At 45.1% G+C, this 249,165-nt stretch overlaps 1 protein-coding gene and 4 pseudogenes across 3 annotated transcripts; 3 read left to right on the plus strand and 2 right to left on the minus strand.

Annotated features, from left to right (window-relative positions):
* The first annotated feature begins 10,312 nt into the window (after window positions 1-10,312).
* LOC134908919 (cytochrome P450 2K6-like) lies at window positions 10,313-180,509 on the plus strand. 3 transcript variants are annotated; one of them, XM_063915164.1, is made up of 10 exons: window positions 10,313-10,403; window positions 45,717-45,911; window positions 49,495-49,657; window positions 97,955-98,104; window positions 113,107-113,267; window positions 128,977-129,153; window positions 136,723-136,864; window positions 141,191-141,375; window positions 142,951-143,092; window positions 179,933-180,508. In XM_063915164.1, the coding sequence occupies exons 2-10, from the start codon at window positions 45,741-45,743 to the stop codon at window positions 180,151-180,153; spliced, it is 1,512 nt and encodes a 503-aa protein (XP_063771234.1). In that variant the 5' UTR covers window positions 10,313-10,403; window positions 45,717-45,740; the 3' UTR covers window positions 180,154-180,508. The 3 variants fall into 3 exon arrangements, with proteins under 3 accessions (XP_063771234.1, XP_063771235.1, XP_063771236.1); XM_063915165.1 differs by lacking the exon at window positions 97,955-98,104 and having other exon boundaries at window positions 179,933-180,509; XM_063915166.1 differs by lacking the exon at window positions 10,313-10,403 and having other exon boundaries at window positions 45,721-45,911; window positions 179,933-180,509.
* Window positions 180,510-190,527: 10,018 nt separating this feature from the next.
* On the minus strand, window positions 190,528-190,647 carry LOC134912836 (5S ribosomal RNA; annotated as a pseudogene).
* Window positions 190,648-196,665: 6,018 nt separating this feature from the next.
* Window positions 196,666-196,785, minus strand: LOC134912837 (5S ribosomal RNA; annotated as a pseudogene).
* Window positions 196,786-204,518: 7,733 nt separating this feature from the next.
* LOC134912838 (5S ribosomal RNA) lies at window positions 204,519-204,638 on the plus strand (annotated as a pseudogene).
* A 4,680-nt stretch (window positions 204,639-209,318) lies between these two features.
* Window positions 209,319-209,438, plus strand: LOC134912840 (5S ribosomal RNA; annotated as a pseudogene).
* Window positions 209,439-249,165: the final 39,727 nt, after the last annotated feature.

The raw sequence follows: 249,165 nt of genomic DNA on the forward strand, positions 1-249,165 counted from the left end.
GAGTGACGACACAGAGGTAGGTACAGCCGTGGCCTACCGTACTGCTGCTTAGTGCTTATATATATAATATACTGTATAACGGACCTGGTGGACACTGTCAGCAGACTGCTAAACAAACTAGTATGAAGAAAGAAAAAAAAACACCACAGGTATACAATGTAGATGGATGGATAGTATTAGTATTACTAATACTTATGGACGACGAGTGCACTGACGACACAGAGGTAGGTACAGCCGTGGCCTACCTTACTGCTGCTTAGTGCTTATATATATAATATACTGTTTAACGGACCTGGTGGACACTGTCAGCAGACTGCTAAACAAACTAGTATGAAGAAAGAAAAAAAAAACACCACAGGTATACAATGTAGATGGATGGATAGTATTAGTATTACTTATACTTATGGACGACGAGTGCACTGACGACACAGAGGTAGGTACAGCCGTGGCCTACCGTACTGCTGCTTAGTGCTTATATATATAATATACTGTATAACGGACCTGGTGGACACTGTCAGCAGACTGCTAAACAAACTAGTATGAAGAAAGAAAAAAAAAACACCACAGGTATACAATGTAGATGGATGGATAGTATAGTATTACTTATACTTATGGACGACGAGTGCACTGACGACACAGAGGTAGGTACAGTCGTGGCCTACCGTACTGCTGCTTAGTGCTTATATATATAATATACTGTATAACGGACCTGGTGGACACTGTTAGCAGACTGCTAAACAAACTAGTATGAAGAAAGAAAAAAAAAACACCACAGGTATACAATGTAGATGGATGGATAGTATTAGTATTACTTATACTTATGGACGACGAGTGCACTGACGACACAGAGGTAGGTACAGCCGTGGCCTACCGTACTGCTGCTTAGTGCTTATATATATATATAATATACTGTATAACGGACCTGGTGGACACTGTCACAGACTGCTAAACAAACTAGCATGAAGAAAGAAAAAAAAAAAACACCACAGTGTTTTTCAGGCAGACAAACGTATACTGGACTGGTGGTCACTGTCAGCAAAACTGTGCACTGTACTCCTGCTATAACTGCTCCCCAGTCCCCACAATTAGGCAGTGTGAGCAGTGCACTCAGCACAGATATATCATGCAGCAGTGCAGCACACTGAGTGAGCACAGATATGGTGGAGACTTTTTTTCAGGCAGAGAAACAAAGGATTAAACTAATCAAAACCCTGCACTGTACTCCCTAACAGCTGCTCCCCGTCCCCCCAATTATAACTAACTAAGTCACTCTGTGTTCTACTATAACGGAGAGGACGCCAGCCACATCCTCTCCCTATCAATCTCAATGCACGTGTGAAAATGGCGGCGACGCGCGGCTCCCTTATATAGAATCCGAGTCTCGCGAGAATCCGACAGCGGAATGATGACGTTCGGGCGCGCTCGGGTTAACCGAGCAAGGTGGGAGGATCTGAGTCGCTCGGACCCGTGTAAAAAAAAGGTGAAGTTCGGGCGGGTTCGGATTCCGAGGAACCGAACCCGCTCATCACTAGATATCATGCAGCTCACCAAGAACCTTTGTAATCTGGTGGACAACTATACAATAGATAGAGCCTCTCCTTGTATATACATGCCTATTTCCCTATAGAATGTAAGCTTGCGAGTAGGGCCTTCCTACCTCTATGACTGTTTGTTTTTACCCAGTTTTGTCTTCTAATTGTGTCCAGTTGTAAAGCGCAATGGAATTTGCTGCGCTATATAAGAAACTGTTAATAAATAAATAATAATCCTCCCCCCCACACACTTCTCACCAGGCGTACTCTCTACAAAACAGAGTAATCAAATATCTCAATCCCACCAGTGGTCGAAGTGGGGCGGTATATGGCAGTATGGCCTACCGCCACTTTTTCCACTGACCCTGAAGTTTTTATTTTATTAAATGAAAGAGTGTGCAGCAGGAGGCGAGGGAAGTGGCCATCCTGCTGCACATGGGGCTCCCATCCCTGCTCGGCGGCTGTGTAGAGCGCTGGACAAGCTCACAGACACTCACCGCCGCCAGCCACCAGCCGCACACAACAAATGGCGGTCAGAGGAACCTCACCGCACCAAAGGCATCCTTATCACTGCCGCTGCCTATGGGTGCCTCCGCCGACCACAGTCAGGTAATGTTCCCCTGCTTCCCTGCTGTCACTCTCTCTCCCTGTCGTTACTCTCCATGAACCTGTCCCTGCTGTCACTGTCTCTCTCCCTGCTGTCACTCTCTGTCCCTGCTGTCACTCTCTCTATCCCTGCTGTCACTCTCTCTCCCTGTCGTTACTCTCCCTGTCCCTGCTGTAACTCTCTCTCTCCCTGTCACTCTGGCTGTCCCTGCTGTTACTCTGGCTGTCCCTGTCCCTGAATTTAAGCTCATTCAGTGTGCTATAATGTGAATTTCGGCTTTTTCAGTGTGCTATAATGTGAATTTCAGTTCGTACCGTGTGCTATAATGTGAATTTCGGCTCGTACCGTGTACTATAATGTGAATTTCGGCTCGTACCGTATGCTATAAGGTGAAAGGGGCACCAGTACTAGAAAGTATAAGGGGTTCTACTACACTGGACATTCCCCCTTTTGAGTGGCCACGCCCCCTATTCTGGAGCGGCGCGCGCATAATTGCATCCTTAACTTTTCCATACCCCCACTTCAAAATTTCCACTTCGACCACTGAATCCCACTATATGTCACCTTTACCCAGGTGCAAAATTGCTACTGCTATTTTTTGCTTCACTCCCAAATAAATCAAATTTATCCCCACAGAGCACAGCAACAGATTGTTATACTGTACAGTGTTAGCAAGGGCATAGCTACCATAGGTGCAGGGAGTGCAGCTGCTATGGGTCCCAGAGCTGAGAGGGGCCACCTTCCCTGTTACAGTTACATGTGATATTTACAGGGTGTAGCTACCATAGGTGCAGGGAGTGCAGCTGCTATGGGGCCCAGAGCTGAGAGGGACCACCTTCCCTGTCACAGTTACATGTGTTATACACAGGGTGCAGCTACCATAGGAGCAGGGAGTGCAGCTGCTATGGGGCCCAGAGCTGAGAGGGGCCACCTTCCCTGTTACAGTTACATGTGTTATATACAGGGTGTAGCTACCATAGGTGCAGGGAGTGCAGCTGCTATGGGGCCCAGAGCTGAGAGGGGCCCTACTTCCCTGTCAAAAATACATGTGTTAAATACTATTGGCTGCTACATAAGGGCCCTTACATGGTATATCATAATATGAGTTGGGGGTACTGTGTTGCATAATGTGTACTGGGAGTCCTACAATGTGACATAACGTGACCTAGGGCACCACTATGGTTCATTAAATAAACTAGGGCACTAATATGGGGCATAGCATTAACTAAGGCACTACTGTGGTTTAGAAAAGGAGCTAGGACACTATTATAGGGCATACAATTAACAGCTGCTGTGGAGAGGAGTCTCTTTAGAAGCATTAGGTTAGGGGCCCTTCAAAATGTTGCTATTGGGCCCACAAAGTTCTAGCTATGCTCCTGAGTGTTAGTAAATGTCATGCTTTCCCAAGAGCTTCTACGTGTTTATCATGGGGTGGATTCCTCTGCAATTTATGGCCTGCCAGCCTGGTGGGGTGGTCTTCTGTTTGCCGGCGGTCGGGCTCCCGGCGCTCAGTATACCGGCGCCGGGAGCCCGACAGCCGGCATACCGACAATTATTTTCCCTCGTGGGGGTCCACGACCCCCATAGAGGGAGAATAAAATGGTGTGGCGCGCGTAGCGCGCCACCGTGCCCGTAGCGTGGCGAGCGCAGCGAGCCCGCAAGGGGCTCATTTGCGCTCGCCAAGCTGTCGGTAAGCCGGCGGTCGGGCTCCCGGCGCCGGGATGCTGGTCGCCGGGAGCCCGACCGCCGGCCAGCCGTAGTGAACCCGTCTGGTGTATTGCTTTCTCCAGAGTTTAATAGTACAGACAGACACAGCTCTCAGCAGGAGGACAGGATAAGGGAACTGAATCACGCTCTGTGTATTCTCTGCAGCACTGAAAGTGAGAACACTAGTTTACAGGCTGTTTATACGATATTGTAGCTTTATTCTATAAGATATCAGTGTTTCCTCCTATATTGCAGTGTAATATTCTCTCTCTCTTTATTTCTTTTTCTCACGCCGGGAACTTCACCAGGACAGAGCCTTAACAGTGGCAGCCCAAGGGGTGGGTTGGCAGGATTAGTGCCCAGGGTGCTGCAACCTGGGGGTGTTAGAGCTTTGCTCTGCCTTTCTTTACTGCCAGGCAGGGATGGACATCGGTTTCCGATTGTTTGCAACCATTGATGGTTATCTTCCGATGTTAGTGTTTTCACCATTCGATGGCTACTTTCCACTAGACGCCATTGAATGGTGTGGATGCGATGACCATCCGAGGTTAAAATACGCACTGCCCCACTGTGTCCTCCAGTTTTTGACAATGAGATCTGTTATGCAGATGTGCATAATAATAAGAATTTACTTACCGATAATTCTATTTCTCGTAGTCCGTAGTGGATGCTGGGGACTCCGTAAGGACCATGGGGAATAGCGGCTCCGCAGGAGACTGGGCACAAAAGTAAAGCTTTAGAACTACCTGGTGTGCACTGGCTCCTCCCCCTATGACCCTCCTCCAAGCCTCAGTTAGGATACTGTGCCCGGACGAGCGTACACAATAAGGAAGGATTTTGAATCCCGGGTAAGACTCATACCAGCCACACCAATCACACCGTACAACTTGTGATCTGAACCCAGTTAACAGCATGATAACAGAGGAGCCTCTAGAAAAGATGGCTCACTACAGCAATAACCCGATTTTTTGGTAACAATAACTATGTACCAGTATTGCAGACAATCCGCACTTGGGATGGGCGCCCAGCATCCACTACGGACTACGAGAAATAGAATTATCGGTAAGTAAATTCTTATTTTCTCTGACGTCCTAGTGGATGCTGGGGACTCCGTAAGGACCATGGGGATTATACCAAAGCTCCCAAACGGGCGGGAGAGTGCGGATGATTCTGCAGCACCAAATGAGAGAACTCCAGGTCCTCCTCAGCCAGGATATCAATTTTGTAGAATTTTACAAACGTATTTGCTCCTGACCAAGTAGCTGCTCGGCAAAGTTGGAAAGCCGAGACCCCTCGGGCAGCCGCCCAAGATGAGCCCACCTTCCTTGTGGAATGGGCTTTTACAGATTTTGGCTGTGGCAGATTTTGGCTGTGGTGCATACAGAATAAACAACGAGTCAGATTTTCTGACTCCAGCCGTCCTGGAAACCTATATTTCCAGGGCCCTGACAACGTCTAGCAACTTGGAGTCCTCCAAGTCCCTAGTAGCCGCAGGCACCACAATAGGTTGATTCAGGTGAAACGCTGAAAACCACCTTAGGGAGAAACTGAGGACAAGTCCTCAATTCCGCCCTGTCCGAATGGAAAATCAGATGAGGGCTTTTACAGGATAAAGCCGCCAATTCTGACACGCACCTGGCCCAGGCCAGGGCCAACAGCATGACCACTTTCCTTGTGAGATATTTTAACTCCACATATTTAAGTGGTTCAAACCAATGTGACTTTTGGAACCCAAAAACTACATTTAGATCCCAAGGTGCCACTGGAGGCACAAAAGGAGGCTGTATATACAGTACCCCTTTCACAAACGTCTGAACTTCAGGGACTGAAGCTAGTTCTTTTTGGAAGAAAATTGACAGGGCCGAAATTTGAACCTTAATGGACCCCCATTTCAGGCCCATAGACACTCCTGTTTGCAGGAAATGTAGGAATCGACCTAGTTGAAAATTCCTCCGTCGGGGCCTTACTGGCCTCGCACCACGCAACATATTTTCGCCAAATGCGGTGATAATGTTTTGCGGTTATATCTTTCCTGGCTTTGATCAGGATAGGAATGACTTCATCCGGAATGCCTTTCTCCTTCAGGATCCGGCGTTCAACCGCCATGCCGTCAAACGCAGCCGCGGTAAGTCTTGGAACAGACAGGGTCCTTGCTGGAGCAGGTCCCTTTTTAGAGGTAGAGGCCACGGATCCTCCGTGAGCATCTCTTGAAGTTCCGGTTACCAAGTCCTTCTTGGCCAATCCGGAGTCACGAATATAGTGCTTACTCCTCTCCATCTTATAATTCTCAGTACCTTGGGTATGAGAGGCAGAGGAGGGAACACATACACTGACTGGTACACCCACTGTGTTACCAGAGCGTCTACAGCTATTGCCTGAGGGTCCTTTGACCTGGCGCAATACTTGTCGAGTTTTATAAACATGTGGAAGACTTCTGGGTGAAGTCCCCACTCTCCCGGGTGGGGGTCGTGTCTGCTGAGGAAGTCTACTTCCCAGTTGTCCACTCCCGGAATGAATACTGCTGACAGTGCTATCACATGATTTTCCGCCCAGCGAAGAATCCTTGCAGCTTCTGCCTTGCCCTCCTGCTTCTTGTGTCACCCTGTCTGTTTACGTGGGTGACTGCCGTGATGTTGTCCGAATGGATCAACTCCGGGTGACCTTGAAGCAGAGGTCTTGCTGAGCTTAGAGCATTGTAAATGGCCCTTAGCTTCAGGATATTTATGTGAAGTGATGTCTCCAGGCTTGACCATAAGCTCTGGAAATTCCTTCCCTGTGTGACTGCTCCCCAGCCTCGCAGGCTGGCATCCGTGGTCACCAGGACCCAGTCCTGAATGTCGAATCTGCGGCCCTCAAGAAGATGAGCACTCTGCAACCACCACAGGAGATACACCCTTGTGCTTGGTGACAGGGTTATCCGCTGATGCATCTGAAGATGCGACCCGGACCATTTGTCCAGCAGGTCCCACTGGAAAGTTCTTGCGTGGAATCTGCCGAATGGGATTGCTTCGTAGGAAGCCACCATTTTTCCCAGAACCCTTTCATTGATGTACTGAGACTTGGCTCGGTTATAGGAGGTTCCCGACTAGCTCGGATAACTCCCTGACTTTCTCCTCTGGGAGAAACACCTTTTTCTGGACTGTGTCCAGGATCATCCCTAGGAACAGAAGACGAGTCGTCGGAATCAGCTGCGATTTTGGAATATTGAGAATCCAATCGTGCTGCCGCAACACTACCTGAGATAGTGCTACACCGACCTCCAACTGTTCCCTGGATCTTACCCTTATCAGGGAATCGTCCAAGTAAGGGATAACTAAAATTCCCTTCCTTCGAAAGAGTATCATCATTTCGGCCATTACCTTGGTAAAGACCCGGGGTACCGTGGACCATCCATACGGCAGCGTCTGAAACTGATAGTGACAGTTCTGTACCACAAACCTGAGGTACCCTTGGTGAGAAGGGTAAATTGGGACATGAAGGTAAGCATCCTTGATGTCCCGAGACATCATGTAGTCCCCTTCTTCCAGGTTCGCAATCACTGCTCTGAGTGACTCAATCTTGAATTTGAACCTCCGTATGTAAGTGTTCAAGATTTTAGATTTAGAATCGGTCTCACCGAGCCGTCCGGCTTCGGTACCACAACAGTGTGGAATAATACCCCGTTCCCTGTTGCAGGAGGGGTACCTTGATTATCACCTGCTGGGAATACAGCTTGTGAATGGCTTCCAAAACTGACTCCCTGTCAGAGGGAGACCTCGGTAAAGCCGACTTTAGGAAACGGCGAGGGGGAGACGTCTCGAATTCTAATTTGTACCCCTGAGATATCACCTGAAGGATCCAGGGGTCTAATTGCGAGTGAGCCCACTGCGCGCTGAAATTCATTGATACGGGCCCCCACCGTGCCTGATTCTGCTTGTAAAGCCCCAGCGTCATACTGAGGGCTTGGCAGAGGCGGGAGAGGGCTTCTGTTCCTGGGAACTGGCTGATTTCTGCAGCCTTTTTCCTCTCTCTCTGTCACGGGGCAGAAATGAGGAACCTTTTGCCCGCTTGCCCACGAAAAGACTGCGCCTGATAATACGGCGTCTTCTTATGTTGAGAGGCGACCTGGGGTACAAACGTGGATTTCCCAGCTGTTGCCGTGGCCACCAGGTCTGAAAGACCGACCCCAAATAACTCCTCCCCTTCTTCCAAATGCCGTTTGGAATCCGCATCACCTGACCACTGTCGTGTCCATAACCCTCTACTGGCAGAAATGGACAACGCACTTAGACTTGATGCCAGTCGGCAAATATTCCGCTGTGCATCACGCATATATAGAAATGCATCTTTTAAATGCTCTATAGGCAATAATATACTGTCCCTATCTAGGGTATCAATATTTTCAGTCAGGGAATCCGACCACGCCAACCCAGCACTGCACATCCAGGCTGAGGCGATTGCTGGTCGCAGTATAACACCAGTATGTGTGTAAATACATTTTAGGATACCCTCCTGCTTTCTATCAGCAGGATCCTTAAGGGCGGCCATCTCAGGAGAGGGTAGAGCCCTTGTTCTTTCAAGCGTGTGAGCGCTTTATCCACCCTAGGGGGTGTTTCCCAACGCACCCTAACCTCTGGAGGGAAAGGATATAATGCCAATAACATTTTAGAAATTATCAGTTGTTATCGGGGGAAACCCACGCATCATCACACACCTCATTTAATTTCTCAGATTCAGGAAAACTACAGGTAGTTTTTCCTCACCGAACATAATACCCCTTTTTGGTGGTACTCGTATTATCAGAAATGTGTAAAACATTATTTCATTGCCTCAATCATGTAACGTGTGGCCCTACTGGAAGTCACATTTGTCTCTTCACCGTCGACACTGGAGTCAGTATCCGTGTCGGCGTCTATATCTGCCATCTGAGGTAACGGGCGCTTTAGAGCCCCTGACGGCCTATGAGACGTCTGGACAGGCACAAGCTGAGTAGCCGGCTGTCTCATGTCAACCACTGTCTTTTATACAGAGCTGACACTGTCACGTAATTCCTTCCAACAGTTCATCCACTCAGGTGTCGACCCCCTAGGGGGTGACATCACTATTACAGGCAATCTGCTCCATCTCCACATCATTTTTCTCCTCATACATGTCGACACAAACGTACCGACACACAGCACACACACAGGGAATGCTCTGATAGAGGACAGGACCCCACTAGCCCTTTGGGGAGACAGAGGGAGAGTTTGCCAGCACACACCAGAGCGCTATATATATACAGGGATAACCTTATATAAGTGTTTTTCCCCTTATAGCTGCTGTATTTTTAATACTGCGCGTAATTAGTGCCCCCCTCTCTTTTTTAACCCTTTCTGTAGTGTAGTGACTGCAGGGGAGAGCCAGGGAGCTTCCCTCCAACGGAGCTGTGAGGGAAAATGGCGCCAGTGTGCTGAGGAGATAGGCTCCGCCCCCTTCTCGGCGGCCTTATCTCCCGTTTTTCTGTGTATTCTGGCAGGGGTTAAATTCATCCATATAGCCCAGGAGCTATATGTGATGCATTTTTTGCCATCCAAGGTGTTTTTATTGCGTCTCAGGGCGCCCCCCCCCCCCAGCGCCCTGCACCCTCAGTGACCGGAGTGTGAAGTGTGCTGAGAGCAATGGCGCACAGCTGCAGTGCTGTGCGCTACCTTGTTGAAGACAGGACGTCTTCTGCCGCCGATTTTCCGGACCTCTTCTGTCTTCTGGCTCTGTAAGGGGGCCGGCGGCGCGGCTCTGGGACCTATCCATGGCTGGGCCTGTGATCGGTCCCTCTGGAGCTAATGTCCAGTAGCCTAAGAAGCCCAATCCACTCTGCACGCAGGTGAGTTCGCTTCTTCTCCCCTTAGTCCCTCGATGCAGTGAGCCTGTTGCCAGCAGGTCTCACTGAACATAAAAAACCTAAAACTAAACTTTTCACTAAGCAGCTCAGGAGAGCCACCTAGTGTGCACCCTTCTCGTTCGGGCACAAAAATCTAACTGAGGCTTGGAGGAGGGTCATAGGGGGAGGAGCCAGTGCACACCAGGTAGTTCTAAAGCTTTACTTTTGTGCCCAGTCTCCTGCGGAGCCGCTATTCCCCATGGTCCTTACGGAGTCCCCAGCATCCACTAGGACGTCAGAGAAATAATATTTACATATTAAAAAAAAATACTTTTTAAACTATAATAAATAAAACATTTAAAAAAAAACAATATTATGAACAGTTTTAAAGGAAAAAAATGTCAGTTAAGTGGTTAACATCAGAAATGGCCACGGGTCTCCTTTGTGCATGCGCAAACAGGATTTTTTTGTGCATTTGCAAGTGCTATGAATACTTTTTCCATCAAATTGTTTTGATGCGATGGTTAGTTACCATTCCATCGAAAAGATTCCATTACATCGATGTTAGTTACCATTACATCATTTATGCTGAGCTTCCGATGTTCATCCCTACTGCCAGGCAGTGGAACAGCCAGGCACTAGGACCCAGCAATGAACACCCTCATCCCTTCCTTGCTCTCTCTCCCCTGTGACAAGGAAGTTGCAGCTCTCTGACAGTAAGGTGAGCAAAAACATTGTTTACATCCGAAGTCAGGGTCATTCTGAGGGGCTTATACTGAAAGCACCATAGAAAGAACAGCAGCTTGGTTGGGAAAATACTCTGCTACTGTATACCTGACTTGAAAGTGTGTCTAATGGGTACAGGGAGGCAGCTGTCTCCTGGGTTCTTCCACCTTCCACCATCACACCTCACCTGGAACTTTGTTATGGAAGAGGAGGGGTGGAAGGCAGGGGTTAAAAAATTACAGCTTGCAGGGGCAAGAACAGGATTTGTGGGGCGTTGCATTCTATGATATACACATACTGTATGTACATGTGTGTATGTATGTATATATATATATATATATGTATGTTCTGTATGTGTGTGTATGTATATATATATATATATATATATATATATACTAGGTGATTCATCGCGCCCTACGGGCGCTCTTCACACCGTCGTGAGGGGCTTCACCCCCTTAACCCTTGAACGCTCTTGTGGCATGCAATAGTTGTATAATATGGAGTATTACCTCCAATCATAATTGTGTGAGTGGTTAAATATTGCACGGACAAAGGGTGTGCGATGGTTACGGGGTCGTAGGCCCTTGCAACGGTGTGAACAGTGCACGCAGGGCCTGATGAATCACCTAGTAGGTGCTGTAGTTGGGGGAGTGGCGGGAGCGGGGGAGACGCGGGTGGGGGAGGGGGGCCGTGGGTGGGGGAGGGCTATTATATAGGATATATATACTGTGTATGTTACATAGAACAAATGCACACATATGCACACATACATTTTAACATAAACCATACCTCCCAACAGTAAAAAAGTCATGAGGAGGGACCCCTATGTGCGCGTAGCGTGTGCCCACCTGACAAGAGGGCGTGGCCTGTGGCTTCACAGTAGGGCCCGCGATCACAAGCCATGCCCTGTTTGCGTCACTGAGGGCTCTGTGAGCTGCTGGCAGGCCCCCTCTCCCTCTTTCTCCAGTGAATTGACGCTGTGCGCATGGCATCTCTTCACCGCTGCTCTACTAAGCAGAGCAGCAGTGACAGGAGCCTCCCAACTGCCCCATCCCCCACACACACACACACTTCATGACACTACGGCCCGTTGGTGGGACAGTCCCAAAAAATGGGACTGTCCCGCAAAAGTCAGGGCAGTCGGGAGGTATGACATAAATACAGACACACAAACACACACAGAATACATACGCGTTTTAACAGAGAAGGGGGCCCCTGTGCAGACACCGGGAAGGCCCCCTCCTCTGCACTGCGTAATAGTCTCCGGCATCGTGCCGGGGTCTACTGCTCATGTGCCAGTCTCTGGAAAAACATAGCGCCCGCCATGTTCAGGGACCAAACTCACTACTGCGCAGGCACAGCAGCCATTTTGATGGAGATTTTTGCCATAGCTGCAGTGCCCAAAGCTGGAATCCGGAGAGGTAAGTGTTCAAATATGGGTGCAATCTGTGCAGTGTGGGACCCAGGAGCCGTGTGCACCACACACGGAATACCGATGATTCCCACATCGAACACATACAGATGGGTCCATGTTTATCTTGACCTTTAATAGGATTAACTGAGACTCGGCAGTCGGACTTAATCCCCTGCTGTATTGTTCTCTGTATTGTATTGCAGCTGAGAACAATAGATGAAAGGTTTATGTAAATAAACCATGTTGTGCCTAGGCACAGCAAACTACCCAAGATAACCGTAGACCCATCTGTACATATATATATATATATATATATACACATAGAACACATACATATATACACACATAGAACACATACATATATGCACACATAGAACACACACACAGATATAGAACACATACTGTACACACACTTACACTCTAGCCGGTCCTCAGGAAATAGTGGAGGATTTCACCATTAGACAATGCACCCACGGCAAAATGTTGCAATTTGTTGGTTAGCAGGGAGGGGGGGAGTCAATATGATGCCCTTCTCTGAGAATTTGTGTGTGTGTGTGTGTGTGTGTGTGTGTGTGTGTGTGTGTGTGTGTGTGACTCTATCCACGAGGGACAAAAATATGCTCTGTTCCTTGACTTCCCTCTTACTTTCTGATTACTATCACCTGTGTTGAAACCACTTTCTCTGACGTCCTAGTGGATGCTGGGTACTCCGTAAGGACCATGGGGTATAGACGGGCTCCGCAGGAGACTGGGCACTCTTAAAAGAAAGATTAGGTACTATATCTGGTGTGCACTGGCTCCTCCCTCCATGCCCCTCCTCCAGACCTCAGTTAGTATCTGTGCCCGGCCAGAGCTGGATGCACCCTAGGGGCTCTCCTGAGCTTCCTAGAAAAGAAAGTATTTGTTAGGTTTTTTATTTTCAGTGAGATCTGCTGGCAACAGACTCACTGCTTCGTGGGACTGAGGGGAGAGAAGCGAACCTACCTGCTTGCAGCTAGCTTGGGCTTCTAAGGCTACTGGACACCATTAGCTCCAGAGGGATCGAATACAGGCCCAGCCTCGGTCGTCCGGTCCCGGAGCCGCGCCGCCGTCCCCCTCGCAGAGCCAGAAGAATGAAGAGAAGTGGAAAAGCGGCGGCTGAAGACTCCGGTCTTCATTAAGGTAGCGCACAGCACTGCAGCTGTGCGCCATTGCTCCCTCTGCACACCACACACTCCGGTCACTGATGTGTGCAGGGCGCTGGGGGGGCGCCCTGGGCAGTAATTAGAGTACCTTACATGGCTAAATAGCACATAATACAGTTATTAAACTGTATATGTGCATAATCCCCCGCCATAAAACAAATAAAAAAGCGTGAGAAGTCCGCCGAGAAAGGGGTGGGGCTATCTTCCTCAGCACACCAGTGCCATTTTCTCTTCACAGATCCGCTGGAAGAACGCTCCCCAGGCTCTCCCCTGCAGTTCCAGACTTCTAGGGTAAAAAAGAGAGGGGGGGCACATAAATTTAGGCGCAAATTGTGTATAATAGCAGCTATTGGGAAAAATCACTCAGTATAGTGTGCATCCCTGTGATATATAGCGCTGTGGTGTGTGCTGGCATACTCTCTCTCTGTCTCCCCTATGGACTTAGTGGGGTCCTGTCCTCAGTTAGAGCATTCCCTGTGTGTGTGCGGTGTGTCGGTACGGCTGTGTCGACATGTTTGATGAGGAGGCTTATGTGTAGGCGGAGCAGGTGCCGATAAGTGTGATGTCACCCCCTGCGGGGCCGACACCAGAGTGGGTGGATATGTGGAAGGTCTTAACCGACAGTATCAACTCCTTACATAAAAGGTTTGATGACGTGACAGCTGTGGGACAGCCGGCTTCTCAGCCCGCGCCTGCCCAAGCACCTCAAAGGCCATCAGGGGCTCAAAAACGCCCGCTACCTCAGATGGCAGACACAGATGTCGACACGGAGTCTGACTCCAGTGTAGACGATGATGAGACATATACACAATCCACAAAGGGCATTTGTTGCATGATTACGGCAATGAAAAATGTGTTGCACATTTCTGATATTAACCCGGTTACCACTAAAAAGGGTATTATGTTTGGGGAGAAAAAGCAGCCAGTGACTTTTCCCCCATCTGATGAGCTGAATGAATTGTGTGAAGAAGCGTGGGTTTCCCCCCGATAAGAAACTAGTGATTTCTAAGAGGTTACTGATGGCGTACCCTTTCCCGCCAGAGGACAGGTTACGTTGGGAAACATCTCCTAGGGTGGACAAGGCACTCACACGCTTATCTAAAAGGGTGGCACTGCCGTCTCAGGATACAGCCGCCCTAAAGGAGCCTGCAGATAGAAAGCAGGAGGCTATCCTGAAGTCTGTATATACACACTCAGGTACTATACTGAGACCTGCAATTGCTTCAGCATGGATGTGTAGTGCTGCAGTTGCGTGGTCTGATACCCTGTCAGAGAATATTGATACCCTCGACAGGGACACTATTTTGCTAACCATAGAGCATATAAAAGACGTTGTCTTATATATGAGAGATGCACAGAGGGATATTTGCCGGCTGGCATCTAGAATTAATGCAATGTCCATTTCTGCCAGGAGAGTATTATGGACTCTGCAGTGGACAGGTGATGCGGATTCTAAAAGGCACATGGAGGTTTTGCCTTACAAGGGTGAGGAATTGTTTGGGGATGGTCTCTCGGACCTCGTTTCCACAACAACTGCTGGGAAGTCGACATTTTTACCTCAGGTTCCCTCACAGCCTAATAAAGCACCGTATTATCAGGTACAGTCCTTTCGGCCCCAGAAAAGCAAGCGGGTCAGAGGCGCTTCCTTTCTGCCCAGAGGCAAGGGAAGAGGGAAAAAGCTGCACCAGACAGCCAGTTCCCAGGATCAAAAATCTTCCCCCGCTTCCTCTAAGTCCACCGCATGACGCTGGGGCTCCACAGGCGGAGCCAGGTGCGGTGGGGGCGCGTCTCCGGAACTTCAGCGAACAGTGGGTTCGCTCACAGGTGGATCCCTGGGTTCTGCAAGTAGTATCACAGGGATACAAGCTGGAGTTCGAGGCGACTCCCCCTCGCTGTTACCTCAAATCAGCCTTGCCTGCTGCTCTCAGAGAAAGGGAGGTAGTACTGGCGGCAATTCACAAGCTGTATCTTCAGTAGGTGATAATCAAGGTACCCCTCTTTCAATAGGGACGGGGTTACTATTCCACAATGTTTGTGGTACCGAAACCAGACGGTTCGGTGAGACCCATTCTAAATTTGAAATCCTTGAACATTTATATAAAAAAGTTCAAGTTCAAGATGGAATCGCTCAGGGCGGTAATTGCAAGCCTGGAAGAGGGGGATTTTATGGTGTCATTGGACATCAAGGATGCTTACCTGCATATCCCCATTTATCCACCCCACCAGGAGTACCTAAGGTTTGTGGTAGAGGACTGTCATTACCAATTCCAGACGCTGCCGTTTGGTCTGTCCACGGCACCGCGGGTATTTACCAAGGTAATGGCCGAAATGATGATGCTCCTCCGAAAGAAAGGAGTCATAATTATCCCGTACTTGGACGATCTCCTTATAAAGGCGAGGTCCAAAGAGCAGTTGCTAGTCAGCGCAGCACTATCTCAGGAAGTGCTGCATCAGCACGGCTGGATTCTGAATATCCCAAAGTCACAGCTGATTCCTGCGAAGCATCTGCTGTTCTTGGGCATGATTCTGGACACAGAACAGAAGAAGGTGTTTCTCCCGGAGGAGAAGGCCCAGGAATTATCATCTCTGGTCAGGGACCTCCTGAAACCAAAGCAGGTGTCGGTGCATCACTGCACGCGAGTCCTGGGAAAGATGGTAGCTTCTTACGAAGCAACTCCCTTCGGCAGATTCCATGCAAGGATCTTTCAGTGGGATCTGTTAGACAAGTGGTCCGGATAGCATCTCCAGATGCATCGGTTGATCACCCTGTCCCCGAGGGCCAGGGTGTCTCTGCTGTGGTGGCTGCAGAGTGCTCATCTGCTCGAAGGCCGCAGATTTGGCATACAGGACTGGGTCCTGGTGACCACGGATGCAAGCCTCCGAGGTTGGGGGGCAGTCACCCAGGGAAGAAACTTCCAAGGACAATGGTCGAGTCAGGAAACTTCCCTACACATAAATATTCTGGAACTAAGGGCCATTTACAACACCCTGAGTCAAGCAGAACCCCTGCTTCAAAACCAACCAGTTCTGATTCAGTCAGACAACATCACGGCAGTCGCCCATGTAAATCGACAGGGCGGCACAAGAAGCAGGATGGCAATGGCAGAAGCCACAAGGATTCTTCGATGGGTGGAGAATCACGTGCTAGCACTGTCAGCATTCCGGGAGTGGACAACTGGGAAACAGACTTCCTCAGCAGACACGACCTCCAACCGGGAGAGTGGGGACTTCATCCAGAAGTCTTCAAGCTGATTGTAAATCGCTGGGAACGGCCACAGGTGGACATGATGGCGTCCCGCCTCAACAAAAAGCTAAAAAGATATTGCGCCAGGTCAAGGAACCCTCAGGCGATAGCTGTGGACGCTCTAGTGACACCGTGGGTGTACCAGTCGGTGTATGTGTTCCCTCCTCTTCCTCTCATAACCAAGGTACTGAGGATAATAAGAAAAAGGGGAGTAAAAACTATACTCATTGTTCCGGATTGACCAAGAAGGACTTGGTACCCAGAACTTCAAGAGATGATCACAGAGGACCCATGGCCTCTGCCTCTCAGACAGGACCTGTTGCAGCAGGGGCCCTGTCTGTTCCAAGACTTACCGCGGCTGCGTTTGACGGCATGGCGGTTGAACGCCGGATCCTAAAGTAAAAGGGCATTCCGGTGAAGTCATTCCTACGCTGATAAAAGCTAGGAAGGATGTGACAGCAAAACATTATCACCGCATATGGCGAAAATATGTTGCTTGGTGTGAGGCCAAGAAGGCCCCAACGGAGGAATTTCAGATGGGTCGATTTCTGCACTTCCTACAGTCAGGAGTGACTATGGGCCTTAAATTGGGTTCCATAAAAGTCCAGATTTCGGCCCTGTCTATTTTCTTTCAAAAAGAACTGGCTTCACTGCCTGAAGTTCAAACGTTTGTTAAGGGAGTGCTCCATATTCAGCCCCCTTTTGTGCCTCCAGTGGCACCTTGGGATCTCAACGTTGTGTTGGATTTCCTAAAATCACATTGGTTTGAGCCACTTAAAACCGTGGAGCTAAAATATCTCACGTGGAAAGTGGTCATGCTATTGGCCTTGGCTTCGGCCAGGCGTGTGTCAGAATTGGCAGCTTTGTCGTGTAAAAGCCCATATCTGATTTTCCATATGGACAGGGCAGAATTGAGGACTCGTCCTCAGTTTCTCCCAAAGGTGGTATCAGCTTTTCAACCTATTGTGGTGCCTGTGGCTACTCGGGACTTGGAGGATTCCAAGTTGCTGGACGTAGTTCGGGCCCTAAAAATCTATGTTTCCAGGACAGCTGGAGTCAGGAAAACTGACTCGCTATTTATCCTGCATGCACCCAACAAGCTGGGTGCTCCTGCTTCAAAGCAGACTATTGCTCGCTGGATCTGTAGCACGATTCAACTTGCACATTCTGCGGCTGGACTGCCGCATCCTAAATCAGTAAAAGCCCATTCCACAAGGAAAGTGGGCTCATCTCGGGCGGCTGCCCGAGGGGTCTCGGCTTTACAACTTTGCCGAGCTACTACTTGGTCAGGTTCAAACACATTTGCAAAATTCTACAAGTTTGATACCCTGGCTGAGGAGGACCTTGAGTTTGCTCATTCGGTGCTGCAGAGTAATCCGCACTCTCCCGCCCGTTTTGGAGCTTTGGTATAATCCCCATGGTCCTTACGGAGTACCCAGCATCCACTAGGACATCAGAGAATATAAGAATTTACTCACCGGTAATTCTATTTCTCGTAGTCCGTAGTGGATGCTGGGAGCCCGTCCCAAGTGCGGACTCTCTGCAATACTGGTATATAGTTATTGCTTAACTAAAAGGGTTTTGTTATGAGCCATCTGTTAATGAGGCTCATTTGTTGTTCATACTTTTAACTGGGTATAGTTATCACAAGTTGTACGGTGTGATTGGTGTGGCTGGTATGAGTCTTACCCTGGATTCCAAATCCTTTCCTAGTAATGTCAGCTCTTCCGGGCACAGTTTCCCTAACTGAGGTCTGGAGGAGGGGCATGGAGGGAGGAGCCAGTGCACACCAGATATAGTACCTAATCTTTCTTTTAAGAGTGCCCAGTCTCCTGCGGAGCCCGTCTATACCCCGTGGTCCTTACGGAGTACCCAGCATCCACTACGGACTACGAGAAATAGAATTACCGGTGAGAAAATTCTTATTTTCTTACTGATGAACTATTTCGGCACATGTGATGGCAATCCTGAGGTAAGAGGGAAGTCCAGTAACAGGACACATATGGCCCCATTTGTCAGTGATCACATTTGCAATACGATCTGGGTGTAATATTAGCGCCCAGGATCATATTGCAGAATGCAATCACATCAGGTGAATGTATCACCCAGCACAAGCAGGGACAGGAGCCCGTCCCTGAGGTGTGCCGAGTGTGGTGTTGGGGCTTTTGCGCTTGTGCAGTCAAGTTGACCACCATGCACAGTAGCCATTTCCATTGAAGGGTTCCTGGAGAACTACATCCCCGATCTGCTGGAACTACATCTCCAATCTGTAGCACATAGGCTACAATGAGTTACTACTGTATACGGATGGTGGTAGCTGTGGGGGCTAATACCGGGAATGCTTCACATTCCAGATATTGGTAAATCTGGCAGGATTGCATCCCCCATAGAAATCTATGGGGGGAGGGGGGGGGAGAGATATGTGTGCCAGAGGGAATGGAGGGATCGCTGCAGGTGTTGGAGATATCTGCTGCGATCCCTGCTTCATACATTCGTGCATACTTAATATTTGCAGCTACTGTAACTCCTTGTGACCCCTCTTTACTCTAAAGGGTTAACTGCTAAATTGGACAATGTGCCTCCACCCAAGCTAACACTAGAATCCCAGCGCTAGGTTTGCTTGGGTAAACCTAGCCACTGATTTTATATATATATATATATATATATATATATATATATATATATTAAAAAAGAGTGGATTAGTGCGCTTGTCCAAATTATGCGAAGTTCCTTACTGATAAAATATATATATATATATATATAGTCTAAAGTCACAAATAAATTTGGTCAAATGACCAATCCAGTATATGAGTTTTTCAAAAACTTTCCCCGTTTTAACGGGTGGCTGCTCAGTTCTTCAAAAAGTGCCACTAGATATACGTAGCCCAAAAGGAGAATCTGAAAGTAGAGGAAGAAACAGCAGAGCCCCTATAGTGTAGTATCCCTTAAATTAGTTTTTGTCACACGCAAGAATAATATTGCGTACCGGATTACGGCTTGACTCAATGCCTATCGGTCCCCTGGTCTTCTAGTCCACGTCTCTGTCGGAGTCTAGATAGAGTCAGGAGAGAGGGAATCGCTATATAGCGTAGTAGTAACTCGGAAATTAGCATCAGCTGTTACGTCTCACATAAAATTACATGCGTACCAGGGCCCTCATTCCGAGTTGTTCGCTCGGTATTTTTCATCGCATCGCAATGAAAATCCGCTTAGTACGCATGCGCAATGTTCGCACTGCGACTGCGCCAAGTAACTTTGCTATGTAGAAAGTAATTTTACTCACGGCTTTTTCATCGCTCCAGCGATCGTAATGTGATTGACAGGAAATGGGTGTTACTGGGCGGAAACACGGCGTTTCAGGGGCGTGTGGCTGAAAACGCTACCGTTTCCGGAAAAAACGCAGGAGTGGCCGGAGAAACGGTGGGAGTGCCTGGGCGAACGCTGGGTGTGTTTGTGACGTCAACCAGGAACGACAAGCACTGAACTGATCGCACAGGCAGAGTAAGTCTGAAGCTACTCTGAAACTGCTAAGTAGTTAGTAATCGCAATATTGCGAATACATCGGTCGCAATTTTAAGAAGCTAAGATTCACTCCCAGTAGGCGGCGGCTTAGCGTGTGTAACTCTGCTAAATTCGCCTTGCGACCGATCAACTCGGAATGAGGGCCCAGATAAAGCAATAATTTGTGCATGTCAGTATCAATACTTAAGTCCCGGTCCTCATCAGAGGGTGATGGTCATCTGGAGACCCTTATGATGCATCCTAATAGCTGCAGATAGTAACAGCTTGATCTCAGCCGTGTTGAACTAGAAGACTCGGAATAAACCTTCCTGGCAGTACCATTTGGAGAGCAGGATTACAGCGACAAGGGTTTCCAGATGACCATCACCCTCTGATGAGGACCGGGACTTAAGTATTGATACTGACATGCACAAATTATTGCTTTATCTGGTACGCATGTAATTTTATGTGAGACGTAACAGCTGATGCTAATTTCCGAGTAACTACTACGCTATATAGCGATTCCCTCTCTCCTGACTCTATCTAGACTCCGACAGAGACGTGGACTAGAAGACCAGGGGACCGATAGGCATTGAGTCAAGCCGTAATCCGGTATGCAATATTATTCTTGCGTGTGACAAAAACTAATTTAAGGGATACTACACTATAGGCGCTCTGCTGTTTCTTCCTCTACTTTCAGATAGATATATATATATATATATATATATATAAAACCCAAAAGGTAATATATATGTAATGACCCCAGTCACTAGGAATAGTTTTAGATACTGCAGTACCTAGGTTGGCACGCAGTGGGGCCGTTATTTGACAAAGTATAGTTACACTGGATACATTGGAATTCTGTTTAAAAAACAATCCTACTTTATAATCTACAGCTGTAGATTGTAAATATTAAAGGTGTTAAACGTTCCACTCTTTCAATCATATTTTAACTGAAGTTCTTGCTAAATATTAAACATTGCTGGTACACTGGAATTTTTCCTATGGCTTAGTCCTTATAAAGCCTCTGGCTAGAAGTGATATCCTCTGTGTACACTTAAACTTGCTGATTTAAAAGGTAACAATATATTATTGTGTCAATATTCTCCAAGTTAGCTACATTAGTTTCAATAGCTGTATACAGTTTCAGAATGACAAGTCTATTTCATTAAATGGCCCCTAACCTGTAGCACAAAATTCGTTATATATGCCATCATATGCCCATGTGGGCGTTATTATATAGGCAAAACAGAGTGCCAATTCAAAGTTAGGATGGCACAGCACAGGCTGGCCATCAGAAATGCACTAGCTACAGGAGGGGGTGACCAGCCTGTTGCCAAGCATTTTGCGGAATTTCGCCACAGTATGGCCACCCTTAAACATCGCATTATAGATCACGTCCCGGAAACTTTACGGGGGGGCAATAGGGGCAAGAGGCTCCTACAGCTTGAATCCATGTGGATCCACAGGTTGAACACGTTAAAACCCAATGGGCTCAATGACAATTTGGGCCTAATTAACTTCATTTAAGAATCACTTTTCTAGTCGGATTGTCAGTAACAATAAATGTTCTTTGAATAATTATACCTCTTTTTATGGCACGTTAATAGATCCAGTAATAGGGCAGCGAGTAAGGGCTGTCAGTTTGGATAAGCTGTCTACTTTTTAACAGTAATATCACTGTGTAAGGGTTAATTGAAACCCGGGATAAAGGATGTCTGATGGACATTCCAAACTGTTAATCAGAATGATAGGGCCAGGTGCAATAGGCCACCGTTTTTTATAGGAATTTTACGATTATGTAACTAACATGTTTTAACATAAGAATATGTAAAATAAGTTTTAGCTAAATATCACGTTTTATGCACAATAATATCCAATTTAAGTGTTGATGTATTGTTTTCTTGATATGATTGTTGTGTTATCGCTGCTTGCACTGAAGTTGCATTTGTATTACACGTAGCGTTGCCATGGACACAACGGAGGGGTCCCGCGACGTCACTTCCGGTCCACGCTGATCAGGGCGGAAGCACGGAGCGGAGGCTCCGACGGGTGCCCAGTTGGTAACGAACAGATGATTGAATTCATGTGCACACGGGGTGAGTAATGAGTTATGCTATTTAAGTTGGTTTGATGCACTGTCACTTTATCCTGACGAAGGGGAGTTTGGTCCCCGAAACGTAGATGTCACTTGCTGTGAATACACTGTAATTTGCAAGTCTCCGAGTGCCGCCTCTTTTTTTCTCTATATATATATATATATATATATACTGCTCAAAAAAATAAATGGAACACTTAAACAACACAATGAAACTCCAAGTCAATCACACTTCTGTGAAATCAAACTGTCCACTTAGGAAGCAACACTGATTGACAATCAATTTCACATACTGTTGTGCAAATGGAACAGACAACAGGTGGAAATTATAGGCAATTAGCAAGACACCCTCAATAAAGGAGTTGTTCTGCAGGTGGTGACCACAGACCACTTCTCAGCTCCTATATTTTCTGGCTGATGTTTTGGTCACTTTTGAAAGCTGGCGGTGCTTTCACTCTAGTGGTAGCATGAGACGGAGTCTACAACCCACACAAGTGGCTCAGGTAGTGCAGCTCATCCAAGATGGCACATCAATGCGAGCTGTGGCAAGAAGGTTTGCTGTGTCTGTCAGCGTAGTGTCCAGAGCATGGAGGCGCTACCAGGAGACAGGCCAGTACATCAGGAGACGTGAAGGCGGCCGTAGGAGGGCAACAACACAGCAGCAGGACCGCTACCTCCGCCTTTGTGCAAGGTGGAACAGGAGGAGCACTGCCAGAGCCCTGCAAAATGACCTCCAGCAAGCCACAAATGTGCATGTGTCTACTCAAACGTTCAGAAACAGACTCCATGAGGATAGTATGAGGGCCCAACGTCCACAGGTGGGGGTTGTGCTTACAGCCCAACACCGTGCAGGACGTTTGGCATTTGCCAGAGAACACCAAGATTGGCAAATTCGCCACTGGCACCCTGTGCTCTTCACAGATGAAAGCAGGTTCTCACTGAGCACATGTGACAGATGTGACAGATTCTGGAGACGCCAAGGAGAACGTTCTGCTGCCTGCAACATCCTCCAGCATGACCGGTTTGGCAGTGGGTCAGTAATGGTGTGGGGTGGCATTTCTTTGGGTGTCGCACAGACCTCCATGGGCTCACCAGAGGTAGCCTGATTACCATTAGGTAACGAGATGAGCTCCTCAGACCCCTTGTGAGACCATATGCTGGTGCGGTTGGCCCTGGGATCCTCCTAATGCAAGACAATGCTAGATCTCATGTGACTGGAGTGTGTCAGCAGTTCCTGCAAGACAAAGGCATTGATGCTATGGACTGGCCCGCCCGTTCCCCAGACCTGAATCCAATTGAGCATATCTGGGACATCATGTCTCGCTCCATCACCAATGCCACGTTGCACCACAGACTTTCCAGGAGTTGGCGGATGCTTTAGTCCAGGTCTGGGAGGAGATCCCTCAGAAGACCATCCGCCATCTCATCAGAAGCATGCCCAGGCGTTGTAGGGAGGTCATACAGGCACGTGGAGGCCACAAAAATTACTGAACCTCATTTTGACTTGTTTTAAGGGCATTACATCAAAGTTGGATTAGCCTGTAGTGTGTTTTTCCACTTTAATTTTGAGTGTGACTCCAAATCCAGACCTCCATAGGTTAATAAATTAGATTTCCATTGATAATTTTTGTGTGATTTTGTTGTCGGCACATTCAACTATGTAAAGATCAAAGTATTTAATAAGAATATTTCATTCATTCAGATCTAGGATGTGTTATTTTAGTGTTCCCTTTATTTTTTACAGCAGTATATATATATATATATATATATATATATATAAAACCCAAAAGGTAATATATATGTAATGACCCCAGTCACTAGGAATAGTTTTAGATACTGCAGTACCTAGGTTGGCACGCAGTGGGGCCGTTATTTGACAAAGTATAGTTACACTGGATACATTGGAATTCTGTTTAAAAAACAATCCTACTTTATAATCTACAGCTGTAGATTGTAAATATTAAAGGTGTTAAACGTTCCACTCTTTCAATCATATTTTAACTGAAGTTCTTGCTAAATATTAAACATTGCTGGTACACTGGAATTTTTCCTATGGCTTAGTCCTTATAAAGCCTCTAGCTAGAAGTGATATCCTCTGTGTACACTTAAACTTGCTGATTTAAAAGGTAACAATATATTATTGTGTCAATATTCTCCAAGTTAGCTACATTAGTTTCAATAGCTGTATACAGTTTCAGAATGACAAGTCTATTTCAGCAGATGTTAATATATTGTCTCACAAATGTTTCTTTTAACTAATTACTCTGTGTCACGATCCGGGTTATTTGACATGATTCTTTACCTTCCAAGTGTCTCCTGAGACTAGTCCAGCGTTACAAAACGGGATTCCATCTACGCTGTCTGCGTGCAGCGCGCTGTATATCTTTACCTCAAGTCTCTTCCCTGTGATCCCGCAGCGCTGTCATGGCAGCCTTACAGTTTAGTTGCAGTGTTTAAAAAATGGCGTCTCCTGAACTCCGCAGCCTCCGCCGCCATTACTGCTGTTTACCACATGGAATATACTGTCAAAGTCGAAAAATATAGCGACCTATGATGCCTTGTACTAACCCCAATGCACGTGCCCGCTGCTCGCGCACCGACCCCCCCGTGCGTACGCATCCCCTCAGGTTGCGTAGGGGACGCTCTGACGTCGCCTGCGCAGGGAGATGGGTATTTACGGCGGTGTTTGTGTGCGACTAGCGAGCGACTCGATCGCTACATATTTAACCAATATAATGCGTTTTATAGTTAATATTCCCCTTAATAATGTCAGCAAGTATGGTAAGTTTAAAACGGTTCTTGGACCTGATAAATTCTCCTTTACATGCTGGGAGGGTTCAGATAAATGTTGGAGGGTAGTATTTGGTGTCCAGCTGTGGGGTATTGAAGAAGTGTTGTGCCTATGACAGCTGGGAGGGATTCGCATAGTTCCTGCTCATGGTTATGCACAGGAGTAGAACATAAGATTAATTGCATTCGGAATAAATTACACAAATGCAGGGTGGGGGACTGGAATTCAGTCACCTCTTTCACACAGACCGAAAACAAATAGCCTTACTTACAATAAGCTTTGAGATTCTATGAAGAGGGCTTATACCTTTGTTTATGAATAGGTCCAGGTTTCTCTCCAGAATAATGAGTGCTGAGATGTCATTGTCTCAACTGAAAGAGGTGACCAGGGGGTAAACAAAGCACAGAGACAGAGTTTGTTTGGAAGATCCAAACAATAGGTTTCCCCAATACAATCAAGAGAGGAATTTAGAATACTGACAAGTCCTAGCCATCGCCCATTTCTTGAACTAACCAATGGAAAGAGGACACATAGTATCTATTGAAGTATGTCTTGAGCTAGTACATAAATATAGTTTGAAATAGACTTAGGGACACAAGAGTCTTCTCTCCCCACAACGGTTTTCATCATTGAATAACCAGGAGCTGGTAACCAGATTTGCGCCTGCGATTCATTCCCTGTGTGTAAGTACTCTCTGTGACCATTCTTAATCTCTGAATGTAATTGTGCCACGATCTCTCTCTCTCTCTCTCTCTCTCTCTCATTGTATGTTATTGTTTGCTATTGTGCTGCTATTGTGTATTTATGTGTAGGTATTTTGTTAGATATTGATGTTAGCTTGTAGTGTATGAATTGTCCACTGTATTTCCCCTTTTAATATAACTTAATCCTGTTAGTAAAGGTGTTGGAACCTTAGTAAGGTATCGTGTGTTTATTACATTGCAGAGGGTATTCAGAGCGTTTAAATCGCTCTAACAGCATTTACATTAACAAGGTTAAGCAGCGTTATATCGCTGCAGTATTTCAGTAGTAAGGTTTACAATACAAACTCAATCATAGTGTGTTGCATACAAGGTTTACTGAGTGTCATCCCGTTAGCATCTGCGCCGCTCATGTTCCCCTCGCGGTCACAGCGTCCGCTACGCTAGTAGCGTATCATTACGGTAGTCGGCCGCCTATAGCATGTTCGACACCAAGCGTAAAGCTGTGAGCGAGCGTGCCGCTCGTGCATCTCGATCACGGCTGAGCGTCTGCTACGCTAAGTGCGTACCCTTACGGTACCCCATACGCCAATTGCGTACTGAGTCTCCTACCTTCATATAGTGAAAGTTATATGGTAATCAAACCAGCATTTTCAATACAAACAGACTTTCCCTCCAAATGCAAACATGGGCGCAGCCATGTTTTTCCTCATCATATGTTATTTTACAACCTATCCACTGTACTCTGGACTCTGCCTAATTATCCAGCCAATGCCTGCTTCCCAGCTGGTATAAATATCCTTCTCCTGGGCTGGATAATCGTCAGTGCTTTGGATGTCTAACCTATACACATGTCTCTCCTGCTTGTGGATTGTACTGCTTGTTTCTCCAGGTATTCCAGCTCCTGTGATTCAGCTCCACTAAGAGACCCGCACCTGTTTCCATCCTGCGGTGCAGCCTGACTTCTGCAGTGTCCCAGCATTGCTCCTGATTACTCTCTACGATTAGACACCAGCTTCCTGCTTACAGCGTTGGTCCTGCTTTGCTTCTAGCCTCCAGTGGTGTCCTGGTATCATTTTCAACTCCTCCTTTCTGCAGCATCGCTCTCCATATTGTACAGCGTACTAACCATGGCCTACCAGCTTTCCACAGTGCTCCTGAGTCGCTTGTATTCTGCTAGCGGTGCTCCACAGTGTCTTCAGTTTACTTCAATGTCATCAGCGGTATTCCTATATTGCCTGCTTCAGTGACCATTCTACCATTGAACCACAGCGTCCATCAATGCTCACCATCGGACTCTAAATCTACAGAGGTGAGTTCTGCACACTTTTCATTCATACTGGTTCCATCCGGTGCACTCTGCAATTACCAAGTACCATCTACTTATGTGCATCTGTGTTGCTCCAGCCTCTGTACACCATCTGCTGGGCAGTACCAGTTCATACCTCTACTCAGCGGTTAGCTTTGGCATATGGACTTACCATCTCCAGTTCTGGCAAGGTCTCTGTGATATTCTGTTCTGCAAGCCACAGCACTAATTACCCTACGTTTCTGGGAACTGTACTGTAATTTACCATTGCACATCTCCTGTGACGTTTTACATATCTAAGGTGTCTTAAGCTGTGTGTTTAATAAAACTGACTTTACCTTTTACAACTTTGTTGTCGTGGTCATGCCTTTGGGCAACTGGTACTAGAGCTCCTGTATGCTTAGGAACCCAATACTACCTCCCCGGTTCACCTACACATCAGCCCCTACATCTGAGGCTTCCCCAGGTCAGCCTCATCCCTCAGTTATGACAGTAAGCACTGACCTAATGGATCTTACCGGAGACCAGACCCAAGCGATTAACCCGATGCAACAACTGGCAGCCCATTTAGAACATCAGGAGGCTGCACAGGGTCAAGTGATTCGCTGTCTCCAGGACCTTTCCACCTGGCTTGATGGAATCCAAGTAACCCTCCGTGGTTCAGGGGCATCCAGTATTCTGACTGCAGTACCTCTGGCGGTAACCCAACCCACCATTCCCATTTCTGCTCCTCGTCTCCATTTGCCAACACCAGCCAAGTTCGCTGGTTCCCCTAATGCCTGTCATGGTTTCAGAAATCAGTGTGAAATACACTTTGAGTTACAGCCTGGCAATTTCCCAACTGACTGCACCAAGGTTGCCTACATCATCTCCCTCCTCAGTGGCTCTGCTTTGGATTGGGCATTACCTCTATGGGAAAAATCCGATGCCCTGCTCTCCTCATATGCAGATTTCGTGGCAACCTTCAGGCACATCTCTGATGAACCGGGACATGTGACATCTGCCCCCACGGATCTCCTCCGGTTATGTCGGGGGACACCGACAGTCAGTCAATATCTGGTACAATTCCAGATCCTAGTGTCCGAACTTTCCTGGAATGATGACGCTCTATATGCAGCCTTCTGGCATGGGTTATCCAAATTAATGAAGGATGAGCTTGCTACTTGAGACTTACCTCCAAAACTTGATGAGCTCATATCTCTGCACCAAAGTCGATCCCCGATTCCGCGAAAGGGCGATTGAGAAAGGAAGGTTCACACTTCCTAAGACTTCTACTGCTACTCCTCCTCGTCAGCTGTCTCCGCCCAAAGATGAGCCCATGAAAGAATTAATCACTCTCGTCTGTCACCTGCAGAGTATAGAAGATGCCTATCCGAACATCTGTGTCTGTATTGTGCTGCTCCTTCTATGTCATCAACGCTTGTCCAAAGCATCAGGAAAACTCCAAATCCTAACCAGTCGAGGAGAGGGCCGGCTAGGAGTAATGAACTCCTCTCCATCTTCATGTAATTGAAATCTTCCAGTTTCACTTCAGGTGTCTCAGCGCTTCAGGAACCTCATTGCTCTGCTGGACTCTGGAGCAGCTGGGAACTTCATGACTGAGTGTTAGGTGCCGCGGTCCGTGGCGCCGCTCGGTCTGCTTCCGAGCGATGCTCACGGCCGCCGCACCTCCCTCGCTGCCCGCCCAGTGCCTAGCAACGCCAGGACGACATGCGTACTGTAGCTGCCGGGTCCCTGGCAAAGCTAGGACGCCGGGCATCCTCAGCCGCCGCGACCATGGCAACAGGGACGCCATTGGCGGACTGCGTTCTCCGTTGCCAGATAAGACTGATTAGTTGTTCGTGCAGCAGTGCAGCTGCACGGCAACAATTAATTAGGGTCTGGGGGCTGGTCTTTCTGGCCCTCCTGTCATTGGCCAGCAGGGCCTTTTTATGTGAGCCAGCACACTGCAGCCTCGCCGGTGATAGCTTCCTGTATGCGGTTCCTGCCTTGCAAAGTTTGTTCCTGGTCTGCAGTATCTGGTCGATCCTGCTCCCCGTGCTCCTGAGTCCTGGAGTTCTGAAGCTGGTCCTGGGAATCCTTCCAGTCCAAGTGAACCTGTTGCAGTCATCTGGGGGTTCTTGCTTATTGGGGTTCTCACCCGGTTTCGTGAGTAGCGGCTTCTGCCGCGTGTTGCGGCCTAGGCCGCTTAGTCCTTGCGTTTGTTTTGTACTGGTGTTTTTGCGGAGGTTTCCACTTTTCACTGTCCTCACCGGTACACAACGGTGCTGTGTGGGGTGTGGACAGTGGTATCTTTTGTTGTTCTTTTCTTTTGGCGGCGTGCTGCACATATATTTAGTTTTAGGGTTTTTAGTAGCCCCTAGCCTTCTGTTTGCTTTAGTTAGAGGTCCCCTTGTTATTATCCTGTCTCGGTTCACGCCTTGTCTCACTCTAAGACCTGGGGGCATCGGAGTTGGGCAGACCTAATCCGCCCTTCAAACGCAGCTGCCGTGGGCCCAAGAAGCCATAGTCACGCATGTCACGTCTAGCAAAGTTTGGGGATCCGGCAGCTGAGACTGGCCCAAGGAGGTAGCAGGCTGGGGAAGAACAAAATGAGGGGATTGGATATAGTTCCTTTGCATGGGATACGGAGCAATGAAGGATGTAGGCAGAGTTTGAGAGTCAGTGGAAAGTATTTATTATGTACAGAGCAGAGGAAGAAAACTGAGCTTGATGAACGGTGACTTGAGAACGTGGTCGTAGACAAAGAACTGTGGAACTGTGGGTGAGAGTAAAGCGAGGCTGAAGACAAGAACCGTGGACTGCGACTTATGAGATGAAACTGCGGTAGAGGAGCTGAGAACTGTGGACGGTAGTTTGGGTCGTTACTGGAGACTGAGAACTGTAGACTGTGGCTTGAAAGATGAAGCTGGAGATAACGAGCTGAGGACTGTGAATGGTGGTTCGAGAACTTGGCTGGAAGTAAGAATCTGCGGACTGTGGCTTGGAGGACGAGGCAATAGACCCGGGGTCGTCCGTGCCCAAAGGGCCATTACCGCTGCCTGTACCCTTGAACCCAGTGCCGCAGACCTCCACCGCCGCTGCCCGGCCACCCCTGAAGCCCGCCCCGCGGCCCCAGCGTTCCGGTAAGACCCCGGACGCTGACAGTACCCCCCTTTGCGGGTGGACTCCGGACACTTATAAGGTTTAGCTGGAAATTTGGCATGAAATGTCCGAAGAAGTCTTGGGGCATGGATGTCCTCTGCCTCTACCCAGGACGTTTCCTCAGGTCCATATCCCTTCCAATCAACTAGGTACTGGAGGCGACCGTATCGTTTGCGGGAGTCAAGGATCTTCTGAATCTCAAATTTGTCTCCTTGTGTTGTCTGGATCTTGGGTGATTTAGGTAGAGCAGCTCTGAATCGATTGAGTACCAACGGTTTTAAGAGAGAAATATGAAAAGCGTTAGGGATTCTTAAATGTGGAGGTAACTTCACCTTGTAAGCCACAGGATTCAAAACTTTTTCGATTGGGTAGGGCCCAATAAACCTGGGAGCAAACTTCTTAGTAGGAACCTTCAATCTTAGGTTACGTGTGGGAACCCAAACCCGATCTCCTTCTTTAAGACTTGGTACCGCTTTTCGCTTCAGATCTGCGTAGGTCTTATACTTCTTGGATGTCTTGAGCAAGGCCTTGTGAATTTGTTTCCAGGTTTCAGTAAATTGTCGAAGTGTTGACTATGCGGCAGGAACCTCGAGTATTGGAAGTCCGGAACTTTCGGATGATAGCCATAACTAATGAAAAATGGAGAAGATTTTGTGTCAGAGTGATAAAGATTGTTATGGGCAAATTCTGCAAATGGGAGGAAGTCCAGCCAGTCATCCTGAGAGGAGGACATGACTAAACGCAGAAATGTCTCCAGGTCCTGGTTCACTCTTTCTGTTTGACCATCCGTTTGAGGATGATATCCTGAGGAGAAATTCAATTTCACGCTAAGAGCAGAACATAAGGATCTCCAAAACTTGGCCACAAACTGGGGACCTCTATCAGATACGATTTCCTGCGGTAATCCATGGAGATGAAAAATCTCTGCTATGAATAATTTTGCCAGCTGGGATGCTGATGGAAGACTGGCCAGGGGAACAAAGTGTGCCATTTTAGAAAATCGATCAACTATGACCCATACGGTGTTCTGTCCGCCAGACACAGGCAAATGAGTAATAAAGTCCATAGAAATATGTGTCCATGGTCTTTGCGGCACAGATAGCAGATGAAGTAACCTGGCTGGAGGACCTTTGGGACTTTTATGCTGAGCAGACTTTGGACAGGCAGCCATGAATTCCTGTACATCAGTCCTGAGATGAGGCCACCAGTAGGAGCGCTGAATGAATTTGAGCGTTTTATGACCACCCGCATGGCCCATGAAGGAGGAGGAGTGAGCCCATGTAAGTAGTCTCTTGCGAAGATTTGGAGCAACGAAGATCTTTCCTGGAGGAGGAAGTGGAGAGGTATTGGTTGCTGAAAAAGAGGTGGAGTCTAAGATGTATTGTTCTTTTGAACGGTCAGAGGGTTCTTCAGAACTCAAGGAACGAGATAATGCATCTGCCTTTTTGTTGAGGGACCCTGGGGGTAACTAAGTTTAAAGTTGAAACGGGTAAAGAAGAGTGCCCATCTTGCTTGACGTGGATTCAGACATCGGGCTGACTGTAGATACAGGAGGTTCTTATGATCCATGGTTACCGAGATTGGATGCTGAGCTCCCTCCAACAAATACCTCCACTCCTCAAAGGCTAACTTAATTGCTAGTAATTCTTGCTCCCCAATAGCGTAATTCTGCTCAGCACGGGAGAATCTTCGCAAGAAGAACGCACAAGGGTGGACTTTCTTTTCGTCGAAGATCTGAGATAAAACTTCTCCCACTCCTACCGTGGAGGCATCGACTTCCACCAGGAACGGACTACTGAGATCAGGTTGTTGTAGAACAGGAGCGGTCATGAAGGCCTTCTTTAATGATGAAAAGGCTTCTAAAGCTTCTGGAGACCATTTGGCTGGATCGCCTCCTTTCCTGGTTAATTCTGTTATGGGGGCTATGACAGAGGAATAATTCTGAATGAATCATCGGTAGAAGTTAGCGAACCCCAGGAAACGCTGAACTCCCTTAAGGGAAGCTGGAAGCGACCAATCCTGAATCACTTGGACTTTAGCTGGGTCCATCTGCAATTTCTCTCCTGAAAGGATGTAACCGAGGAATGGAATCGTGGGTACTTCGAAGGTGCACTTCTCGAGCTTACAAAATAGTTGATTCCTCCGTAAATGAGTTAGAACTTCTTTGACTTGTTCTCGTTGGGTCTTCAGATCCCTAGAAAAAATTAGGATGTCATCCAAGTAAACCACCAAGCAGTCATAGAGGAGGTCTCTGAAGATTTCATTAACGAATTCATGAAAGACGGCTGGGGCGTTACATAGGCCGAAAGGCATTACCAGATATTCGTAGTGGCCGTCGCGGCTATTAAAAGCCGTCTTCCATTCGTCACCTGGGCGAATTCGTATAAGGTTGTAGGCTCCCCGTAAGTCCAGCTTAGTGAATACAGTAGCTCCTTTAACACAGTCGAACAATTCTGGAATTAGAGGTAATGGATATCTGTTCTTAATTGTAATGTCATTGAGACCTCTATAGTCAATACAGGGCCGCAGACCCCCATCTTTCTTTTTGACAAAGAAAAACCCTGCCCCAGCCAGAGAGGTGGATAACCTAAACCCTTTTTCCAAGTTCTCCCGGATTTACTCCGACATGGCCTGAGTCTGAGGGAGTGAGAGCGGGTAGATTCGACCTCGGGGAGGAGTTTTGCCGGGTACCAGATCAATGGGACAATCCCAAGTGCAATGCGGAGGCAAATGGTCCGCCCCATGCTTACTAAAAACATCTTGGAAGGCCTGGTATTCTGCAGGGAGGCTAGAAGGACTAGAAGAGCAGAGAGGTCTTACAGAGGGCAAACAGTTCTGGAAGCAGTTTCGTCCCCAGGAAAGAACATCCATGGTTTGCCAATCTATGTGGGGATTGTGTCTACTTTACCATGGAAATCCTAGGATCAGTTCGTGAGAGGCTTTGGGAATTACTAGGAAAGAGATGTTTTCCGAATGAAGAGCTCCAACCTTCATCTTAAGAGGAATTGTACGAAGAGTGATAATTCCTTCAGGAATATGACTTCCATCCACAGCAGTAATTGAGATGGTACGATCCAAACAGACCGTTTGTATCCCAGATCGTTTTACCAGAGCTGATGTAATAAAACTTTCGGCAGCTCCAGAGTCGAGTAGTGCAGGGATGAGAAGGGAGGAAGAAGGAAGCTCCAGGTGGGTTAACAAGACTGACTCTTTCTTGGCAAGTAATTCTGAGAATTCTCCTAGCTTGACCTCTCCGGCACAAGCTAGGAGCGGGCGTTTCCCAAACGTTGGCTACAAGATTTAACAAAATGATCAGATGCACCACAGTACAGGCATAAGTTCCCTTGTCGCCGTCTCTGATGTTCCTCGTTGGAAAGACGGGAACGATTGATCTGCATGGGTTCCTCAGTAGTTGGAGTTGATGGTGTTGGTGGAGGAACGACTTGAGGCCTGGGACGATCTGACCGTGATTTCTCCATACAGCATTCTCTGTATCTTAAGTCTAATTTATTGCATAGGGAAATTAACTTATCCAACTTATCAGGTACGTCCTGAGTCGCGAGGTCATCTTTGATCTTCTCGGAGAGACCGCTCCAGAAAGCTGCGATGAGAGCCCCCTCATTCCAGTTCAGTTCAGAGGAGAGAGTACGAAACTGGATCACGTACTGACTGACCGTACGCGTGCCCTGACGCAGGCGCAGGATCTCCAATGAGGCAGCAGAAATCCTGGCCGGTTCGTCGAAAAGATTCTTCGAAAGGCGGCTACAAACTCCGAGTAGTTAGACAGGATTGGATCCGACCTCTCCCACAATGGTGACGCCCATTCCAACGCTTGCCCAGTAAGTAAAGAAATTATATAGGCTACCTTGGTTCGTGCTGATGGGAAACTGGCCGACTGCAGTTCGAACTGGATTTCACACTGGTTAAAAACCCACGGCATTGCTTTGGATTCCCATCGAATTAACTGGGAGATGGCAAATGCAACCGTGGAAGTGGGCCTGGCACAGGAGGAAGCGGAACCGGAGGTGCTAATGTGGGAGCAGCTGTAGAAACTTGAAGAGCCGTCATGGCAACACAGAGAGAATCGAGACGTTCGGACATACTCTTCATGAACTGCACAATTTGAGATTGTGTGGCCTCCTGCTTACTTAAGCGAGACCAAATATATGCAGTTGAATCTCCTCCTGAGGCCAGTTCACCCGTCGAATCCATTGGGCCAGTGCTTACTGTCATGTCTAGCAAAGTTTGGGGATCCGGCAGCTGATACTTGCCCAAGGAGGTAGCAGGCTGGGGAAGAACAAAATGAGGGGGTTGGATATAGTTCCTTTGCATGGGATACGGAGCAATGAAGGATGTAGGCGGAGTTTGAGAGTCAATGGAAAGTATTTATTATGTACAGAGCAGAGGAAGAAAACTGAGCTTGATGAACGGTGACTTGAGAACGTGGTCGTAGACAAAGAACTGTGGAACTGTGGGTGAGAGTAAAGCGAGGCTGAAGACAAGAACCGTGGACTGCGACTTATGAGATGAAACTGCGGTAGAGGAGCTGAGAACTGTGGACGTTAGTTTGGGTCGTGACTGGAGACTGGGAACTGTAGACTGTGGCTTGAAAGATGAAGCTGGAAATAACGAGCTGAGGACTGTGAATGGTGGTTCGAGGACTTGGCTGGAAATAAGAATCTGCGGACTGTGGCTTGGAGGACGAGGCAAGAGACCCGGGGTTGTCCGTGCCCAAAGGGTCTTACTGAACCGGGTTTTCCAAGAGCGTCTCCATGGGCAGCAGCAGGCTGCAGTAGCAACTCAGAACTGGGAAAGCAGGGTAAGAAGTACCAGAATACAGCAGAAATCCTGGGAGCACAGGCTAAAGCACCTACAACAGAGTTGAAACTTGAAGCACTGGCATCCCTGTCATAAACCAGCCCCCTTTTATAGGAAGAAGTCTCCCTGGGTTGGCTGGAAACCTAGGAACAAGAATTATGTCAGAAACTTGGTCTCCAACATGGCGGCGCCCAGCAATGCAGACCTTTTCTGACAACATGCTGCTCACTGCCCCTGGTCTCCTAGGCAACGGCTTAGCGAGAGCGAGCTGCTGCAGCGGCGTCCCGCCGCCATGAGCGGACCCCCTCAACGCCATTACCGCTGCTTGTACCCTTGAACCCAGCGCTGCAGACCTCCACCGCCGCTGCCCGGCTGCCCTGAAGCCAGCCCCGCGGCCCCAGCGTTCCGGTAAGGCCCCGGACACTGACAACGCAGGCGTGAACTGACCACACGGGTGAAACAATGGAGGTAGGGTGCTAAGGGCTATTTCCATACCACACCTTATTTCAGCGTCACGTCCTGGTGCTCTGGACTCACTACGCAACATCTCTCTTGTTCTGAGCACCAGGAACGTAACACTGAGGAATTCGTTAAGCGTAGGTCCCTACCCACAAAGAGATTTTAGTCTTCCATATCCTTGACAGCCGTGGATGCCAGCAGGATTTCCGATGCAGTCAGTGTCTCCAAGACCCTGCCTATCTGTCTGAAGGTAGGAGCTCTTCACTCCGAACTGATCTCATTCCTAGTTATTCCAAAAGCCAGGCTTCCTGTAGTTCTAGGTTTTGTCTCCATAATCCTCAAATTGATTGGAGAACTACGCATATCCTGGCATGGAGTCCTTCCTGCTCAGAGACCTGTCTTCAAAAGGTACTTCCAGTTTGCACATCCTCTTCCAAGTCTTCAGATGTTCCGCCTCCACCGTACCGAGACTTCACAGTTGTTTTTAGTAAGTCCTCCGCAGATATTCTTCCCACTCACAGGGAGTGGGATTGTCCTATTGATTTCATTCCAGGGAATACTCCATCTCAGGGATGCATGTATCCGTTGTTGCTTCCAGAGACCCACTCAATGGAGGAATACATCAAAGAGAACCTTGCCAAAGGGTTTATCCATCCTTCCTCCTCTCCAGCTGGTGCAGGCTTATTCTTTGTAAAGAAGAAAGACTGTGGCCTGTGACCCTGTATTGACTACCGTGGGTTAACCAAAATCACTGTGAAAAATCGGTACCCTCTGCCCCTTATCACCGAGCTGTTTGACCGTGTCAGTGGAGCCACCATCTTTTCTAAGTTAGACCTGAGGGGTGCGTACAACCTCATCCGGATCCGGAAGGGTGATGAGTGGAAGACCGCGTTTAACACCCGTGATGGACATTATGAGTACCTCGTCATGCCTTTCGGACTCAGCAATGCTCCAGAATTATTTCAACACTTTTTGAATTAAATTTTCCGAGATATCCTCTACCGACATGTTGTGGTCTACCTCAATGATATTCTCATCTTTGCTAATAATCTAAAGGGACATTGCTTCTGGGTCAAGGAGGTCCTGTCTCGTCTCCGTGCCAACCATCGTTATTGTAAGTTGGAGAAATGTGTCTTCGAGGTCAAATCTATTCCATTTCTAGGTTACATTGTGTGCGGATCCGGACTAGAGATGGACCCTGAGAAACTCCAGGCAATTCATGATTTGCCGATACCCACGACACTCAAGGGTGTTCAGAGATTTCTTGGGATCACAAATTATTACAGGAAGTTCATTCGGGACTTTTCTACTATTGTGGCGCCTGTCACTGTCTTTACCAGGAAAGGTGCCAATCCTTCCACGTGGTGGGAAGAAGCTACTCAAGCTTTCTATCTACTGAAACAAAAGTTTGTCTCTGCTCCAGTTCTGAAACAGCCAGATACCAGCTCGCCCTTCACCCTGGAGGTGGATGCCTCTTCCGTTGGAGTGGGCGAAGTCCTGTCTCAAAGAGCTGATGATGGCCACTTACATCCTTGTGGCTTCTTCTCATGGAAGTTCTCCCCTGCTGAGCACAATTACGCCATTGGTGATCAAGAACTTCTAGCTATCAAGGTCGCGTTAGAAGAATGGAGATATCTACTGGAGGGAGCTTCTCATACTATTACTATTCTGACAAACCACAAGAACCTCCTGTATTTGAAAGCCGCCCAATTCCTCAATCCTCGTCAATCCAGATGGGCACTCTTCTTCTCCAGGTTTGACTTTAAACTTCTGTTTTGTCCAGGGTCACAGAATCGCAAGGCTGATGCTCTTTCCCACTCCTGGGAGCAAGAAAATGAGTCTGAATCTACTGGCAAGCATCCCATTATTGATCCAGTGGCATTTTTTGCCGTGAGGATGGACTCTATGCCCCCACCAGGGAAAAGCCTCGTAAAACTGGCTATCAGAAGGAAGCTCTTGCAATGGGCACATTCCTCTCGCTTTGCCGGACACGTGGGTATTGAGAAAACCTTTGAATTTGTTTCCAGATCATACTGGTGGCCGACCCTGAAGAAGGACATAGCAGAGTTCATTGCATCCTGCCCTAAGTGTGCCCAGCACATGGTACCACGCCAGTCACCCGCTGGACAACTGGTACCTCTGTCTGTTCCTCATCATCCGTGGACCCATTTATCAATGGACTTTATTACAGATCTTCCTGAGTGTAACAAATACAATACCATCTGGGTGGTAGTTGACCGGTTCACCAAGAAGGCTCACTTCATTCTGCTCTCCGGTCTTCCGTCAGCTTCCAAGTTGGCTCAAGTCTTCATCCAAGAGATCTTCAGACTACATGGTCTTCCTGAAGATATTTTCTCTCCGATAGAGGTGTCCAGTTCATAGCCAAATTCTGGCCAAGTCTGTGTTCGGCACTTCAAGTCAAGCTAAAGTTTTCTACAGCTTATCACCCCCAAACCAATGGGCAAACCGAGAGGGGGAATGAGGACTTGGTTGTCTCCTCTGAATTTACATTTCCTCTTCTCAAGACGACTAGGTTCATCTTCTTACGTGGGCCGAATTTTGTCACAACAACCAGTACCATTCTTCATCTTCTTCTACACCATTCCTTTCCAACTATGGGTTTCACCCAAAGGTTCCAGAGTTTCAATCACTTCCAGCAACATCAGTACCTGCAGCTGATATCACTCTTCGCCAGTTTCTCCAAAACTGGAAGAATGTCTAGGCAGCTCTCCTAAAAGCTTCCTCTAGGAACAAAAAGTTTGCGGACAAGAAGCGTCGGGCAATTCCTGCCCTCAAGCCAGGTGACCATGTGTGGCTGGCCACTAAAAATATCCGATTGAAAGTCCCAAGTATGAAGTTTGCTCTTCGTTATATCGGTCCTTTCTAGGTTGAGCAAGTCATCAATCCAGTTGCCTATAAACTCAAGCTGCCTCAATTTCTGAAAATCCCTAGGACATTTAATTTCCCCTTCTCAAGCCGGTGGTCCTGAATTGTTTTCATTCTGCGCTCCCCACTGCACCTAAGGCCCAGACTAAACGGGGTGTTGAGTATGAGGTCGCCAAGATTCTGGACTCACGCTTCAGTTACGGTCACCTTCAGTACTTGATTGATTGGAAGGGCTATGGCCCCGAGGAATGTTCTTGGACGAATGCATCAGATGTCCATGCACCCAAATTGGTCCAAGCTTTCCACGCCAGATCTCCTTGCAAGACTAAGAAGTGTCCTGGGGCCACTCCTAAAGGGGGGTATGCTGTCACGATTCAGTTATTTGACACGATTATTTACCTTCTAAGTGTCTCCTGAGACTGGCCCAGCATTTCAAAACAGGATTCCATCTGCGCTGTCTGCGTGCAGTGCGCTGTATATCTTTACCTCAAGTCTCTTCCCTGTGATCCCGCAGCACTGTCATAGCAGCCTTACAGTTTAGTTGCACTGTTTTAAAGAATGGCGTCTCCTGAACTCCGCAGCCTCGGCCACCATTGCTGCTGTTTACCACATGGAATATACAAACAGACTTTCCCTCCAAATGCAAACATGGGCGCAGCCATGTTTTTCCTCGTCACATGTAATTTCACAACCTATCCACTGCACTCTGGACTCTGCCTAAATTATCCAGCCAATGCCTGCTTCCCAGCTGGTATAAATATCCTTCTCCTGGGCTGGATAATCGTCAGTGCTTTGGTTGCCTAACCTATACACATGTCTCTCCTGCTTGTGGATTGTACTGCTTGTTTCTCCAAGTATTCCAGCTCCTGTGATTCAGCTCCACTAAGAGACCCGCACCTGTTTCCATCCTGCGGTGCAGCCTGACTTCTGCAGTGTTCCAGCATTGCTCCTGATTACTCTCCGCTATCAGACACCAGCTTCCTGCTTCTAGCATTGGTCCTGCTTTGCTTCCAGCCTCCAGCAGAGTCCTGGTATTGTTTTCAACTCCTCCTTTCTGCAGCACCACTCTCCATACTCCACAGCGTACTTACCACGGCCTACCAGCTTTCCACAGTGCTCCTGAGTCGCTGGTATTCTGCTAGCGGTGCTCCAGTGTCTTCAGTTTACTTCAATGTCATCAGCGGTATTCCTATATTGCTTGCATCAGTGACCATTCTACCATTGAACCACAGCATCCATCGATGCTCACCATCGGACTCTAAATCTACAGTGGTGAGTTCTGCACACCATTCATTCATACCGGTTCCATCCGGCACTCTCTGCTATTACCAAGTACCATAAACTTCTGTGCATCTGTGTTGCTCCAGGCTCTGTACACCATCTGCTGGGCAGTACCAGTTCATACCTCTACTCAGCAGTTAGCTGTGGCACATGGACTTACCATCTCCAGTTCTGGCAAGGACTCTGTGATATTCTGTTCTGCAAGCCATAGCACTAATTACCCTATGTTTCTGGGAACTGTACTGTAATTTACCATTGCACATCTCCTGTGATGTTTTGCATATCTAAGGTGTCTTAAGCTGTGTGCTCAATAAAACTGACTTTACCTTTTACAACTTCATTGCCATGGTCACGCCTTCGGCAACTGGTACTAGAACTCCTGTATGTCTAGGAACCCAATACTACCTCCCCGGTTCACCTACACATCAGCCCCTACATCTGAGGCTTCCCCAAGTCAGCCTCAGTCCTCATTTGTGACACTCTCTATTCTGCTCCCAGGGTGCGTTGCATTGAATAGACCTTGACAGTATAGCCCTATACACACTAGACGAGAAAGTGAAAGATCTCACTAAGAAGGGCCGATCTGAGCAAGATCTTTCACAATCTCTTCCATTGTGTACACTCAATGTCATTAACAATGTTAACGACTCCCTCCCTCATCTTAACATGTACAGACAAGGAAGGGCCTCGTTAATGACAGCCATGCCAGAGATGCAGCATGACCGTCGCACACACCGCTGCCCCTTCCTGCTGTCGCTCCCTTTCCCGCAAGCTCTGTCCCTGCATTTGATAATTGATACATCCATGCGATGTACTCAGTTATCACAGTGCGAGTTTGGTCTAGTTTATCACCTGTCATCCACATCACCAGATGCGGGTGGTGATAAATATTCCTCTTATACTGCACTTATTCACCTTTTATTTGCTCACAGGCTATAGTTATAACATTTTACGCAAGAATACTGTATATTACTCATACCACTTTTATACCAAATGATGTGGGTTGCACTTGGGAGCCTGACATGGGAACTTCCCGCCTCAGGCCCATCTCTTCCGCTGTTTCCAATGTGATGTCAAAAGTGACGCAGCGGGGGCGACGCTTGGAGACCTGGAAGCGACCTGGCTCCCATTTACACAGCACAGCAAGATGGGTTGAAGCCGTGTTCAACCTTGCAAGCTACCCAAATTGGAATACCGGGTCACTCAACCCGGATTATTCCAACTGGGCCCTTTTACACCACACAGCAACATGGATTATGCACGCTCATGTGCAATAACCCATGTTAGAAGCTGGCAGTGTAAAATGGGTATCAGTATAGAGGTATTTACCTATTTCTTCTCTCTCTAACATGCATAAATGTATCTCAGTAATCAGGAGCGCTTCTAGAGAGGTGGAGGCCCGTGTGCAGACAGCGTCTGGGCCCCCCTCCTCTCTAGCCAGCAGCGCTATAGACTCTGAGCACTAGGGTCACTAGGGGACCCTAGTACTGTCCCAGAGACTAGTGCGCATGCACAGATCTCCAGGAAAATGGTGCGGCAGACATTTTCCCAGAGATTTCCTTACTGCGCCTGCACAAATCTCTGGAAAACTGGCTTCTGCGCAATTTACAGGAGATTTGCTTAGAGATGCGCCCTCTGGTGGGGGACTCAATATACTGTCAACTTACAATTAAACCAGTCTGCCACTCTCCTGCCACCCTTGGTTATCCTAATAGGATAAGTATTCAGTATATTGGCATAATAGGCAGTCTATGGTCATGTTGAGTAGATGACTGCTTTACACTACTGTAACACCTGACCTTAATCACAACACTCACTAACATATGACAGCTTAGTATACTTATATCCGCTGTCGATATCACTCTCCTTGTAGTTATATTAGTTACTTTGTGGATACCATCCACATTTCCCCGCTATTTCTGCAATGATCAGGTTGCATATCACTATGGTATGTGAGGGGGATTAACTTGCACTATCCTTATATTGCTGCCTCAGAATCTGCAACTGAAGCTGGCGCTCCCCTGAATACTGACTTGAGGTTGAAAAGGTTAACTAGATGCTGCCTCCCAGCCTGCAGTGTGACACTAACGCTGAGGAAGCAGTCAACCAGCGCTTCCTACTTATTCAGGGGTCTATTCATGAAGCAGTAAAACGGAAGTGAGCCAGTGGAGAAGTTGCCCATGGCAACCAATAAGCATTGAAGTAACATATATAATTTCCATACTATACAATTATACGGAGCAGCTGATTGGTTGACATGGACAACTTCTCCACAGGCTCACTTCTCCATTCTTTTCACTGCTTCATGAATAGACCCCTTAGTGTTAATCAAAGTACTGTCTTTGTTAGTAAGTGTGGTGGACTCTGTGCTATACTGTATATGTGCTGTATATACTGTAAGGCTCACCACCAGCATAGTGCTGTCCTGTCATTCACTACTTCTCCTTCCTCCTGTCAGACTCCTCCCAGCTCTCTCATAAGGGCCAAAAATACAGCTTTACCCACTGCTGGCTGTCACGATCCGGGTATTGAAACACCATTTCCCTTCTGGATGTACATCCATGCTGGAGGGTTGAGACGCAAGTCGGAGTTCTCTGTGTTCACCGTCGCCATTACAGAGGACTGTCCATGTGGTATTACAAACAAGATTTCCCTCCACTGACCGGTATGGGCGCAGCCATCTTATTTCCAGTCACATGATCCTGACCTCCAATCCATAGCTCCTCTGAAGTCTGCTTAATTGTTCATCCAATACCTAATTATCACTTGTGACTTTCTATTATCCTTTTGCACGTTATTTGACTTTTTATTTAATAAAAGCACTTAAGGCATTTCCAGTTGTCGTGGTCACTCCCTCGGGCATTCATTGCTGCTGTCATTACGCATGTCCAGGAGTCACATAGCTCCTCCTAAATTCAAGTACCCATCAGCCCCTACAACTGAGGCTCCCAGTCACGGTCTCCAGCCCTCAGTTGTGACAGTAAGCACTGACCCAATGGATCCAGCTGGAGACCAGGCCCAAGCGCTTAGGCTGATACAAGAACTGGCAACCCGCCTTGAACGTCAGGAGGCTGCTCAAGGCCATGTCGTTCGCTGTCTCCAGGACCTCTCCTCCCGGATGGATGAAATTCACGCAGCCCTCCGTGGATCAGGGGCATCCAGTGTGCCCACTCCAGCGCCTCCGGTGGGGTCCCCACCCACCATACCCGTTCCTGCTCCCTACCTTCACTTGCCGTCTCCTGCTAAATATGATGGATCCCCTAAAGCCTGCAAGGGTTTCTTAAACCAGTGCGAGATTCAATTTGAATTGCAACCCAGCAGTTTCCCTACAGACCGCATTAAGGTGGCATACCTAATATCTCTACTCAGTGGTGCCGCTCTAGACTGGGCTTCACCTATATGGGAAAGGTCTGATGCCCTGTTGTCATCCTATGCTAACTTCGTGGCAACGTTCAGACGAATTTTCGATGAGCCAGGTCGAGTGACATCAGCTTCTTCAGAGATCCTTCGGCTGCGTCAGGGGACGCAAACTGTCGGTCAGTATTTGGTGCAATTCCAGACCTTGGCATCTGAAGTCTCCTGGAATGATGACGCTCTTTATGCAGCCTTCTGGGGAGGGCTATCCGAGCGTATCAAAGATGAGCTCGCTGCTAGAGACTTGCCTTTAACATTAAACGAGCTCATTTCCCTCTGCACTAAGGTCGATTTACGGTTCCGTGAAAGGGCAGTTGAACTAGGAAGGTCCACATTTCCCAAGATTCCTACTGTTTCCATTCTTCGTCAGCCATCTCCGTCTAGGGAGGAACCTATTCAGATAGGTCGCTCTCGTTTATCTCCGGCAGAGCATAGTAGACGTCTTGCTGAGCGTCTCTGTTTGTATTGTGCCGAATCTTCTCATGTTATCAAGTCCTGTCCCAAGCGTCCGGGACAACCCCAAGTCCTAGCCCACCAAGGGGAAGACCAGCAAGGAGTGACGAATTTCTCTCCATTTTCAAGTAACTGCAATCTCTCAGTTTCTCTGCAGGTGGCTCAGCGTACAAAGAATCTCACTGCCTTATTGGATTCTGGAGCAGCCAGAAACTTTATTACAGAGAGGTTCAGTAAGCAGTGGTCTCTACCCACTTAGAGACTGTCATTTCCTATATCTCTAACTGCCGTGGACGGCAGTAGGATTCCTGATGCGGTGATTGCCTCCAAGACCCTACCTATCCGTCTGAAGGTAGGGGACCAGCATACAGAGTTGATTTCTTTTCAGGTTATCCCCAGGGCCACCCATCCTGTGGTCCTAGGTCTCCCATGGCTACGTCTGCATAATCCTCAAGTTGATTGGAAGTCGACCCGTATCCTGGCATGGGGTCTTTCTTGCTCAGAGACTTGTCTCCAAAAAGAGCTTCCAGTTCGCATATCCTCCTACAAGTCTTCTGATGTCCCGTCTCCTCCGTGCCAAGACTTCAAACTACAGTTTTGTCCAGGGTCACCGAATCACAAGGCTGATACCCTTTCCCGCTCCTGGGAGCAAGAAAATGAGTCTGAGTCTACTGACAAGCATTATATTGTTGATCCAGTGGCGTTCTCCGCAGTGAGGATGGACTCTATGCCCCCGCCAGGGAAAAAATATGTGAAGCCGGCTTTCAGGAGAAAGCTCTTGCATTGGGCACATTCCTCTCGCTTTGCCGGACACGCGGGCATATGCAAGACCTTAAAATTCATTTCCAGGTCAAATTGGTGGCCGACCCTAAAGAAGGACATTGCTGAATTTGTGGCCTCCTGCCCAAAATGTGCCCAGAACAAAGTATCCCGCCAGTCGCCCACTAGGCAACTGGTTTCCTTGTCTGATCCTCATCGTCCGTGGGCTCATCCCTCGATGGATTCTGTCATGGATCTCCCACTTCCAAGTCGGCACAAGTCTTCATCCAGAAGTTCCATTCCAGATGGCCAGGTAAACTTAAGAAGTGTCCTGGGGCCACTCCTAAAGGGGGGGTACTGTCACGATCCGGGTATTGAGACACCATTTCCCTTCTGGATGTACGTCCATGCTGGAGGGTTGAGACGCAAGTCGGCGTTCTCTGTGTTCACCGCCGCCATTACAGAGGAATCTCCATGTGGTGTTACAAACAAGGTTTCCCTCCACTGACCGGTATGGGGGCAGCCATCTTAGTTCCAGTCACATGATCCTGACCTCCAATCCATAGCTCCGCTGAAGTCTGCTTAATTGTTCATCCAATCCCTGCATACCTAAGGGTATAAAGGGATTGAGCCTGCACTAGGAAATCGTCAGTGCTTTCATTGTCATCAGTAATTCCAGCCTGCAAGCTTCACTACAGACTTTCTTCTGAAAATCCATTCTGCAGTTCAGCCTGACTTCCCTGGTGATTACACTCTACAGTGTAACCCGACTCTCCAGTGATTAACCCTCTACAGTCTACTCTGATTCCTGTGTTTGAACTTTGGCTTTTCAGTAACCATCCTTCATTCCCCAGTTACCAGCGCACTCAAGCTTCTTCCCTCATTTACCTACGAACCCCAGCTTCATTTCTCATCTTCCAGCGAACCCCAGCTTCATTTCTCATCTTCCAGTGAACCCCAGCTTCATTTATTGTTTACAGAACTTTCCTCCATATTCCAGGTTACTGGTGTTTACCAATTGTGCACCTAATTATCACTTGTGACTTTCTATTATTCTTTTGCATGTTATTTGACTTTTTATTTAATAAAAGCACTTAAGGCATTTCCAGTTGTCGTGGTCACGCCCTCGGGCATTCATTGCTGCTGTCATTACGCATGTCCAGGAGTCACATAACTCCTCCTAAATTCAAGTACCCGTCAGCCCCTACAACTGAGGCTCCCAGTCACGGTCTCCAGCCCTCAGTTGTGACACTGGCTTAGAAGCCTCCTTCACTTTCTTCCCTCCTCCGGTGATCGCATATCCCTCAAGGATGGATGGGCCGGCCACCACATCACCACGTGTCCTATCGAACACTCAGAGCCTGCAGGTAATGCTGTAACTCTACCCCAGACATGTACACACTCAGGAGAACAGTAGTCTGCTTTATCGGCGGGTGCGGGCTGTATGTAATATTCTCACTGTGGCATGCTCTCGCTACCCCATCTTCCCGCCATTGTCACGTGCTGTCAACTTTGTATATACAGTGCATCAGAAAAGTATTCACAGCACTTCACTTTTTCCACATTTTGTTATGTTACATCCTTATACCAAATAGGAATAAATTAATTTTTCCCTCAAAATTCTACACACAATTCCCTATAATGATAACACGCAAAAAGATTTTTTTAGATTTTTGCTAATTTATTAAAAATAAAAAACGAAGAAATCACATGTAGTGTTTAACCATTTAACTACATGTCAACACCAAGACCTACAATTTAGGAGGACAGAAGACAGATATTTTAATACTTCTTGTACTGCATATAGATTATATGTATAATAAAAGATATATGTTTTGTCTTCACTCTCTAGATCTTACAGAAGACCACATTTGCCATGGACCCTGTCACAATTGTTCTGTCCGCTGTGGTCATCCTACTTTTGACCTATGTGTATAACAATCAGAAACAAAATTCCAAGAATTTCCCCCCAGGACCAAAGCCTTTGCCCATCATTGGAAATTTACATATGATTGACAAGAATAAACCGATTAATACATGTTTCGAGGTAATGTAGCACTCCTGCTGACACACCACTAAATCGTTTATGCCTGCAATTGAAATAAATATCCTTGTAAACCATTTTTTCCCCAGTAGTCCTGTAAGAACTAAAATATAATTTAAATGATGATAAATGAAAGTGATGATACATTTCAGGGATGTGTGGTGAGGTAAATTGCTGAGAAAGCACTGGCTAGTACCAGAGCCAGATTTACTCTTAATATACTGTATGAGCCCGGGTGTTCATGTGAGCATTATACTCAGATACAGCAGTATGGGGGAAATTCTGAGTTGATCGCAGCAGCAAGTTTGTTAGCAATTGGGCAAAACCATGGGGGGCTCATTCTGAGATGTTCGCTCGTTGCCGATTTTTGCAACGGAGCGATTAAGGCAAAAATGCGCATGCACATGGTACGCAGTGCGCATGCGCAAAGTATTTTAGCACAAAACGTAGTAGATTTACTCACGTCTGAACGAAGAATTTTCATTGTTGAAGTGATCGGAGTGTGATTGACAGGAAGTGGGTGTTTCTGGGCGGAATCTGACCGTTTTCTGGGAGTGTGCGGAAAAACGCAGGCGTGCCAGAATAAAAAGCGGGAGTGTCTGGAGGAACGGGGGAGTGGCTGGCCGAACGCAGGGCGTGTTTGTGACGTCTAACCAGGAACGAAACGGGCTGAGCTGATCGCAATGTAGGAGTAAGTCTCGAGCTACTCAGAGGGGGTCATTCCGAGTTGTTCGCTCGTTATTTTTTTTCCGCTATGGAGCGATTAGTCACAAACTGCGCATGCGCAATGTTCACAGTGCGCCTGCGCCAAGTAAATTAGCACAAAAGTTTGGTATTTTACTCACGGCGTAACAGTAAAAGTTTTTTCATCGTCCTGCTGATCGGAGTGTGATTGACAGGAAGTGGGTGTTTCTGGGAGTGTGCGGAAAAACGCAGGCGTTTCAGGGAAAATCGCGGGAGTGGCTAGAGAAACGGGGAAGTGGCTGGAGAAACGGGGGAGTGGCTGGGCGAACGCTGGGTGTGTTTGTGACGTTAAACCAGGAATGAAAAGGACTGACCTGGTCGCAATGGCAGAGTAAGTCTGGAGCTACTCAGAAACTGCGGGGTAATCGTTACGAGAAAATTAGCAAATCTTTTGTTCGCAATTCTGCTAAGCTAAGATACACTCCCAGAGGGCTTAGCGTGTGCAATGCTGCTAAAAGCAGCTAGTGAGCGAACAACTCGGAATCACCCCCAGAAACTGCTAAGAAATTTCTATTAGCAATTCTGCTAATCTTTCGTTCGCAATTCTGCTAACCTAAGATACACTCCCAGAGGGCGGCAGCTTAGCGTGTGCAATGCTGCTAAAATCTGCTAGTGAGCGAACAACTCGGAATGAGGGCCCATGTGCACTGCAGGGGAGGCAGATTTAACATGTGCAGAGAGAGTTAGATTTGAATCTGTTCAATCTGCATTCTAAATTGCAGTGTAAAAATAAAGCAGCCAGTATTTACCCTGTGCAGAAACAAAATAACCGCCCAAATCTAACTCTCTCTGCACATGTTATATCTGCCTCCCCTGCAGTGCACATGGTTTTGCCCAACTGCTAAAAAAAAATTCCTGCTGCGATCTATTTGGAATTACCCCCATGGTTTTGCCCAACTGCTAACAAAATAAATTCCTGCTGCGATCAACTTGGAATTACCCCCAATATTCAGTACTGCTGGAAATTTTCGTTTTGATCAGAGATATGCAGAAAAGGTCCCCTGGGGAAGCACTGTCTCACCTCAGAACCAGGCCTGCGGAATGGAAATTTATACAAAATTCTGCTATTTGTGACTATAAAATATTTACAAAGAAAAAAAGTGACATGAATTTAAATACTGCATTATTGTAACTTCTTTCCACAACCTCAATTGCTTTATTCTATACAACAGTCTTACAATCTTCATTCGCAGCTGCCAATATAGAATACCTGAACAATCAACGTTTCAGAGGTTGGCCTGAGGGTTGGAATAGCAATCATTTTCATACTTACCAGAAACAGACACAGTATTCAGGATTTACATAGTCCATGGTTTTAAAATAATCCCTTCACTACAGCATACTTGCCTACCCTTGCGGAACAGGCGGGAGACTCACAAAAATCGGGTGGCGCTCATGACCACCTGGAAAGGTCTCCTGGAAACTGGATCCACCTGGCCGCATCATGCAGCTACTGCCTATCGTACACTCACTGTGGGGCAGATGTATTAAGCCTGGTGAAGTGATAAAGTGGAAGGTGATAACGCACCAGCCAGTCAGCTCCTAACTGACATTTTTCAAACCGAGCCTGTTACATGGCAGGAGCTGATTGGCTGGTGCGTTATCACCTTCTACTTATCACTTCTCTGGGCTTAGGGGGTCATTCCGAGTTGATCACTCGCTAGCTAGTTTTAGCAGCCGTGCAAACGCTATGCCGCCTCCCACTGGGGAGTGTATTTTAGCTTAGCAGAAGTGCGAATGCATGTGCAGCCGAGCTCTACAAAAACAGTTTGTGCAGAGTAGCTCTGAACCTACTCAGCGCTTGCGATCACTTCAGCCTATTCGTGTCCGGATTTGACGTCATACACACGCCCAGTGAACGCCCAGCCACGCCTGCTTTTTTTCAGACACACCTGCGTTTTTGCAAACACTCCCTGAAAATGGTCAGCCCCCTTCCTGTGAATCTTCTTGCGGCCTCCAGTGCGAAAGAAAACTTCGCTAGAACCTGAGCACAACCACAAAAAGCTTTGTACCCGTACGTCACGCCTGCACATTGCGGGGCATACGCATGGGCAGAAATGCCATTTTTTCACCTGATCACTACACTGCGAAAATTGACAGCGAGCGATCAACTCGGAATGACCACCTTAATACAGTACATCTGCCCCTGTGTGCTGGTAGCTGCCTGACTCCCACCACTCAGAGGAAACAGGAAGGTCACTTTGGGCATAATTCAGGTTTGTATGCACTGCTGATGTTCACGCAATGAAGACATGCATACAAACATGAATAAGGCACTTTGTGATATATCACTGAGATCAGCAGCTGCTACAGCAGTGCATGCTAATCCACTATTTCTGGGTACCAGTTGTAGGAAATTATTACCTTATTGCGATTTATTACTTACTATAGTTCATAGTTGCCTACCCTCCCTCATTCTGCAGGAGACTCCCTGAAAAAGTAGCAATCTCCCTCACTCCCTGAATGGTCCCTCAATCTCCCTGAAAAAAAGAAATCAGATACATACATTTAAATGGTATCATCAGCACCATTTCCCTGCATTGGTTATAAGGCACAATGATCCCTATGGCCACTTACAGTATATGGAACCTCTTGTAAAATACAATACACAAACAAATCGCCAAAAAATATCAGTGTCTTTTCTTCAACAAGTAGATCTTACTGACTTTGGGGCTCATTTACATTTGGATGTAAGTCATTTTCATTACACGCCTCTCAGATGTAGAAGTACACGCCCACACTGATAGGTGTTACTTTCACAATCTCCCTGAAATGCTTTTTCAAAAGTAGGCAAGTATGCTATAGTTTCAGTTGCTTATGCTTTTGTTTATTGTATCCTCAGATGTCTAAGAAATACGGTCCAGTATTCTGCCTTCATTTGGGCTTGCTAAAGATGGTCGTCCTAAGTGGTTATGATACGATCAAAGATGCTCTAATCAACCACGCAGAGGAATTTTCTGACAGACCTGTTGCCCCAATCACGTTTAAACTGGTAAAGGACAATGGTAAATGTTTTTTATTTTCAATAAGTCATTTTATATATAATATACATTTATATATACAGGTTGAGTATCCCTTATCCAAAATGCTTGGGACCAGAGGTATTTTGGATATCGGATTTTTCCGTATTTTGGAATAATTAGATACCATAATGAGCTATCATGGTGATGGGACCTAAATCTAAGCACAGAATGCATTTATGTTACATATACACATTATACACACAGCCTAAAGGTAATTTTAGCCAATATTTTTTATAACTTTGTGCATTAAACAAAGTGTGTCTACATTCACACAATTCATTTATGTTTCATATACACCTTATATACACAGCCTGAAGGTAATTTAATACAATATTATTAATAACTTTGTGTATTAAACAAAGTTTGTGTACATTGAACCATCAAAAAACAAAGGTTTCACTATCTCACTCTCACTCAAAAAAGTCCGTATTTCGGAATATTCCGTATTTCGGAATATTTGGATATGGGATACTCAACCTGTATATATATATATATAAGTACAAAAAGTTCACGGCACTCACAATGTCCGAAAGTAGGTATAGCAGTGAATAAGCCGGTGCCCTCCCTGGTAACAGCATGCGCTGTGTCCAATATAAATGTGCAAAGTCGTGCGGCACTCACGGCGTGAAAAGAAAGACAGACAAGCAAGTCTGATATTCTATCAACGTTTCAATGTCATTACGGCATTTTCGTTCCTGACTTTGCACATTTATATATATATATATTAGAGATGAGCAGGTTCAGTTCCCTGAGAACTGAACCCTACCGGACTTCACTACCTGAGCCCTGATCCGAACCCATCTCGGGTTTTCCCACCAGACTCGGAAACCAGAACGAGGCAAAACGTCATCATCCAGCTGTCGTTATCTCACGGGTTTTGGATTCTATATAAGGAGCCGTGCGTCACAGACATTTTCACTCTGGAATTGGAGAGAGTAACGAGAGGACGTGTCTCCGTCCTCAGTGTCTGTGCGGGAGGGAAAGTGGGGTGGCGATTCCAGTGCTGTCTTGTGCTGCTCAGTCCAGTGTAGTGTCTTATGCTGCATTAGTCCAGTCACAGTGGTGGTGTCCTCTGCTGCCATATGTCCAGTGTAGCTGTATAAGTCCAGTGCAGTGGTGATGTGTTGTCCTGCATGAGTACAGTGGACGTGACTTGTGCTGCATCAGTCCAGTCACAGTGGTGTCCTCTGCTGCCATATGTCCAGTGCTGCTGTCTAAGGGGGTCATTCCGACCCATTCGCACGCAGCAGTTTGTCACTGCGGTGCAAACGGGTCCGGAATGCGCGTTGTTGCCCGGTGACAGGGGTTGCCGGGTTACGGTGCGGATTACGAGGAAAGCGGTCGCAACAGCGACCACAAGAAGATTGACAGAAAGAAGGCATTCCTTGGCGTCACCAGACCATTGGCTGCCGTTTTCGGGAGTGGTGGAGAAAACGCAGGCTTGGTCAGAAGGACGGAGGGCGGTTGTCAGACATCAAAGCCGGGACCTGCATTGCTGGAGCTGTCGCACAGGGTAAGAAGGTCTAGGGCTAGTCTTCTTTTACACAAAACTTTTTTAGCTTAGCAGTGCTGCACAAGCGTTTGCAGCCCTGCTAAGCTAAAATATACTCCACCATAGGCGTGGTCTAGTTGATCGCACCAGCAGCAAAATGTTGCTGGCTGCGATCAACTCGAAATGACCACCTAGGTCCAGTCCATTGGAGTGGTGTTGTGTTGTCCTGCATCAGTTCAGTGGTGGTGTACCTGTGCTTCCATATAAGCCCAGGGGTACTGCTGTATAAGTCCAGTACAGTGGTAAAGCTGAATAAGTCAAGGGGTACTGCCATATAATTCCAGTGATACTACCGTATATCTCCAGTGGTACTACCGTATATGTTCAGTGGTACTGCCGTATAAGTCCCGTGATACTGCCGTATATGTCCAGTGGTAGTGCCAGTGCCTTAACTAGGCATTTTAGCGCTGTGTGCTAGAAACGACAGTGGTGCCCCCCCCATGTAAGATAGGGGCAGTGCGCGGCGTAGGCGCGCAAAACATTTATAGGGGCGTGGCTTCACGGGGAAGGGGCATGGCCACAAAATAAAAGCAATTCATACTACGGTGCACAGTAGTCTACATTATTCAAATTACGCTGCACAGTAGTGCCACTACACCAGGTAGAGCCCCTTTTATACATTACAGCAGACAGCGTACCCCTTTTTACACATTACAGCAGCCAGTCCCCTTTTTTACACATTGCGGCAGCCAGTCCCCCTTTTTACACATTGCGGCAGCCAGGCCCCCTTTTTACACATTGCGTCAGCCAGGCCCCCTCTTTACACATTGCAGCAGCCAGTCCCCCTTTTTACACATTGCGGTAGCCAGGCCCCCTTTTTCACATTGCGACAGCCAGTCCTCCTTTTTACACATTGCGGCAGCCAGTCCCCCTTTTTACACATTGCAGCAGACGGTGTCCCCCTGAGAGAGAGAGAGAGAGAGAGAGAAAAAGAAAGAGAGATATACTTACCATCTCCCTGCTGGCAGTCAGGCTCCTCGTGCAGCTCCCTCGGTGCAGACAGTGAGGTGAGAAAGAAGAGGAGGGAGGGGGAGCAGGGAACCGCATCCCAGCATCCACAGCATCGCCGGGCAGCCAATACAGAAGGAGAGGGGGATGCTGCAGCGGCGCTTACTACCAATGACATAGCGCTGCTGCGGCTCCCTGCTCCCCCTCCCTCCTCCTCCTTCTCCGCGCACACAGCAGAGGCGGCATGTAATGAGTCAATTTGACTCAAGCCCACTTGGCACACACGTAGTTACGGCCCTGGGTAGTGCCATATAAATCCAGTCCAGTAGTACTTCCGTATAAGTCCAGTGGTGCTGCCATATAATTCCAGTGATACTGCCATAAAAGGTCCAGTGGTCCTGCCATATAAATCCAGTGGTACTGCCGTATAATTCCAGTGATACTGCTGTATAAGTCCACTATTACTGCCATACAAGTCCAGTGATACTGCCGTATAAAACCAGTCCAGTGGTACTGCCATATAATTCCAGTGGTACTGCCATATAAGTCCAGTGGTACTGCCGTATTAGTCCAGTGGTACTGCCATATAAATCCAGTCCAATGGTCCTGCCATATAAATCCAGTGGTACTGCCGAATAATTCCAGTGATACTGCCGTATAAATCCAGTGTTTCTGCCATATAAATCCAGTCCAGTGGTAGTACCATATAATTCCTGTGATACTGCCATATAAGTCAAGTGGTATTGCTGTATAAATCCATTTCAGTGGTACAGCTGAATAAATCCAGTCCAGTTGTACTGCCGTATAATTCCATTGGTACTGCCATATAATTCCAGTGATACTTCCGTGTAAATCTAGTGATTCTGCAGTACAAGTCCAGTGGTACTGCCGTATAAGTCCAGTGGTACTGTCCTGTGCTGTATATTATTTACTCCAAATAAAGGGGTTATTAATATGTAATCCAAATAATTTTTACAGGGTTTGCCCTGTGTGGTGTAGGGGTACACTCTCCTGTGCCAAATATTGTGTTCTATAACTCCAGAAAAATAATGGAGAACAAAAATTTGGAGGATAAAATAGGGAAAGATCAAGAACCACTTCCTCCTAGTGCTAAAGCTGCTGTCACTAGTCATGACAAAGATGATGAAATGCCATCAAAGTCGTCTGCCAAGGTCCATACCCAATGTGATAGCAGAGGGCATGTAAAATCCAAAAAGCCAAAGTTCAGAAAAAGACCCCCAAAAATAAATTTTAATGTTCTGAGGAGAAACTTAACTTGCCAATATGCCATTTACGACATGGAGTGACAAGGAACGTCTATGGCCCTGGCCTATGTTCATGACTAGTGGTTCAGCTTCACATGATGATGGAAGCCCTCATCCTTTCACTAGAAAAATTAGAAGAGTTAAGCTGTCAAAAGCACCGTAAAAAACTGTGCGTTCTAAGATGGTATCACAAATCCCCAAGGAGAGTCCAAGTGTGTCGGCGGTTGCGATGCCTGACCTTACCAATGCTGGACGGGAAGAGGTGGCTCCTTCCACCATTTGCATGCCCTCTGCAAGTGCTGGAAGGAGCACCCACAGTCCAGTTCCAGATATTCAAATTGAAGATGTCACTGTTGAAGTACACCAGGATGAGGATATGGGTTTTGCTGGGGCTGTGGAGGAGAGTTGACGAGTAGGATTCTGATGGTGATGTGGTTTGTTTAAATCAGGCACCGGGGGAGACATTTGTTGTCCGTGGGATGAATAAGCCCATTGTCATGCTTGGGTAAAATACCAAAAAAGACACCTCTTCGGTGTGGAATTATTTCTCCACAAATCCGGACAACAGGTATCAAGCCGTGTGTTGCTTTTGTCAATCCGTAATAAGTACAGTTAAGGACGTTAACCACCTAGGAACATCCTCCGTTATACGTCACCTGCTGCGCATTCATCAGAAGTCAGTGTCAAGTTGTGAAACGTTGGGTAAGAGCGTTAGCAGTCCACTGACACCTAAATCCCTACTTCCTCTTGTACCCAAGCTCCTGCAAGCCACACCACCAACTCCCTCAATGTCATCTTCCTCCTTAGTCAGGAATGTCAGTAGTCCTGCAGGCCATGTCACTGACTGGCAAGACTGAGGAGTCCTCTCCTAACAGGGATTCTTCCGTAGGATCCTTGAGTGTAACGCCTACTGCTGCTGCTGCTGCTGTTGTTGCTGCTGGGAGTCGATCGTCATCCCAGAGGGGAAGACGGATGACCACTTGTACTACTTCATGTAAGCATTTGACTGTCCAACAGTCCTTTGCAAGGAAGATGAAATACAGTTTGACAGCAGTCATCCTGTTGCAAAGCGGAAAAACTGAGGCCTTGACAACTATGTTGGTGTTAGACGTGCGTCCGGTATCCGCCATTAGTTTAGTGGGACTTAGAGAATTGATGGAGGTAGTGTGTCCCCGGTACCAAATCCCATCTAGATTCCACTTCACTAGGCAGGCGATACCGAGAATGTACAGAGACATCAGAAAAAGTGTCCTCAGTGTCCTAAAAAATGCAGTTGTACCCACTGTTCACTTAACCACGGACATGTGGACAAGTGGAATAGGGCAGACTAATGACTATATGACTGTGAGAGCCCACTGGGTAGATGTTTTGCCTCCCACAGCAACAACAGCAGCGGCACCAGTAGCAGCATCTCGCAAACGCCAACTCGTTATAGGCAGGCTAAGCTGTTTATCACCAGTTTCCATAAGAGGCATACTGCTGACAACCTCTTACAGAAACTGAGGGACATCATCGCACAATGGTTTACCCCACTTAGACTCTCCTGGGAATTTGTGATATCGGACAATGGGGATCATTCTGAGTTGATCGCTCGCTAGCTACTTTTAGCAGCCATGCAAATGCATAGTCCCCACCCACGGGGGAGTGTATTTTCGCTTTGCAAGTGTGCGAATGCCTGTGCAGCCGAGCTCTGCAAAAACAGTTTGTGCAGTTTCTGAGTAGCGCAGGACTTACTCAGCCCTTGAGATCACTTCAGTCTTTTGGTGCCGGAATTGACGTCAGACACCCACCCTTCAAACGCCTGGACACACCTGCGTTTTCCCTACCACTCCCAGAAAACAGTCAGTTGACACCCATAAACTCCCTCTTTCTGTCAATCTCCTTGCGATCGGCTGTGCAAATGGATTCTTCGTTAAATCCATCGCTCAGCAACGATCCGCTTTGTACCCATACGAAACGCGTGCACATTGCGGTGCATGTGCAGTAGAAACCTGATCACTGCACTGCGAAAATCGACAGCGAGCGATCAATTTAGTGCGTGCATTACATCTAGGCAAATTCCAGCACGTCCCATGTTTTGCACATACAATTCAATTGGTGGTGGAGAATTTTTAGAAAAATGACAGGGCCGTGTAGGAGATGCTGTCGGTGGCACGAAAAATTGCTGGCCACTTTCGGCATTCAGCCACTGCGTGCCAAAGACTGGAGCGCCAGCAAACACTCCTGTACCTGACCTGCCATCAGCTGAAGTAAGAGGTGGTAACAAGGTGGAATTCAACCCTCTATATGCTTCAGAGGATGGAGGATCAGCAAAAGGTCATTCAAGCCTATACATCCACCTACAATATAGGCAAAGGAGGTGGAATGCAGCTGACTCAAGCGCAGGGCAAGGTTCTCCAACTCTTCGAACTTGCCACACGTGAAGTCAGTTCATACACTGCCAGCTTGAGTCAGGTCATTCCCCTCATCAGGCTTTTGCAGAAGCAGCTGGAGAAATTGAAAAAGGAGCTAAGATGGAGCAATTCCGCAAAGTATGTGGGACTTCATTCGCTTTGCCAGGATTCAAGGGTAGTCAACCTGTTGAAACCAGAGCACTACATTTTGGCCACCGTGCTCGATCCTAGGTTTAAAGCCTACGTTGTATCTCTTTCCAGCAGACGCAAGTCTGCAGAGGTTCAAAGACCTGCTGGTGGGAAAATTGTCAACTCAAGCGGAACGTGACCCGTCAACAGCTCCTCCTTCATTTTCTCCTGCAACTGGGGTTGCGAGGAAAGGGATAAGATTTCCTAGCCCACCAACTGGTGGTGATGCGGAGCAGTCAGGAGCGTGTGCTGACATTTTTTCCGGACTGAAGGACCTGCCAATGATTACTGACATGTCTACTGTCACTGCATATGATTCTGTCACCATTGAAAGAATGGTGAAGGATTATATGAGTGACAACATCCAAGTAGGCATGTCAGACAGTCCGTATGTATACTGACAGGAAAAAGAGGCAATTTGGAGTCCCTTGCACAAACTGGCTCCCCTCCAGTGTTTACTCCAAAAGAGTGTTTAGTGCAGCCGGTAACCATGTCAGTGATCAGCGTAGGAGGTTACTTCCAGAAAATGTGGAGAAGATGATGTTCATCAAAATGAATGATAAATTTCTCCAGGAAGACCTTAACCAGCTATTGCCTCCAAAAAGTACACAGGGACCTGAGATGGTGGATTCCAGTGGGGACGAATTAGTACTCTGTGAGGAGGAGGATGTACACACTGAGAGGGGTGAGGAATTGGAGGATGAGGATGAGGTCGACATCTTGCCTCTGTAGAGCCAGTTTGTGCAAGGAGGGATTGATTGCTCCTTTTTTTGGTGGGGGCCCAAACAAACCACTGTTTTCAGCCACAGTCGTGTGGCAGACCCTGTCACTGAAATGATTGAATTGTTAAAGTGTGCATGTCTTGTTTATACAACATAAGGGTGGGTGGGAGGACCCAAGGACAATTCCAACATGCACCTCTTTTTCTTCTTTGCATCATGTGCTGTTTGGGAACTAGTTTTTTAAAGTGCCATCTTGTGTGACACTGCCGTACAAGTCAAGGGGTAAAGCCGTAAGAGTCCAGGGGTACTGCCATATAAGTCCAGTCCAGTAGTGCTGTTTTGTGCTGCATCAGTCCAGTGGTCGTGTCTTGTGCTGCCATAAGTCCAGTGGTGGTGTCCTGTGCTGTATATTATTTACTCCAAATAAAAGGATTAATATTATCCAAATTAATTTTGCAGGCTTTGCCATGTGTGTGTGGTTTAGGGGTACACCTTCCTGTGACACCAATATTGTGCATGCATTACATCTGGGCAAATTCCAGCACGTCCCATGTTGTTTGTGATGCACAATTGTGTCGCTTAGCTTAGTCATACTGCAACTCGGTGCACCTCTTTTTCATCTTTGCATCATGTGCTGTTTGTGGCCTATTTTTTAAATCTGCCCTCCTGTCTTGACGCTGCAGTGCCATTCCTAGATGGGCCAGGTGTTTGTGTTGCACACCAGTGTCGCTTAGCTTAGTCATACCGCCACCTCGGTGCAACCTCTTGGCCTAAAAACAATATTGTGAGGTGTTCAGAATAGACTGAAAATGAATGTTATTGAGGTTAATAATACCGTAGGAGCAAAATTACCCCCGAATTCTGTGATTTTAGCTGTTTTTATGTGTTTTCAAAAATCATCCAGATCCAAAACCAAAACCAAAACACGAAAGGGTGGTTTTGTCAAAACCAATCCTGATCCATAGCACGAGCGGGTATCCAGAACCAAAACCAAAACACAAAACACGAAGAGTGCCCACCGCACCTTCGTAATATATATATATATATATATATATATACACATATAGAAAGATGCGGCACTCATGGCATGAATAAGAAAGACATGTCACTTCCAATAAAGGGTTAACAAAGTTTCAGTTGTACACGCAACTGTCCTCAGGTTTAAAACCTGATGACAGTTGCTTGCACAACTGAAACGTTGTTAACCCTTTATTGCAAGTAACGTGTCTTTGTTGTTCATGCCATTAGTGCCGCATCTTTCTATGTGTACAGTATACTTCATTTATGGAGGTACCGGCCATTTGAGTCTAAGCTTTTGGAGTTCCAAACCTACACATATATATATATATATATATGCACTGTATATATAAATATATATATATATTATGAGTCCCATCTGAACTGGACCTAGGTCACTATCCAAAACACGGCACTCCAAGATTTCATGAACTGGTTTTTATGTATTAAAAATGTTACCACATTCCAATAGTCAACGTGTCACGTTTCGGGCCTCACAGGCTCTCGTCGTCAGGACTCCTAACTACTGTCACCCATTCTTCATGTCCTGATGACGGGACTCTGCGAGGCCCAAAACGTGACACATTTACTATTGGAATGTGGTAACTTTTTAATACATAAAAAAAACAGTGCCGTGTTTTGGATGGGTTCGGTATGATTTACTTACGGACACAATCCAGACAGTCATAATCCCGACAGCTATTGATTAACAGTCAAAATACCGACACGGTCAAAATACTGACATTATTTATGCCGACATGTTTAAAATGCTGATATAGAATACCGACATTTGAAATACCGACATGAATTTTTCTGTTTTTTTTGTGTCAATGTGGACATAGGTCGACATGGACACCGTGGACACTGTGTAAGTGTACTGTATCCCCTCACATGGCTTGCTGCGCTCGGCACACTATTATATTCCACTTCCAGGTCCACTTAGATGGTAAAGTATGAACATGTCTGTTTTTGGGCAAAAAATCCTTAAAAACACATGTCGGCATTTCAAATTACAGTATTCTGACTATGTTGACATTTTGGACATGTCGGTATAATGAATGTCGGTATTTTGACCGTGCCGGTATTTTGACTGTCGGTCAATGGCTGTCAGGATTATGACCGTCGGTATTGTGTCCGTCGGTAAATCAACTGCTACCCATTTTGGATTGTGACCTAGGTCCAGTTCAGTGGGGACTTTGTTAATATATAGCACTGGCACACAGGTTGATGCTTTATATTGGAGCGAGTGCCGGATTAAAGATTATATATATATATATATATATATATATATATATATAGAGTAAAGATACACTCGGCACTCCGCCAAATAAATGTAGACATCTTGCCCGGTGCCTTCCTTCTGAGTTTGATATAAGTATGGTATGTAGGCGGCACTCGTGGACTTAATTCAAATAAGAAACCCGGACACTCCTGGGTTGAATACAACGTTTCGGATTTATTATCCTTCGTCAGGTATATAACAAATGCAAGAAATCAAGCTTACCTTTATGCAGTTAAGAAACACCAAGTGAAAGTGAAAGTAAGTGCAAAAACACTCCCCATGCTGCTGCTGCTGACGTCATCACCAATAGACGGCGCCTGAGCAGTGACTGGGACAAAGTGAAAATGAAAGTGAAAGTAAAAACCGTTACCATGGTTACAATGATACATTGTACAAACGGACATTACTACAAATGATCTTACAGCAATACTACAAAAAATAGCAACATAACCATTATAAGAAACAATTAAAGGAAATCATTTCATTCAGTCCATGCGGGGAAACGGTATTCAAAAGATGTATCCATTTAATTTCTAACTGCAGAAGGATCTTTCCTCTATCACCCCCCCTGATATCTTCCTTGACATGGTCCAACATCATGTAGCGTAATGAGGAGAGACTGTGCTTGCAAGTTTTAAAATGTTTGGCAACAGGCTGATCTACGTTTTTCCCTTCCAATATCTGCTTAATGGCACTGCGGTGTTGTGCCATTCTTTCTTTGAACTGGCACACCGTTTTGCCTATGTAATATAAGCTGCAAGGGCACCTAATGCAGTAGATCACATATTTGCTGGTGCAAGTAAAAACATGTTTTAATTTGATCTGTTTACCACTATGTGGATGCCTGATATAATTGCCGGTGTCCAGATAGGTGCAAGTAGTGCAACCTAAGCACCTGTAGTTTCCTGGTTTTTTAGTCATGAAGTGTTTAGGATATGTGGGTGACATGTTAGCAATGTCAACATGTATCACATGGTCCCCGATGTTTTTACCCCTTGTATAACAAGGTAGTAATGCACTTTCAGACAATTCTGCAAGGTCTGGGTCTGCTTGGACTACTGGCCAAACCCTTTTAGCGGTACTGACAATGGTCTTAGTAGATACCGTGTAATTGTTGACCCAAATCATGGTAGTGTCTATTTTATTAGGTTTGGGACAGGTGATATTCTTTACTTTAGGTGCTTTGAGTGCCTTAATTTTAGCTGATTGTAAATCCTTGTTGCTGTACCCCCTTTCTAGAAATTTTTTAGTCATAAGTTCCATTTTATTCACCTCATCAACAGGATCACTGCAAATGCGGTGAACCCGTAAGAATTGCGAATAGGGGAGACCTCTTTTAAGGGAGCTCGGATGGTGGCTGGAGGCATGCAGCATATTGTTGCAATCAGTGGGTTTCTGGTAAATAGATGTACTGAAGTCAACACCACGTATTTTTACCTCTACATCTAAAAAATGTATGTTTTCCTTTTGAATGTTCCACGTAAACTTGATGTGTCTGTCCCTAGTGTTGGCCAGTGACATCATATTAGTGAATACCTCCTCTGTGCCCCTCCATAGGAGGAACACGTCGTCTATATATCTTGTATATAGGGGTATGAGATTGGCCAGGTCCTGGTCATCAAAGAACAATTGGTGTTCAACTAGGAACATGAAAGCATTCGCGTAGGTTGGTGCGACACAAGATCCCATCGCACAACCCCGGGTCTGCAGGAAAAATTCATTGTTAAAAATAAAATAATTTCTCTCCAAAACCAACCTCAAAAGTTGCAAGAAAAAATCCACATTAGGACCAAGATAGAGGGTGTTATTGGTAATCAAACTTCGTACAGCCTCGAGTCCCCTGTCATGAGGAATACTAGTGTATAGGCTTACTACATCAATAGTGCCTAGCCAACAGTCTTCAGGTATAACACCAAAAGATCTGAGTTTATGCAAAAACATTGTCGTGTCTTTCAGATATGTAGATTGATTCTGAACTACCGGCTGGAGGTAAAAGTCAAGATATTTGGATACTTGATAGTACAAGGAGTCCCTGGCAGACACAATGGGTCTGCCAGGTGGCTTCTCACTGTTTTTATGCAATTTGGGAAGCATATTGAATACGGGTACCCGTGGATAATTACAACACAAAGCATTCTTTACAGATTCAGTAATATGTCCAGCCTCAACCGCAGACAGCAAGACATCCTCAAGCTCCCTTAGATACATAGCAGTGGGATCAGCCTCTAGCTTGGTATACACATTATCATCACATAACTGTCTGTAAGCTTCATCTCTATAATCACATAAGTCTTGCACCACAATGCCCCCACCTTTATCGGCAGGGCGTATTGTTATGTCATTACAGGTCGCAAGATCACGCAATGCCTGCCATTCAGCAGGTGATAAATTCATGGTGCTAGTGACATTTTCTTTTTCACATAAATCAATACAATTAGTGACAGTTCTAGTGAAAGCTTTTATGGCTGTGTTGGAAGAATAGGGGTCAAAGTTAGATTTTGGTTTAACAGGACATGCTGGTTTATCAATTTTAGTTAAAGGTTTATCAGAGTCATTTTTACTAAAGAATTCTTTCAGTCTCAGTTGCCTGTTAAGGCGACTCAGATCAACTTTGCTTTTGAGACTATTATGGGGGTTAGTCTGAACAAAATTCAAACCTTTACTCAACACCGCAGTCTCAATGTCAGTCAATGTGCGTGATGATAAATTATATATCATTTCTTTGTTGTTTTTGCAGCTCGCTTTGGTCTCCCTTTGGCATTGGCCGCCACGTCTGGTTCTTTGTCTTCTGCGCCGTCCTCCTTTGCTCTCGTTTTTACCCCTAAAGGGGAACGACCTCTGGAATTGGTGCGACTGGTGCTTGGTAGTTCTGCTTCACTGTGAGAAGTTCCACTGGAGGTGTCAGTATCTTGAGATGATCGTCCAGATTGTTTATTAAATTTATTGAACCTCCTGCGGTATGGTCTCCGTCCGCCCGGTTGCGGATTCGCCCAGTAGTATACCCGGTTCTCATCATAGTCTCTATTGACAGTAGCCAATTTTTTGGTTTTAAATTGAATTAATTCAGATCTGTATTTTTCTACCTCTGTGTTTAATTTAGCGATCCAGTCCACAGAAGTATCTGAGATCAGAGCATCCAGGCTGTTCTGCTCCAGAGTTTTAATTTTCTCTCTGGTGATGGCTAACTCCCTTGTGGATTCTTCAATGACGAGCAGCATTAAGTCAAACGAGGCTTTATTTAAAACGGCTGCCCATTTCCGACAGAAATCTGTGTTGAAGCGTCCAATGGTGGGCATGTTTTTAATGCGAAAGCCCCTGGGGATTTTTTTCTCCCGAAAATAGTCCGATAAGCATACTCCATGTAGGTAGAAATCAGTTTCCCTGTTTCTGAGTCTCAGAAAATCAGTATAGATTTGTTCACTGGTTTTGACTCCAGTAGTTTGTGCCAGCTTGTCTGTAATCAGGATCCTGTTGGCATCAATATCAGATAAGGATAGAATTTCCCCTGTTAGTAGTGTAGTTGCTCTGTATCCTGGAACGTCCTCTGGTATCGTATCCATGATGTGCGGTCAGGTGCAGGATAAAATCAAAGAAAATATACTGACCCACTTGGTTCAAAGAAGTGCGGTTGCCTTAGCAATGGTGTGGATATGGCAGTCCAACCTATAGTAGAGTAAAGATACACTCGGCACTCCGCCAAATAAATGTAGACATCTTGCCCGGTGCCTTCCTTCTGAGTTTGATATAAGTATGGTATGTAGGCGGCACTCGTGGACTTAATTCAAATAAGAAACCCGGACACTCCTGGGTTGAATACAACGTTTCGGATTTATTATCCTTCGTCAGGTATATAACAAATGCAAGAAATCAAGCTTACCTTTATGCAGTTAAGAAACACCAAGTGAAAGTGAAAGTAAGTGCAAAAACACTCCCCATGCTGCTGCTGCTGACGTCATCACCAATAGACAGCGCCTGAGCAGTGACTGGGACAAAGTGAAAATGAAAGTGAAAGTAAAAACCGTTACCATGGTTACAATGATACATTGTACAAACGGACATTACTACAAATGATCTTACAGCAATACTACAAAAAATAGCAACATAACCATTATAAGAAACAATTAAAGGAAATCATTTCATTCAGTCCATGCGGGGAAACGGTATTCAAAAGATGTATCCATTTAATTTCTAACTGCAGAAGGATCTTTCCTCTATCACCCCCCTGATATCTTCCTTGACATGGTCCAACATCATGTAGCGTAATGAGGAGAGACTGTGCTTGCAAGTTTTAAAATGTTTGGCAACAGGCTGATCTACGTTTTTCCCTTCCAATATCTGCTTAATGGCACTGCGGTGTTGTGCCATTCTTTCTTTGAACTGGCACACCGTTTTGCCTATGTAATATAAGGTGCTTAGGTTGCACTACTTGCACCTATCTGGACACCGGCAATTATATCAGGCATCCACATAGTGGTAAACAGATCAAATTAAAACATGCTTTTACTTGCACCAGCAAATATGTGATCTACTGCATTAGGTGCCCTTGCAGCTTATATTACATAGGCAAAACGGTGTGCCAGTTCAAAGAAAGAATGGCACAACACCGCAGTGCCATTAAGCAGATATTGGAAGGGAAAAACATAGATCAGCCTGTTGCCAAACATTTTAAAACTTGCAAGCACAGTCTCTCCTCATTACGCTACATGATGTTGGACCATGTCAAGGAAGATATCAGGGGGGGTGATAGAGGAAAGATCCTTCTGCAGTTAGAAATTAAATGGATACATCTTTTGAATACCGTTTCCCCGCATGGACTGAATGAAATGATTTCCTTTAATTGTTTCTTATAATGGTTATGTTGCTATTTTTTGTAGTATTGCTGTAAGATCATTTGTAGTAATGTCCGTTTGTACAATGTATCATTGTAACCATGGTAACGGTTTTTACTTTCACTTTCATTTTCACTTTGTCCCAGTCACTGCTCAGGCGCCGTCTATTGGTGATGACGTCAGCAGCAGCAGCATGGGGAGTGTTTTTGCACTTACTTTCACTTTCACTTGGTGTTTCTTAACTGCATAAAGGTAAGCTTGATTTCTTGCATTTGTTATATACCTGACGAAGGATAATAAATCCGAAACGTTGTATTCAACCCAGGAGTGTCCGGGTTTCTTATTTGAATTAAGTCCACGAGTGCCGCCTACATACCATACTTATATATATATATATATATATATATATAAAATATATTTTTGTATACACAAATGTAGAGAGGAGATAGTAATTTACTGATCACAGAATCCCCAACATAATAAAATCTCAGATTTTAGATGTAATATCAAATTTAATATAATAAACACATACACAGAAAATTCAAGTATCTCAATACATTCAAAACACAATCATAAAAACAATATAGTTATATTGCGAAAGCAGATATTATACGATTAGCCTGTATGCTTTTAGGGATCAATATTAAAATAAATAGCCAATAGTCTTTTATAGAGTAGGTGGCTCTTGGTTGCCCTACATAAATGATTGCAGTTATAGTACAGTTGATATATTGTCTCGAACACATTGACGCAGATAGGGGATAAATAAACAGCCAAAATATAGAATCCTGTAAATATAGAGAAGCTATGCCAGTACAGTATACACATAATATATAATAAATATGTCATTATCTCAGTAGGGGACCCAAAAATGTGGAATTTTGAATTTTGGATAAGGGATACTCATCCTGTATTCTCATGTAGAGACGCTATGCCAGTATTCTCATGTAGAGACGCTATGCCAGTATTCTCATGTAGAGACGCTATGCCAGTATTGTCATGTAAAGACGCTATGCCAGTATTCTCATGTAGAGACGCTATGCCAGTATTGTCATGTAAAGACGCTATGCCAGTATTGTCATGTAGAGACGCTATGCCAGTATTCTCATGTAGAGAAGCTATGCCAGTATTGTCATGTAGAGACGCTATGCCATTATTCTCATGTAGAGACTCAATGCCAGTATTCTCATGTAGAGACGCTATGCTAGTATTCTCATGTAGAGACGCTATGCCAGTATTCTCATGTAGAGACGCTATGCTAGTATTCTCATGTAGAGACGCTATGCCAGTATTCTCATGTAGAGACGCTATGCTAGTATTCTCATGTAGAGACGCTATGCCAGTATTCTCATGTAGAGACGCTATGCCAGTATTTTCATGTAGAGACGCTATGCTAGTATTCTCATGTAGAGATGCTATACCAGTATTCTTAAGTAGAGAAGCTATGCCAGTATTCTCATGTAAAGACGCTATGCCAGTATTCTCATGTAGAGATGCTATGCCAGTATTGTCATGTAAAGACGCTATGCCAGTATTGTCATGTAGAGACGCTATGCCATTATTCTCATGTAGAGACTCAATGCCAGTATTCTCATGTAGAGACGCTATGCTAGTATTCTCATGTAGAGACGCTATGCCAGTATTCTCATGTAGAGACGCTATGCCAGTATTTTCATGTAGAGACGCTATGCTAGTATTCTCATGTAGAGATGCTATGCCAGTATTCTTAAGTAGAGAAGCTATGCCAGTATTCTCATGTAGAGAAGCTATGCCAGTATTCTCATGTAGAGAGGGCATGCCAGTGTTCTCATGTAGAGATGCTATGCCAGTATTCTCCTGTAGATTTGTTAGGCCAGTATTCTCATGTAGATACTGTATGCCAGTATTCTCACGTAGAGACGATATGTCAGTATTCTCATGTAGAGATGCTATGCCAGTGTCACAACTGAGGGCTGATGCTGACCAGGAGGAAGCCTCAGTTGTAGGGGCTGAGGTATATGTGTACCTGGGAGGCAGTACAGGGTTCTTAGACATGCAGGGAACCTTTAGAACAAATGCCCGAAGGCGTGACCAAGACAACGAAGGAAAGTTCAAAGGTTTATTAAACACAGTTCAGAGAAATACTAGGGATCGATGGCGGAGCACCGATGGAGACTTGGGATCGATGGCGGAGCACCGATGGAGACTTGGGATCGATGGCGGAGCACCGATGGAGACTTGGGATCGATGGCGGAGCACCGATGGAGACTTGGGATCGATGGCGGAGCACCGATGGAGACTTGGGATCGATGGCGGAGCACCGATGGAGACTTGGGATCGATGGCAAAACACCGATGGTGACTTGGGATCGATGGCGAAACACCGATGGAGACTTGGGATCGATGGCGGAACACCGATGGTTACTGGGGATCGATGGCGGAACACCGATGGTTACTGGGGATCGATGGCGGAGCACCGATGGAGACTTGGGATCGATGGTGGAACACCGATGGAGACTGGGGATCGATGGCGGAACACCGATGGTGACTGGGGATCGATGGCGGAACACCGATGGTTACTGGGGATCGATGGCGGAACACCGATGGTTACTGGCAGGGCAGAGCACCGCTGGAAGCTAGAAGCTGGAAGCCGGTCTCAGGTAACTGCCAGTCACAGGGAGCAATGTAGACACTGCAGAGTCAGGCTGTACAGCAGAGAAAGTCCATGGAAGAACTGCACACTGGAATCACTGAAGACAATTGAAGCACTGACCAACTTTCCAGCCCAGGAACAAGATATTTATACCAGCTGGGAAACAGGGATTGGCTGGCTGATTAAGCAGAGTCTAGAGTGCAGCTGCTGGGTAATTAGGTAGAAACCAGAGTGCAGCTGATTGGCTGAAAAGTAACATGTGATGAAAACAAACATGGCTGCGCCCATGTTTGAATTTGGAGGGAAAGACTGTTTGTAACTTGCATGTGAGCTTTAACCATGAAGCTACCAGAATCACAGTAAAGAGATTAGAGACAGAGATGCAGCGTGCTGCACACAGACAGTGCAGATGGAATCCAGGCTTGGAACGCTGGGACAGTCTCAGGAGGCATTTGGAAGGTAAATACTGATAAGGAATTACCTGGATCGTGACAGCACCCCCTCCTTTAGGAGTGGCCCCAGGACACTTCTTATAAATTCTTTACCTGAACAAACGGAAGAATCTAGATTGAATCCTGATGAACTTGAACTGGCTGGATCCAGAGGAGACTGTACTGGACCTATGGACGAGACCAGATTGAGTCCAGACAAACTTGAACCGGCTGAGACCGGCGGAGACTTTGGGCCGACGGATAGGACAGGATTGAGTTTGGAGACCGTTGAATCAGCTGGAACTGAAGTAGTCTTTGGACCTACGGATGGAACCGGATTGGGTCCAGAAAAGCTTGAACCGGCTGGGACCGGAGGAGTCTTTGGATTGACATTCGAATCAGCTGGAACTGAAGGAGTCTGAATCCGGTTAGAACCGGAATGAGTGGTATCTGAGTGTTCAGATAGACCATCCTGGACATGGTCCATGCTGGATGCCAACAGGGTGGTGCTCTCTGAAGACGGCAAACAGGAGTTCATAACTGCATCTGTAGCACAAAAATTTCCATCTGGGAACTTGGCTCTGGATACTTCCCTTGGGGCTGAAACTTTGGTGACCCCTCCTGGGGTTATAGACACAGACGCCCCTTCTTGGGCTGTAGACACAGACGCCCCTTCTTGGGCTGTAGACACAGACGCCCCATCTTGGGCTGTAGACACAGACGCCCCATCTTGGGCTGAGTAAAGAGCGTCATCATTCCAGGAAAGTTCGGACGCTAGGATCTGGTACTGTACCAGATATTTACAGACTGTTCGTGTCCCCTGACGTAGCCTGAGGATATCAGAGGAGGCAGAGGTCACACGACCTGGTTCGTCAAAGATGCACCTGAAGGTTGCCACGAAGTCTGCATATGAAGAGAGCAGGGCATCAGACTTCTCCCATAGAGGTGATGCCCAATCGAGGGCGGAGCCACTGAGGAGGGAGATGATGTAAGCAACCTTTGTGCGGTCAGTTGGGAAACTGCCAGGCTGTAACTCGAAATATATCTCACACTGATTTAGGAAACCCCGACAGGCTTTTGGGGAACCATCAAACTTGGCAGGTGTCGGTAAATGGAGACAAGGAGCAGAAACAGGAATGGTGGGTGGGGATACCACCAAAGGTACTGCAGTCGGCACACTGGACGCCCCTGAACCACGGAGGGTTACTTGTATTCCATCCAGCCGAGAGGAGAGGTCCTGGAGACAGCGGATCACATGGCCCTGTGCAGTCTCCTGACGTTCAAGGCAGGCTGCAAGTTCTTGCATCGGCCTGGTCGCTTGGACCTGGTCTCCGGCTGGATCCATTTGGTCAGTGCTTACTGTCACAACTGAGGGCTGATGCTGACCAGGAGGAAGCCTCAGTTGTAGGGGCTGAGGTATATGTGTACCTGGGAGGCAGTACAGGGTTCTTAGACATGCAGGGAACCTTTAGAACAAATGCCCGAAGGCGTGACCAAGACAACGAAGGAAAGTTCAAAGGTTTATTAAACACAGTTCAGAGAAATACTTGGGATCGATGACAGAACACCGATGGTGACTTGGGATCGATGGCGGAGCACCGACGGAGACTTGGGATCGATGGCGGAGCACCGATGGAGACTTGGGATCGATGGCGGAGCACCGATGGAGACTTGGGATCGATGGCGGAGCACCGATGGAGACTTGGGATCGATGGCGGAGCACCGATGGTGACTTGGGATCGATGGCAAAACACCGATGGTGACTTGGGATCGATGGCAAAACACCGATGGAGACTTGGGATCGATGGCGGAACACCGATGGTTACTGGGGATCGATGGCGGAACACCGATGGAGACTTGGGATCGATGGCGGAGCACCGATGGAGACTTGGGATCGATGGTGGAACACCAATGGAGACTGGGGATCGATGGCGGAACACCGATGGTGACTGGGGATCGATGGCGGAACACCGATGGTGACTGGGGATCGATGGCGGAACACCGATGGTTACTGGCAGGGCAGAGCACCGCTGGAAGCTAGAAGCTGGAAGCCGGTCTCAGGTAACTGCCAGTCACAGGGAGCAATGTAGACACTGCAGAGTCAGGCTGTACAGCAGAGAAAGTCCATGGAAGAACTGCACACTGGAATCACTGAAGACAATTGAAGCACTGACCAACTTTCCAGCCCAGGAACAAGATATTTATACCAGCTGGGAAACAGGGATTGGCTGGCTGATTAAGCAGAGTCTAGAGTGCAGCTGCTGGGTAATTAGGTAGAAACCAGAGTGCAGCTGATTGGCTGAAAAGTAACATGTGATGAAAACAAACATGGCTGCGCCCATGTTTGAATTTGGAGGGAAAGACTGTTTGTAACTTGCATGTGAGCTTTAACCATGAAGCTACCAGAATCACAGTAAAGAGATTAGAGACAGAGATGCAGCGTGCTGCACACAGACAGTGCAGATGGAATCCAGGCTTGGAACGCTGGGACAGTCTCAGGAGGCATTTGGAAGGTAAATACTGATAAGGAATTACCTGGATCGTGACAGCCAGTATTCTCATGTAGAGATGCTATGTCAGTATTCTCATGTAGAGACGCTATGTCTGTATTCTCATGTAGAGACGCTATGCCAGTATCTCATGTAGAGACGCTATGCCAGTATTCTCATGTAGAGACGCTATGCTAGTATTCTCATGTAAAGACGCTATGCCAGTATTCTCATGTAGAGATGCTATGCCAGTGTTCTCATGTAGAGAAGCTATGCCAGTATTCTCATGTAGAGACGTTATGCCAGTATTCTCATGTAGAGACGCTATGCCAGTATTCTCATGTAGAGACGCTATGCCAGTATTCTCATGTAGAGACGTTATGCCAGTATTCTCATGTAGAGACGCTATGCCAGTATTCTCATGTAGAGACGTTATGCCAGTATTCTCATGTAGAGAAGCTAAGCCAGTATTCTCATGTAGAGACGCTATGCCAGTATTATCATGTAGAGATGCTATGCCAGTATTCTCATGTAGAGACGCTATGCCAGTATTCTCATGTAGAGATGCTATGCCAGTATTCTCATGTAGAGACGCTATGCCAGTATTATCATGTAGAGATGCTATGCCAGTATTCTCATGTAGAGACGCTATGCCAGTATTATCATGTAGAGACGCTATGCCAGTATTCTCATGTAGAGACGCTATGCCAGTATTCTCATGTAGAGACGCTATGCCAGTATTCTCATGTAGAGACGTTATGCCAGTATTCTCATGTAGAGAAGCTAAGCCAGTATTCTCATGTAGAGACGCTATGCCAGTATTCTCATGTAGAGAAGCTAAACCAGTATTCTCATGTAGAGACGTTCTGACAGTATTCTCATGTAGAGACGCTATGCCAGTATTCTCATGTAGCGACTCTATGTCTGTGTTCTCATGTAGAGACACTATGCCAGTATCTCATGTAGAGACGCTATGCCAGTATTCTCATGTAGAGATGCTATGCCAGTATTCTCATGTAGAGACGCTATGCCAGTATCTCATGTAGAGACGCTATGCCAGTATTCTCATGTAGAGACGCTATGCCAGTATTCTCATGTAGAGACGTTATGCCAGTATTCTCATGTAGAGACGCTATGCCAGTATTCTCATGTAGAGACGCTATGCCAGTATTCTCATGTAGAGACGTTATGCCAGTATTCTCATGTAGAGAAGCTAAGCCAGTATTCTCATGTAGAGACGCTATGCCAGTATTCTCATGTAGAGACGTTATGCCAGTATTCTCATGTAGAGAAGCTATGCCAGTATTCTCATGTAGAGACGCTATGCTAGTATTCTCATGTAAAGACGCTATGCCAGTATTATCATGTAGAGATGCTATGCCAGTGTTCTCATGTAGAGAAGCTATGCCAGTATTCTCATGTAGAGACGCTATGCCAGTATTCTCATGTAGAGACGTTATGCCAGTATTCTCATGTAGAGACGCTATGCCAGTATTCTCATGTAGAGACGCTATGCCAGTATTCTCATGTAGAGACGTTATGCCAGTATTCTCATGTAGAGACGCTATGCCAGTATTCTCATGTAGAGACGCTATGCCAGTATTATCATGTAGAGATGCTATGCCAGTATTCTCATGTAGAGACGCTATGCCAGTATTCTCATGTAGAGATGCTATGCCAGTATTCTCATGTAGAGACGCTATGCCAGTATTATCATGTAGAGATGCTATGCCAGTATTCTCATGTAGAGACGCTATGCCAGTATTATCATGTAGAGATGCTATGCCAGTATTCTCATGTAGAGACGCTATGCCAGTATTCTCATGTAGAGACGCTATGCCAGTATTCTCATGTAGAGACGTTATGCCAGTATTCTCATGTAGAGAAGCTAAGCCAGTATTCTCATGTAGAGACGCTATGCCAGTATTCTCATGTAGAGAAGCTAAACCAGTATTCTCATGTAGAGACGTTCTGACAGTATTCTCATGTAGAGACGCTATGCCAGTATTCTCATGTAGCGACTCTATGTCTGTGTTCTCATGTAGAGACACTATGCCAGTATCTCATGTAGAGACGCTATGCCAGTATTCTCATGTAGAGATGCTATGCCAGTATTCTCATGTAGAGACGCTATGCCAGTATCTCATGTAGAGACGCTATGCCAGTATTCTCATGTAGAGACGCTATGCCAGTATTCTCATGTAGAGACGTTATGCCAGTATTCTCATGTAGAGACGCTATGCCAGTATTCTCATGTAGAGACGCTATGCCAGTATTCTCATGTAGAGACGTTATGCCAGTATTCTCATGTAGAGAAGCTAAGCCAGTATTCTCATGTAGAGACGCTATACCAGTATTCTCATGTAGAGACGTTATGCCAGTATTCTCATGTAGAGAAGCTATGCCAGTATTCTCATGTAGAGACGCTATGCTAGTATTCTCATGTAAAGACGCTATGCCAGTATTATCATGTAGAGATGCTATGCCAGTGTTCTCATGTAGAGAAGCTATGCCAGTATTCTCATGTAGAGACGCTATGCCAGTATTCTCATGTAGAGACGTTATGCCAGTATTCTCATGTAGAGACGCTATGCCAGTATTCTCATGTAGAGACGCTATGCCAGTATTCTCATGTAGAGACGTTATGCCAGTATTCTCATGTAGAGACGCTATGCCAGTATTCTCATGTAGAGACGCTATGCCAGTATTCTCATGTAGAGACGCTATGCCAGTATTCTCATGTAGAGAAGCTAAGCCAGTGTTCTTATGTAGAGACGTTCTGACAGTATTCTCATGTAGAGACGCTCTGACAGTATTCTCATGTAGAGACGATATGCCAGTATTCTCATGTAGAGAAGCTAAGCCAGTATTCTCATGTAGAGACGCTATGCCAGTATTCTCATGTAGAGAAGCTAAGCCAGTATTCTCATGTAGCGACTCTATGTCTGTGTTCTCATGTAGAGACGCTATGCCAGTATCTCATGTAGAGACGCTATGCCAGTATTCTCATGTAGAGATGCTATGCCAGTATTCTCATGTAGAGACACTATGCCAGTATTCTCATGTAGAGACGCTATGCCAGTATCTCATGTACAGACGCTATGCAGTATTCTCATGTAGAGACGTTATGCCAGTATTCTCATGTAGAGAAGCTAAGCCAGTATTCTCATGTAGAGACGCTATGCTAGTATTCTCATGTAAAGACGCTATGCCAGTATTCTCATGTAGAGACGCTATGCCAGTATTCTCATGTAGAGACGTTATGCCAGTATTCTCATGTAGAGACGCTATGCCAGTGTTCTCATGTATAGACGCTATGCCAGTATTCTCATGTAGAGACGTTATGCCAGTATTCTTATGTAGAGACGTTATGCCAGTATTCTCATGTAGAGACGCTATGCCAGTATTTTCATGTAGAGATGCTATGCCAGTATTCTCATGTAGAGACGCTATGCCAGTATTCTCATGTAGAGAAGCTATGCCAGTGTTCTCATGTAGAGAAGCTATGCCAGTATTCTCATGTAGAGACGCTATGCCAGTATTCTCATGTAGAGACGCTATGCCAGTATTCTCATGTAGAGAAGCTATGCCAGTATTCTCATGTAAAGACGCTATGCCAGTATTCTCATGTAGAGACGCTATGCTAGTATTCTCATGTAGAGACGCTATGCCAGTATTCTCATGTAGAGACGCTATGCCAGTATTCTCATGTAAAGACGCTATGCCAGTATTCTCATGTAGAGACGCTATGCCAGTATTCTCATGTAGAGACGCTATGCCAGTATTCTCATGTAGCGACTCTATGTCTGTGTTCTCATGTAGAGACGCTATGCCAGTATCTCATGTAGAGACGCTATGCTAGTATTCTCATGTAGAGACGCTATGCCAGTATTCTCATGTAGAGACGCTATGCCAGTATTCTCATGTAGAGACGCTATGCCAGTATTCTCATGTAGAGAAGCTAAGCCAGTATTCTCATGTAGAGACGCTATGCCAGTGTTCTCATGTAGAGACATTCTGACAGTATTCTCATGTAGCGACTCTGTCTGTGTTCTCATGTAGAGACGCTATGCCAGTATCTCATGTAGAGACGCTATGCCAGTATCTCATGTAGAGACGCTATGCCAGTATTCTCATGTAGAGACGCTATGCCAGTATCTCATGTAGAGACGCTATGCCAGTATTCTCATGTAGAGAAGCTATGCCAGTATTCTCATGTAGAGACGCTATGCCAGTATTCTCATGTAGAGACGTTATGCCAGTATTCTCATGTAGAGACGCTATGCCAGTATTCTCATGTAGAGAAGCTAAGGCAGTATTCTCATGTAGAGACCCTATGCCAGTATTCTCATGTAGCGACTCTATGTCTGTGTTCTCATGTAGAGACGCTATGCTAGTATCTCATGTAGAGACGCTATGCCAGTATTCTCATGTAGAGACGCTATGCCAGTATTCTCATGTAGAGAGTATATGCCAGTATTCTGAAGTAGAGACGCTATGCCGTATTCTCATGTAGAGACGCTTTGCCAGTATTATTCTCATGTAGAGATGCTATGCCAGTATCTCATGTAGAGACGCTATGCCAGTATTCTCATGTAGAGACGCTATGCCAGTATTCTTATGTAGAGAGTATATGCCAGTATTCTGAAGTAGAGACGCTATGCCGTATTCTCATGTAGAGACGCTTTGCCAGTATTATTCTCATGTAGAGATGCTATGCCAGTATTCTCATGTAGAGACGCTATGCCAGTATTCTCATGTAGAGATGTTATTCCAGTATTCTCATGTAGAGACGCTATGCTAGTATTCTCATGTAGAGACGCTATGCCAGTATTCTCATGTAGAGATGCTATGCCAGTATTCTCATGTAGAGATGCTTTGCCAGTATTCTCTAAACCCTAAACCTTGGTAGCTGTTTCAATCTTACTGTCAGTGGTTTTAACTATCAGAGTGTAGTAAAAGCAAGTTCAATAAGTTTCAGTGTTGTACAATTTAAAACACACATTTCTTAGCATGCCATACCCAGGACTTGAACTCAGAATCTAAAACATCACAGTCAGTCCCCAAACACATGGAGATTTTTTCTCCTGCATACAGACGTGTCTCTTTATATAGAATTTTTATTACTGACCTGCGTGAGCGACTGAGCGCCGGCTACTGCGGTATTGTGCTGCCACAATGCGTGTGTATCGCGGCAACAAGTGCAGCACAAATAAAAGATGACACATCTGTAGGAAGCATGGTAATCTTAACTATACAATATATACAGTAGGTAGTTGTAGTTGTTAGTTTAAATCCATTGTAGCTAACCAGATCTATGTAATATGTGGCTGCAAGGGATTGGATGTGTGGCTGCACATTACATAGATCTGCTTAGCAGCAATGGTTTAAACTGATACTTACAATTATGTAGTTAGAATTACCAGACATACTGTACTATGGAGGAGCAAATAGCTCCATGTGTTAGCTGTCTGACTGTGGTGTATAATGTTGAGAGTTTGAGTTCCATGTATGGCATGTTGAGAATTTTTTATTTATCAGTAAATAAAGCTTTGATTTATCTAAATGACAATGTGTACACTAATCACACTATTAGTGATAGCTTACAAGTTAAATTTATGAATATGGTACAGGATGTAAAAGGGCGAGATGCACTAAAAGAAAAATGCTTTAAAACCCCTGTTTTCTCTTACATCCTAGAGGAGAGGTCCTCAAACTCAGTCCTCGGGGGCCCACACAGTGCATGTTTTGCAGGTCTCCTCACAGAATCACAAGTGAAATAATTAGCTCCACCTGTGGACCTTTTAAAATGTGTCAGTGAGTAATTAATACACCTGTGCACCTGCTGGGTTACCTGCAAAATATGCACTGTGTGTGCCCCCGAGGACCGAGTTTGAGAACCTCTGTCCTAGAGGATGCTGGGGTTCCAATTAGTACCATAGGGTATAGACGGGTCACTTGGGAGCCACTGACACTTTAAGAGTTTGAGAGTGTGGGCTGGCTCCTCCCTCTATGCCCCTCCTACCGGACTCAGTTTAGAAAATGTGCCCGGAGGAGCCGGTCACAGCTAGGGGAGCTCCTTGGAGTTTTTCTAGTTTTATTATTTTCTGAGTTTAGTTAGGTAAAGGCAGGCTGCTGGCAACAGCCTCCCTGCTTCGTGGGACTTAAGGGGGGAGTAGGAACCAACTCTAGAAGTTAATGGTTCTCTATCTTCGCTGACAGGACACTAAGCTCCTGAGTGTGCTGATCACAAGCACACGAGGTGACCACTCACTCCCGCAGCACGGCCGCCACCCCCTAACAGAGACAGAAGAAAGAAGAGTGGTGAGTACAGCGCCGGTGACCTGGTTAGCGGGTCGCCGGCAGGAATGGCGGCACAAGGCTGGGAGCGCAGCTCTGACAGGCTGTGCTCCGGCAGGCTCAGCAAACACTCTGTGTAAGCATTTGAGGGGCGCCCTGGGCTAGCGCAATTCACCCTAAACTGGTCACTCAGCTAACAGGGGCTAATCCCTGCTGTTAGCAGCAAACACCTCAGACCAGTATAAAGAATAAGTGCGGGGCTTCCTCTCAGAGCGGATACAGCATTCACCAGCGCCATTTTCTCCCTGCAGATCATAGGAAAGACACGCTGACAGGGAGCGCTGCCCTCCAGATAACTCCAGCTATACTTCTGCAGTACCAGGGTGTTATAGACTGGGGGGAGTGTGGTTATAGTACTAGTTACACTATTAAGGTCAACTAGTCAGTGCCGGGCTTTTATCATAATAACTGCCTACTGGGGCGCTGTGTGGCTGGCACCTTACACTCTGTGACTCTCTGAAGGTACTCTGGGGGAACTGTTTCTGACATTTTCGTGTGTGTGTGTGTGTGTGTGTGCGTGTGTGTGTGTGTGTGTGTGTGTGTGTCTGTCCACATTACCATGTCTAAAGAATCTGTATCCTGTGCTGCAGAGTATGTATCTTCTCCTGAAGAGTCTATTCCATGTACTCAGGACTGCAATGTAATTTCCCAGCCTTCTGAACCCTTACCCCCATGGGTGGATTCTTTAAGGGGAATGATATCCCAGATTTCTACAAGGAAGTCACATACTGAGAAAGAGACGCAGTTTTTTAAAAAATCTGTAGAGGGTTTGAAGTATTCAGCCCCCGCTAAAACCCCATCTACATACTCGAAAAAACGTACACTTGCCCAGATAATGCAAGTTGACACTGATACCAACTCTGATACAGGGGACGGTGATGGGGATATGCAGGGGGAGATGCATACCTTACTAAAGGGGTGAAGCTAATGATTGAAGCCATTAGGGATGTTTTACACATTTCTGAGAAGGTACCTAAACAAGTAGAGGAATCTTACTTTACAGGAAATAAGAAATCCTCGCTTACCTTCTCTGCTTCTAAAGAGTTAAACTCTTTATTTGAAAAATCCTGGGAAAACCCAGAGAAAAAAATTCCAGAACCCTAAAAGAATTCTAATTGCTTTCACTTTCCCTGAAGAGGATAGAAAGAAGTGGGAAAACCCACCTATAGTAGACACTTCTGTATCTAGGTTGTCTAAAAAGGTGGTTTTACCTGTCCCTGGTTCAACTGATTTAAAAGTGCCGGCTTACCGCGAGATTGAGACTACGCTCAAATCACTATACACAGCTACTGGCGTGGCTTTAAGGCCCACTATTGCTTGTGCGTGGATTTCTGAAGCCATAGTTAAGTGGCCGGGCACATTACTGGGAGGTCATTCCGAGTTGTTCGCTCGCAAGGCGATTTTAGCAGTATTGCACACGCTAAGCCGCCGCCTACTGGGAGTGAATCTTAGCTTCTTAAAATTGCGAACGATGTATTCGCAATATTGCGATTACAAACTTCTTAGCAGTTTCAGAGTAGCTTCTGACTTACTCGGCATCTGCGATCAGTTCAGTGCTTGTAGTTCCTGGTTTGACGTCACAAACACACCCAGCGTTCGCCCAGACACTCCTCCGTTTCTCCAGCCACTCCCGCGTTTTTCCCAGAAACGGTAGCGTTTTTACCCACACGCCCATAAAACGGCCTGTTTCCGCCCAGAAACACCCATTTCATGTCAATCACACTACGATCGCCGGAGCAAAGAAAAAGCCGTGAGTAAAAATACTACCTTCATAGCAAAATTACTTGGCGCAGTCGCAGTGCGAACATTGCGCATGCGCACTAAGCGGAAAATCACTGCGATGCGAAGAAATTTACCGAGCGAACGACTCGGAATGAGGGCCCTAGAGAATTTAGATACTATGGATAGGAGTGACATTGAATTATTTTTGCGTCACATACAGGATTCTGCAGGTTTCATGGTGGAGGCCATGAAGGACCTTGGCATGCTGAACACAAGGGCTACTTTCATAGCGGCCTCAGCACACAGAGGTCTCTGGCTATGCCAGATTCCAAGAAAAGTGTGGAGAACACTCCACGGCAACTGCGGGTAAGTCAACCTTTCTTCCCTCAGCGACACCACCGACTAGGCAATCTTATCCTACATATACACTGCAGTCCTTTCGTAGCCCAAAATTTAGGAAGGCCAAACACCCTTCCACTTTCTTTAGAGGTGGTCAGGGAAAATCCAGAAAACCTGCACCAACAGGTTCTCAGGAACAGAAACCAGGTTCTGCTTCCTAAAATGAAGCATGACGGTGGACCTCCCAGCCTGGAGATCAGGCAGGTGGGAGCGAGAATAAAAAATGTCAGTCCTGTCTGGGTGTCATCATGCCTGGACCCCTGGGTAAGAGATATTGTTGCCCAGGGGTACAAACAGGAATTTCAAGAACTCCCACCTCACAGATTCTTCATATTAGGCTTACCAGCTTTGGTGACAGAAAGTGCTATCCTACAGGAAGCCATTAAAAAATTGGTTCAAACAAAAGTTATTGTTTCAGTTCCACCTCACCTAAGACACAAGGGTTATTACTCAAACCTGTTTGTGGTACCGAAACCGGACAGTTCAGTAACGCCGATATTAAACCTATAGTCATTGAACCCATACTTGAGGGAATTCAAATTCAAGATGGAGTCTCTGAGAGCGGTGATCTCAGGTCTGGAGGAGGGAGAATTCCTAGTATCCCTGGATATCAAGGATGCATACCTTCACATTCTGATCTGGCCACCTCACCAGGCTTATCTCAGATTTGAGCTGCTGGACTGTCACTATCAGTTCCAGGCACTGCCATTTGGCCTCTCCACAGCAGCGAGGGTGTTCACCAAGGTCATGGCAGAGATGATGCTACTCCTCCTCCGCAGGCAGGGAGTGAACATAGGGGTCATTCCGAGTTAATCATAGCTGTGCTAAATTTAGCACAGCTACGATCATAAACTCAGACATGCGGGGGGACACCCAGCACAGGGCTAGTCCGCCCCGCATGTCAGTGCCCGCCCCCCCGCACAAATACAAAAGCATTGCACAGAGGCGATGCCTTTGTACCTGTGGAGTAACTCCCGGCCAGCGCAGCTCATGCGGCTGGCCAGGAGTTGTATGTCGCTGCCGCTGGATGCAGCGGCTGCGTGAGATGTCACGCAGCCACCGCGCCACGCCCCCGCCAGTGGTCCAGCGACGCCTGCATTGGCCAGACTGCGCCTACTAAACGGTGGCTTAACGCCGCCGTTCAGACCCCTCCTGCCCAGCGACTGCCTCTGTCTTAGAGGTGATCGCCGGCGCATGCGCAGTTCCAGCCTGATCGCTGCGCTGCGACAAACTGCAGCGAGTGATCAGGTTGGAATGACCCCCATAATTCCAGATCTGGACGATCTGCTGATAAAAGCATCTTCCAGGGAGAAGTTGTTGCAGAATATTGCTCTCTCTCAACTCGACTACTCCAGGATCATGGGTGGATCCTGAACCTCCCAAAGTCACATTTGGAGCCAACAAGGAGACTGCCCTTCCTGGGGATGATACTTGACACTGAAGTGCAGAGGGTGTTTCTACCGGTGGAGAAAGCGTTGGTGATCCAATCAATGGTACGGGATGTACTGAGGCCAGCCCGGGTATTGGTTCATCAGTGCATTCGCCTTCTGGGGAAGATGGTAGCCTCCTACGAGGCTCTACAATACGGAAGATTCCGTGCGAGGTCCTTCCAACTGGTTCTCCTAGACAAATGGTCGGGATCACATCTTCACATGCACCAGCGGATATGCCTGTCGCCGAAAGCTTGAATTTCACTCCTCTGGTGGCTGCAAACTTCTCACCTACTCAAGGGCCGCAGGTTCGGGATTCAGAATTTGATCCTTCTAACCACGGATGCAAGTCTCGGAGGTTGGGGAGCAGTCATCCAAGGGGAAAACTTCCAAGGAAAGTGGTCAAGTCTGGAATCCATCCTTCCGAAAAACATTCTGGAACTAAGGGCCATATACAATTGCATTCTACAAGCGGCACATCTTCTGCAAGATTGGGCCATTCAGGTTCAGTTGGACAATGTAACGACAGTGTCCTACATAAACCTACAGGGCGGAACGTAGAGCAGAGCGGCAATGTCACAGTTAACGATAATCCTCCTCTGGGCAGAAAAGCACGTGGTGGCACTATCAGCAATCTTTATTCCGGGAATCAGACTTCCTAAGCAGACATGATCTCCATCCAGGAGAATGAGGCCTCAACCCGGAGGTGTTCGCAGAGGTGACAAGCCAATGGGGTGTACCTTAGGTAGACATGATGGCCTCTCCCCTCAACAAGAAGCTTCGGAGGTACTGTTCCAGGTCGAGAGACCCACAGGCAGAGGCGGTGGACGCCCTGGTAACTCCGTGGATGTACCAGTCGGTGTATGTGTTCCCTCCACTTCCACTCATCCCAAGGGTTCTCAAACTAATAAAAAGAACAAGAGTTCAGGCAATCCTCTTTGCTCCGGACTGGCCAAGAAGGGCTTGGTACGCGGATCTTCTGGAATTACTGCTGGAGGATCTGAGGCCTCTTCTTCTTCGCGAGGACCTTCTACAACAGTGGCCGTTCACCTATCAAGACTTACCACGGCTATGTTTGACGGCCTGGAGGTTGAATGCCAGATCTTAGCTCGGAAGGGCATTCCGAAAAAGGTAATTCCGACCCTGATACCGGCCAGGAAGGGAGTAACGTCTAAACATTACCATCTGATTTGGAAAAAGTATGTGTCTTGGTGTGAATCCAAGAAATTTCCTAGAGTGGAGTTTCAACTGGGACGAATTCTCCTCTTTCTGCAAGCAGGTATGGATGTGGGCCTACGCTTGAGCTCCATAATGGTACAGATTTCGGCCTTGTCCATTTTTTTCCAGAAACAATTGGCTGCCCTCCCTGAGGTTCAGACTTTCTTGAAAGGGGTACTGCACATCCAGCCACCCTTTGTGCCTCCTACGGCACCTTGTAATCTTAATATGGTGCTGCAGTTCCTGCAATCGGATTGGTTCGAGCCTTTACAGGAGGTGGACATCAAGTTTCTTACTTGGAAGGCGGTCACACTGTTAGCATTGGCATCTGCTAGATGTGGGTCAGAATTGGGGGCATTGTTATGCAAGAGCCCCTACTTGATTTTCCGTGAAGCTAGAGCTGAGCTCAGAACGCATCAGCAATTTATTCCAAAGGTTGTGTCAGCTTTTCATATCAGCCAACCTATTGTGGTGCCAGTGGCTACTGACTCCTCAATTACCTCAAAGTCCTTGGATGTTGTGAGGGCTTTGAAGATATATGTGAAGAGAACTTCTCGTCACAGGAAGTTGGATGCTGCTATTTGTCCTTTATGATCCCAACAAGGTTGAGTGTCCTGCTTCTAAGCAGACAATTTCTCGCTGGATCAGGTTTTTGTTATCCAGCAGGCTTGCCGTGTCTAAGATCTGTTAAGGTGCACTCTACTCGTAAGGTGGGTTCTTCCTGGGTGGCTGCCTGGGGTGTCTCGGCTTTACAGCTTTGCCGAGCAGCTACTTGGTCAGGGTCGAACATGTTTGCTAAGTTCTACAAGTTCGATACTTTGGCCTCTGCGGACCTTAAGTTTGGTCAATCTGTTCTGCAGGAACCTCAGCACTCTCCCTACAATACTGGGAACTTTGGTACATCCCCATGGTACTAAATGGAACCACAGCATCCTCTAGGACGTAAGAGAAAATAGGATTTTAATTATCTACCGGTAAATCCTTTTTCTCGTAGTTCGTAGAGGATGCTGGGCACCCGCCCAGTGCTTCATATTCCTGCATTGTTACTTGGTTAAGTATTGTTGGTTCAGTCGTTGCTGAATTGTTCCAAGTTGGTTAGCTTGGCTTTCCTTTTTTGTTATGTGTGAGCTGGTGTGAATCTCACCATATCTGTGTATTTCCTTCTCTTGAAGTATGTCCGTCTCCTCGGGCACAGTTTCTAGACTGAGTCTGGTAGGAGGGGCATAGAGGGAGAAGCCAGTCCACACTATTAAACTCTTAAAGTGCCATTGGCTCCCAAGGGACCTGTCTATACCCCATGGAACTAAATGGAACCCCAGCATCCTCTACAGACTAAGAGAAATGATTTACCGGTAGGTAATTAAAATCCTGTTTTTACATATTATTCACTAAGCCCAGCATCCCGTGGCTACGGTGCTGAGAGTTTCGCCATCAAAAGCTGGCATTACTTTATAGAAGCCTATAGGCTTCTTTACAGACTGTGCTGTGAGATCAGATCCCTCCCAGCATGCCCCATGGTTGCCGCGTCACTCTGTGCATGCGCAGACGGACTCCCGGGTCATAAACCCAGAAGTCCAGGGATCGGAACACATTACAAAGTGATGAAACTGAATGCTGGAGGGACCAGAAATTTGCAGTTGAGAGAAGAGGGAACTGAGACCTGGGAGGGGTAAAGTGGCTCTAGAACTAAAAGTGTCAGCATGCCTATCCAGGTCATGCTGGCAGTTGTAGTTCCACAGGAGCTGGTTGCTGTACAAAGCAGAGATTGGCAGTGGGAGAGAATGAGACACTGGCGGAGCAGGGAAGGTGCTGGGAGATCACGCACAGCCCGAATGATGGGAAGGAGAAAGAGAAACCCAGGGGGGAGGGATAGAGGAGGGGAGGGCTGCTGCTGTCTCCTCTCCTGGAGATTGGAACCGGTAAGTAGCAGAAAGTGAGATAACATTAAGGCTTCTGCGCTCACTGAAGTACAGTCTCTGGCGGGTGGTGGCCTTTTAAAATAGGGCACCTGCTCGTTAGCCAATCAAAGCTAGCAGTCCGGCAGCCTGATGACTTCACTCTCCCCCATTCTGCCCCGTCTTCTGGATGGCATCATTCTCTTTCCCATTCTGACCCGTTTTCCTAATGACTTCAGTATCCTAATCTGACCTGTCTCTCTTTTCATCTACCCTTTTTAGTATCTTGTGATTCCTCTCTCCAATTGCCCCATCCTGCTCCCCATTCCTAAAGAATTCACCCTGTTTCCTTCATCTTTCCTAACTCTCACTGTGCTCACCCCTTTTGTTATCCACGCCCATATTTTCTCTGTCTCCCCCCCCATACTATACCTTCTTTCTGACTCCACCTGTACTAACCTCTCTTCCAGATGAGCTCTTCTTGTGTGTCAATAGTGACCTCTAATAGATGACTTCTTTCTGTGGCCCTTTGTTTTTTGCCCCTTTTTGAAATGCAGGTGGCACTAAAATGAAAAGAAGGGGCATAGCATAAAAATAAAAGGCGGGAGCCATGGGCGGGAATGAGAGACGGCACTCAAAGTTCTAGTTACGCCCCTGAGGAGAGGTATAGCAACAAAGCACCTCACGTCACTTCACAGTTACAAAGCAGCACATATTAGTAGAGAATGGCCCTAGAGAGTGCCCCCTGATAAGAAATATATTCTAAACCCTGTTCCCTGTACTGCACAGAACTTTTACTAGTGACTCCATGGTAGGGGATTACTACAGTAAATAAAGTTGTCAGCGCAGGGTCAGCATCATCTGGCAGACCACACAGATTAATAATTTGGAGCTTCAAGTCGGCACTCTGGGGGTCATTCAGACCTGGCTGTGGAATATGGCCCACAGTGCAGTTTAACAGCCACATCGCGGGGTGGCAACGCAGTGTTTGGAGGACAGGGAGGGCCGGATCCATTTTTGAGGTGGCTGCATGACGTCACTCCGATTAACAAAATGGCGGCCACCTGCCTGACAGCGTAACCAGAGGTCAACCTTAGTACTGATGTGTCCGCAATTTAATTGTGGACGCATCGCGAGGTGGCCTCACACATGCTGGGTGGCCCCCAGCATGTGAGGAGATGGACGCAGATCTGCATCCATCTTTGAATTAGCTCCTCTGACATTAAATACATCATCTCTTCAGTCAGGAACAGGAGCTAACCTCTCTGTCAGTCAGTCAGTCAGTCAGTCAGTTAGTCAGTGAGTGTCTCCCAAAAGAGAGTCCGGGATAAAGAAAGTGCAAACATTGAGACAGTCTGTTCTATTATCTAAGTAAGAAGTATTAAATAGTAACGTTCCACTTTTCATTGAGAGTTTACAGACAGCTTACCCTGGGTGGTCTTCAGTATGCCGACTGTCGGGATCCCGGCACACAGTATACCGACGCCGGAATCCCGACAGCCGACATACTGACACTTTTTCTCCCTCGTGGGGGTCCACGCCCCCCCTGGAGGGAGAATAAAATAGCATGGTGCGCGTAGTATGCCACCGTGCCCGCAACGGTATGCCGGCGGTCGGTCTCTCAGAGCCGGTATGCTGGTTGCCGGGAGCCCGCCCGCCGGCATACCATACTACACCCCTTACCCCAGTAGAGTAATTTTTGCCTGAATACTTTATCCTTAGAAGGATTCCATAGATTTGTACAAAGAGAGAGCCTGAGACAAGCTACTGTAGCCAGAGCTAATTAATCAGAAAACATTTTAGCCAAACACTTGTCTGGGGGAAACAGAAGTGCAGTTAGTAATGATGCTATTCTTTTATTGCAAGGAATACTCCAACTGCACCCCAACTAAAGAATACTCAGACAGTATTGTTTGACAAATTGGGGATTAACAACAGCATTAGTTGGTTCAGAGTTCCTATGGTTACGTTGTATCAAATGTTACGGTGATATTACTGCAATAATAAGATTTACTGCGTACTGTAGATGTGATTGTATCTGCTTAAGGGTAACATAACCTGATAATTCCAATCCAGGTGTTTTTTATTTTTTTATTCTCTTGCAAAGAAGATTTTGAGGCAGTGTGTTCTAGCAGAAAAAAAATGAATTTATAGTTTTAGTGTGCAATTACTTAGTATTGCTTATATGGATAAACTGTATACTGTTATGCATTTTGAGTTGCATTTTATTGACAATAATATTTGGACATGCATGTCCAAATATTAACATATTACCATATTTGGTCATGGACATGCACTAATATTTATGTGAAGTGAAAACAGTGCAGACATTATTCAGCGTGGAGTCATATTACTCCTCTCTCGGTGAAGAACCACAGGGACCTGTGTGTTGAAACGCGAAGTCCAAGCTACCTTCATAAAACCTAACAGTATTCTTACACCCAGACTCTGTCCCGATACTTATCAGGGTGTCACACTAGGATCAGTACTGCACCCCAATGTACTATCTCCGGGACACCACCCCTTCAGCATTAGGCAGTTTTCCAGACTCCTGACAGCGCTGCTGATTTCCAGAATGTCCGGAGCAATCCCTGATTGGTGGCAGCACTACATGGAAGAGTAAATTCACTTCTGTGCATGAGCAGTATGTTACAGCTCACTATCTGTGCCTCTAATAGGTGCTGCTTCTGACTTCCAATCAGTCTCTGTATCTCCTATTATAACATATATTAATATCTGATCACATTTAGGTCAGATATTCAGTAATATAATTGAAAGCTAATATAAACAGCAATAGCTATAATATTACACAGCTCACAGACTTTCCCTCACCCAAGTACACGTAACGCTTTCAGGAATATGAACACTGGATACGAGAAAGTAGTGTTCGTTGGAAGTCGGTGACTAAAAAAACTGACGTCATACAGTACACATGTGTTCAATGCAAATTGTGGGGAAGATGTATTAAGCCTGGAGAAGTGATAAAGCAGTGATAAGTGAAAGGTGATAATGTCATAGGCGTGTGCACATGCATCCCCCACACACACGCGTGTAGCTGCAAGTGATCGGCGAGCGTGCCGATCTATTCCTGTGTTCCCCCGTACGCTACCGCCAGTACGCTCGCTACCGCCAGCTCGGTCGCTATGCCTTCCCACTACGCCCGGTCAGCAGGCCCAGTGACAGGGGGACAGATGTGCTGCTGCACCCACTACCAGAACCCACCGCTAAACAAGACTGCCGAGAAGGAGTGGGCGAAGGAGGGAGGAGTTGTCTATGAAGTGACCGGCGGTGAGGAGCGCTCAGCAGTGAGCACACACACAAGTAGTGTATTGTATATGTACTATATAATGTGTATTATATAATGCGTTTGGGGGGTACAATATGTCACAAAATGTGTTTGGGGGTGTGCTTTTTGTCACATAATAGGTTTGGGGGCACTTTGTGGAATATAATGTGTTTGGGGTATACCATGTGTCACATGGGGGTATTCAATTGTTTGAAAAGTCATTTTGGTGTCTGTTTTTTCCTATCTATTAGATAGGAAAAAAACAGACACCCAACTGACTTTTCTGTAGCCATGTAATAAATAAGTAGATAAGTATTATACTAAATATTAGGGTAGATGATATATATATATATAAGTTGTAACACTGTAGGGGTGCAAGGCGCCTTTTCCTGGGGAATATGGCCGCATGCAGCAGCTGAGGAACAACACAAGTCCAGTTTCTGGTACAACTGACCCCGGCCAGTTTTATTGAAACAGAAAATAAAACAAACCCCAAAATAAAAATACCTTGCCTGTCCGGCACTAACTAAACATAAGATATTCCTAACTGTCACTAAACAAAACACAGAGTTCTTCAGTACATACTGTATAGCTTACTTGCATCAGAAAACGTGTCTCTCACACACAGATCCTGCAGCCTTCCCAGGCAGTCTGCCCATACTAATCAGGTTAGAAGCACTATAACACTCTTACACAGCTGAAACCCTGATTAGCCCTCCGTGAGGCCAAAGACCCGAACTGGGCCCAATGTCTAGAACTCACCTTATCTCTCTCTCAGAGCCTTTACCCAGCTTTTACAGCAAACTGAAAAGGTTCAGACAAAACAAAAAGCATTTTTCCTAGAAGTTAACATTTTCTAAAACATGTAAGACAAGAACCTGGGACAAATATACCTGCCCTCAAACACTATCCCAGTGTTCTTGTCACATATCCCCCTCCCCTGTTTCGACCTAGGGGCCGGAACACTTGTAGCCCCCAAACAGAAGATGCGAGACAATGCATCTGCGTTGGCCAATTGTGTTCCCGGTCTATGTTCGACAGTAAACTTAAAGTCCTGCAACGCTAGAAACCATCTAGTTACACGAGCATTCTTGCCTCTATTTACATCCATCCATTTTAAAGGGGCATGGTCTGTCACTAGTCTGAATTGTCTACCCAAGAGGTAATATCTCAAGGTATCTAGTGCCCACTTAATGGCCAAAGCCTCCTTTTCCACAATGGCATACCTTTTTTCATGCTCATTGAGTTTCCTACTCAAATAAATGATAGGGTGTTCGTCCCCATCTCTGGTTTGGGACAGCACAGCACCTATCCCTACCTCTGAGGCATCTGTCTGTACCACAAATTCTTTTGAAAAATCTGGTGTTATCAACACCGGTTGTGAACACAAAGCCACTTTTAACGCTTGGAACGCCTTTTCTGCATCAGGGTTCCATTTCACCACATTTGACTGCTTCCCTTTGGTAAGGTCTGACAACGGCACCGCTGTGGTCGCAAAATTAGGAATAAACCGTCTATAGTACCCAGTAATTCCCAAAAAAGCCCTTACCTGTTTTTTATTCACTGGACGAGGCCAGTTTTGAATAGCATCAACTTTATTCAATTGGGGCCTAATCAGACCTCTGCCTATGGTGAAGCCCAAGTATTTGACCTCCTCCATTGCGAGGCAGCACTTCTTTGGGTTAGCAGTTAACCCTGCCTCTCTGATTGAGTCCAGTACTGCTTGTACTTTAACCAAATGGGACCCCCAGTCTGTACTGTGAATTACCTCATCATCCAAATAGGCAGCTGCATATTTTCTATGGGGCCTCAAAATTTTATCCATCGCCCGTTGAAAGGTTGCTGGAGCCCCATGCAACCCAAAGGGTAACATCTTATACTGGTACAGCCCCTCCGGAACCGAAAAGGCTGTTTTTTCTTTGGCGCTATCAGATAAAGGTATTTGCCAGTAACCTTTGGTCAGGTCCAATGTGGTGAGAAACCTGGCTGTTCCCAGCCTTTCTACAAGCTCATCCACACGGGGCATGGGGTATGCGTCAAACTTGGACACCTCATTTAACTTACGAAAGTCATTACAGAAGCGTATGCTACCGTCGGGCTTCGGGATGAGCACTATGGGACTGGACCACTCACTGTTAGACTCCTCTATGACTCCAAGTTCTAACATGGTTTTAACTTCTTTAGAAATAGCTTCTCGCTGAGCTTCAGGAATCCTATATGGCTTTAAATGAACCCTGACCCCTGGTTCTGTGACAATGTCATGTTTTATTATGGTCGTTCGGCCAGGCAGCTCTGAAAATACCTCCCTATTTTGGATGAGAAATTCTTTAACCTGATTGTTCTGATCAGCTGATAATGTCTCTGACACCTTCACTGCGGGAAGCAACCGGGGTGAAGACACCGAAGGGCAAGGCTCCGCTGACAGAGACAACCTATCTTTCCAGGGTTTGATTAAGTTAACATGGTAGATCTGTTCGGGTTTTCTCTTTCCCGGCTGGTATACTTTGTAATTAACCTCATTCACTTTTTCCCTAATCTCAAATGGACCCTGCCATTTAGCTAGGAATTTGCTTTCCACAGTGGGTACCAAAACAAGAACTCTATCTCCAGGAGCAAATTCCCGTATCTTGGCACTCCGGTTATAGACCCTCTGTTGAGCACTTTGGGCCTGTTCCATGTGCTCTCTGACAACAGGTACCACGGCTGCAATCCTATCCTGCATTTGTGTTACATGCTCAATAACGCTTCTATAAGGAGTGGGCTGTCCTTCCCACGTCTCTTTGGCAATATCCAACAGCCCTCTGGGGTGTCTACCATACAACAAATCAAATGGAGAAAACCCCGTAGAGGACTGAGGAACTTCTCTGATGGCCATTAACAAGTAGGGCAACAAACAATCCCAGTTTTTCCCATCTCTCTCAACAACCTTTTTTAACATACTTTTTAATGTTTTATTAAACCTTTCCACCAACCCGTCAGTTTGGGGATGGTAGATGGACGTCCTGAGGTGAGTGACCTTAAATAACTTGCACAATTCTTTCATGATCCTTGACATAAATGGAGTACCTTGGTCAGTCAAAATTTCTTTTGGTATTCCCACTCTACTAAATACCTGCACCAGCTCCCTAGCTATCGCCTTGGTTGTGATAGTGCGTAAAGGGACAGCCTCAGGATATCGAGTGGCATAGTCCATAATTACCAGGATATACTGATGGCCCCGAGCAGACTTTAACAAGGGCCCCACGAGATCCATGGCTATTCTGTCAAACGGGACCTCTATAATAGGCATGGGAACTAGTGGGCTCCTGAAATGGGGTCTAGGGGCATGATACTGGCATTCAGGACAGGAAGAACAATATTCAGACACTTCTTTATAAACCCCTGGCCAAAAGAACCTTTGTAAAACTCTTTCAGTGGTTTTTTCTGCCCCTAAATGTCCTGCGGTAACGTGACTATGAGCTAAATCTAGTACCGTTCTCCGATAAGGCTGGGGAACTACCAACTGTTCCACCACATCCTCACCCCTTTTGACAATGTGGTACAAGAGCTCATTACAGATGGCCATGTGGGGATACGTAACCCTGTCACCTGGTACCACAGGTTCCCCATTAACAATCTTAACATTCTCTCTAGCCTTTATTAAGGTAGGATCCTTTAACTGTTCAGACGCAAACAGATCCTTCTTTACCTCCAGGTCAGGCACGCTTTCCGTTCTAACTACTATGTCTCTGTTCCCAGCAAGAGGGTCCTCACTGGACTCCCCATCTGTCACTTCCCCAGCCAAACTAGCAAAAGGCAAAGGGCCAGAAAGTTCCGAAGACCCACGTACATCCATAAAATCACCGGTATTATCAACTGGCTTTTTACTTCTCACATCTGTAGATAACCGTGATTCCCACAGTTTCCAAAAATGAGGAAAATCCCTCCCTATTATGGCCTCATGCACCAAGGTAGGGACCAGTCCCACTTAAATTATTGCTGACCCACAACAAGTTTCTATATTCACCTCAGCAGTGGCATAATGTTGGGTATCCCCATGTATGCAAGTTACCCCAATAGGTATTTGCTGGACCTTTAAGGGGTTCACTAACCCAGCTTTCACGAGGGTAACTAAACTTCCTGAATCTAGCAAGGCCTCTACCCGGTTACCCTCTAAGAACACATCACACATTTGTTTTTCCAGCTCAGGTGAAGGTACCACAGTACAGGCTAACCTAGCAAAGAAAGACATTCTGCGACATTCAAAGGCAGCATCACATTGCATGGGTTCTTGCGTGACTGGGCAATTGGCAATAACATGACCTGGCATACCACACCTAAAACATTTAATCACACGATTATCAACCCGTTTGGGCAGCATAGACCGTTCTAGCCCCATTGGCCTGTTTCCAGGGCCAGTGTTTACAGTCTCTCCAGCCTTGCGTTCTCTTAACCGCCCAGCAACGTTTTCCCACGGAACAGTCTTACCAGTCTTTACTGAAGGGCGCTGTCGAGGATCTATGGGTTGCTGGGTGGTCATCAGTAGTTCCTCTGCTGCCAAATACCTCTCTACCATGTCCACTAATTGGTCAGCAGTACCCGGGTTTCCATGGCTCACCCACTTGCGCAGGACCATGGGCAAAGATCTCAAGTAGCGGTCCATGACGACTCTTTCCACCATCTGGGGACCAGTTAATGTCTCTGGCTGTAGCCATTTTTTTGTTAGCTGAATAAGGTCGTGCATCTGGGAGCGCGGAGGCTTCTCCATGGCGTACAGCCAACGGTGCACCCGTTGTGCTCGTACTGACAGCGTGACTCCCAGGCGGGTCAGGATCTCAGTCTTTAGTTTATCATAGTCCCGAGCCTCAGCAGGGCTTAAATCAAAGTAAGCTTTTTGGGGCTCACCTGACAGGAAAGGTGCCAGCAGACTGGCCCACTGTGCTTTCGGCCAGTTCTCACGCTCGGCAGTCCTTTCAAACGTGGTCAGATAGGCCTCCACATCATCAGCCTCTGTCATTTTCTGCAGGAAGTGACTGGCCCGTATAGAACTAGAGCTGGTTGGAGCACTGACGGCCACATCTCCAACCCGAGCTGCAAGTCTCTGCACCACTTCTGCTAAGGCCTCTCTATCCTGACGCTGTTGCCTGTAAAGTTCATCAACAACTGCCTGCTGTTGTCTCTTATTTTCCTCCATTGCCACCTGCTGCTGTCTGTTGGCCTCCTGCTGTAGTCTCCAATTTTCCTCCATTGCCACCTGCTGTTGTCTCCTATTTTCCTCCATTGCCACCTGCTGTTGTCTCCTATTTTCCTCCATTGCCACCTGCTGCTGTCGGTTGGCCTCCTGCTGAGCCGCTGTAGCTTGCAGCAAGGCTTTAAGCAGATCCTCCATGTCGACAGATTTTTCAGGCGGCTTTGTAGCTGCTTTCACCCAGGACATATTTCAAACCCTCAGGGGTGAGTCTCAGTAACTTCACACTGGGCTGTATCTGCATAAACCACCGTTTTCTGCAGGCCTCACAAAGCTGCTGCTTTCACTTATGCGCAGAACGGTGTGCTCGCATTCTCCACCAAGTTGTAACACTGTAGGGGTGCAAGGCGCCTTTTCCTGGGGAATATGGCCGCATGCAGCAGCTGAGGAACAACACAAGTCCAGTTTCTGGTACAACTGACCCCGGCCAGTTTTATTGAAACAGAAAATAAAACAAACCCCAAAATAAAAATACCTTGCCTGTCCGGCACTAACTAAACATAAGATATTCCTAACTGTCACTAAACAAAACACAGAGTTCTTCAGTACATACTGTATAGCTTACTTGCATCAGAAAACGTGTCTCTCACACACAGATCCTGCAGCCTTCCCAGGCAGTCTGCCCATACTAATCAGGTTAGAAGCACTATAACACTCTTACACAGCTGAAACCCTGATTAGCCCTCCGTGAGGCCAAAGACCCGAACTGGGCCCAATGTCTAGAACTCACCTTATCTCTCTCTCAGAGCCTTTACCCAGCTTTTACAGCAAACTGAAAAGGTTGAGACAAAACAAAAAGCATTTTTCCTAGAAGTTAACATTTTCTAAAACATGTAAGACAAGAACCTGGGACAAATATACCTGCCCTCAAACACTATCCCAGTGTTCTTGTCACAATATATATATATATATATACATACAGTATATATATATATATATATATATATATATGTACAGTATATAATATACAAATATATATGGGTGTTATTTTATTAATTAATAAATAAATAAATAAATAGATAAAGTGTAAATATATTTTATTTAAAAAAATCCATAATTTGTGTTGCATCTGTATACAGAAAAAAAGTAAATGTGTATAAAATGTGTAATGATATATATATATATATATATATATATAAACAGGTGGTTGCCATGATGTCAGAGCCAGCCCTAACCAATATGATGCCCTGGGCAAGATTTTGGCTGGTGCCCCCTAGCACCACCTTTAATTCCGCCTCTGACCTTACACCTCTTTCCCAGCACCATCGCCCCTCACCCATAGCAGTCCTTATTTTGGTGTTCGTACATACTATATTTTAAATAGGAACAGTTTTTGCTGGCAAGGGGCATGGCCACACAATAGTAACCCCAATTCCAATTATGCTACACAGTACTGCAACTTTATTCACACTTGATCATGCGATTGTGTCCATAATTCATATTACATCCCACAGTAGTATCACTTATTAACGTTACTCCTCACAGTAGTGCCCCTTATTCACATTACATCACACTGAATTGCTCCTTATTCACATTACACCATACACTATTGCTCTTTATTCACATTAGACGACAAAGTAGTGCCCTTTCTATACACAACGCCACATAGTAGAGCACCTTATACACATAATGCCACACAGTAATGCCCCTTACACATATGAGAGACACATTATTAATGTCCTTATAAAGATAATGCGCCTTACACATTATGACAACCTTTATTAATGCCCTTTTACACATAATGTCCCTTACACATATGTTGCACATTATTAATGCATTTTTACATGACACACTTAATGCTCCTTACACATATTCCGAACACTACTGCACAACCAACCCACTCACATGCACACAGCACTCACACTGCCACTAACACTGTGACTTCTGCCTTTGCTTGGATACAGATGTGTCCTCATAAATCTTGCCTCAATGTTAACGTCGGGCACCTTTTTTTATGAAAATGCATCTTATATGCATTGCTATGTGGCTAGGATGCACAAGCAGCTTCTGCTGATTAAAATGATATGCAGCATGCCTATATACTGTGTGAGACTGTGGCTGTATCTGCATACGAAATGCTACACACAGAATATCGGCATGCCGCATATCGTTTTAATCAGTAGAAGCTGCTGATGCCCCTAGGCATATCAAATGTCCTAGGCAATTGCCTAATTTGCCTATGCTTATGGCCGGCTCTGCATGGTGTCAATGAGCTGTTGTTTGTAAATAAAACATAATAAAGTTTTGCTGCACGAGGCAAGTGCAACCGTTTATAGGATCTTACTATGATAGCTGTAGTAGGTCCCCAGCGCTAACTGCCACGTGCCGAGTGGTAATGGTCTGCAGGGCGGCAAAAGCATCTCCTCGAGCCGCTGTCCACATCCACGCGCCACTAGAGAAACAGTCTGCCGCCCGGGAGGAGCGGCTCCCTCGTGCCCGCTACACTGACCGCGAGCCGCTGGAAGTTGGGATGCGCTGATTGGCAGCAGTGACGAGGAGTGACCAGTAGGAGTCTGCCGGTCAGCACGAGCCTAACTAGTTAGGGACAGAAAAGTAGGCTCCTCAGCGCCGATTGCCAGACTGCAGTTCCTTCGGTCAGTGCGCAGCACCTGGGTGCTTCCCCGCCGCTATAGAGCTGCAACATTGGGGGAGGGCAGCTCCAGGGCTGTAACCAGCGCCGAGCAATAGCCAGTGTAAGGCGCATTAGTGGGTGGCGCTGTTGAAGTATCTCAGCTGCTATCACTCACCTGAGCTGTAAACACGAGTGAGCAGAGGGAGAGGACTGAGACGGTCACCATTGATGCAAGCCTAGGGGGTCATATGGCGTTTTACAAGTTGCGCTTGCTGCCATTCACGTTGAGCTGTAAACACTGAGCGGACAGTAGGTAGACAGATAGCGCTGCCCTCCATACACATAAGAGCAAGGCACATTGTGAATATTTTTGCCCCTGCGTCAGCTGTAAACATAAGGCAGGTGTGTAGAGAACTCGTAGATGTTAATGCCAGGGAGAGTGAGTTTGCCACAGACAACTGTGAACAGTGTCGGACTGGGGCATGAAGGGCCCACCGGGGGAATGCAGTTATAGGGGCTCATACTTAGGGGTGTGGCCAGCCTACAAAGGGGGTGTGGCCAGCCTCCACAGAGGCTTGAAATACACAATAGTTTAGTGCAGTGTAATGCAACATATCTACCATGTATAATACAAGTGCACAGTCTGGAACCTGATCCCTAGAGGAAGGAGTGGGCACTCAGGCAGTGGGGCCTACCGGTGGTTTCCCTGGTACCCCTGTGGGCCAGTCCGACCCTGACTGTGAATGTAGCTGCACAGAGTGATCTGTAACAGAGGTTGGCCAGTGGTCATTCTTATCCATCCTAGGTTGAGGCTGAGAATAGACAGAGCTAAGCAGCTGAGACACCAGGCTGTGAGGAGAAGGTTGAGGGAGACCAAACGCCAGCGTTACTCAATGCAGCACATAGCGTGGCAGTTCAAGAGAGAGAGCAAGGAGTACAGCTAGACGTGGAATGATGAGAAAACTTGAATACACTCACCTGCAGCACCAATAGACATTTCAGTCAAAGTAGCCTGCAAGGAACATTCACATTTAAATTGTTCCAGCCTCATTGCTGGAAACTTAGGGGGTCATTCCGAGTTGATCGTAGCTGTGATAAATTTAGCACAGCCACGATCATTCACATTGACATGCAGGGAACACCCAGCACAGGGCCAGCCCGCCCCGCATGCCAGTGCCGCCCCCCTCTGCACAAATACAAAAGCATCGCACAGCGGTGATGCCTTTGTATTTGAGGAGTAACTCCCGGCCAGCGCAGCTCCTGCGGCTGACCGGGAGTTAATTGTCGCTGCCACTATCCGCAGCGTCACGCAGCCGCCGCGGCCCGCCCCCCCAACGTCCGGCCATGCCTGCGTTGGCCGGATCACTCCCCCTAAATGGCGGCTTAACACCGCCGTTCAGCCCCCTCCCGCCCAGCGACCGCTAGGCAACCAAAGCTGCCATGCGTTGGCGCACTGCGGCACCGGCGCGTGCGCAGTTCCGATCCGATCACTGCGCTGCGACAAACTGCAGCGAGCGATCGGGTCGGAATGACCCCCTTAAGCCACACATAAAGGAAAACCCCATATATGTGCACAGGGTCATTTGTCGTTAGGTAACGATCAGTGACAGTATAATGGGGGTAATTCCAAGTTGATCGCAGCAGGATTTTTGTTAGCAGTTGGGCAAAACCATGTGCACTGCAGGGGGGGCAGATATAACATGTGCAGAAAGAGTTAGATTTGGGTGGGTTATTTTGTTTCTGTGCAAGGTAAATACTGGCTGCTTTATTGTTACACTGCAAATTAGATTGCAGATTGAACACACCACACCCAAATCTAACTCTCTCTGCACATGTTATATCTGCCTCCCCTGCAGTGCACATGGTTTTGCCCAACTGCTAACAAAAATCCTGCTGCGATCAACTCAGAATTACCCCCAATATAATATACCGCCCAATGAGACATCAGTAGTGCTGCCAGACTTTAAGACTTTGGAAACATTTTAGTTACAAAACTCAGTCTGGCTAAACAAAGTAACAAATAGACCTTGGGAGCTGAGTTCTGCCAGATAATGGAGCAGCATTTTGCTACAACAAGAAAGACACAAAATTGTAACAAGTACTCTCTGAAATAGTAAAGTAATTTATTGCGGAAACCTCCCAGACAACAAACAGCTTATATGAGTGTAAAGACTGAGCTAAAAACAGGTTCACTGGACAAACAGATCTTAAGGCCCATATAGACGGGCCAATGTGGGAGAGATGTGTGCTGAGCGAACCGCTCAGCACACATCTCTCCCGCCGCTCAGCACAATGCGATCTGTGCTGAGCGTGCGGGGGGAGATGGGGGGGGGGGCGCTCATTTCACCCAGCGGGTGAAATGAGTGACCTGCTAGATTGAGCCTGCAGGCCAATCTAGCACCAGCGTTAGCGATGCGCGGGGTTGCGCATCGCTATCGCTGTGGGGGGTACACACGGAGTGTTAATGCTCAAATTCTAAGCAATCTAGTCAGATTGCTTAGAATATCGCTCTGTGAGTACCCCCCTTTAGAGTTAACAAACAGCATATAAATGTAAAGTGCACTTAAAGAGGACATCTATTTTGGCGTCTGCAGCGCCTATTTGAAAGTGTATTTAGCCCTAAGTAAAGATTGCATTTTACATATTAGCCCTTAAGGTATACATTAATGTATGTTTATTAAGAGGGTGTGTCATGTATGACATTTAAATATTATAACCCGGGGAATTCACCTCAGATTATTCACATTTTTTATTATAATCAAAGGTGAATTTAGGTAGCTACGTCAAAGGTAAAGGTAATTTGTGAATTGCATGCAGGTGAAACTGTATAGGCCTGGGGGTAGGATTAGAGGGAAGGTGTGATTTACAAATTGTATTATATTGTTATATTACCATCCATGTGACATTACATTACTTTATTCTAATTAAATGTTATCACATTTATTTAAAAACACTAGTAAATGGAGTGTGGATAATTTATTCAGCATAGGGAATAGGTAAAATAATATTGGCTATCCCAATTTAGCCCAGTAATGTCATTAAAACTTAAGCTGAGCTTGGGTGGAGGCACAGTACACTGATAGTCTAGTAGTGCATAATATACCCATATTATACGTAACCAAGGGTTACAGTGGCACTTTGTGGCATATAATATGTTTGGGGCATGCTATGTGTCACACAGGGGGGTATTCAATTGTTTGAAAACTCAGTTGGGTGTCTTTTTTTTCCTATCTATTAGATAGGAAAAAAACGACACCCAACTGACTTTTCAAACCACTGAATTCCCCCCGTAATGTGTTGGGGCACTGTGTGGCATATAATGTGAATTTGGGGCTTTGTGTGGCATATAATATGAATTTTCACTGTGTAATTGACACATTGTATGAGTATGTTTTCTTTGGTGCTATAGTATTCACATGTATCTACCAGGAAGAGATGGGGTCCCCAAAAAGATGTATGTACAGGGCCCCAATATTTCTGTTGCCGGACAGTACTGTATTACTGTCCGCTGGACAGCCAGATGCCCAGGTTAATCATAGGTGCGTGTAAACCTCCTCTTGGCTCTGCCTCTAACTGTGCGATGTGAGGTGATGATGTCACACCTTGCACCCTCCTGCCCACCCACGCTCTCCTTGTGTCCCATGCCAACGACACTATGGAGGAGCATCATAGAGCTCACACTGTGTGGCATAACGTTTATTTTGGCTCATACTGTGTGGTGTAATGTGAATTTCGGCTCATACTGTGTGGCATAACGTTTATTTTGGCTCATGCTGTGTGGTGTAATGTCAATTTTGGCTCACACTGTGTGGTGTAATGTGACTTTGGCTCATACTGTGTGGCATCATGTGAATTTGGTTCATGCTGTGTGATGTATTGTGAATTTTGCACCTAGGTCCACCACTCTCTAGTTCCGCCACTGGTTGGAGAAGTGTAAGCAGCGATAGGGTGCAGCAGCAGTTAGGGCTCAGGATTTTGCTGTAGTGGACAGTCAGTACTGGCCACAGGTCACACTATAACGTTTCATTTTATTACTGTGGGGTGTATTACAGTATATCTACTTTATTATTAGGAACTAGGGAGAAATTAGATTAAGCCACATGATTTTACTGAGAGAATGTAAAATAGTGCTAGACATGTCTCTGGATACTCCCCTCCAGAAGTGAACCCCCAAATAAAATTATCTATTATCTACCTGTGGATATGCACCAGCCAATCATTACAGCTTTAAAAAATGACAGTTATGAGCTGATTGGCTAGTGCGTTATTACCTTCCACTTATCACTGCTTTATCACTTCTCCAGGCTTAAGACAACTGCAATTGTATTCCTAATGAAGCGCACATTTTACCAGATATACTGTATTACTAATATGTACCCTAACTCACCGGAGCACTGTCCTATATATATTTATTCTGTGCAGGTATTCTCTCTGCTAATGGTGAGAACTGGAAAGTAATGAGACGATTTACTATATCCACATTACGAGACTTTGGGATGGGCAGAAAAAGTTTAGAAAACAAGATTATTGAAGAGGCTGCTTGTTTAACACAGGCCATTAAATCCTATGGAGGTGAGTAGGTAATTTCCACATAAACACAGATTACTGTGTGACTTTTCTTACTTTCTTACTGCTATACAAATATTTTATTCCCTATCAATCTATGGGGGTAATTCAGACCTGATCATAGATGTGCGAAAAAACACACATCTACGATCATATTCTTTGACATGCGAGGGGACGCCCTGCACTGCGCAAGTCCACCCTGCATGCCAATTCCAGCCCCCCCTGCAGTCATGCGAAAGCATTGCATGGCCGCAATGCTTTCACATGTTTCGAGTAGCCCTTTGCCAATGCAGCCTAGCTGGGAATGCAATTGGCTATCCGCCATGTTTTGGGTCGCAGAGGCTGCATGTAACGTCACACAACCGCTGATACCTGCCCCAGCAACGGTCCTGACATGCCTCCGTTGTCCAGACTGCGCTCCTTAAACGGAGCATCGACGCCCACAAAACGCGGCATCATGCCTCGTTCCCGCCCTCTTCCAGGTCTTAAACTGCACATACCTCCCAACTTTGTCTATAGCTTAAGAGGGACACATGCGTTCCCGAAAAAGGGGACGAGGCCCAAGAAAAAGGGGCGTGGCTTCGCAGGAAGGCCCGTAATCGCGAACAACGCCCCCCATTTTCATCACTGAGGGGGCATGCCCAGCGCTCCATGAGCCGCTGGCATGCCCCCTCTCCTCCTGTCTCCACTGAATAGACGCTATGTGTATGCTAAGTGGAGCAACGAGTGCAGGAGCCTCCCAATTGCTCCCCCCCCCCCCCTCCACCGCGGGACACTGTGGCCCGCAGGTAAGACAGCAGGACAGTCCCCAAAATTCGGGACTGTCCCACGAAAATTGGGACAGTTGGGAGGTATGAACTGCGTTCATGCATGCGCAGATGTGCAAAAATCACTTCGCTTTTTGCACATCAGCAACGGGGTCTGAATTAGGCCCTATATACAGTACTCCTTGCAAACAAGTGAAATTATTCAACTGATTTTAATAATATGAACTGTACTTTGTGTTATTTTATTAAGGATTCATAGCATCCTTTAATATTATTCTGTGTTAGTTGCATCTCATCCCAACACCCCCATCACCCACCACACGCATGCTGGTATACAACTGCCCCAAAGCACAATTCCCTATTAGCAGCCCTCAGAGCTGCAATAACACATGGGTCTTATCCCATATCTATGTGTTATCTCTGTTATTATATTAAAGTGAGACTTTTTTTTCCCTGGAAGAAATTGGGCTTTTAACCCCCCCCCCCCCCTTCCACCCCTCCTTTAATTGGATGCCGGCCACACACTTTCTTCTCCTATTCCTTCATTTTGTGCAACTTTACTCACTGTTAGTCAGGTCTTGCTCCTTGCTCTTTCCATTTTTTTTCAAGCTAGACCCCATATACAGTGAACACAAAGCCGCAAGTTAGAAGCTATTGCACTTATTATTATTATTATTATTATTATTATTATTAACAGTTTCTTATATAGCGCAGCATATTCCGTTGCGCTTTACAATTAGTACAACAGTAATAGAACAAAACTTGGCAAAAACAGACAGATGCAGAGGTAGGAAGGCCCTGCTTGCAAGCTTACAATCTGTAGGGAAATAGTCATTGATACATAAGGATAGATGCTACCTATTGCATAATGGTCCACCATATTATGCAAGGTTCTTAATGGGTTGTATGATATGATCACCCCGCAATGTTGGAAGACAAATTGTGAGGTTATGTGTACTGTACAGAGAGGATGTGATTAGATAAGATTAGATAGGGTAGCATGCACTTATGAAACATGCTGCCTTGTTAATTAAATTGACCTCTATGAGGGAAGGATGTAGGCGCAGTGCCAGATTAAGGTCCACATGGGCCTGGAGCTGAAATTTATGAAGGGCCTATTGTGTGTGTGCTGCAGGAGGTGTGATCAGCATGGCAGGGGTGTTAGTACTGATGGGGTGTGACCAGTGTTGTGGGGGTGTGGTCTGTGACATGGGGTGTGGCTAGTGCCATACATAGCTACCGTCTGCCTTCAACCATCTGAATTTCCCTTCCCACACCACCTGTTATATTATTAATCACTGAATAACAACCCCCCCCCATGGGTTATTAATAATATTTTTATTTAGAGTGCTTTGACAGAAATATATACCTGAAAATTGCTAATTTCCCAATATCTAGCTTTAGTACAAGGAACACAACATGAAAACATGAAATAATAATATTGCATAAAGCGAATATGTGACCTGCACTTTATGTATATGCCGCTACAAAGCCCTTCCCTTGTGTATAAGTATGTGTATGAATGTGCAAGGACTGAGACGCCCACTGTCAGTGTCTGTAAATGCTGCAATACAGCTTGGTGCAGTTCCTCTTTCCTGTCGGGTGCTTAGACACCATTATTGGTCGCACCATGGAAACTTGCACCATTCCTTGGGTGAGGGCAGATTTTCCATCTCAGGGCTTAATTCAGACCTGATCACTCCAATGCGAATTTGCAGAGGTTTGCTATCAGATAGCCGCCACCCAGACAGAGTGAATACCCGCCCTGAGCAAGTCTGTGTACGCCATGCTAAAAGCTTTGTAAACGCCGGTCAACTACAAATCCGTTCGCAACTCATTCACCATCAAATAATTTTTCCATACTGTGCAGTCTGTGCGTAACCCAGGACTTACTCCTCCAGTGCGATAGAATCAGGCTGATCGGGGCCGGAGCTGACGTCACACACCCGCCCTGAAAACGCTTGAGAACGCCTGCGTTTTTACTGACACTCCCAGAAAATGGGCAGTTACCACCCACAAATGGCCTCTTCCTGACAATCAACTTGCGTACGTCCCGCTATAAAAAAAGACGCAGGATTCTTTCGCAGTTTGGCCTCGCATGTGTGTACTACAATCTGTATGCATGTGCAGTCGATCGATAATCGTCCTCCTTGTGAATTCGTACAACAGCGATCAGGTCTGAATTAGACTCTGAGTGTGGGCTCCAGTGTGAGCTATGAAGCATCTGTGTGCGCAAACACTTTAGCATCCTGTATGCAACACACCCATGAGACAGACATTAATAGCCCCCTCCCAGTCACTGCCCATATTTACCAGACATTTCTGATACAGTGCATCTCAATCACAGCTGCAGCTCTGTGTATACACGGGATGTAGTTATCATCCCGGTGATTAGCATACCGACGCTGTGATCCTGGCCGCCAGAATGCCGGCAGGGGGCCAAGGGCTATTCCCACTCGTGGGTGTCCACGACACCCACAGAGCGGGAATAAAACCTGTGGCTAGCGCAGCGAACCACCGAGACCGCAAGGGGCTTCATTGCGCTCGCCCCCCTGCCGGCAGTCTGACGGCCGGGATCCTGGCGTCGGTATGCTGACCGCCGGGATCCCGGCCGCCAGACAAACATACCCTATGCGTATACACAGTGTACCCTGACCAAAATGCTACAATAACACTGAAACGCTGGTCACTGTCTATAATTGTTGTGGTAATTAGTCTCCATAGAGTGCTGCCTCTGGAGTATTGCATGTATTACTGGCCCATTGCTATATTTACTAGGTTGGAGGGCACCTGCTTTGTTATAGTATATAAAATATCACTACTAAATACACATTGAAGGAAATTCAATTAGCATTGTGGGGATGTAGCTCCTAGGTTAAGGGCCGGAGCTATTCGGTTGAACGCATCACATCCGGCATGTAACCCAGGAGATGCACCTTACAGCGACTAGTGCCCAGGGCAGAGTTGCGGTAAACTGCAAATCCTGGGCAATGCTAGTATCACACAATAACACAGCAACTAGCCTTAAGGCAGTACTTAATGCAGATTTTTGCTTGCTCCCTCTGGATGCTGTGAGTAGAAATCCGCTAGTAGTAGGTTTACCACGTAAGCGATTGGGTAACTCAGGGCACTTAACCGAGGAGTTACATCCCCACGATATTCACTAAATTCCCCCCCATTGTGTGCTGTAACTAACTAAACACAGCAATCTGCACTTCAGAAGCACACACAAAAAAAACTTATCCGCAGCATACAGGTGATCCCTGGCTGCTGTCCCTGGATCTCTGCACCCTAACCAAGCAGGAACCACTACCTTCATTACCCGCCAATAAACATATATAGGGCGGCATGTACTAAGATGCTACGCTGAGCTGCATTGCGCAATAGCTATCTTACCGCTCCAAAACATGTTACATTCCTCCTCAGCCTCCAGGCGCTGTAATTCTTTCAAAGCAGTTTCCTCATCACGTGAACTGTATGCACTAGCCAATGGAGTCAGGAGACAAAGGGATCACATGATGTGGAAACTGCTTGGAAAGAATGACAGCGCCGGGAGGCTGAGGAGGATTTCTAACATGCTTAGGAGCGGTAAGAGGGTACAGCACACAGGCGGCGGTGTTATCCACTCACCTCACTGCCGCCTGCAGCCAGTGCCGGACGGAGAGAGTGTGCGGCTCTAGTGGGAAAGGTGGAGGCTGTGGAGGGAGGAGATGTTTGCTCCCAGGTGTCCTCTCTTCCCGGGGAGGAGGGGGGAGGCCGCTGCGCTGCGACGGGTGAGGATGAGGCGGAGGGTGGGGGCTTCGGAGCGGTAAGATAGCTATTAGCACCAAGCAATGCAGCTTAGCGCAGCGTAACATCTTATAACATCCCGCCCATACACCCTCCTGTATATACACATAAACCCAATATACTGTAATAATATACACAGGGTTACACCATATAGTGGAAGCACACAGGGTTACACCGCACTGCTCCAGCACACACAGGGTTACACCGCACTGCTCCAGCACACACAGGGTTACACCGCACTGCTCCAGCACACACAGGGTTACACCGCACTGCTCCAGCACACACAGGGTTACACCGCACTGCTCCAGCACACACAGGGTTACACCGCACTGCTCCAGCACACACAGGGTTACAGCATACAATGACAGCACACACAGGGTTACACCGCACTGCTCAGCACACACAGAGTTACACTGCACACACCAGAGTGGAAGCACACAGGGTTACACCGTACTGCTCCAGCACACACAGGGTAACACCGCACTGCTCCAGCACACACAGGGTTACACCGCACTGCTCCAGCACACACAGGGTTACACCGCACTGCTCCAGCACACACAGGGTTACACCGCACTGCTCCAGCACACACAGGGTTACACCGCACTGCTCCAGCACACACAGGGTTACAGCATACAATGACAGCACACACAGGGTTACACCGCACTGCTCAGCACACACAGAGTTACACTGCACACACCAGAGTGGAAGCACACAGGGTTACACCGTACTGCTCCAGCACACACAGGGTTACAGCATACAATGACAGCACACACAGGGTTACAGCATACAATGACAGCACACACAGGGTTACAGCATACAATGACAGCAAAAAAGGAGAAAAAACGGACAGCGCTGAGTTCCAGGAAATATATAAGACGATGAGAGCCAACAATTCAAAAATAATGCAAATTTAATATTGTGAATCAAGTAAAAAACGGAATATAAAATATATATAATTTTAATAAAAGCTGCATATACACCTAAAGAGAAAAATTTTTTGATTATAAATCACCTCTAAATATTCCGTGTCTGGACATAAAATGAGCATAAGTTCATATTAATCAAGAATGAAGAGAATGTCCATAATTGATAAACACCGGTGAATGCTGTGCGCTTAGCCGGCTATGGGAAATGTGCAGGCAGTCCCGAAATGTAGCTGACTGAGTATGAACACAAGACAGCTGGCAGTTAGGCGGGGGACTGTGATCCCGGAATGTGAATAGTTACAAACCACCTGGTTCAAGGTGACTGTTTTACCTCTCCTGTGGGCTGGCGATGGGCCGAGCGTCCTCGGCCTGATGTCCTGCAGTGCCCACTTGCGCTATGCAGCGTGAGGAGGTTCAGATGATATCCCGGGTATAGAGGATATGCCAGTGTTGTGTTGTAAAGCCGCGGTCGGCGGTAGTTGAAAGATTACGATGCACTCGTACCGAAGCAGAACAAATGATGTAACGATGATGACACTGAGGTAGAGGTGAGCTGGAGGCGGAGTCCACCGCACTGCTCAGCACACACAGAGTTACACTGCACACACCAGAGTGGAAGCACACAGGGTTACACCGTACTGCTCCAGCACACACAGGGTTACAGCATACAATGACAGCACACACAGGGTTACAGCATACAATGACAGCACACACAGGGTTACAGCATACAATGACAGCACACACAGGGTAAATCTGTACAGTGGCAGCACACACTGCGCAGACCCTACAAACACTAGAGATGTACATAAATCATCAAGGTCACATACATCTCTGAATCAGGCCCTGACGTTCTTAAATCACCATATGCTGCTCTGCAGACAACTTCAGGGATACAACCAAGTAGGGAAAAACCAGCTGTATAGTAGCACTCACTAATCCTGGGCTGCAGAAATACAAGGCAGCAGCTGGTCCAGGCTCCAGGGTATCCAGGAACTGGGATGTCCTGGTGTAGTCCTAATGGGTCACACCAAACCATAGATTCTTTGGATGGCTGGGGGAGCAGGGCAGGCCAGAGCTAAGCTATATAGATCAATCAGGGGGCTCCAACACTGGTGAATGACACAGGTGAACAGGGGTGGAGTTTAGGGTGATTGGGGGCAGAGCTAAACACAACCAGGGGGCTCCCACCCACATGACACAGCTTCAGATGGCCGGGGGCGGAGCTTAGTGCGGCCAGGGGGCGGAGCTTCGGGCGGCTGTGTTGAGGGATCAGCAGTGCTTCGAGCAGCCAGGCTGCCAGGAGAATCATATGCTGACCTGTGCAGTTGGTCAGTCACAGTGGTAACAGGAAAAAAGTTTTTTTTCTGTCAGCACTGACTACGGTGCAGGGAATCCCATGGGCCTATTGTCAATGGGGGGCTTGGAGCTGCAGCTCCATCCGCCCATTGTTAATCCGGCCCTGTGTAGGCGGATGGTCGAACTGGGAAAGCAAGCACAGTAGGTGGGAGTTCTGGGTCTAGTGTAATGCGTTATGAGGAAGGCTGATAAACTTTTATGAAAAGTTGAGTTTTAAGGGGTCATTTGAAGTTAAAGATGCTGTATGACAGTTTGGCAGAGTGAAGAAGCGAGTTAGAGTAGGTGAACCAAGCTTGGAGATGTAGAAGGGAGTGGAGCGATTGTTAGCTTTATACGAAAGGGTGAGGAGTTCAAAATGTCTACTAAGGTGGATGGTGATCCACTTAAGCAGTTTACAGAGGAATGTGGCCAACATATACCCATATGAGAGGTAAATTGAATGTATAGGAGGAATTAAATTGGGCACATGGTTTTACCCACAATTTAGCAGTGAGGAGATAATTAGTGCCATTAATAAGGGCAGTTATTGTGGAGTGGAGGGTATGAAAACCATATTAAAGTGGTCTAGAAGTGTTTGGGAGGAGAGCTAAGGGGTGAGACAGTAATAGACCAGTCGTTCAAGCATCTTCTATGCAATGAGGAGAAAAAGCGAGACTGGGTTGTATAGAGAGTGTGGATCAAGTGAGGGATTTTTGAGGATGGGCAAGATGAGAACATCCTTGAAGAAGGAAGGGGTTGTACCTGTTAAGAGGTTAAGGTTTAAGAGGTGGCCAAGCTGGCAACATGCATCAAGAGATTGGGGTTAGTTATTTCTTTTTCTTTTTATCTTTGAGTGGTATGTTGTCTTTTATATGATATAAATAAAAGTTATGTTTTAATTGATTTTCAAAGAATGCACCTAAAAGTTTTCTGCTTATTCACTCTCTTGTGACTCCACCCATTTTTAATACTAAGTTTTACCCCTTTCACACTGATATGTCTGGTCAGATCCAGGATATTAAACATGGTTTCAAGCCATGTCACAGCTGCTCAGACCCCTTTCATACTGCATCTTGGACAGGCGTTATTCCTTGGTTGACACCTTTCATACTGCACCCAGATCTGCCCTGCATGTCACTTCCTTGAGGTGGGCCTTGAGATAAAACAAACTGCAGCTCTGTAATGTAACCCAGGTTGCCTCATTCACACTGTGGCTTATCTGGGCTGGTCCCGGGTTCCACCCTGGTTGCGACTAGGGTCAAAGAGCTAGGACACACAATCCAGATGGACCCTTCCACACCAAGCCAGGACCCAGGTTGACACCTTTCATACTGCACCCAGATCTGCCCTGCATGTCACTTCCTTGAGGCGGGCCTTGAGATAAAACAAACAGCAGCTCTGTAATGTAACCCAGGTTGCCTCATTCACACTGTGGCTTATCTGGGTTGGTCCGGGGTTCCACCCTGGTTGCGACTAGGGTCAAAGAGCTGGGACACACAATCCAGATGGGCCCTTCCACACCAAGCCAGGACCCAGGTTGCCCCGTCAATATCGCAGGTCAGAGGCTTGGTGTGGAAGGGGTATCATTGAATTCCATTGGTAGACCACCAACACCGGGTAATTAACTAATTGACATTAATATTGTCACCTACACCATCTCTTTTCACTGTTGGTTTTATCTAAGTAAACCTGAAGTTAAAGATTGCTAGGCCTGGTTAATTGTTAGACTGGTTTAAGCGATTTCAGGGTTAGTAAGAGAATTGTTTATCTTTTTACAGTTAAAATAGACTGTACTGAGTGGATGCGTTTATGTAGTTAGGTAATCCCTGACCTGCGTAATATTTAGAGATGTGCGCCGGATCATTTTTTATTGGTTTTAGTTTTAACTCGTCATCCAGTTTTGGTTTTGCCTAAACAACATGTCTGGTTTTGGGGCCTTATTCAGGTTTGTTAGCAAACCAAAAGAGCACACTAGAAACATAGAAACATAGAATTTTACGGCAGATAAGAACCACTTGGCCCATCTAGTCTGCCCTCTTTTTTTAACAATATTTTTATCTCAAAACTTATTTGATCCTTATTTCTTTGTAAGGATATCCTTATTTCTATCCCATGCATGTTTAAATTGCTCTGTTTTAGCCTCTACCACCTCTGATGGGAGGCTATTGCACTTGTTTACTACCCTTTCTGAGAAGTAATTTTTCCTCATATTTCTCCTGAACCTCCCCCCCTCCAGTCTCAGTGCATGTCCTCGTGTCCTATTGCTTCTCTTCATATGCAGAATATTTCCCTCCTGGACTTTGTTAAAACCCTTGATATATTTGAAAGTTTCTATCATGTCCCCCCTTTCTCTTCCCTGCTCCAAACTATACATATTGAGATTTTTTAGTCTTTCTGGGTATGTTTTGTGATGTAGGCCATGCACCATTTTAGTTGCCCTTCTTTGTACAGTCTCTAATGTATTAATATCCTTTTGAAGATATGGCCTCCAGAATTGAACACAGTATTCTAGATGAGGCCATACCAATGACCTATACAGTGGCATTATTACTTCTTTCTTTCTTTCTTTCGTCTGCTGATTCCTCTCTCAATGCAGCCAAGCATCTGACTAGCCTTCCTCATTGCTTTGTTACATTGCATACCTGCCTTTAAGTAACCTGAAATAGTGACTCCTAGATCCCTTTCCTCCTCAGTAGTTTCCAATATAAGGCCATTAATACTATATTTAGCCTTTGGTTATTGAGACCCAAGTGCATGATTTTGCATTTTTGGGCATTAAACTGTAATTGCCACAATTTTGACCATTCCTCTAGTCTACCTAGATCCTCAGTCATTTGTTTTACCCCACCTGGTGTGTCTACCCTGTTGCATACCTTTGTGTTATCGGCAAAAAGGCATACTTTCCCTTTAATGCCATTTGCAATGTCACCAATAAAGATATTAAAAAGCACTGGTCCAAGTACAGAACCCTGGGGTACGCCACTGCTAACATTTCCCTCCTGTGAATGCACTCCATTTACCACAACACTCTGTTTTCTATCCTGCAACCAAGATCTTATCCATTCAATAATCCCAGTATCCAATCCCAAGCTTCCAAGTTTATTTAGCAGTCTGTGATGTGGAACAGTGTCAAAAGCCTTACTAAAGTCTAGATAAGCTATATCCACGGCTCCACCTTTATCCATCACTTTAGTCACACAGTCAAAAAAGTCATTAAAATTTGTTTGAGATGATCTCCCCCCAGTGAATCCATGCTGTTTGGGATCCTGTAAATTGCTGGATTTGAGATAGCCTACAACTCTTTCTTTTAAGAGTGTTTCCATCAATTTTCCTACTACTGATGTAAGACTCACTGGTCTGTAGTTGTTTGCCTCTTCCTTGCTTCCACTTTTGTGCAGTGGGACTACGATCGCTCTTTTCCAGTCCTCTGGAATTACTCCTGTAGCTTATGACTGGTTGAATAATTCTGTCAATGGTGCTACCAGCACCTCTTTAAGTTCTTTTAGTATCCTTGGATGTATCCCATCTGGCCCCACAGATTTATCCACTTTCAGCTTTGAGAGTTCTGTTAGAACCTTCGCCTCTGTCAATGTACTTGTTTCATTTTCTTGAATATCCCTGCAACTTAACTGTGGCCCCTTCTCTCTCTTTCAGTAGTGGGCAAAACTATTATGCACTGCAGGTGGGGCAGATGTAACATATACAGACAGTTTAGCGGGACGTTTTTTGTTCGTATAGTATTAATATCCTCAAAAACATTACTTTCCAGTCACTTTTGACCATATGAAGGAATTGGGATAGAGAAGAAGACAGTTTTTCTTGGGCACTCTTTATTGATCGATTAAAATTAATTTTTATTGATATACATTAAAAGATATGTCAAAGTGTCATCTCTAAAATATCATAAGACAGACAATACAGGTACTAGACATCAAGAGATATATTTTTTACAACAATAATGTGATACAGAAAGATTATATTTGAAAACAGTGACAAATATTATTATGTTCAAATAGTCCATGATGGAGACACTGATGAAGATGTGCTCCATTCATTAGAATGGAAGGTGTCTCTGTGCACTCCCTGTGGGGCTAGGCAGAAATATCACCTAGTCATAGCGGGAGTGCACATCTGCGATGGAGCCGCACTGGTTTAGTACACATAATTACTATATTATTACCCAGTGTCTCATGCTAATTGGATAACATGAAGTGTATTTTGACCATATTACAGCTCACAATATTGTTTTCATCTAGTTTAGGCTGCAGTGAGCTGGCTGGTTACTAAGTGACAGAGCAGTGGCACAAACATATATGGCAGTTTATAGTACATCTATGAAAAATTTGCCACACAGCAGTGACTGAAATGAAAATGACATGCACAGTTTAACAAACCAAGCACTTCAGCTACAGGAACTGACTCTTTTGTGGATGAAGTGTTTGGTTTCTTTGGCTCACCCACAAAACAAACTACCAATGGGCTTAAGGTAGCTAATCTAACAGTTCTGCAGTGGCAAGATGTCATTGTCATTACCATGCTCCTCCTTACTCTCATCAGTGTGTTCATCATCTTCACACAAAATCAATTAATCTCCGCTGAAATCCACCATTACAAAAGTCTCTGTACTTTGATGTAATTGCCAGTAAAGGTCTTCCTCATGTGATTTTTAGTTCATTTTGATGGTCATCATCTTTTCTACATTTTGAGGAGGTAGCGTCATATGCCGATTGCAGATAAGGTTCTCAGCTGTGCTGAGAACTTTCTAAGTACACACTGGTGGGTGGGAAGCTTAAGTAATACAAAGCCAGTTTGTACAAGGGAATCCAAATCAAAGGGACCCATTTACTTTTTGTTTCTTTCTTCATTTTTCTTTCTTTTTTTTTCTTTTTAACTGGCAAACCAGCTCACACTGTGTGGGATCAGACCACTTTAATATGTTATGTGAAGTAACAAACCTAAAATCTATTTTTACTTTTACATTTTTTAGTTTTTTATTTATTTGTAAAATACTTTTCTTGCAACTGACAATACAGTCACACTGCTTGTATGTGAACACAGTGAGTGGGTGGTGTAGTATGGCTGACCAGCGGTCAGGAGACCGCCGGTCAGCTTACCGACGCCGGGATCCCGGCAGCATACCGACGCCGGTCGCCAAGGGTTCTATTCCCACTCTATGGGTGTCGTGGACACCCACAAGTGGAAATAGTCCCTGTTGGTTGGCATGCCGACCATTGGGATAGTGAGGGGTCAGGATGGTGGAGGAGGTCATGTGACTGTCGGTCTCCCGACCGCCGGTCACATGAATACCACCCGTGAGTGGGCTATGGCCTGTGGAGTCAGTGCAGCCCCGCTGTGTTACAGAAATTGAATTAGACTAATGCGCCCTACACACTTGCTGATGCATTCAATTTTGACGGCGATCGATCTGAATGATGATCGATCGTCATCCAAATAGACTTGAATTGCAAAGCGACGGAAGATCAGCGATGAACGACCGCGGGGCCGAAATTAACGATTTCTCATTCATTACCGAACGAGATCATTCATATCGCTCACACATACAGGTTGAGTATCCCATATCCAAATATTCCGAAATACGGAATATTCCAAAATACGGATTTTTTTGAGTGAGATAGTGAAACCTTTGTTTTTTGATGGCTCAATGTACACAAACTTTATTTAATACACAAAGTTATTAAACATATTGTATTAAATGACCTGCAGGCTGTGTGTATAAGGTGTAAAGGAAACATAAATTAATTGTGTGAATGTAGACGCACTTTGTTTAATGCACAAATTTATAAAAAAATATTGGTTAAAATTGACTTCAGGCTGTGTGTATAAGGTGTATATGAAACATAAATGCATTCTGTGCTTAGACTTAGGTCCCATCATGATGATCTCTCAATATGGTATGCAATTATTCCAAAATACGGAAAAATCCGATATCCAAAATACCTCTGGTCCCAAGCATTTTGGATAAGAGAGACTCAACCTGTATCAGCAAGTGTGTAGGGCGAATAAGGGGACTGTACACAGCTTGTGGATGTACACAGCACAGCCGCTTCTGCATGGACTACGCAGAGCCACTTTAAGTATAACCTAGCAGCACAGCCACATGTGGATGGATACAGTGACAGCAGCACAGCCACTTGTGGATGGACACAGTGACAGTAGCACAGCCACTTGTGGATGGACACAGTGACAGTAGCACAGCCACTTATGGATGGATACCTCACAGCACAGCCACTACATTGTAGATAGATGGCAGAGCACAGCGTAGCCCACCACAGCTTGCCTGGACTGGAGTGAAATTGTGACAAATCACCACCACAGCGTCCTTATATGCAATCCAAAACCCAGAAGAATCCAATGGCGGGAGGATGACGTTTTTCCTCAATATGGGATTAGAGCCTGGTGGAAAAACCCGAGCCGCCACTCTGATTTACTCTGATCCCAGGAGTTTGGACGGACTCGAATTTCAGGTAACCCGAACCACTCATCTCTAGTAATATTGAGTGATAGCAGTCAGGGAGTGAATGTGGGTGTGAGAATACTGTTTTAGGATATTTTTTATTATCTGTAGCCAAGTGACTGAGAGACTGAGTGCTTGTTTTGATTGCAGTTGTTGTGAATCAGGAGTTACCCAGACAGTAAGGGTAATAATACAACAATAGAATGTTAGGATAAAACCAATTGGTAGTTTCCCAAAGCGGGTTTGTTTCATGAAACTTGCATACATCATGTGAATGCACGCATCTGAGAATGCAAGATTCAATTAGAAATGAGAAATTCCAGTTCTCATTGTGAGGTTGTGCGATTTTTCTACAACAAGCAAACTGGGAAAAGTGCATGAAAATGGGAAACATTCCTGGACTCCAAAAAAGTTACAACTCAGATATCGGGACCATATAGGAGGCTGTAAGTGGCCATAAGGTTATTAAAAGGCGTAAAGAGGCTGATTTTTGCATTTTATTATTTATTACCTGTTATTTGTATACTGCAAATATTCCGCAGCACTTTACAGAGAATATTTGCCCATTCACATCAGTCCCTGCCCCAGTGGAGCTTACAGTCTATGTTCCCTACCACATGTACACCACTCACATTCACGCTAGGGTTAATGGGGCTAATTCAGACGCACAGCAGTGATCAGGCCTGAACTGCGCATGCACCACCGCAGTGCGCCGCCGCATGGCAGACAGCTGACGGCTGTCTTATCCCTGCGATCGCCTTTGCCTGATTGACAGGCAGAGGTGGTCACTGGGCGGGAGGGGGTGGGCCAGCAGCGTTTAGCCAACATTTAGGGGGTGTGGTCCGGGCAACGCAGGCGGTCTGGACCGTTGAGGGGGCAGGCCGCGGTTGCTGTGTGACGTCATATGCAGCCGCTGCAACAAGTAGCTCCCTGCCAGCGCGCATGAGCTGCACTGGCTGGGAGCTGCGCTGGCTGGGAGCTACTCTTCCAGTACAAAAGCATCGCCGCTGAGCGATGCTTTTGTACTTGTGCGGGGGAACAGCCCTGACATACAGGGCGGACTAGCTCTGTGCTGTGCGTCCCCCTGCATGTCAGGGAAGCTTATCGTAGATGTGCTAAATTTAACACATCTACGATCAGGTCTGAATCACCCCCCATGTGTGTTGGAAGCCAATTAATCGACAAGCATATTTTGGGATTATGAGAGGAAACCGGAGTACCCGTAGGAAACAAATGCAAGCATGGGGAAAATATACAAACTCCACACAGTTAAAGCCATGGTGGCAATCAAACTCATGCTCTCAGTGCTGTGAAGCAGTAATGCTAACCATTACACCATCCGTGCTGCACTTGTTATTAATGATGGAAAAAGCAAGTGTTTTTCATAACATTAGTCTTTCCAGCATTTTGGGATACAGGGAAATGTCTGTAAATTGTTTTTTCAGTGTTTATTCTGACATCTTCCAAAACAGTATTAAAATACTTTTAGCTCTCATTAGCAAGTTCAAAAACCCACTATCCCATCAATACAACACCTCCATGTACCGTCCCACATTTAAAATTCACCTGAAAACTGACATGTCTTTATTGGCCAGATTATTTAACCACCGCCCAAATTTATGAGTGGTGTGCTGGAGGTTCTGCACTGTGCCCGACATTTACCTTACAATAAAGATTTCCCTGGTGACGTATATATATTTTTTTCTTCATTTCTAGGAAAACCGTTTGATAATTTGACCGTCATTAACGCTGCTGTAGCCAATATAATAGTGGCCTTACTTCTGAATCGAAGATTTGAGTACGATGATCCAGACTTTCTGAAGCTCGTGTACTTGGTTACTAACAATATAAGACTCATGGGGAAACCTCTTGCCTTGGTACTGTAAGGTATTCTCTTATTGTTGTTTCAAAGTTGTTTCTTTAGTTACTTTTTACATACAGTATACATTCCACTGACAAAAAGTCTATGAATTAAAAGTTACATATTTACTAATTATCGGGGTTTTAGACTCAATAGGACTGCAGGAGTGAGAATGCTGATTTGCATACAAAACAAAAAGCTATACCTTTTACACTGAAATTCGAGCAGCTGTGGCTGCTGGATGTAATCTTTAACATACGTACTTTTTACTAACTTAGGGGGTCATTCCGAGTTGTTTGCTCGCTAGCAGATTTTGGCAGCATTGCACACGCTAGGCTGCTGCCCTCTGGGACTGTATCTTAGATTAGCAGAATAGCGAACAAAAGATTAGCAGAATTGCGAATAGAAAATTCTTAGCAGTTTCAGAGTAGCTCGAGACTTACTCCTACACTGCAATCAGCTCAGCCCGTTTCGTTCCTGGTTTGACGTCTCAAACATGCTCTGTGTTCGGCCAGCCACTCCCCCGTTTCTCCAGACACTCAAGCGTTTAATCCTGGCACGCCTGCGTTTTTCCGAACACTCCCAGAAAACGGTCAGATTCTGCCCAGAAACACCCACTTCCTGTCAAGCACACTCAGATCACTTCAACAATGAAAAATCTTAGTTCGGCCGTGAGTAAATCTACTAAGTTTTGTGCAAAAATACTTAGCGCAAGCGCAGCGTACCATACGCATGCGCATTTTTGCCTTAATCGCTCCGTTGCGAAAATCGGCAATGAGCGAACAACTCAGAATGACCCCCTTAGCGTACACACACACCGACACGCCGTGAGCACAATGTAGCTACACGTGTGCCTGAAGTACACTTATAAATCTAGCAGAGAAAGAGACACAACACCAATTGTATTTAGGAAGTTGGGATCCGAACCGCCCACATATAATTGATAAAAGGTGGTTACAACAAAGATACAATTACAATAACAGAAAAGAGGCTACAGTCAATGGTACATACGTTTGTTCGCCTGCGCTTCCCCGGTCCGGTCGTCAGTCATCAAGGTAGATGACCTACAGAGATTAAGAGAGTGACCTGGCCTGCAGCTGGCTTTTTATACATTTGTCCAAAACCTAACACAATGGAAACTGTAATCTCTTTGTTCATTGGACACTGGGATGGTAATTTACAATACAGGAGAGGTCATAGGTCAGTTTGAATAGGTGGGCTATGTCTGGTCCAGGTGCAATTGCAGATGTTCTCCTCTGGGTTTCCGCCACATATCAAGAGATAGTAAATACAGTTAATATTAATATTCTGCTCCTGCGCATAACTATTCGCAGGAGCATGCAATCTCCTGCAAATCAACACCGGAATATTGCTCTTAAAATACCCTACAGCTGGATACCAAACACCACCTTATAACCTAGTTCTGTCCCCTCCTATCCTGTAAAGGTAAATCCCTTTGTTGCTTTACCATTTAAACAAGTATAAATCGCTGGTACGGTGCATGTGGGCTATGTGTACATTGTGCACTATTTGGATTAAATATGTAATGTGTTTTTATGGCTTTTCCATGCGATCACAAATACTACCATAATTACTCATACCACGCGCTAATACGCAGAACCGCGGGAGCGATCATACGCAAATTGCGAATATGTGCACGCATGGCAGAACAAGTACGTGCACGGAGGCCATCTGTGTGTAGTTTGTACGTGATGTGTGTACTGAAATATTTTCGACTTTGACAGGAGATATCGGAGCTATATGCTGCAGCCCCTCCTTCATACATTCAGGGGATCACAGATATCAACACAAAAATAATTTGATAAATATCCACCAAAGCTTAATACTCTCAGTACACTCAGTCCAAAATGAGCCACTTTCCATCTTAATACATCTGCACATCAACCCTTGGAATCCCACATAACAGACAATATCTATATTTATTTGTATGTTCATTTATTTAATTTGCTAATACATTCGTACTGTATAATAACCAAGAGAATATCAAACTGTTTTGATTTCTAATAATACAGATTTGTCTTAACTACAAGACTAGTCTCTTGTGTGTGATAGGAGAACACATACTATGGAGCAGATTCAATTAGTGGTGACCTATGCAATTAAATTTGCTACCGCTTGTAGTAAGCCCTAGAGCATGCATTTAATTCCTCTGAACCTCAGGGGCAGCGAGGAAAAATCCATGTAAAATGTAGAGATGAGCGGGTTCGGTTTCTCTGAATCCGAACCCGCACGAACTTCATGTTTTTTTTCACGGGTCCGAGCGACTCGGATCTTCCCGCCTTGCTCGGTTAACCCGAGCGCGCCCGAACGTCATCATGACGCTGTCGGATTCTCGCGAGACTCGGATTCTATATAAGGAGCCGCGCGTCGCCGCCATTTTCACACGTGCATTGAGATTGATAGGGAGAGGACGTGGCTGGCGTCCTCTCCATTTAGATTAGGAGAGAGAGAGAGAGATTGACCTGAGGCTGATACTGTAGAAGAGAGTGCAGAGTTTAGTGACTGACCACAGTGACCACCAGCAGTGCAGTTGTTTTATTTAATATATCCGTTCTCTGCCTGAAAAAAACGGTACACACAGTGACTCAGTCACATACCATATCTGTGTGCACTGCTCAGCCCAGTGTGCTGCATGCCTGCATCATCTATGTATATATTATATATCTGACTGTGCTCAGCTCACACAGCTTATAATTGTGGGGGAGACTGGGGAGCACTGCAGTGCCAGTTATAGGTTATAGCAGGAGCCAGGAGTACAAGACAGTCACATACCATATCTGTGTGCACTGCTCAGCCCAGTGTGCTGCATCATCTATGTATATATATTATATATCTGACTGTGCTCAGCTCACACAGCTTATAATTGTGGGGGAGACTGGGGAGCACTGCAGTGCCAGTTATAGGTTATAGCAGGAGCCAGGAGTACATATTATATTAAAATTAAACAGTGCACACTTTTGCTGCAGGAGTGCCACTGCCAGTGTGACTGACCAGTGACCTGACCACACTGACCACCAGTATAGTTAGTAGTATACTATATTGTGATTGCCTGAAAAAGTTAAACACTCGTCGTGTGACTTCACTTGTGTGGTGTTTTTTTTTTTATTCTATAAAAAACTCATTCTGCTGACAGACAGTGTCCAGCAGGTCCGTCATTATATAATATATATACCTGTCCGGCTGCAGTAGTGATATATATATATTTTTTATATCATTATTTATCATCCAGTCGCAGCAGACACAGTACGGTAGTTCACGGCTGTAGCTACCTCTGTGTCGGCACTCGGCAGTCCATCCATAATTGTATACCACCTACCCGTGGTTTTTTTTTCTTTCTTCTTTATACATACATACTACTACATCTCTTTATCAACCAGTCTATATTAGCAGCAGACACAGTACAGTACGGTAGTTCACGGCTGTGGCTACCTCTGTGTCGGCACTCGGCAGTCCGTCATAATTGTATACCACCTAACCGTGGTTTTTTTTTCTTTCTTCTTTATACATACATACTACGACATCTCTTTATCAACCAGTCTATATTAGCAGCAGACACAGTACAGTACGGTAGTTCACGGCTGTGGCTACCTCTGTGTCGGCACTCGGCAGTCCGTCCATAATTGTATACCACCTAACCGTGGTTTTTTTTTTCTTTCTTCTTCATACATACATACTACGACATCTCTTTATCAACCAGTCTATATTAGCAGCAGACACAGTACAGTACGGTAGTTCACGGCTGTGGCTACCTCTGTGTCGGCACTCGGCAGTCCGTCCATAATTGTATACCACCTAACCGTGGTTTTTTTTTCTTTCTTCTTTATACATACATACTACGACATCTCTTTATCAACCAGTCTATATTAGCAGCAGACACAGTACAGTACGGTAGTTCACGGCTGTGGCTACCTCTGTGTCGGCACTCGGTAGTCCGTCCATAATTGTATACCACCTAACCGTGGTTTTTTTTTCTTTCTTCTTCATACATACATACTACGACATCTCTTTATCAACCAGTCTATATTAGCAGCAGACACAGTACAGTACGGTAGTTCACGGCTGTGGCTACCTCTGTGTCGGCACTCGGCAGTCCGTCCATAATTGTATACCACCTACCCGTGGTTTTTTTTTTCTTTCTTCTTTATACATACATACTACTACATCTCTTTATCAACCAGTCTATATTAGCAGCAGACACAGTACAGTACGGTAGTTCACGGCTGTGGCTACCTCTGTGTCGGCACTCGGCAGTCCGTCCATAATTGTATACCACCTACCCGTGGTTTTTTTTTCTTTCTTCTTCATACATACATACTACGACATCTCTTTATCAACCAGTCTATATTAGCAGCAGACACAGTACAGTACGGTAGTTCACGGCTGTGGCTACCTCTGTGTCGGCACTCGGCAGTCCGTCCATAATTGTATACCACCTAACCGTGGTTTTTTTTCTTTCTTCTTCATACATACATACTACGACATCTCTTTATCAACCAGTCTATATTAGCAGCAGACACAGTACGGTAGTTCACGGCTGTAGCTACCTCTGTGTCGGCACTCGGCAGTCCGTCCATAATTGTATACTAGTATCCATCCATCTCCATTGTTTACCTGAGGTGCCTTTTAGTTGTGCCTATTAAAATATGGAGAACAAAAATGTTGAGGTTCCAAAATTAGGGAAAGATCAAGATCCACTTCCACCTCGTGCTGAAGCTGCTGCCACTAGTCATGGCCGAGACGATGAAATGCCAGCAACGTCGTCTGCCAAGGCCGATGCCCAATGTCATAGTACAGAGCATGTCAAATCCAAAACACCAAATATCAGTAAAAAAAGGACTCCAAAACCTAAAATAAAATTGTCGGAGGAGAAGCGTAAACTTGCCAATATGCCATTTACCACACGGAGTGGCAAGGAACGGCTGAGGCCCTGGCCTATGTTCATGGCTAGTGGTTCAGCTTCACATGAGGATGGAGGCACTCAGCCTCTCGCTAGAAAAATGAAAAGACTCAAGCTGGCAAAAGCAGTAGCACCGCAAAGAACTGTGCGTTCTTCGAAATCCCAAATCCACAAGGAGAGTCCAATTGTGTCGGTTGCGATGCCTGACCTTCCCAACACTGGACGTGAAGAGCATGCGCCTTCCACCATTTGCACGCCCCCTGCAAGTGCTGGAAGGAGCACCCGCAGTCCAGTTCCTGATAGTCAGATTGAAGATGTCAGTGTTGAAGTACACCAGGATGAGGAGGATATGGGTGTTGCTGGCGCTGGGGAGGAAATTGACCAGGAGGATTCTGATGGTGAGGTGGTTTGTTTAAGTCAGGCACCCGGGGAGACACCTGTTGTCCGTGGGAGGAATATGGCCGTTGACATGCCTGGTGAAAATACCAAAAAAATCAGCTCTTCGGTGTGGAAGTATTTCACCAGAAATGCGGACAACAGGTGTCAAGCCGTGTGTTCCCTTTGTCAAGCTGTAATAAGTAGGGGTAAGGACGTTAACCACCTCGGAACTTCCTCCCTTATACGTCACCTGCAGCGCATTCATAATAAGTCAGTGACAAGTTCAAAAACTTGGGCCGACAGCGGAAGCAGTCCACTGACCAGTAAATCCCTTCCTCTTGTAACCAAGCTCACGCAAACCACCCCACCAACTCCCTCAGTGTCAATTTCCTCCTTCCCCAGGAATGCCAATAGTCCTGCAGGCAATGTCACTGGCAATTCTGACGAGTCCTCTCCTGCCTGGGATTCCTCCGATGCATCCTTGTGTGTAACGCCTACTGCTGCTGGCGCTGCTGTTGTTGCTGCTGGGAGTCGATGGTCATCCCAGAGGGGAAGTCGTAAGCCCACTTGTACTACTTCCAGTAAGCAATTGACTGTTCAACAGTCCTTTGCGAGGAAGATGAAATATCACAGCAGTCATCCTGCTGCAAAGCGGATAACTGAGGCCTTGACAACTATGTTGGTGTTAGACGTGCGTCCGGTATCCGCCGTTAGTTCACAGGGAACTAGACAATTTATTGAGGCAGTGTGCCCCCGTTACCAAATACCATCTAGGTTCCACTTCTCTAGGCAGGCGATACCGAGAATGTACACGGACGTCAGAAAAAGACTCACCAGTGTCCTAAAAAATGCAGTTGTACCCAATGTCCACTTAACCACGGACATGTGGACAAGTGGAGCAGGGCAGGGTCAGGACTATATGACTGTGACAGCCCACTGGGTAGATGTATGGACTCCCGCCGCAAGAACAGCAGCGGCGGCACCAGTAGCAGCATCTCGCAAACGCCAACTCTTTCCTAGGCAGGCTACGCTTTGTATCACCGGTTTCCAGAATACGCACACAGCTTAGAACCTCTTACGGCAACTGAGGAAGATCATCGCGGAATGGCTTACCCCAATTGGACTCTCCTGTGGATTTGTGGCATCGGACAACGCCAGCAATATTGTGTGTGCATTAAATATGGGCAAATTCCAGCACGTCCCATGTTTTGCACATACCTTGAATTTGGTGGTGCAGAATTATTTAAAAAACGACAGGGGCGTGCAAGAGATGCTGTCGGTGGCCAGAAAAATTGCGGGACACTTTCGGCGTACAGGCACCACGTACAGAAGACTGGAGCACCACCAAAAACTACTGAACCTGCCCTGCCATCATCTGAAGCAAGAAGTGGTAACGAGGTGGAATTCAACCCTCTATATGCTTCAGAGGTTGGAGGAGCAGCAAAAGGCCATTCAAGCCTATACAATTGAGCACGATATAGGAGGTGGAATGCACCTGTCTCAAGCGCAGTGGAGAATGATTTCAACGTTGTGCAAGGTTCTGATGCCCTTTGAACTTGCCACACGTGAAGTCAGTTCAGACACTGCCAGCCTGAGTCAGGTCATTCCCCTCATCAGGCTTTTGCAGAAGAAGCTGGAGACATTGAAGGAGGAGCTAACACGGAGCGATTCCGCTAGGCATGTGGGACTTGTGGATGGAGCCCTTAATTCGCTTAACAAGGATTCACGGGTGGTCAATCTGTTGAAATCAGAGCACTACATTTTGGCCACCGTGCTCGATCCTAGATTTAAAGCCTACCTTGGATCTCTCTTTCCGGCAGACACAAGTCTGCTGGGGTTGAAAGACCTGCTGGTGAGAAAATTGTCAAGTCAAGCGGAACGCGACCTGTCAACATCTCCTCCTTCACATTCTCCCGCAACTAGGGGTGCGAGGAAAAGGCTCAGAATTCCGAGCCCACCCGCTGGCGGTGATGCAGGGCAGTCTGGAGCGACTGCTGATGCTGACATCTGGTCCGGACTGAAGGACCTGACAACGATTACGGACATGTCGTCTACTGTCACTGCATATGATTCTCTCACCATTGAAAGAATGGTGGAGGATTATATGAGTGACCGCATCCAAGTAGGCACGTCACACAGTCCATACTTATACTGGCAGGAAAAAGAGGCAATTTGGAGGCCATTGCACAAACTGGCTTTATTCTACCTAAGTTGCCCTCCCACAAGTGTGTACTCCGAAAGAGTGTTTAGTGCCGCCGCTCACCTTGTCAGCAATCGGCGTACGAGGTTACATCCAGAAAATGTGGAGAAGATGATGTTCATTAAAATGAATTATAATCAATTCCTCCGCGGAGACATTGACCAGCAGCAATTGCCTCCACAAAGTACACAGGGAGCTGAGATGGTGGATTCCAGTGGGGACGAATTGATAATCTGTGAGGAGGGGGATGTACACGGTGATATATCGGAGGGTGATGATGAGGTGGACATCTTGCCTCTGTAGAGCCAGTTTGTGCAAGGAGAGATTAATTGCTTCTTTTTTGGGGGGGGTCCAAACCAACCCGTCATATCAGTCACAGTCGTGTGGCAGACCCTGTCACTGAAATGATGGGTTGGTTAAAGTGTGCATGTCCTGTTTTGTTTATACAACATAAGGGAGGGTGGGAGGGCCCAAGGACAATTCCATCTTGCACCTCTTTTTTCTTTTATTTTTCTTTGCGTCATGTGCTGTTTGGGGAGGGTTTTTTGGAAGGGACATCCTGCGTGACACTGCAGTGCCACTCCTAAATGGGCCCGGTGTTTGTGTCGGCCACTAGGGTCGCTAATCTTACTCACACAGTCAGCTACCTCATTGCGCCTCTTTTTTTCTTTGCGTCATGTGCTGATTGGGGAGGGTTTTTTGGAAGGGACATCCTGCGTGACACTGCAGTGCCACTCCTAAATGGGCCCGGTGTTTGTGTCGGCCACTAGGGTCGCTAATCTTACTCACACAGTCAGCTACCTCATTGCGCCTCTTTTTTTCTTTGCGTCATGTGCTGATTGGGGAGGGTTTTTTGGAAGGGACATCCTGCGTGACACTGCAGTGCCACTCCTAAATGGGCCCGGTGTTTGTGTCGGCCACTAGGGTCGCTAATCTTACTCACACAGTCAGCTACCTCATTGCGCCACTTTTTTTCTTTGCGTCATGTGCTGATTGGGGAGGGTTTTTTGGAAGGGACATCCTGCGTGACACTGCAGTGCCACTCCTAAATGGGCCCGGTGTTTGTGTCGGCCACTAGGGTCGCTAATCTTACTCACACAGTCAGCTACCTCATTGCGCCTCTTTTTTTCTTTGCGTCATGTGCTGATTGGGGAGGGTTTTTTGGAAGGGACATCCTGCGTGACACTGCAGTGCCACTCCTAAATGGGCCCGGTGTTTGTGTCGGCCACTAGGGTCGCTAATCTTACTCACACAGTCAGCTACCTCATTGCGCCTCTTTTTTTCTTTGCGTCATGTGCTGATTGGGGAGGGTTTTTTGGAAGGGACATCCTGCGTGACACTGCAGTGCCACTCCTAAATGGGCCCGGTGTTTGTGTCGGCCACTAGGGTCGCTAATCTTACTCACACAGTCAGCTACCTCATTGCGCCACTTTTTTTCTTTGCGTCATGTGCTGATTGGGGAGGGTTTTTTGGAAGGGACATCCTGCGTGACACTGCAGTGCCACTCCTAAATGGGCCCGGTGTTTGTGTCGGCCACTAGGGTCGCTAATCTTACTCACACAGTCAGCTACCTCATTGCGCCTCTTTTTTTCTTTGCGTCATGTGCTGATTGGGGAGGGTTTTTTGGAAGGGACATCCTGCGTGACACTGCAGTGCCACTCCTAAATGGGCCCGGTGTTTGTGTCGGCCACTAGGGTCGCTAATCTTACTCACACAGTCAGCTACCTCATTGCGCCTCTTTTTTTCTTTGCGTCATGTGCTGATTGGGGAGGGTTTTTTGGAAGGGACATCCTGCGTGACACTGCAGTGCCACTCCTAAATGGGCCCGGTGTTTGTGTCGGCCACTAGGGTCGCTAATCTTACTCACACAGTCAGCTACCTCATTGCGCCTCTTTTTTTCTTTGCGTCATGTGCTGATTGGGGAGGGTTTTTTGGAAGGGACATCCTGCGTGACACTGCAGTGCCACTCCTAAATGGGCCCGGTGTTTGTGTCGGCCACTAGGGTCGCTAATCTTACTCACACAGTCAGCTACCTCATTGCGCCACTTTTTTTCTTTGCGTCATGTGCTGATTGGGGAGGGTTTTTTGGAAGGGACATCCTGCGTGACACTGCAGTGCCACTCCTAAATGGGCCCGGTGTTTGTGTCGGCCACTAGGGTCGCTAATCTTACTCACACAGTCAGCTACCTCATTGCGCCTCTTTTTTTCTTTGCGTCATGTGCTGATTGGGGAGGGTTTTTTGGAAGGGACATCCTGCGTGACACTGCAGTGCCACTCCTAAATGGGCCCGGTGTTTGTGTCGGCCACTAGGGTCGCTAATCTTACTCACACAGTCAGCTACCTCAATGCGCCTCTTTTTTCTTTGCGTCATGTGCTGATTGGGGAGGGTTTTTTGGAAGGGACATCCTGCGTGACACTGCAGTGCCACTCCTAAATGGGCCCGGTGTTTGTGTCGGCCACTAGGGACGCTAATCTTACTCACACAGTCAGCTACCTCATTGCGCCTCTTTTTTTCTTTGCGTCATGTGCTGATTGGGGAGGGTTTTTTGGAAGGGACATCCTGCGTGACACTGCAGTGCCACTCCTAAATGGGCCCGGTGTTTGTGTCGGCCACTAGGGTCGCTTATCTTACTCACACAGTCAGCTACCTCATTGCGCCTCTTTTTTTCTTTGCGTCATGTGCTGATTGGGGAGGGTTTTTTGGAAGGGACATCCTGCGTGACACTGCAGTGCCACTCCTAGATGGGCCAGGTGTTTGTGTCGGCCACTAGTGTCGCTTAGCTTAGTCATCCAGCGACCTTGGTGCAAATTTTAGGACTAAAAATAATATTGTGAGGTGTGAGGTATTCAGAATAGACTGAAAATGAGTGGAAATTATGGTTTTTGAGGTTAATAATAATATGGGATCAAAATGACCCCCAAATTCTATGATTTAAGCTGTTTTTTAGTGTTTTTTTAAAAAAACACCCGAATCCAAAACACACCCGAATCCGACAAAAATAATTCGGTGAGGTTTTGCCAAAACGCGGTCGAACCCAAAACACGGCCGCGGAACCGAACCCAAAACCAAAACACAAAACCCGAAAAATTTCAGGCGCTCATCTCTAGTAAAATGTACCCTCTGGGGCTTAATGCTCAGAGTAACCAATACATTCTTGGCACTTAACACTGAATCTATTGGGTAGCATGAGTGGGTTTACCATGTGGGTTATTTGCATAATAATTGAATAGCTCCAGGTGTTAAATTTGGATCACATCATTCGAGCCTTTTGTTTGTTCCTAGATTATTATTAACTCCAATAGTATGAATTTCCAGGCAATTTTGACCACCTCACAGCTCACAATATAGGGGGTAATTCAGATCTGATCGCTGGGCTGCGTTTTTTGCTGCCCTGCAATCAGATAGTCGCCGCCTACAGGGGGAGGGTTAAATCGCTGTGCAAGTGTGTGATCCCTTGTGTTGCAGAGCTGCACAAAAATCATTTTGTGCAGTCTCTGTACAGCCCAAGACTTACTTATCCAGTGTGATAGAATCCTGATGATCGGGGCCGGAGCTAATGTCAGACACCCTCCCTGATATTACTTGAGCCCACCTGTGTTTTTTCGGACACTCCTTGAAAACAGTCAGTTGACACCCACAAACGGCCACTTCCTGTCAATATCCTTGCGAACTCCCGTGCGAATGGATCATTCGCACCGTCCCGTCGCTGACCGGTGATGCCCGTTGTAGCCATCCGATGCGCCGGCGCATTGCGGTGCAAGTACATATGCAGTTCAGATCAGATCGCCCGCTGTGCGAAAAGGCATAGCAGCGTTCAGGTCTAAATTAGGCCCATTGTTTTCACCAATATTGGCCTAAGGGTGCAGTGAGCTTATAAATGACAGAGCAGCGTCACAAATACATGGCAGTTTATAGCACATCTATGAAACATTGCCACAGCGTACTGGGGTACAGTACAACGAACAGTACACACAGTAGATCTATATATATTTTTTTAACTCTCAGCTCGTATCAAACTGCATGAAGTCACAGGGCTTTGAACAAAGGGCACTGGGGTACAGTGCATACAACAGTTTATATATATATATATATATATATATATATATAATTTTTTTATTCTTTTTTTCTAACTTGCAACTCCGTTCAAACAATGTGGAGTCAATTATAGATGCACGTGAACAAAGCACACAAGGGTAAAGTACACCAGACAGTACAAGTAAAAGCTAATAGCCAGAGTAACCGTTGTTTGCAGTGCGGACAGCAACTAGACATGCTGGATGTGACTCAGTAAAGTGCTGGTAGGTTTGCACAGGTAACTGGAGCCATGCTGACTGCAGTGCATCCCACAGCTGTTGGAGGGTGCATGGTGGAGGATCTATAGAGCAAACACAGTGGCCCTCATTCCGAGTTGTTCGCTCGTTAGCTGCTTTTAGCAGCATTGCACACGCTAGGCCACCGCCCTCTGGGAGTGTATCTTAGCTTAGCAGAATTGCGAACGAAAGATTAGCAGAATTGCAAATAGAAATTTCTTAGCAGTTTCTGAGTAGCTCGAGACTTACTCCTACACTGCGATCAGTTCAGTCCTTTTCGTTCCAGGTTTGACGTCACAAACACACCCAGCGTTCGCCCAGACACTCCCCCGTTTCTCCAGACACTCCCGCATTTTTCCCTGACACGCCTGCATTTTTCCACACACTCCCACAAAACGGTCAGTTTCCGCCCAGAAACACCCACTTCCTGTCAATCACACTACGATCAGCAGAACGATGAAAAAACCTTGTTAGGCTGTGAGTAAAATACCAAACTTTTGTGCAAATTTACTTGGCGCAGGCGCACTGCGAACATTGCGCATGCGCAGTTTGCGACTAATCGCTCAGTAGCGAAAAAAAAATAAAGAGCGAACAACTCGGAATGAGGGCCAATGATCGAAGTGGTCCCACAGATTGGGTTCAGGTCCAGGGAATTGGGAGGCAAGAGAAGCACTTGGAAGTCTTGGTCGTGATCAGAGAAGGCAACCCTTCGCCAATCAGTGGAGGTCCATTTCCGATACCGCCATGCAAATTGAAACCTTTTCTGACTATGCACCTTCATTAGCATAGGTGCAGTGACCTTCCATTTGCTTCAGAGCCTCATATGGGCTCACGAAACTGTCATTTTAGACACATGTCTGGTTGCCCTCAGGTTAATTTTGACTGTGAGCAGCTCTACTGTAGCGTGTTGGCCCTCATGCACCTTCTTAGTTGACGTTCACCTCTCATCCCCATCATCCTCGTCATCTACTAAAGTTGATGCTCAAAGGCATAGAGGGTTTAAGTCAGGGCATCTAAAATCCCAAAAAAAACAATATAAAATGTTAAAGAAAAAACCCTAATAAAGGGAAAGTTTGGTGTAGAACAACAAAAAATTGCCAACATAACATTCACCACACACACAGTGGCAAGGATAGACTCAGGCATTGGCTTTTAATTATATGTGGTGGTTCTGCAACTGTCAGTGAAGCATCTTCTTAAGCCTCTCATGACGATGCAATACTTTTCACTCAATCTAGAAGAGGTGTAAAAAGAAAAAAAAATGAAAACCACTAAGGCAGTAGAACAAACTCTGTGCATTCAGAAACAGAAATGTCACAAATAGCTGAGGAGAGTCTAAGTGGGTCCTTGAGTGCTATGTGTGAGCCTGACCTTTCTGATACTGTACTCACAGAGAAGCCGCCTTCCTCCATTTCTGCTCCCTCTGTAAATGTGGGGATGAACAGCAGAAATATAGCTGATGAAATAGAAATTGAGGAAGTGCATTGTGTAGTGGATGCCAGTGCTAGTGAAGATGTTGAGGACATTTGTGTAAGTCAGGCACCAGTGGAAGCAGCTCTTGATCATGTTAAGAAGAAAACAATGGTCATGAAAGCCATAGGACCAACATGTGGGGAAATATTTTTACCCAAATCCTGTCAATAATTATGAAGCCATCTATAGCTTTTGTAAAACTACAGTAAGTAGAGGTAGGGAAGTTAACTAGACTAGAAATCTCCACACTGTTACGTAATTTGCAGCAAGTTCATGAAAAGTTTTCAACATCAGAAACTGGTACTAACAAGCAGTCCAGTTTGCTCCCTTTTCTCAACTAGAGTCCAGCACCTGCAATATCCACCATCAACACCTTCATCCTCAATATCCTCAGTAATGAACGGAGGTAGTCCTACAGCCAAATTGTTAAGGCTTTAGGACTCCTCCCCTGTCCATATTTCATCAGAAGAATCCTTCAATGCTATGTCTGATGCTGCTGCAGGTGATGGATTTTCATCCCAGAAGGGACGACTACTATTAAAAAAACAAAAAACAATTGACTGTGAAACAATAATTTCAAGGGGAAGCCAGTCACACAGCGGATCACTGATACCATAATGGCTATGCTAGTATTAGATTTGCATCCAATATCCAACTGTGCTTGATCCTACAGTAGGTTTAATTCATATGTTGTGTCTTTTCTTTCCAACTGACCCAAATCTTAAGAGATGCAAAGAGCTCCTGGTGAGAAAGTTGGCAGCTCAAGTGATACACAACACGATGACATGTCTTTCTTCAGTTTCTTCAGAAGCTACCAAGAACAAACTTGGCTTTCCCAAAATATCCAGTGTTGATGCAGAGAAGTCAGCACAACTTTTTGCCATCTGGTAGTGTCTAAAAGAATTGGCTGAAATTAGTGATACCTCTACTGTAACACCATCTGATATGGTCAGCATCGAAAGAATGGTGAAGGATTATGTTCATGACACTCTACAAATAAGCAAATCCCTTTGAGTACTGGGAGGAAAAAAGGCAATTTGGAAGCCTTTGTAAAAACTGGCTTTGCATAACTTAAGCTGCTCACCCTCCAGTGTGTACTCAGAAAGAGGTTTCAGCACAGCTTGGAAGCTTATCTGTGATTTGCGTAGAAGGCTACTTCCTCAAAATGTGGAAAAGATGATATTCATCAAAATTAACTACAAATTCCACAAGGAAGACCATTACCGGCAATTACATCAAAGTACAGAGACTTCCATAATGGTGGTTTGAAGCAGGGATGAATTGATATTGTGTGAAGAATGATGCACACACTGATGAGGGCTAGGATGAGGATGGTAGTGAGTGACGATGATATCTTGTCACTGCAGAGCTGTTAGCTTAGCTGTCTTAAGTCCATTGGTAGTTTGTTTTGTGGGGGGCCCAAACAAACCAAGCACTTCAACCACAAAAAGGCAGTTCCTGTCACATAAGTGCTTGGTTTGTTGAACTGCGCAAGTCCTTTTTAATATACAACATAAGAGTGAGTGGGAGGGCCCAAGTACAATTCCATCTTGCACCACTTTTAATTTCTGCCACTGCTGTGTGTCAGTGTTTCATAGATGTGCTATAAATTGCCATACGTAGAATACTGTGCCACTGCTATGTCACTTCGTAACCAGCCTGCTCGCTCTAGCCTTTGTCCTAAACTGGAGAAAAACAATATTGTGATGTAATCAAAATTGACTGGAAATTAATATTATTGAAGTTAATACTGAAGAAACAAAAATGCCTAAATTATGGGATTTAAAAAAAATTATTAAATCTACAAATCCACAACCAGTCATGGCATTTAGGTAAAACTGAAACCTGATGACGAATTAGAACCAAAACCAGCAAAAATGGTCCTGCAAACATCTCTAATTTTATTACACCCTAATGATTGCCAGTAAGAAAAAATAAAATTAAAGAGCTACAGTATGATTCCAAACTAATTACAGGTTGAGTATCTCATATCCAAAATATCCGAAATACGGAATATTCCGAAATACGGAATATTTTGAGTGAGAGTGAGATAGTGAAACCATTGTTTTGTGATGGCTCAATGTACACAAACTTTGTTTAATACACAAAGTTATTACAATATTGTATTAAATGACCTTCAGGCTGTGTGTATAAGGTATATATGAAACAAATGCATTCTGTGCTTAGACTTATGTCCCATCGCCATGTTATCTCATTATGGTATGCAATTATTCCAAAATACGGAAAAATCCGATATCCAAAATACTTCTGGTCCCAAGCATTTTGGATAAGGGATACTCAACCTGTACTAGTTTTTCTATCATTTATATCAACTTATTTTTGCATTGTAACATGAACAACGTTAGATTATGTATGACAGGAAAATGGTTTCAATCTTAAAAAATAATTTTCAGATTTTCTAAAAATTGCCTCTTTCTTTTATAGCTGTACAATTTTTTTCCATCAGTGATGGACTGGCTGCCGGGTGTTCACCAAACCGTCATTGAAAACCTTAGGACGTTGCATAACTTTATAAGAGCAACATTTAGAAAACAGAAGAAGGAACTGGATGTAAATGACCAGAGGAATCTGATTGATGCTTTCCTGGCTAAACAGCTAGAGGTATAAATGACATATTAATGAATGCATGATTTGGCATTAATTACCCATAAGTATAAATGTGTGTACAGTAAAAGCATTAATCCCTCAATTTAAGTCCACAAATATCAGGTTTCTGTATTTTGTGTTTACATAGAATATCTGAAACTAAAATAATAATGCGAGCCTGTTTTTTTGTTTAAATGTGGTAGTTCTCAAAACTGTGATACAACACAAATTTCAGGCACAAGTATCCCAATAAAATTTGAACCTCTGAGATACAGTATGGCTACTCTGTTTTCAAACCCATCCAAGGGGCAGACGGCCCAGGGACATAGACGGTCCTCTAACCAGCGGCGGAACTAGCGCTGTTGCAGGCGGTGCATTACAGCAATACCCGCCACCATGAAGGGGCCTGCGGCATTACAAAGAGCCATGCTGACTCCTTTTTGTGCCGTTGTCTGCTGCCACCCGCCATCAGTCCCAGCTCCAAGCCTTCAGCAGCCACTCCTCAGAAATTAGTGAGCAGCACTACCAGTCTGACCAGAGGGAGAGGAGGGACCATGATCCCCTCTTCTGCCAGCTCCTACCCTCTCCCCATTGCTCCAACCACACTTCCTCTCTGTACAGAGAGAATGATTTTGCCCACTGCCAGTCACCATCTCCCTGGTGTCAACTGCTGTCTGCCACCCTCTCCCTTGTATCACCCACTGCCTCTCTCTGTCATCCTCTTTGTCACCCACTGCCTGTCATCCTCTCCCTGTTATCAACTATCAGTCATCCTCTCCCTGGCGTCATCCACTGCCTCTTTCTGTCACCTTCTCCCTGTCATCCACTACCAGTCACCCTCTCACTGGTATCACCCTCTGCCGCTCCCTGTCACCCTCTCCCTTTTACCCTCTCCTCAGCACCCTCTACCTGTCAATCAATTCTTCTCCCCGGTGTCAACCACTGCTTCTCCCTGTCACCTACTGCATCTCCTTGTCACCCACTGCCCCTGCATGTCTCTCTCACCCTGCCACCCTCTGCCACGTTGGATATTATGTTCTTGCGGTGGAGTGGAGGAGGGGAGCATGTTTTTGCACCTGGGCCCACCACTCACAAGCTCCGCCAATGCCTCTAAACCCCCGTACTCCATCACACACACTATCCCACTGTCACTGACACTGTCCCACTTCGCAGACTGCTAAATAAGCTGGAAAGCTTGGGATTGTATACTAAGATGGTTGAGTGGAAAAGATCTTGGTTACGTAATAAAAAACAGAGACTTATAGTAAAAGGAGTGCATTGACAGGAGGGAAATGTTACCAGAGGAGTAACTTGGACCAGTGCTTTTTAATATCTTTATTGGTGACATTGCAAATGGTATTAAAGGAAAAGTATGCCTTTTTGCAGATGATACAAAGGTATGCAACAGAGTAGACACACCGGGATGGATAAAACAAATGATTAGACTAGAGGAATGGTCAAGAGTGTGGCAATTACAGTTTAATGCCCAAAAATGCAAAATCATGCACTTGGGTCTCAATAATCCAAAGGCTAAATATAGTATTAATGGCCTTATACTGGAAACTACTGAGGAGGAAATGGATCTAGGGGTCACTATTTCGTGACTTAAAGGCAGGTAAGCAATGTAACAAAGCAATGAGGTACCATAGTCAGATGCTTGGTTGTATAGGGAGAAGAATCAGCAACAGAAAGAAGTAATAATGCCACTGTATACAGTAAGTCATTGATATAGCCTCCTCTAGAATACTTTGTTCAATTCTGGAGGCCATATCTTTAGAAGGATATGAATACATTAGAGATTGTACAAAGAAGGACAACTAAAATGGTGCATGGCCTACATCACAAAACTTACCTGGAAAGACTTTAAAAAAATCTCAATATGAATAGTTTAGAGCAGAGAAGGGAAAGGGGGGAGATGATAGAAACTTTCAAATATATCATGGGTTTTAACAAGGTAATATACAGGAGGGAGACCTTCAAAGCAAGAGAAATATCAGAACATGAGAACATGCACGGAAACTGGACAGAGGTAGGTTCAGGGGAAATATGAGGAAAAAGTTACTTCACAGAAAGGGTAGTGGACAAGTGGAATAGTATCCCATCAGAGGTGGCAGAGGCTAAGACAGTATAGCAATTTAAACATGCGTGGTGGCATCTAAATATGCACAAAGCATGATTGCAGCATCTGTACACCAGGGAAGGGCATTGTAGTGGCAATAGCCTAAAGTCACATCAGAAAAAGATGCAAGGAAGCGGAAGCCGCAACCGCCTCTGACTTAAAAGCAGGCCCTTTGAAGGATCCCGTCCCCTTAACAAACCTCACCTCCCTTAGGGCTGATTCCAGAAATTTCCTGGCCTGGTTTTGTATCTCTATCCGCCCCTGCTGGTTACCAATCCAGGAATGAAAACCTTGCTCATTTTTGGCCATATGCCATAGAGGTGTAAACAAAAGCCAGGCTATAGTATCCCATTATGTGCGCAGCATAGCACTTTGAGCCCTGTTGAGAGAAAAAAAAAATAATAATAATAATAATAATAATAATATTAATACCTCACTTCTCACAAATAGATGACCACTAGCACTCGTGTCAGTGATGTGTGGTATGCAAAGTTGACATTTAAAACTAAGAACTACACCTTTTAAAGAATTTATAACTTGTAAATCCCAATAAGTCATTTATTTACAGGAGTGTAGCTGTAAATTAAGTTGTGCGTCTAGAACTAATAGGAGTCTACATATGAGGTTAGGTAAACATAAATGCAACATATTAAAGAGCTTCTTGTCATATAGGGGGTAATTCAATTAACCCCAATGGCTGGCATTATCGGGGATTTTGTTTCACCTGCATCCTGGTGAAACAAAATATCTGATAAGTGCCATTTATAGTCACAAATCGCTCGAAAAAGGGGATGTTCTTGCACAAAAACAGGAGTAATTAAATTGGCTGATAATGACCATTGGGCAAAAATTGTGACACCCCCCCCCCCCTGTTTTATTTGCTCAGAAAAATAGCGCTACTAATTGAATTTTCCCCATAGGGGTATATTCAATTGCAGTCGAAAGGACGGCAGTTTTTGACTTTTTTAGGTCGGAAGGGGTTCCGACCTATTCAATGTAACCCCAAATTTTTCGACAAGTCGAGAAAGTCAACTTGTTGAAAAGCACGTAGATCGGCGGAATAGCTTGGCCCCCTTTTCGACCATCTCAATTAGACTTTAAAAAAAGTTGGGGAGAGATGGGGAGAACAGCGCAGGAGACAGGGAGAGCAGCGTAGCCAGAGGATGTCACAGCCGCCGCTCGCAGCAACGTCCACCCAGCTCCAGCAAGCAAGACCTCGCTTGCTGGAGCCGGGTAGACGCTTCTGTGAGCAGCGGCTGTGATGCAGGGACGGGGAGAGGCAGAGTGACGGGGGGGGGGGGGATAGACGGAGGAGAGCTACAGCTACAGCCACTGCTATAGCGCTGCTCTCCCCCGTCTGCCAGCGGCTCTCCCCCTTCTTCCCTCCCGCATCTCAAGTCGACCTTTTTAAAAGTCGAATTGAGATGTCATTGAATAGCCCAGGTCGGATCCATTCCGACAAATGAAAGTCGGAATGGATCCAACTTCAATTGAATATACCCCATAGTGTCTCCAAACACTTTGTTGAAACACTTAATAGAGAGCCCAAGGCTATTGGCATAGTAGGAGTAGAATAAGTTAAACCTACTCTTAGAGTGGGGGCGGATACCATGTGTAATGTATAGAGCAGATGTCTCTACACAGGTGAGGCATATTGGATCCGCTAATTCAATTATCTCTCAAATTTTAAATTAAACAAAACCATGTAAAACCAGTAAATACCATGTAATGGTATAAGGTCAATAGATCTCCAGTGTTAGACAGTCAGTAGGTAAACACCAAATGGTCGACATGGGTAAAAGCTGAACATGGTCATTAGGTCAATCTATGAAAGGTCAACAGTGCTTATGGTCGACATGTACAAATGGTTGACACACATATGGGAGGTCATTCCGAGTTGTTCGCTCGGTAAAAGTCTTCGCATCGCAGCGATTTTCCGCTTAATGTGCATGCGCAATGTCCGCACTGCGACTGCGCCAAGTAAATTTGCTATGCACTTAGGAATTTTACTCACGGCATTTTCATCGTTCTGGCGATCGTAATGTGATTGACAGGAAATGGGTGTTACTGGGCGGAAACAGGCCGTTTTATGGGCGTGTGGGAAAAAACGCTACCGTTTCCGGAAAAAATGCAGGAGTGGCCGGAGAAACGGGGGAGTGTCTGGGCGAACGCTGGGTGTGTTTGTGACGTCAAACCAGGAACGACAAGCAGTGAAATGATCGCAGATACCGAGTAAGTCTGGAGCTACTCAGAAACTGCTACGAGGTGTGTAATCGCAATATTGCGAATACATCGTTCGCAATTTTAAGATGCTAAGATTCACTCCCAGTAGGCGTCGGCTTAGCATGAGCAAATCTGCTAAAATCCGCTTGCGAGCGACCAACTCGGAATGACCTCCATGGTCAACATGAGGTTTTTTTTCCTACTTTACCATCCTCGTGGGCTACGGTTGGGAATAGTAACCTGTGCCAATTGCAGCGGTAGCGGAGCGAAGCCCCTTGCCTGAAGTACAGTATGGTGAGTGTAGCAGGGCCGGACTGCCCATCTGGCACATGCCAGAAGGGGCGATGGGCCAATCCAGTAACTCAGAGAGCCGGGAAGGCCGCGCGCAGCGCAGCCTCTGGCTCTCTGGTTCAGCCGCCCCCCACCGGTCTCTGTGGAAATGGGGGCGTGCCGCGAGTTCACGCCCCCGTACTCGCAGCACGCCACCACCCCTAGCAAGCGTCACCATAGTAATGGGGGACTCCATACATCGTGGAGGCGTGACCCCGTTACGTACGTGCGCACACCCGTGATGAGCACGCGCGCCTTCGACGCACGCGCTCACGAGTTCCCGGGCCGATTTAGAGCCCCAGTCCGTTGCTGGTAGTGAGCCATGTGAGGGGACGCAGCGCACTGATTGGGGGTCCACGTGCTCAAACAGCAAAAACAACATAAAGAATGAAAAGATAAAAAAGCTGTGTCGACCATTTCCCATGTCAACCTTTTCACGTGTCAACTTTTCATAGATCGACCTAATGGTCATGTTGACATTTTGTCCATGTCGCCTTTTTTCACTGTTGATCATAGGGTGTCGACCTAATGATTGTAGACCTTCTAACTGTAGATCTATTAATCCCTTAACCCTATAGATATGAATGCAACCAAAAGGTTCCATTTACTAAGCCTTGGATGGAGATAAAGTCGCTGGAGATAAAGTACCAGCCAATCAGCTCCTGTCATTTTACAAACACAGCCTGTGACATGGCAGTTAGGAGCCGATTGGCTGGTACTTTATCTCCAGCGACTTTGGGGGTCATTCCGAGTTGACGATCATTCACACTGACATGCGGGGGGACGCCCAGCACAGGGCTATCCTGCCCCGCGTGTCAGTGCCGGGCCCCCCCACAGAAGTACAAAGGCATCGCACAGCGGCGATGCCTTTGCACTTCAAAGTAGCTCCCGGCCAGCGCAGCTTTAGCATGCCTGACCCCCGTTGCTCCAGCCACGCCTGCGTTGGCCGGACCGCTGCCACGAAACGGCGGCCAAATGCCGCTGTTCCGCCCCTCCCACCCAGCGATCACCTCTGCCTGTCAATCAGGCAGAGGCGATCGCAGCCCTGCTACGGCCTTCGGCCGTCTGGCATGCGCCGGCGCACTACAGCGCCGGCGTATGTGCAGTAGGACCCGTTCGCTCAGCTGCAACAAAAAGCAGCGAGCGAACGGGTCAGAATGACCCCCTTTATCTCCATCCAAGGCTTATTAAATAGACCCCATAGTTTAGTTTTTTTCTTTTTCCTCCTAATCTTTTATCCCTTATTTAACTAATAACAATAGAACTTCTAATTTTGGTTATCTTAATGATTTTATTGAGTCAATTGTATATACATTTTATTTATTTATTTACAGTTTCTTATATAGCGCAGCATGGGGGTAATTCAGAGTTGATCGCAGCAGGAAATTTGTTAGCAGTTGGGCAAATCCATGTGCACTGCAGGTGGGGCAGATATAACATGTGCAGAGAGAGTTAGATTTGGGTGGGTTATATTGTTTCTGTGCAGGGTAAATACTGTCTGCTTTATTTTTACACTGCAATTTAGATTTCAGTTTGAACACACTCCACCCAAATCTAACTCTCTCTGCACATGTTACATCTGCCCCACCTGCAGTGCACATGGTTTTGGCCAACTGCTAACAAATTTGCTGCTGCAATCAACTCTGAATTAGGCCCATATTCTTTTGTGCTTTACAATTGGAAACAATTGGGTAATAACAGACAAAGGGGGTGATTCAGATCTGATCGCTGGGCTGCTAACTTTGCTGTTCTGCGTTCAGATAGTCGCCGCCTAAGGGGAGTGTATATTCACCCCGTGCAAGTGTGCTATCGCATGTGTACACCGAGCCATTGTGTGCAGTCTGTGTGCAGCCCAGGACTTACTCTTCAAGTGCGATAGATGCAGGCTGATCAGGGCCAGAGCTGACGTCACACACACTCCCTGAAAACGCTTGGGAACGCCTACATTTTCCGGACACATATCACCCACAAACGGCCTCTTTCTATCAATCACCTTATGAATGCCTGTGCGTTCTAAATTTTCACACTATCCTGACGCTGGTCGGCGATGCCTGTTGTTTGGCGACGCACATGCGCATTGCGGTGCATATGCATGCGCAGTCTATCGCTGATGGCCCGCTGTGCGAAAACGCTCAGCAGCGATCAGATCTGAATCACCCTCAAAGAGGTAGGAAGGCCCTGCTCTCAAGCTTACAATCTATAGGGAAATACTGTCTATCCTTGTGTCCTGCAATTGTGAATGGTAGCGAGTAATCCGTGCAGATGAGAGACTCAGATCTTGTGTAGAGTAGGTGTTTCTATAATGGGTGTAAGGTGTGTGGTGCACGTGAGCCCCTGGGCTCCGTGCACCCATATATTATATTTACCCATCCAGAGTCCCGCAGTGGCAGCCCTGCACTACAGACACAGATCAATTTGGAAAATTACTGCTACGCCCATTTCTGAGTGATTTGCGCATGTGCACTGGAGATGTCCTCAGTAACATGGCGTCCGTCCCCAGGAACAAGTCACGGACGCCATGTTCCCGTAAACCTGCGCAAGCTAACATATTTAAAAATGAATATTAAAAAAATCTGTTAGTAAATGTTTTAGCCTCTAAAACACAACATTAATTGAGATCGAATTTCCATCAATTTCAAATCGATAAAAAAAGTTGACCCTTAGTGTATATATACCCCTAATATTAATGATCAATTAGCTCTATATAGCTGCAATTTGTATTTTTGTACATTAATGAATGTAAAGTGGCCTATGTATGTTATAAGTTTTTTCCTTCAATTGCATGTCTGCTGTCAAATTTGAGACATTTTCCATAATACATCAAGTACAGTACCCCAAAAGTTCTGTTCTCTAATTTACCAGAAAACCTTTTAAATCCATGTGAATAATAATGTTCTATTCATATTGTGCAGGGAAAACCAGAATCCACTCTGTATTACCACAATGACAACCTGACTGCACTTATTGCGGATCTATTTGGTGCCGGGATGGATACAACCACAACCACTCTGCGATGGGGCTTCCTGCTAATGATGAAATATCCAGACATCCAAAGTGAGAACTATATACTGTATGTAATGCTGGCCATACACTGTGAGATAAAACTCACCATCAGATAGACCAACTATTTATCTGACATTACTATACACTGTCAGGCAATTGGTCTCTCTGTATAATGCTGAGTATATATCCACTGTCAGATCTGAGCAGCAATCATTGCATCTGTTGGTCATATTGGTAGTTTTCTTACGCCCAACAGACCGATAATTGCTGCTCCGCCACTGCAACTACACTGTGCATATTGGGTTCCCTGGAAGGGTTGTGTATGATATCCTAGCGATCACCATCCTAGTGGTCACAAAGCCGGCTGCGGAATCACGAAGGTCAAAATCCTGTGGAATTGTGGTGAGTATTCTAACCCTAACTCACCCCTCCCACAGCCTAACCCTAACTATCTCCTTCAGCAGCCTAACCCTAATCTCTCCCTTCAGCAGCCTAACCCTAACCTCCCCCTTCAACAGTCTAACCCTAACCTCCCCCTTCAACAGTCTAACCCTAACCTTCCCCTTCAGCAGCCTAACCCTAACCTCCCCCTTCAACAGTCTAACCCTAACCTTCCCCTTCAGCAGCCTAACCCTAACCTCCTCCTTCAACAGTCTAACCCTAACCTTCCCCTTCAGCAGCCTAACCCTAACCTCCTCCTTCAGCAGCCTAACCCTAACCTCCCCCTTCAACAGTCTAAGCCTAACCTCCTCCTTCAACAGTCTAACCCTAACCTCCTCCTTCAGCAGTCTAACCCTAACCTTCCCCTTCAGCAGCCTAACCCTAACCTCCCCCTTCAACAGTCTAACCCTAACCTCCTCCTTCAGCAGCCTAACCCTAACCTCCCCCTTCAACAGTCTAAGCCTAACCTCCTCCTTCAACAGTCTAACCCTAACCTCCTCCTTCAGCAGTCTAACCCTAACCTTCCCCTTCAGCAGCCTAACCCTAACCTCCCCCTTCAACAGTCTAACCCTAACCTCTCCCTTCAGCAGCCTAACCCTAATCTCTCCCTTCAGCAGCCTAACCCTAACCTCCTCCTTCAGCAGTCTAACCCTAACCTTCCCCTTCAACAGTCTAACCCTAACCTTCCTCTTCAGCAGCCTAACCCTAACCTCCCCCTTCAACGGTCTAACCCTAACCTCCTCCTTCAGCAGCCTAACCCTAACCTCCCCCTTCAACAGTCTAACTCTAACTATCTCCTACCACAGCCTAACCCTCCCCCAGTGTCTAACCCTAATACTCGCCATCAGAATTCATAGTTATTTTGACCGTCAAGTTTTTGCATCCGGTATTTTGACAATTGGGATGGTGACCGCTTGGATCCTGACTACATCCTACTCTGGAAAACATTGTTTTATGATACCAGTGGCAGGATGTAATGGAGTCTGAGATTCAATCTGATCAGCCTTTTCCTCTCTTGGCATCGTCTTCCTCCCTCTTAAAGTTTCCTATCCCATTTAGAGTCAAATTCCTCACCCTTGCAATTCTATCTACACTCCCCCTCGCACCCTCTGCTCTTCCACTGATTACTGCCTCGCCTCCACCCAATTTAACTTCTCTCATGCTTACATCTAATAATTATTGTGCTCTGTTTCCTTTCTCTGGATCTCACTCCCTCATCTTGTGAGAGAATTATCAAAGCTTGAAGAGAGAGAAAGTAGAGAGCAATAAAGAACTAACCAATCAGCTTCTGTCAAAAATTACAATTACAAGCTGAGATCTTGGTACTTTATCTCTCTCCAAGCTGTGATACAATCTCCCCCCATATTATACTTCCTACTAGTCTTGCTAAATTCAGACGTTCACACAACTATTTTTCATTAAGGCATACCAGTCCCCTCTTAACCTCCACTTACCTCTTCACTCTGGACCTGGCTTCACCTGTGTACATGCCCCAGAGCTTGTGGGTGTTGAGCTATGGAGTGAGTAATATCCCTTTCACACCGCAGCTTGAACCCGGTAAATTGCCGATTTTTAAGGCTTCCTAAACGGTTCGAGCTGCGATGTGAAAGGGTCACCTTCAATTTACCGTTTTCAAAATACCGGTATTTTGAAACGGTAAAAAAGCAGGGTCCTACCCGTTTCATACCCATTTCATTGTGCAGTGTGAAAGGGTCTGAAACGGTATTTGCAAGCCCCAGAAGGTGATAGGCTGTCTCCATGTGTGATGTCACCAGGCAGAAGCAGGAAATAAACATTTAAAATGACAACCACTGTTTTGTATGGTTGAAACGGGTTCAGTGTGAAAGGTACCAAAACGGTAATGAAACGGTAATATACTGGTTACAACATGCGATGTGAAGGGGGTTTAACTGCTCAGACCCGTTTTAAGAACCGTTTAAAGAACCATTTCAAAAGCAGGTTTTGCGATGTGAAAGCAGCATTACTTTCATACTTGCCTACCTGACCCTCTCCATGAGGGAGAAAATGCTCTGTTCCTGGACTTTCCTGGTAATGTATGATTGCCATCACCTGTGGTGAAACACCTTTCTAATCAATTAACTAGCTCACCACAGATGATGGCAATCATACATTACCAGGAAAGTCCAGGAACAGAGCATTTTCTCCCTCATGGAGAGGGTCAGGTAGGCAAGTATGGTTACTTTGCTATCATCATGAATGCTCCATAAATGAAGCATTCTCCTTTACCAAGATGGCTGCTGTTTGATCTAATGTGCATGTGTGGCACCATCTTGTTACACAGTGGGATATGGACGAGTTCCACTTGGAAGTGAGTATGGCTGTACAAATACCTCTACTGCACTACAGTAAATCAAACACTTGTTTAAAATACTTGGTCTGTCTGCTGTATCTGGATTCCATTGGTGTCTACTATTATAACATGCATTTTACCACAAATAGCATACTTATATCAACAGTGGGTGCCAGGAGTGCAGAGAGAGAGAGAGCACTTTACGGTCCTTCCCGCATTCGCTGGCACTTTGCTCCAGTGGTTTTGCTATTGGGGTGCTGGACTTAATGATGTCATTGCTGCACAAGCACAATAAGTTATCAAACCCCTCCACAGCTCCAGTGTCAGTGACCAGCAGAGGCGGATTGGCCATAGGGTTTACAGGGAAGATTCCCGGTGGGCCGACGCACCTGTGGGGCCTGTTTTGTTTGAGGACATGTGGTCCTTTTTATAGACATAATGAATAAGATGCAAAATAATTTGCATATATGAAAATTACTTTGCCACTTAGCCTGTGATTGCAGATGATCTAGTGTATGCTCTGTCTGCCTGCTTGGCTGACATATAAGATTGAGTGAATAGTGATTGGGATACGGTTGGTGTAATAAGCAAGAAAATATATATTTCTAAAGAATTATATAGTTTCCTAAATTCTGAAGGTGTATCATATAATGTGCTCATAATATTTAATTTTATTTCTTTTTAACTTCCCCCTTGATGCTGGACATGCCCACTATCTGGAAAGTCTTGGGGGGAGGGTGCTGCTGCCATGGCCCATGGCTAGACCTTACACCTCTGGTGCTGCCCATGTGGGGCCACTAGTACAAATTTTTCCAGGGCCACTTTTTGTTCCCAATCCGCCCCTGGTGACCAGTAATAAAGGTAACTGCACTACATTGGACAAGTGGAGCCTGCACTTAGCAATATTAATGTACATGTTGAAGATGAGTCACATTTCTTATCATTGAAGAGGTTCAAGGGAATAGACTGAAACATTGGGCCTAATTCAGACCTCATCACTGGGCAGCGATTTTTGCAGCCCTATGATCAGATAGTCGCCGCCTACTGGGGGAGTGTATTTTAGTTGTGCAGAACGCATGTGTAGCAAAGCTGCACAAACTGATCTTGTGCAGTCTCTACGTAGCCCAGAACTTACTTACACCCTCCCTTCCAACCCTTGGACACGCCTGCATTTTTCCAGACACTCCCTGAAAACAGTCAGTTGCCACCCAAAAATGCCCTCTTCCTGTCAATCTCCTTACGATCGCCCGTGCGATTGCTTTTTCGCACCATCCCGTCGCTATGCACCAATGCCCGGTGCAGTCGTCTAACGCGGCTGCGCACTGCAGTGCATATGCATTCGCAGTTCAGACCTGATTGGAGGCTGTGAAAAAATGCAGCCTAGCGATTAGGTCTGAATTACCCCCATTAAGACATAACTAGCATTTCTGTGTGTATAATAAGAATTATTATTATTATTATTATTATTATTATTATTATTATTATTATGTTACTTTGTGCATAGCACACATCCATGTGTGATTCGGGAATTTTTAAGTAACTGTAAGTAACAATGAGAGTTCTCTGTTCTAGGCTATGAATGTGTGATATGTATAATAATGTAAGTAATGACGCTTCTCAGACAGAAAAAGTGCAAAATGAAATAGAAAGAGTGGTTGGATCGGCTCAACCTCGGGTAGAACACAGGATACAAATGCCGTACACCGACGCCGTCCTACATGAAATTCAGCGGTTTGGTGACATCTTACCGGGTAGTGCCCCTCACTCAACTTCTCAAGACGTCACATTCAGGGGCTACTTTATTCCAAAGGTGAGTTTCATATTTGCAAGAGCGTATCATAGGGACATAGGGGGGCTATACAGACTGATCGCTGTGCTGCAAATATTGTTGTCCTGCGATCAGATAGTCGCCACCCAGGGGGAGTGTAAATTCACTCTATGCAAGTGTGCGATCGCATGTGTACGCCGTCCGAAAATGTCCCTCAGTCAGCGGACAGCTGCAAATTTATTTGCAACTCACTCAGCATCAAATGATTTATCCAGTGTGTGCAGTGTGTGCGCAGCCCAGGGCTTACTCCTACAGTGTGATACGAACAGCTGATCGGGGCCAGAGCTGACGTCACACACCCTCCCAGGAAACGCTTGGAAACGCCTGTGTTTTTACGGACACATCCAGTAAACGATCAGTTACCACCCCCAAACGGCCTCTTCCTGTCACCGCCCATAGGGAAGGGTATTTTAGATGTGCAAGTGTGCGAACGCATGTGTAGCAGAGCTGTGCGAACAGATCTTGTGCAGTCTCTGCGCAGCCCAGGACTTACTCAGCCGCTGTGAACACTTCAGCCTGTCCGGGACCGGAATTGACGTCTGACACCCTCCCTGCAAATGCTTAGGCACGCCTACATTTTTCCAACCACTCCCTGAAAACGATCAGTTGCCACCCACAAACACTCTCTTCCTGTCAAACCCATCGCTGAGCGGCGGACCGCTTTGTACCCGTGCAATGCACCTGCGCAGTTTAGACCTGATCGCAGGCTGTATGAAAACGCAGCCTACCGATCAGGTCTGAATTACCCCCTGAATCTGTTCAGCAATTGCGCGAATAGGTCCTTACTGTACAATACTTGTCTGACATTACAGAACTCAGTGGCCTTCTTCCCATCCCTCCCGTCCAGGTGCTAACAGCTGTGTCTACAGAGTCACTGTTGATATTGCGACTGCATCCCTAAAATCTACATCAGCCCCACTGTATGCTTTAGCCAATAAAAAATGCAGACAACTACAGGTGTGTACTTTTACATTGTTGTCCGTGATGCAGCGTGCTGTCACATAGCGTATAATAGTGGGTAGCGCAAGTACACACACTCACACTTCCCCATTCAAAGCAATGAGTAAGCCAGCGGCCACAGGAGAATACAGGAGAGAACACTATGCCGCAATGCGTGCTGCTACTCACAGCAAAAGTATTACAGGTCTCATCTGTATACTGTATCTAGAAATTATGTGATTCCAGAAAATGAGCCACTGTTTGTGTAGGAAGCGATTGGCCAGGTAGGTCAGTTGTATAAAATAAAATTGAGAGTCTAAAAAATAAAAACATGCTTCAGTTTTTATCATTCTGGTTATAACATCTGATTGGTCAATTTCTTAGTTGGCTATGTATGTGATCATAATACAAAAATACTGCCTGGGCCCCTGGTGATCTGGAATTATAGGGGTCAGGCCAGAGACATGGTCTGTCTAATGTGGCAATCCACATTTCTGGTCATATTGGCTACAGACCTTTTCTTTAAACCCTATATGGACTCCAAGTATTCTATTTTTACTGTATCATTGTATTTTTGTTACAAAATGGACAGGTTCTAAGTTGGTTTTTTCTACACAGGGGACTCTTGTGTTGCCATTTCTGGCCTCCGCACTGAGAGATGCCGCCTACTTTGAAAAACCAGATGAGTTTTACCCAGAACATTTTCTGACCTCAGAAGGACAATTCAAGAAGAACGAAGCATTCATACCATTCTCAATGGGTAATACTATTTCCAAGCACATTTTGTTAATAGAATCTCAATATTGGCCAGATTACCTGTAAACATGACCTGACTGGTTCTTGGTCAATAGTAATGTCTGACAAAGAAAACTTTAAGCAGGAGGATTTACAGGCAATAGATACAATACCACACTCTTACTAACCTTAGAACCACAAATTTGTTGGTTTTTAATTAGAGATGAGCGGGTTCGGTTCTCAGAGAACCGAACCCTACCGGACTTTGCCTTCCGAGTTCGGTTCCAAGCCAGGCTCGGGTTTTACCGCCTGACTCAGAAACCCAAACGCGACAAAACGTCATCATCCCGCATGCGGATTCTCGCGGGATTTGGATTCTATATAAGGAGCCGCGCGTCGCGGCCATTTTCACTCCAGTCTCAGAGAGTGTATTGAGAGGACGTGTCCTCAGTGTTCAGTGTCTGTATGGGGGGCGGGAAAGTGGGGTGGCGAGTCTTGTGCTGTGTTGTGCTGTCCAGTGTAGTCAGTGTATTGTGCTGCATCAGTCCAGCCAGTCACAGTGTTGGTGTCCTCTGCTGCCATATATCCAGTGTAGATGTATAAAGTGGTGCTGTGTTGTGCTGTCCAGTCCAGTGTAGTCTGTGTATTGTGCTGCATCAGTCCAGACAGTCACAGTGTTGGTGTCCTCTGCTGCCATATATCCAGTGTAGCTGTATAAAGTGTTGCTGTGTTGTGCTGTCCAGTCCAGTCAGTGTATTGTGCTACATCAGTCCAGATAGTCACAGTGTTGGTGTCCTCTGCTGCCATATATCCAGTGTAGCTGTATAAAGTGGTGCTGTGTTGTGCTGCATCAGACCAGTGGTAGTGTCCTGTCCATCAGTCATTCCAGTAACAATATATGCTGCTGCTATATGTCCACTGCTACAGTATTATAATAATTATAACAACAACCACAAGTCCCTTACAGTGTTGTTGTGTTGTGCTGCATCAGACCAGTGGTAGTGTCCTGTCCATCAGCCATTCCAGTGACGAGGCAGTCACAGTGGTATACGCTGCTGCTGTATGTCCACTGCTAAAGTATTATAATAATTATAACGACCACAAGTCTCTTACAGTGTTGTTTTGTTGTGTTGCATCAGACCAGTGGTAGTGTCCATCAGTCATTCCAGTCATTCCTGTGTCACATATTGTTTTATATAACTCCCAAAAAATAATGGAGAACAAAAATTTTGAGGATAAAATAGGGGAAGATCAAGAACTACTTCCTCCTAGTGCTGAAGCTGCTGACACTAGCCATGACATAGACAATGAAATGGCATCAACGTTGTCTGCCAAGGCCAATGCCCAATGTGATAGTAGAAGGCATGTAAAATCCAAAAAGCCAAAGTTCAGTAAAAAGACCCCAAAAAAGAAATTTAAATGGTCTGAGGAGAAACATAAACTTGCCAATATGCCATTTACGACACGGAGTGGCAAGGAACGGCTGGGGCCCTTGCCTATGTTTATGGCTAGTGATTCAGCTTCACATGACGATTGAAGCCCTCATCCTCCCACTAGAAAAATTAAGAGTTAAGCTGGAAAGAGCACAGAAAAGAACTGTGCGTTCTGAGATGGTATCACAAATCCCCATGGAGAGTCCAAGTGTGTCGGCGGTTGCGATGCCTGACCTTCCCAACACTGGACGGGAAGAGGTGGCTCCTTCCACCATTTGCACGCCCCTGCAAGTGCTGGAAGGAGCACCCACAGTCCAGTTCCTGATATTGAAATTGAAGATGTCACTGTTGAAGTACACCAGGATGAGGATATGGGTGTTGCTGGCGCTGAGGAGGAAGTTGACGATGAAGATTCTGATGGTGATGTGGTTTGTTTAAGTCAGGCACCGGGGAGACACCTGTTGGCCATGGGATGAAGAAGCCCATTGTGATGCCTGGACAAACTACCAAAAAAGCCACCTCTTCGGTGTGGAATTATTTCTCCACAAATCCGGACAACAGGTTTCAAGCCATTTGTTGCCTCTGTCAATCTGTAATAAGTAGGGGTAAGGATGATAACCACCTAGGAACATCCTCCCTTATTTGTCACCTGCTGCGCATTCATCAGTAGTCAGTGTCAAGTTGTGAAACTTTGGGTAAGAGTGTAAGCAGTCCACTGATACCTAAATCCCTTCTTCCTCCTGTACCCAAGCTCCTGCAAGCCACACCACCAACTCCCTCAACGTTAACTTCCTCCTCAGTCAGGAACATCAGTAGTCCTGCAGGCCATGTCACTGTCAAGACTGAGAAGACCTCTCCTAACTGGGATTCCTACGGAGTATCCTTGAGTGGTAAGCCTACTGTTGCTGCCGCTGCTGTTGTTGCTGCTTGGAGTCGATCGTCATCCCAGAGGGGAAGTTGGAAGACCACTTGTACTACTTCCAGTAAGCAATTGACTGTCCAACAGTCCTTTGTGAGGAAGATGAACTATGACAGCAGTCATCCTTTTGCAAAGCAGATAACTGAGGCCTTGACAGCTATGTTGATTTAGACATGCGTCCGGTATCAGCCATTAGTCTAGTGGGACTTAGAGAACTGTTTGAGGTACTGTGTCACCGGTATCAAATCCTATCTAGGTTCCACTTCTCTAGGCAGGCGATACCGAGAATGTACACAGACGTCAGAAAAAGTGTCCTCAGTGTCCTACAAAATGCGGTTGTATTCAGTGTCCACTTAATCACAGACATGAGGACAAGTGGAACAGGGCAGACTAAGGACTACATGACTGTAACAGCCCACTGTGTAGATGTATGGCCTCCCACAGCAACAACAGCAGCGGCACCAGTAGCAGCATCTCGCAAGCACCAACTCGTTCCTAGGCAGGCTACGCTATGTATCACCGCTTTCTGTAAGAGGCATACAGCTGACAACCTTGGAAACTGAGGCACATCATTGCAGAATGGCTTACCCCAATTCGACTCTCCTGGGGATTTGTGATATCGGACAACACCACCAATATTGTGCGTGCATTACATCTGGGCAAATTCCAGCACATCCCATGTTTTGCACATACAATTAATTTGGTGGTGCAGAATTTTTTGAAAAATGACAGTGGTGTGCAGGAGATGCTGTCGGTGGTCCGAAAAATTGCGGGCCACTTTCGGCATTCAGCCAGCGCGTGCCGAAGACTGGAGCACCAGCAAACATGCCTGAACCTGCCCTGCCATCAACTGAAGCAAGAGGTGGTAACGAGGTGGAATTCAATACTCTATATGCTTTAGAGGATGGAGGAGCAGCAAAAAGGCCATTCAAGCCTATACATCTACCTACGAAATAGGCAAAAGAGGTGTAATGCATCTGACTCAAGCGCAGTAGAGAATGATTTCCGTCTTGTGCAAGGTTTATCCAACCCTTCCAACTTGCCACATGCGAAGTCAGTTCAGACACTGCCAGCTTGAGTCAGGTCATTCCCCTCATCAGGCTTTTGCAGAAGCAGCTGGAGAAATTGAAGGCGAAGCTAAGACAGAGCGATTCCGCAAAGTATGTGGGACTTGTGGATGGAGCCCTTCATTCGCTTTGCCAGGATTCAAGGGTGGTCAATCTGTTGAAATCAGAGCACTACATTTTGGCCACCGTGCTCGATCCTAGGTTTAAAGCCTACGTTGTATATCTCTTTCCAGCAGACACAAGTGTGCAGAGGTGCAAAGACCTGCTGGTGAGTAAATTGTCAACTCTTGTGGAACTTGACCCATCAGCAGCTCATTCTTCAATTTCTCCCGCCACTGGGGCTGCAAGGAAAAGGATAAGATTTCCTAGCCCACCCGCTGGCAGTGATGCTGTGCAGTCAGGAGCGAAAGCTGACATCTGGTACGGACTGAAGGACCTTCAAGGATTACCGACATATCTACTGTCACTGCATATGATTCTGTCACCATTAAAAGAATGGTGGAGGATTATATGAGTGACAGCATCTAAGTAGGCATGTCAGACAGTCCGTACGCATACTGGCAGGAAAAAGAGGCAATTTGGATGCCCTTGCACAAACTGGCTTTATTTTACCTAAGTTGCCCCCCCTCCAGTGTGTACTCTGAAAGAGTGTTTAGTGCAGCTGGTAACCTTGTCAGCGATCGGTGTAGGAGGTTACTTCCACTAAATGTGGAGAAGATGATGTTCATCAAAATGAATTATAAATTCCTCCGGGAAGACCTTTACCAGCAATTGCCTCCAGAAAGTACACAGGGACCTGTGATGGTAGATTCCTGTGGGGACAAATTAATACTCTGTGAGGAGGATGTACACAGTGAAAGGGGTGAGGAATTGGACGATGAGGATGAGGTCGATATCTTGCCTCTGTAGAGCCAGTTTGTGCGAGGAGAGATTGATTGCTTCTTTTTTGGTGGGGGCTCAAACAAACCAGTAATTTCAGCCACAGTCCTGTGGCAGACCCTGTCACTGAAATGATTGGTTTGTTAAAGTGTGAATGTCCTGTTTATACAACATAAGGGTGGGTGGGCATGCCCAAGGACAATTACATCTTGCACCTCTTTTTCCTCTTTGCATCATGTGCTGTTTGGGGCCTAGTTTTTTTAAGTGCCGACCTGTCTGTAACTGCAGTACCACTCCTAAATGGACCAGGTGTTTGTGCAGCACACTTGTGTCGCTTAGCTTGGCCATCCAGCTACCACATTGCACCTCTTTTTCTTCTTTGCATCATGTGCTGTTTGGGGACTAGTTTTTGAATAGTGCCATCTTGTCTGCAACTGCAGTGACACTCCTAGATGGGCCAGGTGTTTGTGCCGCACACTTGTTTCGCTTAGCTTAGTCATACAGCCACCTTGGTGAAACTTTTAGGCCTAAAAAAAATAGTGTGAGGCGTTCAGAATAGACTGGAAATGAGTGGAAATGAATGTTATTGAGGTTAATAATACAGTAGAAGCAAAATTACCCCCAAATTCTGTGATTTTAGCTGTTTTTACGGGTTTTTCAAAAATCATCCAGATCCAAAACCAAAACCAAAACACGAAAGTCGAATTAGAACCAAAACACAAAACACCAAAAGTGCCCGCCGCACATCTCTAGTTTTTAATAATACTTGGTTCAAAGAAGGCCTACTGGTATTAGTTTGATGCTTAGCACTGGAGACAAAAAATCCACAATGATTAAATACACTGAATTTCACTGTTTATGTGCATTTATTTTGCCTATGGAAGTTTTTTGAGGCTAAAGGAAGTTTTGTTTTAGTGCACTGTAAGATGTTAGAATATTGTTACCATTCCGTAATGGATATGTAGTATATTTAATGATGTAGAATTTAGGGCTCGCATAAATACACATCTACCATCCTGTTTGATGAATTCCAATGTCCAGAAGCTACTAGACACCTAAACCTGCATGCAGGTGCCGGTAGGACTCAAACCAGAGTAAAAGCATAGAACTTATCAAATTCAAATCTGGATGATACAGGTTGAGTATCCCATATCCAAATATTCCGAAATACGGAATATTCCGAAATACGGACTTTTTTGAGTGAGAGTGAGATAGTGAAACCTTTGTTTTTTGATGGCTCAATGTACACAAACTTTGTTTAATACACAAACTTATTAAAATATTGTATTAAATGACCTTCAGGCTGTGTGTATAAGGTGTATATGAAACATAAATTAATTGTGTGAATGTAGACACACTTTGTTTAATGCACAAAGTTATAAAAAATATTGGCTAAAATTACCTTCAGGCTGTGTGTATAAGGTGTATATGTAACATAAATGCATTCTGTGCTTAGATTTAGGTCCCATCACCATGATATCTCATTATGGTATGCAATTATTCCAAAATACGGAAAAATCCCATATCCAAAATACCTCTGGTCCCAAGCATTTTGGATAAGGGAGACTCAACCTGTATCAAGTGTTGAAGAGAACAGATGGTAAGACTTTGCGTAAGGTGATCAACTTAACATATATTGCAATATGTGGAACTAATATTTGTATTGTATTCTTAATATACATAGTACAGTTTGGATGATTGGATGAACAAGAAAGCTATTACGGTTTGAGATCAGCTAAAGTATAAACTTTCTATTCTCTGTATAGGGCGACCAATGCTGAACCATTTGGCCAGAGACTAGTGAGGTGAACTAAGGGGGTAATTCTGAGTTGATCGCAGCAGCTAGTTTGTTAGCAATTGGGCAAAACCATGTGCACTGCAGGGGGGGGGGGGGCGGATATAACATGTGCAGAAAGAGTTAGATTTGAGTGGGTTATTTTGTTTCTGTGCAGGGTAAATACTGGCTGCTTTATTTTTACACTGCAAATTAGATTGCAGATTGAACACACCACACCCAAATCTAACTCTCTCTGCACATGTTAAATCTGCCTCCCCTGCAGTGCACATGGTTTTGCCCAACTGCTAAAAAAAATCCTGCTGCGATCAACTTGGAATTACCCCCTAAGTGTAGTCAGTAGCAGGATTTTTTTTGTTTGGAATGTTTTCTTTCATTTTGCTGCCCTGACAATAAAAGAAATGTGTTTGGCTATTACCCACATGTGAGTTACATCTGAATGTCCTTGTCACAATTGGTGTCTGAAGTGGGATGCTTAGGAAAGCTAATTTTAACTGCAGCAGGAAGAGCCTCTGGAACATTGTGGGGCAAATTAACTTAATTTGTCATAACATTGTCACTCCACCAGGGGTAGTGATGAAGTAGAGGCCTTACAGTATTTCCAAGGCCAGAAGTACTGTGGTTAAAGAAGATTTACTGTAGAGAAAATTGGTTGGTGTTGAATAATCCAACAGTAAGTGGAGCAGACCCATTTTTCTAATTTCCAAGTCTAACAGCACTGATTCTGCAATTACTCTAGAAAGCTGAATAGTATTCACCAGTTTGATGGTTTCCCTAGTTGATCTGGTGAAGAAATTAGCAGTGTCAGCTCCATCTACAGACGCCTGCCCAAACCAAATCCAACCCTCAGGCGTGACAGGGGAAAAGATAGAGAACTGATGGAAAGAGGGTAAGAGAGAGAAAGGAGTAAGAGAAGGGGAAAGAGAGAATATGGAAAAGAAGGGGAGAGTATGAGGAAAGAGGAGTAGAGAATGAGAAGGAGAGAGAGTAAGCGGGTGAAAGGTGTAAAAAAAGACCAGAGTAAAATGGGGGAGAAAGAAAGAGAATTGGGGAAAGAAGAGAAGAATGAGCCATAGAACAGGGGAAAAGAGGGGGTAAGAGAGAAGTAAACAAAGAAACCCAGGCAATTCTGGCCACACTAGTACATAACAATATATTCCACACATGTCTGCACTCACATAGGTCATGTCCTTTAGATGGGTTGCTCCTTTGTGGATCAGTCATCCTCGGGATGCTTTATCAGGTATCAGAATTGTATAGGAAGTAAGCACTCGCCAGACTTTTTTATTAAGCAAGAACTTTATATTTATACTTTCTATTCCATGTAATCGATGTTTTGTAGTATGCATTCTGCAATTTAGGATGTCAGCAGTATAACGTCGACATAGACTAGATGTCAATAAAATAATGTTGACACTGGCTGAAAGCGAACATGTCAGAATGTTTGCATACAACATGCTGACGTTTACAAGGTCAACACTGGCATTTTGAATGTCAACACCAAGAATGAATACATACTGGAGGATTTTAGTGTTAAGTGGGGTACTCACGGAGCGATCGCTGCTTAAAATCTAAGCAATCTGACTAGATTGCTTAGATTTTAAGCAGTGATCTCTCCGTGTGTACCCCTCACAGCGATAGCGATGCGCAGCCCCGCGCATCGCTATCGCTGGTGCTAGATTGGCCTGCATGCAGGCCAATCTAGCGGGTCGCTCACTTCACCTGCTGGGTGAAATGAGCCCCCCCCCGTCTCCCCCTGTTAGGGTCTCCTGCCCTGTGCTGCCACGTCGTCATGGCAACCGGGAGACAAGTGCTAGTGGAGTAACCTGAGCGCAGCTGATACTCCGGTTCGGGTCTTTTGCTGTGCAGTGGTTATAGGCTCTGTGCACGGCAGGGGATCCGGTGCTGGTTTTTGTGCTCACAGTCTGTGAGGTCTGAGTGGGGCGTGGACAGCACCTGCTTTATAAGGCCTCTTTTCAGGGTAAGCAGATGCTGCTGAATCTCTGTTGGTTAGTCAGTTCATGAAAGTTAGCCAGTACTGTGTAGCTTTGTATTTGTTTGTTGCTTACTGCAAATAGGCCTGGGGATTTGGTATTACACTCTGCCAATCCAGACCTAGCAGTAAGACTGGAGTCAGTCGTTTAGCTTGCTGGGGTTCTGTTATTACTCTGTGAACTTAGCAAGTTTGCGGCTGTATTCTAACACTTGCCTGTCTAATCCTGTCTCACTGTGCTAGGTGTCAGGGGTCAGTTTAGTGGCAGTAAGCTTAAACCTGTGCACTGCAAGTGAGAATCAGGATTGTGGAGGCTCTCCTTGTGTCTATCATTCCATCTCTGACCAAGGAGTTTACTGCCACACCCGTTGGTAACCCTTTAGGGTTTTGCTGTTGCCCTTAGCAACAGCATTTCGGGTTCTCTACGTATTAAAACACAACATCTTGCTTTTTACATCTGAGCAGTTCTAATACAAGGGAGATACCCAGTTCCTTAGCCTCTGGGCTTCTCTGTTCACTGTGTGTGTATTTTGTTACCCTATCACCTTCTGTGTACGTTATGTCATATTCCCCAGTTTGTCTGTGAGTCCATTTGGAGTGCATAACAGTTCAAACACCAGTACATTCCTGCAGACACTGGAGTGCATAACATATTCAGCAGCCTAATACTCCTGTTGAAATTTTGTGGGAATATGGAGCATACCCCTCAAAATACGTTGCAACAGGTGGTCGATCAGGTGCAGGTCCTGACTCGACAATTTAATGATTTGTCCATTAAAATGCACACCTCCCAGGCTGCTGGCGGAGCTCCCGCAGCAGCAGCACCTGCAGGGGTTAAGGAGCCGAAAGTAAATCTCCCGGATCGTTTTTCTGGAGATCGCTCGCAGTTCTTTTGTTTCAAGGAGAGCTGCAAGCTATACTTCCGGCTTAGGCCTCAGTCTTCTGGGTCGGAGATTCAGCGGGTGGGCATAGTGATTTCCTTGCTACAAGGAGACCCACAGGTCTGGGCATATGGGTTGCAGCCTGACTGTCCGTCGCTTAAAAGTGTTGATGCTTTTTTTACGGCACTGGGCATGTTGTATGATGACCCTGACAAGACGGCCTCAGCCGAGGCTCAGATTTCGATCCTTAAGCAAGGGCGAAGGCCAGTTGAGGTTTACTGTACGGAGTTTCGGAGGTTGGCCCATGATACCCAGTGGAATGACCCAGCCCTGAGACACCAGTACCGAAGAGGTCTTTCTAACCAGATAAAGGACCAACTGGTACAATATCCCTTGCCTGATAGCTTGGATCAGCTCATGCAGTTATCCATCCGGGTGGATAGACGGCTGAGAGAGCGTAGGCTTGAAAGGGAGACTGAGATTTCCTTCCTTCCCAAGGGAACCTCAGACTCTGAGGAATTTTCTGAGGAGCCTATGCAGATTGGGGCTACCCGCCTCTCCTCGCGTGAGAAGACGCGGAGGAGACAGCAGGGGTTGTGTTTGTACTGTGGGAATAAAGGTCATGTGGTAGTATCATGCCCAGAAAAGCCGGAAAACTTCAGGGCCTGAGGGTGATGGGAAATATCCTGTCAGGCCAGAAGTCAGAATTTCCCAAGAAGACTTTTATCATTCCGGTGACCTTGAAGATCCTCGGTCAAACTGTCAAGACTGAGGCCTTTGTGGACAGTGGGGCCGACGGGGTTTTTATGGACCGCCAATTCGCCCTAAAACACTCTGTTCCCTTAGTACCCTTGGCATCGGAAATTGAGATTTGTGGGTTAAACGGGGAACCATTATCCCAAGGTAAAATTACCTCTTGCACTAGCCAGATTTCTTTGTTTATTGGAGCCACACACTCTGAAAAATTGTCCTTTTATGTGACTGTCTGTACTTTTGCCCCATTGGTGTTGGGGTTACCCTGGTTAAGGGCCCACAATCCTCAATTTGACTGGGTCTCTGGGGAGATTCTTAGTTGGGGTACTGATTGTTTCAGGAGTTGCTTGAGCCTTCCAGTCAGGCTCTCGCAGCTAAGTTTGCCAGGATTGCCAGGGTGTTATGCAGATTTTGCGGACGTGTTCTCCAAAAAAGTTGCAGAGGTACTACCTCCCCATCGCCCCTATGACTGTGCCATTGATTTGTTGCCAAATGCTAAGCTTCCCAAGAGCAGGTTGTACTCCCTGTCACGTCCTGAGACTCAGGCTATGGCAGAGTACATTCAGGAGAACTTGGCTAAGGGATTTATCAGACCTTCACAGTCTCCAGTTGGGTCGGGGTTCTTCTTCGTGGGTAAAAAGGACGGTTCGTTGCGACCCTGCATCGACTTCAGGGAATTGAACCGTATCACGATTAAAAACTCATACCCACTGCCTCTCATTTCGGTCTTGTTTGACCAGCTTCGTACTGCCACCATTTTTTCTAAGATTGACCTACGCGGTGCGTACAATCTAATCCGAATAAGAGAGGGGGATGAATGGAAGACTGCCTTTAATACCCACTCAGGGCATTATGAATATTTGGTGATGCCTTTTGGGCTCTGTAATGCCCCGGCAGTCTTCCAGGATTTCATGAATGATGTGCTCAGGGAATATTTGGATAGATTCTTAGTTGTATACTTAGATGACATCCTAATCTTCTCCCATTCCCTGGAGGAACATCGGAAGCATGTACGCTTAGTCCTCCAGAAACTCAGAGACCACCGGCTTGGGGCGAAGCTGGAGAAGTGCGAATTTGAAGTTCAGCAAATCGCATTTCTAGGATATATTATCTCCCCAGAAGGTTTCCAAATGGAGGGTTCCAAGGTACAGGCAGTCCTGGATTGGGTGCAGCCCACTAGTTTGAAGGCGCTTCAGCGTTTCCTGGGCTTTGCGAATTTTTATAGACGATTTATCGCTGGATTTTCGTCTATAGTGGCGCCCTTGGTGGCACTCACTAAGAAAGGGGCGGATGTTGCTCACTGGTCTTGTGAGGCTAAAGCGGCTTTTGCCCGTCTCAAAAGGGCATTTGTTTCGGCCAAGGTGCTGCGACACCCAGATCCAGAGCGTCCTTTTGTGGTGGAGGTGGATGCCTCTGAGATGGGTATTGGGGCAGTGCTTTCTCAGATGGGAGTGTCTGATAATCGCCTTCATCCCTGTGCTTACTTTTCCCGTAAATTTTCGCCTGCCGAGATGAATTATGACGTGGGTAACCGGGAATTGTTGGCTATTAAGGATGCACTCGAGGAGTGGAGACACTGGCTTGAGGGGGCTAAGTTTGTGGTCTCAATTCTCACTGACCATAAGAATCTGGCATATTTAGAGTCAGCGAAGCGTCTCAATGCCAGGCAGGCACGATGGGCTTTGTTTTTTGCTCGCTTTAATTTTTTGATAACATATCGCCCTGGGTCAAAAATCATCAAGGCTGATGCGCTCTCGCGGAGTTTTGCTCCAATCCAGGAGACCACCGAGGAGCCGTTGCCCATTGTTTCCCCATCATGTATTAAAGTGGGCATTACCCAGGACCTCTTATCATTAGTCCTTAGAGCACAGGAGCAGGCTCCTCCAGACCTTCCGGTAGGTCTTTTGTTTGTGCCTCCTAGGTTAAGACAGCGAGTGTTCCTGGAATTCCTTGCCAAGAAGTCGGCAGGTCACCCGGGTATTGCCAGAACTCGGGAGTTGCTATCTAGGGCGGTGTGGTGGCCCTCGGTGGCTAAGGATGTGGATCAGTGGGTTCGGGCATGTGACATCTGTGCCCGAAATAAGACTCCTAGAGGGTTTCCTGTTGGCCCATTACATCCACTCTCTATCCCATCTAAGCCATGGACCCACATTTCAATGGATTTTGTGGTGGACTTGCCCAAATCCTCGGGGATGACAGCCATCTGGGTTGTCGTTGACAGGTTTTCGAAGATGGCGCACTTCGTTCCACTGGTTGGGCTGCCATCAGCCAGACGCCTGTCTGAATTATTTATGCTGCATGTTGTGCGTCTCCACGGGTTGCCACTTGATGTGGTCTCTGACCGCGGATCCCAGTTTGTGGCCAAATTCTGGAGGGCATTTTGTTCCGATCTCCAGATTTCTGTCAGCTTGTCGTCAGGCTACCATCCGCAGTCTAATGGGCAGACTGAAAGGGTGAACCAGTCCTTGGAGCAGTTCCTCAGGTGTTATGTCTCCAAGTGTCAGACTGACTGGGTTGCTCATCTGTCCATGGCGGAGTTTGCCTATAACAACGCGGCTCACTCTGCTACAGGGATCTCTCCCTTCCTTTGTGTGTATGGGCATCATCCTAAGGCCAATTCTTTTGACCCCCTGGACTCCACGCCTGGTGGTTCCTCTGTGGTTTCGGTCCTTAGAGGTATTTGGCGGAAAGTGAAGAAAGCCCTTGTGTCTGTGTCATTAGTGACCAAAAGGGTTTTTGATAAGCGGAAAAGACCCTGCAGCTTCAAATTAGGAGACTTCGTCTGGTTGTCTACCAAGAATTTGAAGTTGAGACAGCCATCTCATAAGTTAGGGCCCCGGTTCATCGGCCCTTATAAGATCACCAGGGTTATCAATCCGGTGGCATTTCAGTTAGATCTACCCCGTTCTTTGGGTATCAATAAAACATTTCATTGTTCCCTTTTAAAACGGGCGATTAGTAATCCTTCTTCCAGTGGAAGACCTTCCCCTCTTCTGATACGTGGCCAGAGGGAGTTTGTTGTTGAAAGGATTCTTGACTCCAAGGTGGTTCGGGGTCGGCTGTCATTTTTGGTGCACTGGAAGGGGTATGGCCCGGAGGAGCGGTCGTGGGTGCGCAGTTGTGATCTTCATGCCCCCAGACTGATACGCTCTTTCTTCTCGCAGTTCCCCGATAAACCCGGTGGTAGGGGTTCTTTGACCCCTCGTCAGAGGGGGGGTACTGTTAGGGTCTCCTGCCCTGTGCTGCCACGTCGTCATGGCAACCGGGAGACAAGTGCTAGTGGAGTAACCTGAGCGCAGCTGATACTCCGGTTCGGGTCTTTTGCTGTGCAGTGGTTATAGGCTCTGTGCACGGCAGGGGATCCGGTGCTGGTTTTTGTGCTCACAGTCTGTGAGGTCTGAGTGGGGCGTGGACAGCACCTGCTTTATAAGGCCTCTTTTCAGGGTAAGCAGATGCTGCTGAATCTCTGTTGGTTAGTCAGTTCATGAAAGTTAGCCAGTACTGTGTAGCTTTGTATTTGTTTGTTGCTTACTGCAAATAGGCCTGGGGATTTGGTATTACACTCTGCCAATCCAGACCTAGCAGTAAGACTGGAGTCAGTCGTTTAGCTTGCTGGGGTTCTGTTATTACTCTGTGAACTTAGCAAGTTTGCGGCTGTATTCTAACACTTGCCTGTCTAATCCTGTCTCACTGTGCTAGGTGTCAGGGGTCAGTTTAGTGGCAGTAAGCTTAAACCTGTGCACTGCAAGTGAGAATCAGGATTGTGGAGGCTCTCCTTGTGTCTATCATTCCATCTCTGACCAAGGAGTTTACTGCCACACCCGTTGGTAACCCTTTAGGGTTTTGCTGTTGCCCTTAGCAACAGCATTTCGGGTTCTCTACGTATTAAAACACAACATCTTGCTTTTTACATCTGAGCAGTTCTAATACAAGGGAGATACCCAGTTCCTTAGCCTCTGGGCTTCTCTGTTCACTGTGTGTGTATTTTGTTACCCTATCACCTTCTGTGTACGTTATGTCATATTCCCCAGTTTGTCTGTGAGTCCATTTGGAGTGCATAACAGTTCAAACACCAGTACATTCCTGCAGACACTGGAGTGCATAACACCCCCCACACGCTCAGCACATCTGCCAGTGAGTACTGGCCTTATGTCTGTGGTTAGGATTAGGTATAGGTTTACATACAGTATAAAATCATATTGCTGTCAACATCCACACTGTCAACATTCTGAAAATGTTGACATTACTGTGTCGACACTGTGAGTGTTGGCATGTTGAGTGTCACACTGAACATGTCAAGATTCTGCACGTTTACTTACAGTATCCTCTGTGTGTATCTAACACATCAATTGGAATAAGCATTTAGGGGGGCATTCAATTGAACATGAAAACACAATAATTTTTTTGATCTGACTTTTTTCTGCTATCATCCAAAAAGTGCCGCGAAAAAAGGCTTTTTATGGGTATGCGTGCTCCCGCAATTTGTCCTATCCAGTGGCGTCTCCAGTGAGTCAGTTTGGGGTGGCAGTTGGTGGTGCTCCCCTATCTGAAATTTGTAGTGCACTGCATCCTCGTCACTGGTCCTATCCTATTCCAAATTTGTGAAAACAGGATTCGCATAATGGGGGTCATTCCGAGTTGTTCGCTCGTTGCCGATTTTCGCTATGCTGCAGTTTGTTGCAAATTGCGCATGCACAAGGCACGCAGGGCGCATGCGCTTAGTTATTTAACTAAAAACTTAGCAGTTTTGCTGTGGATCCTGTGGCGCTTTTCAGTCGCTCTGCTGATCGGTGAATGATTGACAGGAAAGGGGCGTTTCTGGGAGGTAACTGAGCGTTTTCCGGGAGTGTGCAAAAAAACGCAGGCGTGTCAGGGAAAAATGCGGGAGTGTCTGGAGAAACGGGGGAGTGGCTCGCCGAACGCAGGGCGTGACTGTGACGTCAAACCAGGAACTAAATGGACTGAGCTAATCGCAATCTGTGAGTAGGTCTGGAGCTACTCAGAAACTGCAAGGAATTATTTAGTAGCAGTTCTGCTAATCTTTTGTTCGCTATTCTGCTAAGCTAAGATACACTCCCAGAGGGCGGTGGCCTAGCGTGTGCAATGCTGCTAAAAACAGCAGCTAGCGAGCGAACAACTCGGAATGAGGGCCAATAATTCTTGGTAGCAAATCCAGAGAAAAGTTTAGGTGAAAATGGGGAAATATGCCTGTACACCCCCAAACAAACCAAACTAATATAAGGAAACAGTACATAAGTGTATTAGTGGTCATAATAAAACGATTTTGGGCACTTTACCTTGGTCAAATGGCTGTTATATGCATTTAAAAAAAATGGAAAGCAATTTTTTTTCAGCAAAATACTGTAAGAGCTCAAATTGAATTGGGGTACTTAAAAATGGGTATAGGTATGTATTTGGGTGATTTTAAGTCACTTTAAAAAAGTTCCATCAAACTAATTACTCCCACCTGCAAGACTAGTAACACTTGTCCCACTTATAAAGCACCCCAATATACCTGTCCCACACCTTGTACCCCAATTCCCACCAATTTGTACTTTTTCACCCCAAAACTGACATGTCATTATTGTCCAGTTAAAAATCAAAGTGCCTAATTAGTCATCTCAGGGGTTCTGAACCAAATCCCAATATTTTTGCCTTAACCACTTAACTGGCTATTTTTTTTTCTAAAAACCATTTCGAAATTTAGCTTTTTTTTTAGTGTCTGAATTTGAAGAATATGTATTGAAACTTATCCAAAATGATTATATTTTTAATTGTGTTTTCAAACATCAGAACATTTGTTTGTCACTATCGGGCACATCGCAACCATCACAACTTTGATTTTCCCAGTGGCTCCCGGGTTGCTGAGGAGTGGTTAATTTACATTTCTAATGTCTGCACCTACTGGTGGGGTGGGGGGAGTGTCCTGCTGTGTTGACCGATCGGCAGCACCTCAGACACTAGGGGAGGGTGCAGGGAAGCAGATGGACTGGGAGTTCCCTCTGAGAGCAGCAGCTGCAGGAAGATTCTCTTCCTGCAGCCATCCATGTGGTGTATCTGACTGGTCTCATTGTTTGTGACCAGATCACATAACGCACTGCCTAGTGTGGTCACAAACGATATGACCATGCCAGGCAAGTGGTTAAAATAGGGATTTTCCCCAACTTTTCACCTGCTCAGAGGTGGTGAAAAAAAATTTGTGGTAAAACCTATGGAGAATTATCGCAGCCCCGTTTTCTCAGACAATTGAATAGGCACTTTTCACGATACAGAATAAAAACCCAATTTTTTTCACAACACCACATTTTCATGATCAATTGAAGTCCCTCCTTAATGTGCTTGATATTTGTTTCATGCTGTCGAAGTCAAAAAATATTGCAGCACACACATCACGTACAATTGTAAACGCTGGTTTACTCACAGGACTAAAAGCAACACTTTAAAAAGACATTTAATACACTTTAAATGGAGCCGCTGCGGCCGCTGTACTCAATCCTCAACCTACGTACTTATTACACCATTAGCGTACAGAGCCCCGTACCGTGTACGCACTTTCTGTACAAAGTACACACCCAAAGATACTCAGTGAGCCCTTAGCAGCTACACATGTGATTGTAATACACTTAATAACCTTAGCAGGGAAAGGAAACATGACACCAGATTGTATTTAAAATGCCTGGTTCCGACACAACAACATATAATTACTGAAAGGGGGTTACAAATACAATACAATACAATACAATAATGGCTACAGTCAATGGTACATACTTATTTAGTTTCGCCTGCGCTTCCCAGTCTGCTCCTCAGTCATCAGGGTAGATGACCTTAAGAGTCTGTGTGACCAGGCATGCAGCTGACTCTATTATAAAATCTTCCAAAACCTAACACAATGGATACTGTAATCTCTTTGTCCATTGGACACAGGGATGGTCATTTACAGTACAGGAGAAGTCATAGGTTGGTTTGAATAGGTGGGCGATGTCTGTTCCAGATGCACTTGTAGGTGGTCTCCTCTTGGTTCCCGCCGCATACCAAATGTACATTTTCTGCTCCTGCGCATAACTATTCGCAGGAGCGTGCGATCTTCTGCAAACCAACACCGGAATATTTCCCTTAATATACCCTACAGCTGGATACCAAAGACCACCTTATAGCCTTGTTCTGTCCCCTCCTATCCTATAAAGGTGAATCCCTTTGTTCTGATACCATTTAAACTGTTGTAACTTGCTGGTGTGATGCAGGGAGACTATGTGTACATTGTGCACTATTTGTATTAAATATGTAATGTGTTTTTATGGCTTTTCCATGCGACTACAAACACTACCGTAAATACTCATACCACGCGCTAATGCGCAGGACCGCGGGAGCGACCATACGCAAATTGCGAATATGTGCACGCACAGCAGAATAAGTACGCACACGGAGGATATCTGTGTGTAGTTTGTACGTGATGTGTGTACTGCAATATTTTCCGACTTCGACAGTCCACCCTTTGGCAGTCACCAAAAACTGCCACTACCTAATCAATAAACAGAAAAATATCTATACAATATATACAGAAGCTTGGATGATCAGGGGAGAGTTGTAGGTGGGAAATGTATGACCTAGTGGGATAGTAAAAAGCATGTATGTATGAATCCATGTCTGAGGGGCATGTATCATCGTGCCGTATATGTTCTAAATAAGCTTTGAGGTATTGCGAAGTATACACTAAATCCTTCTCATCCCGTTTTAAGGGTCTGTAAATGGGCCAACAAACACTACCGAGCTCTTTTCGGCTTCTTGTTTCAACAAATGGGGTGCACATTTAGTTGATGATACATGGAGGGGGAACATATGTGAGTGCTAGTATATGTGGATATCACCTGTCGACTATGTGTGCCATTAACTGGAGGTTGAAGAGATGAAGATAAGACACATATATATAAAAATACATTCACATAAACATTTTTGGGTAGGGCTGACGTCTTTTCTGGTTGGATGTATCTGGGCAGAGGGGGAGACAAAGAAAAATGGGTGAAAGAAACAGGCCATGAAATTCATTTGCAATCCTTATCATAACGCTGTCTCTATGGATGGATCATAAATTAAATATGCTGCTGTAACAACGCCCTCGCTCCTTAGACTCATCAAATTTGTGCCGTGCTTGCGCCGCGTTAGAATTTGAACACACCTAAATATCAAACCAATAATTATGATGACTCCCAGGGTACAAAGGAGAAACTTCCCCACACTCATAATTACATTTTGAGCCCACTCTCCTAAACCTGAGAACCATTTGCGTGGGTTCAACCATGAGACCCAGCTGGTCAGTTCATTACTCACAGTCGCTAAGGTAAGGTTGTGCTTCCTCCTGAACTCCCACTTCAATTGCAAGATCTCATCCATCTTCTGATCGATGATCTCCGTGGGATCATCAGTGCTGTTTGTAATATACGTACAGCACTTCAAACCATATTGAGTTGCCAAAGTAACACAGTACCCACCTGTCACGGCTGTGACATAATTAAGGACCATCCTGCGCTGGATCAGTTCCTTCTTGTAGGCTTGTAACTCCCTTCCCGTATACCTGAAGGTGTCATCATACATCTCAGTATTAAAGCACAGTAAGGACCTGTCTACATGATACTGGTGGAGCTTCAAACTAGGGGGCCTAGAGATATTGAATTTCCTGTCCACCGGTCTCCCACCTCATAATTTGAGTACCTCATCTATTGCTAAAGGGTATGTTACTAATCCTGACTTACTCTGACCTTGAGGTACCTGTGAACACACCCAGCATTCTGTCTGGTTTAAGACCTTACCCACTAGTGAGTGGTAATCACTCAACGGATGGCGGTCCATGTCAATATTAAGGTTGGACTGACATCTCTGGATGCACCCATCCTCGACTATATTCTCACAATTCCTACAAATACAATATTCATCAGACAATAACTCTTCACAGTCCCTCCTTGCTCCATGACTACCAGAGTGCTTACTGATACCAGCCTTTACTCAAGTGATGTGCTGCTCCTGAGATCCTACAAATTCGTACTCGCCATCAGAACCCATTCCAGATCCCCGCTCGACCTCTCTGGGACCCTCACCAAAACAAATTGTCCTGATCAAAAACAAAATTACTAGTAGAACCCAAAATGCAGTCTCTTGTGATAGATCCATTTCGTTAGGGGAAAGTAGGAAAATAAGAGGGAGAAAAGAAAGGAAAATGGAGGGGGAGGTGAAAAAAGAAAATGGTGCGACAACCATCCTAGGTCTTAATTGCTCTCCGTGCTCAGATGCCTTTCAACAGTCCTGCCTCTCAACTTTCCCGAAACAAACACTCCAGTGATACGAGGTTCTCCACACTCTTCTCTTTGTCACGAGTTCTTTCCGGGTCAGCGACCTTCTTGCAGTGGGACGAGTGGACCCAAGTCTCTCTTTCGGCGACCTTCAATGCTGTCGTGCTGGTTAACAAGACTTGATATGGTCCTTCCCACCTGTCTATGAGGCAACCTAAGCAAATGAAATTTTGAATCATCACATAATCCCCATGCTCAATGTCATGACAATTACTGTTCGGTAGGTCAGTAATCACCAGCTTTAAATTTCTTTGTTGATTTCTCAGCTGCTGGCTCATCCCAACCAAATATTTCACAGTCACTTCAGTATTACATTTCAACTCATCCTGGGGGTCTATCATTACATGAGGTTGTCGACCAAAAATAATTTCAAAGGGTGATAAGTTAAGTGGAGACCTGGGAGTGGTTCTGATGCTGCACAACACTAGTGGCAAAGCTTCTGGCCACAACAATCCAGTTTCCGCCATTACTCTGCTCAGCTTGTTTCCATCAGTTTGCACATGACCTGAAAGACTTCACGTGTAAAGTGGGTACCCCTATTACTTTCAATTACTCTAGGGATACCATATCTACACACAAATTCCTGCACAATTTTCTTTGCCGTGAACGTAGCAGTATTTGTGGCAGCAGGGAACGCTTCTACCCAATTGGAAAATACATCAATACAAACTAACACATATTTCAAATTCCTACAGGGTGGTAACTGTATGAAATCGATTTGTATTACCTGAAAAGGTCCATCTGTCGGAGGGATATGGGATGGCTCTGTTGGTATTGTCTTTCCAATATTCTTCCTCAAGCAAGTAAAACATGTCATTGCTCTCTTACCTGCATGAGAAAAGAATCTTGGCGCACACCAGTAGGCTCTTACCAACTTGCACATACCCTCTTTGCCCAGATGAGTCAGACCGTGTGCCGCCTCAGCTAGACTTGGAAGATATGCCCTGGGGGCCACTGGCTTACCATGTCCACCTGTCCAAAGTCCTGAGTACTCCTGGCCATACCCCTTTGCCCTCCAGACTGCCTTTTCCTGTAGGGAACACAAATTTTTGAATGTGTTTTAACTGTTGTGTGTTATCAGTTGTGTGAAGTAAACCATCTCTGGATGAGAGGAGAGAGGGGAAAAAATAGTAAAAACAAAAAGAAAATGTCAGGTTTGGAAATGTCAGGTTTGGCATTCACCAACAGGCTGTCATACCATCATACATATCGGTGTCTATACGCAGTCTCCCTTCACCAGTATTCTCATTCTCCACCCTTTGTGCATGACCAGGCACACTGCATTAATACTGGTGTCCTTATGTCCTTATGCTGGTGAGATATACTGGATTTGGGCAGAGCTCTGAAGGACCGAGTAGGCATGTGGCGTTTGAACTGTGATCGGGTCCATGTACTGTACCCTCCTGACGGTGAACGTAAGAGATGAGTAGGAAACTTTGAAGAAAAATCACAGAGGTTAGTAACAGATAAGTTTGTAGAGGCAAAGAGGATTTTATAAAATTTGACAACTGGATTGGGCACTATGGGGAAGTTATTCTCTACTGTCTATACCCCTAAAAAAATTATATGTGTCATATTTCTACTGGGACTATCCCAGCCATCAATCCAGTGTTCTGTCCATCCTAAGTTCATAGGGAACCCGGTATCTGTGAGATAATTTCCTCTACCTGTGATGGACATGCATCTAGAACAGTGAAATGTAATATTAGTCTTCGTGGGTATCCAACATACTTTGTGCTTCCTGGGCGGGAGCACGCTATGTGTATACCATATCTAACAAAACTCCTGTAAAGTTAATCAGGGGACATTTCTGCTAGAGAAAGAAGCAAAAGTCTATAGGCCTCATCTTAACCCCAGCAAGTTTTGTCAAAAGGGTAAAGTTGCATTTATTCCGTTCTTCCCATTAACCGAATCTGTGTTTTCTATATGGCTCGTGATTCCTTACTATATATTAGAGATGAGCGCCGGAAATTTTTCGGGTTTTGTGTTTTGGTTTTGGGTTCGGTTCCGCGGCCGTGTTTTGGGTTCGACCGCGTTTTGGCAAAACCTCACCGAATTTTTTTTGTCGGATTCGGGTGTGTTTTGGATTCGGGTGTTTTTTTCAAAAAACACTAAAAAACAGCTTAAATCATAGAATTTGGGGGTCATTTTGATCCCAAAGTATTATTAACCTCAAAAACCATAATTTACACTCATTTTCAGTCTATTCTGAATACCTCACACCTCACAATATTATTTTTAGTCCTAAAATTTGCACCTAGGTCGCTGGATGACTAAGCTAAGCGACCCTAGTGGCCGACACAAACACCGGGCCCATCTAGGAGTGTCACTGCAGTGTCACGCAGGATGTCCCTTCCAAAAAACCCTCCCCAAACAGCACATGACGCAAAGAAAAAAAGAGGCGCAATGAGGTAGCTGTGTGAGTAAGATAAGCGACCCTAGTGGCCGACACAAACACCGGGCCCATCTAGGAGTGTCACTGCAGTGTCACGCAGGATGTCCCTTCCAAAAAACCCTCCCCAAACAGCACATGACGCAAAGAAAAAAAGAGGCGCAATGAGGTAGCTGTGTGAGTAAGATAAGCGACCCTAGTGGCCGACACAAACACCGGGCCCATCTAGGAGTGTCACTGCAGTGTCACGCAGGATGTCCCTTCCAAAAAACCCTCCCCAAACAGCACATGACGCAAAGAAAAAAAGAGGCGCAATGAGGTAGCTGTGTGAGTAAGATAAGCGACCCTAGTGGCCGACACAAACACCGGGCCCATCTAGGAGTGGCACTGCAGTGTCACGCAGGATGTCCCTTCCAAAAAACCCTCCCCAAACAGCACATGACGCAAAGAAAAAAAGAGGCGCAATGAGGTAGCTGTGTGAGTAAGATAAGCGACCCTAGTGGCCGACACAAACACCGGGCCCATCTAGGAGTGTCACTGCAGTGTCACGCAGGATGTCCCTTCCAAAAAACCCTCCCCAAACAGCACATGACGCAAAGAAAAAAAGAGGCGCAATGAGGTAGCTGTGTGAGTAAGATAAGCGACCCTAGTGGCCGACACAAACACCGGGCCCATCTAGGAGTGTCACTGCAGTGTCACGCAGGATGTCCCTTCCAAAAAACCCTCCCCAAACAGCACATGACGCAAAGAAAAAAAGAGGCGCAATGAGGTAGCTGTGTGAGTAAGATAAGCGACCCTAGTGGCCGACACAAACACCGGGCCCATCTAGGAGTGTCACTGCAGTGTCACGCAGGATGTCCCTTCCAAAAAACCCTCCCCAAACAGCACATGACGCAAAGAAAAAAAGAGGCGCAATGAGGTAGCTGTGTGAGTAAGATAAGCGACCCTAGTGGCCGACACAAACACCGGGCCCATCTAGGAGTGTCACTGCAGTGTCACGCAGGATGTCCCTTCCAAAAAACCCTCCCCAAACAGCACATGACGCAAAGAAAAAAAGAGGCGCAATGAGGTAGCTGTGTGAGTAAGATAAGCGACCCTAGTGGCCGACACAAACACCGGGCCCATCTAGGAGTGTCACTGCAGTGTCACGCAGGATGTCCCTTCCAAAAAACCCTCCCCAAACAGCACATGACGCAAAGAAAAAAAGAGGCGCAATGAGGTAGCTGTGTGAGTAAGATAAGCGACCCTAGTGGCCGACACAAACACCGGGCCCATCTAGGAGTGTCACTGCAGTGTCACGCAGGATGTCCCTTCCAAAAAACCCTCCCCAAACAGCACATGACGCAAAGAAAAAAAGAGGCGCAATGAGGTAGCTGTGTGAGTAAGATAAGCGACCCTAGTGGCCGACACAAACACCGGGCCCATCTAGGAGTGTCACTGCAGTGTCACGCAGGATGTCCCTTCCAAAAAACCCTCCCCAAACAGCACATGACGCAAAGAAAAAAAGAGGCGCAATGAGGTAGCTGTGTGAGTAAGATAAGCGACCCTAGTGGCCGACACAAACACCGGGCCCATCTAGGAGTGGCACTGCAGTGTCACGCAGGATGTCCCTTCCAAAAAACCCTCCCCAAATAGCACATGACGCAAAGAAAAAAAGAGGCGCAATGAGGTAGCTGTGTGAGTAAGATAAGCGACCCTAGTGGCCGACACAAACACCGGGCCCATCTAGGAGTGTCACTGCAGTGTCACGCAGGATGTCCCTTCCAAAAAACCCTCCCCAAACAGCACATGACGCAAAGAAAAAAAGAGGCGCAATGAGGTAGCTGTGTGAGTAAGATAAGCGACCCTAGTGGCCGACACAAACACCGGGCCCATCTAGGAGTGTCACTGCAGTGTCACGCAGGATGTCCCTTCCAAAAAACCCTCCCCAAACAGCACATGACGCAAAGAAAAAAAGAGGCGCAATGAGGTAGCTGTGTGAGTAAGATAAGCGACCCTAGTGGCCGACACAAACACCGGGCCCATCTAGGAGTGTCACTGCAGTGTCACGCAGGATGTCCCTTCCAAAAAACCCTCCCCAAACAGCACATGACGCAAAGAAAAAAAGAGGCGCAATGAGGTAGCTGTGTGAGTAAGATAAGCGACCCTAGTGGCCGACACAAACACCGGGCCCATCTAGGAGTGGCACTGCAGTGTCACGCAGGATGTCCCTTCCAAAAAACCCTCCCCAAACAGCACATGACGCAAAGAAAAATTAAAGAAAAAAGAGGTGCAAGATGGAATTGTCCTTGGGCCCTCCCACCCACCCTTATGTTGTATAAACAGGACATGCACACTTTAACCAACCCATCATTTCAGTGACAGGGTCTGCCACACGACTGTGACTGAAATGACGTGTTGGTTTGGACCCCCACCAAAAAAGAAGCAATTAAAGAAGCAAAAAAGAAGCAATTAATCTCTCCTTGCACAAACTGGCTCTACAGAGGCAAGATGTCCACCTCATCATCATCCTCCACTAGGTTCTGAGGAAGCTGCCGAGTTGATTTGAAGGCAGAGAAACGCGTAAACCTTTTTACATTCTCTATCAAAAGCCGGCATTTCATCTATTCCATCCATTTGCCTCCTACGGCTAATGAGCTTGTGGATATACGAGGAGAAGCGGCGCTGGGTACAGCAGACCACCGCGCGGCATATGGGCAGTGTGGAGATCGATACTGCAGCCACAGAGAGAAACAATCAGGAGACAGCTGTGGCTCCAAGCAGCGTGCAGCCTAGAGTCCGACACCGCAGTTCAGAGGGAGCAGACTGAGAAGCGGCTGTGGGAGAGATTAGCGCTGGAGGCAACGTCGGCACCTAAGCTTGGAAGTGGTGTGTGTTCCGGAGGAGAGGACGAGGTGAGCACTTCACTATACACCTCATAGAAATGGAATTATTGCCATACAGCTCTCCCACTATCAAGTAAGACCACCACTTGCACAAAAAAGCAAAAGTGTGCCTTCCCTGCACGTTAATAAATAAAGAGACTGCCTCATGAGCGAACTGTACTGGGTATACCAACATCCAGTTTAAATATTGCACACAGGATAGCCCAGCATTTGAATATACCCCACTTCCAGATAGGTCCGCACTAAAAGGAACTGCTACCAGCGGACGGGAAGAGGGATCATTATCATTGAGCTGGGTATATACATCAGTGCAATAGATCCCAAAATGCCCTGATAATTGTCTGCTATAAAGGACATTTCGATAAATATTCCCCTTTTTTTATATAGGAACGTATTTGTTTTATATTATTTAGTTTTAAGAATTATACAAATTATGTAAAGCATTTAATGTATTTACCGGCCGGTACTAATATTAATATAAATAATTGTTTTTATTGCTTAAAATAAAAAATTATTAATTATATATATATATTGTCATAGACGTGTGTATTAATAATATTCTCATATCAGCGCCTCTACTTTCTTTTCACTTGTGGAAGGAAATTTTCTAGTCTTCTGCAAAAGCCTGATGAGGGGAATGACCTGACTCAGGCTGGCAGTGTCTGAACTGACTTCACGTGTGACAAGTTCAAAGGGCATCAGAACCTTGCACAACGTTGAAATCATTCTCCACTGCGCTTGAGACAGGTGCATTCCACCTCCTATATCGTGCTCAATTGTATAGGCTTGAATGGCCTTTTGCTGCTCCTCCAACCTCTGAAGCATATAGAGGGTTGAATTCCACCTCGTTACCACTTCTTGCTTCAGATGATGGCAGGGCAGGTTCAGTAGTTTTTGGTGGTGCACATGGGACGTGCTGGAATTTGCCCATATTTAATGCACACACAATATTGCTGGCGTTGTCCGATGCCACAAATCCACAGGAGAGTCCAATTGGGGTAAGCCATTCCGCGATGATCTTCCTCAGTTGCCGTAAGAGGTTTTCAGCTGTGTGCGTATTCTGGAAAGCGGTGATACAAAGCGTAGCCTGCCTAGGAAAGAGTTGGCGTTTGCGAGATGCTGCTACTGGTGCCGCCGCTGCTGTTCTTGCGGCGGGAGTCCATACATCTACCCAGTGGGCTGTCACAGTCATATAGTCCTGACCCTGCCCTGCTCCACTTGTCCACATGTCCGTGGTTAAGTAGACATTGGGTACAACTGCATTTTTTAGGACACTGGTGAGTCTTTTTCTGACGTCCGTGTACATTCTCGGTATCGCCTGCCTAGAGAAGTGGAACCTAGATGGTATTTGGTAACGGGGGCACACTGCCTCAATAAATTGTCTAGTTCCCTGTGAACTAACGGCGGATACCGGACGCACGTCTAACACCAACATAGTTGTCAAGGCCTCAGTTATCCGCTTTGCAGCAGGATGACTGCTGTGATATTTCATCTTCCTCGCAAAGGACTGTTGGACAGTCAATTGCTTACTGGAAGTAGTACAAGTGGGCTTACGACTTCCCCTCTGGGATGACCATCGACTCCCAGCAGCAACAACAGCAGCGCCAGCAGCAGTAGGCGTTACACGCAAGGATGCATCGGAGGAATCCCAGGCAGGAGAGGACTCGTCAGAATTGCCAGTGACATGGCCTGCAGGACTATTGGCATTCCTGGGGAAGGAGGAAATTGACACTGAGGGAGTTGGTGGGGTGGTTTGCGTGAGCTTGGTTACAAGAGGAAGGGATTTACTGGTCAGTGGACTGCTTCCGCTGTCGCCCAAAGTTTTTGAACTTGTCACTGACTTATTATGAATGCGCTGCAGGTGACGTATAAGGGAGGATGTTCCGAGGTGGTTAACGTCCTTACCCCTACTTATTACAGCTTGACAAAGGCAACACACGGCTTGACACCTGTTGTCCGCTTTTCTGTTGAAATACCTCCACACTGAAGAGCTGATTTTTTTGGTATTTTCACCAGGCATGTCAACGGCCATATTCCTCCCACGGACAACAGGTGTCTCCCCGGGTGCCTGACTTAAACAAACCACCTCACCATCAGAATCCTCCTGGTCAATTTCCTCCCCAGCGCCAGCAACACCCATATCCTCCTCATCCTGGTGTACTTCAACACTGACATCTTCAATCTGACTATCAGGAACTGGACTGCGGGTGCTCCTTCCAGCACTTGCAGGGGGCGTGCAAATGGTGGAAGGCGCATGCTCTTCACGTCCAGTGTTGGGAAGGTCAGGCATCGCAACCGACACAATTGGACTCTCCTTGTGGATTTGGGATTTCGAAGAACGCACAGTTCTTTGCGGTGCTTTTGCCAGCTTGAGTCTTTTCAGTTTTCTAGCGAGAGGCTGAGTGCTTCCATCCTCATGTGAAGCTGAACCACTAGCCATGAACATAGGCCAGGGCCTCAGCCGTTCCTTGCCACTCCGTGTGGTAAATGGCATATTGGCAAGTTTACGCTTCTCCTCCGACAATTTTATTTTAGGTTTTGGAGTCCTTTTTTACTGATATTTGGTGTTTTGGATTTGACATGCTCTGTACTATGACATTGGGCATCGGCCTTGGCAGACGACGTTGCTGGCATTTCATCGTCTCGGCCATGACTAGTGGCAGCAGCTTCAGCACGAGGTGGAAGTGGATCTTGATCTTTCCCTAATTTTGGAACCTCAACATTTTTGTTCTCCATATTTTAATAGGCACAACTAAAAGGCACCTCAGGTAAACAATGGAGATGGATGGATACTAGTATACTTATGGATGGACTGCCGAGTGCCGACACAGAGGTAGCTACAGCCGTGGACTAACGTACTGTGTCTGCTGCTAATATAGACTGGATGATTGATAATGAGATGAAATCAATATATATATGTATGTGTGATACCCGGGCAAATAAAGGACAATGTTATTGGGTGAGTAGATGATCTTTTACCTGGTGATTATGTCCGCTTTACACTATCTGTGTACCGGGATACCAACTTAAGATGGAAGTTCGTTCACGATACTTCGGAGATGTAAGGGATATACGTCTGCACAAGTGGGTTGTTCAGGGAGCAGTCAACTCAACTTCGGTTTATTAAAGGCATTGGGAAAATCAAACAACTTGAATAATAGTAATACGTTACAGTAAATCATCAAGTACAGATAATAAACAGTTGGTCTTCACACCGTAGATTATGCCAATACTGTCATAGACTGTTTAATTATTCAGGTGTTGCATATCCCATCACCGTCCTTCTCAGCAGTTATGCACGTTTACCTGAATTGGTTATATTGACTTATTATACTATTCAAACCTTAACTCAAATATTCAAGCTGTTACCATCAAAATATGCATGCATAAGAAAAACAGTTTGTTACCAGTTACAATTATCTGATTACCCTTACTGAGTATCCCATGTATTCAGAAGTATTAGTACAACTTATGTTCTTCCGCCTGTGCACAGGTCTGTAACCCCCTTTAGAGTGTGTCCACACGTGGATATATATGCATATATATATTTAGTCTTTCTTAGACATGTCCCTGTAGTGTAAATAAAGGCCTGTCCTCTCTGTGGCCACACTGAGGGAAAACTGATCCACTGCCTTTCCCATTCACTCTGGGTAGTTCTGTTCAGGCCTCCTTTGCACTGTAACCTGGCTGTCACAGTTCATCTGATGTACAATGTCACTGGTCTGTAAGGCCTGGCAGATAAGCATCGGTGGCACCAGCACTGTGTGTGCTGTCCTTTCTACTAAGACTTAGGGCATTTAATGTAAGAGGAGGCAGTTTGTGCTATTGCTGGCAACAAGTTATGCTGTGCCACAGACAAAAGTGGTTCTATACTCCTGGAGTAGTGCCAGCTGCAATGTTTGTAGACAGTGTGTGAGCAGGGAGCCTGTTTACTTGTACAGAATCCTCCCTGAGGATGGAGTTACCTCTCAGTGCTGTCTCTGGCTGCTGTATTCACAGCACTGTCTCTGCATGGATAGGGCATTCTCTGTAGCTGCTACTTCCTCTGTTCTTATATGGGCAGTGAGCTGTTACTGATGAAACCTCACTGATCTCACTCCCTCTCTCTCCAGAGGAGTTCCTTGCTGTTGCTGCTGGGACTTGCACAATGATACTAGTGCTGACAGGATACTCTGGAACTGACACACAGGAACTCAGCCTCTGCAACTCACTCAGGATCCCACTGCTTGTTCTGCTGTCCTCTCTGCTGTCCCAGCTTACAGCACCCCCCAGTCCTCACACCAATCTCTCCATCACTCCACCCTTCCTCTGGGTTCTCTCTAGGGATTGGCCAATCAGATGAGAGGTGTGGGCTGTGTCCTCCATCACACCATCCACTGTTGCTAGGCTCCAAGAAAAAGGGGGGAAAGGGTAAAGCTGCAGGTTATGTCTGTTTATATGGCAGCCCAGAGTATACAGCTGTCCTTTTTGGCAAAAAGTCTGGGCTACACAGGTTCTCATAGGGTCCTACATGGAGCACCTGGTACAATAAGGCAATGTACATGTCAGTTGAAGGGAGCATGAGTCCTGTAAGTTCTGGGGGATACCACATATGTATATATAATATCACTAGTACTGCAGCCGGATAGGTAGATAATATATTTATTAGGTAATGATGACTGATGACGGACCTGCTGGACACTGTCAGCTCAGCAGCACCGCAGACTGCTACAGTAAGCTACTATACTATAGTAGTATGTACAAAGAAGAAAGAAAAAAAAAAACCACGGGTAGGTGGTATACAATTATGGATGGACTGCCGAGTGCCGACACAGAGGTAGCTACAGCCGTGGACTAACGTACTGTGTCTGCTGCTAATATAGACTGGATGATTGATAATGAGATGAAATCAATATATATATGTATGTATATATAATATCACTAGTACTGCAGCCGGACAGGTAGATAATATATTTATTAGGTAATGATGACTGATGACGGACCTGCTGGACACTGTCAGCTCAGCAGCACCGCAGACTGCTACAGTAAGCTACTATACTATAGTAGTATGTACAAAGAAGAAAGAAAAAAAAAACCACGGGTAGGTGGTATACAATTATGGATGGACTGCTGAGTGCCGACACAGAGGTAGCTACAGCCGTGGACTAACGTACTGTGTCTGCTGCTAATATAGACTGGATGATTGATAATGAGATGAAATCAATATATATATGTATGTATATATAATATCACTAGTACTGCAGCCGGACAGGTAGATAATATATTTATTAGGTAATGATGACTGATGACGGACCTGCTGGACACTGTCAGCTCAGCAGCACCGCAGACTGCTACAGTAAGCTACTATACTCTATAGTAGTATGTACAAAGAAGAAAGAAAGAAAAAAACCACGGGTAGGTGGTATACAATTATGGATGGACTGCCGAGTGCCGACACAGAGGTAGCTACAGCCGTGGACTAACGTACTGTGTCTGCTGCTAATATAGACTGGATGATTGATAATGAGATGAAATCAATATATATATGTATGTATATATAATATCACTAGTACTGCAGCCGGACAGGTAGATAATATATTTATTAGGTAATGATGACTGATGACGGACCTGCTGGACACTGTCAGCTCAGCAGCACCGCAGACTGCTACAGTAAGCTACTATACTATAGTAGTATGTACAAAGAAGAAAGAAAAAAAAAAAACCACGGGTAGGTGGTATACAATTATGGATGGACTGCCGAGTGCCGACACAGAGGTAGCTACAGCCGTGGACTAACGTACTGTGTCTGCTGCTAATATAGACTGGATGATTGATAATGAGATGAAATCAATATATATATGTATGTATATATAATATCACTAGTACAGCAGCCGGACAGGTAGATAATATATTTATTAGGTAATGATGACTGATGACGGACCTGCTGGACACTGTCAGCTCAGCAGCACCGCAGACTGCTACAGTAAGCTACTATACTCTATAGTAGTATGTACAAAGAAGAAAGAAAAAAAAAACCACGGGTAGGTGGTATACAATTATGGATGGACTGCTGAGTGCCGACACAGAGGTAGCTACAGCCGTGGACTAACGTACTGTGTCTGCTGCTAATATAGACTGGATGATTGATAATGAGATGAAATCAATATATATATGTATGTATATATAATATCACTAGTACAGCAGCCGGACAGGTAGATAATATATTTATTAGGTAATGATGACTGATGACGGACCTGCTGGACACTGTCAGCTCAGCAGCACCGCAGACTGCTACAGTAAGCTACTATACTCTATAGTAGTATGTACAAAGAAGAAAGAAAAAAAAAAACCACGGGTAGGTGGTATACAATTATGGATGGACTGCCGAGTGCCGACACAGAGGTAGCTACAGCCGTGGACTAACGTACTGTGTCTGCTGCTAATATAGAGTCTAGACTGGATGATAAATTATTGATAATGAGATGAAATCAATATAATATCACTAGTACTGCAGCCGGACAGGTACTATATATATTTATTATGTAATGACTGATGACGGACCTGCTGGACACTGTCAGGTCAGCACAGCTCCGCAGACTGCTACAGTAAGCTACTATAGTAGTATGTATAAAGAAGAATGAAAAAAAAAAACCACGGGTAGGTGGTATACAATATTATATATATATATATATATTATATACAATTATATATATATATATATATATTAAACTGGTGGTGATTGATTATTAAACTGGTGGTCACTTCAGGACAGGTCACGTTGCAACTTGCAACTAGTACTCCGAGGCCTAAGCAGACAATCACAAAATATATTATTATACTGGTGGTCAGTGTGGTCACAACAATGGCAGTGTGGCACTGACTCTGGCAGCAAAAGTGTGCACTGTACGTTATATGTACTCCTGAGTCCTGCTCTCAGACTCTAACTGCTCCCCACTGTCAGTGTCTCCCCCACAAGTCAGATAATACACTTACAGTCACACTATCTAATCTATAAATATCACTTCAGCAAGTAGTATAGTAGTATACAGTAGTACTCCTCCTAATAATGCTCCCCGGAAATACTGTGTCTCTCTCTTCTCTAAACGGAGAGGACGCCAGCCACGTCCTCTCCCTATGACTCTCAATGCACGTGTGAAAATGGCGGCGACGCGCGGCTCCTTATATAGAATCCGAGTCTCACGATAGAATCCGAGCCTCGCGAGAATCCGACAGCGTGATGATGACGTTCGGGCGCGCTCGGGTTAGCCGAGCAAGGCGGGAAGATCCGAGCCTGCTCGGACCCGTGTAAAAAACCTGAAGTTCGGGCGGGTTCGGATTCAGAGGAACCGAACCCGCTCATCTCTACTATATATCCCTTGATCCCGTCTATGTGTTTAATAATGTGGCTTGTTTTCTCTGTCTAGGGGTCTATATTGACTATGTGTTCTACTACTCCTACAGTCTCTGGCAAAATGCCCTTTATTTCTACAAATGTAGTATATTATCGGTCTTTTCTTACTACCCGGGTTTTGGGGTTTAGGCTGATGAGGCTTTGCTGCAAGAGCCTGTACACTTATAGTCATCAGTTTATCCTCCTGTTGTTTCCTGTGCCTAGCAACATTATCGTGGTGTTCCATTGCGCACTCTTTAAGACAAGTTACTGTGGCCCCTCTCCATTAGGCAAAGATGTTTGTACCCTGTCCCTTACTGCCTTATTGAGTCCGTCCATTAGCACAGAGAAAGCCACCTCCCTGTAATTCGCATTGTTCCCTATATCTGATACTCCAACGTATTTATCCATTATTTGCAGAGCCCGATGGAAATATTCAGATGCCATTTCATTTTCCCTTTGTTTTATGGAGAAAATTCTTCTCCACTTAACAGTAATGGGGAAATACAACTCTAGTTGCCTGTTAATTCATTCCACATTCTCCTGATTGTGTTCGTTAGTCATAGGACCATCCGACTCTAATCTACAATCAGTGATACATTCTTGGGTGTCAATATTATGGGGTAGGCATGCTTTTAAAAGTATCCGCCAATCTTTGTTAGCTGGTTCAAGAGCATTACCCAGATCTCTGATAAACTTTTGACATCTGGCTAAATGCTTCCGGGGATCGGGGAATTCTGAAATGTTTGACCGCAGCTCAGCTCTGGACCACGGGCAATACATTGCATTATTCCTGGTGAGGATCAGTGGCGTCACAAGGCGGGTGCGGGGGGTGCGGCCCGCACCCGGGTGTGACACCTGGAGGGGGTGACACCAAATGTCAGCTCCTCCGCAGTGACAGGAGCCAGGTGCTGCAGTGTGAAATTCCGTTACAGCACCCGGCTCCTGTCATAGCAGAGGAGCCGACAGCACACTGAGACCGTCTCTGGGGGAAGCCCAGCATCTCCGGAGATGCTGGGCACGCCCCCAGAGTGACGATCCCGGTATCCCCGCGAAGCCACGCCCCCTAGCTGTAAGGCCACGCCCCCTTTTTGCCGCGATCGCGGCAGTACATCAGGGGTGCGCACCGGGTGTCACCACACCTGGTGACGCCTCTGGTGAGGATTACTCCCTGACTATCGGTTCCCACATTGGGAGTTACTATTTCCAAGACAGGATGTAATCCTACCATTCCGTTCTTAATCTGTTTACTATAAAGTGTTGTTGTCTCTGTGCAATGACCCGTCTCACACTTACCGGTAGCTGTAACCTCACCAGTTCTTTCAGTGGGGAATACTGTTACTGCTCTAACTGGATGGACAGGCCCCACCTGAGTTTCCTGCAAGGTGACTGCCTGAATGAGAGCTGCGATTGGGCTGGGTCCTTCATCTTCTTGTGACCTATAACCTTAAAAAGACTTCAAAACAGGATACATCTTGCAAAAATTAGGGTTAATACATTTCTCTTGCATTCTACTATCATTTACAGATATACCATTGACTGTAGCCATCTCTTCCCCTTCGACCTGTGTCGATAATGGTGTGTTCGTACCCTCATTCCTGCTAGGTCTGGAACCTGCTTTGCGAGTTAGTTCCCTTTGCATCTCCCCCTCTTGTTGCCATAGTTTTAAACAATCGTTATGTCTAATCCTTTGTTTTCTGGATTTAAGCAGACATATTTTACTGCCTACATTCTGCAGTACCTCTGGTTCAAAGCTGCCCACCCAAGGGAATGGTACCCTATCTTTGTCAGTCATACGTACCCATTCAGACAAAAAGTCTTCAGTGTGTGGATCATATTTTCCACACATAATAAACCATTCTGACCTTCTCGACCCCAACTCTTCTGCCTGAACCCTGGCTACCATACGTCCACTGCTTGTGCAATTGGATCCCATCGCAGACTTTTTCCTTTTACACAATCCCCAATTGCACGACACGGATAGATGGTGAAAGTTCTTAGAGCGCTTTCACCCACTCCTTCTCCGCCGAGTACCACGACTCACTCCAATAGTGACCACCGCGTACCCAGTGAGGTCGACTTAATTGGTTTATATTTACTGGAAGTGTTAGGAGTGACTTACCCTTTCCAGCAAATATCCACCGCTGGAGATTTTTCTGAGAGAGACCAGAGAAAACTCCCTATGCACTTTTTATACACAAATCACGCTTGCGTATGCTCTACACAGCGCTAATGATACCACGATTTTACGCAAAAGCTCGTAAAAAGAAAGTATCAAGTTGCGCTCTATATCGCACCCACAAACGCGAGGTCTAATCACACAACGTATAGGTACTTGTTACCTATCTGCCATACGACCACGAGCCGATGTACAAACTGCGAGCCTCAGCCGGAGCGTAACAAGAAAACATTTTTACTTCAATACTACACAATGCACAATTCCCTATTACGCTCCTTTGCAAATCTCCTCACGATTTGCGTATTTCAATCTATACTAACGTGAGTCAGCCACCTCACGCCGCCAAGCCTCCACTTACTTGGTGTACCTAATGACGGGATCCCGAATTCCACGGGGTTCAACTCACTCACTCCTGCTTTCACTCATTCAAATATGCTTTGTTTTTCTGTACAGGAAATTTTCACTCGTTCTGATTGGCAGCTTTACCCCCAGAGGCAATACAGTTTAAACAAAAGTTTTATACTAATCTGCTTTAGAAACCGGGTAGTTATGTGCTATTGTAGCATGGCTACTGTCCCACCTTTTAACTGAACGAAAATATTGTGTAATTTGTACTTATCATCCGCACTCTTACGCACTTTGTGTAAACACGTGACCGTGCGTGTCTTTTACGCTGCGTGCGCAGTCCTGTACTTTGTCCGAGACACGTGTACAAAACTGTGCGTCCGCAATAAAACAAATCACACAACTCTATAAATGTGAGCAGTAGTACCTACTATTGCCCACTAGACACAACTTTTTCTGTATAAACTTTTATGCAGACCTGTGTTCGTGTCTTTTACACTTACTTCTTTAAATACTGTTATTTAAATTTTAACTATATAGCAACAAATGTATCCGATTTCACACAGATCTAAATGAATCTAGTAATCTATACCTTGTGGCAACAATGTGAGAGGGTATGCAAAGTATCGGTGCCCTTTGTGTACGCTTTTGGCACCAAAAAAAATTCACAGATTTTTAAAATAGCTTTTTTGCTGTTTTTACGGGTTCTATCAGCATCTCTGCAGACCAGACAGAGCAGACGCAATCTAACAGCACACAAATAGGGTTTTCAGCACATCCATCGACCATGAAAAGGTTACGTAAGATGACTTTCCGCCCTTTGCTGATAGATTAAGTCTGCTATGACCTGTTAGGCTGTGAGCATGTGAAAACTGGACGATGCCCCCAATTGTAAACACTGGTTTACTTACAGGACTAAAATCAACACTTTAAAAAGACATTTAATACACTTTAAATGGAGCCGCAGCGGCCGCTGTACTCAATCCTCAACCTACATACTTATTACACCATTAGTGTACAGAGCCCCATACCGTGTATGCACTTTGCGTGCAAATGCAGTGCTGGCTGTACAAAGTACACTCAGTGCGTACACACCCAAAGATACTCCGTGAGCCCTTAGCAGCTACACATGTGATTGTAATACACTTAATAACCTTAGCAGGGAAAGGAAACACGACACCAGATTGTATTTAAAATGCCGGGTTCTGACACACCAACATATAATTACTGAAAGGGGGTTACAATAACAATACAATACAATACAATAATGGCTACAGTCAATGGTACATACTTGTTTAGTTTTGCCTGCGCATCCCAGTCTGGTCCTCAGTCATTAGGGTAGATGACCTTAAGAGTCTGTGTGTGACCAGGCATGCAATCTTCCAAAACCTAACACAATGGATACTGTAATCTCTTTGTCCATTGGGCACAGGGATGGTCATTTACAGTACAGGAAAGGTCATAGGTTGGTTTGAATAGGTGGGCGATGTCTGTTCCAGATGCACTGGTAGGTGGTCTCTTCTGTGTTCCCGCTGCATACCTAATGTACAGTAAATACAGTTTATATTTATAGTCTGCTCCTGCGCATAACTATTGGCAGGATTGTGCGATCTTCTGCAAACCAACACTGGAATATTTCCCTTAATATACCCTACAGCTGGATACCAAAGACCACCTTATAACCTTGTTCTGTCCCCTCCTATCCCGTAAAGGTGAATCCCTTTGTTCTGATACCATTTAAACTGTTGTAACTTGCTGGTGTGATGCAGGGAGACTATGTGTACATTGTGCACTTTTTGTAATGTGTTATATGGCTTTTCCATGCGACTACAAACACTACCGCAAATACTCATACCACGCGTTAATGCGCAGGACCGCGGGAGTGACCATACGCAAATTGCGAATATGTGCACGCACAGCAGAATAAGTACTTGCACGAAGGCCATCTGTGTACTGCAATATTTTTCGACTTCGACAATGCCTACTTCAAATTTAGGGCCCGATAGACCTGATCGCTGTTATGCGATTTTGCAAGGTGACCGATTATCGATTGACTGTGAATGCGTATGGATTGTAATGCGCACACATGAGGCCAAACTGCAAAAGAATCCAGTGTCTTGTTTGAATGCTAGGCGTATGCAAGTCGATTGATAGGAAGCGGGTGTTTGGGGGTGGTAACTGTCCGTTTTCTGGGAGTGTCAGAAAAGATGCAGGCGTTCCCAAGTGTTTTCAGGGTGGGTGTGTGACGTCAGCTCTGGCCCGGTCAGCCTGATTCTATTGCACTGTAGGAGTAGGTCCTGGGCTACGCACACACAGGTCAAATCATTCAATGGTGAGTGAGTTGTGAACGGATTTGCAGCTGGCCGGCGTTCGCAGGGCATATGCAGACTTGCACAGGGCGGATTTTCAATCTGTCTGGGCGGCGACTATCTGATCGCAAACCTGTAAATTCAAATTCACAGAGGAGCGATCAGGTCTGAATCGGGCCATTAGTTTCACACACAACTTTCAGTCCTCAAAAATAGTCACAATCACCTCTTACACTCTAAGTGACTAAAATGTGACAATAGCTATTCACTTTCTGTAGCGTTTACTGTAGCTGTTATTAATGTTTCCCATCTCTCTTTTCTCCAGGTAAAAGAAGCTGTGCTGGGCAAATCCTGGCTAAAATGGAGCTATTTCTGTTCTTCACAGCGCTGCTGCAGAACTTCACCTTGCAGGCTCCTCCCGGAGCGCAGCTGGACCTTTCCCCTGAATTGGGCGCAACTAATGCCCCGCAACCTTATGATACCTGTGCTATACCCCGCAGCAAGAACATGTTTTTTTTAGACTTTCAGCAACATAATTGCATCTGATTTTCATATTTTTTAATGTTAAGAAATACTTCTAATGTTGCAGCTACTGGTAACGAATTTGTAATTAGTGCTTTGGCTTACAGGTACGATGGGTAAATGTTCATTGCTTTGGGTAGTAATACCATACCTCCCAACTTTCATTATCAGAGACCCCGAAGTTCTCTGGCTGAAAATGGGGCGTGGCTTTGTGGTAGTGCCACATCTGCCAGCCGAGCTTCCATTATCATCAATGTGGCGGCATGCCCAGCGCTCTGTGAGCAGCTGACGTGCGCCCAGTCCCTCCATCTCTGTGAAAATAGATGCTGTAAATAGACAGCAAGACAGTTCTAAAATAAAATGGGACTGTCCTGTGAAAATCAGTTGGGAGATATGTAACACTGTTTAGAATTCTACTCTCCTTCATTTATGATATGCAGTAACATGTTTAGACATGTATGTTCCAAAATACAATGGTAAGGACATACTTCCCAACTGTCCCAATTTTCACGGGACAGTCCGTTTTTCCCCGGACTGACCTGCTGTCCCACCTGCAGGCCGCAGTGTCCTGCATTGGGAGAGGGGAAGTTGGGATGACTCCTCTCACAGTGGTGAGAGGGGCAGGATCACATAATTTCCGAGTAGCCACACCCCCTTTTCAGGCGAGCTTGTCTCCAGCACGCAGAAGAGTCCTGAATATACTCTACTAGATGCTAGGAGGTACTGTATATAAGGAAATTACATTTGAGGGCACAAAAGAACAAAATACTAATGCATCATGGACCCTTTTGCTTCTAGTTTGTCTAATTTAAGAAATTCTGGGATTCAATAGATTGTGGATTCCCCATTAAATAAATTCATCCGTGATGTTGGCATTTGCTGTCGTAGTAGGGTAAAGAACATATCACTGGTAACTATAGAAGATTGTTTCGTGCTTGCATGTTCATTTTCATGTTCTGTATATGTATAAAATATACTTTCATGTTGCATTTTATTACATATATAATAAATGAATGACATTTGACAATCATTACATTATTTTTTATGATCCACATCTGACACCAGATAATTTATTCTTTTAACCCCCCCCCCCCCCCTTCCCAAACAATACACAAACCATACAGTATGTGGTCTACAGTATTCACACATTTTCCTTGTCACGGTACACTTATAATATCTTGTTGTACAATAAATAGCCGTGTCTAAAGCTCTTTGGTATATTAGCCATTTTTCTTGATACCAGTGTGATGTTTTTTATCCCCTCTAATTATTTTAGGTAATAATGTAAAGTTGTTATTTAGTATGAAAAATTCTAAATGTATGCCAAAAGCATTCTTTATCAGCCGCCCTTAGATGGCCCTTAGGCGGTACTCACCACTTCCGCTCTATGTGACAGACTGCGTTCCGATTCCAGGAGGAAATCTTCCACCGATTATTCGGAGTAAACGCTGCATCTGTCCACAAACAGAAGAACAGACACAAGTCAGGGGTGGCTGCGATCTTCATCGGTTGGGTGAATAATCATCAACAGGACAAAGCCTTAGCCACCCAATTTTCACCTATACAGCACTTGCGCGCTGAGGTGTGACTGGACCTTGCACAGCCAAGGTAGGTCCACCAAATTGGCACTCATGGGACAGACACACACACAGAAGAATACTCACTCCACGGTTCTTGTCACTTTGTGGTTATGTTCTATAGCTCCTGTAGGTAAAACACAACAGCATATCTGCTCTAATCTCAGACTAACTAATGAAACTATTCTTTGGCCCAATCTATAACCATGCAAGGCTAAATAGGCAGTATTTAGAACTTACCAAAAAGACTGGTCTCAACTAATTACCATCAATTGCAATACACAGTGCAACAAAAACATACACAATTTGATACACAATGCATACACAAACATAAGACAGGAGCATACAGTGACTTTAACGAGACAACCAAGGACTATTATTCCCTGCGGACAGAAACAGACGGCCCTGCCTATGGAATGAGCTAGTCAAAGATCTGGGGTCTTAGTGAACAACCATTCACTCCGAGATTATGTGGACGTGTGGAACTGGCTCGCTTCTCCATGTTCTACGTAATCATCAGAACTTACCTGACCCATAGTGAGAGGATCAGACTATCATTATGAGAGACACGCCGGAGTGACCAGAACCTGCTGCTCAGTCACTATATTCCCTTGTGTGTACATGCAATATTTTGGCCTGGTGCCCCTGAATATTCCTAGGCCTAACTTTATCCCATGGGCGTAGCACCCACCTAACCAGGGGCAGACAGGAGTGCACTGGGCCTAACACCCAGAACACTCTTATGAGTAGAAAGAATGATTGGGGCCTAATGCCCATCCAGATAGCCACAGTGGTAAAGCCTGAATAATGTCCCTGGTCCTAGTGGCCGCCTACACAGGGCAGGCTGGAGTGGTCTGGACCTAATGCCCAGATCACCCTTTATATGCAGCCCAGGTCTTTACGCCTGCTTACTTGGGCCAATGGCCCACATTCGGAGTTGATCACACGTAGCAACTTTTTGCTGCTCGTACGATCAAATTGACTCCGCCTATGGGGGAGTGTATTTTAGCATAACAGGGCTCTGATTGCTTGTGCAGCCCTGCTATGCTAAAAAGGTTTCCTGCAAAACAAGACCAGGGTCAGACTTACTTACCCTTTGCGACGAATCCAGCGTCCCGGGATTGACGTCAGACATCCGCCCTCCAAACGCCTGGACACGCCTGCATTCGGATCTCCACGTCTGGAACACGGTGAGTATCCGCCCCGGAACGCCTCCCTGCCGTCAATCTTCTTGCGATCGCACCAGCGATCACTTACTTCTCTCTTCTGGTCGTTGCCCGGCGACGGCTGTTGCTGGGCAATGACGCGCATACACATTGTGGGTGCCGCGCATATGCAGTTCTGACCCGTTTGCACCGCAGCGAAGAACTGCTGCATGCAAATGGGTTAGAATGACCCCCATTGATCAGTGATCACCTTTTTGTCTAAGTGTAGCACTTGAACTAGGACCTAGTGCCCTCAAATGTGTGCCCAGGACTAGTGCCTGAAATCACTCCACAGGCTACTTTGCAATAAGTGATCTTGGCCTATCACCAAGACCACTTCAAGAATAGGGCCCGAATACTCCTAACCAGTACTCAGGACTATTGCCTGTACTCACCAACAGGCCGTTGGTCTAGTGGGTATTAAATGTATGTAGAGAGGGCCCAGGGCCACCTCCCTTTTGCGTTGAGAGAGGCTGCAGTTCAGTTTCTTCCCACGTGCTACAGCTCTCTCCACGGGTCTTCAGCATCTTCTCCCGCTCCTTCGGTCATCGCCGAATCTTCTCCCACCACTGCGCTTCTTCTTTCTTCATGAGCTCTTTTCTGCTCCCACTCTGGCACTCGACTGAGCTCCGTCACTCCTCAGCGTCTAATAGAAGACGGTGGTAGAATGCATATCTATTACACTGTGAAGTCCAATTGGCTTGCAGTGGTGAGCTCAGATTGGCTCGCCACGGCGGCATCCCATTGGCTGCCAACCCGCGAGCTGGGATTTGCTTGCTGTCACTGCGGGATTCAAATCCCTGGTTACTGATTGGAGTAACTTGAATCCTCTTGGATGCAAATCCGTCCACAGCTGCGCTGCTGGACGGAAGCTCCGCCTGTTGCCGCAGCCTCGTGGAGGTAAGTAACCTCCATGGTGGCCCTCTTCACATTTTTGTTTGTAACCAAAAAAAGACTGTAACCAAATAAAGTCAGGATCTGCGTGCCAAGTGCCAGGCCACCACGGTTAGATCATTGTGAACATCGCAGTAAGGATGATAATGCTAGACTGGGTGCCCCTATACCATCAGGTGCATCGGCATCATATGGATCGACAGTAACCCACCAGTCTTCATTTAGGCCATCCTCTCCTGGGACAGGCTGCGATATGGCTTCTGCAACAGGCCGAGAAGTTGAAATTGAAACGGAGGGATCTTCCCCTTCTGCCGCCTCAGGGAATAAACAGGGGCACAGCATATCATGATAAAGTGTCGTCATCCGACCAGTGCCATCCGTGAACTCCACCTGATAAACCAGGCCATTGTCCTACAAGCGACTATGAACAATATAAGGCTGCACCTCCCACCTTTCTGACAATTTTCCGCTCGGGCAGGTCATGCAACCGAGTACCCGCTATCCTACAGTAAAGGACTCAGCCTCTCATGTTCTGGCAGGAGCATGTCACTTTTTCAGCCATATCATGAGCAAACTTTACATGCTGTCGATGTTCGCCAACCCAATCCACCGGAAGTGCGCCTTCATCGTCCTGACAACTGTAGATATGAGTGTCCTGCCCGGGATGACCAAAATGCAAGAAAAAAAGGAGAGAACCCAGTGGTACTGTGAACTCTGTTGTTTTACTCCCACACTAACTTCTGCAGATGCTCTGGCTATCTCCGTCTCTTGGCTTCCTCTAGGGTCTGCAGCATCTGGAGTAGGGTTCAGTTAAATAATTTGCAGGAACGGTCTGCAGCATCTGGAGTAGGGTTCGGTTAAATCATTTGCAGGAACCATTGCCCTGCGGATGGTACGGAGTGGTGCATGACTTCTGCACCCCATGCAGCCGACAGAGTTGTTCCATGAGCTTCCCCTGAAGCACACCCCCTAAACCGAATGTATCCATTCAGGGCACCCATGCTGTCAGATGAAGTGCTCCACAATAGCCTTGGGGTCAACTCAGCAGTCTGATCCCTAGTAGGCACCACCACGGTAAACTTCGTAAAATGGTCCGTCATGACCAAGGCATACTGATGACCACTAACAGACTCCCTAAAAAGTACATAATTGATCATCAGCGACTGGTCCATATGGTCTGTACATGCATGTGTTGCTCTGATGGCTTAAAATCCCACAACGCTGACATTCTCAACAAACTTGATCCACTATAAACACCATTTGGATGGTGAAATAGTAACCACTGGTACGTCTTGACAGATCCCAAGTGTGCTCCACTGTCTCTACTGGTACATCTTGACCAATCCCAAGTGTGCTCCACTGTCATGCACCTTGGTCACTAATGTCCGGACAAAAGTTTCTGGCACAACGATTTGCACCACAACCCATAATTCCTCCAAATACACCTGCTGACACAACATTCCCACACACTCTCAGACGATCCAAGCTCTGCAGGATCTTCCGGTAACAGAGAATTAGCGCACTTCTCTCCCCCTTGCTGTACCAGTGACCTCTGCTTCCATTGCTGAATGACCTGAAGTCCAGGATTCTTCTGCTGCAGTGATGCCCAATCTTGCTCAGTATTTTGGAGTAGGATCACACACCTTTGGACGTGTTTCTTATTCGTCATTTCTGGAAATCTCACTCATGTCAAATCTGGTACTTCTATTCCCTCATTATCTTCATCCCCTGGGGTAAGGGGAGTCTGTGTGGGAAATCACTACAACACATCAGCATTTCCATTGCTTTTACATGGTTTATAATGGATTTTATAGGAAAACTTTGCCAACCTTGCCACCCAACGCTGCTCCAGTGCACCCAGTTTTGTGATTTCTAGATATGCCAGGGGGTTATTATCAGTGTAAATGTGTACATTGGTGGTTGCTAAATACACTTACATTTCTCAGTCACCACCCATTTCTCCGCTAACAGCTTCAATTTGAAGCAGCTATCGTTGTCCAGGTTCCTCTCCATTTCTCGCCGGCTCTGACTGCCATAGGCAATATAATCCATTTAAGTATAAAGAACTATGTATTGGACTACACCATGTTTTATGTAATTGTATATTAGTTATTCCAATTTTTTTATTTTTACAAATATTGTATATTAAAGTATATATATGTTTTCTCCTCCTTTACACCCAAAAGAACACCCCTGAAGAAGTTGCCATAAGATGAAACGCGTTGGTTGAAACTAAATATTTTTTTATATCTTTATTGTATGAACAAAAATTGTACAAACATATGGTTTTCCAGTGATTTGTATGTTTTCTTGCAATATAATGATTACAGAAACATACAGTATATGTAAATATGTCATTTTACATTTTAATTAAAAGATGTGTTTTTAATATTTGGGTGTATGGGGGGTCATTCCAAGTTGTTCGCTCTTTGCTGATTTTCGCAATGGAGCGATTAAGGCAAAAATGCGCATGCGCATGGTACGCAGTGCACATGTGCTAAGTATTTTAGCACAAAACTTAGTAGATTTACTCACGTCCCAACAAAGAATTTTCATCATTGAAGTGATCGGAGTGTGATTGACAGGAAGTGGGTGTTTCTGGGCGGAAACTGACCATTTTCTGGGAGTGTGCGGAAAAACGCAGGCGTGCCAGGATAAAATGCAGGAGTATCTGGAGAAATGGGGAAGTGGCTGGCCGAACGCAGGGAGTTTTTGTGACGTCAAAACAGGAACGAAATGGGCTGAGCTGATCGCAGTGTAGGAGTAAGTCTCGAGCTACTCAGAAACTGCTAAGAATTTTCTATTCGCAATTCTGCTAATCTTTCGTTCGCAATTCTGCTATGCTAAGATACACTCCCAGAGGGCTGCGGCCTAGCGTGTGCAATGCTGCTAAAATCTGCTAGCAAGCGAACAACTTGGAATGACCCCCTATGTGTGCCATTAAAGTCACCTTGTGTTCATATCCTAAAATAGATTGGATTATCCATCAAATAATAGCGCTCCGCAGAGACTTACTTAAATACTTTCTTTTTTTTTATTTTTCAAAATATTTTACAGAACCTTTGAGATCAGATTTCTGATGGTATATTTGGATTCTACTCACAAAATTAAATGTATATTGATATATATCATGTCAGATGCAAAATAGCTGTTGAGTAGGTAATTACTGCCTTACTATTTCCTGTGACCCGTGTAAACTAGAGATGTGCGACTGGCACTTTTCGTGTTTTGTGTTTTGGTTTTGGTTCTAATTCCACTTTCGTGTTTTGGTTTTGGCTTGGTTTTACCAAAACCACTGTTTTGTGTTTTGCTTTTGGTTTTGGATCTGGATGATTTTTGAAAAAAACATAAAAACGGCTAAAATCACAGAATTTGGGGGTAATTTTGATCCTACTGTATTATTTACCTCAATAACATTCATTTCCACTCATTTCCAGTCGATTCTGAACAGCTCACACCTCACAAGATTGTTTTTAGGCCAAAAGGTTGCAACGAGGTTGCTGGATGACTAAGCTAAGCGACACAAGAGTATAACACAAACACCTGGCCAATCTAGGAGTGGCACTGCAGTGTTAGACAGGAGGGCAGATATAAAAAAGGCCCCAAACAGCACCTCATGCAAAGATCTAGAAGCGGTGCAATGAGGTAGCTGTATGACTAAGCCAAGTGACACACACAATTGGCCCATCTAGGAGTGGCACTGCAGTGGCAGACAGGAGGGCAGATATAAAAAAGGCACCAAACAGCACCTCATGCAAAGATGTAGAAGAGGTGCAATGAGGTTCAATGAGGTTGACTAAACCAAGCGACACAAACAATTCCCACTGGAATTATACAGCAATTTCACTGGAATTATTTGGCAATATCACTGGAATTATATGGCAGTACCACTGGACATATATGGTAGTATCACTGGAATTCTATGGCAGTACCACTGGACATATACGGCAGTGTCAGACAGGATGGCACTTTAAAAAAAATAGTCCCCAAACAGCACATGATGTAAAGAAGAAAAAGAGGTGCAAGATGGAATTGTCCTTGGGCCTTCCCACCCACTTTTATATTGTATAAACAGGACATACACACTTTAACAAACCAATCATTTCAGCGACAGGGTCTGCCACACAACTGTGGCTGAAATTACTGGTTTGTTTGGGCCCCCACCAAAAAAGAAGCAATCAATGTCTCCTTGCACAAACTAGCTCTACAGAGGCAAGATGTCCACCTCCTCCTCATCCTCTGATTCTTCACCCCTTTCACTGTGTACATTCCCCTCCTCACAGAGTATTAATTTGTCCCCACAGGAATCCACCACCAAATTAATTATGTGCAAAACATGGGACGTGCTGGAATTTGCCCAGTTGTAATGCACGCACAATATTGGTGGTGTTGTCTGATATCACAAATTTCCAGGAGAGACTAAGTGGGGTAAGCCAATGAGCGATGATGTCCCTCAGTTTCCATAAGAGGTTGTCAGTGGTGTGCCTCTTACAGAAAGCGGTGATACACAGCGTAACCTGCCTAGAAACGAGTTTGGATTTGTGAGATGCCGCTACTAATGCCGCTGTTGTTGCTGTGGGAGGCAATACATCTACCCAGTGGGCTGTCACAATCATATAGTACCTAGCTGTGTGAATAGTGATTATACTGGCCCATTCTTGTGAATTTTGTACTATTTTGTACTATCCATACCATTAGCAGTAGCCCCGGTGACCGGTGCTGACGTTGACTATCAATAATTATATATAGGGTCTTCCCATATAGGATAATATCTGCACTTGCTTATCATTGAGAGACCCATTATATGACGGATCGTTTTTAGTAACTTTGTTTGTATTGTTCTGTCCACATAGAATACACCTACTGTTTCATTTTAATTTTGTATCAATAAATTTGTATGTTTTAACATTTCATCACATAGTCGTCTTTGACGTCTCTAAGAGTGCGCCCACAAAAGAGTCTTCTTTTTCTCCTATTTTTGTTATACATTATACTGACTCAGGGTGCACCATCAATATAAATTTATAAGGATTTAGCCCAATGATTTAATTTACTTAGTTCTCTTTATGCTGATACTGTAGCAGAATATCAATGGTCAGGTGCAGGTATCCCCCAATACTTTGATGAGCATGGATTAGAAGCAAGATCTTCATTCATTTGTATTTATGATTATTAAAAACAATCTTTTCTTCCCTGAGCTGTTCTTCATCTTTTCTTACACTATCTCTAATATGGAATGTGACAGCTCAGCATACACTCTGCAGAATCTGTACCTGGGAGAGATAAAAGGTGAGTGGAGTTCTTCTTGTCGAGTAAAGGTGAGACGGTAAATCGAGCAAAGGTGAAGTGTGCCTGATACTGGAATGTATACAGCTCTTCCCAGTACAAATGTAAATTAGAACAGAAACACAGCAGTCAGCATTAAAAAAAAATATATATATATATATATCAACAATAGGGGGGAAAATTATTGCGCCACTTGTGTACAACACCAAATGATCTAGGATCCACGTATAGAAAATAAATGACACTCCCTAGGGACTAACACAGGGTGTCAGCTGTCCCCCAAAAACACAGGGATGGTAATTCCCTGAAACAACGACTAATGCACACAGGGGGGTGGGGGATATAGCGACCGTCGGTGTCTTAGAATAGTTCAGTAAGTGTGGATCTAAAAAATGTATCTAAAAATGAGTAACCAGATCAAAAAAGTGAATTAAAAAAAGGGGGATGTTTATTTAGACACTAAAACAAATTGCAATAGCTAAAATTTAAACAGCAATATTTCTTAAAAAATGGGACAAAAACAACATACACAAAGCTTTAAAATACCAGTTAAAATGTTTAAAAAATATGTAAAACAATTTTAACTTAACTTGGTATGAGGTCACTGCCAGGTAGCCCAACGCGTTTCGTCATTCAGACTTCATCAAGGGGTAAAGGCAGAATGAGACTGGACTTCTATTTATACTGGTACTAATCTCATAATGATTGTGACATCACTTCCTGTTAATTATTCATGACATTGTAAGATGGGTTAAAAATTCTATATTTAAAGAATCTATGGTTTTATTTATTGGTATATGTGTATATAATCTCAAGGCAATGTTCAATAGGCAGATTTGGTGTTTAAAAAGCTTATAAAACTAGCTTGTAAAGGCGCCGGCGGTTCTTTGCCGCCCCACTTCCGGTTTTCGTCCGTCGCGTCATTTCCGCCCCACTTCCGGTGTGCGACTGCGCATGCGTCCGCGGCTGCGGGCGTAAGAGACCAAACAGCACTATGAAGCATGTTCTCAGAAAGTTCATTGCGGCGGCCATCTTTGAGTGGATTTGTTCATAGTGAATTTCATTCAGCAGCCATGTTTGCGGGGACCAAAGTTAGAGACATAGGTTTTATATCTCCAGTAAAGTGCATGGAAATAGATAAAAAAACGGGGATTAGTCACTGTTAATACCAATCTAGTAACGTAGACTTGTTACAGTGAATGTTATATATATGCACACATGGAAATATATAGATATATGAATATATGAAAATATATAAAACATATAAAAATATAAAAACATATAGATATGTAAATATATAATTATATAAATAGATATATAGTGCAAAGTGCAAACTGAAGATACTAGTATATAGTGTTAAGTGCTAAGTGCGAATTTAAATTATGATGCAGATATATTATACTGACATGCTCATGTAGGCTATATTATCGTTAGTTTGGTTACAGTACCTGATCTTCCCAGATGGTCTCCCTGGTCTGGTACTGATCAGGCCCGACACTGCTTCGCTTCCAAGATCGGGCGAGATTGGGCCTTTCCAGTGTGGTCTGACTGTAATGATCACTTTTTACCGTACATGTGTCAATCTCAATATATCAATACAGCTCAGAGGTGATGTTTATCAGACAGGAATAATGTGGATGGGAATGGGGTACGGAAAGAGGGGGGGGGGGGCGGGGGAGAGGGGGGGGGGGTGGGGGGGGGGATGTGGTGGGTATGGGTGGAGGGATGGGGTCGGTCTAAGGTGAGGATCCAACCGTGATGATCCAGCGGTGTAGTTTTCACAGGAAAGGAGCGATTTCGTAATAATCGTTAAATCCCTTCGGATGGAGTGTTTGTAGTTGGAAGATCCAAAACATTTCTCTGCGTGAGAGTTTGTTGGCCAGGTCGCCACCCTTTCTCCCAGCTTCACGAGTTCAATCGCTTTAAAAGTTAGTATAAAAAAGTGTAAACTGGCGCTTATGTGTTTCTCCAATGATAATAATGACTGTGGATCAATTTCAATAAAAATAACATAAAATTTATTACCTGTACATCACAAACTAAAAACTAAAAACATACTAAGCATATATATCTGATATAAAATTGAGGCATATCTGGAGCTGAGAAAATGTTTAAAGATGGCTGCTTTCAGTGTCCACAAAAGGATCCCGGACTAAGTGCCTTGTGCAAAGTTCTCTGGTAAGAGGAAGTATATACAGCTGGTATTACCCGTGTGGATGGAGGCTTCCAGAGGTATGGTGATTTTTCAGCAAGCAAGCTGTGGCAATGGAACCACCTGGGTCTCTCTCATCAATGCTGTGTAGATAAATTCCTCAGAGTTCAAAAAAGGCAGGTTTGAAAGTCCATATCTGGATCAGACTTGAAAGTGGAACACTTGTAATGGTCGTCGCAGCTTCAACACTTAACGCGTTTCCCTAGGTTAGGTCACCTAGCTTCATCAGAAGTATGGCTCCAACTGATTTTTGGGATCTATTTATACCCCATTTAATGACCTGATGCCCCACAGGTGTGATGTAAGAATAATCAATCATCCACAGTCATGATAAAAATACAAAAATTCCACAGATAGTATACTCATAATATATATAGAAAAGATTGGGAGGCAAACCCACATGAAAAAGAACTTTAAGAAACAACAAATCCATAAAATAAATCTTTATGATCTAGAGGGTCAGAGGTCAAAGTAGTCACATGACTCACCCCCTGTTTATTATAGACAGCCACTTGTGATCGGATACATTAATTCCAGAGACTTCCCTCCCCCAATTGCTGGGATGATGGTGTCCCCATAATGAATATAAAACTTACATGAATATCCACAGACTTATATATATAGATGGGGAGGTTTATCTCCGTGGCTCCGTATAGCGCTGTGTGTTCCTTCCGGGTCACGTGACAAGCGGCGTCACGTGCAATAGGCTTTACTAGAGCGTCCCGGTTGCTAGGCAACTCATGCGTGTATCCGCGTAGTGTGCACAACGTGACGCCGCTGTCACGTGATCGGAACTCCGGAGGGAACGTATTTGTAGGGCTGGTGGTGGGTATGGGTGGAGGGATGGGGTCGGTCTAAGGTGAGGATCCAACCGTGATGATCCAGCGGTGTAGTTTTCACAGGAAAGGAGCGATTTCGTAATAATCGTTAAATCCCTTCGGATGGAGTGTTTGTAGTTGGAAGATCCAAAACATTTCTCTGCGTGAGAGTTTGTTGGCCAGGTCGCCACCCCTTTCTCCCAGCTTCACGAGTTCAATCGCTTTAAAAGTTAGTGCCTCCGGATTTGAATTATGTACGAGATTGAAGTGTTTGGATACTGCATGATTTTCCATTTTATTTTTTATATTGCGAACATGTTCCTGTATCCTTATTTTCAGCGGTCTCTTTGTTTTACCTACATATTGTTTTCCACAGTCACATTCCAATAAATAAATTACAGATTGTGTATTGCAGTTTATGAAGTCCTTAATCTTGTATTCCTCCTTCTTTTCTGCATCCGAGAATGTTTTCCTTACTGGGTGTAGGTACCTGCAGATGTTGCATCGGCCACATTTAAAAGAACCGGTGCATCTTGGCATTTTTGATTCTTGTTCAACTTCCTTGCGTAGCATACTGGGGGCCAGGATATCTTTAAGATTTTTGGATTTCCTGAAGACGATTTCGGGGCGAGGAGGTAGTATTTCTTTGAGGACTGGGTCCATTAATAAGATTCCCCAGTTGTTGTTAAGTGAGTTTCTAATGGTTTTCTCATGACGGTTGAAGGTGGTGATAAATGGAACGGATTCTTTCCTAATTTTTTTGGGTTTATATTCAAGCAGGGTTGATCTCTCCAAAGCCTTTGCTTTGAGTGCCGCTTCTTCCACGATGTTAGCTGGGTATTCTTTGTTCTTGAATCTTTCTTTATATTTCTCTATTTGGGTGTCACATTCTTCCTGGTTACTGCAATTCCTCTTTATTCTATTAAATTGAGAGAAGGGAATGTTATTTTTCCACTTCTTCAGGTGGTTACTCTTATAATGCAGGTAGCTATTTGTATCGACCTGCTTGATGTAATTCTTCGTTTCGACTCTTCCGTCTTTTCCTGTTAAAATCACATCGAGGAATTCAATAGATTCGTTATTGAGTTTAGAAGTAAAAATGAGATTCATCTCGTTGGTGCTCAGGAATTCCAGGAATTTATAAAAATGTTCTTCAGTGCCATCCCAGACAATTAAAATGTCGTCTATGTAACGACAATAAAAGATGATATGGTTCTTAAAATCATGGTTACCATAGATAAAATTCTTCTCCCAGCTACCCATAAAAAGATTAGCGAAACTCGGTGCAAAAATCGTACCCATTGCAGTCCCACAGCGTTGTAAGTAAAATTGATCTAAAAACTTAAAATAATTATGCTGAAGAATAAAATACATGATGTCACATAAAAATTCTTTATGGATGGCTGTAAGCGAAGTGTCTGTTTCCATATATTCTTTGCATGCTGTTACTCCTTTCTTATGGTCTATGCAAGTGTATAGTGATTGCACATCTATTGTCGCCCAGTTATAGGTGTCTTTCCATTTAAAGTCTTTCAGGGAGTTCAGCACAGCTGTGGTGTCTTTTAAGTACGAAGGTAGCTCTTTCACATAGGGTTTTAAGAAGACATCGACGTATTCTGATAGATTTGATGTGAGCGAGTCAATGCCCGCCACTATAGGTCTTCCGGGTGGATTGGTCAAGTTCTTATGGATTTTTGGCAGGAAATAAAAAATAGGGGTAGTGGGGTCTGATTTCATTAAAAATTGGAATTCATCCTTTGTAATAATCTCATTTCGTAGACCGTGTACTAGTAGTGTTCTTAGTTCTCCGACGAATGCTTCTTTGGGGTCGCCAGACAGTTTAGTATATGAGACATCATCTCCCAATAGTCTCAGTGCTTCATTAGTATATTTCTCACGGTCCATGATAACCAGCCCCCCCCCTTTATCAGCTTGTTTTATAACAATTCCCTTATTTTTCTGTAGTTTTTTTAGCGCCTCACTTTCCCGGTTGGTGATGTTTTTCTCTTTAATCTTCTCCAGGTTAGTCTCACATAGGTCTTTCTTAACTAATTCATAAAAAATGCTTACATTGTTCCCCTTTGACTCCAAAGGATAGAATTTTGAGGTTGGTTTTAAACCTGATTTTGACTGGTTTTCATAGTTGCTGATCACAGCATCCTCTTTCCGCAGAAAATGTCTTTTACGTGTTAGTTTTCTGATAAATTTGTTTAGATCAATGAAGGTCTCAAATTTGTTGAGACCCCCCCGTGGGTGCAAACGTCAGACCTTTATTCAGTAAGGATATTTCTGGTTCTGACAGTTTATGTTCTGATAGGTTAAAACTTCCGTTATCTTTATGTTTCGTCGTTAGAATGTTCTTTTTTTGTTCTCGTTCCCTCCTACTGCCCCGTTTTCCTCTTCTTCTGTATATCTTCTTTTGAGAGGTGAAGCGTGATGAACATCTTCCTTCAGGGGGTTTCTTGTGGCTTCTTTTGGTCGTGTTCCTGTTCTTTGGGCTAAAAAAGTCTGATCACTTTTTGAGTTAAGTCTCTGTAGTGCTGTAAATCTATTCTGCATCCTTAGTGTTGGGGATGGTGTATTCATTTCTGAATTCCGTAGTGGTTTGCCTTTGGTTGGTATGGTTTTCCAGTATTGTCTCTTAGTTTGATTTGGTTGTTGGTTCATATTTCCAAATCTGCTCCAGTTTTTAATTTTGCCTTGTTCATAGTCCATCTTATCCCTAAGAAATTTTTTCTCTTTGTTTTTAGTGACCTCTTCTTCTATGTGTTCCATTTTTCTGTATAAGACCTTTTCGTTAATCTTGTAATCCTCTTTGTCTTTAAAGGGTTCAAGTTCACTTTCTTTGCTTTTGATGTTCTTCTCTACTTCTAAGAGAGAGTTCTTCTTTTCATCAATCAGTAGTTTCATTAGGTCAATGGAACAATTGTGTAATGTTTTATCCCATTTTTCTAAGAAGGCTGCATCCAAGTTGCCAAATGTTGGTTGTTTTAGAAGTCTAAGCCCTCTTGGAATTCTGTCAACTCAAATGTAATGCTCTAGGCCCTTTATATCCCACCATGTTTTAACTTCTTTGGTGAGGAGTCTTTCTATGCCCCAAAACAATTCATCTAAGTCACCAGGTGGAGGGGGTTCACTAGATTGCTGTTTCTCATTAAATATCTTTTGGCACCAGTTCTGTCTCTTGGTTGCCCGATCTGAGTTTCTCCACATTCTAAAAATGGGTTGTAGTGCACCAGGCCGCAAATAAAAATTAATACCAAAGGATTTCAACAATAGGGGGGAAAATTATTGCGCCACTTGTGTACAACACCAAATGATCTAGGATCCACGTATAGAAAATAAATGACACTCCCTAGGGACTAACACAGGGCGTCAGCTGTCCCCCAAAAACACAGGGATGGTAATTCCCTGAAACAACGACTAATGCACACAGGGGGGTGGGGGATATAGCGACCGTCGGTGTCTTAGAATAGTTCAGTAAGTGTGGATCTAAAAAATTTATCTAAAAATGAGTAACCAGATCAAAAAAGTGAATTAAAAAAAGGGGGATTGTTTATTTAGACACTAAAACAAATTCCAATAGCTAAAATTTAAACAGCAATATTTCTTAAAAAATGGGACAAAAACAACATACACAAAGCTTTAAAATACCAGTTAAAATGTGTTAAAAATATGTAAAACAATTTTAACTTAACTTGGTATGAGGTCACTGCCAGGTAGCCCAACGCGTTTCGTCATTCAGACTTCATCAAGGGGTAAAGGCAGAATGAGACTGGACTTCTATTTATACTGGTACTAATCTCATAATGATTGTGACATCACTTCCTGTTAATTATTCATGACATTGTAAGATGGGTTAAAAATTCTATATTTAAAGAATCTATGGTTTTATTTATTGGTATATGTGTATATAATCTCAAGGCAATGTTCAATAGGCAGATTTGGTGTTTAAAAAGCTTATAAAACTAGCTTGTAAAGGCGCCGGCGGTTCTTTGCCGCCCCACTTCCGGTTTTCGTCCGTCGCGTCATTTCCGCCCCACTTCCGGTGTGCGACTGCGCATGCGTCCGCGGCTGCGGGCGTAAGAGACCAAACAGCACTATGAAGCATGTTCTCAGAAAGTTCATTGCGGCGGCCATCTTTGAGTGGATTTGTTCATAGTGAATTTCATTCAGCAGCCATGTTTGCGGGGACCAAAGTTAGAGACATAGGTTTTATATCTCCAGTAAAGTGCATGGAAATAGATAAAAAAACGGGGATTAGTCACTGTTAATACCAATCTAGTAACGTAGACTTGTTACAGTGAATGTTATATATATGCACACATGGAAATATATAGATATATGAATATATGAAAATATATAAAACATATAAAAATATAAAAACATATAGATATGTAAATATATAATTATATAAATAGATATATAGTGCAAAGTGCAAACTGAAGATACTAGTATATAGTGTTAAGTGCTAAGTGCGAATTTAAATTATGATGCAGATATATTATACTGACATGCTCATGTAGGCTATATTATCGTTAGTTTGGTTACAGTACCTGATCTTCCCAGATGGTCTCCCTGGTCTGGTACTGATCAGGCCCGACACTGCTTCGCTTCCAAGATCGGGCGAGATTGGGCCTTTCCAGTGTGGTCTGACTGTAATGATCACTTTTTACCGTACATGTGTCAATCTCAATATATCAATACAGCTCAGAGGTGATGTTTATCAGACAGGAATAATGTGGATGGGAATGGGGTACGGAAAGAGGGGGGGGGGGCGGGGGAGAGGGGGGGGGGTGGGGGGGGGGATGTGGTGGGTATGGGTGGAGGGATGGGGTCGGTCTAAGGTGAGGATCCAACCGTGATGATCCAGCGGTGTAGTTTTCACAGGAAAGGAGCGATTTCGTAATAATCGTTAAATCCCTTCGGATGGAGTGTTTGTAGTTGGAAGATCCAAAACATTTCTCTGCGTGAGAGTTTGTTGGCCAGGTCGCCACCCCTTTCTCCCAGCTTCACGAGTTCAATCGCTTTAAAAGTTAGTGCCTCCGGATTTGAATTATGTACGAGATTGAAGTGTTTGGATACTGCATGATTTTCCATTTTATTTTTTATATTGCGAACATGTTCCTGTATCCTTATTTTCAGCGGTCTCTTTGTTTTACCTACATATTGTTTTCCACAGTCACATTCCAATAAATAAATTACAGATTGTGTATTGCAGTTTATGAAGTCCTTAATCTTGTATTCCTCCTTCTTTTCTGCATCCGAGAATGTTTTCCTTACTGGGTGTAGGTACCTGCAGATGTTGCATCGGCCACATTTAAAAGAACCGGTGCATCTTGGCATTGATATCCTGGCCCCCAGTATGCTACGCAAGGAAGTTGAACAAGAATAAAAATGCCAAGATGCACCGGTTCTTTTAAATGTGGCCGATGCAACATCTGCAGGTACCTACACCCAGTAAGGAAAACATTCTCGGATGCAGAAAAGTAGAGATGAGCGCCTGAAATTTTTCGGGTTTTGTGTTTTGGTTTTGGGTTCGGTTCCGCGGCCGTGTTTTGGGTTCGAACGCGTTTTGGCAAAACCTCACCGAATTTTTTTTGTCGGATTCGGGTGTGTTTTGGATTCGGGTGTTTTTTTCAAAAAACACTAAAAAACAGCTTAAATCATAGAATTTGGGGGTCATTTTTATCCCAAAGTATTATTAACCTCAAAAACCATAATTTACACTCATTTTCAGTCTATTCTGAATACCTCACACCTCACAATATTATTTTTAGTCCTAAAATTTGCACCGAGGTCGCTGTGTGAGTAAGATAAGCGACCCTAGTGGCCGACACAAACACCGGGCCCATCTAGGAGTGGCACTGCAGTGTCACGCAGGATGTCCCTTCCAAAAAACCCTCCCCAAACAGCACATGACGCAAAGAAAAAAAGAGGCGCAATGAGGTAGCTGTGTGAGTAAGATTAGCGACCCTAGTGGCCGACACAAACACCGGGCCCATCTAGGAGTGGCACTGCAGTGTCACGCAGGATGTCCCTTCCAAAAAACCCTCCCCAAACAGCACATGACGCAAAGAAAAAAAGAGGCGCAATGAGGTAGCTGACTGTGTGAGTAAGATTAGCGACCCTAGTGGCCGACACAAACACCGGGCCCATCTAGGAGTGGCACTGCAGTGTCACGCAGGATGTCCCTTCCAAAAAACCCTCCCCAATCAGCACATGATGCAAAGAAAAAGAAAAGAAAAAAGAGGTGCAAGATGAAATTGTCCTTGGGCCCTCCCACCCACCCTTATGTTGTATAAACAAAACAGGACATGCACACTTTAACCAACCCATCATTTCAGTGACAGGGTCTGCCACACGACTGTGACTGATATGACGGGTTGGTTTGGACCCCCCCCCAAAAAGAAGCAATTAATCTCTCCTTGCACAAACTGGCTCTACAGAGGCAAGATGTCCACCTCATCTTCACCCTCCGATATATCACCGTGTACATCCCCCTCCTCACAGATTATCAATTCGTCCCCACTGGAATCCACCATCTCAGCTCCCTGTGTACTTTGTGGAGGCAATTGCTGCTGGTCAATGTCTCCGCGGAGGAATTGATTATAATTCATTTTAATGAACATCATCTTCTCCACATTTTCTGGATGTAACCTCGTACGCCGATTGCTGACAAGGTGAGCGGCGGCACTAAACACTCTTTCGGAGTACACACTTGTGGGAGGGCAACTTAGGTAGAATAAAGCCAGTTTGTGCAAGGGCCTCCAAATTGCCTCTTTTTCCTGCCAGTATAAGTACGGACTGTGTGACGTGCCTACTTGGATGCGGTCACTCATATAATCCTCCACCATTCTATCAATGTTGAGAGAATCATATGCAGTGACAGTAGACGACATGTCCGTAATCGATTTCAGGTCCTTCAGTCCGGACCAGATGTCAGCATCAGCAGTCGCTCCAGACTGCCCTGCATCACCGCCAGCGGGTGGGCTCGGAATTCTGAGCCTTTTCCTCGCACCCCCAGTTGCGGGAGAATGTGAAGGAGGAGATGTTGACAGGTCGCGTTCCGCTTGACTTGACAATTTTGTCACCAGCAGGTCTTTCAACCCCAGCAGACTTGTGTCTGCCGGAAAGAGAGATCCAAGGTAGGCTTTAAATCTAGGATCGAGCACGGTGGCCAAAATGTAGTGCTCTGATTTCAACAGATTGACCACCCGTGAATCCTTGTTAAGCGAATTAAGGGCTGCATCCACAAGTCCCACATGCCTAGCGGAATCGCTCCCTTTTAGCTCCTTCTTCAATGCCTCCAGCTTCTTCTGCAAAAGCCTGATGAGGGGAATGACCTGACTCAGGCTGGCAGTGTCTGAACTGACTTCACGTGTGGCAAGTTCAAAGGGCATCAGAACCTTGCACAACGTTGAAATCATTCTCCACTGCACTTGAGACAGGTGCATTCCACCTCCTATATCGTGCTCAATTGTATAGGCTTGAATGGCCTTTTGCTGCTCCTCCAACCTCTGAAGCATATAGAGGGTTGAATTCCACCTCGTTACCACTTCTTGCTTCAGATGATGGCAGGGCAGGTTCAGTAGTTTTTGGTGGTGCTCCAGTCTTCTGTACGTGGTGCCTGTACGCCGAAAGTGTCCCGCAATTCTTCTGGCCACCGACAGCATCTCTTGCACGCCCCTGTCGTTTTTTAAAAAATTCTGCACCACCAAATTCAAGGTATGTGCAAAACATGGGACGTGCTGGAATTTGCCCATATTTAATGCACACACAATATTGCTGGCGTTGTCCGATGCCACAAATCCACAGGAGAGTCCAATTGGGGTAAGCCATTCCGCGATGATCTTCCTCAGTTGCCGTAAGAGGTTTTCAGCTGTGTGCGTATTCTGGAAACCGGTGATACAAAGCGTAGCCTGCCTAGGAAAGAGTTGGCGTTTGCGAGATGCTGCTACTGGTGCCGCCGCTGCTGTTCTTGCGGCGGGAGTCCATACATCTACCCAGTGGGCTGTCACAGTCATATAGTCCTGACCCTGCCCTGCTCCACTTGTCCACATGTCCGTGGTTAAGTGGACATTGGGTACAGCTGCATTTTTTAGGACACTGGTGACTCTTTTTCTGAGGTCTGTGTACATTTTCGGTATCGCCTGCCTAGAGAAATGGAACCTAGATGGTATTTGGTACCGGGGACACAGTACCTCCAACAAGTCTCTAGTTGGCTCTGCAGTAATGATGGATACCGGAACCACGTTTCTCACCACCCAGGATGCCAAGGCCTCAGTTATCCGCTTTGCAGTAGGATGACTGCTGTGATATTTCATCTTCCTCGCAAAGGACTGTTGAACAGTCAATTGCTTACTGGAAGTAGTACAAGTGGGCTTACGACTTCCCCTCTGGGATGACCATCGACTCCCAGCGGCAACAACAGCAGCGCCAGCAGCAGTAGGCGTTACACGCAAGGATGCATCGGAGGAATCCCAGGCAGGAGAGGACTCGTCAGAATTGCCAGTGACATGGCCTGCAGGACTATTGGCATTCCTGGGGAAGGAGGAAATTGACACTGAGGGAGTTGGTGGGGTGGTTTGCGTGAGCTTGGTTACAAGAGGAAGGGATTTACTGGTCAGTGGACTACTTCCGCTGTCACCCAAAGTTTTTGAACTTGTCACTGACTTATTATGAATGCGCTGCAGGTGACGTATAAGGGAGGATGTTCCGAGGTGGTTAACGTCCTTACCCCAACTTATTACAGCTTGACAAAGGGAACACACGGCTTGACACCTGTTGTCCGCATTTCTGGTGAAATACCTCCACACCGAAGAGCTGATTTTTTTGGTATTTTCACCTGGCATGTCAACGGCCATATTCCTCCCACGGACAACAGGTGTCTCCCCGGGTGCCTGACTTAAACAAACCACCTCACCATCAGAATCCTCCTGGTCAATTTCCTCCCCAGCGCCAGCAACACCCATATCCTCCTCATCCTGGTGTACTTCAACACTGACATCTTCAATCTGACTATCAGGAACTGGACTGCGGGTGCTCCTTCCAGCACTTGCAGGGGGCGTGCAAATGGTGGAAGGCGCATGCTCTTCACGTCCAGTGTTGGGAAGGTCAGGCATCGCAACCGACACAATTGGACTCTCCTTGTGGATTTGGGATTTCGAAGAATGCACAGTTCTTTGCTGTGCTGCTTTTGCCAGCTTGAGTCTTTTCATTTTTCTAGCGAGAGGCTGAGTGCTTCCATCCTCATGTGAAGCTGAACCACTAGCCATGAACATAGGCCAGGGCCTCAGCCGTTCCTTGCCACTCCGTGTGGTAAATGGCATATTGGCAAGTTTACGCTTCTCCTCCGACAATTTTATTTTAGGTTTTGGAGTCCTTTTTTTTCTGATATTTGGTGTTTTGGATTTGACATGCTCTGTACTATGACATTGGGCATCGGCCTTGGCAGACGACGTTGCTGGCATTTCATCGTCTCGGCCATGACTAGTGGCAGCAGCTTCAGCACGAGGTGGAAGTGGATCTTGATCTTTCCCTAATTTTGGAACCTCAACATTTTTGTTCTCCATATTTTAATAGGCACAACTAAAAGGCACCTCAGGTAAACAATGGAGATGGATACTAGTATACAATTATGGACTGCCTGCCGACTGCAGACACAGAGGTAGCCACAGCCGTGAACTACCGTACTGTACTGTGTCTGCAGCTAATATAGACTGGTTGATAAAGAGAAGATGTCTATGTAACTATGTATGTATAAAGAAGACTGAAAAAAATCCACGGTTAGGTGGTATACAATTATGGACGGACTGCCTGCCGAGTGCAGACACAGAGGTAGCCACAGCCGTGAACTACCGTACTGTACTGTGTCTGCAGCTAATATAGACTGGTTGATAAAGAGAAGATGTCTATGTAACTATGTATGTATAAAGAAGAATGAAAAAAATCCACGGTTAGGTGGTATTACAATTATGGACGGACTGCCTGCCGAGTGCAGAGACACAGAGGTAGCCACAGCCGTGAACTACCGTACTGTGTCTGCTGCGACTGGATGATAAATGATATAAAAAATATATATATATCACTACTGCAGCCGGACAGGTATATATTATATATTATATAATGACGGACCTGCTGGACACTGTCTGTCAGCAGAATGAGTTTTATTTTTATAGAATTAAAAAAAAAAAAACACACAAGTGAAGTCACACGACGAGTGTTTAACTTTTTCAGGCAATCACAATATAAGTATACTACTAACTATACTGGTGGTCAGTGTGGTCAGGTCACTGGTCAGTCACACTGGCAGTGGCACTCCTGCAGCAAAAGTGTGCACTGTTTAATTTTAATATAATATGTACTCCTGGCTCCTGCTATAACCTATAACTGGCACTGCAGTAGTGCTCCCCAGTCTCCCCCACAATTATAAGCTGTGTGAGCTGAGCAGTCAGACAGATATATAATATATATAGATGATGCAGCACACTGGCCTGAGCCTGAGCAGTGCACACAGATATGGTATGTGACTGACTGAGTCACTGTGTGTATCGCTTTTTTCAGGCAGAGAACGGATATATTAAATAAACTGCACTGTGTGTCTGGTGGTCACTCACTATATAATATATTATGTACTCCTGGCTCCTGCTATAACCTATAACTGGCACTGCAGTAGTGCTCCCCAGTCTCCCCCACAATTATAAGCTGTGTGAGCTGAGCAGTCAGACAGATATATATATTATATATAGATAATAGATGATGCAGCACACTGGCCTGAGCCTGAGCAGTGCACACAGATATGGTATGTGACTGACTGAGTCACTGTGTGTATCGCTTTTTTCAGGCAGAGAACGGATATATTAAATAAACTGCACTGTGTGTCTGGTGGTCACTCACTATATAATATATTATGTACTCCTGGCTCCTGCTATAACCTATAACTGGCACTGCAGTAGTGCTCCCCAGTCTCCCCCACAATTATAAGCTGTGTGAGCTGAGCAGTCAGACAGATATATATAATATTATATATAGATAATAGATGATGCAGCACACTAGCCTGAGCAGTGCACACAGATATGGTATGTGACTGACTGAGTCACTGTGTGTATCGCTTTTTTCAGGCAGAGAACGGATATATTAAATAAACTGCACTGTGTGTCTGGTGGTCACTCACTATATAATATATTATGTACTCCTGGCTCCTGCTATAACCTATAACTGGCACTGCAGTAGTGCTCCCCAGTCTCCCCCACAATTATAAGCTGTGTGAGCTGAGCAGTCAGACAGATATATATAATATTATATATAGATAATAGATGATGCAGCACACTGGCCAGAGCCTGAGCAGTGCACACAGATATGGTATGTGACTGAGTCACTGTGTGCTGTGTATCGCTTTTTTCAGGCAGAGAACGGATTATAAAGTAAACTGCACTGTCCTCACTAGTAAACTCTCTCCACTCAGTCTCTACACTTCTACAGTAACAGTACTCCTCCTAGTCAGCTCCAGTAAATCTCTCTCAGTCTCTTATAATCTAAATGGAGAGGACGCCAGCCACGTCCTCTCCCTATCAATCTCAATGCACGTGTGAAAATGGCGGCGACGCGCGGCTCCTTATATAGAATCCGAGTCTCGCGATAGAATCCGAGCCTCGCGAGAATCCGACAGCGTCATGATGACGTTCGGGCGCGCTCGGGTTAACCGAGCAAGGCGGGAAGATCCGAGTCGCTCGGACCCGTGAAAAAAAACATGAAGTTCTGGCGGGTTCGGATTCAGAGAAACCGAACCCGCTCATCTCTACAGAAAAGAAGGAGGAATACAAGATTAAGGACTTCATAAACTGCAATACACAATCTGTAATTTATTTATTGGAATGTGACTGTGGAAAACAATATGTAGGTAAAACAAAGAGACCGCTGAAAATAAGGATACAGGAACATGTTCGCAATATAAAAAATAAAATGGAAAATCATGCAGTATCCAAACACTTCAATCTCGTACATAATTCAAATCCGGAGGCACTAACTTTTAAAGCGATTGAACTCGTGAAGCTGGGAGAAAGGGGTGGCGACCTGGCCAACAAACTCTCACGCAGAGAAATGTTTTGGATCTTCCAACTACAAACACTCCATCCGAAGGGATTTAACGATTATTACGAAATCGCTCCTTTCCTGTGAAAACTACACCGCTGGATCATCACGGTTGGATCCTCACCTTAGACCGACCCCATCCCTCCACCCATACCCACCACATCCCCCCCCCACCCCCCCCCCCTTTCCCCCGCCCCCCCCTCTTTCCGTACCCCATTCCCATCCACATTATTCCTGTCTGATAAACATCACCTCTTAGCTGTATTGATATATTGAGATTGACACATGTACGGTAAAAAGTGATCATTACAGTCAGACCACACTGGAAAGGCCCAATCTCGCCCGATCTTGGAAGCGAAGCAGTGTCGGGCCTGATCAGTACCAGACCAGGGAGACCATCTGGGAAGATCAGGTACTGTAACCAAACTAACGATAATATAGCCTACATGAGCATGTCAGTATAATATATCTGCATCATAATTTAAATTCGCACTTAGCACTTAACACTATATACTAGTATCTTCAGTTTGCACTTTGCACTATATATCTATTTATATAATTATATATTTACATATCTATATGTTTTTATATTTTTATATGTTTTATATATTTTCATATATTCATATATCTATATATTTCCATGTGTGCATATATATAACATTCACTGTAACGAGTCTACGTTACTAGATTGGTATTAACAGTGACTAATCCCCGTTTTTTTTATCTATTTCCATGCACTTTACTGGAGATATAAAACCTATGTCTCTAACTTTGGTCCCCGCAAACATGGCTGCTGAATGAAATTCACTATGAACAAATCCACTCAAAGATGGCCGCCGCAATGAACTTTCTGAGAACATGCTTCATAGTGCTGTTTGGTCTCTTACGCCCGCAGCCGCGGACGCATGCGCAGTCGCACACCGGAAGTGGGGCGGAAATGACGCGACGGACGAAAACCGGAAGTGGGGCGGCAAAGAACCGCCGGCGCCTTTACAAGCTAGTTTTATAAGCTTTTTAAACACCAAATCTGCCTATTGAACATTGCCTTGAGATTATATACACATATACCAATAAATAAAACCATAGATTCTTTAAATATAGAATTTTTAACCCATCTTACAATGTCATGAATAATTAACAGGAAGTGATGTCACAATCATTATGAGATTAGTACCAGTATAAATAGAAGTCCAGTCTCATTCTGCCTTTACCCCTTGATGAAGTCTGAATGACGAAACGTGTTGGGCTACCTGGCAGTGACCTCATACCAAGTTAAGTTAAAATTGTTTTACATATTTTTAACACATTTTAACTGGTATTTTAAAGCTTTGTGTATGTTGTTTTTGTCCCATTTTTTAAGAAATATTGCTGTTTAAATTTTAGCTATTGCAATTTGTTTTAGTGTCTAAATAAACATCCCCCTTTTTTTAATTCACTTTTTTGATCTGGTTACTCATTTTTAGATACATTTTTTAGATCCACACTTACTGAACTATTCTAAGACACCGACGGTCGCTATATCCCCCACCCCCCTGTGTGCATTAGTCATTGTTTCAGGGAATTACCATCCCTGTGTTTTTGGGGGACAGCTGACGCCCTGTGTTAGTCCCTAGGGAGTGTCATTTATTTTCTATACGTGGATCCTAGATCATTTGGTGTTGTACACAAGTGGCGCAATAATTTTCCCCCCTATTGTTGAAATCCTTTGGTATTAATTTTTATTTGCGGCCTGGTGCACTACAACCCATTTTTAGAATGTGGAGAAACTCAGATCGGGCAACCAAGAGACAGAACTGGTGCCAAAAGATATTTAATGAGAAACAGCAATCTAGTGAACCCCCTCCTCCTGGTGACTTAGATGAATTGTTTTGGGGCATAGAAAGACTCCTCACCAAAGAAGTTAAAACATGGTGGGATATAAAGGGCCTAGAGCATTACATTTGAGTTGACAGAATTCCAAGAGGGCTTAGACTTCTAAAACAACCAACATTTGGCAACTTGGATGCAGCCTTCTTAGAAAAATGGGATAAAACATTACACAATTGTTCCATTGACCTAATGAAACTACTGATTGATGAAAAGAAGAACTCTCTCTTAGAAGTAGAGAAGAACATCAAAAGCAAAGAAAGTGAACTTGAACCCTTTAAAGACAAAGAGGATTACAAGATTAACGAAAAGGTCTTATACAGAAAAATGGAACACATAGAAGAAGAGGTCACTAAAAACAAAGAGAAAAAAATTTCTTAGGGATAAGATGGACTATGAACAAGGCAAAATTAAAAACTGGAGCAGATTTGGAAATATGAACCAACAACCAAATCAAACTAAGAGACAATACTGGAAAACCATACCAACTAAAGGCAAACCACTACGGAATTCAGAAATGAATACACCATCCCCAACACTAAGGATGCAGAATAGATTTACAGCACTACAGAGACTTAACTCAAAAAGTGATCAGACTTTTATAGCCCAAAGAACAGGAACACGACCAAAAGAAGCCACAAGAAACCCCCTGAAGGAAGATGTTCATCACGCTTCACCTCTCAAAAGAAGATATACAGAAGAAGAGGAAAACGGGGCAGTAGGAGGGAACGAGAACAAAAAAAGAACATTCTAACGACGAAACATAAAGATAACGGAATTTTTAACCTATCAGAACATAAACTGTCAGAACCAGAAATATCCTTACTGAATAAAGGTCTGACGTTTGCACCCACGGGGGGTCTCAACAAATTTGAGACCTTCATTGATCTAAACAAATTTATCAGAAAACTAACACGTAAAAGACATTTTCTGCGGAAAGAGGATGCTGTGATCAGCAACTATGAAAACCAGTCAAAATCATGTTTAAAACCAACCTCAAAATTCTATCCTTTGGAGTCAAAGGGGAACAATGTAAGCATTTTTTATGAATTAGTTAAGAAAGATCTATGTGAGACTAACCTGGAGAAGATTAAAGAGAAAAACATCACCAACCGGGAAAGTGAGGCGCTAAAAAAACTACAGAAAAATAAGGGAATTGTTATAAAACAAGCTGATAAAGGGGGGGGCCTGGTTATCATGGACCGTGAGAAATATACTAATGAAGCACTGAGACTATTGGGAGATGATGTCTCATATACTAAACTGTCTGGCGACCCCAAAGAAGCATTCGTCGGAGAACTAAGAACACTACTAGTACACGGTCTACGAAATGAGATTATTACAAAGGATGAATTCCAATTTTTTATGAAATCAGACCCCACTACCCCTATTTTTTATTTCCTGCCAAAAATCCATAAGAACTTGACCAATCCACCCGGAAGACCTATAGTGGCAGGCATTGACTCGCTCACATCAAATCTATCAGAATACGTCGATGTCTTCTTAAAACCCTATGTGAAAGAGCTACCTTCGTACTTAAAAGACACCACAGCTGTGCTGAACTCCCTGAAAGACTTTAAATGGAAATACACCTATAACTGGGCGACAATAGATGTGCAATCACTATACACTTGCATAGACCATAAGAAAGGTGTAACAGCATGCAAAGAATATATGGAAACAGACACTTCGCTTACAGCCATCCATAAAGAATTTTTATGTGACATCATGTATTTTATTCTTCAGCATAATTATTTTAAGTTTTTAGATCAATTTTACTTACAACGCTGTGGGACTGCAATGGGTACGATTTTTGCACCGAGTTTCGCTAATCTTTTTATGGGTAGCTGGGAGAAGAATTTTATCTATGGTAACCATGATTTTAAGAACCATATCATCTTTTATCGTCGTTACATAGATGACATTTTAATTGTCTGGGATGGCACTGAAGAACATTTTTATAAATTCCTGGAATTCCTGAGCACCAACGAGATGAATCTCATTTTTACTTCTAAACTCAATAACGAATCTATTGAATTCCTCGATGTGATTTTAACAGGAAAAGACGGAAGAGTCGAAACGAAGAATTACATCAAGCAGGTCGATACAAATAGCTACCTGCATTATAAGAGTAACCACCTGAAGAAGTGGAAAAATAACATTCCCTTCTCTCAATTTAATAGAATAAAGAGGAATTGCAGTAACCAGGAAGAATGTGACACCCAAATAGAGAAATATAAAGAAAGATTCAAGAACAAAGAATACCCAGCTAACATCGTGGAAGAAGCGGCACTCAAAGCAAAGGCTTTGGAGAGATCAACCCTGCTTGAATATAAACCCAAAAAAATTAGGAAAGAATCCGTTCCATTTATCACCACCTTCAACCGTCATGAGAAAACCATTAGAAACTCACTTAACAACAACTGGGGAATCTTATTAATGGACCCAGTCCTCAAAGAAATACTACCTCCTCGCCCCGAAATCGTCTTCAGGAAATCCAAAAATCTTAAAGATATCCTGGCCCCCAGTATGCTACGCAAGGAAGTTGAACAAGAATCAAAAATGCCAAGATGCACCGGTTCTTTTAAATGTGGCCGATGCAACATCTGCAGGTACCTACACCCAGTAAGGAAAACATTCTCGGATGCAGAAAAGAAGGAGGAATACAAGATTAAGGACTTCATAAACTGCAATACACAATCTGTAATTTATTTATTGGAATGTGACTGTGGAAAACAATATGTAGGTAAAACAAAGAGACCGCTGAAAATAAGGATACAGGAACATGTTCGCAATATAAAAAATAAAATGGAAAATCATGCAGTATCCAAACACTTCAATCTCGTACATAATTCAAATCCGGAGGCACTAACTTTTAAAGCGATTGAACTCGTGAAGCTGGGAGAAAGGGGTGGCGACCTGGCCAACAAACTCTCACGCAGAGAAATGTTTTGGATCTTCCAACTACAAACACTCCATCCGAAGGGATTTAACGATTATTACGAAATCGCTCCTTTCCTGTGAAAACTACACCGCTGGATCATCACGGTTGGATCCTCACCTTAGACCGACCCCATCCCTCCACCCATACCCACCACATCCCACCCACCCCCACCCCCACCCCCCCTCTCCCCCTCTTTCCGTACCCCATTCCCATCCACATTATTCCTGTCTGATAAACATCACCTCTTAGCTGTATTGATATATTGAGATTGACACATGTACGGTAAAAAGTGATCATTACAGTCAGACCACACTGGAAAGGCCCAATCTCGCCCGATCTTGGAAGCGAAGCAGTGTCGGGCCTGATCAGTACCAGACCAGGGAGACCATCTGGGAAGATCAGGTACTGTAACCAAACTAACGATAATATAGCCTACATGAGCATGTCAGTATAATATATCTGCATCATAATTTAAATTCGCACTTAGCACTTAACACTATATACTAGTATCTTCAGTTTGCACTTTGCACTATATATCTATTTATATAATTATATATTTACATATCTATATGTTTTTATATTTTTATATGTTTTATATATTTTCATATATTCATATATCTATATATTTCCATGTGTGCATATATATAACATTCACTGTAACAAGTCTACGTTACTAGATTGGTATTAACAGTGACTAATCCCCGTTTTTTTATCTATTTCCATGCACTTTACTGGAGATATAAAACCTATGTCTCTAACTTTGGTCCCCGCAAACATGGCTGCTGAATGAAATTCACTATGAACAAATCCACTCAAAGATGGCCGCCGCAATGAACTTTCTGAGAACATGCTTCATAGTGCTGTTTGGTCTCTTACGCCCGCAGCCGCGGACGCTTGCGCAGTCGCACACCGGAAGTGGGGCGGAAATGACGCGACGGACGAAAACCGGAAGTGGGGCGGCAAAGAACCGCCGGCGCCTTTACAAGCTAGTTTTATAAGCTTTTTAAACACCAAATCTGCCTATTGAACATTGCCTTGAGATTATATACACATATACCAATAAATAAAACCATAGATTCTTTAAATATAGAATTTTTAACCCATCTTACAATGTCATGAATAATTAACAGGAAGTGATGTCACAATCATTATGAGATTAGTACCAGTATAAATAGAAGTCCAGTCTCATTCTGCCTTTACCCCTTGATGAAGTCTGAATGACGAAACGCGTTGGGCTACCTGGCAGTGACCTCATACCAAGTTAAGTTAAAATTGTTTTACATATTTTTAACACATTTTAACTGGTATTTTAAAGCTTTGTGTATGTTGTTTTTGTCCTATTTTTTAAGAAATATTGCTGTTTAAATTTTAGCTATTGCAATTTGTTTTAGTGTCTAAATAAACATCCCCCTTTTTTTAATTCACTTTTTTGATCTGGTTACTCATTTTTAGAGACATTTTTTAGATCACACTTACTGAACTATTCTAAGACACCGACGGTCGCTATATCCCCCACCCCCCTGTGTGCATATATATATATATATATATATATATATATATATTAGAAACTTAACAATATAGGGGCCTACTTGGGAAAGCCCACTAAAATGTAAAATATGACCACTTGATCTACCTTATTAAACTGATGTGGATGACACTGTGTATTCACAAAACCACTTACACTGCCAGAGATTTCAATTAAATTTCTTCAACAGGGATTTTATTACCTGCAAATGTCACGTATACATCTTCCCCGGACAGAGGACTTTTTAGAATATTATAGAACTATACTTCTACTTAGCATGCACCATTAATAGATCATTCCACATTCCTCCCACAACAGTTACCCACATGTGGGCTCTGGGGGCTCCTTCCAAGACAGAAGGTCGTTTTAATAAGTTAATCATTTAATAATAGGATACCTATATTATTAGCTCAAGAGTCCTAAATGTAGGTAATAGTTTACAAATATTTCAGCACTCCCCCAAACATTATATGCAGACCATTAGTCTACAGCACTCATGGATAAACTGTTACAAGACAGGTATAAGTAAATACTGAAACACTAAAGTTCTTTGTCCTGTGCACAGGGATTTGAGAGGAATTTTTCTATAAGTACAGTATAGTTTCAGTATATATCTACAATATCAAGCAGAACTCCTAATACATGCCTTACATCCTCCGGCGCCCTCCTAGGAATCCGCTGCCAGGTCCAATAACAAGCAATACATCAGGCGGCACTCTGAATTAAATAACACCGTAATGCAGGATATATATATATATATATACACACACACACACACACACACACACACACTATACTATACTGTACATATACTATACACATATATATATATATATATATATATATAAAAAAATGAAGTAAATAAGAGCGCCTAATAGTGTTAGTGTGGAAATTTATATATAAAAGATAACTTAGCTCATAAAACTTTCAGCCTGATGATTCTCAGAAGTAAAACATGTAAAAGAGAGATAAAAGCAACATAGTGTGTACTGTTTTCAAACGTTTTTCAAAGGTACAAGCATTAGGAACTTTGCCGGTTCCAATAATTTGATGTAATAAAAACAGTAAAAACAGTAACAATTTATTAAACAACAATCCTGCCACAGACGCAGGTGGCAGGTAAAAACAATTAAGAAACAGCTCGTCTGATCATAAATGTAGGTAGCGCACGTACAGAATTAAAAATTATAAACAGCTTATCTGTCCGCATATGGAAAAACTGTAGATAAAAAAGGGTATTCAGGCAGATTCTCTATCTGTAATAGCAGGTATCAAACGTACAGGATTGAAATTAAAAAAACAGCTTATCTGTCCGTAAGTGGGAAGTCCAAGGGGTAAGCATCAAGTCCCTGTACCAACGCGTTTCGTCCTAGCATGAGGACTTCATCAAGGGGATCCCCTACCTTACCTACATTTATGATCAGACGAGCTGTTTCTTAATTGTTTTTACCTGCCACCTGCGTCTGTGGCAGGATTGTTGTTTAATAAATTGTTACTGTTTTTATTACATCAAATTATTGGAACCGGCAAAGTTCCTAAGGCTTGTACCTTTGAAAAACGTTTGAAAACAGTACACACTATGTTGCTTTTATTTTTCTTTTACATGTTTTACTTCTGAGAATCATCAGGCTGAAAGTTTTATGAGCTAAGTTATCGTTTATATATAAATTTCCACACTAACACTATTAGGCGCTCTTATTTACTTAATTTTTTAATCTCTATTTTTATACTGTGTGAGAGCTGCCACTCATTCACATATGAGGTGTGTTATATTTTGTTAAAAAGGACAATTAATAATTTAGATAATTTTACCTATTTCAGTGTCCTACCGGGTGTACTTAGGCGCTATCCTCTATTGTTTCACATATATATATATATATATATATATAGACCATTATAGGCAGCACCCACGTATTCACCGGGAAAGTCTCTGGTGCCCTCCGTAGACATCCCCGGCCAAGAGTCACAAGCAGAGGCATAATTAGGGTTTTTGAGCCCAGGGCAAGATGAAGAGTGGAACCCCCCCCCCCCCCTCAAAAAAATAAAAATAAAAAAATAACATAATATATACCAATACAATTAACTATGAGTGCGTGCCCTAAAAGTGGGTGTGACTACGCATTGGAAGGGTGTGGCCACGCACCAGAAGGGGCGTTGTCATGCATCAGAAGGGGCGTGGTCACTGAAAATTGGGCATGCCAACATGATTATCACCTCCCCCTTGTGTTGTCTCTCAGCACACCTTCATTCAATTTTTGCACATTATGGCAGTAGAGTCCCCTATTTACACAGTATGCAGGTAGAGTCCCATTTTTACACAGTACACAGGCAGAGTCCCCTATTTACACAGTACGCAGGCAGAGTCCCATTTTTACACAGTACGCAGGCAGAGTCCCATTTTTACACAGTACACAGGCAGAGTCCCCTATTTACACAGTACGCAGGCAGAGTCCCCTTTTTACACAGTACGCAGGCAGAGTACCCTATTTACACAGTACGCAGGCAGAGTCCCCTTTTTACACAGTACACAGGCAGAGTCCCCTATTTACACAGTACGCAGGCAGAGTCCCCTTTTTACACAGTACGCAGGCAGAGTACCCTATTTACACAGTACGCAGGCAGAGTCCCCTTTTTACACAGTACACACAGTGCCAGATACACATTGCCCCATAGTGCCAGATACACAAATGCCCCCAGAGTGCCAGATATACATTGCCTCACAGTGCCAGATATACATTGCCTCACAGTGCCAGATACACATTGCCCCAAAGTGCCAGATGCACATAGCCCCACAGTGCATATTAACCCCCTCTGTGGTCCCCCCCACTTAATCCCCCGCTCACTGCTGCTATCTGCTATTTGAGAGGGAAGGAGAGCGCAGCACCTCTCCTGCCCCTCATTGCCCAATGAAGTCCAGTCCCCGGCGGCGGGTATCATGGCGCCGGTTCGTTAGCCAATCAGAGCTCGCTGACTGTCAGCCAATCAGGAGCCGGTCCACGAGGTCTGATTGGCTGACAAACCAAACCAATGAGACTCACCCCACTACCGCTGCCACAGACCAGACACTGAGCACATTGAGAGGCAGGAGAGGCGCTGAGCTCTCCTCCCCTCACATAGCAAGGGACCTGGGGATGGCCCGGGGCCAGAGCAATAGCAGTGGGGGCAAGTGGGCATGATGCCCTGGCCGCTGGTGGCGCCCCCCTCTGCTTTACCTGCAAGGCACCCAGGGCACGTGCCCTGCTCAACCCCCTTTAGTTACGCCTCTGGTCACAACATACAAAACAAGTATCAGAGGCACTCAGGAAACAAAAAGAATACTTAAGCAGATCCAAATGCGAATGTTTTAGTGGTTCTAAATATAAATTTTTACTGTGAGTGGATCCTTAGTTTGCTTTGATGAAATAAATGTTGACCATAACTTCATCTGGCCACTAGATGGGGGTATTTACTCGATTTGTATATTCTGAGAGTAAGAAACAATGTATATACTGTTTGTATGTATTATTATTATTATTATTATTATTATTATTATTAGATTTTATTTATAGGGTGCCACAAGTGTTTTGAGGCACCGTACATCCAGCAGACAAGTGAACATTACAGGGTACATAGAACTTACATTACAGTAACAGAAAAACTAAAACAGAGCAACAATTAGCAGCACAATTCTCAGTACACAGTACAGTCGAGATGAAAGGAAGCAAAGGAGTAGTCGTCATATTACAAGTGGCTGGCAGCCACTGGAAGAGATAAACAGATACAATGAGAGTACATGCGGGTATCAGTGGCAAACACAGGATTTTAAAGGGGGGGTTCCAAATAATTGGTTACAGACTAATGAAAAAAAGTCAGGGCCATCACCCCCCCTCCCTACCGAGATAGACAACACAGGCACTATGACCATCCCCTCCCTCTCCCACATAGACTGATGCACCACAAACATCCCCCCTCCCCCACATACACTGATGCACCACGAACATCCCCCCTCCCCCACATAAACTGATGCACCACAAACATCCCCCCTCCCCCACATAGAGTGATGCACCATGAACATCCCCCCTCCCCCACATAAACTGATGCACCACGAACATCCCCCCTCCCCCACATAGAGTGATGCACCACGAACATCCCTCCTCCCCCACATAAACTGATGCACCACAAACATCCCCCCTCCCCCACATAGAGTGATGCACCATGAACATCCCCCCTCCCCCACATAACCTGATGCACCACGAACATCCCCCCACCCCCACATAGACTGATGCACCACGAACATCCCCCCCTCCCCCACATAGACTGATGCACCACGACCACCTCCCCTCCTCCACATAGACTGAGGCACCACGGCCACCTCCCCTCCCCCACATAGACTGATGCACCACAACCATCCCCCCATACATAGACAGCATGCAGGTACCGTGATCATTCCCCCCACCCCCTCCCTTCCTCCATAAACTGGCAGCACAGGCACCACGAACATCCCCTCCTTCCACTTACACATAGGCAGACAGGCAGCACACAAGCACCATGATCATTCCCCCCCCACCCCACCCAAAGTCAGAATAAACAGATAGCACCCATACTCATTCACCTCCCCCTCTCCCGCACTCACGCTGGTGCCGATGATTACATAATCTGTTTTTAAATACTGGCGCCCATCCACCCCCGGCATATTCGCACACAAATCACCTGGTCTGCCGCTGCTCTGGAGTCCACTGTCTGAGTCAGTGCCGTGGGTTGGCCGCTGATGCCAAGAGTGAACACGCACTATGCGCCTCTCATCTCTCAGCCTGAGAGGAGCTGCAGCACCCCCTGTACGCAGCAGCCAGCCTCTCAGTGTGTATGTAAGGCAGCTGCAGCAGCCGCGAAGGGAGACTGTCACTGCATGTGAGGATCATCAAGCGGCAGTCAGTACTGTGATGTGTGAAATATAAAAAATTAAAAATCGGTAAACGCTGCGCGATAGAACGGCGGCTAGGGGGGGTTTCTAGGTACTCGGACCCCCCCCCCCACTGCGTGCGTGTACGGGTATAGAGTCTATACTATAGACGGTTGCTAAGTAGGAGAGAGCTGTAATTGAAGTGCAAGAGAAGAGGGCTGTGGGAACAGAAGGGAAGATGGCCATGCTCCAATGAGCTTACAATCTAGGGGGTGGGGGAGACAGACAGGTGATATGAGGTATGAGCAAACGAAAGGCAGCTTGATAGTAGGAAGTAAGTGAGGCAGAGATGGCCAAGGCTTGAGGTAGTGGGGTGTGAGAGTGGGTTGGAGTATGTATGTAGTATCTTTCTTTTATTGATGAAGCAGACTCCTTGAGTGCCATCCTTTTACATGGGCTATGTTATTGGAGGTGGAGGAGCAAAGAGGCAAGTCGCTTATTATTAAGTACACGAGATGCCACGCGCAAGTGTGTATACTTTAAATCAGTGACGTGCGGTGAGGTCACTGGTTGGGGAGGCACTGGCTGCTAAGAAGCCCCCCCCCCACCTGAAAAAAAAAAAGTGTGGTCCCCCAACACACCAGTAAAACCAGCACTAGGCAGAACCAGCCAGGGGGAGTAATGCCATAGCAGTGGAGACACTCAGTGCGGGGACCCCCTGCCATTACATTAATCTGCCCCCCAGCCAGTCAGCCCAAGGTTGGAATTACTCGGAAAGTGGGAACCCCAAAAAATAAAAATGGGGTCCCCCCTCCCGAGCAATAACCAGCACTGGGCTGGTAGCCCAGTGCTATGCCCCGCACCCCTGGTGGCGGTGGGTGCGGGGTTCATTGTGTGTTAATATTGTTCTTTACAGGTGGCCTACAGGTCCCAGCAAGCCTGCCCCAGCATGCTGGCACTTGGAGAACCACAAGTGCCAGCATGCCCGGACACAAAGGGCCTGCTGGCACCTGTAGTCCACCTGCAAAGAATAGTAATATTGTTCTTTACAGGTAGCCTACAGGTCCCAGCAAGCCTGCCCCAGCATGCTGGCACTTGGAGAACCACAAGTGCCAGCATGCCCGGACACAAAGGGCCTGCTGGCACCTGTAGTCCACCGGCAAAGAATAGTAATATTGTTCTTTACAGGTAGCCTACAGGTCCCAGCAAGCCTGCCCCAGCATGCTGGCACTTGGAGAACCACAAGTGCCAGCATGCCCGGACATAAAGTGCCCGCTGGCACCTGTAGTCCACCTGTAAAGAAAATATTAAATTAAAAACACCACACTATCTTGAAAATAAACTTTATTAAACTGGGTCTTCACCTGGGGGCGGCGGCCTTTAAGCTCTTTTGCGTGGCCGCCGCCTTCCCAGGGCTTCCGGCGTCTTCACCTGGGAGGGCGCCACCCCCCCAGGGCTTCCAGCGTCTTCAACTGGTGGGCGGCGGCTGCTAAGCTCTTTTGCATAGCCGCCGCCCAGACAGGACTTCCGGCGTCTTCATTCTTCAGGAGCTCTTCACTGCTCCTCCTCCGCCGTCGGACTGACTTTCCTCCGCCTCGCGCTGACTTATATAAGTCAGCCGGCGGGGGCGGGGCGATGATGCGGCGAGCCGTGATTGGCTCGCGGAGGCCATCTTGAATTTCAAAAATACGCTGAGGCGCCATTTTTGAAACTGGAACCGCTCCGCTGCCAAACTCTGCAGAATAAAGGTAATTTCCGCCGACGCACCACCGCGGCAACCCGCACCGCCGACACCCGCTCCACCGCCGCATCCCGCCGCCCGCACCATCGCCGCATCCAGCCGCCCGTACCTCCTCCCCCGCGTCGCCCACACAGTGAATGACAGCGGATCCGGGGACGGATCCGCTGGCCAATCACTGTGGCCTCACTGACAGGGACGTGCTTTCATAGGTTGAAAGCACGTCCCTGTATGAAAGCGGCACCACTAATGGTGCCGCTTTCCCATATATTTTCAATGGGCTTTTACAGCCCAAGGCTAGTCCCCGCCCGTGCCCGCCCCCCGCTCCCCATACTTTCCGCAGTGACAACGGGAGGCACCACGATCGGTGCCTCCCAAATACATAGAGAGGGGAGAAATGTAAAGAATAATATAAAGAAGATACATATGACACAGAATATGTGTCATATGCATCTTCTTTGTATTATCTTTATCATTATGTTAGGGGAGGCACTGCCTCCCCTGCCTCCCCTGACTGCACGTCCCTGCTTTAAATATATATAAATATAAACAGCAGCAGGACCTAACATAGCCACTTGCCTTCACAGAGAATCATGAACAGGTACAAAGAGTGCAGCACTCCAATAAATCAGCAATACACAATGGCAATTTAGTGCAACGTTTCAATGCCTTTTTAATGATACGGCATTTTCATCAGGAAAATGAGAAATCCTGATAAAAATGCAGAATCATTAAAAAGGTAATGAAATGTTGCACTAAATTGCCTTCATGTAATGCCGATTTATTGGAGTGCCGCACTCTTTGTACATATATATGCATATATATATACATATTGGCTAAATACCCGTGCTTTGCTGAACTCAGCAGAGTAGCGAGTGATAAGGAGCCTCCCAGCTGCCCCCCCACCGTGGCATGGTAGGGACAGTGGGACAGACCCCCCAAAAATGGGACTGTCCCGTGAAAATCGGGACAGTTGGGAGGTATGTTTTATAGTACGGGAATTTATAGTCTATGTGTCTTATTTTCTGGTCAATGGGATATACCTAAAGGTAACTGGTTAGTATATCACAGAAGATCAGCAACAGGACATGCTCTGCCCACCGCTGCCAATCTTTGTCAGGCCGCACCTCTGGGCAGGCTTTCCCCGGATTGATGCTGTCAAAAGGCTGGCACTGAGGAGAATAATCCGCCTCCTTCTCTGCCCCGCCCCGCCTCTGATGCTGCCCTGCTCAGTGCTGTAACTGCTGGTGCTGAGGAGAATAATCCGCCTCCTTCTCTGCCCCGACCCGCCTCTTATGCTGCCCTGCTCAGTGCTGTAACTGCTGGTGCTGAGGAGAATAATCCGCCTCCTTCTCTGCCCTGTCCCACCTCTGATGCTGCCCTGCTCAGTGCTGTAACTGCTGGTGCTGAGGAGAATAATCTGCCTCCTTTTCTGCCCTGTCCTGCCTCTGATCCTGCCCTGCTCAGTGCTGTAACTGCTGGTGCTGAGGAGAATAATCTGCCTCCTTTTCTGCCCTGTCCCGCCTCTGATGCTGCCCTGCTCAGTGCTGTAACTGCTGGGACGACAGTCCAAGCTCTGCCCACTGTATGTTAAATATGTAAGGTTTGCAGGGATAGGCTGACTCTATTCCAAAGGGCCCTAGGTCTCCTTGCTTAGCTTCTCGCTCTCCTGAGGGCTCCTCCTTTCAGGTAAAAAGTTAAAGATTTACGCACAACACTTGAGGTCACTGGGTGAGCTGCCGGTACCCTTTACACAGCAGAAAAGCAGTTGCTGACTATCAAGCTGTCCTAACTTATTTAAGAGTCAAAAGGGCTAGATGCATCATTGCTTGGAAAGTGAAAAAATGGAGAGTGAAAAAGTATCAGCCAATCAGCTCCTAACTGACATTTTTCAAACACAGCCTGTGACATGGCAGTTAGGACCTGATTGGCTGCCACTTTTTCACTCTCCATTTTATCACTTTCCAAGCGATAATGCATCTAGCCCAAAATATCTATCTATCCTTTCCTTCTGTTGCTCTCTGAGAGGTTCGGCAATGTTAAGTTCAAGTGACAGGTTAACATCTGATAATTGAGACCCTATCCTCTCTTGAGTGGAAATACTGTAGGTTGGTTAAGTACTTATATATGAAATAAATAAATATATATATATATATATATAAAAACATCTGCTAGGCGGCACTCACAGTGATAAAAAGTACAGGAGCCTTGTGGAGCTGTCAACGTTTCAATGTAAAAAAGGACCTTTTCATCAGGACCTACATATATGTGTGTGTGTGTGTGTGTGTGTGTGTGTGTGTGTGTGTGTGTGTCAAATACCACTGACTCATTACAAAATATCCTGAACCATAAGGCTGCACTTCCTTGCCAGTGGCAGTTTTAGTGCAGTCCATTATTCAAATAGGCTGGCCACACTTAGCGATGTTTGACAGTGTTTAGGGGTGGCAGTTTATGTTGCTCCCCTATTTCAATAATGGACTGCTCTAAAACTGCCACTGGCAAGGAAGTACACGAACAGAGCATTGTGTCCCCTATCCTCCGCGACTTGGTGTCACCGACACCATGCATTCTATATAGCTCCAGATGGTTGGGCTGTCTTAACTCTCCTCTGTGAGGGGGAATTCCCAATAATCATCTTACCCCTTTTAACCCCTTTATGGGGAATTTTGAAAAGTCCCTTCATAGTGGGTACCTATGTCTATGTCGCAAAAACAAGCTACTGTCCAAATGTCAAGTTCCTACTCCTTATGGTTCAGGAGATTTTGAGATGAGTCAGTGGTATTTCCCTTTTATATATCTATAGATATGCATACAGTACTGTGCAAAAGTTTTAGAAAGGTGTGTAAAAAATGCTGAAAAGTAAGAATGACTGAAAAAATCAAAGTGTTAATAGTTTATTTTTTATCAATTAACAAAATGTAAAGTGAATGAATAGAAGAGAAATCTAAATCAATCAATATTTGGTGTGACCACCCTTTGCCTTTAAAATAACTCAGTCTGATTGTAAGAGAGACTCCTCTATTCTATTTGGTTAGAAATTCTAGCAAAACACAGTTCAGCTACAGTATATTGATCCTGGCATGAGAATTATAAATCAATGTTCTTGAATTGTAAGTGCACAGTGTCACTTGAAATGTACCTCAATGAGAGAAATCCATTTCTTTAGAGCCAGTTCTACTGCGACTTAACATTCAATAAACTGAAAGCGTATTGCTTAAGTTCTAAAAGTAGAAAATCACATGGAATTTTTATCCCTTTAAAGGAATCCATATTAGATTTAACCTACAAAGAAATAGAAACATCCCATGAGGAAGTCATATATGATGAAACGCGTTGGTTGACACTATATTCCTATGGGTGGATGGAACAACTGAAAACTTTGTTCTAACACTAAGCACAATGAAAACAAGTACTTTTTGTAAAAAAATTAATTTGATACAAATGAGATTTTTAAATATTTGATTACATTTTTAATAAAACTTTGTATTAAATCGTATAAGGTTTACTTGGTATACTGAATCATTCTCATCATTGTTTAAGATAATAAGATTTTAAACCTACCGGTAAATATTTTTCTCGTAGTCCGTAGAGGATGCTGGGGACTCCGTAAGGACCAAGGGGATAGACGGGCTCCGCAGTAGACATGGGCACTTTAAGAAAGACTTTAGATCTGGGTGTTCACTGGCTCCTCCCTCTATGCCCCTCCTCCAGACCTCAGTTAGAGAAACTGTGCCCAGAGGAGACGGACAGTATGAGGAAAGGATTTTTGTTAATACAAGGGCAAGATTCATACCAGCCACACCAATCACACCGTATAACTTGTGATATACTACCCAGTTAACAGTATGAAAACAACATAGCATCAGTCCAAGACCGATGAAACTATAACATAACCCTTATTTAAGCAATAACTATATACAAGTCTTGCAGAAGTAGTCCGCACTTGGGACGGGCACCCAGCATCCTCTACTGACTACGAGAAAAAGATTTACCGGTAGGTTTAAAATCTTATTTTCTCTTACATTCTAGAGGATGCTGTGGACTCCGTAAGGACCATGGGGATTATACCAAAGCTCCCAAACGGCCGGGAGAGTGCGGATGACTCTGCAGCACTGATTGAGCAAACAGGAGGTCCTCCTCAGCCAGGGTATCAAACTTATAGAACTTTGCAAAGGTGTTTGAACCAGACCAAGTAGCAGCTAGGCACAGCTGTAGTGCCGAGACCCCTCGGGCAGCCGCTCAAGAAGAGCCCACCTTCCTAGTGGAATGGTCCTTGACCGATTTAGGTAACGGCAATCCCGCCTTAGAATGCGCCTGCTGAATCGTGTTACAGATAGGGGCTTTTATGTGATAAAGCCGCTAATTCCGACACTCGCCTAGCCGAAGCCAGGGCTAATAACATGACCACCTTCCAAGTGAGATATTTCAAATCCACTGTTTTAAGTGGTTCAAACCAGTGTGACTTAAGGAAACTTAACACCACGTTAAGGTCCCAAGGCGCCACCGGAGGTACAAAAGGAGGCTGAATATGCAGTACTCCCTTCACAAAAGTTTGTACTTCAGGGAGAGATGCCAATTCCTTTTGAAAGAAAATGGATAAGGCCGAAATCTGAACCTTCATAGAGCCTAATTTTAGGCCCAAATTCACTCCAGTTTGTAGGAAGTGAAGGAAGTGGCCCAGATGGAATTCTTCAGTAGGAGCATTCCTGGCCTCACACCAAGAAACATGAATCGCCATATACGGTGATAATGTTTAGATGTCACGTCCTACCTAGCCTTTATTAGCATAGAAAAAGACTATGGGAGGCGCAGATTTAATCTGTTTGCAGATTTTATTATATGATTATTATATATTAAAAAACAAATTCATACCGGCCGGTATGCGTAAATTACATATATTTAGACATCTCAATAAAAATAATAACCTTAAAACCCCACAGTATATATTCCTCTCAAACCTATATACAATTAGATGTGCTTCAGGTGATACTTTATATTGCCTCACTAGTAGCTCACTTGCTACCCAGTGGATAAATACCATGGTAACAATTAGAAGTGCACTTCAGCAACTCTTTCCTGTGTATTTAATATGAATCTGTGATTTAAATACTGCAGTTGAATGTCTTGTTTGTCAGACAATGCCAATGTTCCATGCAATAATAGTATGTATTCCTGTATGTCCATACAATGTGTTTATGGAAAGTTCAGAGCTCTTGTGCACACATCCAAATCACAGCGTGATATTACTTATTTGGCAAACCTGTCACGACTCCCAGCAGGGTAAGCTATTCGTCCTCCCGGCTATTGGTCTCACATACAGCCTTGTCTGGAGTTCATGGAACAACTCACTTCGGATGTTGTCCCTCCCGGCTGTTTGTGTAGCCTCAGCCTTATCCGGAGTATATGAACCCTTCTGCTCCTCTAATCACTGTTTAGCAATGGATCACTCATCAGCCGGCCGGCTAGTAGTTATGCAGCACTCGATCCCGTCAGTGAGAGAAAAACACAGACGCGTTTCCCTGCCTTCCAACCTCGGCAGCTTCCTCAGTGTGAATGGCTGTCCCTGGCCACACGGCTTTTTAAACACAGATATTTTGCACAGCCCGTGCTGACATTAGCATAATGCCGTTCACGCCTCATTTCGACAGCTGTCACCTGTACTTGTATATAATTACTTCACTCCTTGTATGGATCACAGTGTCCCATCTAATTTCATCCTAATAGCCGCATCAATTGCACTTATTACCGGTTATAATCACTTAAACCTCCAGGTACTATATATGGCTATTCAAATAACACTAAAAAACAATGAATGTTACTATAAATAAATATAAATGTATACATACAGGTGATTAGACTTATTTATTCTGCATCACTGGTTGCTATCCCCTTTATTCAATTTACATAAAAATGGAATATATATTCCCCTTCAAAATTAAAGATAGATATCATTTGTCATTATTCATTTTTCATTATTCATTTTTATAATTAATTCATACCTGCTACGTTATGCAACAATAAACTAATACAATACTAAAATCTCCTGACACATAAAATCTTATTTATATAACCACCCATTTACTTTCTCCATTGCAATCTTTCTATACTTTAATTGCACAGAAGTTCTTCTAAAATGGATGGTATATAATGATTAGTTCAGATCTTTATAATTGTACCTTGTAAATATATACCGATGAAGTATAGGGTATTAATATCCTTGTAATTCCAGATTTGATATTTCTATCAATTTTCATTTTTATTATTATTATTATTACTTTCTATTATAATTTTCTAGATCTATTTACCATACATATGATTATATTATATCTACATTCTTATACTCCATTAAGTTCTATCATGTCATTAAGACCTGAAGGGACCATTGTATCCATTCTAAATGTCCAATATGCTTCTCTCCTTCGGAGTCGGTCAAATCGATCACCCCCCCTATTTGTTACCTTAATATGTTCTATACCAATCATTGTGATATTTTCTACCTTAGAATTCTGACAATTCACAACATGATCTGACAATGGGTGTTTTGCTCCTTTAACAATATTTCTCCTATGCTCCATATATCTAACATGAAGGGTCCTAATGGTTCGGCCAATATATTGTTTACCACATTGGCATGATATAAGGTATATAATGTAAGTAGACATGCAATTCATAAATTCATCTATGGGGAATATTTTCCCTGTTCTAAAGGACTGAAAGCTAGAGCTTTTCCTAGGTACATTTTTGCAGGATAGACAATTTGTTTTTCCGCATTTATGATATCCTACTGGTTTAATCGGGAGCTATATATTTTGCATACCTATTTCCAGTTTCTCTTTATTAACATAGTGACTAGGCACTAGTTTATTTCTTAGATTATCCGCCTTTCTAAAAATGGTCGGTCCCTTTGGATTTACCTGTGGTTTTAAATATTCATCTAAGAGTAGCAGTGATGTATTCTTTCTTATAACTTGGCTGATCTTATGTGCACAACTATTATACTTTGTAGTAAATGCTACACACCTATCTTCATTTTTCTTTTTCTTATCAACCTGACTCCAATCCCTTGATCTCAGCAGTGACTCTCTATCAATTCCTTCTACCTCTACCATCGCTGCCTCTAATAAATTCTGTGGATAGCCCTGTTCCCTGAATGACTCCATAAGTTTTTCTGCTTGTTCACGATATGTAATTAACGAGGTACAATTTCGCCTCAATCTGACGAACTGACCCCTGGGAATATTGTTCTTCCAGCATTTCTTATGAGAACTGTTATAATTGAGGTATCTATTTTGATCAACCTCCTTTATATATGTTTTAGTAATTAGTTCATCATCCTCCACTGATAGCTCTATATCCAAGAAACTAATGTTAGTGTTACTATAATTAAATGTAAATTTAAGACCATAATCATTAGTGTTTAAACCATTAGTGAAAACATGCAGTGCCTCCAAACTCCCGTAATGATAATGCTACTAATTTAAAAAAAAACAGTTTCGCACATAGAAATAGGTTTCAGGTGTTAGAACATCATACTAATGATGGTTGGAGGGGTAGAAATATGAAACCATCAGAAACTGAGGATGAACAAGAACATACACCTGACCAGCGTTTTTTAGACAGGCGGTTAGGAACAAATATGTGGCGGACATCAAATTATCAGGGAAAAAGGGAAAGAAACAGAGAAGGGGGAGGAGGGAGAAGAAGAAAACAGGCTGAAAACACCACGCAGGAGATAAAAGAGATAATAACAGGTAAGGGCATATTTAATTTATCAAAAAAAGTATTAACGGTAGAGGAGATCAAAATATTAGAAAAAGGTTTGAATTATGCCCCAGTAGCAAAACCTAACCTGTTCCAGTTATTTGTGGACCTGAATCGCTATGTGCGTACTTTGAGTAGGAAAAGGTATTTTGCCTTAAAATCTTTAAAAAAAAGCAAAAGTGATGAGATCCCTATAATTTTGGATGCAGATGATGATGATAAAATGAGGGAGGTCCTTGAATGCCTGGAACAGGAGGGTGCTACAAATGATCAGAATATGGAAAGAGAGACTCCAATTTATGATATTAAAAGTAATCCTTTTAAAAAGAAAACTGATTTTTACCCCTTGTCATACAAGGGTCCGTTTGTGGATAGTTTCTACAAATCAACCCTAGCTAGCTTTAGGGAGATTTGTGAGAACTCAGAAGATATTAAGTATTGTGACAATCTGACCCCTGGGGAGAGGAAGGCATTAAAATCATTGCAAAGTGATAAAAACATTGTTATTAAACCTGCAGATAAGGGCGGTGGGGTTGTGATCCTGGATGTAGAGAGTTATACTGTTGAATGCTACAGACAGTTGTCTGATGTTGATTTCTATCACAGGCTTGATTCCAACCCCACTGCCCTATATCAAAAACAATATTTGGAACTGTTAGATGAAGCTTTAGAAGGTGGAGCTATATCCAAGGAAGTATTTAACTTTTTAGTTTGTGCACATCCTATCACTGCCACGTTTTATTATTTGCCAAAAATACATAAATCACTAATCAATCCACCTGGGCGACCTATTATTTCAGGTGTGGGGTCCCTTACTAGCAATTTATCTTTTTTTGTTGATCACTTTTTACAGGTACACGTGGAGAGACTGAGATCTCATTTAAAGGACACTAAGCATTTTTTGAATAATATTAATCAAATAACATGGAAAAATAATTATTATCTACTAACATGCGATGTTGAGGCATTGTACTCAAATATACCGCATAAAAAAGGAATTGAAGTTATTGATGGATATCTAAAACAGGGGGATATCTCTGACTCTCTACGTGATTACCTATTAACAGCAATTACATTCATATTATCACATAATTATTTTATTTTTGACCCTAAATATTATTTGCAGACACGGGGTGTGGCTATGGGGGCCAGATTCGCTCCGAGTTTCGCTAACCTGTATATGGGAGCATTTGAGGAACAACACATTTGGGGTGCGGGACTCGGGGCGGATCTGGTCTACTATGGCCGTTTTATAGATGACTTGTTTATAATTTGGGGTGGGAGTTTGGAGGCACTGCATGTTTTCACTAATGGTTTAAACACTAATGATTATGGTCTTAAATTTACATTTAATTATAGTAACACTAACATTAGTTTCTTGGATATAGAGCTATCAGTGGAGGATAATGAACTAATTACTAAAACATATATAAAGGAGGTTGATCAAAATAGATACCTCAATTATAACAGTTCTCATAAGAAATGCTGGAAGAACAATATTCCCAGGGGTCAGTTCGTCAGATTGAGGCGAAATTGTACCTCGTTAATTACATATCGTGAACAAGCAGAAAAACTTATGGAGTCATTCAGGGAATAGGGCTATCCACAGAATTTATTAGAGGCAGCGATGGTAGAGGTAGAAGGAATTGATAGAGAGTCACTGCTGAGATCAAGGGATTGGAGTCAGGTTGATAAGAAAAAGAAAAATGAAGATAGGTGTGTAGCATTTACTACAAAGTATAATAGTTGTGCACATAAGATCAGCCAAGTTATAAGAAAGAATACATCACTGCTACTCTTAGATGAATATTTAAAACCACAGGTAAATCCAAAGGGACCGACCATTTTTAGAAAGGCGGATAATCTAAGAAATAAACTAGTGCCTAGTCACTATGTTAATAAAGAGAAACTGGAAATAGGTATGCAAAATATATGGCTCCCGATTAAACCAGTAGGATATCATAAATGCGGAAAAACAAATTGTCTATCCTGCAAAAATGTACCTAGGAAAAGCTCTAGCTTTCAGTCCTTTAGAACAGGGGAAATATTCCCCATAGATGAATTTATGAATTGCATGTCTACTTACATTATATACCTTATATCATGCCAATGTGGTAAACAATATATTGGCCGAACCATTAGGACCCTTCATGTTAGATATATGGAGCATCAGATCATGTTGTGAATTGTCAGAATTCTAAGGTAGAAAATATCACAATGATTGGTATAGAACATATTAAGGTAACAAATAGGGGGGGTGATCGATTTGACCGACTCCGAAGGAGAGAAGCATATTGGACATTTAGAATGGATACAATGGTCCCTTCAGGTCTTAATGACATGATAGAACTTAATGGAGTATAAGAATGTAGATATAATATAATCATATGTATGGTAAATAGATCTAGAAAATTATAATAGAAAGTAATAATAATAATAATAAAAATGAAAATTGATAGAAATATCAAATCTGGAATTACAAGGATATTAATACCCTATACTTCATCGGTATATATTTACAAGGTACAATTATAAAGATCTGAACTAATCATTATATACCATCCATTTTAGAAGAACTTCTGTGCAATTAAAGTATAGAAAGATTGCAATGGAGAAAGTAAATGGGTGGTTATATAAATAAGATTTTATGTGTCAGGAGATTTTATTATTGTATTAGTTTATTGTTGCATAACGTAGCAGGTATGAATTAATTATAAAAATGAATAATGAAAAATGAATAATGACAAATGATATCTATCTTTAATTGTGAAGGGGAATATATTTTCCATTTTTATGTAAATTGAATAAAGGGGATAGCAACCAGTGATGCAGAATAAATAAGTCTAATCACCTGTATGTATACATTTATATTTATTTATAGTAACATTCATTGTTTTTTAGTGTTATTTGAATAGCCATATATAGTACCTGGAGGTTTAAGTGATTATAACCGGTAATAAGTGCAATTGATGCGGCTATTAGGATAAAATTAGATGGGACACTGTGATCCATACAAGGAGTGAAGTAATTATATACAAGTACAGGTGACAGCTGTCGAAATGAGGCGTGAACGGCATTATGCTAATGTCAGCACGGGCTGTGCAAAATATCTGTGTTTAAAAAGCTGTGTGGCCAGGGAGAGCCATTCACACTGAGGAAGCTGCCGAGGTTGGAAGGCAGGGAAACGCGTCTGTGTTTTTCTCTCACTGACGGGATCGAGTGCTGCATAACTACTAGCCGGCCGGCTGATGAGTGATCCATTGCTAAACAGTGATTAGAGGAGCAGAATGGTTCATATACTCCGGATAAGGCTGAGGCTACACAAACAGCCGGAAGGGACAACATCCAAAGTGAGTTGTTCCATGAACTCCAGACAAGGCTGTATGTGAGACCAATAGCCGGGAGGACGAATAGCTTACCCTGCTGGGAGTCGTGACAGGTTTGCCAAATAAGTAATATCACGCTGTGATTTGGATGTGTGCACAAGAGCTCTGAACTTTCCATAAACACATTGTATGGACATACAGGAATACATACTATTATTGCATGGAACATTGGCATTGTCTGACAAACAAGACATTCAACTGCAGTATTTAAATCACAGATTCATATTAAATACACAGGAAAGAGTTGCTGAAGCGCACTTCTAATTGTTACCATGGTATTTATCCACTAGGTAGCAAGTGAGCTACTAGTGAGGCAATATAAAGTATCACCTGAAGCACATCTAGTTGTATATAGGTTTGAGAGGAATATATACTGTGGGTTTTTAAGGTTATTATTTTTATTGAGATGTCCAAATATATGTAATTTACGCATACCGGCCGGTATGAATTTGTCTTTTAATATATAATAATCATATAATAAAATCTGCAAACAGATTAAATCTGCGCCTCCCATTGTCTTTTTCTATTTTTTCTTGGTTTAAAATGGGGTTTTTAAACCAATTACCCCTGGGAAGGCTGCTAGGTTTTCTCTGGGCAATAAAGGCACCGGGATTTTGCTGTTGGTGTTTTTTTTATTAGCATAGGAATGACTTCATCCTGAATACCCTTTTCCGCTTGGATCTGGCGTTCAACCGCCATGCCGTCAAACGCAGCTGCGGTAAGTCTTGGAACAGACAGGGCCCCTGTTGCAACAGGTCCTGTCTTAGAGGAAGAGGCCACGCATCTTCTGTGAGCATTTCCTGCAGATCCGGATACCATGTCCTTCGTGGCCAATCTGGAACAATGAGGATTGTTCTAACTCCTCTTTTTCTTACTATTCTCAACACCTTGTGTATGAGAGGAAGAGGAGGAAATACATAGACCGACTGGAACACCCACGGTGTCACTAGGGCGTCTACAGCTACTGCCTGAGGGTCTCTTGACCTGGCGCAATACCTCTGTAGCTGTTTGTTGAGGCAGGACGCCATCATGTCTATCTGGGGCAGTCCCCACCAACTTGCAATCTGTGCGAAGACTTCCTGATGAAGTCCCCACTCTCCTGGATGCAGGTCGTGTCTGCTGAGGAAGTCTGCTTCCCAGTTGTCCAATCCCGGAATGAACACTGCTGACAGTGCGCTTACATGATTCTCCACCGAGCGAAGAATTCTGGTGGCTTCCGCCATCGCCACTCTGCTACTTGTGCCACCTTGGCGGTTTACATGAGCTACTGCGGTGATGTTGTCTGACTGGATCAGAACTGGTTTGTTGCCACTTGACGTAGGGCATTGTATATGGCCCTTAGTTCCAGGATGTTGATGTGGAGACAAGTCTCTTGACTTGACCAAAGACCTTGGAAATTTCTTAACTGTGTGACTGCTCCCCAACCTCGGAGGCTTGCGTCCGTGGTCACCAGGATCCAGTCTTGAATGCCGAACCTGCGGCCCTCTAGATGGTGAGCACTCTGCAGCCACCACAGGAGAGATACCCTGGCTCTGGGGGACAGGGTGATCAACTGATGAATCTGTAGATGTGACCCGGACCACTTGTCCAGTAGGTCCCATTGGAAGGTCCTCGCATGGAACCTGCCAAAGGGAATGTCCATGTATGATGCCACCATCTTTCCCAGGACTCGAGTGTAGCGATGCACTGACACCTGTTTTGGTTTCAGTAGGTTCCTGACCAGAGTCATGAGTTCCTGGGCCTTTTCTATCCGAAGATGAACTCTTTTCTGGTCCGTATCCAGACTCATGCCCAAGAAAGTCAGACGAGTCGTAGGAACCAACTGCGACTTGGGGATATTGAGAATCCAGCCGTGTTGCTGTAACACCTTCAGTGAAAGTGATAAGCTGTTCAGCAACTGCTCTCTTGATCTTGCTTTTATGAGGAAATCGTCCAAGTACGGGATAATTGTGACACCTTGCTTTCGCAGGAGCACCATCATTTCCGCCATTACCTTGGTGAAAATTCTCGGGGCCGTGGAAAGACCAAACAGCAACGTCTGAAATTGATAATGACAATCCTGTACCGCAAATCTTAGGTACGCCTGATGAGGTGGATAAATGGGAACATGAAGGTATACATCCTTTATGTCCAGAGATACCATAAAATCCCCCCCTTCCAGGCTGGCGATGACTGCTCTTAGCGATTACATCTTGAACTTGAACCTTTTCAAGTATAGGTTCAGGGATTTTAAATTTAATATGGGTCTGACCAAACCGTCCGGTTTCGGGACTACAAACAGGGTCGAGTGATATCCCCTTCCTTGTTGAAGCAGGGGAACCTTGACCACCACCTGTTGAAGATACAATTTGTGAATTGCATTTAACACTATCTCCCTTTCCTGGGGAGAAGATGGTAGGGCCAATTTGAAAAATCGGCGAAGAGGCACCTCTTCGAATCCCAGCTTGTAACCCTGAGAAACAATTTCTATTGCCCTGGGATCCACCTGGGAGTGAACCCAGATATGGCTGAAAACTCGAAGACGTGCCCCATCTGGGGCAGACTCCTTTAGTGGAGCCCCAGCGTCATGCGGTGGATTTTGTAGGGGCCGGGGAGGACTTCTGTTCCTGGGAACTAGCTGTGTTCTGCAGCTTTTTTCCTCTGCCCTTACCTCTGGCAAGAAAGGACGCACCTCGTACTTTCTTGTTTCTCTGTGATCGAAAGGACTGCATTTGATAATGTGGTGCTTTCTTAGGCTGTGAGGGAATATAAGGCAAAAAATTTGATTTGCCAGCTGTAGCTGTGGAGACCAGGTCCAAGAGACCTTCCCCAAACAATTCCTCACCCCTGTAAGGTAAAACCTCCATATGCCTCTTTGAGTCGGCATCACCTGTCCATTGCTGGGTCCATAGGACTCGCCAAGCAGAAATCGACATAGCGTTTATTCTAGAACCCAGTAGACTAATGTCTCTTTGAGCATCTCTCATATATAGGACAGCATCTTTTATATGCCCTAGGGTCAATAACATAGTATCCTTATCTAGGGTCTCAATCTCCGCTGATAAGGTATCTGTCCATACTGTAACAGCGCTACAAACCCAGGCCGACGCAATTGCCGGTCTGAGTAAGGTACCAGAATGTGTGTAAATGAACTTTAGGGTAACCTCCTGCTTGCGGTCAGCAGGATCCCTGAGGGTAGCTGTATCCTGGGATGGCAGCGCTACCTTTTTGGATAAGTGTGTCAATGCTTTATCCACCCTAGTGGAGGATTCCCACCGTATCCTGTCCATTGGCGGGAAAGGATAGACCATAAGAATCCTTTTGGGAATCTGCAGTTTTTTGTCTGGAGATTCCCAAGCTTTTTCACATAATTCGTTCAATTCATGTGAGGGGGAAAGGTTATCTCAGGTTTCTTTCCCTTATACATATGTACCCTCGTGTCAGGGACAGGGGGTTCCTCTGTGATGTGCAAAACATCTTTTATTGCAATAATCATATATCGAATACATTTAGCCAATTTTAGCTGTAACTTTGCATCCTCATAGTCGACACTGGAGTCAGAATCCGTGTCGGTATCTGTGTCAACTATTTGGGATAGTGGGTGCTTTTGAGATCCTGAAGGTCCCTGCGACATAGGGACAGGCATGGGTTGACTCCCTGACTGTTCCTTAGCTTCAGCTTTGTCTAATCTTTTGTGCAATAAGTTTACATTAGCACTTAAAACATTCCACATATCCATCCAGTCAGGTGTCGACGTTGTCGACGGAGACACCACATTCATTTGCTCCCGCTCCTCTTTAGCAGAGCCTTCCATCTCAGACATGTCGACACACGCGTACCGACACACCACACACTCAGGGAATCCTGTTATCTGAAAACAGTTCCCCCACAAGGCCCTTTGGAGAGACAGAGAGAGATTATGCCAGCACACACCCCAGCGCTATATGACCCAGGAAAACACACAATAATTTTATGTTTACCCAGTAGCGCTGTATTCACATATATATATGCGCCTAATTATGTACCAACCCCTCTTCTTTAAAACCCTCTTTCTATGGTGGTATAAGCAGGGGAGAGTCCGGGGAGCTTCCTTTCAGCGGTGCTGTGGAGAAAATGGCGCTGGTGAGTGCTGAGGTAGAAGCCCCACCCCCTCGGTGGCGGGCTTCTGTCCCTCTCAAATACAGTAAAAATTGGCGGGGGCTCTTATATATATATATACAGTGCCCAGCTGCGCCCTGCACCCTTACAGTGACTGCCGTGTGTGAGGTGTATGGGAGCAATGGTGCACAGCTTTACTGCTGTGCGTTACCTCAGTGAAGATCATGAAGTCTTCTGCCGCCTCTGAAGTCTTCTTTTCTTCTCATACTCACTCGGCTTCTATCTTCCGGCTCTGCGAGGGGGACGGCGTTGCGGCTCTGGGACGGACGGCGAGGGTGAGACCTGCGTACCGATCCCTCTGAAGCTAATATTGTCCAGTAGCCTAAGAAGCAGAGCCTTTCAACTCACAGAAGTAGGTCTGCTTCTCTCCCCTCAGTCCCTCGATGCAGGGAGTCTGTTGCCAGCAGGCTCCCTGAAAATAAAAAACCTAACAAATATACTTTCTGTCAGGAAACTCAGGAGAGCTCCCTGAAAAGCACCCAGTCTTCTCTGGGCACAGTAGTAAACTGAGGTCTGGAGGAGGGGCATAGAGGGAGGAGCCAGTGCACACCCAGATCTAAAGTCTTTCTTAAAGTGCCCATGTCTCCTGCGGAGCCCGTCTATCCCCATGGTCCTTACGGAGTCCCCAGCATCCTCTAGGATGTAAGATAAATATGAAGTAAATGAACAAGAGGTTTTATTGCTACTATAAAGTGTGTGCTACTCTTTTATCTATTTGCATCTACTGCATCTTCCAGTACTTGCTGACAAAGGGCATTTTGCAGCCCTAAAGTCAAGTTGTAAGTTGATTACACAAATAATAATAATAATAATAATAATAATAATAAATAAATAAATATATATATATATATATATATATATATACTGTATAGTGAGATGGAAAGACCAGTTTTACCGCAACACTAAGAATGGATTGCAGTGGGATAGAGGGGTGATGTAGAAGTGTTCCGGGAAGAAGAGCACGAGTGCATTTGACAAGGGTTTTAATTAATTAATGTTTATAAGGTGTAGACGATATCTCGGAACGAGGAACTGGATGTATGAAAAATTAAAAAAATATATTTTTTGTATATTAACCTTAAACTGCCGCCAGGCATGGAAGACTGGGGGCAGTTTAAGGTTAATATACAAAAAAGATTTTTTTGCTAAAGAGCAAAAGAGTCTTGTGGGGCACACTTGAAATTAGAAATTATTTCACATGAAAATATAACTTTTATTAGTTACCCTTATAACAATAGAATTAAATCAGGTCTATTAATCTTGACTTGTTCTTGATTAAAATACAAGTTCCAAATATGATTAGTGTATTCACACTTGCATATAGATGTGGATATTGGGAATATACTGTAATTCCACACAGTATATAACTTGTACTCTCCTACTATAAAAAAAAAAAAGTGTTGTTTGGCGAAAATATTAATTATGTGTCAACAGCACTTCTTTAAGCACATTATTTAATTGAATAGGATACAGATTTGCATCATTACAATTTCCTGAAATGACCACAACATCACACGGTATCATACTGTAGTTTCAAAGTTACATTTATTACTGATGCATTTTATTGACTTCTGTGTCTTTCATTGTTTAACAATGCAATTTGTAACATTGTGGTTCTCCAGTTTAGTTGCAATGTCAGACATGGGTCTGGGACTGAGGGTCGACAGCACAAATGTCGACACACCTTAGGTCGACGCCAATTGGTCGACACACCTTAGGTCGACATGGACAAAATGTCGACAGTAACAAGGTCGACATGGAAAAAGGTCGGCATGAGTTTTTTATGGGGGGTTTGTGTCGTTTTCTTTGTAGAGTGACCGGGAACTCCAATTAGTGCACTGCGTCTCCTCGCATAGATCGCTTCGCTCACCATGCTTTGGGCATGGTGCCTTCGCTCCGCTACCGATTCGCTCGGCACACTTTACCGTTCCAATCGTAGTCCACGTGGATCGTTAAGTATGAAAAGGTTCAAAAAAAGAAATAAATTGTGAAAAACTCATGTCGACCTTTTTCCATGTCGACCTTGTTCCTGTCGACCTTTCGTCCATGTTGACTTTTGTCCACGTCGACCAAAGGTGTGTCAACCAATTGGCGTCGACCTAAGGTGTGTCGACCTTTGTGCTGTCGATCTGGAGTCCGGATACTGTCAGACATACAGTATATTTCAATTCTAATACAAAGTGGTAAATTTACTAAGATGGGATTTCTATTTAAGATGGGATGTTGCCCATAGCAACCAATCGGATTCTTTTTCTCATTTATCTAGCACCTTCTAGAATATAATACCTGGAATGTGATTGGTTGCTATGGGCAACATCCCATCTTAAATAGAACTCCCATCTTAGTAAATTTACCCCAAAGTTTCCCAGGTTGCAATAATAATCCTGTACACTAGTAAAAGTCACCAAACTTAATGAGAACTCAATAGATGTACTGCTTTGCAGTTTTATGTGATATTTTGTTGTTTAAGGTGTGTTGGTAAATCCCTATTTTAACCATCAGATGTAAATGTCACAGTTATAGGAAAGACTGCTGTCACGTGACAAATGAAAGATTGCCACACATGTATTGTTGCTAAATACACTGTGTATAGAACAAGGGAACACATAATGTAGTTATCTCCCTGTTTCTGCTTTCAGTCGAGATCGAATGACTTATGAGAGAACAGGGACACTGTCTTCCTGAAAAACAATCACAGTGGGTGCTGCTAAGTCCTTAATGGGAGTTCGGTTGCCCTGCTGCCATAGGTATTGCAGGGACAAGATTCACCCAGGACAAATGGGCACACCACATGAAATGAGAATAATAGTGTAGTACCTCTGTGTAAATATATGGATAGTCAGTAGCACAGTGTTAGTAACTCTGGACGGGAGTCCTGATCATGCAGCCGGGACCCAGAAGTAGACATGCGCTTCACCTGTTAAGCTTGTTCAATAATATTGCCCCATCCTAGAGAGACCCAATGTACCTACTATCTCTAAGGTTGGCCAATTTCTGATGTTGTCAATGCTGAGGGAAACTAGTGGGTGTAAGTGACACTGGGTGCAGATAAGATGATGAGCTCAGTTAGCAGTAATAGAAAACCCAAGTGGAGAAGGTATTGGGGGGCAGATGTATTAACTTGGAGAAGGCATAAGGAAGTGATAAACCAGTGATATGTGCAAGGTGATAAACACACCAGCCAATCAGATCCTAACTGTTAATTTACATATTGGAGCTGATTGGCTGGTGTGTTTATCACCTTGCACATATCACTGGTTTATCACTTCCTTATGCCTTCTCCAGGTTAATACATCTGCCCCAGTGGTAGTTAGAGAAATAGGATAAAATAGAAGAGGTCTTGTCAACGTACAGTAGAAGAGTTAAAAGTGAGCAACGTCTACATTGAAGTGCTAGTGGCGGCTGAAGGGCCATATTAGCTTGCTGTGAGAAGAGTTATTATGAGATAGTAGCCTATTGCCAGTGGCGTAACTAGGGCGCTGCCGCTGATTGAGGCTGTTTTGGGAAGTGTGTCCCTCCTGGTTCTCCAGCGGCAGCGGCGTGTCTGTTAAAGGACGTGCCGGTTCGTGAGCTCTTATTGGCTCACGGACCGGCACTTCATTTGACAGACACCACGCTGCCGCCGGAGATGCAGGATGGACACACAGGAGAGGTAAGCACTATGCCCTCCGTGATCTCCTTCCCAAAATGCTCAGCAGCGGGGGAGCCTAGGGGGGGGGGTGTACCTGGCACTGGGGCAGCATATTTGGCACTAAGGGGGAACACTGGGGGGGGGGGGGCATATTTGGCACTGGGGAAGCATATTTGGCACTGGGGTGCATATTTGGCACTGTGGGGTATAGGTGTACCTGTCAATGGGGGGGAGCATATTTGGCACTGGGTGTATATGTGTACTTGGCACTGGGGGGGCATATTTGGCACCGGGTGTATATGTGTACCTGGCACTGGGAGGCATATTTGGCACTGGGTGTATATGTGTACCTGGCACTGGGGGGGGGACATTTGGCACTGGGGATATATGTGTACCTGGCATGGGGGGGCATATTTGGCACTGGGGTATATGTGTATCTGGCACGGGGGGGGGGCATATTTGGCACTGGTGATATATGTGTACCTGGGGGGGGGGGCATATTTGGCACTGGGGTATATGTGTACCTGGCTCTGGGGGGGGGGCATATTTGGCAATGGGGGTATATGTGTACTTGGCACTGGGGGGGCATATTTGGCACTGGGATATATGTGTACCTAGCACTGGGGGGCATATTTGGCACTGGGATATATGTGTACCTGGCACTGGGGGGGACATTTGGCACTGGGGATATATGTGTACCTGGCATGGGGGGGCATATTTGGCACTGGGGTATATGTGTATCTGGCACGGGGGGGGGGGGGGCATATTTGGCACTGGTGATATATGTGTACCTGGCACTGGGGGGCATATTTGGCACTGGCGTATATGTGTACCTGGCACTGGGGGGGGGCATATTTGGCACTGGTGATATATGTGTTCCTGGCACTGGGGGGGGGGCATATTTGGCAATGGGGGTATATGTGTACTTGGCACTGGGGGGGCATATTTGGCACTGGGATATATGTGTACCTAGCACTGCGGGGCATATTTGGCACTGGGATATATGTGTACCTGGCACTGGGGGGGGGCATATTTGGCACTGGTTATATATGTGTACCTGGCACTGGGGGGCATATTTGGCACTGGGTGTATATGTGTACCTGGCACTGGGAGGCATATTTGGCACTGGGGTATATGTGTACCTGGCACTGGGGGGGCATATTTGGCACTGGTGATATATATGTGTACCTGGCACTGGGGGGCATATTTGGCACTGGGGTATATGTGTACCTGGCACTGGGGGGGGCATATTTGGCACTGGTGATATATGTGTACCTGGTACTGGTGTGGGGCATATTTGGCACTGGGAGTTTATGTGTACTTGGCACTGGGGGGGGGGGCATATTTGGCACTGGGGATATATGTGTACCTGGCACTGGGGGGCATATTTGGCACTGGGGTATATGTGTACCTGGCACTGGGGGAGGCATATTTGGCACTGGTGATATATGTGTACCTGGCACTGGGGGGCATATTTGGCACTGGGGTATATGTGTACCTGGCACTGGGAGGGCATATTTGGCACTGGTGATATATGTGTACCTGGCACTGGGGGGGCATATTTGGCACTGGGGGTATATGTGTACCTGGCACTGGGGGGGTATATTTGGCACTGGGGGTATGTGTGTAACTGACACTGGGGGGCATATGGGGCACTGGGGGCATATGTGTACCTGGCACTGTGGGGGAATATCTGGCACTGTGGGGCATACTGTATGTGGCACTGGGAGCACAACCCTAGCAACAAGCATTACCCCCTGGTTACAAGCAAAACACCAAGCTCACGAAATCCCTGGCAACAAGCATTACCCCCTAGCAACGAGTATGACACCCAGTGCATGAAACCCCTGGCAACAAGCTTGAAACCCAGCACATGATACTTCTGGCAACTAGCATAACACCTACCACATGAAATCCCTAGCAACGAGCATGACATCCTGAGCATGAAAACCCCTGGCACCGTGCAAGGAACCAAGAGCATGAAACCCCTGGCAACGAGCAGGTAATTTAAAAGTAATTAGAAGCCTTACTGTAGGACTTAATGTGTAATGGGCATTGCAGTATGTGTAATAATGTATCAGGGACATTGCAGTGTGTGTCATAATGTGTCACAGGCATTACGGTGTGTGGCATACTTTATCACGGGCATTGTGGTATGTGGTATAATGTCTCAGGGGCATTGCAGTGTGTGGCATAATGTATAATGGGCATTGCGGTGTATGGCATAGGGTATAACGGGTATTGTGGTATGTGTCACAGGCATTACAGTGTGTGGTATACTATATCACGGGCATTGTGGTGTGTGGTATAATGTTTCAGGGTCATTGCAGTGTTTGGCATAATGTATCACGGACCTTGCGGTGTGTATCATTATATTTCATAGGCATTGTATGTGCTATAATGTATCAGGGGCATTGCAGTGTGTAGCATAATGTATAACGGGCATTGCGATGCGTGTCATAATGTGTCACAGGCATTACGGTGTGTGGCATAATGTGTCATGGGCATTATTGTGTGTGGCATAATGCATAAGGGCCATTGCAGTATGTGGCATAATGTATACTGGGCGTTACTATAAGGAGGAAAAATGACAAATAATGTAAGGGGCATGAATCAGGATTATTTTTTTTCCTGTGTTTGCCAACGTCTGGGCGTGCAGGTTGCAAATTCTGGGATATAAGGTAGTCTTTTCCTGCAATGCCATGCCTCTTTATGCAAAACCACACCCATTTTAGGGAGGCCACGCTCCCTTTTGTGCGGCACGCGCATTTGGCGTGCGCAGATTCATCACTTTACTAGTGCCAATTATGGGGGGGGGGGGGGGGGGCACACCAGAGAATGTTTTGGCTAGGGGAAGAAAAATTTCTAGTTACGCCACTGCCTATTGCCATTGTACTGTAGCATCTCAGTGCATGTGTACAAATGCATTTTATCACCAAGGTATAAAGCCCATCTGAGCAATAGATAGTTCTGTATCACATGTAAAATACATTTGTGATAATCCAACTTTGGGACTTCTATTGCCAGTATGAAATATATATTCTACAGTATTTGGCATAGAGCACCTGGAAGACTTCTGATATCCTTATATTGGGACATGTTCAATGCCTAATGATACAACTTATATTTTTGTATTACAGTGCCACTGTTTTATCATTGGGGAAAAATTTGCAATAAATGAAAGTGGTGGTTTTAAATTGCCCAGACTTTGGTCTCAGATTTTTACACTTTCAACAAAAACATTTTCATGTGGACTCACAACTCCATAACATTATACCCAGACTGATTTTGCGGGATCAACAGCGGACACTGGAAATGCACCTACAGCTGGATAATAAGCACCTCTGTGATGCCGTTTTCTGTGCTTTGCATTTGGTGAATTGCGTCTAGTTAGTGGCGTACGTTTGTCCCAGTTGCCCGGAGTCAAGAAAAATATTGGTGACCCCCCCATATATATATATATATATATATATATATATATATATAGTGGGGTTTGACAGTTTGGGCACCCCAGTCAAATATTAATTTTAATGTGAAAAAGAAGCCAAGGAAAGATGGAAAAATCTCCCAAAGGCATCAAATTACAGATTAGACATTTTTATAACATGTAAAAAAAAAAAAAGTTTGATTTTATTTCCATCATTTACACTTTTAAAAGAACAGAAAACAAAAAATGGCGTCTGCAAAAGTTTGGGCACCCTGCAGAGTTAATACATTGTACTGCTACCTTTGGCAAGTATCACAGCTTGTAAACGCTTTTTGTAGCCAGCCAAGAGTCTTTCATTTCTTGTTTGAGGTATCTTCACCCATTCTTCCTTACAAAAGTCTTCCAGTTCTTTGAGATTCCTGGGCTGTCTGTGACGCACTGCTCTTTTAAGGTCTATCCATAGATTTTCAATTATGTTGAGGTCAGGAGATTGTGAAGGCCATTTCAAAACCTTCAGTTTACACCTCTTGATGTAATCCACTGTGGATTTTGAGGTGTGTTTAGGATCATTATCCATTTGTAGAAGCCAGCCTCTCTTTAACCTCACATCAAGTTAGCATCCAAAATTTGCTGGAATCTTATTGAATCCATTTTTCCTTCTACTCGTGAAATGTTCCCTGTGCCACTGGCTGCAATACAACCCTAAAGCATGATTAATCCACCCCCAGGCTTAACAGTTGGACAGAGGTTCTTTTCATTAAATTCTGTGCCCTTCCTTCTCCAAATGTACCTTTGCTCATTCCAGCCAAAAAGTTCTAGTTTAACCTCATTGGTCCACAGAACTTTATTCCAAAATGCATCAGGCTTGTCTATATGTTCATTTGCAAACTTCAAACGCTGATTTTTGTGGTGAGGATGTACTGTAGAAGAGGTTTTCTTCTGATGACTCTTCCATGAAGACCATATTTGTACAAGTATGTCTTTATAGTGGAATAGTGTACCACAACTCCAGTGTCTGCCAGATCTTCCTGGAGGGATCGTGCAGTCAAACATGGATTTTGACTTGCTTTTCTCACAATCCTGCGAGCTGTTCTATCTGATATTTTTCTTGGTCTTCCAGATCTTGCTTTAACTTCCACTGTTCTTGATGACTGCCATTTCTTAATTACATTCCGAACAGAGGATATGGGCATCTGATAACACTTTGCTATCTTCTTATAGCCTTCTCCTGCTTTGTGAGCATCAACTATTCTCAGTTTCAGTGTTCTACACTACTGCTTAGAGGAACCCATAGTGCTGATTGTTGGAGCAAGGTCAGATGAGTCTGGGCTTTTAAAACCTTTTGAGATTGACATCACCCAGTCTTTTCAGACGATGAGTGAGAACAATCCATGACACTGGCAGGTCTCAGCTGTACAAAGGGTATTAACTCTGTACAAGGTATTAACTCTGCAGGGTGCCCAAACTTTTGCAGACGCCATTTTTTTTTCTATTCTTTTTAAAGTGTAAATGATGGAAATAAAATCAAACTTTTTTTGACATGTTATAAGAATGTCTAATCTGTAATTTGATGCCTTGTGGAGATTTTTCCATCTTTCCTTGGCTTCTTTTTGCACATTAAAATCAATTTTTGCCTGGGGTGCCCAAACTTTCAATCCCCACTGTATATATATATATATATATAGCAAGCCGGCAGATTCTAGCTATATGAAGCTACTACAAAACCGTTGCTACTGGGCAGATCTTTGTAGGGGTCCAGTCACACACTATATAGATCTGCTCAGTCACTCACAATGCTGATTATTTCTCTGACAGTTATTATTATTATTACCAGTTATTTATATAGCGCACACATATTCCGCAGCGCTTTACAGAGAATATTTGGCCATTCACATCAGTCCCTGCCCCAGTGGAGCTTACAATCTATATTCCCTAACACATGTACACGCACACACATTCACACTAGGGTTAATATTGTTGGGAGCCAATTAACCTACCAGTATATTTTTGGATTGTGGGAGGAAACCGGAGGACCCGGAGGAAACCCACGCAAGTACGGGGAGAATATACAAACTCCACACAGTTAGAGCCATGGTGGGAATTGAACCCATGACCTCAGTGCTGTGAGGCAGTAATGCTAACCATTACACCATCCGTACTGCCCACAGTTAATTTGCAAGTGTCATATCCAGGATTAGAACACACAACCTATTACACTGGAAGCATGCAACTTACTGATGGAGATATCTGCTATTGCATAGGAAGTATGAGAATTCTAACTATATGAAGTTACTTGTAATTGTCAGAGAAATAACTTCATATAGTTAGAATTCTCATGCTTCCTTTATAAGAGCAAATTGCTCCATCAGTAAGGTGTCTGCTTCCAGTATATCTATAATAAAGAGGGTGTGATTTGTAAGGTGTAGTGACTAGTGGGGAAGTCGGCTACGGAAGAGATACCGGCTGCTGTCAACTAAGTTAATTGATTAATGTCACTGAACACACAGAATCGGAGGATAAGTGCCCCCCTTCAAAGCAGGAGCCCGGCGGCAGTTGACTCCATTGCCTCCCAGAGTTCTGCCTCTGCATCTAGTGCATGACCAGAGACAAAGTATTTTCTCTTTGTCACTTTAAAGTATGAAGGGATTATCTAACAAAATGCATACAGTATTATTATTTTTATTACCAGTTATTTATATAGCGCACACATATTCCGCAGCACTTTACAGAGAATATTTGCCCATATTTCACATCGGTCCATGCCCCAGTGGAGCTTACAATCTATATTCCCTACCACATGTACACACACACACACACACACACACACACACACACGTTAGTGTTAATTTTTGATGTGATCCAGTTAACTTACCAGTATATTTTGGGATTGTGGGAGGAAACCGGAGTACCTGGAGGAAACCCTCACAAGTACAGGGAGAATATACAAACTCCACGCAGTTAGGGCCATGGTTGGAATTGAACCCATTACCTCAGTGCTGTCAGGCAGTAATGCTAACCACTACACCATCCGTACAGGAACATCTCTGTCATATTGAAGCTATTTCGGTTCCTCTTCATAATGCCCTCCTTATAACGCCACCCGCACTTATCACCAGGTGTACTCTCTACAAAAGAGATGGTTCAAATCTCTCAATTCCATTATACGTCACCTTTGGCCAGGTGCAAAATTACTACTGCTATTATTTATTGTTGCTTTGATTCCAGCTCAGATTTATCCCCACAGAGCACAGAGGCAGATTGTTATACTGTACAGTGTTATTAAATGTCATGCTCTCCCAAGAGCTTTTATGTGTTGATCGTGGGGTGGAGTCCAGTGGAATTTATGGTCTGCTGTTCTGGTGTGTTGCTTTCTGCAGAGTTTAAAAGTACAGACACAGCTCTCAGCAGGAGGACAGGATAAGGGAACTGAGTCACGCTGTGTGTATTCTCTAAAGTAAGAACGCAAGTTTATAGGCTTTTTCTACAATATTTTATCTTAGCTGTTGTTTATGAAATATCAGTGTTTTCTCAGTAAATACATTGCAGTGTACTATACACACACACACACACACACACACACACACACACACACACACACACACACACACACACACACACACTGTCTATATAGCGAGACTTTGCCTGGATAGACCTTTAGCACAAGGTCTGTCTCTGAATGTAATTTCATTTAAATAGAGCAGTAATATTGTAGCTTTGAAATATGCCATAAGATATGGGAGGAATTCAAGTGTTTGAAAAGTCGATTGGGAGTCTGTGTTTTACTGTCAATTAGATAGGAAAAAACAGACACCTAACTGACTTTTCAAACATTTAAATTCCCCCCATGGTGTGTTTTAAATTATGTCTGTTTTCTTTACTAAATAGGGGTTGGTGCAGCGTTACTGGCATCTGAAATCCCGGTGGTCAGCATCCCGACACCGGGATCAGACGTTGGCCACAGAATGCTGGCGGCGGGTGGGGTGGGGGGATTGCGAGTGCAACAAAGCCCCTTGCGGGCTCGGCACAGGTACTATTCCCACTCTATGGGTGTCGTGGACACCCACGAGTGGTAATAGTCCCTTCTAGTTGGCATGCCGACTGTTGGAATTGTGAGGGGCCGTGGTGCAGGGGGAGTTATTGTGACCGTTGGTCACTTAACTACTTCCCCTAAACAGACCCCTTACTATTTTATTCTGAGCTTCATTGTTTTACTGTTGTGTATATTTTCCCACTAAATGGTTTATGGCTGCATATAATTAGTTTACTACTTAGTAGCACAGAGATGGGGGCTTATTCAGTAGTGGAAACACAAGTGCTTGTAACGTAATCAGCTGGGTTGGACTGGCCCACAGGGGTACAGAGGAAATCCCCAGGTGGCCCCACTGTCTGAGGATTTACCCCTACTCTATTAATCAGGTTGCAGAGTGTGTACTTGAATTCTACATTATACATATGTTACATTATACAGGGATGCAGTTAAATTACTGGCTGTCAGGATCCCGGAGTCCAGGAGACCGACGTCAGAATCCTGACAGCCATTGAAATGCCGATGCCCGGAATCCAGACCACCTTCAGGTATTCCCACAAGGTTGGTTGGTTGGTCCACGCCACCAACCGAGTGGGAAAATAACACGTGGCAAGATCAGCGAGCCACCGGGATCAAAACGTGGCGAGTGCAGTGAGCACATGAGGGGACTCGCTGCCTCGCTGCTGGGATTCCGGCAGATGAGATGCCGCTGTTGGTATACTGCCAGCCAGCCGGTAAACCGTATGTATTCCATTATACTACACAGGGCTATGGTGTATTCTCTAAAGTGCATTGCTTTTATATATTGTGTACATGCATTATGCACTAGCAGTATTTACTATATATATAATGTTTACTCCAGTCTGTGGAGGCTGGCCACACCCCTAAATATAGGCCCCTATCACTGCATTTCCCCAGTGGGCCCTTCATGCCCCAGTCCAACACTGGTAACTGGAGAAAAGATACATTTACATGCACACTGTATACTCAGTGAGGTGCACTTCTAGATGCACCCAGCTCAAAAACAGAAACATTTTGTGCCAGGCGCAATCAGTGGTGACAAGGGGGTCGGTGAAAAGGGTCGTGTGAAAAGGGGCGTGGCTTCTCATATAGGTGCAAGACATAGTTTATAAAATGTTATTATATTTTATCTACTGTAGTATTATATTTGTTATTAGATGATTCCTGTAAATCAGCCTAAAGTTACTCTATATCCAGACTGAATTTACAACTGAAATATCAATGTTGATTCAGTTTAAGCCAAGCCTTGTCTATCTTAAATCTTCACATAAACCTTCCTTTTTTTTTTTAAATACTAGATTTTTATATATTCTGTGAATATATATATATATATATATATATATATACTGTATATACTTCAAACCTGATAGATGTATTTATTCTATCAGGGCTTAAAGGGGTCCTGGAGAACTGGTGGAACTCAACACCCCCCCCCCCCTCCACCCCCACACACACACACACACACCTAACCCCCCCCCCCTCCCATTAGGCGGAGCCAAGGCCAGTGCTAGGGTTTTCAGCACCCCCCAGCAGACTATAAATTTGTGCCCTACCTCCCATACTTTATAAAAGGATAGTGGTCTCACAAGGTAGGGGCATAGTCACACAATAGTACCACCCATTCAAATTATACCACACAACAGCACTATCGTATTCACATTACACCGCATGGACTGTAGTGCCCCTGATTCATATTACACCACATAATAGTACCCTTTATTCAAGTTATGACACACAGTAGTGCCCTTTATTCACATTACATCACTCAGTAATGCCCCTTATTCAGGTTACATCACTCATTAGTGCCCACTATTCACGTTACACTACACAGTGGTGCCCCTTATACATGTTATGCCACACAGTGGTGCCCCTTATACAATGCCCACAGTAGTGTCCCTTATACACAATTTCTACAGTAGTAGTGCCCCTTACACATAATGCCCACAGTAGTGTCCCTTATACACAATTTCTACAGTAGTAGTGCCCCTTACACATAATGCTCACAGTAGTAGTGCCGCTTATGCACATAATGCCCATAGTAGTAGTGCCCCTTACACATAATGCCCCAGAAGTGCAACTTATACGCATAATGCCCACAGAAGTGCCCCTTATACACATAATGTCCACAGTAGTAGTGCTTCTTATACACATAATGCTCATAGTAGTTCCCCTTATACACATCTCTGCCTCTGACACCCTGGCAGCTCACCACCTATGTCCCTCCAGCAGCTCCATTCCCTGTGTCCCTCCAACAGCTTCCCCACCTCTCTGTGTCCCTCCAGTCCTTTCTTACCTTGTCTTCAGCATGCACAGAGCCTGCTCCTCTTCATGGCTATTCACTTCAGCGGCGGTAAAGGCATGACATCACATGCACATTGCCAGAAAAGGAAGCTGCTGGAACTTGAGGAGGAGACAAATGCTTTCCGGAAAACACATCATGCGTGTGAGTGCCAGGAGTGGTGGGCCACAAATGTATGGGGATCATGGAGCCAACAGGACCTGAGGAAGGGGGAGGTGGCTGCATCTCCTCAGTGACACTAGTGTCATTTGCATCATCTACTGATGTGGGTGGCGGGGAAGGTTTTTCTGTTGGAATTACTGTGCAGGGCCGTGGAGGTGGTGGAACTAGTTCCACCTACCATTACAGGTGATGGAACTCAGTTCCACCCTGTTCCCCCCACTTTAACCTGTCTTATATATATGTAAATCACCTTTTATGAACATATTTATTTTCTAACTTATTCACAATATTAGATTTTAATCATATAATAATTGAATAAACTCAAATACCATAGTCGTTAACAAAAGGTTTACAGGGTTTGACAAGAGCAAGTACATGGAACAATCACCTAGCACTGTTTGCTAGGTAAAGTCTCACAATAAGCACCAGGGAAAGTGGCATTAATCACCAGCAAGTTAGTTGATAACTCCCATACTGCTTGTTGTTATGCACACCAGTGCCTGCAGGAAAGTACTGGTGTCAGAACTGTTATGCACTCCAGTGTCTGCAGGAATGTACTGGTGTCCGAACTGTTATGCAAAACAAATGGACTCACAGACAAACTGGGGAATATGACATAACGTACACAGAAGGTAATAGGGCAACAAAACACACACAAAGTGAACAGAGAAGCCCAGAGGCTAAGTAACTGGGTATCTCCCTTGTATTAGAACTGCACAGATGGAAAAAGCAAGATGTTGTGTTTTAATACGTAGAGAACCCGAAATGCTGTTGCTAAGGGCAACAGCAAAACCCTAAAGGGTTACCAACGGGTGTGGCAGCAAACTCCTTGGTCAGAGATGGAATGATAGACACAAGGAGAGTCTCCACAATCCTATTTCTCACTTGCAGTGCACAGGTTTTAGCTTACTGCCACTAAACTGACCCCTGACACCTAGCACAGTGAGACAGGATTAGACAGGCAAGTCTTAGAATACAGCCGCAAACTTGCTAAGTTCACAGAGTAGTAACAGAACCCCAGCAAGCCAAACGACTGACTCCAGTCTTACTGCTAGGTCTGGACTGGCAGAGTGTAATACCAAATCCCCAGGCCTATTTGCAGTAAGCAACAAACAAATACAAAGCTACACAGTACTGGCTAACTTTCATGAACTGACTAACCAACAAAGATTCAGCAGCATCTGCTTACCCTGAAAAGAGGCCTTATAAAGCAGGTGCTGTCCACGCCCCACTCAGACCTCACAGACTGTGAGCACAAAAACCAGCACCGGATCCCCTGCCGTGCACAGAGCCTATAACCACTGCACAGCAAAAGACCCGAACCGGAGTATCAGCTACGCTCAGGTTACTTCACTAGCACTTGTCTCCCGGTTGCCATGACGACGTGGCAGCACAGGGCAGGAGACCCTAACAGTACCCCCCCTCTGACGAGGGGTCAAAGAACCCCTACCACCGGGTTTATCGGGGAACTGCGAGAAGAAAGAGCGTATCAGTCTGGGGGCATGAAGATCACAACTGCGCACCCACGACCGCTCCTCCGGGCCATACCCCTTCCAGTGCACCAAAAATGACAGCCGACCCCGAACCACCTTGGAGTCAAGAATCCTTTCAACAACAAACTCCCTCTGGCCACGTATCAGAAGAGGGGAAGGTCTTCCACTGGAAGAAGGATTACTAATCGCCTGTTTTAAAAGGGAACAATGAAATGTTTTATTGATACCCAAAGAACGGGGCAGATCTAACTGAAATGCCACCGGATTGATAACCCTGGTGATCTTATAAGGGCCGATGAACCGGGGCCCTAACTTATGAGATGGCTGTCTCAACTTCAAATTCTTGGTAGACAACCAGACGAAGTCTCCTAATTTGAAGCTGCAGGGTCTTTTCCGCTTATCAAAAACCCTTTTGGTCACTAATGACACAGACACAAGGGCTTTCTTCACTTTCCGCCAAATACCTCTAAGGACCGAAACCACAGAGGAACCACCAGGCGTGGAGTCCAGGGGGTCAAAAGAATTGGCCTTAGGATGATGCCCATACACACAAAGGAAGGGAGAGATCCCTGTAGCAGAGTGAGCCGCGTTGTTATAGGCAAACTCCGCCATGGACAGATGAGCAACCCAGTCAGTCTGACACTTGGAGACATAACACCTAAGGAACTGCTCCAAGGACTGGTTCACCCTTTCAGTCTGCCCATTAGACTGCGGATGGTAGCCTGACGACAAGCTGACAGAAATCTGGAGATCGGAACAAAATGCCCTCCAGAATTTGGCCACAAACTGGGATCCGCGGTCAGAGACCACATCAAGTGGCAACCCGTGGAGACGCACAACATGCAGCATAAATAATTCAGACAGGCGTCTGGCTGATGGCAGCCCAACCAGTGGAACGAAGTGCGCCATCTTCGAAAACCTGTCAACGACAACCCAGATGGCTGTCATCCCCGAGGATTTGGGCAAGTCCACCACAAAATCCATTGAAATGTGGGTCCATGGCTTAGATGGGATAGAGAGTGGATGTAATGGGCCAACAGGAACCCCTCTAGGAGTCTTATTTCGGGCACAGATGTCACATGCCCGAACCCACTGATCCACATCCTTAGCCACCGAGGGCCACCACACCGCCCTAGATAGCAACTCCCGAGTTCTGGCAATACCCGGGTGACCTGCCGACTTCTTGGCATGGAATTCCAGGAACACTCGCTGTCTTAACCTAGGAGGCACAAACAAAAGACCTACCGGAAGGTCTGGAGGAGCCTGCTCCTGTGCTCTAAGGACTAATGATAAGAGGTCCTGGGTAATGCCCACTTTAATACATGATGGGGAAACAATGGGCAACGGCTCCTCGGTGGTCTCCTGGATTGGAGCAAAACTCCGCGAGAGCGCATCAGCCTTGATGTTTTTTGACCCAGGGCGATATGTTATCAAAAAATTAAAGCGAGCAAAAAACAAAGCCCATCGTGCCTGCCTGGCATTGAGACGCTTCGCTGACTCTAAATATGCCAGATTCTTATGGTCAGTGAGAATTGAGACCACAAACTTAGCCCCCTCAAGCCAGTGTCTCCACTCCTCGAGTGCATCCTTAATAGCCAACAATTCCCGGTTACCCACGTCATAATTCATCTCGGCAGGCGAAAATTTACGGGAAA

This window comes from Pseudophryne corroboree, chromosome 4 (assembly GCF_028390025.1).
Source record: "Pseudophryne corroboree isolate aPseCor3 chromosome 4, aPseCor3.hap2, whole genome shotgun sequence".
Lineage (NCBI taxonomy): Eukaryota > Metazoa > Chordata > Amphibia > Anura > Myobatrachidae > Pseudophryne > Pseudophryne corroboree.

Bases quoted from the DNA above. Each gene is read 5' to 3' on its own strand.
- LOC134908919 (XM_063915164.1), top strand. From the start codon at position 45,741: ATGGACCCTGTCACAATTGTTCTGTCCGCTGTGGTCATCCTACTTTTG. The intron at 49,658-97,954 runs GTAAATGTTTTT...TATTCTGTGCAG, and splicing joins TAAACTGGTAAAGGACAATG to GTATTCTCTCTGCTAATGGT. The intron at 136,865-141,190 runs GTGAGAACTATA...CTTCTCAGACAG, and splicing joins GAAATATCCAGACATCCAAA to AAAAAGTGCAAAATGAAATA.